This window comes from Pezoporus wallicus, unplaced genomic scaffold (assembly GCF_028554395.1).
Source record: "Pezoporus wallicus isolate ANWC-B61680 ecotype Strahan unplaced genomic scaffold, APGP_CSIRO_Pwel_v1 contig_13568, whole genome shotgun sequence".
In the NCBI taxonomy this organism is placed as follows: Eukaryota; Metazoa; Chordata; class Aves; order Psittaciformes; family Psittacidae; genus Pezoporus; species Pezoporus wallicus.
The window spans coordinates 135,687-421,771 of NW_026638968.1; the positions used below are offsets into that span (position 1 = coordinate 135,687).

The 286,085-nt window shown below is 45.7% G+C and overlaps 7 protein-coding genes across 14 annotated transcripts; 5 read left to right on the forward strand and 2 right to left on the reverse strand.

The window, feature by feature from the left end:
* Window positions 1-7,162: 7,162 nt before the first annotated feature.
* Window positions 7,163-154,006, forward strand: GNAO1 (G protein subunit alpha o1). Of its 2 annotated transcripts, none has more exons than XM_057413473.1 (8): window positions 7,163-7,713; window positions 7,805-7,847; window positions 56,889-57,030; window positions 103,342-103,502; window positions 130,173-130,301; window positions 131,112-131,241; window positions 151,598-151,751; window positions 153,433-154,006. In XM_057413473.1, exons 1-8 carry the CDS (start codon window positions 7,596-7,598, stop codon window positions 153,618-153,620), a joined length of 1,065 nt encoding a protein of 354 aa, XP_057269456.1. In that variant the 5' UTR covers window positions 7,163-7,595; the 3' UTR covers window positions 153,621-154,006. The 2 variants fall into 2 exon arrangements, with proteins under 2 accessions (XP_057269456.1, XP_057269455.1); XM_057413472.1 differs by lacking the exons at window positions 151,598-151,751; window positions 153,433-154,006 and adding exons at window positions 138,316-138,469; window positions 142,053-143,638.
* A 4,635-nt stretch (window positions 154,007-158,641) lies between these two features.
* AMFR (autocrine motility factor receptor) lies at window positions 158,642-192,614 on the reverse strand. Of its 4 annotated transcripts, XM_057413469.1 has the most exons (14): window positions 192,340-192,612; window positions 190,846-190,938; window positions 187,497-187,661; window positions 185,714-185,866; window positions 180,761-180,801; window positions 179,843-179,975; window positions 179,076-179,209; window positions 177,393-177,503; window positions 173,686-173,876; window positions 171,833-171,936; window positions 169,834-169,968; window positions 164,714-164,797; window positions 160,886-161,070; window positions 158,642-158,851 (listed from the first exon to the last, which is right to left on the reverse strand). In XM_057413469.1, the coding sequence occupies exons 1-14, from the start codon at window positions 192,559-192,561 to the stop codon at window positions 158,707-158,709; spliced, it is 1,896 nt and encodes a 631-aa protein (XP_057269452.1). In that variant the 5' UTR covers window positions 192,562-192,612; the 3' UTR covers window positions 158,642-158,706. The 4 variants fall into 4 exon arrangements, with proteins under 4 accessions (XP_057269452.1, XP_057269453.1, XP_057269454.1 ...); XM_057413470.1 differs by lacking the exon at window positions 160,886-161,070 and having other exon boundaries at window positions 192,340-192,613; XM_057413471.1 differs by lacking the exon at window positions 158,642-158,851 and having other exon boundaries at window positions 160,937-161,070; window positions 164,662-164,797; window positions 192,340-192,613.
* Window positions 192,615-201,067: 8,453 nt separating this feature from the next.
* Window positions 201,068-210,940, forward strand: OGFOD1 (2-oxoglutarate and iron dependent oxygenase domain containing 1). Of its 2 annotated transcripts, XM_057413474.1 has the most exons (13): window positions 201,072-202,039; window positions 202,114-202,259; window positions 202,347-202,393; window positions 203,512-203,612; window positions 204,474-204,590; window positions 205,273-205,364; window positions 206,839-206,967; window positions 207,097-207,210; window positions 207,959-208,038; window positions 208,186-208,481; window positions 208,982-209,104; window positions 209,897-209,955; window positions 210,423-210,940. In XM_057413474.1, the coding sequence occupies exons 1-13, from the start codon at window positions 201,400-201,402 to the stop codon at window positions 210,582-210,584; spliced, it is 2,106 nt and encodes a 701-aa protein (XP_057269457.1). In that variant the 5' UTR covers window positions 201,072-201,399; the 3' UTR covers window positions 210,585-210,940. The 2 variants fall into 2 exon arrangements, with proteins under 2 accessions (XP_057269458.1, XP_057269457.1); XM_057413475.1 differs by lacking the exon at window positions 209,897-209,955 and having other exon boundaries at window positions 201,068-202,039.
* A 4,744-nt stretch (window positions 210,941-215,684) lies between these two features.
* BBS2 (Bardet-Biedl syndrome 2) lies at window positions 215,685-234,301 on the reverse strand. 3 transcript variants are annotated; one of them, XM_057413483.1, is made up of 17 exons: window positions 234,165-234,301; window positions 232,823-233,050; window positions 232,114-232,239; window positions 231,778-231,840; window positions 229,019-229,096; window positions 226,414-226,518; window positions 225,863-225,949; window positions 224,426-224,561; window positions 222,390-222,529; window positions 221,457-221,595; window positions 220,717-220,888; window positions 219,541-219,670; window positions 218,551-218,682; window positions 217,875-218,012; window positions 217,316-217,428; window positions 216,485-216,633; window positions 215,685-215,857 (listed from the first exon to the last, which is right to left on the reverse strand). In XM_057413483.1, exons 1-17 carry the CDS (start codon window positions 234,279-234,281, stop codon window positions 215,751-215,753), a joined length of 2,160 nt encoding a protein of 719 aa, XP_057269466.1. In that variant the 5' UTR covers window positions 234,282-234,301; the 3' UTR covers window positions 215,685-215,750. The 3 variants fall into 3 exon arrangements, with proteins under 3 accessions (XP_057269466.1, XP_057269465.1, XP_057269464.1); XM_057413482.1 differs by lacking the exon at window positions 232,823-233,050 and having other exon boundaries at window positions 218,551-218,613; XM_057413481.1 differs by lacking the exon at window positions 232,823-233,050.
* A 7,637-nt stretch (window positions 234,302-241,938) lies between these two features.
* On the forward strand, window positions 241,939-243,337 carry LOC130601411 (chorion class high-cysteine HCB protein 13-like). Its single transcript, XM_057413484.1, has 3 exons — window positions 241,939-242,182; window positions 242,484-242,549; window positions 243,071-243,337. Exons 1-3 carry the CDS (start codon window positions 241,954-241,956, stop codon window positions 243,163-243,165), a joined length of 390 nt encoding a protein of 129 aa, XP_057269467.1. The 5' UTR covers window positions 241,939-241,953; the 3' UTR covers window positions 243,166-243,337.
* Window positions 243,338-246,372: 3,035 nt separating this feature from the next.
* Window positions 246,373-247,172, forward strand: LOC130601414 (metallothionein-2). Its single transcript, XM_057413486.1, has 3 exons — window positions 246,373-246,444; window positions 246,528-246,593; window positions 247,026-247,172. The coding sequence occupies exons 1-3, from the start codon at window positions 246,414-246,416 to the stop codon at window positions 247,118-247,120; spliced, it is 192 nt and encodes a 63-aa protein (XP_057269469.1). The 5' UTR covers window positions 246,373-246,413; the 3' UTR covers window positions 247,121-247,172.
* Window positions 247,173-257,725: 10,553 nt separating this feature from the next.
* Window positions 257,726-260,994, forward strand: LOC130601412 (nuclear pore complex protein Nup93-like). The gene is made up of 3 exons (XM_057413485.1): window positions 257,726-257,962; window positions 258,490-258,607; window positions 260,939-260,994. The coding sequence occupies exons 1-3, from the start codon at window positions 257,784-257,786 to the stop codon at window positions 260,954-260,956; spliced, it is 315 nt and encodes a 104-aa protein (XP_057269468.1). The 5' UTR covers window positions 257,726-257,783; the 3' UTR covers window positions 260,957-260,994.
* Window positions 260,995-286,085: the final 25,091 nt, after the last annotated feature.

Genomic DNA, 286,085 nt, shown 5'->3' on the forward strand with positions numbered 1-286,085 from the left:
AGAGGTCCCCTAGTGTAGGAGGTGAAGAAAAGACCACAACATTCCATGAAGAATTCAAGAAGAGAGAAGGAGTCATCCAGCTTAATACTCAAGTGAATGATCAATGCAGGATCCCAGGTATCTCACCTGAGCATTCAAACCTCCTGGGCACAATCCTGTTGGGAGATCAGGGAATTCCTGCAGTATATTTGAAAAACACTGCTTCAGCCACACAAGCATTTTCAGCCAAACTTGGGATCTTTGATGCAGGCAGCAGTCAACTATATCTCAGATAAAGTATACTGCTACAGAAATGTGTATTCCTCATGCTGTGATGATGCATTTTTCATCTTAATCATTAATGCAGAACTCTCTTAAGCTGGCCAGATGCTAAGTTTCCAACACCACTGAAAATCAAGAGGACTTTCGCTGCTGCCTGGAGAAGCCATGAGAAACAGCCAAGAGCATTCCTCTCGGGAAAGTTGGTAAGTTTAATCTATCTCCTGGCTGTGGTCATACTCGGTAAGAAAGGATGGCTACACCATGTTGGACTAATAAATTGCCCAGCCCAGCCTCCTCCCTTCTCACTGAGGCCACTGGACGCTGTGGTAAGAGGGTACATGAGCAAGGCATGCATGCAGCAGCCCTCTCCTCTTGCACGTGCAGCTCCTGACAGCCTGTCACGTGAGGACATCTTTAGCCAGAGGCAGTAATTTTCTGTATTTAATAACCTTGGATGGATCTTTTCTCCATGACTTTTTCCTCCCTGCTTTTTGAAGCTGGATCAGGTTTAGCATCCAGCCAATATCTGTATATTAACTGAGTGCAATGATACTCCAGATACGGAGTTTGCTTCAGGTACTGTTTCATCCTTGCCTGAGATGTCATTTCCCCCACTATGACCTTCTCAGAATAACACTGCCTGTTTTGCATGTGCAGAATTTGCTCTTCCCCTCCCAGAGAAATCAAGTCCTTGGTTTAGAGCATTGTGTAGGATGCTACCGGAGGACAACTTCAGCCAAGGACAGCCAGTCTTTACAGGCCCTCTTCAAAATCAAAGGTGAGAGATGATTCCCATTATTCATCCTCCACTGGAGTGTCTCTTTCCCTACACTGATTATAGCCTCTGTCAGCTAATGTTAGCCTTCGTGAATCACATCAGTACTTACAATAAGGAAGCACTGCATGACACTGAAATAACACTCGGTAAAGATCAGGCTTATTTAAAATATTTTAACACATATTTCTAATACAACAACAATGTGATAATTCCTACAAAATAAAACAACAACAACAAAAAAAAAGAAACAAGGCAAAAACCAAACAAAACCAAACAAAAAAAACACCACCAAAAGGTTTTTATGGAGAAAAAAAACAAGAGTTGTATGTAACTAATGGTATATTTGTACTTGGAGTTAACTTCTGAGAGTTGTGAAGTAAGTACACACTCATAGGGAATGAATTAGCATTCCTCAATAAGATCACTCATCAGGGCTACTTGTGTGAACAAGACCTGCAAGATTTCTGGATAGCATTTATATAAAACCAGGAATGTGTCTGAAGAGCTGTAAATGGAGCTGCTTAAATTATCTATCCAAATCTTGCATCTGATGACAGTAGCTCAATAAAATGACACCTGTATGCAATCAGTTCCATGTTTGAGCTTGAATGCTTAATTCAGAAGGTTAAGTGTGGTTTCACCTAGACCAAGCAACAACTGATATTCCTACACAGAGGAATCAAGACTATGCCTCTAACCAGCATTCATGGATCATGGCAGGAATTGTTTCATTCCCACTAAATCATCACCCCTGATACTGTGGAAAGAGGAATGGTAAAGGGCTGATGATGTCCTCATCCTCCTAGCCAAGGTCAGCTACCCTGTCTCAGGTTTGGCATCATCTCACCCTCACCTGAAGGACATTGCATAGCTTCAGTTTTGTGGGGTTTCAAGGTTAGTAGTGCACCTGCTGAATCATGCATGCTATTCTATGTATCTTACTGCAGAAAGTGGATAGAAGTAAGCCTCCTCCCCACTTCTAGTTCTGTGCTGTTTAGGTTCTAACATTACCACTGAAGTATGGATATCCACACTACCATATAGGCAGAAATTGGATTGGGTAAGGGACAAAAGTAGTGCATCTTTACACAAACCTGTCCCCAACAATGAAAATAAAAGGGAATCTGTAGTGGTTTCCTTTCTAAGATCATCAGCAAAATAGTTAATCATTTAGCTTCTGATTTCTTTGTAGTCTTTCAAGCCTTTCTCTTTACGTGCCATGTGCCCCTGAACCACTAGAAAATGGAAAACATTCATACTGAAAAGCCTTCTTAAGAGCTAAGGGTTGCAAGTCTGTGCAGAAATGGGAGAGAAGTTCACACCTCATTAAGAGTTATTGACAAGTTCTTTCTCACTTTGAAAAAACATAACTTGTGCCCCTGCAGACTTAGGTAATGTCCTATTTCAGGCCACACAATAAATTTCTTTTCACAATAACTAGTAGAAATCTTGAATTTTATAGATAAAAAAACTTTATCGTGGAGAAGCTGATGTGAACCCTTGTAAAATCATTGGTGTCAGCCACAGTAGTGAGCAGTGCTCTCAGCGGCTGTCTTCTGGGACTGGTAGACAGATCAGCTTCCCCAGGAGATTTTCTACCTGGCATTTGTTACATTCCCTTGAAAATATTGCAGTTGCACTCTGTCCCCCTCTCTGTGGCAGGAGAGACTTGAGCAGAAAACTTCCTAAGGTTAGTTCTAAGCACTCTGAAGACAAGCTGTTTTATCTCTGTCATGCACTGCCACTCCAGATGGCCAACATTTCTAGCCCCATATGCCCTAGCCCAAAGTCTTCACTCAGTTCCAAAACAGCAGCCCTCAGTGACTCCTAGGTCCTGCAGTTATTATTGTCCACCCAGACAGGCATGAAAAACTAACAGCAAAAGTAGAATTTTCAGCATTTCCCTAAACTTGGTCAGGCTGTTCAACTTCTTGACACCAACTATATTGCAGGTCATACTCTTATCCACAGTTTTTGTGGGTTTGTTTGGTTTTTTTTTGTTTTTTTTTGGGTTTTTGTTTGTTTGTTGTTTTTTGTTTTTTAAATATTAATTGCTCATTCTTATTTTAATGCAGATTTCCATACAATAAACCCACACCACACCTTCTCCTCCTTTAATACTGCCCTTTACTTCTCCAAGTGAATAGCCAAATTCTAAAATGCTTCCTTTCTTGATCTGTTGGAGTAGAACATACTTATGGGGTTTGTAGTAAGAATGAACTAAGGATATTTGCAATTTGAACTAGTATGTGTGCATTTCATTAATCCCTCTTCCATCACCCACTTAACCTTTATGGGTGTTATTACTGCCTCTCGTTGTATTGATTTCTGTCCATTTCTTCACTTTAGTGAGATCATGCAGTATTTTAAACCTGTCTTCCACTGTATAACTATGTGTAGCTGGGGGGTAATTGACATCAATTTAAAGAATGAAAAATTAGGCTAAATATCCAGGGTAAACTTCCTAATGGTGAGATCTGGTAGAATGCACTGCTGTCTCTACATGGGATTGGTGGCTCTTGCATTACCATGTGCATTAAAACTGCACTAGAGGAGTATAAGATTATAGATCGGACAGAACAATCCTGAAGTAGGAGGAAAAAGACAAGCTGCAGAGCATTGCAGCTTGCCTCCTATGGTCATCTCAGCCTGAATAAGAGCAGGCCCCATGGAGACGTTATAGCAGATTTCCAGTACCTAAAGAGAAAAAAAGAAATCTGGTGAAGGCCTTTTAACAGGGACTGTAGGGACAAAACAGGGGGGAATGGCTTTAAACTAAAGGAAGATAGATTTACACTAGATGTAAGGAAGAAATGCTTTACAATGAGTGTAGTGAAACACTGGACCAGGCTGCCCAGAGAGGTGGTAAATGCCCCACCCCTGGAAAAATTCTAGGTCAGGTGGGAGAGGGTTCTGAGCATCCTGGACTAGTTGAAGGTGTCTCAGCTCATGGCAGGGGGGCTGGAACTAGAGGGGTTTTAAAGGTCCCTTCCAAAACCCAAGCCATTCTACGATTATACAAAGAAAGCCAGAGCACTCTACAAATCCCTGACATAGGTAGTCAGAGCCTGGGACAGTGAGTATATGCTGGAGCACACATCTCTTCCCAGTCCCCAGAGATACCCATCACCTGCAGAAAGACAACACATCTAAGATCACAAAGCCATCACCTACCCCACAACATTACTCTGGGACAGTTTGTTTCAGTGGCATTGGTCAGTTCTGTCATCATCCTTCACTTCTTACAGAAATCACATTCTAGCAGAACAGTTAAAAACTGATTGCAGAAAGAAGCCTGTTTGTGTCAAGGCACACATCAGAAAAAGGAGAATAGGACTTTCATTTAAAATACACTGCTGGCTCTTAGGACTGTAAAGGTAACAGTCCAAGCAGAAACAAGCATGTTCTTTATGCACCTTGAGTGAAATGGTTTAACTGCAAGAATGGCCAGAAAAAAGGTTCTCCTCCCTACTTTTTATGGAGAGGTTCTATCATATCTAGGGAACAGGGGAAGGAAGAAGCCTATTTTCATCTGAAGTTGGTACTGCCAGCAACCATATTTTATTAAATAAGGACTTCTGTCAGCTCCTGGGAAATGGAAACATCATTTTCAGCAACAAAACCCTACATATTTATCTCAAAAGCCAAGTAGGCTGGTACTTATATTGATTGTTTGGGGCGGGAGGCAGGCTTTTTCCTTTTCAGGTCCTTGAAATTTGTCTGCCATGAATAAGCAGATTTTTCAAAACCTGAAATTTCCCTCTAAGAAAATTTCAAAGGAAACATTTCCATCAGGTCCACTGAATTAGCAGCAGCACAAAAATGGCTCAAAAATGGCTCAACTTCACAGCTGCTCCCCTGAATCTTTCTGAGAGCTGAGCAAGAAAGGAGAAGACCTCTCCATTTCTGATTTTCCATTAGGAAAGAAATTAGCAGATATTTGTGTAGTGACAGGGATGTACACAGGATAAAGGGCCAAGTATGAACTTCACACTGTTCATGAAAAAATAATTTTCTCCATGGCAGGAGGTGAAGGCTACAAATTTGACTGATAAAGAGTAGCCAGAGGCTGATACAAAAGGCTAATTCTCTTAGTAAAACCTCCAGAGAGTATTCCAGTAGAACACTGAGGCCGGCAAACTGCTGGGGAAGATGAGAAATAAATGCAGCCATCTCACATGGACACTGCCTCTGGATTTCTTGACTGTGCTTTTCCTATACGGCACTTTTCATAATGCCCTCTGGCTAGAACCATTGAAATGAAACTTATTGATTGAAATTCTGATCCGATGGATTTTACACATGAGATTTGTGTGAATAGGAAAGAGCAGGAACTGCTCTCTGACTGCTCCCATCCCCGTTTATTCTCTGCTGAACACACGTAGTAGGCTTGCATGTCCATCTCAGTCCCCTGAGCTTTCAGAAATAAATTACCCAAAATTCAAATATACGGTACCTATTAGCTCACAAATGTGTGGTAAATATTACTGGTCCTTGAATACAGTAACATTATTTATGAGTTCCTATTCGCTTTCTTTTGTCTGCTTACCCTCTTTACCTCATTAACTGCACGCTTTGTTTTTCCCCTTCATTTCCGAAGGTGGGAAAATGGGAAAAATACATTCCAGGAGGAAGGCAAGATGGGAAACAGTGCTGGGAGGAGATGATGTTTCCCCGTAAGAAAAATGCCTGGGAAGTCATGCTTAAAATACTTATGAAGTGCTATTTGAAACTCTGTATCTACCTCTAAAGGAAGAGTCCTGGATGTGAGAACTGCAGGACTCAGGACAGCATGTCAGAAGATCCCAGAGGAGGCAATGAACAGAGGTCCTAAGTGAAAAACACAGTGTGAACACACAGTCACCCACACCCAACACCACAAAAAGCAGCTCACTGCCTTCCCTGAACAACTGTGATGCAACCCCGGAGCAGCCTAAATCCATCATTTCTTTTCCACAACACAGGGATGGCCCTGTAGAGGCTCCTGTAGACATTTGCTTTCTGGCAGGGAGGTGGAGTGGGCTTTAGAGGCAAAATCAGCTGCCTCACCTCTCACAGCTACTTCGTAATAATGAAACCTCCCTTTCCAGACTTCTTGTTTGTTGAAGTGGCGGGTGTCCCTTCTGTACACCAGACAGCACTCCTTGATTTTGACCATTTCATGTTGATGCATCTTACCTTGCTGCACTCAACACTTCATTCTTTCCTCTCTAGATCTTTTTATATATCAATGTTATGGATTAAGGTTGAATATATTTTGACTGTCTGGGCCAGTAGAAAAGCATTTTAAATGAAGTCTTATTTGTTTCATTTTCCCTATTGATATTTGTTTTCTGTTTCTAACCTTGTGGAATGGCAAAACCTGCCAGGGAAATTGTAGGATTTTAACTTGCTAGAATCCCTAAATAGTTGTTGGATGTCATGGAATGGTTATGAAAAGAGGAAAGGTCATCTGCTAAGATCTGTGATTGCACTGCAAGAAAGCATCAGCCTCATGTTAATTAGACTAATGAAAAATATAATCGAAGATGCTACTGAAGCTCAATGCCCTGCATCAAGCGCATCACTCCTGCTTAATCCGTTCCACAAGTGTTGATGGAACTGACTTCAGCTGCATGGGGCGGCAGCCCCGGGCCTCTGGGGAGCCCAAGGCCGCACACACAGCAGCCGCTGGAGCCCGCCACTCTCCCGACTCCCCATCCCCAGGCGCTGAGGGGCTCGGCCCCGAGTGACCGGGAAGCGGGAGGCAGCGGCCCGAGTCACGGCCTCTCCCGTGCAGGTGACGACAGAGGCCCGGGGACCTCAAGGAGCTGGGGTCATGGCCTCCGTCCTACCCAGGGCGAGGAGACTGGAACCGAAGCTGCGACCCCTCTCCATGCCGGCTGTGCAGCCCCGGCCGGACCCCGCCACAGGTCCTCCTCTCACACCAGGCTCTGGCGAGCAACGCTGGGGCAGCGCCCAGAACCGCTGCCGGGAGCATGCGCGAGTCGCGCGCGTCACGGGAGCGGGCGAGGCCGGCGGGAGCGCGGAGCCCCGGCGCGCCCCCTCCCTCTCTGCTTCCCTGCTGCCGCCGCGCCCGCGCCTCCATTCGGCCCTGCCGAGCGCTGCCCGCTCCCAGCCGTCACCGCCCGTTAGAGCCCCGCCACTCGCCAAGGAGGGGAGAGCACAGCAGAGGGAAGGACCCTCCCCTCGCCGCGAACTCTCTTCCTTCTTCTTCTCCTCCTCCTCCTTCTCTTCCTCCGCCTCTGCCTCCCGGCCGGGAAGAACTAGCCGTGCCCGCAGCAGCCCCGGTGGATGCACTGAGCGCTCGGGCGCGGGGAGAGGGGCAGAAGAGGGAGCCGGGAGCCCCGCCGCTTAGGCGCTGTGCTGCCGGAGGCTCACGGCCATCCGCTTGAATTCTTCGCCCCCCGCCCGCCGGTAGCTGGCTTCGCCCCTGCCTCCTCTCCGCCCGCGGGAGCCAGCCGAGGCGGCGGCGGGGGCTGCACTCTCTCCCCCTTTTTCCGCCTTTTTTTTTTTCTATTTTTAATTTAATTTTTTAATTATTTTTGCCGCCGCCATGGGATGTACCTTGAGCGCCGAGGAGAGAGCCGCCCTGGAGCGGAGCAAGGCCATCGAGAAGAACCTGAAGGAGGACGGGATCAGCGCCGCCAAAGATGTGAAACTCCTCCTGTTAGGTGAGAGGCCGGTCGCCCCTTCCCCTAACCCGCGTCCCCTCACCCGCCTCCTCCCCGGCGCTTATTCCGCCCTTCATCTCTCTTCCAACAGGGGCCGGAGAGTCGGGAAAAAGCACCATCGTGAAGCAAATGAAGTAAGTCTGGCCGTAGCCGGTGGGGGTTGGGGAGAGGGGCCATGAAGGGGGGGAAGTTAGAGGGCCGTAATAGAAGGGAGAGGGGGCTGGCTGAGGTGAGTGAGGGCCGCGGGCGCCATGTTTACCTGAGGGGCCGCGAGGGCGGGAAGGCATAAGGCTGGGGGGAAGGCTCCGCCACCGCAGCTCACGCTGCTGTTCTGGGCGATGTGGTGCTGAAGTATCCCCTCGGCGGCCTCGCCTCAACCGCTGAAGCTGTTGGAGCCTACCTTCCCCTCCCCGAGCCGTGAGGCGAGGCCCTGTAGATGCCCCCGCGAAGCCGAGCGCTGTCAGTTCAGCTTAATGTCGGTGTGATATCTGCCCTGTCTGCGGATTCAAATCAAGGCATCCCCATCACTTTTCCCGAGATTTCAGCCTCTCCTTTGAATTAGAGCGTGGCCGCCCGTCACACTCAACCCCTGCCCTGGTGCCCGAGGTGGCTCCCAGAGCTCCCCTGCACATGCTCTGCCTGTGTTTAATTAGTGCAATAAACAGCAGTGACATCCCCCCCCCCCCCCACCATCTCTTTCAACACTGCATCCCTTAGGAAGGCAAGCGCAGGGGAAGGCTGACGATGAAGGGGGTGGAGGTGCTGCCGTGGTACCGTTATCCCCCCCCCCCCCCCCCCTTCTTTTTAATTAAAATACAGCGAAACACCACGGTCTCGCACCGACACAGACATGACGGGCTGGTCGGAGGTGGGCGCCATCTCGGGACAAGCCCCGGTGCTGGTTCAGCGTCTGGGTTTCAGCCGAGAGAGGCGCGGAGTGGCTGATGCTTTGCTATGCCGGTGGTTGCAGAGGGACCGGAGGCTGGGAGGGGCCCCCACGGGGTTGCTGAGCGAGGTGGGGGTTGGCAGCAGAGCTGGGTGTGGATAGGGTGCAGGGAGCTGGATGCAGGCTTCCCTCCGCAGTTCCGGCAGCCGGAGCCTATGCAGGGGACCGAGCCAGTCCCGGCGCGGCTGTGGCTTTCAGGCGGTTCGCGTGGTGGACAGCGCCCAGCGAGGGCTCGAGCCGCCGGCGATGCGGCCGCTTCGGTACTCTTCGGCTCTTCCCGGAGGCGGCCGAGCGCCGAGCTCGGCTGCCTTCGGAGAGCACTCGGAACCTGTCTGGGAGAAGCCGAAGTGGCTCGGACGTAGCCGAAGGGCGTCGTCGTCGCTCGGCAATATGTTGCCTTGCACACCCGTAGCCACGCTGGATGTGTGTGTGTGTGAGAGTACGAGTGTGTGTGTGTGCGCGCGCCGGATCTGGGCCTTCATCGCTGCTCGTCTCTAGCCAGAGTGGCTCAGCAGGTGACTCCGGTATTTCTGTATCAACTCTGCGGCTGCTGTGCCCAGCCCTCTGGAGTGGACTGAGAGCTAACCATCATCCCTGCCTGAGGCAGTGTTTTTTTGAAGGCACTGCGGGCCTGGAAGGCCTCCAGTGCAGCTTTTCCCACTCGCATCTGTGTACTGTACCTGTGTAAAGGCTCTGAGCTTTCCCTTTCACAATTTGAAAGGGGGCTGTCCACCCTGACAGTTTGATTTGGTGCTGGGGCAGGGTGGGTTTGGTTTGGTCTTGTTTGTGGAGGAAAGGTGGATCAGAGGAGCTGTTACTGCAGATGAACACCAATAAATTATTTAATCTCTATGAACTGCTTCTGCAGAAGCATGTTGGAATGGTGGGCGATGCATTTTGGTGGAAGAAAAAGGCTGTAGGTACCACAATAGCTGTGCAGATACATGGAGCCCATAGGTGGGAGGGCAGGTGGTGAGCACACTGGCTTACACAATTAGTGTGCAGTCAGTCTTGTCTTCCAAAGAGCAGAGCTCTTGTTTTTTATCTTGATACAAATTGCATCAAGATAATAACCTGTTTGCTGGACTAGATTAGTATGTTGAAGACTGAACTATGCCCTGATATAGATATAGATATATATATATATATAAAATATTTATATAAGTATTATTTTTATTTTTTTTATACATATATATATATAAAAAAACATTTTTTCCATGAGACAGTCTTAAGGTAACGCATGCTAGGCTTGCAGCTTTGTACCTGACTTGAAAATGCCAAGGAGGCTGCTGTGGTGAAGGGGTGTAGTGTTGGCAACTGAGAGGCATCTGTCAATGTGGAAACTCCAGTGAAGTGTGCGAAGGCTGGGGTGGGGACAGCGGTGTTGCTATGAGCACAGCAGCAGGCATCGGGAGGGAGCCGCGCAGCCGCGGGCACCAAAAAAAAGGATGTGCAGGGAACAACTCAGGGAAATTAACATTTCTGAGAATTAGTTTAAATGTAATGTAGGCGTTAGCATTTCACCTGGTCAGGCTCCATTAGACAGGCTTGCGGAGAACCTAATGAATTCTTAATAAAAATTAAATCACGTGTTCATTAGATTTTGATGAAAGAGACTGCTATTTTATTTTTTTGATACTGTGTTACTGGTGAGCTTACATACTAAATCTCATCCTCATGAGTGGCTAAAGCAGCTTCACACTTGGTTATTGCCTTGAAAAGAAGCACTGTAATCTGTAGACAGATGAGAAAAATCTAAGAGAAACAGAGAGCAGACATTTTTAGAGAGGACTACAAAAAGGTCATGCACTGTCCAGTTAATCCTTGAAATATTAGGTAGTGGGAGAAGTGACAGGTAAAAATTACAATAACTTGAGAGTGTATTTGAGCCAGGATGGGGATTAGGATTTGTAAAATTAATTCAGGATGTTTTAGTGAAATATTTGGATAGCTTTCCGCTGGTGAGTGGGATGTTACCATCAAAGAAAGAGGTACTGGCGAATAGGAGAGAGGTGGAACTGAAGGTTAATCTCTACATCCCAGACAGTGGCAACACACTATCTGGGCTGCAGGACTGGTTGTGAAAAAACAAGCAAACCTGATCAGCCAAGGTGGGTGTATTCAAGGGCTAAGGATATCAAAACAACCTTGGTGCTAGCCAAAATGCCATCCTTAGCCCTTGACTACACCCACCTTGCCTGGTTAGGGTTGCTCCTTGTTTTTTCACAACCAGTCCTTCAGCCCAGATACTTTCACCCATGCCTCAAAATTCAGTGTTGGGGCCAAGCTAGTGAAGGGAACAGTCCCAAATGGTGCAGTTGTGCCACGCAAGCCAATGAAACTTCAGGGTGTGCCACAGTGTTCACAGGCTGTGACCACATTCTGTTTTCACTGAGCTTAAACAAAAAAACAGCTTTAATGATGGAAATGTGGGGCTTCCTTTGAAGAACCAAGCCAGAGTGTGAGAGATACCAGGTGAGAGAAGTTACAGTCTTAGATTCCCAACACCCCATCTCAGCAAATTAACTTTGATATAGGACCGCAACAGATGTCAACATTTTTTAGATCTTTTACCTGTAAGTAAATGTTGAGGACATGCAGAATTTGCAGTATGTGACCGTCTTTTCTGGAATACCTGGCTTGTAGCATGGAATCAAGACTGCTGTTTTTCTAGGATATTTTTGTGGGGGCTTAAATTCTAGGAATGTGTTTGTTCATGAAATGGCCCAAGCATATCTCCATCCATTACGGCTCAGCAGGATGCTTAAATATGCCCAGTGGTCCAGTGGTGAGCAGGGATGGACTCCTCGGACACCACCCACTGCCATCAGTATGAAGCTTCTAGGGAATTCAGCATTTAATCAGGCCAACACAGGATGAATTAACTGGCATGGCTTCAAAAACAAGGTCCTGTGACCTACTCAGTGTCAGCAGTTCTGGATGGTGAGTTGGGGCAGTACTTCACCTTCCCAAGCAAGGGGTGATGGTGATGGTACTCAGGGGTAAACATGCCTTCAGCTGCCCACAGGAAAAATCTTAGGGTTTGAGGTTTGGTTTGGGATTTTGCCCCTGCAGAAGCAGCAGCTTCTGTCCCCTCCTTAGCTGGGAGCAGAGAGGTTTTTCTGGCTTCCTTTCACAAGATGCCAGAGCTTCCATCCCTGCATGTCCTCCAAAACAGCCATGTCTTACTTCACCAGCAATGCAGGTGGTACCTCAGTTGATAGGCTTCTTTGCTGGGCCATTTTTTGGCAAAATGATTTTATGTGATTTATAAGAAGGATGAGAATATTCAGTCAGGAGAAAAAAATACACCAGCACACAATGCTTATCTTTAAATATCTACTATCTGCTCCCCAACAGCCTTCAGTCCCATTAGCCGTCTGATATATTGTTCTGACCTTCTTCAAGCAGCCCCTCAAAACAGCCTCAGGCTCTACTTGCTGTCTGTGTAACTGAATTACTTATAATCTAATGAACTTCTCCAGAGTGAGGAGTCCCCGCCCACTGGTTTTAAAGCCCATCTCATCAATTTGATGGTAAATGCTATTGAAACCAAGCAGTGTGTTGTGCACACCCACTTGAGTGGTCTTTGACGCTTGTCTGTGTCTCAAAGCTGTAATGATTTCACACTTGAGCACCTTCCCCTGGGAATACCTCACCTCACAGGGGCTTATAGCGTGGGACTGCTTCGCCTACACAATGAGTACCTGGGGACAGAAATGCCAAGTGTGTCTTCATGGCCTGTCCTACTCCTCAGAGCAGCTTTTTGGTGCCATTCAGCCCTTGCTCCTTTCCAGGAACTGTTTGGTCACTGACAGCCCAGAGGCACGCACCTCACTAGAGCATCAGGTCAGGCAGAGCCATCCCCATCCTTACTTGTCTCCTGCTCTGTTTTCCAGGATTCCTATGACCTAAGGCCCAATGACAGGCTGCTCCTGGGATGTGTTTGAAGTGGGTTTCAATAAGCAGGGGAAGGAGCTGCAGCCCTGGATGCTGTGGGTGCCATGTTCCATCCCCTGCAGTGGAACAGTGCAGGGTGGTTGCCTCTGAACCAGGAGGAATAAGAGCTGTGAAGAGAGAACAGTGAGGCTGTGCATTTTGGCTTATAGTTGCAAAGGGAAATCATATTTTCAGCACTTATTTCCTTCCTTTTGGAGTATTAATTGTGCTTATAAGCCAAAACATTAACAACCATAGTTCATTCTTTTATACTTAAGGTTCTTATCATTAGACTGTGAGAGGTTTCAGAGAAAAGCAGTAACAATATTAGCAGGCAAGATGGAATACATTTTGGGTTTGTTTTTTTCTTTATCCTTGACAGTTCTTAATTTGTTTCTTGTTTTCGGGACTCATAAAAGTAAAAATATCTTTCAGTGACAACAGTGAACTGCATAGCTTCTCTTTCAGCCTAGTTTCAAAACCTTAAAAGAAATTTGCCTGTCATATTCTGACGTGACACATCTAGTCCTGTTGGAAATGTTTTAGCAACCTATTGAGATGAAAGAGGTTCTGTTAGTGAGCTCTGAAGAAGGAGATGAATCTGCTGCGCAAGTGTAGGCAGGTCTCTGTTTTGGTTTATGGCTTTGCTAACCGAGAAGTTGGAAGAGGCATAAGACTGAGACATAACAAATAATAAAAAAGTGGTGGGTTTCCTCTTCCTTTTCCCATCTGGGATACAACTTCATATCAGATGTGGGTTCTCCAATATGCTTACCTGGAGAATATGTGGAAGATAATGAAAATGGGGGAGGAATCAAAGAGACAAATAATGGAGGTAGAGGCACTCTGTTGGCTCTTCTGCTTGGTCTGGTCAAGAGAATGGGTGGAATGAAGAAATGCTTCACTGCTGTCCAAGGCAGGAGCAGGTTGCTGGTCACATGGAGAATAAGAGCCAGGCAGTCAATGTCTTACAGACTCATAATTTGCTATCTCTGGTAGAGTTAATTTTCTCCAGCCACTTTGCTGAGTTACCGTGTACCCCTGTAAGTGTCAAGCTGCACAGGTTTCTCCTGGATTTGCAGGATACAAAACCATGAATGAGCATTGAAGCTGGGGAACTTGCAGCCAGAAAGCCTGATGCAAGTGCAGGGTCTCTTAGAGCTCGATTTTGCACAATTCTGGGCTCATTCACCTCCTGCTCAGGCTGGGAGGAAAGTAAAAAGCTTTTCATATGAGCCAGCAGCAGTTTGCACTGCACAGAAGGACCTATACTGTGAAGTCCATGGTTAAAGCCTGAGTGCAGAAGACAGGATTTGGTCCTTTAGTCATTATGAGAGTGTGAAGACAAGCTCTGGCAGAAGAGAATTGGCAAAACCTTCTCAATTTCAGGTGTACAGGCTATTTAGGAGTCTTGTCACTCTTCCTGATGCAATTGCAAATCTCCTGAGATTTGTGGTTTCCTGTAGAGCCTGAAATTGCTTCTGTGGAGCCTGGACTCACATGATGACTAGGCAAGCTCTGTTCTCAGGGCTTCTTTGCTTAGTTCTTGGTTTTGTTTTTGAAAGAAAGCTTCCAGCTCTCCTCACTTCAGAGAAAAAAATAAGTGTCCTCATTCTAGCCTGAGGACTCAAGAATTGGGAGCAAAATAAAAAACAGCCCAAATGAAGACAAAGAAACAAAATACATCTCAACTGCTTGGTTATCTTTGAAGGTTGGTTATTTTTTTCATTAGCAAGGTTGAAACCAGCAACCTCACTTGTTTCAAATCAATTTGAGTGCTACTGACCCCAGATCCTCTCTTTGTCTTCATCAGACTTTGGGCCAAGTTCTTCCCACACTGAAGCTGATGTCTCTTCAGTGTACAGTTTTTATGAGATCTGATGAATTTCAAATGTCTGTGTGGCACTCAGTGCAATCCTGGAAATGGCTGAGTGTCATTCACAGAAACAAAACCAGGAACCAGAAAGGTCTGGAAATGCTATTTGCAAAAGCATTGGCATGTTAAACCTAAGGCCATTTTTCTTGCCATAAAGGAAAAAAAAATCTTTTATTTCCTTCTTAGAGGGAAATACTAATGATTTTTTTTTTTGCCACCATTTTCCTAATGCTGAAGAAATGCTCTGCCTAATGTAAAAATCCTACTAAACTGTTAATTGAATCATTCTCCTTTTATTTTTAAAACCATTTGTGCAAATGGCAGAATCAGGGTAGTTGGAGGATTACAGTGCTGATTATAAGATGATGTTAGGATTCTGCCTAAAATCAGAAAATGCAAAAGGCTGAAAAATGCTACTGATAACACAAAGCAAATGAACTAATGCTTTTCTAGTGCTCAGCAAAAGGGAGAAAAAAGTCCTCTAATCCAAAGTGCCATAATTGTGTGCTTATTGCGATAATAGAATAAAACTCTTGATGGAGGCATTTCTTAGCTTACCAATAAAAATGCTTAACCCTCCCCCTCAGCTTTCAAGTTAATTGAGAAACAACTGAGGAGTGCTCTCTCTGAAGGGAGCCCAGGAAACTGTAGTAAGCTGACTCACGCCTATTTGCAAATTGCTAATCAATAGTATTTTTGACATGGAAAGAGAAGTCTTGCCAGAGCGGAAATTGCTTTATTTTTTGGTTTTTTTTTTTATTCTTGGGCAAGTCTTGCTCTGCTTGGTCACCAAAATTTATGTAATTTCATCAGAAGACTTTTCATCTGAATATAAAACTAGAAGCTCCTGCAGCAGCTTCGGAGAGAGTAAAGAGGTGTGGGTAATGTGGGGTCCCCCCACAACTTAATGAGTTTGGGCTCTGGGTATTAGTAACCTTCCTCTCCCCAACCAAACCATCCTGTGGGATTCTGTGTCCTTGGGAGCCAAAGGCAATTTAGCATATATTGTGTTTGATACAGGTAACTTGTGCAATCTTTCAACAGAAACTTTATAGCAGTCTTCCAATACCTAAAGAGGGCCTAGAAGAAATCTGGAGAGGGACTTTTTGCAAGGGTATGTTAGGACAGAGCAAGGAGGAATGGCTTTAAACTGACAGAGGCTAGATTAGACATTAGGAAAAAGTTCTTTACTACCATGGTGGTGAGGTGCTGGCACAGGTTGCTCAGAAAAGCTGTGGCTGTCCTGTACCTGGCAGTGTTCAAGGCCAGGTTGGATGGGGCTTGGAGCAACCTGGTCTAGTGGAAGGTGTCCCTGCCCCTAGCAGTGGGTTGGAACTAGATAAGCTTTAAAGTCTCCTCCAACTCAAGCCATCCTGTGAAATTCTGCTGGCTAATATTGCAGGAGTTGCTTTTGGGGAAAGTCTGTCAGACGCCGATGCTGGTAATTGCGTTGAGGTGCTAGGCTCCGTTCTCTGAGAAACCTAAAGGTGCTGATGGACTCTGTGTAGGATTGTGGCGTTCAGGAAAAAACGGGGACAGGTTTTGGCAGAGGCAGGATCCAACACTGGTAGAAAATACAGGATTTAATAACAGGGAAAGGGATCTTCTTCTCTTTGTCATGTGTCAGAATACTTTGTGTAGAAAGGCAGGGGTACATGTTTCACATCGGGAGGCCATGAGGGATGCCTCAGGGCTGCTTTGGGGGTGTGTGTGTGTGTGTGTGTGTGTCAGCAGTCTTTGACTGGTCCAGAACTCACTGCTCCAATAAATACCCTACTCAGAGGATTAATCACCCCAGTGTTAGCACCTTGGCAGGAGGGCTGGGAACAGATATTTCACCTCTCTGCACATCCCTCCTCTGAAGCATAGCCCCCAGTGCTTAAAACAGTCTGAAAGGCAGAGCAGTGACTCAAGATACTTTGAAACTCTACAGCAACTTCAGACTTGCATTAAATGCTCTTATCTACAAGAGCATCATCAACAGCAACTTTTACACACTGCAATAGTCTGTTACAAGACTTGGAGCATTTCTGGATCAGCTGGAAATTGCTGCAGAAGAGGACAAGAAAAGAACATATCTCTATTGAGGAGAAGCATCACTTAAGTAATAAACTAATAAACGTCTACTACCTCCTAGCAGAATGTGGTGATTTATCCTCTCCCTGTTAGAGCAGATTTGCGTTAGTAGCTCCAATTTCAAAGCATTAAGAAAATGTGCATAGTAAAGGCTCAGTGCACAAAATGGGTGTTAGGCAGAATAACCAAGGTAACAAATGATAGGTTTTATGGCTAGGTTTCTGGAGCTAGACATGTGGTAGCTCACTGTGATGTAGTGATGATTCCTCACTGCTAGTGCAGTGCTCCTTATTCATTACAGCCTTTTTCCTCACCACCTTGGTAACATGGGCATTGCTGTGATCCAGCTCCTGCCTTTACAGTAAAGGTGGTAGAGTTACATTATTTTGATGGCTCTCAATGAAATACCACCATATCTGTATGAATTTTATGTGGAACTGGTGCAGGCTGCTTCTGAGTCTCTCCAAAGGTCATGGTGAGATTTTCAAATCACTTTCGGGGCACCACAGTGTGGATCTGCATGCCCTAATTTAAGACCTCAATACCTAAGCCTGTGTGAATTCACCATCCTTTGTCATGCTCCTCTGTGGCTGGCCATGACAGGGCACGTGCTCCTCCACAGCATGGATGTTTCTGCTGAGCTTCAGCCACAATACGTCTACCGGCTACAATGCCCCTCATAATGAAGAGGGACATACCATCCTCATAAAGAGTTTTAAATGTAACAAAATCAGGTTGGCTACTTTAGTAGTGCAGAACTGAGGTTTTGATTCAGCATGTTTTGGGAATCTGTTCTTACTTACTTACAACCTCTTTATATTTACAAGCAGCGCAAAAGGGTATTCAGCAGGGGTGAAGCAGCTGCAGTTAAATCAGACCAAATAGAGCCCTTCCCGCATGGCCCTGGTAAGAATGAGAAATAAGTCACTTGTTGATAAGGTGCAGTGATAGTTAGATGGGGACCCTTTCTCTTTGCCTACAAATTCTAAAATGAACAGATATTTACCATTGTAACGTGCATGTCCGTGCTGTAGGCATTGCAGAGCCTTGTCCATCACACTGTCAGTAACACAAGCACAAATCACTGGGAGGAAAGAAAACTGTCGTGATGAACATACACCTCAGAACACCATCATACTGTTGAATTATTACACTGGTACTTTTAGTTCTGATCAGTGAGATCAAATTGTGTTACTTTGCCCCTCTGTGATCATTCAAATAGCTGAGTCCTTTTGCCATAATTGAATATTCAGAGTTTTTTACATTCTTCTGCATAGGACTTTGTAAGAAGCCTTTTCCATTTTTTACTGGAAACTCCACAAACCTATTTCAAAATGTCCATAAGAGTGATACAAACCCAGGCAAAGTGGTGCATTTAAATTCCACTGTAACTGGATAAATACACCAAGACTCAAATAATAACAAAGATCATGATGTTTTTATTGGCTCCTTCATTAACTGGGGCACAAGCCCGTGCAGCACAGTCTGTCTGAAGCTCCCAAACACACCCTGCTCCATCTGTTCTTCAGGAGAACCCTCCTTCAGCGGAATGCTTCTCCTGGTCCTCCCAACAACCCACTCTGTGCTTAGCTCCCCACTGTTGGTGTTCAGGAGCACAGAGCCCCACAGCTGTCTTATTTCAAGACAGTAACAACTGTACAGCTCAGAGCTGCTCAAAGCAGGGGCACAGGACTTGTAGTTCTGCCAAATTGGAGATACGGCTAATCTGTATGTAGCTAAGTCCCAACTTAGCCATAGCTCATGTTTCATTCACACTCAGATCCCAAACCCCAGAACAATTGAGTTTTCTAATAATGTGCACATCAACATCAGTGGGCTGGAGCAGAACTGAGTTATTGCACACAAATCGATTTGCATGCACCTGAACTGTGTTGATCAGATCACATCATCTGTGCTTGTGCTCACTTTCACCCAGTTTTACTGTCACTCTGTGTATCCAAGCTTTGCCAAAATATTCATTCTGTTTTGTTTTGTACACCACTTGAAAAATATAGATCAGGAGAAAAAAAAATTATTGTGGCCTTTTTCTTGCCACCTTCATTTCCTTTTTGCCTCAGGTGCTCTCAGCTCTTAAATTTATTTCAAGTTACAGTTATTTGCCATGTTGCATGAGGAGAAGAAAAAAATACTGTCTGGTTTTAGGAAGTGCAGGTTTATTTGTAGCATTTTATATATGTATTTGATTACTTCAGGAAATGAAGTGGTATGAAATCATTTGGGACTAAATCTTGCCTGTTCCCCACTCTTTGGTAGACACAAACCTGCATCTGAAATGCAGTGTTGAGTTTTGGGTCCCCTAAACCAAGGGGTAAATCGCTGGTAAACTGGGGCCACCATGGTGTTGAGGCTGGTGCACTGGTTAAGTGAAGGGGGGCTGAGAGAGCTGGAGAAGAGAAGCTAAGGGAAATCTTACTGCTCATTTCCAACATCCAAATTGATAAGATGAAGCCAGACACTTCTCAGAGATACACAGAGGGATTTTCAAAACCCATTGGGACAAGAACCTGTGCAACCTTACGTATCTAAGCAGCTCTGCTCTGGGCAGGGACCTCTAGCCCATGTTATTCAATGATTCAGTGACAAGAAAAGCCAAATGAGTCTCCTTATTCAGTGTTCCTAACATCTGCTTTAACTAAAAAACTATGCCTTTATTTGGAAAATATGAGGGACAATGCTGTGCAGCATTGCCAGTTTTCCCTTAGAATGCATGAAGAGCGAGGCTTAGCTGGGAAAATTTAGTTACTGTTTTTAATTCCCCCTCACACCACCTTGGTTTGTTTCTTTGCTTCTGGGTGTAGTTTTCTTTGATTTATTCCATACAACATTTTCTAGGCAGCCTTCTGAAATCCTAAGCTGGGGTTTGATTAACATCTCTTTTTGTTGAAGGTGTGAGTTTAAGTCACCTCTGCTTATCCCTGCTCAGCTGTGGTAGTAGGGTGATGCTTGTGTGGGGATGTGAACCAGTGCAGTGAACCAGACCTCTGGCACTGATCTGGGTTAACATAACCCAACCACTACCTCCCCCCCGCCCAAAAAAAAACCAACAAAAAAAAACACAGAAAGAAATGTCCAACAAATGCTCCCATAAGGCAGTAGGGTACTGAAGGTTGAGATGTGAGATTGTATTGAAAGATTCAGTCACTCCTAGCTAATTCTGTGTGTTGGAGCTTAATTTCTGAGGGTAAATCAGTCATATTTGAAGATTTCAAAAAGCAGTTTTCAAAAGTCTTTCTGTACCTTTAGGCATTTAAATGACAGGTGTTTTTTTTTCCAAATCAGCCTTATTTTATCCTTATTCATGTAAAAGAAATGGCTTGAAATTTCTGTTTTCTTTTAAATAAATTTCTGTGATCCTTGACACAATGACAGGAAAATGCAACCATTTGTTGCTGTTTCAGTGTATTTAGACAAATCTTTCATGCTTGTGGAGGTCAAATCTATTTAATCTGGTTATGCTATTTCAATCACATTTACATTTCTAATGCAAAGCTCAGGTTTGCTTCACAGTAGAATGATCTCTCTAGTTTTGTAACAAGCTTTAGTTCTCCTGGGCTCTAGAGACTTTTCTCCTAGTTTTCCTCAGCCTTAGACGCAGTCTTTGTAATTTATAAGGTAACTTCCCTCCACTGGGTTGGCAAAATGCTGCAGAATCCTGAATATACAAGTGGTGAACAACATTTTCAGATTCTATTTTGAGAGATTTTAAAGCTTGCGTGAAAAACCTGGTGGTGCTGTGGTTTGCCTAACACTGGTGACCAAGGTGGTTTGCATACTTCTCTGCTGCCCTTTTAAAGGGAAGAGCCCTGTGTATAGAATCACTATCTTCATCCTGTACCCCATTCAGTCTGTGAGCTATCCAAGTCCTCCCCTTGCCTCACTAGGGCTCACCAGTTCACAGCCTCAGTAAGATACCTTTTGTGCTCTTACAGTAAGTAAAACAGATTAGAAAGCCTTTCCTGTGAAATACTTGTCACATTATGAGCCTTACAGAAGCCCAGGAGGAGCGTGCCTCATCTCCCTTTCCTCTGTAACTCTTGGTTTCCCTTTTTGCTTAAAAGAAGCTTTCACGCAATGAGCTTTTTTTCCCCAGAAAATGCTCTGTGTTAAGTAAATTAAGAAATAACAGGAAAACACGCTAGACTGTTCAGTGTTTTCTAAAGCCCCACTTGTTTCTGAATTTGAACAACCCACCTCTCTCATCGACTTTTGCACCAGTTGCTTTCCAGCTTCAACTAAGTTCCTGCATTGCCTCCTGAGGTAATGGAAATTGAGGCCCCAAATACTCATTTTGTTGACTTGTAACATCCTGTATAAATGAGCAGGAGAGAAATGGCCAGCCTGGACAACATTTGATACCACCAGTCAGGACAAGAACTGAGTGCAGACAGTGAAATGCAGACAAGAGGCAGAGCCCGATCTTTAAAAGAAAGAGTCAAACAAGGAATAATGATCAAGTTCAGGCTCTGGATAACAAAACAAGTTTTTTTTCCTGTGAGTCCTCCAGAAGACTGGCAACAGCTTGGTACAACAGTGCACAGCCTGGACACTGACACCTTTACATGAACCTGGCTCAAAGCAAGTGCCAAGAATCAGTGGGTCAGAGCTGTCACGAAAGGCAAAGGCTGGCAGGAGAAATATCAACACCTCACTCAGTGTTAGGATGTGCATGGTAGTGTGTGACAAGAAGAGAATGCCAGCAGCAAAAGAGATCTAGCAAACCCCCTTTTCATGGTTAAGTCTTGAAGACTAATTTCCTAAGTAAGGCTGCAGAAGCAGGACCTAAAACTCTGCAGGCTAAAAGACAAAATGGTACCATATGCTTTTCCTTTCTTAAAATACATCCTTCCATAACTAACACTAAAGCACAGAGGAAAGGGAGAGAAACTGTTGCAGTTCAGCTTCAGTTACAAGTAAGCCTTCTCCAATTTCTGATTTGTTTTCTGCTAGAAGACCTCTTTAATATAACTTACCATGAGTAGTGGTCCTGACTGTAAATGGAGAGACACTGGACCATTTGCCCAGTTTGTATGTATCCAACAGCTGTGTGATGAGTGTAAAAATAAATGTAAATGTACACAGGAACAGAGGCAGATCTTATACCCAATAGCAAAGTCACTCTTAATTATTAATGACTGAAGTGCTGTAGTCTTCACTTAGCAAAACATACCCAGAATGTCTTTCAGGTTGTGTCAGATTGACAGAACATCACTGTCAAAGACAGTGTCAACTTTTCAGTGATGGATCAAGTGCCATGTATGACAGCAAGAAAGGTGAATATTCAAATGAGAAATTCAGTTTTCTCTGATAAAAAGCCAGGGATTCCAGGTCCAAGGACTGATTGATGGAAGTTGCCCTTGTCATGGACAAAATGGTAAACAACTTCAGAATAATGAATTAAAATCAGAAATTGTACTAGTCGGTGATGGAGTAGACCATGGAAAGGTCTTTTTGTCCAGCTCTGTCCTAATGCAGAACTCTTCTTGATCACATATTCCTCAGTGTTCTACGTGATTTACTTGTGAGTGACCTAAAGACACTGATATTTTCAGTTTTACGGCACTCCTAAGTGCAAGTAGATATCACATTAAAGAGCTTTCTCCAGTAGCCTGAAATTTTTGTCTTCAATTTCCTCTTGCTTCTCCTAATCACATATCTGAACAGAAAAGCTCTTAACAATATCAGTTGCTGGAGTAGAAATAAGAACTGGTGAATCTCTGTTCTAGGCTGTATCTTTCCTAGCCTTTTTACCAAACTGGATGGAGAAGTCGGTGGGGCTTTCCTTTGCCCATACTAAACATTTCCAGCGTGAGAGAGGCTGGAATCACAGACAGGAATCGTTGAGTCCTGGCAGTGGAAGGAAGTGGTTGGAGGAAGCCATACCAGTTCACGGTGAAAGGTTTCAGTGGTTACATCTCAGTGAATTTTTAATAGACTGTGTCAAAGAAAGCAAACTCAAAGCTGAAAGGAAGATTACACTTGTGGCAAATGAATCTTTAGTAGAGAGCTTGTGGCTAGACTGCATTTTGAGTGCTAGCCAGCCACGATCTCAAGATAGTTTTTGGGCTGGCTTAGGCTGACCCAGCAAAACAGAGACTGTAGACCCACATGCACCTCTTTGTTCTCTGCACTGACAGATGCATAGCTCTGCAGTCCTCCATGTCTTACACATGATCCAGAGAGAGCAGTAGAGTTAATAAAGAGACTGGTCTTTCTGAAAAGCAGGCTTCAAGCATCACAGAACAGGCACGGGTGTTATTTGGCCTCTTGGTGGTTTTCTAAAAGTAGAAGGTGCCCAAGAACTTGCTGTGTCTGAAGCTGGTGCTTGCCAGAAACACTTGTATGAACTGTATGGATGAGTGGAGAAAAGGGGGTCAGGAAGGGAAGAGGCCTCTGAGGGGAAATGACTGAGGAGATACAAATGAAAATTCAATTAAACAGAAGACAAGGAGAATTCAAACTAGCATTGACACTCTGCTCAAGGCTACTAACAAGTCTTGATTTCATCTCTAAACCTAGCAAATGAAGGCAACAGTGAAAAGAGTAAGTGACCACCCTGGAAGGAGCTAAATTAGATGATCAGGAAGATAAAAACATTCAAATAAGGATCTTCTTTTATTATATGCCTAGGGTTTGTAACATATTCAACCAGAACAACAGATCTCGGGCTTGTAATCATTCCAAAGCTTGTCCAGTGTCCAAGATTTTTTTCCTAAAGGACTGGGTTTATTGGCCAGCTGGAAAACTTGACATGGACAATGAACATAATCCCTGTTGCTTTCCATCCTGAGTAGCCATCAGAACAATGTTAATTGGCTATATTAAAATCAGAATGGCAGCATTTTACTCATCTTACCTCTGCCCTCAGTTTACTCTGGTATGGGATGTCATAAGTGATCCATTCTGGTTGTTCTGGTTGCTACTGGTTTCCTGTTTTGTGGGAGAGGTGTGCAAATGGTTAGTGGCATAAGCTGTTGTAGCAGGGAACCAGCATGGTGTTTTCTCTCTCAAGATAAACTAATTGCTCCAGAAAGTGATGATCATCAATTTATTTCAGCTTTATCTTGCTCTTTGCCAGCTGTGCAAAGTTATAACCAGTTATTCTAATACCTTAGTCTCTCCCATAAGTATTTTACTTCTTTTGGGGTATCACCACAATCCCATTTAAAAGCCTGCTAATTGTAATTGAAAGCCATTTTATGCTTGCAAGTAGTATCAGGGTTTGAGCTGTTTTATTTGTGTAAAACAGAAATAATAGCTAGCTCTGACAGATACTAGGAAGCTAAACTTCCTAAGCCAGGGCTGACATGCTTTTGGAAGCCTGCATTGCTAGAAGAAAATCACGGTATTATCGGCTTGATTCAGAACATGAATGTACATCTTCCCAAGGACTTCAGGGTGCTTTTGATCAGATTCTGAGCACAAAGTGTGATCAGCAGTGGCTAGAAAAAGGTTAGGCACAAAATAATCAGGAACTTTGGCTTCAAAGAAGGTCCCTGGGTCCTCTGCCTGTGGTTAAGAGGCATGTTGTTGATCTTCTACAGGAAGCAGAGGGGAACAGAGGGGAAAGGCTGCCAGCTGGGTTGGACTGACCCGTGTTTAGACCAAGCGGTCTCCTAGATGATTTGCAAAATGATACCAGCTTTATTGGGAAGGAGGAGTCAGCTGATGCTATCTGTTCAATTCCTCGTTCATAATTATTTTAGCTGATATCTATATGCTAAGCCGATCCCATTGAATGGCATTTGAAACATCCAGACTGAAATCATTACATTATCACATTCAGGCCAGACTTTTAAGTGAAAGAGATTTGGCTTGTTCTTTACATTGCTTGGCCCCTGTCCTATGTACTACCATTATAATGGAGGATTATCTGCACTGGAGATTTACCTCATTTCCATTAGGAGAAAAAAAATTCATTCAGCACAACAAGGGCAGCCTGAGATGGCAGGAGGAGATTGGATGCATGCGGATGCCTTTGTTAGCTGCCGAGCAGAGCCTGACATCCCCTGACACGGCCAGGGGCTTGGCGAGGGGCTCTTATTTATTTCACTGTGTGGAGCACATTGTTTTCCGAAAGGGAGGAGAATCAGCCTTTTATTGAACAGGAGTCACTGGGCAGCGTAGTCACCAAGCTGCAGTAACTGGGGTTTGTTGATATAGTTGGCTTTTCATCAAGCGCCTTTGTTGGGCTTATCTTTTATTCTTGTCTGCATCTCTTTGGTGTGTGTAAGGTGGACCCTAGGCTCTCCTTGTCTTTCACAAACCCTGTGCCTTTTCTAATATAAAACCCAGGGATAGAAACAGAGGGACTCGTGTTTTTCAAGTTTAGTGATCTCTGTAAGGCCCCTTCCCTGAGATCCATAACAAACTTCTCATATAGGGATACCATCTGCTATGGGATGCTTTAGTTCAGTGGGTTTCTCAAGTCCATTTGCAGACCACAAATGGCCCCCACTGCTCTGATAGGCAGTGTAAAGTGGTTTCAAGATTGCACTCAAAAAGGGCTGCTGATTGCTGTCTTACACAGAAGATGAAGCAAAACACTGTGGCCTCTTCTTCATCTTGTAACCCTTTATAACAACCCTAGTGACACATTTGCGCTGAAATGGAAGCTACCCGGTGTAGTAGCCTCACATCTTCCTAGGGCCTACACACTGCACACATGCTGCCCCCTGAGAGACACCGTATGACACAGGACAAACTACAGGAGCACTTTGGAGCACAGACCAATATATAGCAAACTCACTTAAACAGTGAGAAAAATCAGGCTTTCAGTCTGGGCACTACTTGCTACACTGAACCAGCAGCAATGTAGGTGTGGAAACCAGGAGGAGATTTTCTCTCTGGTGTCAGGGAAGTGTTAACCTAGCCTTGATTGACAGATTTGTCATACAATCATTCCAACTTGGCCCAATGGGAGCATTTTTTCAGGGGCTGGATTGTCCCAGAAAAGTCTTCAGTTTGGAAATACAAACCCAGAGGTGAATCAAGAGACAACACAAGTCTCAGACTCTGCTCTGGACCAGTCTGCAGATCAGCCCTCAGGACCAGATGTGCTCTGCAGACCCGCATGATGCTTTGCAGTACGGTTTGGCACATGCATTGTTCATGCTCAAGACTGAATTCAGGTTGCTGTCTTGTTAGGGTAGCTGCTATGGTAAAGATTCTGAGGGCCAGGAGACTCACCAACCAGTTCACCAAGCATTCTGAGTTCCTCAGCTAAAAGGCTGTGCTATAAATAATTTTTTGCATGGGGGGGGAGAATTCATAAGCATGCAAATTGCTCCTTTTTTTTTTATCCTAGAAACATGTCAACAGTAAAGCAAAAGGGGCAAAATATTTAGTCATGTGACTTAAAGAATAGCAGTAAAATGTTTGCTGTTCAGGAGGGAAGCGTGCCTTCAAACACAGAATGAGACAACATACAATCTGTAGATTTGTACTGAGATAACTGATCAGTGCTTGACATCCATGGAAACCTAGTAGATAAGTATGCCGTCTAACAGACAGACAAACCAATTTTGTCTGATAGTGAACTTTCCATTTCCAGTTGATTTCTTACATTATAAATCTCTTAAGTACATCTGTCTGTGGGTACTACAGAACATGGTGGAACAGAGCTCTTATCACAACTGGGGAAGGAGAATAATGTGTTTTTTTAATGCCTGCACAGAACAAAATGGGAGCATCTTCAACCTGTCTGTCCTAGCTGTGGTGTGAGGACTCCATTGGTCAGTCCAAGAATGGGCAGGGGAGTCTGCCCCAAGGGCTAGAATTGTGCCAGTGTGCAGTCCTGCATGCAGGAGCCAGCTGCAGGCATGGACATGCAGTCAGGCTCTGCAGGACAGAGCATATTCCACACTCCAGGAAAAGCCAGGTTGGAGTCCAGCAACTCACCAAATTAATGAAGCGCCAATGAAGATTTTATTCAAAGATGCTTTGCATTATTTGTTGGCATTTCTCTGGTCATTTTGCTTTGTTGCCATAATAAACATGATACATGTGGAACTTGGGGCCATGAGCCAGTATAAAGGGACAATGTAATGGATGTTGCTTAAATCTTTGTAGTTAGAGCAGTTTTTGGAAGGCACTAATTCCTCTCTGCTGATTATTGCCTTTTGAATGAATCCTCATACACTTTCCAGCAGCCAAACTTGAGGGTTTTCAAGCTCAGTAAAGCTTAATAGAACCAAGATCTTGCCATTTATTTTCACTGTTATTATGAATATTTCAAAGCAGTTTTCTGCTGTGAATTCCCCACTGTTTGATCACAAAAGCAAGCAAAGGAAGTTGTTATTTTTCATTCTGAACCTTTTGTTCTTTTTATTTTCCTAATCCACGTGAGGTGACTTTGCTGGTCATTAGCCGAGTTAGTAAAGTGAGCTCTCTTTGTTGGGCGATAGCAGGGAAACATCAAGTGTCTGGTTCCATGGTAGCAATTTGCTCTTGAAATAAAGCAAGCGTTGATAAGTTGCTACCCTCAGCTATATTTGTCCTAGTAAATAAACATCATCAGGACTTGAGCACAAATACACGTTGTTTTGCCCTGTTTAACTATTCTGAGATTGTGTCAGACTAACAAAATTTCCTCTGCAGCAGACAGAACTGTTCTGCCACGCTCCTGTTTTGCAGATGATGTGTGTTTCTGCATACCTAGCCAAGGAAGTGGTGTTTTAAGCACTGATCAGCACAGCAAATACATCCCATTAACGCAAAATGGTGCATACTTTTTGATGCTTTTTAGAGGCTAAGGTTTTTATCAGTGGAATGATTTGCCTCTGTACTGCCTTTGGACAAAGGATTTGCTTACTGTGGTTTGCTAGCACAGGGCATGGTGGGGACATCACACCCTCAGTGCCCATACTGCCTAGCTGATTTGAGGACAGCAGTCGAATGATGGCTTAAGCAGAGCAGAAAAAGCCCTGAAGGTCTGTCTTTGAGAAAAAGATTCCATTTTCCAGGATACCCATAAAAAAAAAGGTCATTAACCGTTTTGCAGTGAGCTGTTCAGCTTGAAAGTAAAATTCCTCATTTGAACCTCACAAAATCAGGATCATGCTTCTTCCCTGACAGGCAGCAGGACTCAAAATAAAACAAAGCAACAGCAGGAGACCAAGCGAAACACGACAGTGACATTTGTTCCACTTGGAGGAGCAGAGCCGCTGCTAATTTGGGCTGAAAGATCTGAGCACATGGCAAGAGGTGGTTGGATGTGTTGAGATAAACATACCAGGTCAGCCTTGAGCTGCAGGTGCTGCATGCTTTGCACCAAGGCGAATCATGGCTGAAATAGGCAAATTCCACCCCTTCACCATCACTACATTTCCCATAGCCCTTCCTAGAAAAATCAAAGGGATTTGGGCTTCCAAACCGAATCCTAGCTTTTAATGGGGTTTCATCTGTTTGACAAGCTGTAGGATTTGCAGTGTGCATCACTATTCCCACTCACTTCAACAAAATGATGTGTGTACGTGACAAGTTGGCTGCCCCACCTGCTGTGCTCCTGAGACCCAGAGGAAACACTCTTCTTCACACTTCTGTCTAGCAGTAATTAGATTATGGAAGTTCATAGTGATGGAGGAAGGCTGCCCTCCATGAAGAACCACCCAGAGGAAGTTAGTAAAGAAGCAGAACAGTTCTGTAACAGTGATTGTTAACTCAGGGTTCTGCTGGAGCACTTGCAAACTGTGACCTGAGCAAGATGCTATCATGGTAGGAGCTCCACATCCAGCACAGAAAGGAGGTTTCTTCTGCAGAGAGGCATATATTCTGGATGATTCTCCCCTCTCCTTTTAAACCTCCAGATCAATCAAATCATGCCTTGTGCAGTGGAGAAGGTGCATTCCAGCTTCAGAAAGTTTCGTCTCAAGAGTGAGCACCAGTCTGGTTCCTCCAGGGTATGTGCCTGTCCCTGAGAGATGGAATGGGGAGGGTTTCTCTCCTCTACCTTGCCTTGTATTTTCATAACACTTCAAGGAGGTTGGTGCCTTTGGGCTTCCAGATTCAGCAAAATCAGCCAAGAAACTGAAATCTGGAGAAGAGAAGGCTGCGTGAAGACCCTCATAGCAGCCTTCCAGTATCTGAAGGGGTCTACAAGGACACCAGAGAGGGACTCTTCATCAGGGACTGCAGTGATAGGACAAAGGGGAATGGCTTCAAACTTAAGCAGGGAAGATTTAGGTTAGGTATAAAGACGAAATTCGTCCCTGTGAGGGTGGTGAGGCACTGATGCAGGCTGCCCAAGGAAATTGTTAATGTCCATCTTTGGCAATGTTCAAGGCCAGGTCGAATGGGGCTTGGAGCAACCCAGTCTAATGGCAGGTGTCCCTGCCTGTAGCAGGGGGTTGGAACTGAATGGTCTTAATGTCCTCTCCAACCCAGACTGTTCTATGATTCTATGACATGCACTAACCTGGGGACCTTGAAGAGCAGACTGAGAAACACATCAGGGGAACCTATCGCCTGGGTTTTCAAAACCACTGGACAAATAGTAAACCTAATTACTTGCAGGCAAGTAGATGAACTAAATCCACTCTGAAAACATTCTTCACTGAAACATTTTTTTTGACAAGGAAAGCTAATTCTGGGCTTATTAGCCAGCTTCAATAAATACAATCACACTGATGAGCAGACACTGCTTAATTGCCTTCTATAACGTAGCTGGGGAACTAGGAAACAGGAGATGAACCTCACAGCACTCTTCTTAGCACCTCCCCATTCATTTTCCCTGAAAACCAATAAAAAATGCCAAATCCACCTTCTGGCAGAGATCAATTATGTGCTGCTTTTTAGCAGAGTTTCAGCACATTATTCTCCAGTTCAGACCAAATTCAGAAGTAAATCTGAAGATGGTTCAGATGTCAGAAGAAATTGGTCAAAAAATGGGTGTCGGGTGGGCGAGACCAGCTCTGCACAGTGTAATTCGCAACACCCTGGCTCTCAGTGGGAGAACAAAATTGGTTTAAGTGAGAATAACTTACACGGATTCGGGGCAGGGGTGGATGTAACTCTGAAAGTCTGAAAATGGCCTTTTTCTTGGACGAAAAGAAAAGGAGAGGCCGGGAAGGGATCTGTTTGTGGTGAAAAGCGGGTACCAGGCCCCAGGAACAAAGGGCCCTGTTTGCAGTACGTGCCCTGAAGAAAATGCAGAAGCTGTTCCAAGCTCCCTGAGCTCCCTCTTGCTCCTCGTGTCCTGAGACACCCTCCCCACAGGCCCAGGCAGAGTGCAAAAGGGTTCATTCAGGGTTTGCTGATTAAAACAAAGCCACGGAAGAGCACTGCCAAAGCTGGAGATGACTGGCAGCCCCCAGCCCCTGCAATTTTATTTCCTAGTTTCCTAGGAGTAATGTTCAGTGCTGGCTGCTCTGGGGTAGAGAAGAAAGAACTGCTGTAGTAACAGCAAAATGAAGAGCCTAGATTTTGCGTAGATGGCTTATTAGGTCTGAGCTATAGTACACTTTGATTTGTATTACTGATGATTTTACATGGGCACTAATTGGCCAAAGAAGCAAGGGATCTTTGTTGCTTTTGTAGTTTAATGAGGAAAATATTGTGTAATGTGATGATTATTTCCTAATCAAAAAGCAGAGGAACAGAATGGGAAGGAAAACCTATGAGTGAATAAAGACTCTAATTTTAATTAGTATTTCCTTGCGCTAGCCAGTTTCTCTGGTTTATAACCAGCTGCTAGCCCTAAATATGTCCAAACATTATATAAATATTATATAAATTAATATTTAGATTATGCATAACATTGTAGAAATATTTCCCTTAGTATTTGCCTATGTATATGCTGTTTTGCCTATGCATACTTTTAGTCACATGTACAGGCCCATTTAAGATGACATGACTGCTCAGGGACTAAAATGAGGCTTTTATGTCTGCTGGATTGGGGTCTTTTGTGTCCTGTGCATGCACATCATTGCTTATGTTTGTAAAAGCAAAATGGAAGTCTCTATGGAAGAGCCCTGCAATCTGGAAAGTGAGGCAGAGACATTTGCTAAGCCAATTTGGAGCTGGATTATGTTCTCATTTACATGCAGCTGTGCAATTCCCTGCAATCGGTGGGATTACCCCACTACCCAGGGGTAGGATATTTTGGCTAATGAGTGATTTGCTTTGATGTGGCAAGACTAGATGAATAGATGAGAGCAATACCTGTTCAAAGCATTTTCATTAGTGAATCTCAAAGCACTCCACCAGGTGAGACCAGTATCGTTGCTCCATTTTACAGGTGTGGACACTGTGGTGGGAAGAGGTTGAGGGACCAGCCTGTGCATCTGGCAGTGTGTTGGCCAGACCAGGGTCACATCCCGAGGTCACCCATCCCCTCTCTCCTTCACATCCTAACCACTAATTCTCTCTTCCCAGAACGTGTTCTGTTTCAGCCAGCTCTAGGTACATGCTCATGTCTTCATGCTCAATGCCGCTTGGCAAGGGGCTTTGTAGCTCTCAGCACGTGGTCTCTTTGTCCCACACAAAAGCAGAGCTGTTTGCAAAGCTGAGCTGAAGGTGAGAGATAGGATTCTCAACACACTACTGTATTTTAAACAAGGAAGTGTGCAGGATCAGAAGCAATAAAATGCCAGTGATCCCTGAAGTATTTGGAAGAACAGGTTGTTGCCTCCCTGGGTTGGAAGGCCTGTTTGTCATGGCCACTTCTGTTCTCAGGAAGTATTTCTCATGACTCTTTGCTACCTTTGACTCTTGGAGGAAATGAAGCTGATGCACTGAGCTTGCACGTTCCGTCCTGCTGTGGAGGCCTGAGAGCCTCTTATCTGATTACCTGCTGGATTTTAAGTAAGAAAAAAAACCCGATCCCTCTTTGAAGCGTCATCTAAGCAGCAGGGTTGATCATCTTTAAAACAGGCATAAAGGATTATGCGTTTAAACTTGACAGCAAAATTTTGGAGCAGAGTCAATGAACATAACTGCACCTTTACTTAAGTAATTAATTGTGTATAATAAGAAATTTGGGCTTCCTTATTTGTTTCTTTTAAAAGATCAATTGTAACATTAGATTCTGTGGCTCTACTTACGTAGTTTCACTACGTGAGGAAAACTCACATAGTACTCACTATGCCCAGAAGCCAGTGCAGGATTCCCATTCCTGCTCTTCTTGCAAGTCTCATGATACCTCCTGGATTTTCCTTAAAAGCCCCTGAACACATGTAAATTTGAGACACCTCAGGGATTTTGGGAGGGGAAATATCTCACTGTCTGTAGCAGCAGAGACATTGGACCCATAAATCTTAAAAATCCAAATGGAAAGAAGCATGTGTGTTTATTGTACCTTAAATAAGAGATTTATGATGCTTTAGAGCAGCAATTTCATATCAATCATCTCTTTAAATTCATAAAAATCTGCAAGACATCTAATAATAAAGGGATTTTTTTCCCTGACTTGTGTGTATACATGGCTGCATGGTTATGACATACTTCATCCCTCCCTGAAAGTCTTTTGTCTTGAAGCAGTGAAGGGGGTAAAGGGCTCTGGTAATCCTACTCAAGGCAAGAGATCCATTATTCTGGCTCTTTTCTGTCTTAGTCTGGAGATTGCAAAATTTAATTTTTAGCCCTAAAATCCATCAGACCAGAGTATGATTATTTCCCTGAAGCTTCTGAATCACTGGTGTGGGAGTGGTGCCTGCCAAAAAAAAAACTGTTTTAAAGAAGAACGAAGAGGAAGGGGAAGGAACATCACCCCTTTGCTGGCATTTCGTGGAAGGCATGCCCTCTGCAAGGCGAGCCAGGGGCAGGGCTGCTTCCACTATCAGAATGAGGCTGGCTGCCCTCCACATTCTTTGTGACAACATAGTGTTTTCCTCATGAAATTGCAGAAGTGTTCATTATTCAGATTCGGCAATAGCAATAGCTATTTATGGAGACTTGCTGCTTTCCCGCATGAGCAGGGCCTGGATCCCCAGTAGAGCCATTATCACGAGTTTTGACAGTGCCAGTCTGCTGCGGGGCTTTCAGAGCACAACAAAGATTCCTTCAGCTATAGCATGGATCTGACAAAGGCAAAAGGAAAGAGAGTCACTCAGTAACATGCATTTCTTCCCCTCTACTTCTTACAGCAAATTAATACAAGATAGGAAAGTGGTGTTGCCTGCATTTTACAGGGAGAAAACCAAGGCCCATAGGGGGAGGAAAGGGATTTGTACAAACCTTTTTGGCTGATGACTGTCAGGACAAGGAGCAGAAGAACTGGCCAAGTCTCAATTCCCTGTCAGACGCATGCATTCATCCAGCTGTAGTGAAAGCTGCTCTATTTCCATGCACTTGAACTGTGAGTTACAGGCAGAAGAGGAAATACAAAGGGTAGTGCAAAATTCTGTACCTGTTTCAGTAGCTGCCAAGCCTCTACTTGCTTCCCCCTTCACTACATCATTTACTTTGTGGACTAGCTGCACATGTACCAATACATGGTACTGTGGGTACCGCTCTCTAGTTTCACTTCACGCAAGCTTTTCTCCAAGCAGTTTTTGCCACTATTGTTTTTGTTGTTATAAAAAATTTTAATTGAATAAGAATTTTAATTAATTGTAACCTTGCTGAAAATGCCAAGAGAAAAGCACAAATATAAGGAGAGAGTTGCTCAGGTCAGAGCAGCCCACCTTCAGTTAGCTGTGTTCCCTTTGAGATCATGCAGTGTGGCTGCAGACACAGGCACAGGGAAAACACCAGATTCGGGACAACATTTTAATGTCACAGAGAAATACAGTGGTCTGTCAAGTCAGGAAGCCTGTTTGAGGCTCTGATGGTGACACTGGGCTGGCATACTGTTAACTGGAAAACTGCATCCCAGAAGGATTATAATGACCTTTTTTCTAGTTCTCCAACTAACTGTTGGCTTCACCATAGCATTTAAAGTATTCTGTGTTTTTATGAAGCTATAAATCGGCTTGTTTCTGGACTGATTTTGCTTGTAATCAATGAATTAGCTTGGCTGCATATTTCTACCTTTGGCTGAACCACTTTCCAGGGACAACTTGTACCTTGGGATGTCAATGGCCCACAGACACCCTCTTCTTGTTCAACATGTCTAGAAAAGAAAATAGTCTCATTCTAGCCTTGTTATTTGTTATTTGGCCACAATGCCCAGCAAATTGTGACTCCTCTGGTAGGGAAGTAATTGAGGTTCATTTGTCCATCGATAACAAAGGCCTGGACCAGCTCTCACCTCACAAACTTATTCAGCTTTCTGAGCCTGAAAGTAATTTTCTACCCCCTTAAAATGGTTTTATGCCTTGGTGCACAGCTGGACAACCGCAGCACACCATGCATAATAGATTCTGAAAACCTGTGAACCCTTTATTTATTTAAACACCTCAATATTTAGAATTTGTTCATCCCGTTGTCATATTTACTCCACTTTACCTGCAGTAAAATGTCTCAAAAGTGTTTCCACCTTGCAAATCTGCTGTAAGCAGTATTTACAGCCTGTTGGCTGAGGTGCCTTTAGGCCCTTGCAGTGAAGCAAACAGGATTTCACCCTCATGAGTTGGCAGCCCCACCTCTCTTTCTGGAGAGCCAGTTGGATGGATTACTGTTTGCATCAAAGAAACTCCTCTTTAGAAGGGTAATGACAGAGCCACGAGGGTTTTCAGGGCCTTTGCTCACAAAACAACTTCATTCCCCAGTTTTCTTCCAAGTGGTGCCACAGGACTTGTGTGAACTAGTGCGGAGTGTGGAGGTCTGGGTTTGAATCGTGCCTTTTCCACTAACAATGCTGCTTTTTCTCACCACTTCCCTTCTGACCACAGCATGACCTGTGTCCTGCTGGAGAACAAGCTGATCTGCACAGGAAAAGCCTCTCACTGCATGGTTGGATTGTGCTGTCTTAGGCTGTAGCTGGCTTTCCAGGCTCAGCTCAGAACTAGTGATAAGCAGTTTGGAAGCTTAGCAATATGCAGGTGTGAGATTCCAGTGACTTAAAGAGCAGAGGGAAGAGTGTAACCATGCCCCTTCTCAGGGCTTTCCTCCTGTACAATCACTGGTGTGTTCTTCTGACCCTTGCTTGTGGGGCCTAGCTGGCTGGGTCAGCCTGGCTACATCTGAGAGCTTTGAGATGAACTTTGACAGGAGCAGGACCAGAACTGTTTTCATGCACTGAGGCTATTATTTCCCTTGCTATCACTAATCTAAACCCACAGAGCTCCACAGACCTCAGCAGTGCTATTTTGAAGGGTGAAAGCCGGGACAGCCACATGCTGTAGCCTGGGGCTGGTGGCTTACACAAATTGATGAGCTCCTTGTGAAGATAGCTCTAAGTGACTCAGCTTTCAATCTGTTTAGACCAACTTTATAGATTGAAGTGGAAATTGAGCCTCAGTAAAGTTACTCCTCATCCCTCAGGTTATGTCTGGAAAGCAACAGTTTGCCTGTGAACATTTTGTTGTCACAAGTGGTGCCTTAATGGCAAAACCTGCTGGCTCAAACCCACTCAGTTAATCGTTTCATCATATGAAGGCATGGCTGTGCACTTCAGGGTTTTCCGCTACTCTGCATTATTGCCCTGATTCTGCAGACCACAGTTACTGCCTTAGGCATCCTTAGCTGAACTGATTCCTCCCAGCACAGCCCATGTGAGAGGATCTACACCACCAGGGCTGTCCTCACTCCAGCCACTTGTGAGGCAGCTTGTTGCTTTAGCTATGCATTACCATGGGCACAGGCAGCAGCTGAAGAAGCTGAGTTTGCTTCACCTTCTCCTCCACTGTGTGCCATGAATTCAGGCAGAGGGAGCTGCGTGTGCACCAGCAATGGGATCCCTGGGAAAAGGTGTCTAACTTCAGGATTAGTCACAGCAGAGATTGCTGTGCTAAGCACTGAATATCATTTGGCTCTGAAACTCTTTAACTGCATGGTGTACATAGGTGTAGGGAAGGCTGGAGCTGATATTGTGACCAGGGAGCAAGCCAGCAGGTGACTTGCCCTGAAAAAGAGGTGCAGGGAGCAACCCCCTATCAGGTTCCTGTGCCCCTTTCTAGCAGGTACAGTAAGATACAGTCATGTTTAACATGTGGTTAAGCAGCAGAACACTTCCTGTGTGTAGGGAACACCAAAGGGGAATGCAAAGGATGTCTGGGAAAACAATGGTGACACTAAAGCTTAGTTCTGAATATCTGAGGGAGAGGAGACAATATGTTCTTGCTACAGAATCCTTTAGAGGTGCAGAGGAGGGAGACAAAAGGCTGGTTTAGGTGGCGCAGATTGCAGAGGTTACTGTACTGGCAGAAGGAGATAAGGAGAAGCACAAGCAGGAAACCAATTTCCTTCCAGCCCTTTTACCTGGCCGAGAAGCAAGCTGTGTTAGAGAGCAGGATGAAAAGGCTGGTACTCGAGCCACCCACCTAGGCCTGGATTTTTAGGGTGCCTAAGGCACAGAACTCTTTCTTTCTAAAGAAAATACTTTACATGTTGAGGCACTCCTGGCTCTAAGGGGAGTCGCCATGCAGCACAGCTTCCACATCTGGAGGCCTTTGCTTTTCTAGGTGTGACAAATATGGAATCCCTGGAACGCCCCAGCCACAAAGTTGATCCTGGCCTCTGGCGCTCGGGCAGCCAGGCCTACCTGTCCTGGGTTTGATTCGGTGTGTGTGGCCAGCTGATGGCCTGTGGATTCCTGCTGTGTGAACACAGACCTTGCTCTACACCAGGAAAAGCTGAGCACTGTGTTTTCCTATGATCACTTTTCTCCCCTCTTGTAATCTCCGCACCTTTTCTCTTTTTATATTACTTTCTCCATCTTCATTTTTTCCCTAAACAATTTCTTTTGATTTTCCCTGTACTTGACTGCTTTCTTCCTCTGAACCCTACCTTTTTTGTAGCCATTCTGGGGGTTTTAGTATTTTTTCCTCCTTAACAAATTTTTTTCTTCCTTTCTTTCCTTGCTTTATCCGCAGGTTTATTTCAGCTTTTATAGCTACATTATCTTCTTTCAGCCTTCCTAGGAGGGGTTGGACCATACATCCTACTTGCCTTCCAAATGTTCACAAGTCTGTTTTGGAGGATGAGTGACTGACAGACAAACACCAGCCTCAAATACTCTGAATGCTCCGTTACCAATAGCTTTATTCTTGTCAACACAGCAAAATAACCCTTGGAAGGGATAGGCCAGATTTTTAGCTAACCTTCAACTTGGCTTATAAAAAAATAGTGTTATGTTCAGCTGCCTGTCTCGCTGCCTGGATTCATGTTCTCCAAGCAGGTTTTGAGAGGACGGCTTTTCACTTTAACCTGGTAGGAGTGTGTAATTAGACTCTTGGAAGGGTGTTCCCTTCAGACATCTTGCAGTGCTGCTGTGAAGCTGACCCACAGCTTGTAGGAAGCAGGAGACAGGAAATGGTCCTCCGGCATTTTACTGCATGTTTAGTCTCAGGAGTTGAACCAGCACAAAGGGACTGAACGGGGTGAAATTTTAAGCCTTCCAAAACCAATTAATTGATAACAGAGTGTCAGGGTTTCCTCACCCTGTCACAGTGCCCACCAAATTAAAATCTTGATTATTTTGATGTATCTGGAAGGAGTTAAAATCTAGAACAGCCTAGGGAAAATAAATAAGAGTTTCTGTGCTGGCCTCAGATGTGCATGACCTTGCCTTCCTCCTCTCCTCTTGGTCTTAAGACAAGGCAGATTAAGGAGTGATCTTTTCCAAACAGTCTTCAGTTTGTTAAGCTTGTAAACAACAGCAAGGTTGGAAACCATTGCAAGATGGATAAAGCTTAGAAATGCTGGCCAAGATTTCCCTGTGGCATGCCTGTAAGGAGTGTGTGCTAGTTAACAGGGCTAATTCTTTGTGCAGTGCTTGTCTACTGCTTCTCCATGCAGTTTCTGTTCCAGCCTGGTGGTTCAGGTCCCACGTTGCTCACCAAGGCTGCCACAGCCTTCAGAAAGCTTTCTTCCTGCAGGACATTACTGGGGAGAAGGAGAGGACCTCATTGTCAGCTCGGCCTCTGCAGTCCCAGCCCAGCTGGGAAAGCGCAGCAGTGTCTGTTCCAGCCAGGGGCCCCACACTACCTGCCCTTTGGGCAACCCACCTCCAAGCAGCCCTCTGACACCCAGACAAAACAGTTGAAGCAATAGGACAAGGGGTGATGGGTTCAGACTTAAACAGGGGAAGTTCAGGTTAGATATAAGGAAGAAATTCTTTACTTTGAGGGTGGTGAGGCACTGGAACAGGTCACCTGAAGAAGTGGTGAATGCTCCATCCCTGGCAGTGTTTGAGTCTTGGGTGACATGGTCTATTGTGAGATGTCCCTGCCCATAGCAGGGGATGGAACTAGATGATATTAAGGTCCTTTCCAAACCAAACCATTCTATGATTCTATGGTAAACTTTCAGCTCTCCTGAAGCCTGTCTTCGTACAGCACTTGATGTCAACATCTCCTTCGCTTGAACGTGGCAGGATCCGAGGCAGCACGCTCAGCAAGGGGTTTGTGCTCACTGCTCTTCTAGGCTGGAAAGAAGCCAGAGTTCATTGTTGGGGCTGGTGTGTTGCTGGTCTGCTTTGAATTATGTTCCCCTTCTTCTTCACTAGGGACACAAAGGAAAAGACTTTTGCGGTGGCAGCATTTGAGGCTGCTGCATTTGAAGTGCTCTCATTCTTTTGTAAGGGATGACTTGCTTATGGCAGAACAGCTCTTAAGCAATTATTACCAGCACATGGAGAGGTACGCCTTTTTCTTTTATGGATTATCCCTGAAGCTCTCAGTACAGGGGCAAAAAAGCAAAACCACTAGCTTAGGAAAACAAAGAGGTATTACAGACGTGAATGTTGCTGTACCTGAACTTAGTAATGAGGGATTCAATCAAAAATTAACAAGCAGCTGTATAAACAGCCTCATATGAGACATGGTGTTGAGCACAGGGTGACCGTGTAGTGAGCTGCCAAGTGCCCACATTGTTTTCATTGACTTTCAAACTGGGAGGACGTGTTTCCTGACATGATCTGGTCCTGCTCCCAGTGTTGTTCAGTATTCCTCTTCGTGTTTGGGGTAGTAGTATAAGAAAAGTACATCTCAGAAGAAGGCATAGCTCAAAAACGCTGGAGGGAAACTGCAAGGGCTGAGGAGGCCAGCATCAGAAACAGTGCTGGTAAATGAGCTCGGGAAAAATAATGAGACAAAACTCAGTAACAAAGGTGCTGCATTTAAGAGGAAAAAACTAGATTGTCCCAGAGCTACAGACATCCTGTATGTGCTTCACCCAGGTTAAGGAAAGTTCTCATGTAGATACCCTCTGTACCAAGCAGGTGCCCTGCAGGAAGAGGCCAAATCCAAGTGAATATAGCAAAGGAATCTTGCCCTTACTGGCTACAGGAGCTATAGCATTCCCTTTCTGTGAAATACCCTTTATCCACTGTTTTGCACAGGCATGGAACACAGCAGACATCATTCACCAAGCACAGTCTGCTTTAGGAGGCCTCAGCTGCATGCCCACTCAGGAGGAGGATGGAAACTATGTCATGTTATAGGCAGACTGACGGGAAGGGCTTTTCTCTCCAAACTACAAGGCATCTTTTCCACTAGCAGGGCTTTTTCTGTTCCTTTGGCAGTTTCAGCATGATATGGAAAATCCAGCCCAGCTACAGACTTAAAGACATCATTTTGGGACAAGATCTGTCAGGAGGAATGAGGCATTTTGATGACAAGTCACTTACGCTGTGACTAGTGCATGTATATAGGAGAGGCTATGTTTGCCTTTGTGCCTGCTGTCCTTTCTGTATCTGGAAAAAGTGAGAACCAGTGCAGTGTTTTCCTTTGGCCATTCAGTACTGTTTGTACCAATAACAGCACAGTCATGTAGAGTTTAGGGGAAGGGACTGTGTCTTCTTAACAGGGGACAAGGCCCTACCACACCATGGACAGTGCTGCTGCTCACATAATGAACAGAACATGACGGTCTTCAGCTAATTTCTCCAGTTGCCTTCGCTCTTGGCATAAAGCTTTGGTGCCCTTGGTTCCTGTGATACGGGAATTTAAATGTGAAATGCAGGTCAGAATTCATGTTGAAAAGCTTACTCTAGTTCAATAGGAAAGGTTAGAACAAGTTTCTTCAGCCTTCAAGAGAGTAGTGGGGTGAGGACTAGACAAGTTATCTGTTACTCAGTTTGTGGAGACCCTCAGCTGTGGCCCCTGGTAACAGGCAAGTGGGTCTAGCTGGAGCCAGCTCTGCAGAATGAAGAGCCAAGAATTAAGACACCTTGCTTCCACTAAATTGAGGAGAAGCTGAAGAAAGGCTTTTGGAGGACAGAGTGAGATGCATCCAGACTTCACAGGTCAGATCGGTTCATGTTGGGGTATAACAGATTGTATTGCGGGGACTGCCTTGGGAAGCCACATTGCTGTTGAATCTTGCAGTGAGCAAGCCCCCAAACCCCACAGCTTGGCCACAAAAATCCACATTTTCCTATCTCACAGGATACCCATCCTGTTTGTATCTCATGCATGAGGGCAGGACACATTGCCCAGATCATATAAAGGAGGATGGTAGGGCCAAATTCTCTTCTAAAACTTGACCAACACTTGTCCTGCAGACGTGCAGCCAAATTCTCTGCTGAGTCAGCAAGATACAGAATCAGGTGTGTATGCAGTTATGAGTGAGCTTGAGTCCCCAGAAGCCTAATGATGTAAGTTCACCCAGTCACAGCCTTTTGTCACTGTGTTTCCTCAGTGCATTTTTACTCGCCCCAGTGGGATTTTTTCATTTCTCTGACCACTTGCTGGTTTTCAGCCCCATTTTCCGTATATTTCCTATCTTTTCCATCCCCCTGTTATTTTCCTGTGCATTTGCCTGCGGCAAATCCAGCAGCCAACAAATTCTTGTTGAACTTCTGAATCTACCCTGTTCAAGTGGGTGCTAAATCAGGCAGGACAAGTCAAGCCAGTTCTAATTCTGGTGATAGCAATTGTGCTTTTGGAAAATAATTGACAAAAATGTTGCATTTAGAGCATGTCTAAGAGAGAATGATCATATTCTGAAACTCTGGTCTGCAGAGCGCCAGTGTTCAAGTAGGACATTTTAATAACATCCTTCATGGACAAGTGTTTTGCTTGGACCAATTTTTCCCTCCCTCCTCTCAGACAATTGTCAGCAAAGGGACTCTCAGGGAACAAAATGGAATTAAATCTATTCAGAAAATTAGAACAGTCTGCATTTCTTTCTTTCTGTGCTGGATGCATTACTAGTGGGGCTTTAATCTGCGGGTTTTTTTTTGCCTGAAGCACACTCTCACTCTTACCTCTTCACAGTGCTGCTGCTGTTCCACAGATAAACAGGTCCTCCCTGAGTGGATTATAGCTCTCAGGCAGGCTGATGACAAGGATAAAACAAACAAATGCATTCCCAGGGCCCTATCTAGCTCTTCAGGAAGAAAACAGAAACCTTCATGGATTTCAGTAGAGCTTTTACCCCACCCTTAACGGTCCCTTTGCTGATGGCTAATTGTACAGGGCCCAGGAAGTCTGGGTTGTAACAACTTGTGTGGAGTAGGTTGTGTGTTTCCATGCAGCAGGTAGCTCGGGCTGGAGCCCGCTGTTCCCTCCACAGCCATGCTGCCAACCACTCTCATCTGCACTCAGACACGTTTGTATTCCATGTGACATTTGTATTCCATGTGACGTGATCCCCTCAGCTGCTCCTGCAGGTTTGCTGGGTTCTGTGGAACTGGGAGTGCCTGGGTGGACAGACTAGAAGATCCCTTTGGAAGAGGGGATCCAAACTGACAAGGCAGTAACTGAAAGGAGCAACACTGGATGACCCAAGACTGACATTAATATTCACATTCCGAGAAAAGGAGAATGAGTAAATAGTGAAATAAGGGGCAATTGAAAGAAAAATAAGCCAGAAATACATATGTTGAGATAAGCAGCTGCTAGGGAGGGGACAAGAGCGATGCTAAGTGAATGATCAAGAAATTTTGTTGGCTTTGAGGTGGAGACAATCTGAGACTGATCCTCCCCATCCCTCGCTTTAAAGCCTGCCTGCCTCCAGCTCACACCCACTGATCTGTGTCTCTTCTGCTGCTGCTGGTACAGTTTTCTATCTTGGCTATTTAAACAGCTAGTTTCTTTCTCCCACTCAATTTTTGTGTGCTTCTACAGCTGGGGACCAGTGCTTTCAGTAGTAATGGCTTTGAATTAGAGGAATTTTTACCAGCCTGCTGTTCCTGTAATGTACCCTGGCTTAGAGTGATAATGAGGATTTGGGCATGTAAAGAAACTCTAAAGTACCCATGGATATCAACACGAGGGAGTGCGACTCTGAGCCTTGGGCATTAGTGACTGAATGAGTGAGTGAGCGCTTAGCACAGGAAGCCAAAACAGGGGAGACAAAAGCCACACATAATCTTCCTGGGCTGGCAAATGCTGTTTATCTTATTTGTTTAAATGAGTGGAGAACAGAAAGCTTTTCTTCCCTTCTGTTGTTCTGTAGCTGTGTTACAGTTTAGCCTTAGCTGTGCACAGTCGATTGCATGATGTTGGCAAGGAAGCCATCCTGGACTGGCCCAGTGAAGGACTGTGAGGTGGTCTGAAGAGTCCAGGAACAATGGGCATGAGGCCATTACCCCACCACAGAAACCAAAAGACTCGAAGGACTCTGTCGTGGTTTAAGCTCGGCCGGCAACCGGCTGAACCCAGGACAGTCTCCTTTCGCTTTTGTTATGTCTGAAGAACCACAAATATAAAACAAGGCGAGGGGAAGTTCTTTAAAATTACTGTTCTTTTGGGGTAAAAAATATGAAACGCTTCCATGCCAGGGATAGTTTCTAGCAAGAAACATCAACTGTGGTCACAAATAATCCTGCCAGAGTATGTGCGTCTGTTTTGAGTGCAGCATAACTGCATGTGCAAGTGGGGTGAAAGCGCACTGCTTTGCTACCAGATTCCAATGCAGTGCAAATCGTTCATGACGTTCTTGGCACTCAGTTAGTGCTCCCATCTATAATTTCCAGAAGCCTCATTCTAAAGGGCGGGGGGACACATCAGGCCTGTTATTTCTGCTGGCACCGTTGGTACTAAAAATAACTGTGAATGATATGATGGAAGCTGTATTTGAGCTTGTCAATAGATAAATTTTGACTGGACAGCAAGAAATATTTCTAATGATGGAATGTGTTATACTGTGGGTTTTTATTTCTTGAGAAGAGGTGAAAGCCTCATTGCCCTGAAGCTTTTAAAGGGATGATTTAGGAATGAAGAGGAGGGAACAGTCTTGCATCATGCTCCCATGTTCTGGGATTCTGGGGAGCCCTGCAGGAGATATCAGTGAAGAACGACCATACAATTTCACTTCCATCAACCAGATGAAGCAGCCCCATGGCTGGGTCTGTTTCCCATGGTTAGCAGTTGACTCCAGGGCCCAGGTCCCTCCTTCAGAGAGCCAAATCCTGATACGCTCAGGCACACATGGGCTTTCTGCTGCCACATGTTTCCTGGCAGGAGCTGCTGTGGCTGCAATACCCCCAGGCCAGCAGCTTGATCGGGCATGAGCTGCTGCAGAGACCAACCAGATAACTCATCCTACCTGCAAGACATGCTCCTGGCTGGCCTGGAGGTGTTTGGACAGATAGGCCTGCCATACTCACCCCGAAAGGGATGGCATCTCCATGCTGAGGTCCTGTGTGGCTCAGGTTCCAGCGTTGGAGGTATGGGAGTGGGACTCTGGGATATCACAGCCTGCAGCTTCTAGACTTCCCTCGCACTGGGTTTGGTCCCTAGAGGGCATGTTGGAGCAGTTTCAGCGTGTGCCAGCTTGTAGAGGTCCCCAGGAGGCCAGTACACCGAGTGAAGAGAGCAGCTGTGCCCCAGCCATACCCAGTCCTTGAAGATGCATGCAGAATGTTTTTTCCAGGGGACCCCTGCTCAATTATCAGTCTCATTCCCATTATCCCCATTCCCTTGCCCTTTCTCAGGCTCTTGGTTTGGCATTATTTGGGATAGAAGTGATTTCCAATTCTCAAGCAGAGGTGGCTGTGGCTGTGGCAGTCCTGCAGGAGTGGGGGTGGACTGGGACACCCAGCCTGCTTTCCCAACCCTACTGCACCCTGCCAGGGCAGCCAGGCAGGATTTAGCATGAGTTACTCCATTTAACTTTGTTAATTGGCTGGCTAATGAGCCACTGGTTGCCTGAGGTTACTCAGCACTATTGCCTCTGCTTATGGAGGAGGTGCTGCTTTTTATCACACGTTTTCACATATCCTGTAGGTTGTAGATTTATTATATACGAATTAGTAAGCTATAATCATAACTATTTAAAGGGGGCACTGGCAGTGCTATTAAATGCTATATCAGCCCTCCCTTACCTATGCTTCCCAAATTCAGATCATCTTTGTATTGCTTTCATCCCACCTCAGGGTCACAAAACTGGGGGCTGTTCCTGTTCATGGGACTGCAGGTGATGGGAGGGAGGCCTGGCCAGAGAGGAGAGGGAAGGCCTGTGCTGTTTGGAAAACTCCAAAGCTTTGAGAAACTAATGAGATGTCCAAACTTTCCTGGGTACTTTCTGGAAAACCAGAAGTCTACCCCATCAAAACAGTGCATTGTCCAAATGCCAGTAGCACACCCACCGTGTGGGTGATAAGACAGTCCAAGTAGCCTACACTAATTAAACCTCAGCCACTATGAATCTAGTCAGGCCTCTCCAGAAGAGAGTTTTACATGAGGGACAGTTAAATAATACTAGAGATAAGCTTAAACCCTGTTGATCGGATGCGGAGCAAATTTATTAAAAAGCAGACTTACCAAATGTAGTTGGATGCTTTATAACGCAGTTCAGACAGTCTCTTTGAACTGCAACGTAATGTCTTCTCAGATACAGACTTACAGGCATTTGCAAATGAAATCAATAAGGAATTTCTCAACAGAAGATGAGGACATGGGGTATAACAAAGACTAATGAAAGCATTAGAAGGAACATGCTCATTTTCGGAGGTGTTTGTCACAGCAGTCCCTTCCCATCATAATGTGTGGACACATTTACACATGCATTTAAACGCAGCTCTGCTCTCAGTTGTTGCATCTACCTAGAGAGCAGGTGGTGACTTGCTGAACCAGACCTAGTCCCTACACCCAGCGCTGGCTGCTTGCTTGCACCATGGCATCTGCTGCTGGGGCCTGGTGGCCACGTGGCCACCAGGTATTGCCTGCAAATGGGGAGTGTAAAGGGAAGTAGGAGGAGGTGCCAGGAGTGCTCTCTGATGAGCTTCCTGAGGGGCTCATTTCCCAGCTGTCCATGTTGTTTCTTGGTAGCGCAGCACTCCTGGGGCTCCCATTAACACAATATGGGCCTGGGAAAGAGAACCTAAGTGCCAGCCTGGCTCTGGGCCAGGCTTTCAGATGAAAGAGTGCATCTGTCCAGAGCACCCTAGACACTTGATTCTTGATCACTCGTTTCTCCACTGGCAGGAGCTGCCGTGCCGAAAGCTGGCACAAAGCTCTAGGGAAGCACAGGGATCTGTGCCTCACCCAGTAAGCATGGGAGAGCTGACTCTAGCTCTCAGTATTCCTGGGTGACAGGGGCCCCCTAAGGATCCCATCAAGCTGGCTGAGTCACCCAGGGACACAGGGGAGCGCCTCTGCTTTCTGCCAGTGGCCAGTCCTTGGTCCACTGACTTTATAGGAATGTTCCTGGTTAGAGTCTCATCCTTCTCTCCTGCTGCCATCAAGAGGTCACAGGACAGTCCTTGGATCTGGTTACAATGCTCCAGCTCACTCTGCAGAGCAAGGACAAGTAATTATTTGTGGTTTTTTGGCAGTGGGTGAATTCAATGTGGCATATGTTAGTATTCTTCCACTATATGGGAATGTTTGGCAGCGCACTGCCTCCCGGTTCCACCCAGTGCCCCAGCGGCCTCACAGGGAGACACTGACTGGCTGTCCTGGCTCGGAGAGGTGGGGGCACAGAATGACACACAGAGGGACCCCAGAGCTGAACCCTCAGTGTCCTGTGTGCCAGGAAATGCCACGAAGCACTGAGGATGCCTGAGGTCTTCAAATCCTTTTCAAACAATATCACATTGGAATAGGTTGGCTGAAAAACTTGATAAAATGCTGGGAGAAAGTGTTCCTTAATCCTTTTCAGGGCAGTTGTAGGTGGGAGACTTGGAGCAGAGACAGGGCCTTCCGCCACTGCCATGGATAAGATACCCCTCTCTGGATGTGGGTGCCCGGTTAGACCAGTGAGGGTCTCATTCCTCACTGGTATTTTCCCAACATCAGCTGCAGTTGAGAATCCCTGAAGGGTTAACGCTACTTGACTGAATCCTTGTGGCAGGTGTCAGGGGGAAGCTGTGCCTTTGTCTTCCATTTAGATAACCTATTCTCTGAGTACAAGTGTAGAACTTATGATTTAAATACATCCAAATGCATGTAATTAGTCACAAGTGCAACATACCTCTCCTGCTGCGAAACCTTATGAACAGTGTGGGCAGAATCCTAAAATACCGCATGTGCCACGTTCCAGCTCAAACTCTTCAGCTTGGAAAGCCTCAGTGCAGTGAGCAGACCTGAGCAGCCAGGCTGCAGAAGGTCAGACCCATCACTTCATGTTACCAAGGTCAGGGGCCCAGAGCAAGCTTCCACTACCACCTGGTTGCAGAGGTGTCTACCTCTGCTTCATCTGAGCCATGTTTCAGCTGGAGGTAGAGACTTCCAGGAGGATGCAGTAAGTACAGACAGCAGAAACTTTGCAACCCCTGCAAGAAATAGCACAGTGAGGCAGGCAAGTTTTGGTTTTATGCTGCTTGCAGGAACTGCTGTTCCTCTGCCAGGACTTTTATCACATCTACACCAGACATACCCATTTTGATTGCAAAATTTTCCATCAGTGGAGGATCCATTGTGGTCTTTGGGAATCTTCATCCATCAGCCAGTTACTGTCCCTTGGACTGTGAACTGTGGGGTGTGGTGCTGGGTTATATCCACCAATGGAACGGCAGCATTTTGCAGGACTGGGAGCACCATGACTCAAAGATCTGAGTTGAGATTAGTGGAGGCTAATGCCAGCTTGGCAGCACACCCAGGGGCTTGGCAAGCATGCTGGTCAGAGATGGAGCCCCTTAGCTGTAATCATGCCAGAGAAGATAGACAGGATATGAAATGGCATAATCACTCCTTCCAGAATTGATTCCTCCTCAGCTTGAAGCATGTTAAAACATCAAAAGTACTGAAAAAAAACCCTTATCTGCTAGACCAGACCTAACCAAACACATCAATTATTGCTTCAGGAAGACAGTCGCTGCTAGGTCTGATATCCAAAAAAAATCAAAGATGCTTTAAAGCATGTTTTTATTTTAGCTGAGTGTTTTCACAATTCCTAATGAGCACTAATACAGCTAGGACACACAGAAAAGTGTGTCAGCTGTGCAAAGATCAGCTCTAGATACAGGGAAGGAATTCTGAATTCCAATCCATTTCAGTAGAATGGGGGGCTTTGGAAGCTGGGTTTGTCACGTGATGGCTGGGAACCAGGTACCTCTTACCAACACCTTGCCTTAATACACAGAGAGAGTCGTGCACTGAGTGTCTGTACACAAGTTTGCTCTGTTTTTACTGTGGGATTTGGTGGTGGTACTTGATTGTGAGGATGAAATACGCAAGGAGATGAAGGGACTGTGTGTGTCCCTTGTCTTCTCTATTGTCCACAGAATATTTGGTTATGGAGAGCAACATCTGGTAAGATTTTGAAAGGCAAAGTCACCTTCCAGCTATCAAAACACATCAGATGAGGCAGATGGGAAACCAGAAATATTATTTAGGTTTGGGCAGTAAAACTGATATTGAACCCATTTGCCTTGTTTTTCAGGCTTTGATGATAGTTAGTGACACCTTACAGAAGTTGTAAGTGATCTAAAAAAGACATAAAAGCTGCTTTGTGTCCTTGTTTAGGGGATGATTTTAACAAAACCATTATGGGGTTTTAAAACACTGTTTTGACTTTCTAGAACCAGCTGTGGGATGATCCAGCTGCGGTTGGATCCCCCTTGCATCTAAGAGAACATTTAAGAGGATTAATCCCAATAATTTTAATTCAACAAAATGACCTTATATAACATTACCAAGGAATTAATGAGAATTCTCTCATGTGGGTCATCACAGGCTGGTGGATTTTTTTCCGCCCCACGGAAAAACTGGTCTCAGGCATTGCATGGACAACTTGGATTGACTATGTAACACACTGCATGGGATCAGAAGATAAGTCACTCAGAGCAGAAACCCTTTTTCCTTCACTAAATAATGATTTAGGAATGCACACAAAGAATGCAGCTGTCAGCCTCCACTGGTGCTATTTGAAACCCTTTTGGCTCCAAGGCTTTTTCCACAGAAAAATGCAATCTCATCTAATGCAAATGCTACTGCAGGAATCTCTGTAGTCCAGCTGTCTTCTTTTAATCGAAAAAAATCCTGATTTAATTGTTTTTGACTGAGTTTCTTTGCTGTTCTTACTGAGCCGAACAGGATGCATATTAAAGCTAATTAGGTGCATGTAGGGTATTCAGTATTTGATCTTAATATTAAAGGCCCCAGGAGAGGGCACATTATCAAAGTTACACAACGGCAAATTTTAGTAAAACCAAACTATGCCAGTGGCCTGACACTGCATAAACCCTGTGTCTGCGCTGCTCCTGCTTGGTGCAGAATGTGTGGGGCTGGCACAGCTTCTGCCCGTGTCCCTGTCCACGCCTTTTACAATTACAGAATCCCAGACTGGTTTGGGTTGAAAGGGGTCTTAAAGCTCATCCAGTTCCAACCCCCCGCCATGGTCGGGGACACCTTCCGCTAGAGCAGGTTGTTCCAAGCCCCGTCCAACCTGGCCTTGAACACTGCCAGGGATGGGGCAGCCACAGCTTCTCTGGGCGACCTGTGCCAGGACCTCAGCACCTTCACAGGGAAGAACTTCTTCCTTCTATCTAACCTGAACTTCCCCTGTTTAAGTTTGAGCCCATCATCCTTTGTCCTGTTGCTACAGTCTCTGATGAAGAGTCTCTTCCCAGCGTCCTTATAGGCCCCCTTCAGATACTGAAAGGCTTCTGTGATTTCTCCACACAGCTTCTCTTCTCCAGGCTGAGCAGACCCAACTTTCTTAGCCTGTCAAGAAAATTACTCCCCATCTGGACAGATTTGCCTTTGGGGAGCATAAGAAACTGATTTGAGTCAGCAAGAAATGGGGGTCTATTAGACCCCCATTAGACCTGTTAAGAAATAGTCACTTCTGTATCAGCATGATGGCTTTTTTTATCCCTGACTGCACCCGTATAGCACCATCCCCTAATATTAGGGTGACTTGGGTGGGTAAAACCACTGGTATGGTTGACTCTGTGCACAGTTAGGATTCATTTGTGTGTTACCTATTGTCATGGGTAAGCCATGGGATGCTTCATTTTCCTGACTTTACGTTTCAAAGGATTGCTACATCCTCATTGAGTTTGGGTGGAGTACTAGCACAGTAGCTGGATTTGCTCTGCCTGCTTTGCCTTGACTTCTTTTGAAATATCAGAACCAGTGTCCTTCACTTATCAATAGTAATTAATTACTTGCATGATGAACTAGACTGTTTAGACTCTCAAACTTGTTTTATACACAGGGTTAAAACCAGCGTATTTCACTCTGCTGCTTTCTGTTAGAAAATGTAAATGCTGAAATAATCCTCATGGGGCAAAGATGGAAAAAGTTGTTGGTACATCCCAAATGCAGGGTACAAAAACCAACCCAAGACCTCAGGCTGATGAAGGACACATGGAACTAAGCATGCAGGCCAGGAAATCATCTCTGCTTTCAACTGCAGCATGCAACCAAGGTTGGGAGCACCCCTCAAGATAGCCCAATGACAAACATACACATTGATGTAGAGGTCAATGAAAAAATAATACTAATTAAACAAAGCCTAAGAGCTGTTTCCAAAAAGCCACAGGACTGTACAATCACAGCACCACAATGGGAGTTTTATTTAGTGCACTTGTTTCTGCTTTTGGTCTGTATTAAACTGGAAATGAAGAGTATTCTGTTTATACATCTGAAAACAAGCTGAAATCAAAGAGGCTGGGGAAGATGCAGTATCTGGGCCCTACATGTCTAGAAGCTAATTGTGGTTAGTTCAATAGCTGCTTATCTGCAGGCAAAAATAAGATGGTAGCAGCATCTATTCTGAATCAACATGAGAGTTTCTTGTAACATCCTTTTCCAGCTTTCTGGCAAGCAGTTACGCTGCACATGTCTGGTTTTAACTAGACCTCATGAAGGCATCAGCGTTACTTACAGATGTTGATGCTAGGCACAAATTTAGTTTCCTTACGCAGCAAAGCTTCTGTCCTGTACAGGTCCATGAACCTTTTGAAACTTATCTGAATAAGTTTGACCATTTCCAGGGCTGTAGATTTTGGTGACATTTCAATCACCCAATAGATTTTTTAACATGAACCAGCTGGTTACTTAGAATAATGCCTTTGCATGCACTTTGGTGGTAAGAATTCATTTTTGAGTGACCCAAAGGTATTTCCTCCAGCTGGGAGTCTATCACAGGGCTCCATCAGTACTTTCTTGGACTAGTGTTAAAAATTCAGGTTGAAAAATTGCACTCTTTCAAATGAGCTCTGTTTGCAATTTTTAGTTCACCCTAACTAAAGAAGCTGTTTTTCTCTTCAGAGAAGTGGGCATGTAGGCAAGCAGTCATCTTAATCTCCATCTCAGAGAATTCCTTGTGGGAACAGGATGTACAATGTGTCATTCAAGCAGAGCCAGAAGGGAAGAAGAATGAGAGTCTGGAGAGATTTGCACCATGTCACAGAGGTCCGGACTGTGCCTTTGCAGTCTTTGAAACATAAGGTCATGTGTATATGCGTTGATTTAGTTTAACGTAATCCAGGAGTTTTTAATCGCATTTCAGGCTATTAAATGAGTGAGAGGAGAATCACTAGAATTTAGCTTCATAACTCTGCTGTAAACAGATTATAAACCTCGTATCAAGGTAAAAATAAAAGTAACTGATGACCTCTAGCAGATTTTCCATCAACATTTGATCAACCCTTTCCCTTCCCTACACATTAAAGTCAGATTTTTTCATGATTATTTTTCCCCATTTGGAAACAAAGTTTAGAGTTTTCTTCAAAATTAGGTGGGGTTTTTTGTTTTGGTTCAAGCTCTGTGACACCTCATCGGTATAACTTGCTTGATTTTGGTATGAAACAGGAAAGATTTTTTTGAAAGAAAAAGAGAAGAAGGGGGGAAAAATATCAGAAAATTTTGCCAAGCAAAAATTAATTTGTAAGGTGCATTTGATCCAAAAGCCTTCACATAAGATCCGTTTTGGATCAGTCTGTACCCTAAACATCCATGAATGAATGGGGCTGTCAAGAGCCTGAGCTAAAATGCATTGGTGGGCAGATGATCAGTTGTCCCTTCCATATGCCTCCCTTCTGTTGTGGCCCAAGTGCTTCCGGCAGTTCCAAGCAGCACATACACCCTGTAGCATCTTGCACTCTTTGCATTGGCTGGGGGATTTTCCCTGCCCACCTTGTCCATTTGGACTCTGGGAGCTCCCCATACAGAGCACTCAGGTGATCTGAGCTTTCCTGACATGGAATGAGATGCTGCAGGGGAGCATGTAACCATCCAGGTGGAAGCGGAGTTCTGGGTTCTGTTCAGGGTACCTCTGCCACCAAACCCAGGCCAGCATCCTAGAGCCCCAAGTGCAATGATCTTAAAGTACCTTAATTTGCCCAGATGAAGGCGAGAAGCTCTTCTAGGAACTGGACCATTCATTTGCAAGGTATTAGCTTCTGCTACACTTCATGTGTAATAATCCCCTGGTGATTTCCTACTTGGATTTATTCAAGCAAATCGCTGTAATTTTAGGGGTATGCATTGATACAGGAAAACTTCATTCAGCTCGAAACATCTTGCTGATTGAAAGTAAATCTACTTACAAAACAGAAATCGTATGGGATTTATTTTCCCTGGTAGGCAATTGAAGTCTCTGTGTATGTTTTTTAAAGTGGTGGAGGCAGTTTTAAGCCACACAAAGTTCCCTGAATTTAGCAGGAAAAATTTCAGTGGCATTGGCTTGAGGTTTAGTTTTGACAAAGTGCATGAGATGAGGCAGGGATGTGTCAGTCAGGAAAGAAGAACCAGCATGCAAAGGGATGGAGAATACTGAGAGCTGAGAGGAAGAGGGGGAAAAGTGGTGTCCACAACAGGCTCCACTGCTGAGCACTGCCGTCTCTCTCCCTCCAGTACAAGAAGGGCAAGTTGTATAAGATTAAATGTCTTCAGACCAGCTGTTTTTAAGGAACTTCTTACCACATATTTAGAGGCTCTGCTGGCACCATCTCCAAAATGCAAACACTTCTTGAGAGCTCTTGGAGGGCAGGTGAGGTACCAGAAGACAAGGAAAAAATGTAAACATCATGGTGTCTAAATATAGAGGGAGAAAAGAGCAGTAAGAATTATAGACCAGTCAACTTCTAGAAGCTAGAGGAGAATTGAACTATCAATCAAGCAATCTGCAAGCACCTAGGAGATAAAAAAGGAGATGAGTGACATCCAGCATAGATTATACAAAAATGAGGCATGTTAAACTGATTTCATTTGGATTCTCAGCAGATGTAGGAGAGGAATAGTTGGTGCCATAACTCAGTTTTGGGAAGGGTTTGACTTAGTATAGCTTGACTTTCATAAAGTGACCTGGAAAAACAGTCTAGATAAAACTACTTCAGATCTTACACAAAAATGGATGAGTAGCTAACTCATTCCCAAAGAATACAGTTACCAGGGACTTGTGGTGAGAGCAGAGGACTCCATGAGCCAGGACTCTGCAGGGATCTGGGTTGATTTCCTTCAGAATTTTCATCAGTGAAAAATACGTGAAAAGACAGAATTGCATCTGTCAGTGTTGTGGAGCTGGGAGAAGTGCTTCAGCACATCGGAGGATGAGCTTTATGGCTTAAAATGGTCTTGTCAGGTTAGAGGAGTGAGGACTGGGTCTAGTCTGGTGCACTGTGCCTCAAGAAGGAGGAGGGCTCATTTGGAAGAGGTGTACAGAGGAGTCATTGCATTTACTAAACCTGGCTTGGGTTGGAAGGGCTGCAAGGAAAGCACCAGAATAGCTTGTCTGGGATTGGAGCAGGGAGGAAGGAAACTGTAGCCTCTGCTGCAGGAGGTTTTCAGGATTGATGGACAAGTATTCCCACCAGGAGTGACCTAGGCAAACTGACTGCTTGCTTGGATCAGCCCCAAGCTGAGATCCAGCCCCACCGTGCTGGAACTGTCATGTGCTTTGTTCAGAGCTGCTGTTCCACCACCGCTGGGAAGTGCTGTCAACAGGGACATACGGCAACATTATCTTTGGCTTTGCCTTTTGAATATGTTCGTTTTATAGTGAGAGGCTGAAGGAATGTAAGTGCTGTGTTGAAGCCAAAGCAAGCTGCTACGCAGAATGCACCCCCTGTTTCCATGTATTTCATTTACTTTGTAATTAAGCAGTAATTGCTGAGGCACACTGGGTGCTTCTTCAGTATTAATGACTTGCTGGAGGACGGCAGAAGATCTGGTCTGCATTTTCCCCAGCAAACGTCTGTCTGTTAATGCCATTCTAAAACAAGTATGACAACATAACATGCAAACACATGGGGTATGCTGTTAGCAGCTGAGGAACAGGGAGCAGTCATTCATGGGTGCATTAGACAATCAGGTTGCTTCAGTTGTCTCTCACTGTTCCACTCAAAGCAGGGTGTTTCATTAGGCACTTGGTGAATGAAATGGCTTTTTAATTGCTCAGAATCACTTTTTAAAATTCCAGCATTGTCTCCCCCTTCCACAGCCCCCTTGATCCTCTTAAATCTCTTTTCTTCCTTTGCCCTGCAGAGAACCGGCTCCAGCGTGGCAATGAGGAACCTGCCTGCAGCAGTTCCCTTTGTATTTCAGAGACAGGCAAAAATACAAGCCGTTTAGAAAGAGAAGATTCACATTTTTAGTGGTGAAAAACCTGTGTTCCAAATAATACGCAGGTTGCTTAACGAGTAGCCAGCCCACCCTGCCTGAGTCTTTAAAGACTTCCCAGTCTTGGTGCACTGTTCACGTCTATTAGTTCCTACACCCTCTGCATTTTTAATGGCTACAGCTCCCTACAGTATCCAAATCCCATTGCTTCTTGTCTCCTGAGGCACACAACCTGGGTCCAGCCATGACTCATAACAGTATACCTCCCAAGAGTGTTGTTGGAGCTTTAAATGCCCTCAAGGCAGTAAAGCACAACAGCAGACAAGAAGGTGTATCCCAAACGGGTGAGCAGCAGCATGAACATTTCCAAAGGACTGTGGAAAAAGCTGCCATGGAAGCTCAGCCGTCAGCTTGCCAAGGCAAGCAAGAGGAGAGACATTTGCTGGAAGCATATAGGACAATAAACCAGTTCACAGTGTCCTAGCAGGCTTTGGAACAACACTAGTCAGTGGGGATTTGCTCGCTCACATATTAAGTAATGTGCATGATTGATTAATCCGTAGGTACTTCCTACAGCAAAACTTCAATCCTGGCATCCGCAGTGCTGCTTCCAGTCCCTGTGGCTGCCTTCCCAGAGAGATTTCAAGGAAGAACAATTGGGGTGGTTTTTCTCCACGCTCTTTTCTGCCCCCTTGAAAAGTAATGCCTTTATGGCTGCTTTGAAGGATGCCAGCATGCTGCCCAGTCAGCAGTATGGCCACTGAGGGATCAGTGAGCCACTCTGCATCACTTAATTCTGCCCCTTCAGCACAAGGAGCCCTATTACTTGATATGGAGCTTGCTGGCTGGGAGTATTTAGAAACACTGAGTGTTTAGAAGTGAAAATGTCAGGCAATAACTTCATGGCACAAAGCCATAGATTCTGAATGTGACCATTCAGCCCTCTTTTTGCCGTATCAAGACCCTAGTTGATGCCTGTCAGTGAGAGGCAGAAACAAAGCCGGCTTGAGGTACAGCACCACTCTAATCTCCACCAGCATGATCAACGACTGGACCAAGCAGATCTCAGCTGCATCCTCTTTCTCACCCTTTTCTTCACTGGCACAGGCTGCTCAGAAAAGCCGTGGCTGCCCCATCCGTGGCAATGTTCAAGGCCTGCTTGGATGTGGCTTGGAGCAACCTGCTCTAGTGGAAGGTGTCCCTGCCCATGGCAGGGGATTGGAACTGGGTGAGCTTTAAGGTCCCTTCGAACCCAAACCAGACTGTGGTTCAGTGATTCTTGCCCCACTCTTATGTTTCCTTCTCTTAGTTGACGCAGAAGCAACATGCAGTTCCCCCTGCCCCAAATCCCAACCCCGAGCCAACCAACCAGAAAGAATGAATTATTTCTGTGGATGCTTTTGCTAACCGCCTGCTTACCTCCCACAGGACCCCCACTCTGCCAAGCTCATTGCTGTCATGCTCAGAGCTGGGAGGAGCCAGCACTGTACAGTCTCCCTTGAATGTGAACAGGACTGATGCAGATCCTTATGCTTTGTGCCAGACATAACTCTTCAGGTTTGACTACAGCTTTTGACAAAGAACACATTTCCCAGAAGTTCTGCAACTTGTCTGAGTAACAGTAAATGATCCGTGAGACCCAGTGCTGACACACAGTTCTGCTGGCTCCCCTCCTTCCCCTGTACTCAAATGCTGCTATTCCAAACCTCGGCACAAGCACTGGCCAAAAGCTACAGAATACAAGGTCTGCTATTGCCCTTAACTCCTAATCAAAATCAAAACTAGCTATAGAAGGAATTTTGACAAATTGGCAAGTCTTCTAGTAAGTCAGAAAGGTTTTTCCCCAGCCCTGCTCCTCTCAGCCTAGTTGAGACAAAACAGCAGCCCTTTGTGCTGTTCCCAGCACCATTCCACCTTTCTGGAGCTAGGGTACCTGAGCAGGGGGCTCTGCCGAGCTCCTAGGATTAGTAGCTTAAAATTTTCCTGGACAGCAGGTAATTTGAACTACAGCCTGTCTTAGGCTGTCTTTATTTGTAGTTATATATTTCCAGGACTCAGAGGGTGTTCGAGCAGCTCCTCCGTGGAGCTCAGTGGTCGATGATGTGTGAGCAAAGGTTGTTGTGGGGAGAGCAGACGGTTGGCCACTTGTATTAGAAAACCTTTCGTGAGCTGAGCATCCGGGGAAGTAAATCTGTGTCTTTGTCAGCATGTTTCTATCAGCTATGTTTTTCATGTAGTCATCTGTTAACAACACGGGGCTGGCATCCAGCCCTATTCTTCAGCACCATCCCAGCACTGTATCTATTACAAGCTCACTGTGGTTCCTGCTAGCGCTGCCTCTCCCCAGGGGAGTGCAGACACTGGTCAGGATCTTGTTTGGTGTGCATCTGATTTAGAAAAAAAAGAAGCAGAACTCCATGTTATAGACAGGATGAGAGATTTTACCAGTGACCAGATCTCTTACTGAAGGACTCTCTCTTGTCCAGTGAGATCTGAGGATGAGCAAGCAAAGACTTCATTTTGGTGAAGCAGATCATCCTTCCTGCTGATATTTAAGAGACAGGATCATAATTTATGTCTTTACTGAGAAGAATTATTGTCAAGCACAATTAGCTCTGCAAATCTAAGCTATCTTCTAGACACACCAGGCTTAGTTCTGCTTAGTTTTTGTGTTACTTAGAGTTGAAGAAATTATAGGGTCAATCTTGTGACCCGAGCAAAGGACTACAAGAACTCACTCCATCATTCCTTTTGCAGAGTTTAATAGAGACTAACAGAGCTATTGCTCCAGTGTGAGGAGCTGATAGGATGTGGTCTCGTTCTCACCAGGATGTGGGTGTCATTCCCACCTCACTTAGAGAGAGGATAACATAGCATGCTTTGAGGCAGCAAAACTCCCAGCACTGTTCTTAAAGGAAAGGTAAGGAGGCAGGAGACATGAAGGGTTGTAAATACCTTTTAAGTGCTACAGCTAAGTAACTTCTCATATCCATGCCTTTGTACCCCATGCTTTCAAAGGTATTTTAATGGTAGTTCCTTTTATAAGGCACCCCAGGTGCCTTTCAATTACTTGGGCACCCCCACTCCATGTGAACATGAGGCTCTCTGGGCTCTAGCATTTGCAGTTTGCCTGGGAGGGAGGTACCATATGTACCAACCCTGCACAAAACCTCCTTGAGAGAGAGCAAAAGGGATGTTAATTCTAGGCACTGGGCTCAGACACACGACTGGTGAACAACCAGAAAGGTTTAAAAAGAAATGCTGACTAAATTAAGTGAATCGAGCTGGCAGATGTGCTCTTCAAAAGAGCTCTCTTTGAAATGCCTCCCCCATTGAAATTACATTCTCAAGAGGTTTTTGTCCTTTGCATTTTCTTCAGGATCATCCATGAGGATGGCTTCTCTGGAGAAGACGTGAAGCAGTATAAACCAGTGGTCTACAGCAACACTATACAGTCACTGGCAGCGATTGTACGTGCCATGGATACCTTGGGCATCGAATATGGTGATAAGGAGCGACGGGTAAGTTAAAATCACCACTGCTTGAGTACAGAGAGCTGAGCACTTGGAGGCTTCAGAGCACAAACGGGAAGCATTTGCACAATCTGAATACCTGGAGAGAAGAGGAGGGAGGGGGGAAGATCTACATCACTGTTGTATGCCTATTGCAACCAACCGAGGCATAGGAACAATTATATATGACATGCCATTTGTACGCTTATCCCAGGAAGTGTAGCCTTGGGGACGTGAATGTCACAACAGCCACAATCTCTCGTTCCCTGGCACTAGCCAGGCCAGTACATAACAATTCTGTTACCTAGGGACAGCCTAGAAAGGGGTACTGACAGATGTGGGGAAACAGGAAGAATGTGCTAGATCCACAGGCTGCAAGGAGAGGTGTCTCAGGAGAAGTCTTGCTGCTGTTCAAATTCCCTCCACCACCCTGCCCATGCAGGGAAGCTTTTAGGATTAACTTGACTTCTGTGAGGGCTGGACTGGCTCTTACATATCCTCAACAGCAATTTCACTTGCAAACAAGGGGATGTATTAACTTCAGTGAGGTTTGTATGGACAGCAGGCAGCAGCATTAGCATGTATCTTATCAGAATAACCGTTATGTCTGGCAGCCTCCTCATGCCACACACCTAGGCGAGTCTGTCCTTTTACAGTTGCCACTCTGTTGTTCCTTTAACCAGCATCCTATTTTTAAACAGTGGCTCTTCTGTGAGGTGCCCCTACCAGCCTCTGCCTTTCCTTTTCGCATTTCTGGCTCAGGCCAAGCCCACACAGAGAAAGTCAGAGCTCTAGAGAAGTCAAGACCACCCATTTTGCGTGCTGCCATCCCAGAGAAAGTAAAACTACTTGGTTTCACTGGAATTAAAATAATTTCATATTAAAGACCTGGTAAAGGCAAAGTCCTATACGCCACTGAGTTAGTCATGGCTATTTTTAGGTAGCTGTCAAATGACAGATGTATGGCATACCCCAGACTCCTTATCTAAGGGTTGATAATAAAAGCATTCACTAGAAAGAGCTCCAGAATCCTGCTGTGGTGTTACTGTATGAGGAGGTACGTTGTTTCTCTCAGTTGCAAAGGGGTATTTTGATTTCTTTGCATGTAGCGATTTTTCCCACAGGAACTCCAAATCCTGGAGACGTTTCCATCTCAAATGTAGAGGTGATACCATAATGGAGTTCTTGTGAGCTTGCCGAGAACTAATGGGGATGGCTTTCAAACAGAATACATTAATCTGTTGATTACTCGGTGACTCAGCTCTCAGCAAGGCAAAATATCTTGTCTCAGCTAAAAACCTATGCCCAGGAAAACAGAAACAAATCATTCTCCATGTCTGATAAACCGTCTGTGGCAGACAGCTTTGATATGTAAAATTTCTTTTTTCTTAAATAGCTGAAGTCCTAGTTTGAGCAGAGAAGCTCAGCACTGCTTTAGTGCCAGGGCTGGCAAAGTACAGGGCATGGAGGGGGAGACCTATTAACAGGTCTGCCAGGAAATAGAGATGGAGTCCTAAGCTACGCAAAACGTCGTGTCCGTTGATGCTGCTGTGGGCAACGTCCCAAGTGTTCCTGGGATCATACGATAACTCAGGATGGAAAGGAGCTTGGGATGTGTCTCACCCATCCACCTGCTGAAGCAAGGTCAGCTCTGAGGTCAAACCAGGTTGCTCAGGGCTTTATCCTATCAGGTTGGAAATCCTCTGATTTTGGGGACTGCACAGCCTCTTTAGCAGCCTGGACCACTGCTTTGCTGTCCTCTTGATGAAAAGGTTTCTCCTTATGTCTAGTGTGAACCTTTCTTGTTTCAGTTTATGCTTTTGGCAGTAGAGATCCTGAGTTATGCTTTGCAAAGTATAAAGCAAATTAAATCAAGTTCTTCCCAACATAGTTTCTCTAAGATACAAAGTCCTAGAGAAATTACTCCTGTCTTATAATGGTGTCATGCTGACTTTGTACAGATAAGCCTGCAACAAAACATTATAAACCAAACAACAGTCTGGGAGGGCAAATTCATAGTATCTTCTTTCATAGATGGGAGTAGTATTCCTTCATGTGGTAGTAGATAAAGGGGAAAGAAACCAAATCTTGTCGGCTGTGGTCTTCCACTTGCTCCTTTCTCTTAGTCAACCTCCACAGAAAGTTGCTGTTATTAGTATGAAACAGTATTTACTTTAATCTTACAAAGAAGCACATGGCTTCTGCTCCCCCACTTTTGTTATTAATGCACAGCTGCTCTAAAGAGAGACCATTACACAAGCGATTTGTTGAGTATTATGCTACATGGTTCATCCCTTTTCAAGCAAAGCTTTTCTATTTTAAAAGTCATTCCTCAGCCATGGGTTTCCAATGCAAATCTTTTAGTGGGGGATTTTCCCCTACTCATCACTTAAGACCCCAAGAGAAGAGAGCTAGGGAAGGGGACCCAGGGCTGCAGCTGCTCAGCCTGGTTCAGCAGCAGAGAAGGACAGGATTTCCTCAATGACCACTTATCTATTACAGCTTCCCCTACCCTGACTTCATGGGAGATGCGTCTGCCCCTGTATCCCTTCCAAGTGGCACCTTGACATGATTCAGAGCAAAAAAAGCCCCTCCTCTACTTAATAAATGTGAATGAGATTATTTGTGCTTTTGTTATTGAGGTAAAATAACTATATCCTCTCTCATTGTTCTCATTTTATTTCTGCCCATAATTATACCTCCAGTCTAATAGAAGCAAATGACCAGAAAAGTCCAGATTAACCCACTTAGCTTTTGTCAAAGTGAGATCAGTGTAGGAAATATGAGCTAATACATCAAAATAAATCACAAAAAACATATGTTCCAGGTCTTGCTGACCTCTTTCCTGGTAAGAACCTGTCCCCAAGTTAAGAACAAAACAGTCTGCGTGTAGGTTTTCACTTTATATGTGCTCCTTGGTGCAGGTGAACAGGTTTTCTTGCAGTTGTGCTTGTCTCAAGGTTCATGGCCTGAGGGCAGCAGGTACGTCCCCGTTTTGTATCCTTCAGCACAGGGAGGTAGGAGCATATGACACGTTACCACTGTACACAACCCAGAAGGTCAGTCTGGAGCTCCAGAAAAGATGTAAAAGTGCTAAGTCACAAATCCTTTACATGTTGCAAGAGGGCAGGCAAAAAAGAAGTAGTCAGTGAGGAGACAGAATCTGGCTACAGGAGGAGCAGCATCCATGTGTGTTCCTCATCTCCAGGGCCATCACTGCCCAAGGGCTAGATCACCCACTAGCCGAGAGCAAGAGGGTACATGGAGGAAGAGGGGCAGAGGCTTAGTTTTGCCTGGCTACACAAGACCCTCTATTTGGCCTGTAGGCCACTGCTTAGTCTTTACCTTTATAATCAGATTAACAGCAGGAGAGTCAGGCCATAACATACAGCCTCTGGATTAAACCGTTCTCTAAAGTGCAAATGTATTAATAAAGCAAGCAGCAAGCTCCTCACTGATTCCCTTTCACTGCACCCAGGCGGACTAAATGGGAAATGGAGATTTAAAGCCAGGAATCCAGAAGCTGACACAAGTGTTTGGATCTGATCAAGCAGGAAGGGCAGGGAAGTGATGTATTTTCATTTCTCCATTTGAAGAGCCAGTTTCATAGTCTGGCTTTAGAAATCCCAGCCAGAAGCAGCATAAAGTCTCTTCCTTTGTGGGTCAATGCTGACCTCAGGAGCTGCTTGGAAATGCAGTGCCTGTGATCCCACTGCAGGCTGGTATGGAAACCGCTGTAGATGTTAGCATAAACCAGACAGAAAAAGGCTGAAATTGTTCAGAAATCACTCAGCAGAGAATCCCAATATCAGCCGTGCGGCTCAGATACAAGTGTCTGAGGTGGCAGGGTCACAGGTCCAGCACTCAGCAGCTGGAGGTGGCAGGCAGTGACTTTCACATTGAACTTTTTTCCTAGCAGGAGTCTGGAAATGTCTCTGTTTCAGCTATGAAAGGGAAATCTAAAAAGCTGCTGAAGCATTAAAAATAATTTGTAGCAAATTTTTTTCTTTCAGGCAAAATGTGTCTGTGGTGACCTTATACTGTATATAATGTGTAACTCCAGAACTGGGAGCTAAGCAGATATGTACCTGAACATTTTAAATACTGGCTAGTGATATGAAAAAAATAAATCAGTTTAGTGTAATTGAACAGCCCTCTGAGGCAGCTGGCAAAAGGAGCCACGTACACTGGAGCTACATCTAACCTGCTTCTGAAGAGGATGGTGCATGCAGAAATCCAGAGCTTCCAGCCCATTCCCTCTGCACATGCCAAAGGTAATTTTAGGAGCTGCCCTCTTCCTCTTGCCTCTGCTTGGTGGTGGCAGAACCAGGGACACAAAAGTGTCACCTCCTGCCTTCCAGTCACTGGAAGGGAGCAGTGTGTAGCAGAAAGCTCTCTTTTGTAAGAGCTGCTCCTGTGCCTGGCTTTTCCTACTTGTCAGCTCAAGGCAGTATTGTAGAACTGTCTGGGTTGGAGGGGACCTTCAAAGCTCATCTAGTTCCAACCCCCTGCAATGAGCAGGAGCACCTTCAACCAGATCAGGTTTCCCAGAGCCACATCCAACCTGGACTTGAATATCTCCAGGGATGGCGCATCCACCACCTCTCTGAGCAACCTGGGCCAGTGTCTTGCCACCTTCACTGTAAACAGTTTCCTCCTCACAGCCAGCCTGAATCTCCCTCTTTTACTTTAAAACCATCACCCTTCATTCTGTCACAACAGGCCCTGCTAAAAAGTCTTTCTCCCTCTTCCTCTAGTTCCCTTTTAAGTACTGAAAGGCTGCAGTAAGTTCTCCCCAGAGTCTTCTCCTCACTTCTGTCTATTTAGCCAAGCTGGCTCCTACTGCGTGTCCCTGACCTGAGCTCTCTGAAAGATGCCAAAAGCTGTATAACTTTGGGGAGGGCAAGTGAGGTTAATCAGGCACCACCATGCTGGTAGGAAGTCCCAGATCGCTGACTGGTACCTAGTGGGGTGGTCTGTGGTCTGGGGGTGAATGTGGTATTCTTGGGTTTGCGCTGCTGCAGTAAGAATACTGCCAGCCCTTGTTTGACTGCTGTGGTAAGCAATGAGAACATAGTGAAGCATAACTTAGGGCTGCTTTGTGGAGAAGCAGAACAGAGTGAGAGGAAATGGAAAATGGAATAAGGGGGCATTAGCCACCCCAGTTTTACCTGGTGTCAGCATTTGTCTGGATGTCCAGCTGAAGCCTGCATGTAACCTGCATGTTCCTGCTGTACTGGGTCTGCTGGCTTCCTCACTGTAAGAGCACTGGACAAATATTTCAGCCTGCCCTTCACTAAGGCGTAAAGTTCTGTCAGTCTTTTTTGTTAAGACCAGTGCCACCTTTCTCACACACCCTCATCTTTCTTTGCTCCCCCACGAGGTGCATTCCAGATACCATCATTCATGGTTTTGAGTGGTAGAGACAGTAAAAGGCATGACATTTCTTGAGAGGTGGGAAACATAAACCAGAAAGGAAAGCACTTCTTGTTTTCACAGCCTGCCTTGTTGCCGGGGAGATGCTTGGCTCATTCAAGAAAGGCTTGTTGTTGCTACCTAAGATGGCCAACATATTGGAAATCATTGCTGTAAAATGAGGGTGCAGGAGAAAGAGGGAGACAGCAGAGAACAAGGGAAAGCCCAGAATAAGCTCTGCCTACAGTCATAGTGCATGAGCTGCAAGCCCCACTGTGGCAATTCTGGGATCTCTCTAACCAAAAGCTGTGCCTTGCACATCCCGCTGATGCATTTTCCCCCTTTAGACATCCCTTGAGCCCCTGAAAATACAAAATCTCTCCAATAAATGATTGCAATAAAGTAACAGCAGAGTGTGAAAATGGTGTATGATAGCCCTTTGTGCCAACTAGAAGACCCTGAGATCGTCTATTTCCATGCCTTTGCTCTCCTGCTTAGGGAGAGTCAAACTCACGCATCATCACCAGAGATCCCAGCCAACTCAGCTGAGACCTATGACCAGACCCTGGAGACCTTGCTTTACCACAACAAGAACAGCAGGCTTGACTTCGCTCTCCTGCAAAGCTGAAGTCGTAGTCATTAAGTTAGTAGCATGGGATGATCTTCATGAAGCAAAAAAGTTCACCCTAGAACCAGTGTCTGGTTCGCTGTAGTCATGCTGCTAATAAGGATAGCATTCAGAAGGGAGACAGAATAAGCTTGTATCATGGCTATAAACAGAACGTGGCTTGCTCTTGCAGTCAGGATTTGGCCTAGAAGAGTCATCCGAGTAAATAAGCAGGTTGGAGGTTGCCAAGTGTTCATGTAGAGTTTTACTTAGACTAAATTTGTCAGTCTTCTTTCCAACCTGGGTAGTTGAAACAGAAAACTGGCAATTCATTGAAGGCTAAAATGTGATCTTAGCTCTGGCATCACAGCTATTTATAGGGCAGCAGTAGTGACGATGAACAATAGTCAGAATCCCAGCCTTCTGCAAGTGTGTCACAGTGATTGTGAGCAGGAGGAAATCCTGTGTTCATGAGGGAGATCATACTGGCTCTGAGTAAAGGGAGGGATGGGGACTCCATGTAGCTTAGAAAATGTAATAGCAGGTAAGGAACTTAATTGCACAGATGCAGCTGCATGCAGGAGCAGTATCAGCTCACCTTTCTTCTAACAGGCTGTCAATCACTGACAGAGCTCTAAAACCCCAAACTTCCACAGGCTGGCCCAATGTTACACAGTTTTAGTCCAAACTCATAAAGAATGAAGAAAGGCCGTGTGAAATGGAGCCGAAAGGAGGCAGAGATTGTGGGCGGCAGGCATGTGCCAAGTTGAAAACATGTGGCATGTGGAAGGCTGCTGTGAAGGTGCCACCTTGCCAAGCGGCTGATGTGCCAGCATGATGTTTTTCCCATTGGTCCTGCTTCTAATCAGGAAGCAGAATAGATCAGAATCTATGATGTTGGCATGGCAACACTTTAATCCTCACTCAAAAGTAAACCCTTGGTCTGTCTGGTCCTTGGGGTCTCCCAGACAGCATGGGCTGGTGGTGAATGGGCAGCAGTTGGGGACAGGGTGGGATTGTTCTCCTGGTCTTCCAGTTCCTCTGCACAGTCAGAAACCTGTTTCTAAGAAACACATTTGTAGGAAAAATTATGCACTTCATCGTCATTTCTAAGTAAGCCAGATGATGCCATCACACCCTAAAATGCCACTAGGATCTCTTTCTTTGGTGAGCACTTGCCATCAGCTAGGCACTGTAGATTGGTAACATTTGCCATCCATGTCGCTTTCCCAACTCTGAAATTAGGTCTGTAGCTAACTGTCTTATAAAACTGCTGACCAGAACAGATGCCATCAATTCAAATAAGCTTTTTAATTTTCTTTCAAACTAAGAGAAGGGAAAGAGGTGTCTCAGGGGATCATTAATAAGAAAGAGACCATGATCATCTTGCTGAAACTGCAGGCTACAGGTTGAATCTAATCACATCTTTCACCACCTAAAGAGGGCTTTAAGGAAGATGGTTCCTGAGTTCCCAGGGAGGCACAGTAAGAGGACCAGGCAGCAGTCACTGGTGCCAGGAAGGGGATTTCAGCACCAAACTGGCTCAGGCTCTTAGAGCTTTCACTTTTATCTCCATGTCATCAGGAGAGATCAGGACAACCCGCTCTTGAACAGCCGCCCAGCCCTTTGGGCATTAGAAGTGTGGAGGGGTAAAAGAGGTCTGAGGACATTTGTGTATGGGGCAGTCAGTGAAAACAGGAGATATCTGAAAGATGGCTTTCAAGTTGCAGGTATTGCCTTCCCCTTCAGCTAGTCTCTAGGAGAAAAGCTCATCAGATGAATCCTCCTGATGATGTTTGCTCCCTGGCTGGTGCGAAGCACAGCCTCTTCAGGTGCAGATCCATCTTTAGAGCTGCTTTTTTTTTTTCTTTTCTTTTTCTGCTTCCAGATGCCGTTTCAGGCTTGATTTCTCAGTAATGAGCAACACTAGTCCTGCCAAGGGTCCTTGAAAAGGATCTCTACCTCACCCCAAACTGTCCAACATCCTTGCTCACCTGTGAAAATGCAGACCCTGTGCTGCAGGGAGCTTAGTCCTTCCTGTTCCTTCCTTGCAAGCTCTCTCTTTTCACTGAAAGAGGGTTGTATTTTTCCTCCACGAGTTTTGTGTGTTTGATACTGATTTTTTGAGTGATGCAGGGAGTATTTTTAGTTTGAAAAGAAGAAAAAAAAACCCACCAGCTCTGTTGCCTGGGAAGAAGGGCTGCCTGCCTTCTCCTCTGAGATTTGTTATTCAAATACAGCCGCAGTTAGGGCTGCCAGGGAGGTGGTGTGACAGGGAAACAATGGGCAAAGAAGGGAGAGCAAAGCAGCCACGGGACTGTGGCATTAGTGGTGAATTAATGAGGGGTGGAGTGCTGCTTTCATTCCCACAAGATACCAGTGGAAGTTGGCTGCTCTGGGAGCCCCTGGAAAGCATCAGAGCAGTACAACACAAAAGTTGAGGTGTTCAAAGATACTTGGCAGAAGAGCACAGCTGGAGCAGAGCCCTGAGAAGATGAAAACCTCCTTGCCGCCCACAAATGGGCTTCCTGGCAGCTCCTGGATCCAGGGTGGCATGCAGGTCAGGTGAGGGACCGCTCCATACCACTATCTGCTCCTTCACAGAGGACGGCACAGCCTGGCCAAGGCAAATTTCAGCCCGTTTGATGGCGCCCAGCACAGATGCTCCCCGCAGAGCAGATAGCAGTGGCATTGCCCTGATGTTGATGAACACAGTCAGGTACTGTTTGTCCTTCTCTAGTGCCTTTCTGTCCAGAAAGGGATTGAAGGGAACAAAAAATACGTGTAGTTATTGGATGTACTGTGCAACTGAGGCACTGAGGTTAAACACGTGCCACGGCCAAGGCTTCACAGATGCTTATACATGTTTCTGACCATGTGGGTGGTCAGACACCAAAAGCCTTCCAGAAGGTCATCACCATGTTTGATTCTGAAGATCAGGTTTCATCTGGCCATAGCCTGATACAGGCAGGGTGCCTTCTTCAGGTATGATTGCAAGTCAGCTCTCCCAGCAGCAATTGCAGATAACTACAAGCTACTCAGCACATCTCAGATACATGTCAGTTACTAAGTGGATTTATATCCATCTCTTCTGGGAGCTGTTGGAAAGTGCTGCTGAGTCATGCTGCCTAGTCCCGAGTTTTAGGAGTGCCATTTAAAATACTTGTTTTCCAAATGCTGTTGATGATGTTCGTATTATTTGCATGTCTCCAGATGTAAAATGAAAACATTTGTATAGGGCATTCCTGGCCTTAAACAAATGTCTTGGGACCACCTTCCTGGGTCTGTCATTTCATGTTTATTCAGGGATGATGGTGAGGGATAGCACAGTCTTTGCTCCCAAACAGCAAGAGTACAGGCTTGGAACAGCTTGGGAGGAAGGGAGACAAGGAGAAAGGAGAGTTATGCCCAGGCGCTTGGGAGAGGGGGGATGGGGAACACGATCCTTGCTTACACCAGGTGCTAGTAAACTTACGATAAATATTCTTCTGCAGTGGTCTGCTCTAGCCACAGACTCCAAAGCAATTCCTCCCCCTGACATCAGGTGTCCTTGCACTTGGTCTGAGGACAGGATGAACACAGGTGCTCCAGCTCTGCACAGGGCTGGTTTCACTGCTGGCTCTGGCAGGAGGTGTGCTGAGGCCTTGCTGACAGCCCGCTCCCTTCACACACTGAAATTCGTACAGACAGGAGCAGAGGGGTCATTTTGTGGCCTGTGGCTTGAAGTCCCATCCTTCCAAGAGGAGAATTCTGCTGAGGTGGCGAGGCAAGGAAACGGAGCCCTTGAGGAAATGAAAATGTGCTGAGGCTGCGCTCAAGCCCCACACCATCCTCCTCCTCCTAAGGGGAAACCTGTCCCTCCAAAGCAAGCAACTGCTTCTTAAAGTAAGTCAGCCAGGGAGGGAGCTCTTGCAGCCACTGTGGGGACAGCAGTCTTCCCCTAGGTAGAGACACATCAGGATTCCAACCCCTCTATGTCCCTCATACTGCATCAATCACGGGGATGGCAGAAAATCTACCACATGGGAAGACTTTATTACCCATATCCAGGTTTTACTGAGGCTGTTAATCAGTACTGTGTACATTTGTAATAACTGATTAAAGATGCCAGGTGGGAACTCATTTCAGAACTACGAATATTGCTTTGACCTCAGCCTCACCAGTGGAATGGGGCAGGGGGATGTATAGCCATGCAGCAGGGACCAGCTTCACCCAGGGCAGGAGGAGACCAGTGATGCTGCTGACCCAGGCCAGGGTTCCTGTGGTGGGAGGCCAGGCATTTCATTAATAGGAAGAAAAGAATCAAGCTCCAGCTGAAGATTAGAAGCACAGCCTCAAGAGACACTGTAAAACAGTATCAGTTTGCACAGTAGCAATGTTTAGCCTTGTGGTCTGAGGCAGAGAGGGAAACTGCGCAGGGAAGAAAGCACAGGAGATGTGCATCAGCCTGGGTCTGGTTTAGGGGTTTTGTTAGATAGTTGCTAGGGGCCACAGAAAATCGTCCCTCCCCAGCAGAGACCCACATCCACAGCATGTCTCCCCAGAATCGCTTCAGGCAGCACAACGCGTCCCTCCCAAGTGTCAAAACCCACTCAGGAGCCAAAGAAAACCTCACCCACAGGCTTTGAACAAATTCACTCCTTTCTTTCTGCTGTGTGCTTCATTTTCCAGGGCTGTAGGAGTTTCTGGTTTGCTGCATATTATATCTGTGTTAATGGCATGATTGTTGCTACATAGTTCCCCCTTGATAAGAAACAACTCCCCTAGGTTGTCTGTTTGTAATTAACTCCTCATTTTCCTGTAGGTTGGTTTAAGACTAGATTAACTCCATTGATTAGAGGAGAATTACTCTTGATATACACTGCAGTCATGAGAGTGGAGAACCAAGTGACACACAGGAACATTCCTACAGTAACATACTCCAGTTAGCTGTTGTGGTTGTCATTTGCTTATGGACCCATCTTTCTGCATTTTGAAACAGTCCTTCAGATGTTTGCTCCTTTATGAGAAGGGGGTTTACTAATCCAATCTTATCTGCTGGGTATACATTACAAATGATCACTCAGCTATCTAGGCTGTTGGGTCATGTGTTGAATACAACCAGTTACTTTTTAATTAGGCTGAGAGCAGAACAGGAGCAGGACAGTCTTCCAGAGAAAAATGAAGATTTTTCTGAGAAGAAAGAGATCCCAGTAGTGTAACCATCCAGTTAGTCTGAGTTCTGTAAAGTTATGAATTAGTTTCTTCCAAGTGAGAACCGCATCTCATCTCCATCCTTCCTTCTACATGTCATCACATTTGTGTACTTTCTTTTCTTTTATGCAGGGCTGGTTTGGCAACACAGCCTATCTGGAGGCGCATTGTGACATTTCTGTGGATGCCAAACACAGGAATTTTAGGCTAAATTTTCCTCACCACCTCACTAGCACCTTAGTCAAAGGTCCCAAAACCATTTTACTTCCAGCTTTTATTCTCTTTAATTACTGTTATTGACACTATAAGCTTTCAAAAGCTTTTCTCTTGCCAAGTTCTGCTGCTGTATTTATGAGGCATGCAAAGGTTTCGAACTGATGACATTTGCGCTATCCTTGTGCAAGTCCCTTACTTTAAACAGACTTGCTCCACTACATATTCCCTCAATGCACGTTGTGGACAACCTCTCCCAAGCTGCACAGCTTTTTGATAGCAAGTTCAAGTTCTGCTTCTCTTAGCATGCGTCCTCCTATGCTTGCTTCTACTAGTGAGATCCTTCACCCAGCAAATGGCATAGGGTTAAATCTGCTGTCTGTGGTTGGTATGAGCCTGCCACTATTGCAGGCTTGGTGGTTTAATTTACTCCAGAGGCAAAAGACGTACCAAGGCTGAAAAGATCATATTCAGCATTACAGTGGATCATGAGCCGAGTTCAGGATGGCCTTGTGATGAGTGAGTAGGCAAAAATCCTTATTTCCTCAACTTTCTCTCAAAGAACAAAACATTAAGGAAGGCTCTAGGACGATGTGTAGGAGCACACAAGGCTCTGCAGGGCTGAGCCTTTGACTCACCTGCTCTTTGTGTTATTGTGGACTAAGTGACGAGCATCTTCTATTCCTTGTTGGTGATCCAAGCAAAAAATGTACGTGCATAAAACAATCCCAACCTTCAGTTGTGTACCAGGAGGCAGAAACCTGTCCCCCAACATGAAGACCGAGCAATTTCAGCATCAAGGCTCTCAAACGATGAGGTTTCAGAAACCGAGAGCAGCTGGACCCAAACTGCATCTCTGCTTATTTCAGTCATGGGCTGTGCACACAGACATTTTATCATACCGAAGCTGCTTAAAAGCCCCCTCTTGAGCTGATACCCCTTTTCCAGCCCCTATCTTCCCATTCCTGAAGGAGGTGTAGGTGCAAACCCTGGCCTTTCTCAGGTAGTTGTTGCACTTGATGTCCATCTGCAGCCTGCAGCCACAAACCAGCATGCAGACACCTCCAGTGGTCCTTACCAGGGCACCACTGCATGGCAAGGCCAAGAAGAAAGCCATGTCCACCCCATTTCAAATCAGAAAGCATGATCAGCGCATACATTTAGTTGGAAAAGAAGCAGTGATCAGGAGAGAGCTACATATAGTAACCCACACAGGCAACTCTGAAATGCCTTTCCACTACTAATCATCTGTCCCTTACAGTCCTGGACAGGTGAGATCCCAGTTCTGGGGTCATGCTGCATGTCAGCATGCATTTTCAGCTTAATTTCTCTGGTCTGATCCAAGAGCACAAAGGGTGGAAGTAGTGGACAGGCTGTTGCACCATATCCCCTTCTGCTTTGCCATCAACTTCACAAAGAAAGAATGGGAAGCAAATGAACAGCGAGGGCTGATGGGGAGGTGAAGCCTATCAGTCCACACTATCACTATCTAACTTGCCTTGAAATCCTCCAGGAGATCACCAGTGCTAGCAAGTCTTCCATGACCCTTGGGGAAGAGAACTGAGCTCGGGAGCCAAGTCCACCACAAAGCACCAACTTTCTGTGAATTAAATTTCAGATGTAAACGGATGTTTCCGTAGCACGCTCACAAACCCTATTACATTCATTAGGCAGCACCAGCACACTGTGTGGCCATAAGCTGTAGGGTATTGCCTGGGATCAGGAAGTCCAGCAAGTTTCTTGAGCCAGATAAAATCAGATTTCCTTTCATACTGGTTAAGCAGCTGCTAGTTCAGAGCAGAAGTTATGAATCAGATTGATGTACTGAGCACTGCAAAGGAGGTTTAATAGTGCCAGGACAGTTTCCAGTGAATTATTTGTTCCTAACCCACTCACCAGCACTGAACCTGGCTGTTCTAAGAGGAGTCTCCTTCCCTGGAGACATTCAAAACTCGCCTGGACACATTCCTGTGTAACATTATCTAGGTGTTCCTGCTCTGGCAGGGGGATTGGACTAGATGATCTTTTGAGGTCCCTTCCAATCTCTAGCATACTGTGATACTGTGATACCGTAATCAACCACAGCCTAAAGAGTGGGATCTTCTCAGGTGGGCAGGGGCAATGCTGACTTAGAATCACAGAATCCCAGGTAGGATTCCAGTTGGAAGGAACCTTAAAGCTCATCCAGTTCCACCCCCCTGCCACAGGCAGGGACATCTTCCACTAGACCAGATTGCTCCAAGCCCCATCCAACCTGGCCTTGAACACTGCCAGTGATGGAGCGTTCACAGCTTCCTTGGGCAACCTGTGCCAGTGCCTCACAATAGACTTTGCTCTGTTTCTTCATCACTGAACCAGATAGATCCTCTCCATTGGGTCAGAAGCTAGGGGAAGTATTGGTGCTTCCTTCTAAGGCAAGGGGTAGGATTTGGGTGAGCATCACCCAAGCACCCTCTGTAGAAGGCAGCCTGAGTTCAGGCACACCACAGGGAGACCCCAGCTTCATTTATGTTTCCTCTCAGTTGCCCTGGAAGAGGAGGCTGCTTATGGAAAGTGACCATTAATGCTCGCGGGAAACGTGTTAGCTCTGAGAGATTAAATTCTTTCAAAGCCAGAGAGGCTCAGTCCTGGGCCTCTGGTGTGGGTTACTGTAACAGTCGGTTTGTACCAGGTGTCAGGATACGCTGTGAAACAGCTAGCTGAACTGCCAGCACCTTGGTGCACACACAAAAAACACAGTCCATCTGAAGCATTGCCCAGCACATAAATCTGGATGGGCGTATGCTAGGAGCACTCAGAAATTAAGCACTTGATATGCAAAGAGATATCCAATTTTATGTGCACCACCACCAGCAAAGTTTCTAATGGCTGTTTCCAGCTCTTACAGAAAAGAAAGGTGCAGTAGGTTCTAGTTGAATGCCAAATAGGATAGCAAGTAGTGGGTGATAAAAGTAGCGTCTCTGTAACTGGAAAAGGTTGTTCTAAAGGTCAGAACTTCATGTGCTCTCCTAGCTCTGTGAATAGCTATTCAATTTGTCCACAAGTTGAGATTTTGACTAGGACAGGATGAAATAACAAGGCTAAAGCTGTCCCATCCATTATCATGGGGAATGGCTTGCCTCCAAGAGCAGGCTCTGCCCCTGCAGATACAACACATATCAGAGAGCAACCCCGGGGGGCAGATGGCTTATGTGGACCATCCTTGCCACCAAGCCTTCATCCCCAGACTTCAAAATGCTGCAGTGCCCCTCTGCAGAGAGACAGTGATATCCTTGTGCTCACTGCCAACGCCCCTGAGCACACCCCCCTGGTCAATACCCCGTTGAAAGCATGGGCAGAAGCCTCTCATTCTGTATACAGTGCCCAAGACTATTTATCTGGAGTTAATTTTCCACCCCCTAAGGCGAAATGTAGGGAGAGAGACCCTGGCAATCCTGCCTGTGTGTGTTCGTTCTCTCATACCAAGTCAAAACAGAAAAGCCCTGTAGGCCTGCTGGCACTGACAGACTGACAGAGCCACTTTGCACAGACTGACAACTCAGTTCCTGTGGTAACACAACCCTGCTCTTCCCATGCTGTTACTGGTGTCCTCCTGTTGCCATGGCAACAGGGCACTTTTAATTGGCAAGTAAGAAACAAAATTAAAACCGAAGCAGTTTATTAAATGTCAAACCATGTCGGAGTGTCTCCCAGTAATGTGATGGGAGCACAGCGACTCTCCAGGCATTCATTCAGGAGCAAAAGATAGCAGTGCCAGAGGGGAAGACGACAGCCCCTCTGGGTCTGCACGTTGCCATCATCTCCAAAGGATCTGTCCTGCCTTCTTCACACACCAGTCCAAGGATGCTGAAGCCAGGCAGGCCCTAAGATAGTTGTCTTAGCAAAGCCATTCCTATGTCCTTGCACATCCTTTGTCCATGCTTTCCATGGAGGAGGGGAGATCTATTTGCAGGCTATGCTAAATCTCACTCCTGCTTGTACCATCTCCATGTGCTCCAGAGGGAAAGTCCTCAAGCAGGTGATAGAGCCATGCCCATTATGAACAGAGCATCTGGACCAGGAACCCTCTGTATCAGCAACTTCATCTGCTAGGTATAGGTGATGTAGGCTGAGAGATGATTAAGTATTCTTCCAATACATAAAGCTCTTCCAGTGCCTAAAGAGGGCTTACAAGTAAAGCTCAGGAGGGACTTTTTACAAGGGCATGTAGGAATAGGACAAGGGGAAATGGATTTAAACTGACAGAGGCACAATTTACATTAGACATTAGGAAGAAGTTCTTCCTTGTGAGGGTGCCAAGGCGCTTGCACAGATTGCCCAGAGAAGCTGTGGCTGCCCCATCCCTGGCAGTGTTCAAGACCAGGTTGGACAAGGCTTGGAACAACCTGGTCTAGTGGAAGGTTTCCCTGCCTGTAGCCTGGGGTTGGAACTGAATGAGCTTTAAGGTTGCTTCCAACCCAAACCAGTCTGTGATTCTATGATCTCTCATAGTGAAACTAACTCATCATCAACCGAAAGCTTTAAAAATGTTGTCAACCACTCCTTAGTCTATGCCCAGAAGAAAACATAAGATGAAAGACTTGATTCTTGCTTATGGAAGTAGAGAAACAAATCTTTGCTGTCCTGGGAAACATCCATCTAGAGTTTGCAGCAGGAAGACTGTAAAGTGCTCTGGTTTCTGGTGGAAGAGCTGAACCTTTAATACTCTTTTGCATCACCATATTCTAAGAAGCAACTTTCTGTTGGTCTACCCAGCTGTCCTATTTCTAACCAGCCTCTATGTTATAAAACGTGTATAATTCGCAGTTTTTCCTAATTAGATGTTGTAACTACAATCCTATTTCACACCACTCTAATTTACTCCATCGCAGTATTTTAAAGTTTTGTATTAACTATACCATGCAGGACAAACTCTTTAAGGGTTCAAAGCTAGCAGTTAATGTGCCACTTTGATTTATACCTAAAGCTGATGTGAGTTCATGTGGCAACATCCCATCATGATGTCTGAAAACCTGGGATGAAAAGACACTGTTAAAGCTCTGTCCAAAGTGGGGGGGTCACTTAAAACAAAGCATGGCAACTCAGAGTATGCTGCTAGGCTAGTAAAAGTTCTGCAGTCCCAGTCATTTCTGACCTTTCTGGAAGTATTCCATTTTCAAAAGTCCATATTTGGTAGATCTCAAGAGCAATCTGCAGCTAAATTTATAGCTGACATTCAAATCTCTAAAAATGGAAATGGGCCTTGGCCACTTGAAGATTATTCGTTATAGAGGGAAAGATCTTGGGAGCAGCTGGGCTAACGTGGTTAAGCAAACATGACTGGATTAGCAAAGGGCAGGATTAGACATTACCCATTAACATGGCATGTGCAATAGCAAAAGAGGTTGGGGCTGATTATGTTATTATGAGTGAGTGTGTGCGTACAACTGCTCACCTTGTTTGTGCAGATCAGATAGCTGCTTTGACTCGTGAGGAGACTCTTTAGGAGGTTTGACTACCAAAGATTTGTTAAATGCACTGGCAAAATGAGCTGTAGAAAGCTCTCCCATGCAGGTTGGTTTTAACCTCAGACTTCTTGCATGCTCTTTGCAAGTGTTTATTAGGAAAAAAAAAAAAAAAAAAAAAAGAGAACCAAACACATTTTGTTGATATTCATAGGGTGCAAAAGCACAGTAAGACTACAGAGTCTCTGTGATATTGCCAGGGGGCTGTCCTCAACTATCTGTTAACTTAAGAGCTCCAATTTGGGAAAAACTACAGTTTCTGGAAGTTCTCTCTATCTGCCTTTGCCTCCAAGACCAAAACCTTTGAAATCCTGCAGCTGTGTGTTAATACAGAAGAATGGGTCTTTCCAAGCTCCTTTACATTCAAGAGAGCAGCAGCCGTAGGTTAGGGCCTTTCTTGGCTGAGCTGTTGGAAGCAAACAGTGAGAAGCTGCCAGTGGATGGTCTCTCACTCTTCTTCTGCCACACCAGGCACAAACATCCCCATGCTGAGGGCAGGTCCTCAGCCTGAGCATATCCATCTCGGCTGAAGTCATTCTGGCCCCAAGGCTTGTTTTGCTATTTTACGACAGAACAAATAGAGCAACACTTCATAACATCCTAATGAGGCACACTGAAGAATGCCCAGGAGACAGAGACAATATCAGTGTTTCTTGGCATGAAGGAAAAATCAAAGGCCTTTGTTTGTTATCTGAAATGTTGATCTCTGTTCCCTTCAGTGGTGGGCAGACGTTTTTATAGTGTAGGTTCCTGGAAATACTCAGATGTCACTGTCAGTGCATTCTAAGGGTATTATTTGTTTCAGATATACTTACAAAAGCTGTACTTATGAAGCAAGGAGTTACTCAACACCATTACGGGGTTATTAAGCTTTAAGTAGTGCTTTGCGCTCTTATGTCCTCGAAAGATCTTACACTTGTAGACCCGTTCTTCTTCTCATTGAATGGTAATTACATCACTGCAGAAAAGACAGTGGTACCTCTGTTGTGAAGACTGCTAAAGTCTCACCTACGATCCTGATGGTGCCTTTTGAGAACATGCTGTTCATTCTGTCTAGCTTGATGCTTTTTTAAAATTTTGACACTTGTGAAACATCTTCTGCTTCTCCAGCCTTGGTAATCAGAAGACACAATCCAAAGGTGAAAATACCAGTATCAAAATACCCTTGGAGCCTGGTTTAGGCTCATGTTGGGACAGGGACTACAGCTAGGACTGGATGTGTTTGCTAGGAGGAGCTGACAGCAGGTGACCTCAGATGATTCACTGCAGGATTGTGATCGGAAGGCTCTTGAAATCTGCCCCTGAAGAAAGCAGCAGAGACAGGCTGTGCTCTATATCTCCTCACCCACGCTGGTGACGCTATAGCTGCAGTTACAGGTGGTAACCGAGAGTTTGCTGCTGTGCAAGTCTCAAAGGAGACGTGCTGCAGGATGTCCACGTCCAGGTAGGCTGATCAGAGGGGAAGAGTTGAAGCCCAGGGAAGGTGAGCTAAGCTGACCTATTCTTCAGAACAACTGAAAACATACTCTTTAAACCCCTGAGCATTAAACGCTGCTGTATTATTAAGAAACCAGGCAATTGGAAGGTATTATCCCATTAAAGAAATACATCTGCAAAAAGGGTTTCCTAAGGAAGCAATGCTGTTCTGCAAAACTTGGACTTGACAGAGATTTCTCCATTCTCAGTTGGATCCAGGAAGCAAGCATGTTAATAAACCCACTGCCAGGCAATTCAATGTTATTCTGTATACTCTGCTCACTCTGGAAGCCCAGCTAAGCATAAGAGAACAAGTAATTTTTGCTTATTTAATACATTCTTCCTGAATGTCACTACGTTAAAAACCCAGCAGATGAAATACCCCCCTCCCTCCCACTGCAAAGCCAAAATCATCTCAGCTAGGTCAGCTATGTTCATTGTGGTTTCTCCAGTTAAAAGCTACCATCCATCAAGATTGTAGTCATCCATCCATCACAACTGTATCAGCCATTCAACTTGTAAAAACAAATACTCTTCTGTTATTTCTGAGGACACACAGGCTGTTCCACAAGATCAGCTCATGCCCACTATTTCAAAATGCCTCTGCAAGAGATTGAAAAAAGGAGAAGAGTGGTTAAAAAAAGCAATTCAGACATTAACAATGTCATGGCAACAGGAAACCAGATTCTCAAAAGCAGAGCTCAGATCAGTAAAGGTTTAGGGAGTCACTGTACCTCAGGACTGAATGAAATATTCAGCACATAAAAGAGGTCCCCAAATGTTTTTTATATTTGTGATTATGATGCCAAGCCAACTGCTATTTATATATATTTTTGTCTAACCATAGATGTTTTTTCTCACTGAAAAAGATTTTATAATAGCATACTTGTCAGGTAAATGTCAGTCAATTTTGATTCTTGGGGAACTTTGGCATTTGAAAGCATAATCATAAACATCCACTTTTGCCCTTATGGAAACTACTGTTGTAGCAAAAGTTGATAGAAGGAGAAATCAAGCACTTTGGGAACAGCTACCCAGTGAGGGATTTTGTATGTTGAGTAAGATGATGTAACATGAGGTGACAGCCTGACCCATAACCAACAGTGAGGTATGCAGCCTCACATTCTGTGTTTTCACCTAATGCTGTCCGTGCGTATAGACGACAGACCTCCTTGGCTGCTCCTTTCCCCTTGCCACAATAGCGCTTCTCCTCTTGGTTTTTGAGGCTTTTTCTTCCTGATCAGGTCAAACATAGAGTCATCATAAAATCACAGAATGGTTTGGGTTGGAAGGGACCTTAAAGATATCCCGTGCAACCTGTTGACCATGCTCTTTTTGATACAGGTAAATACTCAGTTGGCTTTCTGTGTTGGGCTGCAAGCATACACTGCCAGGTCACGTTGAGCTTCTTGTCAGCCAGCACCCCCAAGTCCTCGTCACATCTGCTCTCAATCCATTCTCCCTCAGGCTGTGTTTGTGCTTGGGACTGCCCTGACCAAGTGCAGGACCTAGCACTTGACCTTGTTGAACTTTGTTAGGTTTGCACAGTCCCACCTCTCAAGCGTGTCCAGGTCACTCTGGATCCCATCCCTTTCCTCCAGTGTGTCAGCCGCACCACAAAGCTCAGTGTCATTGGCAGACTTGCTGAGGGTGCGTGATCCCACTGTCTGTGTCACCGACAAAGATGTTGAACAGGGTCTGCCCCTGAGGGGACACCACTCATCACCAGTCCCCTCTTGGACATTGAGCCATTGACCACAACTCTCTGTGTACAACCATCCAGCCAATACCTTATCCACTGAGTGGTCCATCCATCAAAGCCATGTTGGCTGTCAGCAATCACCTCCTTATTGTCCATTTGCCTTAGCATTGTTTCCAGGAGGATCTGCTCCGTGCCAGGCACCGAAGTGAGTCTGACTGTCCTGTAGTTCCCTGGGTCTTCCTTTTTTCCTTTTTTGAAAATGGGTGTTGCATTTCACCTTTTCTAGACAGCAGGAATTTCACCAGACTGCCACAACTTCTCAAATGTGATGGATAATTTCTTGGCAACCACATAGAGTAGTTCCCTCAGGACCCACTGGTCCCATGGACTTGCACACCTTCAGGTTTCATAGATGATCTCGAACCTGATCTTCTCCTACAGCGTGTAGTTCTTCACTCTCCCACTCTCTGCCTTTGCCTTCTGCGACTTGGGCAGTGTGGCTGGAGCTCTTCCTGGTGAAGACTGAGGCAAAAAAGTCATTGAGTACCTCAGCCTTCTCCATGTGCCAGGTGACCAGCTCTCCCATTTCCTTCTGGAGAGGGTCACATTTTCCCTTATCTTCCTTTTATCTCTGATGTACCTAAAGAATCGTGTTAAGCTGTCCAAGTATCCAGTGGCTGTTCCTACCTCCCTAAGCTTTTCTTGCCTGGTCTTTACTCCAAGCTTCATTCTAGTGCTTAGTTTCTTGATAATATTAGCTACCATGGCCGACACCAGAAATGGGGTGGGATCAGGGGGAAAACTGCATTGCAGAAGATAGCTTCTAGTTTCAATTTTGGCTTATGCCAGGCTGGCAAGGAGATAAAAACTCCAGCAGAATAGGTTCTGAGTCTTCTTTAGCATACAGAAGTGAGGCAGTGCTCAATATTTTTGTCTTGTGTTTGTATCCTTCTTCATGCTTTTTTGTCCTCCACACCTTTCAACTTCTTCCCTTCCCTTTGCCTTTGCTATATTAGCTTGGGAACTTGAACCAAGGTTTGAAACACCTTGAGACTTTCTGCCCACGTAGATGATTTCTCATGGAGCACTCCACACTGGTGTGCTACGATGTCACTGCTAACATTTCCGTAGTGATACTGGATGGGAAAGTTCCTGAGCATCTGAGGCTGATGCAGTATTTGCCCATTCAGTTGCCACATCCTGAGATTCTCCCGCATTTGAAGGTGCTGGGTGTCTTTTAGCTAAGTCTGTACCTCCCATTACTCCTCTAAACTCTTTCAAGTCATTTTTCACAATGCTGGAATCTTCTGTATTTGAACTTGACCTTAAAGTGAAATTTTATGTAGTGCTTACAGGTGGACCCCCTGAGTTGTAGGGTCAGGTCAGTTTGGAGCTGTGAACTTTTCCAGTGTGTTTCAGACCAAGTTCTTCCTCCAAGTGACTCAGTACCAACAAGTCCTGAGGCATTAGAGAGCAATCTAGCAGGCTTTAAAGGTTACAAGCTTTTACATTTTGCCAGCTGGGGACTCCTGATACCTGGATCCAAATCCACTGTCTTCTGTACCACTGAAGGGGCTGGAAAGCACTTAGGTTTTAAGTCATTCAGTACCAGAGCTGCCACTGAGTGAGGCTGGGAGCTTTTAGTGGTTTGTGTGCTTAAGCTTGAGATAAGAGGGCTTTCAGGCTATAACACCATATTAAGTTAGGGCACAGAAGAGTTTGAAGTCTGCTGTTTCTTGTAGGCACTGTAGCGCTTGCCATTGGCACTCTTGGGCACCATCACAGGCTTGTCTGATGGAGGGGATTTTTGGCTGGATCTGGCTAGTGGGTTGCTGAACACCCTTAGGGTGGCAAGACAGCTTCTCTTTTCCAGAAGGTGGGCAGGAAAATTGCACGTACACAAAGCAAGATCTGAATAGTATAACTGAGAGCAAAAACTAGCTGCAAAGAGAAATAAGTGTTCTGAAGTCAAGGTCAGAGGAGTTCCCAAGGGTTCAGCCTCCAACTTACAGTATAGGGTGGTTTTTTTTTTTAGGGACTTAAAGCAATATCAGGGTTTTGATTTCGCACTTCTTGGATTTCCCTCTCCTCCCCATCTGAGCCCCTGCCTGCTTTCAGTTACAGGAACCCTAAAACCAGAAGTACTTCCTACACTGCTGCAATGCCCAAGTAGTTGAGGCAGAGCCCAGAAAAGCCTTTGTGATGAAGGTGATAGAATTTATTTCCCTCCCAAAGAAAAGTGTCTTAGTTTCTTAGTCTCAGAATCATGATGTGACTCCCATGCTGCTTTGGGAGAGGACACAAAGCTGGCTGAAGAAGAGCAGTCAGATTGCAGGCAGAATTGAATGGGGGCTGATAGCTTGGGTAACCCTTACAAAATGTGTGTGATTTCCTCTCTGGATTTAGAGAGGTGACTATTTTGGAGGGTCTGTTGCATGCAGAAAGAATCTAGAAGGGTTAGAAGAGAAGGAGGGTAGTGAAAGGAAAGAGAAAAGGCATCCACTTCCAACTTTTAACTTGGTTGCCTATCAACAGCTCCATCTTAAGGAGTGCGACTGCCATCAGAAGCTTCAGAGCCTTCTGTACTCTGCTCATCTCCTGATACTGCTTGTCAGAAGTGCCATAAAGCAGATTTTCTAACAGAAGCCCTAATTGCTGCACTTACTCTGTCAGGTACATAGAGCCCTAGAGTTATCTGAGACAGCAAGAGAGAAGTGTCCCTTTGAGCTTTTCCCTGCATCTGCTCAGCTCTCCAACATCCTGCACACCTCAGTCCCCCAGAGCAAAGCCCTTCTAGTGCACCGGTCTCCCCATTTATGTGGTTCTGCTGAACATCGTTAGCAGGTGAGAAGTACTGGCTGTGTAATCACCTCATGAAGGTAATGCTGGACCCAAAATATTTGACAGAGCATCTTTAGGCTGAGAGGAGCTGGAGCTGTTCCTGGTGGTGAGCACAGGGCTGCTTCCACACGACCTGAATACGCTCTTGCCCACAGACATGATTCCCAAATCCCACACCTCTCTGTCCAACTTGTTTGTGCTGGCACAGGAAGTATCTGTTGGTTTTGTTAACCCTTGATCATCTGCCTTTCCTATTGCTATTCCAGTAAACCTTCAGGGTTCTGGAGAGTGGGTTTGTTGCTCTGGTTTTTTGTGAGGTGTTCAATTTGTAGGAGGCTCGGGCAGCCTTTGCTTCCAGGTATGTGTGCCCCATGGACATGTTCACCTGTGTTATGTGCTACTCAGTAACTTAGGAGAGTTTATCTTTACCAGGCTCCCTAGGAATGTATGAGGAATGAATGCAACTTAGGCCGTCACAGCGTCATCTTCCCCTGACATTTTCTTGGAAAGCCATGGCTGCTGTGTGAACTGAATGGGGGAAGAGCTGGCTCTGGGTACAGATACATCCCCGGTGCTGCCCAGGGTGCGATGTTACACATAGCACTTTGGAAAGCAATGTGCTGTTGAGAGCACCCTTTCCCTCCTCCATCATCGCCTCCAAACCATCTACTTCTCCATAGCTTTCACCTACCTTTGGAAACTTGCTCTCAGGCTAGATTCCATCAGTGCTTTCAAGAAAGAGGAGCTGCCAACCTTGTTGTCACCCCATGTGTGTCTCAGAGCTACACAACCCTCCCTTTCCTCCAACGACACCTGATACCAGCAGTCGTCAGGGTACCTGAGCAGCCCAAGAGCTCTCCTGGTCCTACACCTTGGCTCTCACCCTTTGGGCATGCTATGGGCTGTTAAACCACTATAGAGCTGCTTCACTTTGCTCATCTCACACTTGAAATGCAGTAGATAGAGAAGGCATGAGAAAAGAGGAACCTGTTTTCTTCCTTGTGATGTGCTAGGTAGGATCACCAATGCAATGCTGAAGGGTGAAGGTGGGAATTGCTCCTTATCCCCCCAGCAAAAGCACCAGGTGCTACACTGGGTTCTTCACCATCAGGGTAAGAGTGCCTGAGATACTTGTCACAGCTAAATGCACGCTATCAGTAAAAGCTGTCTCATGGATTAATTAGCACGGAATTTCTGGTCCTTTTAGCAGAAGGAGCTATTACCTGCAGATTTATGGGTCTGCAGATAAGTGTCTCCACAACTCTGTAGCCCTTTAACCCTGATACAGTGGCCATGTGTAGGGTGGAAATGATCACCAACACCAGCACTGGCGAGTGGCACTTGCAGCTGGAGGTAGCTGGTCTCTTGGTCTTCTGTCAGTGCTCAAGGATAAACTTCCCTTCGTCTTGCTGTCTGACACAGGTATGCTCTGAATGATGGACAGGAGACTGATATTTTTGGACATTTTAATCAACGGAACAAATCAGAGCCATTTTTTCCTGCACATCCAAATGATTGAATTTGAAAACAGCTCCCGTTCCCCTGGATGAAAGGTGGTGAGCTGATGCCTCCCCATGCACTGTATCCAATTTTATTTATTTCCCTGGGAGTAATTTGCTGTCTAAAAGTGCAGCTTTCTCAAAATTCCAGCATTTTCAGGAAAAGTGGTTCTGCTGAAATTTGTGACAGTGAAAAGCTGTACAGAATGGTTTGAATACCTTGATTTTTGCTACATAGCAATAGCAGCACTTAGCTGACAAGTGGAAGTGAGAGGAAAATTAATGTTAAAGGAAAAAATTAAAAGAGGATATTTTGTCATTACTCTAAACATGTAATACTGCTCAAGTGAGAGAACTTAATACTCTCAAAATGTTGCATGGAGAGAACCACCTGCCAAAATCTGTTGGCACATTTGCTTTGCAAAAAAACCAGTGTAACTTCTTGTCATGGCACAGAGGAGAAACCCCAGGATCCAACTGGCTCTGTTGAACACAGCATTGGCAAAGCCAGATACACATCTAGTGTCAAAAAAAAAGATTAAAAAGAAGCCTGGATTAGCATGAACATTATCTCTCCCTTGCACCTAAATTGATGAGTGATCACCTTCTTTGCAAGTGTTGACTTCAGTTCCTCGAAGATGCTGGTGGCACCTTAGCCAGGCACCCTTGTAGGCAGTGTGAAAACAGCCCCTGCTCCCCTCCTCTGCAGGGGAGAGTCCTGGATGCAGGATCTGGTTGGCACTGCATGCTTCTCCCAGGAGAGCAGATCCTCCATCTGGCACCTGAACCTCTGAGCAGGCTGCAGGCATGCTTCCTACCAAGCATCTGTCTCCTAGTCCTCCAAATGGGCAGGCTCCAACCTTCTCACGCTCTCCTTGTTGCCTTGACTTGGTGGAAGAAAGTATGCAGACACAGGAGGAGCAGCCTCATGGTCGCTGCTTCTTCTCTCTTGTATTTGAATGTGAACAGGAACAATTTCACCAAAGCCACTGGAGGTGCAAACCATGAGAGAGGGGAAATAGGACCTCTTCATCTATATACTTTTCAGGGTTGGAGATGTTCACCTTCAGTCAGAGAGGCGGGGAACAAGAGGGGAAAGTGGAAAGTGTTAGTGAAGAGACTGGAAACGTACTTGGGATGAAAGACAGAATAATTAAACAGGGACTGAAAGCAGACATTTATCCTACTTCTGGAAATGCTTCTGAGCTTGAAAGCCTCTGAAAAAGGGGGAAAACTGAGTGTTGCTGTCACAGTCCTAGGAGAGAGGGGCACAGTTCTTAAAGTATGTGAACTTCAGAGAATGCTGTCATCTCTTATGGCTATGAGGGCTCTATTTCATTTTAGTTTTAATTAAAAGGATGTTTTGAGGTTTTCCCACTAGCTGTTCCATTTCATTCTCTGATCTAGTCAGAAATCAACTTCTAAGGACTGGACCTGGAGGATAATTCAGTGGGGAAACACTAGTGAAACTATGTCAGAGAGAGGGCATAAATACAGCACACAGGGACTTCAGTGCCTTGGAGACACACCTGCTGGGGCACAAGGCATCTCTGCAATGGACAATTTACTGCCCAGTCCCTACTTGGGTACTTGGAAGATACTCTGTGTCTTCCAAGAGAGAAAAACCTGGCATTTCTCTTCTGCCTGAAATGCCATCTGTGAGCAGCATGCCTGTGCTGAGACGTCAGTAGCTTTCCACTTCAGCTCCATGAACATAATTCCTGTTCATAACTGTCTGAACATCTTTACTCTCTGAAGATCTCTGTGACTTCAATCGCTTCCTTTGACGATATAAATAATGTGGTCTATTCTTAGCTCCACAGCACTATATTCAAATCTTTATCTAAATTCAGCAGAATTTTCCATTTCGGATGTTTGGGCTTTTAGAGGCAGACTGCCGCTTATCCCATGTATGGCATTATTCCTTTGATACATCATCTGAAGATTTAATTATCAGACCAATTCCTGATTTTTCTGAAATTTACAGGGAAAACATTAAAGTTTGATTAAGTGAGAATTCTCACTGGACTCATCAGCAACGAGACCAAAATTAAATTTTGTTTTTAATAGCTTTGCCATGTTGCAACCCATGCGAAGTATCTGAATATGAAAGCCTGTTGCCAAAAATCAAACCTCTGAACAATAAGCAGTGAAAGATATATTTGACTTATTGGAAAAATGAATATATGTGATACTCTGATGCCAGAGCAGGGCCAGGCCAGGGTGTGTCGAAGGTGGCAGCACTGGGAGGGAGCATTTCACATTAATTCTACATGCAGCGAAGCTTCAGTGGCAACAAGATGTGGTCCTAACCTTTGGTGTTACAAGGTGCTGAACAGCATCATGTGGAGGAGCAAAGCAACAGGAAATAACCACTTCTTATCTGGAGCTGGATCGACAGCAAAATGATACTGCATTGTTACCCATGGTAACCCAAGAGACACAGGCTACTCCAGGCATCTGTCTTAGATGCCTTGTACCAGAATGAGGAGAGCAACGTCAGTTGCGGGCATCTCCGAAACACACATCAGGGTTGCTGGTTGTGAGGCACGTACACCTAAAAGACACTTTTGCAGGGTGTAAAGGTTTGTCCTGTATAGCTAACTGGAGTACGAACCCAACTCGTTATGGACAGATAAACATCTGCCTAATGATGCCCTCCCAAAGTTTGGAGTGACATCTTAAAATACAGCACTTGCACAGGCAATTCATATGCTTCTGCAATTTGCAGGTATAAAATAAAGCAAATTGATTTTAAACATTTGCTTGGGGAACAGATGAATCCGTAAAGAGTACAGAGAGGTAGATATATACAGTTGCAGCATCAATTACATGACTGTAAACAATTTAGAAAGCCAAGCAGTTGCTGGTTTACAAGATTAGTAAGAAGGTGCAGTGCCAGTGCAGGGTCTCTCTTTGGGCCTTTTACCTTCTCTGAGTTCTTGCACTACCCAGAAATACCTCTCTTAACAGGGTTGAAGAGGAGGATATGAGTGCTTTTGTGTAGTGATGACACAAAGGTGTTTAGAGAAGGTACTAAAGGACAGTTGAGATGTTTGAATTTGATAAGAGATGTTCACGTTAGAGGAACACAAATCCTTCAGCAACTGTGAAGCTCTTTCCATTTGCACAGCACAGTCAATGTCTGGGCACAGAAGCTATCATTCCCTCAATTTTTTCCACCCCCACAACATCACTCCATCTTCCAGCATGACACCGAGAAGTAAGGAAAAGCACAGAAATGCCTTTTAACCTTCAGCCTCCATCAAATCAGAATTTTCTGATGCAGCGGACTAATGCATAATGCAGAAGCACTTAGCATGCTCCCACCTCTTCCTCCTGTGGAGGGGTTAATGAGTGAAACAAATTGTGTGGTGGCAGGGCTGGATTCCTTTGGAAAGCTCCTCTCCCAGAGCCTTTGGATTCATCTTTCTTAAATAAACACACTTCAGAAATCTTGTGGAGTGTAAATAAGTCAGGGCAGCAGCAAGAAAGCAATTGCTAGTGGATAATTTGTAGAGCCGCTTGCAGCTGGCCCATCCTGCTGGGGCCAGACCTGCTGGTTGGCAGTGCCCTGTTTATACCGATGATCTGGGCGCATAAGGACCTTCACTTAAAGAGGTTTCCATGATCCCCACTCACATTTTCCCTCCTGCTTTTTGAGCTGTAATAGGCAAGGCACTGTTGATTGTGAGTACTTCAAACAGTAACCTTCTGAATGATTTAGCAAAGCTGCTTCAATAACAGCTTCGTCTTGGTTGAAATACATTCATATTTGTGTAGGACAGAGGTTTTGGAATGCTATTAAATTTAAATGGCAAGCTGGCAGAGCAGCCATCTTCATCTGATAAGGAGAAGGATTCCTTCACAGCAGGAGGAAAATATTTATGAACACAGAAAAATCCTGCCCCTGTTCATTACCCCAGGTGGGGGACAAGGACAGTTCGCGTTAAAATGGTAAAACTGTTTAAATTGCGAGTCCATCAGGCTGGTGTAGTAGGGTAGGATGGAGAGCTTGGTGGTGTAGGTTATGTGTGGGATTTGTTTTTTCACTTGACAAACGCCTAATGCTGGAGGGGATTTGTACAGCTTCTCACAGAAATGAAGAAGGATGAAGAGGAAGAAACCTTGCTGAGGTGCAGTGAGGGTGGGTAGAGATACCACATCACACAAACTCTGCTTTGAGGATGGATGGGCAGGTGAAAGCATCATGACTAAGGGTGAGAAGAGAATTAACACACCCACAGAAGAAGCAAAGCTTGGTTGAGCACACAAAGACTGGGCACAGAAGGGGACCATCACCCAACACCACAGCCAGAAGGGTGCTTGCAGTGGCTTAAGAGTTTGTTATCACTGACCCAGCAATGTGCAAAGCTTGCAGATGGATTTTCAAGGCAAGACTCACCAGACCTACCTATCACCATAAACAGAAATCAGGTTGGCGCAACATTGCCCACTCTAAACCGTGAACCTCTTCAGCTGAGACTCTAGAGGAAGGAGACAGACTCATCTCTTGGGACTTCAGAAAAGTGTTAGCTACAGATGCAGCCAGATAATTCCTAGCCCAGCCAGAGAGCAGAAGAGCCTTGTGTGTAGCTGAAGAATGAGCCAAAGCACAGGCCAAGTTGGGATCAGCTTATGCAAGGACAGATTCCTCAGAAATCTGCCAGGGACTAAGAAGCACATTTCAGAAGGGATACAGGGCCATGAAGCACACAGCATCCTTTCCCAGCTCAGGGCTGGCTTACTTTTCCCTTCAGTGTGAGAGGCCCCATGCTGGCTGAAGAGATGGAATCCCAAGCAGCTAAACATCATGACCTTTGAAGAGCCCGTGACACTTCTTTGTGAGAGCAGAGGGGCATTTACAGCAGCACTGTGGCTGACCTCCAATGTGTGCAGATTACTTTTTGCCTCCTTAAATATTCTTTGCAGTGTCCATGAGCTCTAAAAATGCCAAAAGTGCTGGAGCAGCTCCAGCTGAAACAGATAACTTGGTATTATTTATTTGGAGAAGCAACATTTTCACCTCCTATCCTAAACTGTTGCAGGTGCTAACTGGGCTGTTCAATAGCCCCTGCATTTAACCACCGTGTCAGCTGCCTCCCAGCCATTGGCACAGCAGTGGCTCCAGGGTAAATAAGCAGTTTGCACCAATTTAGAAGCACCACAGAAACCTCCCATCTCTTTATCAAACTCACTGGGCTGTAGGTGGCAAATAACTTCACCAATTCCCAAATGGCCTCAAAATGCAGCGGCTGCAAAGAGGCAAATTAGTCATTTTATGCTCTAAATACTTAATGTCAGTGCTAAAAATGAAGAGATTGAAGAATGTCCTGGAGAAGTGGATCTGGAGGCAGCCAAAAACAAGCCCCATCCTCATCTGGTATAAATCGATGAGCAGCAGCGCAGCGATGCTGGTTTACACCCGCTACATCACTGACTGAGCAGCGTTACCGAAGAACAACCCATACGAGGCTTGAAATATTTTTACTGACAACCAACAGTCATTTCTGACCAAGCAGAATTTGAAATGGAGGCAAAAAAGATGACTTCAAACATGCTGCCCGCTGACAGGCTGAAGGAGGTGAAAGGCACAGTGTGAGGCTTTTCTCCTTGGTGGGAAATAGGGAGGGGAGAGATAGGAAGCTGGCATTGCAGAAAGGAACTGAACAACAAATCAAGACCTAACAAGCACAGGCCATGGTGTGCCTTGAGAGGGATCAGTGTGACAGCTTTCTGATATGGGCTAACTGAGGCAGCAGTAATGTGGACCGGGAACAGTGGAGCCCATGGCTCTCACCCTGGGATGGGCACAGGAGCTGCTTAAAGCTGACCAGTCCTAGTATTGTATCCACAGGCTTTGAGCTGGGAATGGAGCCTGGCACCCCATCTGTTTCACTCATTTGATTAGCTCCTTTTGCTTTGGCAGCTGAAAGGCCTCTTGGCAGCACCGGGGCTTCACATCTTGTTGAGCTGAATAAGAGGGAGCAGGGTTTTGGCAGGGACAAAAGAACATAACCACTGCTCCATCAATGGCCTCATTATGGAATGCTGTGGCTCTCAAGGAGTGGCAAAGAGCGATGCAGAGCTTTCTTCTGGTAGGCAAACATGGGTTGGAAATGCATTTCCAGCTTGACCTATTAATCTGAAGATACCAGCTCAAAGGGAGGTTGAAAGCTTGACAGCCTTTATCTTTGGAGGAGATGTGAGTGCATATTGTCTGTCCCTGGGCTGAGGGTCTAGAAGCCAGCCTTTGTGTATGCATGTCAAGAGCAAGCAGATTGAGCTAAGCCATCTGAAGCAGAAGGGTGGCACAGAAAATTAAGGGACATGCAGGTTTTTAGGAAGTGGTTGAAATTCCCCAGCCTGCTCAACAGGTGCTCAGCACCTCATCGTGTTAGGACCAAGGACCATGTAACAGCTGTATTGTCTCCTATTCATGCCTCTGGAGAAGCTAAAACAACATGAGAAATCAGCCAGAAAGTACTCTGAATAGGTAGCTGGTCACCCAGCTGGCTGTGTTTCAGAGCTCTTAATTCATTCTATAAATTTATTATAGTATAAATCAATACTATTTATTCATTCAAGCATAGTAACAAGACTGTTCATATAGATACCATTTAATGACCTGAGCAGATACATTGTTAAAGACATCTAGGTGAGAATTTTTAACAAGCCTGTAATAATGTATGCTGCAAAGTCTATTTTCTCTAGTGTCATGTCCAAGCGGGGGGATTTTCAGAAGCATTCACTGTTCCCAGTTGTTAACAATCTACTGCCAAGCCCAGAGTCAATCAGGTTAGGTCAATACCAAGTGATCTGGAAAAGCCCAACCCTTGTATTAATACTGTGAATTATTTTGAGAGCCAGTTTTACAAAGGGTGGCACAAACCACACAGTGTACGTCATGTTGAAGTGAGGCTGAGTGCTTTGAAAGCAGTCCAGTTGTACCTGCAAGTAAGAACTTGATGTGATCTGAGGGAATCATTTGACGCAGAAGTGAAGGTCAGTCACATAAGGTTAAAGTTATAGGAGTGGAAGATGACCCAGGAACACTGCAAACGAGTTTAGGGCTGAAAGTTATCAAGCGTAAAATATGCTTGGGTGGGTACTTGTAAGAAGGAAGAACTGGGCCAAGAGGATAAAATGGCTCTAGTGGTTTTGATGCAAATGTCCCAAGTCCTGTGCTCTCCTGATCCTTAAAACCAAGTCTCGTGCATGCTGGTCCATCCCCAAGCCCCAGTTGTCCAAGCTTGCCCCCACTAAGTGCCCCCTTCAAGAGTGGGAGCAGAGTGACACGTCAGCCTGGTTGTTCCCAGCTCTTCCAACAGCCATGCCTCCCTGCCCCGAGCTCTGCAGCTGGTGCCCACGGGCGGCCTGCCTGTTCCCCCTGGCAGCATCCTTCCACGAGGCCAGGGAGGGTGACAAACTGGCACTGCCTGTTGCATGCCTGGTTGCAACTGGGCTGGAGGTGGGAAGATGTGGTGACAGCAGGCAGCCCTCCATCTCTGGGCAGGGTGATGGTGGCCAAATCCCAGCCTTGCTCCAGCAGGAAATTCCTCATTCTCTGGGGTTAAGCTAAATTAAAACCATTTCAAAAGGGGAGGAGTGAGAAGCAACCTCATCATCTCAAAACTGGCTCAGATAGAACTCTGCTTGGCATATCAATATGAATAATAAATAGCAGTTGTTCATCCATACAGATGGATTTGCTCTGCCCACAGCAGAGGGTGCAAAGAAAAAGTGTGAGAGGAGCATTTCCCACCAGCTCTCCATTTGCAAAGCTCTTGCTTACGTGGTATTGACTGAAAGAAGGTACAAAGGAAAGACATTAGTCAAATAAAATGTTTTTACATCAGGGACATCAATGGTTGAGTTGTTTATTATCTGAGAGTCTCTAAGGAAAAGGAGAGGAAGAGCATGAGCCCAAGGCTGGCTTAAGCCCAGTGTAGAGACCAGGACCAGCACACGCTGATGCCCTCTGTCCCTCCTGGCCACTCCAGGGAAATTCCTGGGCTTCCTCCTCCTTTCCCCCCCATGCCGAGAGCCCACTCCTGGTGTGATGGGGCTCCAAGTCAGTTGTGTTGTCAAGGAGCTGGAAGCCAGCTCCATTGTAACTCCTGACCCAATATATGTCATGTTCCCAGGGCATCCATGCCACCTCCTGGGACATGTAGGAAAAGCTCCGGCAGCTTGCTTGGGATCATGATCGTAAGCTTTTAGGCATTCCCATGAGACAGGAGGGAAAGGAAAGGCAAGAGCAGGGTGTCTGCAGGCAAGCATCTCGGCTGGTGCTGGGGAGCTTCTCCCCTCTCAGGCAGATATCAATCCCATCAATTATCCTAAGGGCATTTTACTGTGGCAGTCACTTACATAAGGGCAGCATGCACGTTCAGTAGCACCACGGTGCAGTCACAGACCTGCCCTTTTCAAGGCTGGTGCTGTCAGACAGGGCTGTGGGTGCCACTGATAGGGCATGGAAGGTAGAAGAGGGGTCTGTGTTCTCCCCATGTTTGAAGCCTCAGGTCCACTAATCTGGGAAATGACCAGCTCAAAAGGCTGTAAGAGCAAATGTGCTTTTGCAGCTATAGTGATTCTGCAGCTTGGATTGCACACATATCCATGTACTGCGTAGCCCTGGAAACCTTAAAAATGGATGAAAACATGTTTCTTTCCTAATGGGAAGAGACAGAGGGATGCTCCAGTGCTCTGGCACCTCCCATCTCACTGCCCTGGGCTGCGGAGAGAAGGACGCAGCTCAAGCAGGGGTGGGAACCTGGGTGGTTAAAATCAGCCCTGGCTGAACAGCTCCTGGGACCCAGGAAGGCTCTGCCTCAGACAATGGATTATTTTTAAATAGATGGAATCTTCAAATACATCAAAAAAGGGGGGTAAAGAAAAGAATAGCCAATTTGTGCGACCTCCCCTGCTCCCATTAAGTCGGTGAGGTGGTGCTGTGCATTTCAATGGGGACAAGACTGTGCTTCTCATGAGATAAATTGCACCCTGTCCCTTTTCATGCTCTGTGCAGCTAGTCCTGGCTTGCTCAGCTTTGCTCTTTCCTGGCCCCCCTACGAACACTCCTCCCTCCCTGATATACTGCCCAGCACATTTTTTTGTTGTCGTTGTCACTGAGCTATTCATTTTCCATAGGCTGCCTTCATTACCCTGGCCTTTTGCAGCTAGGAGACAAGATGTTGCCTTGGAAACAAAGCCCCTTAGATGTTTGGAGTCTCTGGGATTGCTCTGTCTGCCCCCGAGTACTTTTAGGTTATTTTTATTAACCACACAAAGATGCAGCAAGCTCAAGGCCAAGGCAGAAAGTAGCCCTGGGAGGTGGAGGCAAGGTGAGGGTCTTACTGGCATTATTCACTGCACTGGGTACATGGGTTTTGCAATACACCGTGGGCTGAATGTCTGTGAGAGAAACAGCATCTCCAGAGAGTGCTGCGCGTGCAGGGCTGGGGCTGGATGCAGGCAGAGCTGCAGGAGCATGGGGAGAGAAAGCAGAAGGAAGAGAGAAGGGAAAGAAAAGAGGAACTAAGAATGGCAGGCATGTGGGGTTGTTGGTATTTCTGACTTTCCAAACAAGCAGCAGTGCTACGGGGAGACCACCACTCTACTGCTGAGGTGGCTATAGGCCTGCTTTGTTTATTTAAAGGAAACCCGATTTCCAGACCTGTCAGACAACTGCAAAAGTTTCTGCTCAAAGTTTTACTGACCTGGACAGTTCCCTGTGCTGCAGGGCAAGTCGGGGGCTTTGCTCCCAGCCAGACTGCCAGAGCATGCCAGCTCCTGCCCAAATCTGTCTGTGGGAGAGGTCTGATCCCTTCTACAGGGGGGCTTTGGGGGCCAGTGAGAGGCTGTACTGTTCCCATTTCCCCTTTTCCAGAGTCATCACTGCCAAAGTGACACTGCCAAATCCTGATCCCTCCATGGCGAACATTTTGGAGTAGGTTTTTACTCCTTCTGCAAAGATGTAAAAAAAAAGAAACAAAACAAAAGCTGATTAAAAGACGCTCCCTAATCCCATGCTGGAACTTGAATTATTTACAAACCAGCAAAAGCATTCCTGAAATAAGTGAATATATATTATTTTCAAAAAAATAATCAGAACAGTATTAAGTGTAAGTATTATGTCTCATGTCAACACAGTCCTCTGCTCTGCACAACCATGAGACAGGGCTTCCAGCTGCAGCAAGTGCATGACTTGCAAAGCCAGGGAGGCACAAAGAGAGGGGAAGCAGGGAGGGGAAGGAAGGAGAGCACCACAGTAGGATGGACCTGGGAGACAGTGGGTGAGGACTGTCAGCAGCACACACAGAGGTGAACACCACCAGGTCGCAGCCACGAAGAGCTTCAACCATGTTGTTCAACCAGGTGCTTAACATGCTGCAGCTCTTTAAGTTCTTGTCTACAGACAGGTGCTGATGCCATCCCCATCGGTCTGTGGGGCTCCAGGAGCTCTGCAATGGTAGCAAAATGTTTTCAGGGGGGACCCATTCTATATTGCTCATATATATCATGTAGGATTACACCAAGTGAGCAATCTCACTCTTTCATGGCATTTTCCATCATAGCTGAGCCTCACAGATGCCCAGGCTACCAAGATGCTCACAGACTTTCTTCTCCCTTCTGGTGCATTCTCAGGGGAGCTAGGAAGTCTGCCTCATCCTCAAAAGTGTCATAAATGCTGGATGCTTTTTTCCTATTGTTTCTGTTTTTCCTTGTCAATGCTATGTGATGCCATGGTTACAGATACATAGGAGTAATCCAGCCACAGTAGGTTATGGTCTTTTTGGTTTTGACATTCTTTGATACTATATTTGTGCCAGAAAATTAAATAATACATACACACAAGAGCGTCAAAGATTTCTTCTAGGCCCCGAGCCTCTTTCTCTCTATCTTTGTTAAGCCATTATATTTTCCTGCCATCCACTTATTTTATAGACTATCATGTCATCTGAGGCTGCACCTGAGCTCCCTTTTATCCATTCTCTCTGAAAAGAGCAGTTAATAAAAGAAATTTCCTGTTAATAGCCCCAGTAACAGCTTCCTCTGGAATGGCAATGCCCACACCGAACCCATAAGATTCTGGTCCTTCCCCTTCCTCTTCTCTCACTTTATATTTCTTCCTCCTCCCACCCTTTCCCTACGAAAGGGTTGGGGAACTTTCTTGACACTCTTGTAAGGAAAACACAGGGCAGCTTTTTCCTTGCAGGAACCTGAATTAATGCATAAGCAAATCTGTTAGTGTGTGAAGTTCCTCAGCTCCAGTAAGGAAGAACTTCGTGGAGGTTAGTCTCTGTGATCCCCACTGATCAAAGGAATTGCTCCTCAGAGCCTGTTACAAGCACCCACATCTCAGTTTTGCTGGAGATATATTCACACAGGAGAGATTTAGCAATAAACTTGCCTTCCATCTACTCTAAACTCTGGGGCTCCTTGTAGGCAGCCACAGACACCTCAACCAGACATTTCTCAACCTCAGCCCCTTCAGATGCAGCTTCTACTTGCAGCAGGACCACAGCCAAATGCTCTTCCACCCCCACATCATCATAATCCTGGTCGTTACTACAGAGGAAGACTCACCGGCAGCTGGGAATTAAGAGGGACAGAAGCTAAACAAGGGTTGTAGTAGTAAGAAGTCATGGGCAAGATTCTGCTAACAAGCCACTCTATAAGTCATGTCTTGTTTCAGCCCATCCCCTTCATGGTGTTAATATGATGCCTCTTGAGAGCTGGTTGTGTGCAGCCAGAGACCAAAAACCAAGAAGTTATCGAACAATGCAAGCAAAGACAGTAAGCATATGGGTTACACAGGCAGCTTTCTTGGATGTCTGCATTGGGAACTGCTGCCCATGACAATCCTGAAATGATCACAGTTTTGCACACTTTGATTTGCACACTTCCATCGTCTCCTGTCATAGAGGTTCCCTAGAAAATGGTGAAGTGCAACAGAGAAAGCTGTGTAAAACAAAGTACTTGAATCTTTTCTGAGGCCCCTCTTCCCAGAGTGCTTCTTCTTCAAACAAATAAAGGAAACTTGATTAGGTTTGCGGAAGAAATCCAGTTCCCAAAGTGCCTTCACTGCCTGGCACGATGCCCCGTTAGTTAATATATAGCCAATTACAGGGGCAGCTCTTAAACCACAGTGCCAGCATGGCCTCTTGCCCTAAGGGCCTGTATCCTGGCCATGTAGGTGTCAGAATTATGTACCTTGCTTTGCTCCTGCAAAGTCCAAATCAAACCCAAGGAAAACCTGTTTGTCTGCGCTCAGCAGTGGTCAGTCATGTAAGACATAGGGTGAAAGAGTAAGGACTGAAAACCAAAACACTGGAAGCGGTGAGAATCCAGATTAAAACAGAAAATAAGCAGTTAATCATAGAATCTGAGGCTGGTTTGAGTTGGAAGGGACCTTAAAGCTCATTCAGTTCCAACCACCTGCCACAGGCAGGGACACCTTCCACTAGAGGAGGTTGCTCCAAGCCTTGTCCAACCTGGCCTTGGACACTGCCAGGGATGGGGCAGCCACAGCTTCTCTGGGCAACCTGTGCCAGGGCCTCAGCACCCTCACAGGGAAGAACTTCTGCCTTATATCTAACCTAAATCTCTCCTCTGTCAGTTTAAAGCCATTCCTCCTTGTCCTGTCCCTACAGGCCCTTGTTAAAAGCCCTTCTCCAGATTTCTTGTTAGCCCCTTTAGTCATGGGAAGCTGCTCTAAGTTCTCCCCGCAGCCTTCTCTTCTGCAGGCTGAAGGGCTCCTGATCATAATGTTCTTGTACTTATTACTAGACCTGGACAGAAATTTTTGATGAATTTGCTAAAAAAACAGAGTCTAAAAGAAACCAAAACCGTTTGTAAAATGCAGTCAAACGTGCAGATAGTCATGGCCAGGAGGAAAATTTGGAGAATTTTTCTAAAAGATTTTGCATTCTTGAAAAGCCAGGGGTTTTGTTCATTTTTTCCAAATTTTCATTTGGAAACCAAATTTTTGCTTGAAAATTCACCTACATGTAAAATAATATTTCTGAGCTCCCAAATAACTCGAAAGAAACAAAAATACTTCTGCAGGACTCACGGGCAGTGCTTTGGCTGGATGGGAAACGAAATATAGGGTAAGATTTGAGGTCCGCAGAAGAATGCAGAGAACAGGCTGGATCTAAGCTGATTTTTCACAAGACCTGGTTTTTGTGTTCTTCCACCAAGGGGAAAATCCAGGATTATTTGTCTGCTGTGATACCTGCTCTCACATCAGCAATGCAAGAAGTAATTTGGACATACCCAGTCAGGCAGAAGTCTTGGGCACAAACACCAAACCCACCGACTGCTGTTGGCTGTTTCAGTGGAGGGCAGTAAGAAATCCCTACCCAGATATCCCAATTATGGGTTACAAAGGAAGGGAGAGGAAACAGAGAACTGAAATGTAGCAGGATTGGGGTGGGCTGGGGAGATTTTTCTGTTTTACCTTGTCCTTTAAGTATATATCTTCAACACAGATCACAAGTGAAATAGCATAAAATTAAACAAGGCTCTTGCTGATTGAAATACTGTCACTTCCCGCAGGGACAGATGACTGTAAACCACAGACGTAGTCCTTCGTTGTAGGGATCACTGGTAAATCTGCTAGATTAGTTCTAGAGTGGAGATTAGCATCCACCGTTCAGCATCAAGCTCTGAGCATTAAACTAATTACTGGGTTCCAGCACTGCACAGCTTCCCTGTGTGGAATCATCATATACAAGCAGCATTTAACCAGATGTAAAATAATCCAGCTTTGTCCTGGGAATACTCCCACCACAGGGGCTGGTTTCCCTTTCTGTTCCAAAGACAAAGCCTGTTTTCCTCTTTGTGACAGGGAAAGATTGGCACGAAACCGTGTCCCATCTGCCTGCCACCCTTGCACACTGGCTTGGAGGGATGTTGATGTGGAATGTCTTAAAAGACATTTGACGGGTGGAAGATGTGCAGTCTAGAGCTGTCAGGAATTCCCAGACTCAGATCAGGTTCATAGAGAATCACCATCATTCCCACTCAGCTCATCCTCAGCCATCACTTTGAGATGAATAAAAGCCATTTGTTTCAGAGGCCCGGCACTGGTTCATCTTCTCCACCCCCCACTATGCGATATCACGCAATTCCCTGCCACACAAACACTCCAGTGCCACTACATTTTGTGGACTTTTACGCAGTGGAGAGGATCATACAGAGAAGAGAAGGGCAGGAAGCTGCAATGATTTTGTTCTCTCATCTTCCCGTGTTCCCAGCTCCTCCTCAGCAGTGCAGCAGAGCACTTCCCTGTAGAGTGAAACCATGTGGCTAACATCCCCATCTGTGACTCTTTCCCTTGTATCCTCCCTGGTGGGCAGCACTCTCTGTGCCTGCATGGCCTGGAAGTCGCCATGATATTTGGGCTTGCAGATCCCATACCCAGTTACAATCACCTCTTAGTGCTTGTAAAACAGAGGACCCATTAAAGCATCCTGCTGTCGGAGGGACACTGATGGAGTTTGCTCTTGGTGTCTCAGGGATGCCATCTTAAATTAGAAATGACCGGGACAGACAGTGCCATTTTCTCACCTTCCATTGCAGTTAGCAGGTGAGGACCAATATTGAAACCATTTAACACATGCTTTCTGGCTTTCCCATCCTTCCTTGGAAAAATCAGGTCAGCTATCCACTGCGTTTGTCTCTGAGCTCCTCAGGGACAGAGGAGGACCCTACAGTTTCCTACAATTTGTTCAAGCAAATTTGGGATCCCTTTTGCATATTCTGTGCTAATGGATAGTGGGGTTTTCCATCTCTCTGGTGAATGCAGTGCTATTTCCTACACAACATAGGGCTGTAGGAGCTCTTACGATGGTGGCAGCTGTCTGGCAACCCACTAGCTTAGTCTAGTTTATGTATTATTGGGTCCCTGGATTGCCAGATAGTCAGTAGTCCAAGCAAACAGGGAATCTTATTGTACATGTATTGCAGGAGGGACAAAAAGTGTATACCCATATAAGACCCAGCAAATTTTATCAACTGCAGTGTCATACAGAAGTAGTACCGAACAGACAGTCATTGGCTTGCTTTTAAAGCCATAATAATCTTTAATACCAGTCCTGCTCAACATCTCCCCAAATGAGAATCAGCAGACAGGAAAAAACGGCTGTAACGAGGTTTCAGGATAGAGCTCCTAAACTGAGTACCAGACACACAATCAGAAGTTGTTTGGCCAAGGCAGTCAGAGGTGGTGGTGCCATCTTGGCTCCAAAAGGATATGGAAATCAGGGCTTTACTAATTGCTAGCCAGACAGCACAACCTCTGCACATCACCATGGCTGTTTCTCACTCAAAATAGCCTGTCTGCTGACAGGCAGACAGCAGCCTTGTGTGGTACCCAAGTACCTTTCTGTGAGCTGGACAGAAGATGGCTAGCATGACACTGGGGAAAGCCAGCCATCTCTAACCGAATTTGTTAGGCTTTCTCTAAAGGGATAGATTTGAATTAGCCAGTGGATAGTTTTTTACTCAGCACCTTCCAGGGTCTCTCAGCAAACCAAATGCTAAGCAGAGGTGGGAGGCCTTAATAAAATGTTCTGAAGAGAGACGGAAAAGTGGAGCAGGGAGACGATTGTCCCTACTGCAATTCACAGCAGCTGCTTCATGCTAGACAGATATCCACAGATTGAGAGGTCAGCTCTGAAACACAGATGTGTGAGAGTGAGGAGGAGAGTCATACGTGCAGCTATTTATTCAGCATCTACAAAACTCCTATGGACTTGGAGCTGGGCCCTGGATGTCTCTGGAAGAGGCGTGTTCACCAGCCCTGCTTTGTTTCCAGAATTCATTCAGGCTTCAAATACTGTGAAAATAACTGACTTTAGCTGCAGTGCAGCCACACTTGAGCTGAGAAGCAAAGCCCACATTTCTGAGGTGTTCTGTAAGAGAAGGAGATTTTTGGTTAACAAGACACATTCTGCCCCCATGTTATGGGACCTCGTTTCTCACTGAAGTAGCAGAGGCCATACTACTGTGCCCTGAGGTCAGGATCTGGGCCTGTCCCCCTCCAGGGGCATCCTTTGTGGGTGCTGTATGTTTTCAAGGCATCAGTTTGATTTCCCCCAGGTTTCTGACTGGTAATGGCTACAACTTTTTTCATGAGATTGCATCCTGACAACCTAGTACCATGCCTCTGATTTGTCCTGCACCACCAGCAAAATACACTGCTCATCTCTCTCCCCATGCATGGATTTTCTGAAATGTTCTGAGGTGCAGCTTTCAAGTACAATCAGCCACCAAAGGAAATCATCCCAGTGTTAACCTTTGCGATAGGCTGAGTGAGAAGTATGATTAATCAGAGCAAATAACAGAAAAAAGTTATATTTACTGGGATTTAGTTCACCAAAAGGAAAGGACAGTACAATATGACACAGGTCAGTGCTTCTGTGGGTGTCAGTCAGTGCAGCTCTATCGGGCTTAACAGATTTCTAGGACATAGCTTCAAATAAGGCTTTGCCTTTCCCTTAAATTCTCCCCTTCCAGAAAACCATTCCTTAGGCAGCTTCAAAGGATCAGAGTAGGATTTACCCTGGGATGTCAGAGATGGGTACCTGAGTCCCACTGCAGTGCAACTCTACTGCAGCCAGGGCAGGAGCAGCTCTGTGGGTATCTCTGTGGGCACAGATCCTGGCTAGTGGTGAGAGGCAAATAATTAGGGGTGGTCGGTATTAGCATGAGGACAAAGAACTTGCTTTCAGAGACAAACACGACTGCTGGTAATGTCAGGCTGCTGGGAAGAGCCCCTCTCCCTTGTAGCAAGGTAACAAATTAATTGGGCTGTGTGGCTGCTACAAGCGAAGTCACAAGTTTGCTTGCTGAGCACAACCTGTGTACTTGGTGACAGTGACATATGGGAGACAATTAAATAACTGCAGTTATGTCCAGGTTAGTGAGGAAACAGATCCCTTTATGAACTAGATTTATACCATGTGTCTGGCACAAACACAGACACAGAGCCCAGGCTGGAAAGGAGCCACACTGACTTCCCACTAAGTTTACAAGCTACCTGTTCACATATACCTTTGGATTTCACTGTCTTACAACCCCACCACCCTGCCCTGGCACTACAGAGCCCTCCCCATTCCCTGTCTGGCATGGAGGTTGTTCTTTAACACAGGGTTACTTGGTCTTTAGCTTGATGGCTAAAGTCTGGATGTATATTTTACCATCCCAGGGTTTCCAAGCTCAGCTCTTTCCCTCAGACAAGCCCAGCCCAGACAAGCCAGCTCTAATTCTCCCACGGTACGTGGGCACATTCAGCATTCAGGAATGACACTGAGTTAAATAAATCCCACTCCTGACAGCAAGCAACCCAAAGGCAGTCAATTCTGGTGTGCATCCCCAGCAGCATGACCAGCAAGTCGAAGGAGGTGATCTTACTCTGCTCTTGTGAGACCCCACTTGGAGTATTGTGTGCAGTTCTGTTGTCCTCAACATAAAAAGGACATGGAACTGCTGGAACAAGTCCAGAGGAGGGCCACGAGGATGATCAGGGGACTGGAGCACCTCCTGTATGAAGATAGGCTGAGAAAGTTGGGGCTGTTCAGCCTGGAGAAGAGAAGGCTGTGTGGAGACCTCCTAGCAGCCTTCCAGTATCTGAAGGGGCCTATAAGGATGCTGGGGAGGGACTCTTCATTAGGGACTGTAGCGATAGGACAAGGGGCAATAGGTTTATTAAACAGGGGAAGTTCAGGTTAGATAGAAGGAAGAGGTTCTTTACTGTGAGGATGGTGAGGCACTGGCACAGGTTGCCCAGAGAAGCTGTGGCTGCCCCATCCCTGGCAGTGTTCAAGGCCAGGTTGGATGGTGCTTGGAGCAACCTGGTCTAGTGGAAGGTGTCTCTGCCCATGGCAGGGAGTTTAGACTGGCTGAGCTTTGAGGTCCCTTCCAACCCAAACCAGTATGGGATTTTGTGAATCAGCTTGGCATTAAGGTTTGTCCTGCTATGGAAAATGCAAGCCATTGGGAAATGGCAGTAGGATGCAGTGGAATCGCTGTGGGGATGGGCTGGGGATGCCAGTTAAGAACCAGCCTGAAGGAGATCAGCCCAACCCCATATCCTCCTCTCAGCCAGCTTGTACCAAGGGCACGAGAGACAGAACAGCTGGGGAAAGACAGGCAGTAATGGAGGAAGCAGCCTTGCACCATTCCATGGCTCCTTCCAGCAATCCCAGGGGCAGAGAGCACTGCCTATTTTTAGTTCCCAGGGTAGCTGAAATACCACCGTGATATTCATTAACGACAGGCCTGCTGGATGGGAGCTTCAAGGCCAGGCTGGGGGGCTGTTTGGTCTGGTTTGTTTTGCTTTATTTAATTGCTGGCTTGAGTACAGAGACAGAGCGTGGCAGGAGGCTCGGCTCCTCTCACCTCAGGAAAAGCAGGAGCACCAGACTCAGGGGAGGTGGGAAAGGAAAAGTCAATCAGGCAGTATTTAGAAATCTACCTGCTGAGCCCAGGGTGGGGCTGGAGATTTTAATGTCATTCCCAGCTTGAGATGCAGCCTGGAGAGTGAGAAAAGAAAGGGAGATCTTCTGTTCTTGAATCCTTAATTGCTCGTTAAATCATCTCACAAATGCCTGAACTCCTGGATGGCTCCATACTCCTTGGGTATCCAGAGGGACTTCATCCTTGGCAGGGAGGGGGGGTGCTTTCAGAAATACTCACCTCACCTTCTTTTCCTGGGTCTTTAAAACTGAGAGTTCAATGGTTCAGTTTGCAAAATGAAACTTCAGACTGAAATATTTCTACTGCCATTCAGCAGCAGCAATAAACTTCCCTTGCTCCAGCCTACCCTGCAGACAGCTGCTTGCACTGCAGGAGGGCAGCTCTGCCGTCCCCAGAAGGGATCTCGAGTGACTGCAGAGGAGCGTGTACCAAAGTAACCCCCTGTCCTTCAAGCTCAGCCCCACTTCTGGCCCAAGCAGACCTGGTAACCACAGCCAGAGGTGCCTGTCCCTGGTCATTCCTGTTCTGCCCTGTCACTGCTGTTCATCCATGTCTTCTGCTCAAACGCTCTTGCTTCAGATTTTAAATCATGGGACTGCCACAAGTCTCAGTAGTGGGAGTGGTGAGGCAGCTACTTCCCAGCACAGAAATGAGATGGCCGTGCTGTTCCTTCTCCTGCTTTGCAGAAAGAAGCCTGCAGTTAAATCTGAAAAGCTTAGAAAAAGCCCACGCCCTGCCTGTAGCAGCTGGAGGGATTCAGATGTGCTTTGTGATCACAGACAGGTGGACAGATCTGTGATTTACACATATGAATAATCCCCCCAACAGTCAAGATAACATAAGAAAGACCTCCTCCCTACCTAGCTGAAGGCGTGGATGCTTTTGTGCACCACCCATGCAGAAGAAACAGGGTCATGCCAGAGTGCAGTCCCAAGCGTACTGGCCATTAGCAGGTCATGTGTTATGTAGAGTCTGTGAAAAGAGCAGATTATCAGCTCCAGCAGAACAGGCAAACTGTACTGATGATTTATGAATATTCACTGAGCTCACAAAGCACTCAGGGCAGAAAACAAGCTTTTGAAATTAACTGAACTCCTCAAGGTTCTTTGTTTGTCTTGACTTTGAGGTATGAGTCATCAACATTATTTCTCCAGAACAAGCAGAGTCTACAGAGGGCTGGGAGGAATCCTGGGCACCAAAAGTTAAGTATTTTGCAAGAAAGACTTTATGAACATGAAGTCTTCAAAGCATAGAGACTCCACCCCATTAAATTTTATGGAATGGTGTCTCCATACAACACAGACTTCTTCAGCCCATAAAGATGTTTAGGGGACTTGAGGCTCTTTCTCTGAGCATTGAAATTTCCACCAGCTTCAGTCTCCACCAATTTGGTGCTCTGTGACTTTTCAATAATTTCAATATTCAATAGCAAAAGGCTGCAGATGAGTTTTGCTCCTATCCATGCAGGCCACGCCATACACTTCATTGTTCCCACCAATGCAATTAAATTAATGTGGTGCTATCCAACACTGGTGCTCCTCTACTTCTAATTGCACCCATGAGCTAAGAAATAATCTGCTTGCTTTGCCCCAAAACCTGTAACACCTTGTCCCCAGTGCTCTAGCAGTACCCAGGGAGAGCAACCCATTCAGCAGTTGGGTTGTTCCTATCATAGCTGCCAACTCTGAGCAATAGCCAGGAGCAGCAGCAGCACCTGGCAGTGCAGAGGAACAGGACAGAGCCTGTTGTAGCCAGGAAGGTTGTAGGAGCTGCTCCCTAGCAGGCAGTGCGTGGGCTCCCCAGGAGCTGCATGCTCAGCTGTGGGTGCCTTTTGCTGTGATGAAGAGGGGTTGTCTGTCCATGGGACAGTGACAGCAAAGCATGGGAACTGCCTACTCTCCCCTTTCTGAGAAGACTTATACCTGTATTTGTCCAAGAATGGGTTCTATCTCAGACAAGAGAAAAGGTAATAAAACAAGGTGGTTGTCTTCACTGCTTTGCTGTAAGCGCACATAAGGAATAGCAGAATGGTTTGGGTTGGAAGGGTTCCACCCCCCTGCTACAACAGGCAGGAACACCTTCTACTAGAGCAGGTTGCTCCAAGCCCCGTCCAACCTGGCCTTGAACACTGCCAGGGATGGGGCAGCCACAGCTTCTCTGGGTAACCTGTGCCAGGGCCTCACCACCCTCACAGGGAAGAACTTTTGTCTAAGAGCTCATCTCAATCTCTCCTCTGTTAGTTTAAAACCATTCCTCCTTTTCCTGTCTCTACAGGCCCTTGTCAAAAGCCCCTCTGCAGACTTCTAGTAAGCCCCCTTTAGGTATTTCTCTAAGGTCTCCCCTGAGCCTTCTTTTCTCCAGGCTGAACAAATCAGAACAAATAGGTGCTCCACTTTTTCCATTAATTACAGCAGTAACAATTGTTTTTTTTCAGCTGGTAGAAATATGAGACTACTCCAACATATCCAAAGTCATGAGAGAAAAACTCTGCAGATTAGTCAACATCCCTGGGCCTCCTGAAGCCTGGGGGGTGTGGGATGTGAGAGATCCACTTACCACAAAGCAGGCAGAGGGGGACATGAATTTGGGTGCCCATGCTTTGCAAACAAGGGAAGCATCAGCCACTGGGGACTATTACAGTAGGAATGAACTCAGTGTTCCGAGTCTGTCTAGGCGTTCCCATCCTAAATCTGAGACATCTTCCAGACCTGAGTTGTGTTAAGAAAAGCTGCCATTCCAGCAACTCACATATTTCTACCCAAAAAGATTCCATCTGCAAGCAGCCAGCTGGCCCAGCCCTCACTGCCATACTCCTTAACCATGGGAGATTCCTCTCCCTGTGAGTCATAAAGCAAGACAGCCAGCCAAGGTGTGCAGTATTACCATGAATTAGCCCCTGTGGCAGGGGCTTAGAGCAAAGAACAAGAATTCAGGAAAAGCAATAAACCAGCATCTGAAATAATTTTTCTGGAGCATTTCTGATGTGCTTTGTAATACAAATGGCCCCTACTTCAGCAAAATTAAACCAGGCATCACTGCACAATATGTGTCCCTTTGCTAACAATTTAAAATGTCCTTGTACATAGATGGCTTCCTTTCTTTTCCCAGGAAACTCCACACATCCACAGTGCCAACTGGTTTGACTGCTGAATAGAAGTATTTGTTGATGTGAGGTGGATTGCACAAATAATCTCTTTCCTTGTGGCTTTCTTGTTCCATCCTCCTTTTTTGCCTTCTGCTGGATCATATGGTATGGATCCTAAAGGGTGCAAAATGCAGCCTCTTTACTCCTCATGGTTTCATGAACTGTTTCTGAAATCTCTGGCTCCCAAATCTCCTTTAAGCATCTATGTGACCTCTCTTTTCCTTTCTCTGCAGGCTGATGCCAAGATGGTCTGCGATGTTGTAAGTCGGATGGAGGACACAGAGCCCTTCTCTCCGGAGCTGCTGTCAGCTATGATGAGACTCTGGGCAGACTCTGGGATCCAAGAATGCTTCAACCGGTCCCGCGAATATCAACTTAATGACTCGGCCCAATAGTGAGTATCTCTGTCCATAGTTTTTGGCGTTGAAATTGTAACTAAAATTAGGGACCTCATAGCAGTGGATCTGAACGTGATTCTGCTTACAGACTGGGATGCATGTTGCGTCACAGGCTGCGGCAAGGCAGAAAGGATCAGGCAGGACATTCAAGTCCCCTGTGGCCAGCCTGGGGTCAGGTCCATGACCTGAAGACCAGGTTCCCAAACTACTCCCAAACAGCTCAAAGTAGGTTTCTGTAAACACAGATCTAGTCAGCAGAGACAAACCAACTTGTGGACGTGGCTGGTGGCTTCTTCATTTGTCTGATACATAACAGAAGGGTAGGATTACCTGCTGTGTATAGTAGTACATCTCTTGGGTTTGCTTTTCTCATAGTCATACACTGTACTGGTAGGCAACTGTCCTACCACCAGGGGTAAGAGATGGCTTTGCTTTTACAGTGTCATAATGTTCTCATAATATAGTCAGTGGTATCTCTACCATTAGATATTTTCTAATGTTGATTGTCTGAATCCATAACTTTGGTTCATCTCATCGTAAGGACAGAACATCTACTTGTAAACGGCCGCTCTGGCTCTGAAGAAATGTTGAGTGCCTCCCCAGTTTCAGTTCAGAACCATTTCTAATGGTAATTCATCCAGTCTGTTTGCCTCCACCTAGGCAAGGAGGCTAAAGCCTTTCATTCCATAATTTCAACTGCAGCAGCTGTAGTAGTCAGGCGAAACATCACAAGGCCCTGTACTGTGTCTTGGGAGTAGTCACTAACATAGTTAAGTATGAGCATAAGGAACAAGCAAGCACAGAGAGATCATTTCCCCATTTATACCTTGGACCTTTTGGCAGTCAGGGAAATAGAGGCTTCCCCAGATGGTGACAGGGTAGTGCTACATCCATGCTTTTGGCTTTCACATTACCCCATGTCAACAAGTTCACCAGCTGACTCACACACTTTGGGAGTTGTTATTGTGTGTTTCGATTGTCTGGCTTTGCCGTGCAGGGTTTTTCTGGGTACCTATCAAAACATGAACCCAAGCACCAGCATGGCTGACGGTTTTGTTCTGTGTGGTGGGCCTGATCATCCCCAGTCTGCACAAGCTTCTCCGGTCAAAGCTGGCAGGGCAGCTGGGGAGTGCAGGATTGTTTCTGCTCTTGTGGTGCTGCAGGAGAAGGCGGGTGATGACACATCTCTTGGCACTGACCAAAAACCAAATGGGAAACCTGCAGATATGTAGTTGGTGTCACAGCATCCCACCCAGCCATTTCTCATCAAAAGCAACTACATCTCAGTGCTGATCCTGACATTATGCTGCCTTTTAATCACTAATAGGTGGACGTTTGTGTTTCATCTGTATTTCATTGCCTGTAATAGCAAACTTATCCTTATCTTACCAGCATTTTTTTTTTCCTCACAGAAGAAGGGTTTGATGGCATAAACATACCTTTAGAGATATAAATTATATAAAATGCCAGTCCTAATTGCATTACAACCTTGTGGAAAGTTCTTCAATTGTTTTAGAGCCAATTACTTTGAGGAAAGTGTTTTGATTTTCTTTCCATGTGAGATAGCAGTTGAAAATAATAAGCAGCGCCCTCCTAGTGTGACCAGCTGCTGGACAATTCATCAACAAGAGTTCTGAAACCACAAGCAGTTTCTAGACTTCAACCAAGGAGGCTCTGTGCTGTGGTATTCACAGCAATATCAGTGTGCAGTTGCAGCCCAGCAAAAGAAATCCTCCTTGCAAGGGGAGGGCTGTACTGCCTCTCCTTCACTACGCTCTGAGTCATGCTGTGGCTGGACGCCCCTTTTCTCTGGGCTAGGTCAGATGGTGAAGCTGAAGATAACAAGTTCCTTCACATTTAGGCACCTGCTGGCATTTAGGTGCCTCTTGTGGTTCTGTGCCCAGAAGCAGAGATGCTGTCTCATGGCAGGGCAGTGTAACATGTCCTGCTGCACCTCGAGGCCTTGGTGCCATCACACCAGATGGTGATGCAAGTGAGAGCTCAGTTGGCATTTATTCACACCCGGTGGACTCCAGTGAAAAGAGGCATATTTTTCATTTAATCCTTCGATGCTTTGAGGTCGTTTTTCTTCTGCATGAGTGAAAGATTTGGGACATTTTTCTATGTTTCCCTCTTCACCCCTGCTGCCACTTCCCCCCACCCCAGGAAAGGACTTATCTTTATTGACACCGGTATGTGATTTAAAACACTAGCAACTACAAAATATGTCTTCAGTTGGGGCTGAATTTAGGAAGCTGAATCTGAAGTTCCCCAAAATCTGAAAAACTGGACTAGCATCATTCTTACTTCAGGCTTCGCTTTGTGTTAAGCCATAGAGTTTGATGTTTTGCTGGCTGGAGGGAAGCTTGCTGCAGGAGACGGATATCACACTCCAGGGCTGCTCAGTACATGTCACAAAGCCCAGAGGCACCAAGTGACCATGTCCTGTCATTGCCAGCATAGGTGGGACCTTCAGGAGTGGTTCAGGCACTTCACCCCAGAAACCACACACTGACTGCTTTTCAGAACCCACTCCACTGCCTGGCTATTTCTAAGGAACCACCATTTGGGCTTCTCTGAGTCAGTGCTGCTGCTGTCCCACATTGCTCTTTCAGTGCTTTACCTTGAGGTTTTATTAATGGCTCAAACAACAGGCCTGTTACAGCCCTTGGGAGACCAAGTCACAGCCTGCCAGAGCTAGCAGCACAGCTCATACTAGTCTAGCACTGATTTCACTGACAATAGATGCAATATTTTATATTAGCCTAAACAGGAAGTGAGTACTGGTGCTCCTATAAAAGATGGGCAGGAGTGCATTGCTTTCTACTCTCCCATGCACACCTGCCTACTGATGTGGACTTCCTTGCAAAGCTTTGATTCTTTCAGGCTTTAAAGTCAGCCTGTCCTTAGCAAGGATTTCATAGCTACTGCAAAGGAACAGCAGAAAACAGCACTTTTGCAAAGAAAAAACATGGCTGAGGAAGGTGGGAGGTTTTGTAATGGGTCTCTTGTGTCTTGGACTGCAAAAAAAGTAAAACCATAAGGACAGAAAGAGAAGGGAAGAGAGTAAGACGGAGCAGTTGGTTTCATCTTTTTTCATTACTGCGTTTTTTAATCATTCCCTAAGGCAAATTTATGGGTGGGTTGAGTTCCACACTCCTAATCTCTTGATTATGTTTTTATTCCTACTTCGTCTCCTCTTTCTTGTCTCCATGCCTAGGAGCTATATCTACCTCTAATCATCAAAGACTCTGGGCACTGCTGATGTCTTTTTCTTCTTTAGCCAGTTTCTGTCTGTGGAGTCACATCTGTGACCCACATTTTGCTTTCAAAATGAGCAAAATAGAGGTTTCCAGCTGGTTTCCTTAATCTCCTACTTTTGTTCAGATTTTAAAATTGTTTTGTACTTCCTGGCCTCGAGTTCCTAACTAGCCTGGTCAGTGAAGCATAGTGCATAGGGCAAATTTGAAATTAACCACACGGGGTTGGGGACCTGCTTTGAGCGGCCTCTAAACTTCAGGAAGGAGGGGAATGGAGCAGACACAGCATTCACACAAACACTGGTTTTCCATGTGCATATACAAACAGGAGCAGACCCTGTAAGATGTGTAGGCAGGGACAGTTTGCAAGTACACAGACACAAAAAAGCCAGACTCCATCTCAAGTTATTCTCCTGCTTCCAAGTACGCTGAAAGATCATTTGATAATACCAGGGCTGTGAAACTACCGTGAAAATGTAAAATATTTTTAGGCCTGCATTCAACCCATCCATCTTCACACATATCAGAGGTGTCAGGGCTAGGAAGCTTGTTGTCTTTGGCTCTCTCTGTAGGGAGTGAAGGGAGGGAGAGATGGCTCTGGAGAGAGATACAAACCTCACTGCTGAAGAAAAAGAGATGCAATTGCATCTGCTGCTTTACCATAGCTTATCGCAGGCCTGACGTCTCAAGTCTGTGCCAAATACCAAGCCCAAACTGGACAACACTTTGGTCACTCCATCTTCCAGAACAGTTCTGGCAGTGCCTTATAGAAAAGCAGCACCAAACGCAGAATAAAATACCTCAGTGCCTTCTTTATTACCCTGTCTTGTGTGGGACTGTTTTCAGGTCTCTTCCTTGCAAAGGAATTGTTTTTGCATGACGGTGTCACTTCTCTACTGTTACTTATTGCATCCCACATGCCAACAACACACTTTGCATCAAGAAAGCAGTTAAGGAAGTAGAGCCAGATGCTGTTGTGATGTGGTGAGTGGCTTCCGCAGTGAGCCCTGACAAGGCAGCATTGGAACACAGTGCCCAGAGAGGCTGTAAAATCTCTGTCCTTGGAAATACTCCACACTGAGCCACCTGAGCTAACTTACAAACTGAATTTAACTCTGAAGCTGACCCTGCTTTGAACAGGGTATTGGTCCAGAGGAACTCCGGAGGTCCAATCCAGTCACTTTTGAGTTTGTCTTTGCTTTTTTAACCCTTGCTTTCTCTCATGACACTAGGTTTAAAAGAGAGGTCTTCAGGGTTGGCTGCAGTCCCTGTTCCTAGCCATGCAGGACCATGCAGCTCTGTGATAATAGACCACAAAACTTGCAGGACATGGGCATTATGCATGACTGGCAGGACATGGTCCGTTTTAATGAGCTGCAATTGTTGCTAGCTCTCTCAGACTGAAGAAAGAAAAATTATAGGTCAAGGTTTTGCATTAATATTACTGTCAGGTACATAGATTCCATTTTCTTATTGCAGCTTCTGCATTAGAATATGGTTTTCTGCGAGCCTGTCCTACTTGCGCCTGTCACTGCACTCCCTTGCATTTAATTGGAAGGAGTAGCAGCAGAAATGGAACAATCCAATTAATTGGGATAACTTGCATTGTACTGCTTATTGAACAGCCCACCATTGTGTTTTGGAGCCCAATTGCCCATAAAGCAGAAAGGGAAAGTGCATCAATAAATACATTTGTCGATATATTTGTCTGAATTTATGGTTTAACTTGCCCCTGTAAGTAAATATGCCCAGCAGCTTTGAATAATTGAGTTCATCCTAAGATAAGCAAAACAAAACAGCTCATAAAGGCCAGAGCTGGTTGACTGGAATTGCCAACATTCCTCAGTTCCCACAAATCAGATGCAAACATATTTCCAGGGAAGAGCAGCTCAGCAATGTCTGCTGGTGCCAGGTCTGGTGTAGGGCTGCTTCTGGTAAGTGCAAGGTGGGGGAGACAGGAGCAGACATCAGCTTGTTACTGTCTAGCAGGGTTGAGCTTGGTACAGGTCCCAGGCTTTCTTAACCTCAGAAATTAACGAACTGCTGTCGTTACATGGCTACTCCTAGGGCAGTGTGTGAGATGGAGGAAGGGCACAAGAGGAAAGATGTCTTTGAAGTCAGCTGGATGTTCTCCAGCATCTTGCCCTCAGTCTTCATCCACCTGGAGACCCAATTTCACCAAAACTGGGTGCAGTGTCTCCAGGGACTGCCTGTTAGCCTAAAGCAGGGCAGAGACTACATCACATGATCTTGAAGGTGGGTGTTAAGCAATGCTCACCTTCCCATCCCACCAAACACTGCCAGGAGAACTTGAGGACTGAGCCTCCTCACCAGAAAACTCACAAGCAGAGGGAGCAGAGGTCTGTAGGACTCCATCATAAGACATTGCTGCTTGTTATAATGCCCATCCCACTTGGTCCCTCTCACACACTGGCACAGAGGAGACTGCCACCAGACCTGCTCTTTCCTATTAAAGCTTAGTCCCAGAGGCAGGCTTTTCCCTTTATCCTTCCAAGCCACACATGCAAGTCATCAAGGAAAGGGAAAAAAAACATATTTCATATCTGGAGCTCATGCAAACTCTAGAGGAAATAAAGGAGAGGGAAAAGCACGAGGTCCTGTCCTTTGTGAGCACCTGGTTTCTGAAGGAGTAAATCCCCTCTTGGTCAGTGTGAAGGTATCTGAGATGTTGTTACCCACCCCACCCCCCCCTTCTGCCATGGAAAGCTTTAAATCAGAGCTTTAAGTGAGAGCTTGTGGCAGTACCCAACAATGTGGAAATATCCAGGAAAGCAGGAAAGCATTCACAAGCTGAACCAGAGCGTCAGTTGCTTGCTGCTTTTCCATCTGAAATAACAATTCTGCAGCCAGCTCCACTAAAACTCAGCAGTTTAGATATGGCTCTTGCAGGCAAAACTGGAGGTATGGTATTGCTTTCCCCCTCCTAATCCTTTTTTATGCCCCAAAATTCTAAGGTCAGTCTGAAGAGACCCAAGAGATACAGACTGCACTGCAGGGGGGGAGCAGAGAAGTTATGTAGTTCAGTCCTTGTGGACAAAGACGTAGCAGTGGCTGCTACGTCTTTGCCATTCTTCATTGTTGTGTCATATTGTAACGTTGTTGTCTTTGGTCTGGCAATCACTAAAATCTGACACCTTGACTAAATAAGTTGCTATTTAATGACCCATGATACCAGTCAGGGCTATCCTATTTTTTTGGCAAAGCTCCCATCGAAAAGGGCAGGAGCCAGTTCATGGTGCCTGGAGAAAGGGACACTGCCAGAATTTGGGAACAATCCCTTTTTTTTTTCTCATATTGTTTAGAGGTGAAGAGCAGCCAACACCACTGATAAACACATCACAGGGCATTCACCCCCAAAGAAACCTGCTGAACTACAGTCTTGAACCCTGGATAATCTGTTTTCATTGCCGACTGACAGATTCCTGCCTTGCAGAAAGCTGTGGATGACAGATTTGATACAGAAAGATTTGACTTTTTTTGGCTATTTGTGTATTTTTAGGCTGAAGTGTCCTTACGAAATCAGCTGGAGCTGGCAAGCTGCCACCAAGGCTTGGAGCTGAGGTTGTTTTGTTCCATTCAGTTTCTTTTCTCACTGCTTACCCCTGCTGCTGCTGCCCACAGTCCCCCTCTCCCATCAGCTCTGCCCTTCAGCAAGCAGCACTCATGTCCTGCAGCTCACCCATCACTATGGTCTCCCACCTTTCACCCCAGCCTCCTTCCCACACTCAGGGATGGCAGTGCAGGGATGCGGCTCTAGAGCCAGCGAGTTCAGGATCTCCTGGGAAGCTGCAGCTCCAGCTTCTCCTCTCCTGCAGAGACAGGGAGCCCAAGCGTCCCTCTCCCTTCATGCACCTTGCAGTGCCACATGTCCCCAGCTCCACTGTCACAGCCTGCCCTGCAAGGGCAGCACTCACAGAGGAGAGGGCAGGAGATGGGCTGTCTCCTACCAGTGAGTCTCTCAGGGCGTCCTACTGCTGTTTCAAGCTCCTTAGGGAATCAGGTAGCTCTAGCAAGGCAGATGTCCCTCTGTGTGGGTAATTCCTGCATTATGCCAGCTAGCCTGCATCCAGCTCATCTCTCACCAGGGGCTTTGAGCCCTGTGCCCCTGCAGCACATGTGGCTGCTCTCAGCTTCATGATTCCACAGGCTGTCAGAAGACCATCGTGCCACAGCTCTTCACACACCTGGTATCAGGTCTGGCACCATTTGTGATGCTGGGAGGCAAGTGTGCTGGTGGCACGTGGTTTCCTGACGTATTTGCTGTCTGTTTGAAATCCTTAAATGGCAAAGAGTGGCAGGAACATGGGAATTTATAGAATTACAGAATTACAGAATGATTTGTGTTGGAAAGGACCTTAAGATCATCCAGTTCCAACCACCTCACACTAGACTATGTCCATCAAAACTCTGTCCAGCCTAGCCTTGAACACTGCCAGGGAAGGAGCATTTACCACTTCTTTGGGCAATCCATTCCAGTGCCTCACCACCCTCACAGTAAAGAACTTATTACAGCATCAAAGAACTTCTTATAGAATTCTTACAGAATTTCTTTGTAGCTGGGGTCCAGGATGGAGTAAGCCAACTTCTGTATGGGTCACGAGGCACTCGTGGCCATGGTGTGATAGGAAGATGCTGTCCATCTGTCGTCTGCCCTCTCCCCTTCCTCCTCCTGGGTCCTATACCAGAAATCACCCCGGTTCAAAAGGAGAAGCTGCAGAGGACTTTGCTGCAGTCCAGAGTGCACACAACAGCACATTGGGTGGAGCTGCCTTCCACCAGCCGTGGGATGCACAGCTGAGGAGGAGCCACTCCAGCCCAGGACAAGTGCTGTCAGGCAGGGCAGATAACACCTGTCCACTCAGAGTGTAGTTATCTCCCTTTCCCCTCCTTCCCATTCTCACAGCCACCAGCCTTTCCCTGCCCTGGGTTTCTCAGGGCAACACTCTCCTCCCCAACCCCAGGAGCTACAAATCCATCAGCACCCTCCCCCTGTCCTGCCACAGCTCAGGGGATGCGCTGTGCCAGACTTCAGGGCACAAGAGAGCCCAAAAAGCATGTGAGTGACTGCTGAAGTTGTGTAGCCACTGCCATGCCCCCCTGCCTTCCCTCAGGGTGCAGCCCATGCTGAAGCTGGGGAGCAGTGCAGCATCCCCACACTCAGGTGTTTAAGGTTAGGAGTTGAATCCAAAACCAATCATGAGCTTAGTTAAAAAGCCCCTGTTTTTCAATATATATTAAGACAACCATTGGAAAATTGCTTTTATCTGCTGCTTCCTAAAACCTCCAGCTTATATTTTAAAGCCTTTTGTCTGTGAATAGGAGAGCTGAAAAATCCTTTCTTATTTCCTTAAGCGAATAGTCCATCTATTATCCAGCCTTGAGGGGCTGAGGCTTTAAGAAAATCTAGCAAACATTGTGACACTTGCCATAAAATCACAGGAGCTGGCAATGATGGGGATGAAGCACCAGGAGCTGTGCTCAAGAGTGGAGCCTGTGGTGCCCACTGGTCAACAGGTTGAAGCTCCTCGAATTGGTTCCCCAATGGGAACAGTAAACACGCTCCTATTTGTGAGACACTGATGTCCATGGTGGCAAGAGCAGCAAAGGCAGCGGTGAAGTGAGGCAGCAACCTGCAGGATTGGGCAGATGGGCAGAGCATGATGGGGCGGGGTGGGTGAGGCCCACAGGAGCAGAGTCCCAGCACTCATCCAGGATTGACCTGGGGGAACCCTGGGCACGGATCATTCCACAGACTAATTGATTGAATAGATCTAATTAGCTCTGTAGCAAACACCACTTTGTTTCTCACTTATCCAGGCCAAGTTCTGAGCCAATATTCCACTACCAGCTCTTGATTTCCTACTGCTTTTTAGGTGGTGAAGGGGGAAATATGGGGTTTCTTTCTCTATGTAGAAGATGTGGCCAGGGCTCAGCAGCACAGGCACGTGTTTGGCATGGCTGGTGTAATGCACGCGGTGCATACCCAGGGTGTCTTAGAGAAGGCTGTGACTGCCCCATCCCTGACAGTGTTCAAGGCCAAGTTGGATGAAGCTTGGAGTAACCTGGTCTAGTGGAAGGTGTTCCTGCCGGTGGCAGGGGGCTGGAACTGCATGAGCTTTAAGGTACTTTCTGATCCAAACCATTCTAGGGTTCTGTGAAACCCAGCACGACTGGTCTCTAGCCGCAGGCAGCGCTCTGGGCCTGCAGGAAGGGCTGTGCTTTCCCTTGGGGTTCCATCAGCCCTGCAGAGAGCTGCAGGGATGGTTGCTCCCCAGCCTAGTGCCTCTGGCTTTGCAGTCAGTGGGACAAGGAGGGGAACCTGTTGCCTGGCTGTCTCCCAGTCCAGCACTGGGTTAATGACAGGGATGCCCTTCCTGCCTCTTCCCTGTCTTGGAGACCTGACAAGGGGCTTGTACCTGTTTTTTCAAAGCACATGGTGGTGAGATGATCATTGATTCTGGCAGAAGAACCGAAGGCAGCCATATGTGACAGTGCCATGTTACTGCCTCGTGTGCCACTCTCCTGTACAAGCCAGGCATGAGCCCAGCCACCAAGTGGGCCTGATACACTTTAGGCAGATTTTTGACCTCTTCCTATGTTTTTTCTTTCCCTTCATCTTTTCTCCTGCAACACACACATCTAGTGCTTGGTCTGTGTCAGTCCATTCACCCGTACCTGTTACATTACCTATTAGAGTAAAAACAACACCAAGACTGTCTACAAACTATTATTTCACCTTCTGCAGTTATGTTCCTTGCCTTCAGACCACCAGTGTAACAGATCCAAACCCTCAACTCCTCTATTTTGCAGCCCTCATCAGAAACCCTTGTGAATTCCCCCTGAGTCCCAGCAGCCCCTGATCAGGCTCTCAGGGTAATTCTGCATGGGCTGTTGTGGATGGGCACACACTCATTCCATTCTGCAGACACAGGCTCCATGCAGGGCTGCTTAGTTTGGTCTTAACAGCGCAGTTCAGAGCAGAAGGAGGTTGGAGTACAGCAGAGTAAACACCCATCCTTGTGCCAGAATCTTTGTGCTTACACCTTTCCCACCTCCAATATGTTGAATGCATTTAAATGCTTGAATGCTTGGAGAAGGCACCACCTCAGAAGTTCTTGGGGTCTCTTTGGGGGATGAATTTTTGGGGAAAAAGAGGAGAAATGATGCTGAGCCTAGATTTTAGGCAGCAGCTTCTCCATGCTGCTGGGAGAGGAAGGAAGAGATACAGGGGAGAAAGAAACCAGGCTTACACCACACTGTGGAGCTACACCAAGGAAGTGTCAGCTCAGGTTTTGGCAGGTAGTCCAGTTTACGATGCACTTTGGCTCACTGTAACCCATTCCCTGCTGGGCTGCGTTGCCACCCCAGTGCTGAGCAGCAGGTTTGCTGGGAGCACCAGCACTGAAAAGAAATTCAGTGTTCTAAAATCATAGTCCAAGGCCATGAAACACCCCCTTGAACAGTCACTGTAGCTGTGAGGCTCTGACAGCACTTGTAATGGCATAAATCAGCATTTCTCAGTCCCTCAGTATTGCTCTCGGTACGTAAGGTTTGGTAACAGCATAAGAACCATTTCCAAAGCCTTGTTCAGGAAAATGCCAGCCAGTACATCCTACTGAGCAGCATTAATGTCAGTTTAAACATTTTCAGTTAAACAGCTCCACAGTCTTGCAATCCCCAACATGAGAAATACTGCATCAGGGAGTTTGCTGAACAATGGGCAGGAATAGGAGAAAGAAAGAGAGGAGTCCAACAACAGCTAGCAGCTGTTGAGAGCTGAGAATTGGGAACAGAGTCCAGGCAAAAATCTGCGCAAATTAAACAAACGTTGGAAGCAGCAACTTCACATGAAGGAATCCTTGGAGGAGTATCTCATTGCACAGAAATACATAAACAGAGAAATGGCACAAAAACAGAAGTTACAAATAAACTTGGCAGATAAAGCTACACATTTCTACCTAGCTGTTCAACTACGTGTATCTTACCCAAGGGACCACCCTTAAGGATGGAAGAGCATCTTTCTCACCCACGATAAAGAGCTCCATGATCCAGTCTTGAGCAGGTGCCACCTACATGCAGTCTTGAAGGTGACAGAGAAGAGCTTTCAGTGCAGGACGCCCCAGCCACACCTCTGAGCATCCTCTTCCTACCTATGTCTGCTCTTTGGCCAGGTCTGGAGGGGTTTCCTACTTGCCTGTGCTTCCCAGTGTGAGTGGAGCATCCTTTGAAGTGGAGCACATAGGCAGGGCTCATTCCTGCTGGTTTGTTCAGACATCCACGATCACTAGGGGAGGCTTAAGAGCATTGTCTTAAAAAAGTTGGTAGCATATAGAAAATGTGCTAAAAGCAGAGAGGTCACCTATATGACATGTTTATCATACCAAGGATTTCCCTGACTTCTGTGCAGGCACTCATGTGAATATCTGAAAGAGTTGCCTCCGTCTAGGTCAGTCCATTCATCCCACTCCTTATCTTCCCTTGCCTCAGAACATGGGAGAGCTGTGGGTTTGTCTTTGACTTCATGCATTGCTGCTTTCCACCAGCTTGATGAGAAATCTGTGTGTAGGATTAGCACTGATACATTGCCTGAAGTCCCAGCACAGAGCATTCCAGAGTGGGACTCCCTGACTCCTCAGGGTATCTAGCAGTGACAGCAGGGAGCAAGCAGCTTTGCTCCAGAGGAGGGAGGAGCTCCTATATGGAGATACAGCCACGTCAACAGGGAAAACCTGAAGAAAAAATAGACAAAATCCAGTATCTGCCTTAAACATGCTACCTTGCATCTCCTGGCACATGCCCCGTAACAACAGAGCCACATTCCGTGCCTCCATGGTTTGGAGGCTCCCTCCATGCTGCACATCACACTGGTCCCTGTCTGTGCAGGTCTGGGTGCCTAGGGAATACCGGCTGCCTGCTCTCTAGCCGCTTCCTCCACGCTGCTCATCCTCCTCCTCTTTACTTGCTTATGCCTCAGATCTCATCAGCCCAAGTGTATAATGCAATGAGTGCATGAAGAAGACCCACACATAAAGGACATATATGGATGTGCAAAGGCAAGTCCTGATGTGAACACCAGTGCACCTATGACCCAGTCCCATCCTGCAGCCTTCCCTGTATGGACATAAGGGGCCACTCCTGGGATTCAGGGGGTTATTTTTGTTTTCACTTTGCAGTGGGAGCCAAAAAGCTCTTTCTTTTGAGAAGCTTCAAACATTGATTGGATACAGCTGATCCTTCCATCAGCTGGTACAGTGCTACCAGATGAATAAATCTTGCATGTGTCCATAATTATTGCTTAGCTTGTGTTTAAATGCAGCACCATTGATCTGCAGAACTCATCAAAAGTCATGTAGGAATGCATGAAATCATATTGGATGGAGCAGAAAAGTACATGACAACATCCATTTTCAAACTTCTTTGTTTTCAAGGGAAAAAAAGAAAGCATTTCTTTATTCAAATTCTTGGTTTAACTTGCTATTTAATCATCAGTTATAACACCATTTCGAAGGCTGCCCTTTATGTAGGGAATAGATTTCTTTCTTATAATAGGCTAGCAAATATCTACCACCCTTGCTTGATCTGCCCCTACTAAAATCCCTATTAAAAGCATGGGAGAATATTGCTTAAGGGTTATAAAACTCAGTATGGAAAGGTCTGGTGGTTAAAGCTCCTGATTGCGATTTAGGGAACTCAAAGTGATTTACAAGTGCCATCACAGACTTCCCATCATGTCGTCAGGCAAGTGATCTATCCCTTTAATACTTCTGTTCCTCCTAAAGCAAGTGTGATTAATAGCATTTCCCCACTCCAGTTGGAGGTTGGGAGGACACATCAGTCATGCTCAGCAAGAGCTGAGGTGCTCCAGCAGCAGAGAGTGGGAAAACGTGGGCTGGCTAAGGGCGATGCTTGTCTAACCAAACATCTGCTCAAGATGCTCTCCTCCCCTTCTGCAGCCAAGAGGAAGCTCAGCAAAAGCAATTACCAGCAATAAAGTTCATGGTGTCTGGAAGAACTCCTGATGTTTTTCAGACCTAACACTGCTTTGGGCCAGCTTCATGCTCCCACTGGAAGTGAAGTGCTCCTGGGTTGGTCCAAACTTCTCCCACCAAGCAGACTAGGACTCCTGGTTTGCCCACCTGATTTACTGCAGCAGTTTGTCCTGTGAATCACTCCCAAGAAACGTGGTCACTGGCAGGTGAATGGGCAGACAGCAGAGCCTGCTTCTGCAGGGATGTGTCCCGGGACACAGGAAGAGGCCTCTGCACAACCTCAAGTGGATGGGAAGTAGCTGTCCACAGCCCTGGTGGAATATGTGCCTTGGGGTGGTGTCCTGTGCTCATCTTCTGCAGAGCCACACCAGCTCTATGACCAGGCTGTTCTGTAGGGAGTATCCCAAACTGTTTTTATCATGCACACATCCCTGATGCATCTTCAGCTGAACAAATGGATCAGCCCACCTCCTGTGGAGACCTGAAAGCAACCCAGACCACCTGCCTGGTGGTCTTGCAGGAGCCTGACCCTCCAGGGGTGGTTGTGTGATGACGGGCTAAATTACAGACCTCTCTGAGGTTGCTCATACCCATAGAAGAGGGAGAGAGGAAAAGTGGGTGATCAGCAGGATGTCTCACCAGCACAGCCTGACCCAGGTGACAGCATTCCCTGGTGGGAACGATCCAGCTAAGTTGATATATGAGAAACAGATGTCCTCCTAATAATGATTCAGTTGAATGTTTTTCAAAGGGATGAGAAGCTCGATGAATTTTCCCTTACATGTCTTCTGCTTCTGTATCCAGCCTGGGCTGAAACCAGGCTGCTGCAATACCACAAGCAAAGCTGTTCTCAGAGGAGCCTCAGCCTGGCAGCTGCCAGAAAGCCCATTTTCATAGCCCAAGACATTCACCTATGGGATGTCTAGGATGACTATGACACTTCTAGCATGTAGCCACAGGTAAAACTTCCCGGGTTTGCTTTTGCTAACTGTGGATCACATCTGTCCACAACAGAGCACTGGCTGATTTTGGTACCCATTATTTCTAGCAGTAATGCTTAAATGGGATTTGAAATCAGAAATCAGCTTGCTAATAGGTCAGGACAGTGGACAGATGAGGAGATCCAGAAGCATGATTCCCACTCCATCACTAGCAATCCGTCTTCCTCATCACAGTGAGTGGATAAATGGGGCCTCAAATTGAAGTCAGCTCCTGACAGACCCACCCCACTCATTGTAATTGTGCTGTCATCCAGCTGTGGGCATCCTCTAGTGACTTGATACTAGAGCACAGTTCGTGTTAGCTAACACTTTCCTTCATAGCATTAGATCTGAATTCTTCCGCAGTGCTATCTGTGCTGCAGGCAGACATCTAGCACTACAAAAACTAGTGCTGCAGCTCTCTTTTTTATCTTCCAGCTTAGAAATGGAGATGTTAAAATGTTAATGCTAAAAATGGAAATGTTAAAATGTTAATGCTACTTCCCTTACTGCCACAAGTGTGTAAATAGATGTGCTGGGCCCTTGTTAGCACTCTGATGAATCTCTCTGGCAGTGGCTCATCAGAACGTTAAAGTCTGTGGGGCTGGTTTCATTTGTGGTGTCTGCTTTTCAGGGTTGGAGTAATTCTGAGTAATTAGCTCACAAGATGGCCTTGGGGCCGAACTGAACTGGCTACTGTGGGATGTGAGGAGCACTGGGGTAAGCCAGCTCAGTGTGCTCACTGTGGGACATGGTGAGCTGGGGCTGACATCTCTCCCATTTGGGCTGAGCGGAGGCTGCATCCTCTGCTCAGGGCTCCTTCCCAGAACAAGCCCTTCATTATCCCAAACTCCCCACAGCTTATTTTTAGCCCCTCCTTTTCTTTCCTTTCTTCTTTTTTTCTTTTACAGTATAGAAAGCCGTCAACTCCACTGTCAGCAGGTTTAGAACAGCAGTCCTAAAGATAAAAAATACATCAAACCCACTTACTCTGTTGCATAAAGGTTTAGGCATAGATCCTCCTCGCTTCCAGGGTGGTGCTGACTCCCACCAGGCCTCATCCCTGCTCCAGCTCAGCTGCTGCCCTTCAGGGCTGGTCACTGGGAAGAAACAGAGGCTTATATAAAGCAAGAGCTTTTGAGATTTCCTCTGCTTCAGCCCTTGTGCCTGCGCTGGAGTGCAGAGGACACCTGCTTGCAGGGCCACCAGGAGAGAAGACCTTGCACGGCCTGAGCTGTGCATCATCCCAGTGGGCTCAGGTTCCCATAGCACTGCTGGAAAGATCCAGCCAGCCTCTGTAAAAATCTTCTGCTTATAAAACAAAAAGGTGAGGGTGCCCTGTGGTCAGCAGCTCTGTGATAAACAATGCTTCAAGTCACAGCAGCTTTATGTAAACAGTGGTATTGCACAGATGAGGACACTTCTAGAAGAGATTACACCACTGCTGGCAAACTACCAGTTCTGCCCATGCCACAGCTCTGAGGGGGCTGGTGTTAAACTGTCCAGTTCTCCAAGTAGCATTATATTGTCTGTAAAGCAGATGTTATGTATAGAGCAAGCCAGTCGTGGCTCCCTCCTTTTGCCATCCAAGGGAATGGATGCCCATCCAGGAAATCCTATATTGCCTGGTTAGGATCCAGGAGATGAGGAAGACCCCTTCCTGGTGTAATGAAAGGCTCTGAAGAGCTGCCATTCAGAAATGTCTCGGGAGCAGAGCAGACATGCTCCATGTGGGATGTGCAGTGGTCTACAGAGAGGTCTACAGAGGAACAAGTGGGGAATAGGGAGGAGAGGGAGCAGAGATGTTCCATAGAGTGGTTAACAAAGTTAACTGATGTGGCAGTTTAAAAGCCATGAAGAGGCAGTTTTTCACAAACAGGGGAGCTGAAATTCCTTGCTGCAGATGTGACTTGTTAGAAAGTTACATTGCTTCAAAAAGCAATTAGACAGAATTCTGGAAGCGAAGTCATTGATGGGTAATAAATATAAAACTTAACCTTCTCTCTAAAACTCTTTTATCCATTGAAGTAGTGGAGACTGGGAAAAATAAGCAGTGCATATTTGCCCTGAATTTGTACTCCTCTCAACATTTGTTCTTGGACATTAGTTAAGCTAGGTAGGTCACTGATCTCATCCAGACACACTGTTTTTCTCTTTTGTAAGGGATCCAATATGTTTAAAAAAAAAAAAGGAAAATCTTCATCATCTCCTCTTACATCCCATTCAGTTTTCAAACTTCAGACAAATGCAGAAAGATGAGCCCACATCTGCTTTCCTAGGAAAACTACAAGTCTAACTAGGGCAGCTAAACTCCAACCTGCTTTTGTTCATTCCTCCTGCCTATCATTAGTATTAATATCAACTTGTCAAGTTGATCTTGATGCACAAGCCCTGCACAGCCCTGCTTCAGTACAGGAGGAAAAAAACCCAAACTTATGCAATGCAGCATCCCTTCTGTCAAGATCTGACACTTTTAGATTTTAATTAATTAGGATTTGGTCCTTTAATAGGAGGGACATTCCTCCTCATTTCCCAATGGAGAATAATGAAAACCCAGGGCATCCAGCAGAGTTCATTGAGGAAAACAAACCCAGTAACCTCTGGGCCTAGGCACTATTACTCTGGCTGTTAGCAGCCTGCAAGAAGCAGGCACCAGAAGTGGCTTGTGGCTGGTTAGATTTAGGGAAGGGAAACCGGACACTGGCCATGCTCATATCTCATCTGGTTAGAAGTGAGATGAGATTTATCAGGAGCAGCAGCAGGACAGAATTGACTGCTGTGTAATTAATGTGATTCCCATTAAGGCAGGACTGGCTGAGAGGGGTACACAGGCAGAAACACAAAACACATTGCCCAGAATCCAGGAGTGAATTCCCAAGACCTTCCTCTTCTCTGGGCTGGGCTCAGAAAACAGCAGAAGATGCCCTTGCCCTCTTAGTTGAATTCCGGTCTCTTGTGCCTACCATAACCTACCTGAATGTGTCTGAGGAGCAGTATGTGACACTGGTCTGGCTTTGATGAGGAGAATGGGAGGGCCTTGCACATGCAAGCATGCCTTGCTCCTCACCCCCAGGGAGGACTAATTTTTGAAGGGACATGATGCCTCTGCTTGGCTGCATTTCCAGCCTTTTATAGCTGGTGATTATTTAAGATGTGTTGCATTACCACTGTGTGTGCTGGATTCTGAGAGTGGGCTGTGCTTGATTTCTCCCTTTCCCCTAAAATAAAACAGCAAATAGAGCTGGGCATGGCATCTGCAGGAAAAACTCTGTGGTGCCACATCCTCTGGGTGTTTTCCCAACACAGGGTGCCCTTGTAGCCATACCAAGTTGTTGCACACCTTTGAGAAGCAGTGCCTATACAGTTTTTCTCTTCTGGTAGAAGATACTAGGAGAATTTACTATGCTATTGTGGAGTCACTACTGACACTCTGTAAGTTCATGCTTATCCTCAGAATCCTTAATCTACAGTCACTAAATAAGAAGTGGTTTTAATGCTAGATGTACATTGAGCTCTGTGATCATTGGTGAAAGGAGGAAAGAAGCTGAAGTACAAGCTAAGCTCGGGTGCAGATAGCCTTCCATCCATGAACTAGGAAGGAGACATATTTACATAAACGTCTGGAGTTAGATGAGATGATCATGCTTGTGACAGCCTTGATTAAAAACTCATCATTTGCCAGGACACAGTGTTGGAGCTGACCCTTGAGAGACTCTTATATGGAGTTAAAACTAACCCGGTGGTGACTCAACTGCATCCCTTGAGGAATGTGGATCTACTCTTTCAATCAGATACAATCAAGACAACAGAATGAAGCTGGAGTATCCTATGCATGGCCTTTCTTTCACAGAGGAGATGTGGACAGAGGGCAGGACTGCAGGACAGAGGGGCAGCTGGGAAGATGCTGCTGTCTCCAGACTAGCTCTCCTGAAGTTCCCACTCCTCTGCATGCCTCAGACCAAGTCCAAGGCTGTGGCTGCTGCTGCACCACAGTTTGTGGAGTGCTGAGAATGTGAGCAACTCAGGTTTGCACAGTGCAAGCTGGATGCTGCCTGCAAAAACGCTGCCAAGGTGTCACCTCTGAGGCAAGAAAAACCCAACCGTTGTTTAACCATTTGATTGCCATTAACCCCAGCAGATGTGAATATGCATCTGTGTGAGTTTTGTCACAGGTATCCAGCTTTGACCACAGCCTGAGGCCTCAGCTACACTCCTTCATCCAAGGAAGCAGCTAGCAGAGCCTGTGGCATAGGCAGTACGATCCTGGGAGAAGGTTCCTGTAGTAGCAGAGTGCCTGGGGAGAGGTCCCAGTCCACGCACTGCACGTAAGCTGCTGCTGCTGGTGTGTTCCCATGGGACAACTCTGACAGCAGCGCTTTCTCCACACAGTGTCTCTGGCACCAATAGTGATGCTACCACTTGCTGTTGGAAACAGCAAATGAAGGCACAAAAAACTACATTTACTGCTTATTTTCAGTATTACTGTGTGAAGATTCTCAGTACCAGCTAGTCTCTACAGAGCGTCTGCCTTTGTTGGCCTCAGTTTGGTGGGATCCTCTCCCTGGTTTTAGGAAATACCATTTCCTGTGCATTTTTGCTTTTAGCACCATAATATAGTTGGGCTTCACCTCCCTGAGCCTGATAAACCGGGTGGCTCAGAAACCTGCAATCTGCTTCAACATAAAGCATGTAAGGTAAAAGACATAAGCAGTAATGGAGCTGCTTGGCTCAGGGGTATAAATGCTCTTGTACTCAAAAACCTCTTCTAGCCTTTCTTCTTAACTCTTGCAAGCCCTGGGCAAGTCAGACTGCAAATAAGAGATGATGTGTCATTTCAGATATGCCTCCACTCCAGTGGGAAAACCCCAGAGCTGGGGAGTGGTAGGAGCTCAGATGCCAGCACTGTGCAGTGAAGATAATACGTCAGGGGCAGAGCTGAGTGCTTGCTCCATGGACTCCAAAGTGCTCTTATTTCTGCTGGTTAAACAGATGCCACTTTCTGAGGTCATTATGTGTTGTGGAGCCTGTTGGCTGTGACAACTAATTATCTCCAGCAGCAGTTTGGCCATGAGATTTGTGGCTCAAAGGGAATGCTGTCATCCAGCACCACATGTAGCAATTTGCCTACACTTGGGTTTCCTTGTTCCCGAAGAGGCAGTACCCCCAACACATCCCATCCTCCGCTGGCTCAAGCTTACCCACAAGACACCAGCAGGTCGAAACAAGCAGCACGGGCAGAGAGCACCAGATGAGGCCTCTGAGATACCTCCAGCAGGAACCAAGGAGAATCAGCAGCTAAAATCAATTTAGCATTCAAACAGCAGCCTGCCAGAGCTTCCCATTCCCTTTCAGCTGGATGTTAGCGTGGCAGCCAGGACACGGCACACTTCTCCAGCTGAACTTCATGGGGTGCGTGCACTGATGGGGTCCCGCTAAGTGCAGCCAACTCTAGGAGGAAAAAATATCTGCTGCAGCCCCAGATAGTAGAAATTCCAGAGAAAGCAGCCAGAGGAGTAAACAGTTTTGGAATGCAGCCTCAAAAACAGCACTGAAAATGTTGTATACCTTCATAGAAGTGGATGGTTGACCCTCATCGAGACTACCATGAACAGACAAAAAGCAGACACAGGCAACTAAAAGAATCTGAGTCATTGAAAAACACATGGAGAATGGTGGAGAAGACTAGACATGAGGAAAGAGATGAAGAGGGGAATTAACAGAAAAGGTGTTGGAGCTGGGCTGGAGGTATTGGCATGGGAATGACTGAGGCACCAAACTCGCAGAGCTCAGGTCACCTGAAGCCCAGACAGGGTAAGTGTTGGGGACGTGAGCACTCCTCTGTCACTGAGTACTGGGAACCAGTGCCCTTACCCAGACAGACGTTAGAGACCTCCCCAGCCAAGGTTCCTATGGAGATATCCCAAGTGAAATTGGAAGTTGGGTGCTGTCAGGGAGGATAGGGTGGATGGGATGGATGCTGTTCAGCCATACTCGCTCTACTGCTACTCTCCCCCAGATCTCCAGTCCTGCAGAGTAACTCAGGTGGAGCCAGGCACATGTGATTGTATCTCCTCCATTGACAATGATGTGAAGGGAAGTGCTTAGCCTGGTGGCAAGACTTAAGGAGGGGGTTGAGACGCTGAGGACTATCAGGGAGTGTGAAAGGGAGATCGACTGGTGGAGTAACTCCCTGGCGGGCCAGTCGGAACGGTTCCAGGGAGATACCCCCCAAAAGGGGAAGGACCCCCTGCCTTCTCACACAGAGGGGGATGGCCCGAGACAGCCCCTGCCCTGTAGCTGTTGCGCAGAGGTAGGGGACCAAAAAGACGACGAGGGTTGGAAGCGAGTTCCAGTTCGACGTCGTGGGAAACCCTCCCCCCTTCCTGCCCTGCTTCCCCAGGTGTCCCTCCGTAATAGGTTCGAGGCCCTGGATCTTGAAGGAGACGTAGGTGAGAATGTGGGGCAAGGCCAGCCCACAAGGCCACATAGGAAAAGGGGGTCGACTTTGCACCTCAAGACTGCCTCTGTTAAGAAAGGAAGAAGGGTCATTGTAGTAGGGGATTCCCTTCTGAGAGGAACAGAGGGCCCGATATGCAGAGTTGACCCTCATCATAGGGAAGTGTGTAGTCTGCCTGGAGCCCGGATCAGGGATATCACCAGGGAGCTCCCCAACCTGGTGCACCCGACAGACTACTACCCGTTGCTGGTCTTCCAGACAGGTGGGGAGGAAGCTGCTTCCCGCAGTCTGAGGGGGATGAAGAAAGACTACAGGGCCTTGGGGCGGATGGTGAAAGAGTCTGGGGCTCAAGTGATCTTCTCCTCACTCCTTCCATCTTCCACTGATGTGGGAAGGAATGGGAAGATTCAGTTCATGAACAATTGGCTTCGAGACTGGTGCTACAGGCAGGGCTTTGGATTCTTTGATAATGGCTGGTTTTATAGGGCACCAGTCTGGACAATGACAAGTGAGAAAGGTTTGTCCCACAGAGGCAAAAGGATGCTGGGACACGAATTAGCAGAGCTCATTTGGAGATCTTTAAACTAGATTCGAAGGGGGATGGGCTTGTAGCTGGGCTTGCCCCAGTGGGGCAGCGCTCCAGAATTAATGAAGACTGGGAGGCCTCCTACAATCCTAGGGTGAAATCGGTGTGCTCAGCTCGCTCCCTGAAATGTTTGTACACCAATGCACGCAGCATGGGAAATAAGCAGGAGGAGTTGGAAACCTGTGTTAAGTCAGGAGACTATGATCTGGTGGCAATTACAGAGACGTGGTGGGACAGCTCACATGACTGGAATATAGTCATGGAGGGCTACGTCCTTTTCAGGAAAGACAGGCCAGCCAGGAAGGGTGGTGGGGTTGCTCTTTATGTGAGGGAGGAACTACAATGCACCGAGTTCTGTCCAGGGACAGACGATGAGCGAGTTGAGAGTCTGTGGGTGAGAATTAAGGGGCAGGCTGGCAGGGGGGATACTGTTGTAGGTGTCTGTTACAGACCACCGGATCAGGGTGAGGAAGTTGACGAGGCCTTCTACAGGCACCTGAGAGCGGCCTCACAGTCACAGGCCGTGGTCGTCGTGGGGGATTTTAACTTCCCTGATGTTTGCTGGAAGGACCACTCGGCAACCCAGCCACAGTCCAGGAGGTTCCTCCAGTGTATGGATGATACCTTCCTCATGCAAATGGTAAATGAGCCACCCAGGAGAGGAGCGCTGCTGGATCTCATCCTCACTAACAAGGAGGATCTGGTCGAAGCAGTAAGGGTTGAGGGCTGCCTTGGTTGCAGCGACCATGAGATGGTGGAGTTCAGGATCTTGTGTGGCAGGACTAGTAGAGTAGCAAGTAGAATTGCAACCCTGGACTTTATCAGGGCAAACTTTGGCCTTTTCAAGCAATTGCTAGGGGAAATCCCATGGGCAAGGCTGCTTGAAGGTAAAGGGGCCCAAGATAGTTGGTTGACATTCAAGGACTGCTTTTTCCGTGCTCAAGATCGGAGCATCCCGACACGTAGGAAGTCAAGGAAGAGGGCCAAGAGACCTGCGTGGCTAAATAGGGAATTGCTGGGTATGCTCAGGTGGAAGAGGAGAGTTTACAGGTCATGGAAGGAGGGGCTGGCCACTTGGGAGGAATATAAGGCCGCTGCTAGAGGATGTAGGAAGGCAGCTAGGAGGACTAAGGCATCCTTAGAATTAAACCTGGCGAGAAGGATCAAGGACAGCAAAAAGAGCTTTTTCAAATACATGGCAGACAAAACTAACACCAGAGGCAATGTAGGCCCACTGATGAATGGGATGGGTGCCCTGGTGACAGAAGATACAGAGATGGCAGAGTTACTGAATGCCTTCTTTGTCTCTGTCTGCTCTGCTGCAGGCAGTCCTGAAGAGCCCTGTACCCCTGAGACCTTAGATGAAGTCAGGTCGACGGAGCGGTTTGCCTTAGTCGATGAGGAATGGGTTAGAGACCAGTTGAGCAATCTGGACATCCATAAATCCATGGGTCCAGATGGGATGCACCCGCGGGTGCTGAGGGAACTGGCAGAAGTCATTGCTAGACCACTCGCCATCATCTTTACCAAGTCTTGGGAAACGGGAGAGGTGCCTGAGGACTGGAGGAAAGCAAATGTCACTCCAGTCTTCAAAAAGGGCAAGAAGGAGGACCCGGGTAACTATAGACCGGTCAGCCTCACCTCCATCCCTGGGAAAGTGATGGAACACCTTATCCTTGGTGCTATCTTAAGGCATATCAAGGATAAGAGGGTTATGAGGGGCAGTCAACATGGCTTCACCAGGGGGAAATCATGTTTGACCAATCTCTTAGCCTTTTATGAGGAAATAACACGGTGGATGGATGATGGCAGAGCGGTGGATGTGGTCTACCTTGACTTCAGCAAAGCATTTGACACAGTCTCCCACAGCATCCTCACAGCTAAATTGAGGAAGTGTGGACTGGATGATCAGGTAGTGAGGTGGACTGTGAACTGGCTGAAGGAGAGAAGCCAGAGAGTTGTAGTCTATGGGGCAGAGTCTAGTTGGAGGCCTGTAACTAGTGGAGTGCCTCAAGGGTCAGTACTGGGACCGGTATTATTTAATATATTCATCAATGATTTAGATGAGGGAATTGAGTGTACTATCAGCAAGTTTGCTGATGACACTAAGCTGGGAGGAGTGGCTGACACACCAGAAGGCTGTGCTGCCATCCAGCGAGACCTGGACAGGCTGGAGAGTTGGGCAGGGAGTAACTTGATGAAATATAACAAGGGAAAGTGTAGAGTCCTGCATCTGGGCAGGAATAACCCCAGGTTCCAGTATAGGCTGGGGAACGACCTGTTGGAGAGCAGTGTAGGGGAGAGGGACCTGGGGGTCCTAGTGGACGACAGGATGACCATGAGCCAACACTGTGCCCTTGTAGCTAAGAAGGCCAATGGCATCCTGGGGTGTATTAGAAGGGCAGTGGTTAGTAGGTCCTCCTTCCCCTCTACTCTGCCCTGGTGAGACCCCATCTGGAATATTGTGTCCAGTTCTGGGCCCCTCAGTTCAAGAAGGACAGGGAGTTGCTGGATAGAGTCCAGCACAGGGCAACTAAGATGATTAAGGGAGTGGAGCATCTCCCTTATGAGGAAAGACTGAGGGAGCTGGGTCTCTATAGTTTGGAGAAGAGGAGACTGAGGGGTGACCTTATTAGTGTATATAAATATATAAAGGGGGAGTGTCACGAGGATGGAGCCAGGCTCTACTCAGTGGCAAACAATGATAGGACAAGGGGTAATGGGTACAAACTGGAACACAAGAGGTTCCACTTAAACTTGAGAAGAAACTTCTTCTCAGTGAGGGTGACAGAACACTGGAACAGGCTGCCCAGGGAGGTTGTGGAGTCTCCTTCCCTGGAGCATTCAAAACCCGCCTGGACACATTCCTGTGTAACCTTATCTAGGTGTTCCTGCTCCGGCAGGGGGATTGGACTAGATGATCTTTCGAGGTCCCTTCCAATCTCTAGCATACTGTGATACTGTGAAGTGAGGTTTTCCAAACCTCAGAGACAGGTTGTATGCAGCTAATCTGGAGCTAATTTGTTGTTAGGGCAGCCCGGTGAACACCACATTGAAGAGCTATAGGCTGTGCATCCCGTAAGAGTGAGAACCCCCTGACATCCCAGCACAGGGCCTGGGGTTCAAATGATGCTGCTGTTCACAAGTAAATCATTGCAGGTTGAAGGCAGCAGTTCCAGTAAAGAACTCTGTCACTATGCTGCTGTGGTGCCAAATCCTTTGGCCAGTTTGCAGCTGATTTTGTCATTTGCTGCACTCCCAGCACTAAAGGCGGACCTCAAAGGCAAGAGTAATTGATAGGGAACTTTAAATTGGAGAGAACTGAATGATAGAAAATTACAGAAAATGAAGATGGAGAAAGTGATAAAGGTCTTCAGGGTACTGCCAAGAACTCTAAGAGGAAAAGAAAATCCTTCCTCTCTTACACCTCCACTTTTTACCATCACCTTGAAGAATTTTGTTCCTGAGGACAGAGGAGAACCTGAATCTCTGAATAACAGCACTGCAGAGCTGCCTTGGTCTGTAGGGATATGTGAAGAAATGCAGCTGTCTCTTAAATAACAGGAGTTGACATGAGTTGTGAATAGATGAGTGATCATGGCTTCAGCCGTTACTGTAAAGGATCTGATTTCAAATGAAGCCCCATCCAGGACCCATCATCAGGCTGTTAAGGGAGCATCTGTCACAAAACCACAATGGCTTTAACTGCTTGAAACAAAAATAAGCCTGTTCAGCTTAAATACTTTTCTCTGGGTGATGTGATTCTTGCAATTCTTTAGCAATAATGAATGATAAATGTGATGGGTAGCTAAAATACGTGATGGGAGCAGGGCAAGGTGTGTTTTTCACATTAGCATGGAGTTTGGTTGGGTAGGCATGAATGCCAGTGGCAGTAAGTTTTCTTGGGTAGCAGAGTGCACAGCCCCAGCACACCATGCATCCAGCTCCAAAGCCCTGGCTCAGAGCACTCCCTCCAGGACACAAATGGGAATTTTTTCCCTGCTTTCTTGATGCACCAGGGAGAACATCTCCAGCGGCAGGACAGGGCATCACCTTCAGGCCAAGCTTTGTCAAGGCACAGGGGAAGTGTGCTCGTTACCATGTGATCGTGATTGGGTAACTCGTCGGGACTAGATGAGTTTTTAACACAGAGTGTTGAAAATATTGGCATGTCAGCTGCTGTCCTGCTGTCCCTTTGGATGACATCCACGCTGCCAGGAGCACAGAGATCAAAGGGCAAGACGACTGCTCATGCACAGACTTGCTTTATTATGTTCACAGTATATTGAAAACATCTCACATGCTTTAGATTGATGTTTCTGGGGTTAGGGGTAGGCATTTAGGCCCTGTAATACACATCAAACCCCCTCTCAGAGGAATTGGAGTATCTGTGCAGCTTGATGGTGGCAAGAAAGACTTTATTGTTTGATGTAGATTTGTGTTTCTAATTCATGTTAAACTGTATTCCAAGATCCTCTTTATATTTAGTTGGGCTGAGTTGTTTTAAAAAATTGCCTTGAATGGGTACGAAAAAATGGATTGTGGTTGTATGTGCACAGCTGTGGGCTCCTCTACAAACGTACTTCATGTCAAAAGACAGGACTTCTTGCACAAATTTTCAGCCTATGGAGGCATTGCTGATGTTCACGGTAGAATAGGGTAAATGTTTTTAAAATATCCAAGTGTATTAGAAAGCTAAATCTCCCCTCTAGCCCACCAAAACCCCCAATTTATACTCCCAGAGTATTACCATCTAATCGGGCTCCTGGGTTTTGTCCGTGTGCTGCATCTCCCGCAGTCCCAGCCCTATGCTGGTTTCAAGCTGAAGCAGTGACTCACTCAGGCAGAGATTCATCTCCTTCATCTGAGCTGACTGAAAGCAAGGCATCTCCTCAGAACAAGCCACCAAGCCTCCCTCCCTTACTAGCAGAGGGACAGGCATCTCCCAAAAGTGACTTGACCTCTCTGTTCTGGGCATGAGACCTATATGCCTCAACCTCTTATCTGAATAAACCCTTGCAGAAAAGCATGTGTGTGTGTACAGAATCCAGCACAATGGACAAATTGGGCACTTCGTCCCTCAGGGAATGAAAATAGCAAGCAATGTTAAAGCTGTGTGTTTTCACAGATTGCAATCAGGGCTCACAACACAACGCACACTTAATTTCCTGCTTTCAGTTCACTATCAGATTTTATGCGTAGGTTAGTGGGGTTTGTTTTTCACCAGAATAGGATATACTACAATACATTCAGCCATGAAAAATGAGATTGAAAAATATTAATAGGAAGCAGAAGGATTCATCTGAGATTGACAAAGATTAATGTGTGCTTTATTCTTATCTGTTTTCTTTTTCTTTTCACTTTTTCTCTTAGTTACCTAGACAGCTTAGATCGAATTGGAGCTGCAGACTACCAGCCCACGGAGCAGGATATCCTCCGAACCAGAGTCAAAACAACTGGCATTGTAGAAACCCACTTCACGTTCAAAAACCTCCACTTCAGGTTAGTCTAAGTGCACAGTAAATTTCCGGTACGTCTATTTGCCACAGAGTTTTCCTATAGCTCCCAAAGGAGAAGCTGTTAAATTCTAGTTAATGCATGGATGACTTCCACTGCAGAAGGCATGGTGTTTTGGAGGGTCAGCAGTATGATCCTGTCTTGAAAATCACTGCCTTTTGAGAGCTCATGGTAGCTTCTTCTAACCCAAATGGCACCTCTTTGCTGAGAGGTGTAATGTAAGATTGACCCCCAGTCAAGCCTGATCAAGCCTCATAAGTGTAAAAATATTTGGCCAAATCTTTTCCCTAAAGTGAGTCAGTCACATGTGGTTAACACTGTGTATTGACTTCATGATGCCAGCCAGTAGAGAAAAGGACATGAAGGCAGAAAACCATACACAAACAGTATTTGGAGTATTTAAAGATCAAGAGCATGGAGTCTCTTCCTCTGCAGATGTTATGGGACACAGCACAGTTCTGAGGTTCTCCCACAGATCCCCACATCCCTTGCTGTAACTGCTCCTCTTTGTCCTCCTCATCTCCAGTCTCAGAGGAAGAAAACCAAGGCAGTGGTAAAAGACATGTTGCTTTATGTTTGGAGCCTTCCAGACACAGTATGCTCCATCCCTGACAGTGTTTCAAGGCCAGGTTGGACATGGTCTAGGGGAAGGTGTCCCTGCCTGTGTCAGGGAGTTGGAACTGTATGATCTGAAGATCCTTTCCAACCAAAACTGTTCTGTGAAATTCCAAGAATGCTCAAGTTTCCTTGTAACTAAGAAGGAGCAGGCACTGATGGTCTTCTCCTGTGCCATAGGCTGTTTGATGTTGGAGGTCAGCGGTCAGAACGAAAGAAGTGGATTCACTGCTTTGAGGATGTTACAGCGATCATTTTCTGTGTCGCACTGAGTGGCTACGACCAGGTACTTCATGAAGATGAAACCACGGTGAGTCTAACCGGGTCTTGGAGGCCCCAACATTTCTTTATGGAATACTGCATAGCCAGCAACTACTCAGAGATTACCGAATGCTCACTGGGCTGCTACAGTAATGTGCTTTTGTCAGTCACTCCCCCTTGACTCTGAAATCCTGGGGAGATGTGTCCTCCTCCACACTCTTCAAAATCAAGTCTGCATGCCCAGGTAATGCTTCCTTGCACTGGTAAAGTCGCAGTGTTTTATGTCTCCTTTCTAACTGGCCTGTGTGTTTTCAAAACGTGTTAACAGAATCCTGTGTCCAGAAGGAGGAGATAGAGGTGGGCTCTTAAAACAAATGTTAAGGAAGCAGTTGTGCTGTGGTGCAGAGGTGCAGGACGGTCATGCACGCCCAAGGCAGACTCAGACTAGGAATATAACCTATTTCTTCAGGCTACAGATACTCATTTTCCTAAGTGAGACTGGAGCTGTTTGATTCCTCAGGTAATTTGCTCTAGGAGAGCTTTTATGACTTCCCACTGTGACGTTAGGCTCAAAATGCCATCTGGAAATAGAGCTAGCAAGGACCTGTGTGCTTCCTGGTATTAAAGTGCAATTAATACAAGAGGATGCAAGAAGACTCAGTGTATTTTGGCCATTCAGTCAGTGTAATGGAGATAGCTGCAGCAAGCACCTAGCTGCATTTGTCTTGCAAAAATAAATTGGAGGCCATACTCATACTTGGTAATGATTTTATCTGTGTCCATTCTGCAGAAGTATGGAGGGCCCAATTCTGCCTGCTCTGTTTCTCTGAGGCTCTTTTTTCTCTGGCTGCTGAAGGTGTAGGTTTGCAGGAAAGTGTTAATGAGGACGAAACTGAGGGAAAGATTCCTGTTAGGTATCAGTTGGCTTGTCCCAGAAAGGCTGGGAGGGGGCTGTGGTTTCTAGGCTCTTTAACTCAGGTTTATGAGCTCTAGAAAACTGATTAAGTCACCTGGTTGTTCGGGTTGTACGGATGACAGAATTCAGGCTGATATTAACATCATGACTATGTCCCTCCAGTCTGAGTTACCCTACACCCTCGTATGTCCATTTATTTATAATTCTCAGTTGTCACCTACCTCTGATCCTGGCCCTAATATGCTCAAGGATGCTCACTCCTGTAGGATTTATTAGGAAGGAACCTAAGTCACCTGACATGATTTGAAAAACCAAGTCATTAACTCAGTGCCATAGAGCTCTGCAGCTGAGCAGGGGAAACACAACCACGAGATAAAGAACAACACGAAGGGAGAAAGCAGCCCCAGGAGGCAGGGAGCCGAGCTGTGACCTGAGCAGGGAACAAGGCGATCTGTAGGTATAACTTGGGCTTGCAACACCCAAACAGTGAAGCCAAAGGCAGCCTTTAATACAGGTCACCTTTGGGTGCCAGAGCGGTGATTCAAAGCCACAGTACACAAGATGGAAGAGCCTGAATGCCAGTGCCATTTTTAAATGTCAACTTTTGACTCAACTCCTCTGAGATGGAGGTTACAGCATCTCTCCTGGGATGCTGAGCTCTGCCAGTGACTGTCCATCTCCCAGCACCACCCCAGTGACAAGCAGGGTGCCAGGTCAGCCTGCCCCCTGCAGTGCTCCACTGCAGAAAACTGGGATTTATACGTCTCCAACTTCCCTTTTGCACCAGGAAAGCAGGCTCGCACTGCTCTGGCACAGAGCTGACATTTGATTGCTATTTCAATCCCTTTTCACAAAGCCTTTTTGGGGATGCTGAGCAACAGGAGGGCAGAGGCAGCTGCTGTTCACTTACACACCCAACTGTAAATGGGGAAAGGATTCAGCACTGGCACTGCTGTGCCTGCAGGATGCCCCTGCCTAACCCAAATAAACAACCCTGAGTGAGCCCAATCCAAACAGGAAAAATGTTGGAGTTGGATCTTATCTGCCTTATTATATCCCCCCAGCATAGGTGGAAAACCCATAGGCTCTGGCCTTCTCCCAGCTGAAACCCCAAGCATTCCGTTTCCTGCCTCCTAACATGGTTCCTCTCCAAAAAGCCAGCAGTAAAAGCAGCATCTCTTCAGTCAGCTGATTTGCCGTCTGTCTGCATCCGTCACATCTGCTGGCTTTCATGACGTAAATCAGCTTTTATTGCTTCTCACTTAGAAATGACAAAGAGGAGGCAGCTGAGACAGTGAGCTGGATGCTGCTCCTCCATCTTCATTTTCTGTAGAGATTCTTACTACGATCCCGGCACTTCCAGCTGTATTAAGCTACTGAAGGGTTGGTGCTGCGCAGATGTCTCTGTTGAGTATGAAAAGACTTGTAGAGCTTTCATTGCTGGCATGGAGCCATGAAGAGGAAAAGAACATCTCAGGCACCCAAAAAATGCTTGCAAAGCATAGGGAGAGCAGCTTTTCCTTGTTGACAGTAACCACAGGATTTCACAGGGGCTTTTAGCACTTTTTTTTAAGTCAAACTTCACTTTGGGCAGGTGAAACTGCAGCTCAGATCAAGTCAGCCTAATACAGAGGACTTGCTTTGGGAAGCTCAGTCACAAGAGCGCTGGGAATAGCCTAGTTGTGTCAGCTTGTCTCACTGAAAGAAGCTCATGAACAACAGGTTCACTGTGAACCCTTTACAACAAGATCAAGCAAAGAGATGGTTAAACAAGGCTGGGTGAAATGCCCCCTGACCTGTTCCTTCCCTTAAAATAAAAGCACAGCTCCACGCTTGTAGGTTTTTTGTGGGTTTTTGTCTCTTTGTTTTAAAAAGCTGAGCACCCATCCTCCTGCAGCAGCTAAAAAAGGGCTATTGCACACAAAGCCATCACCCCCTAGGACCAAGTAGTCTTTTATAAGGGACATATATTCTCTCCAATTCCCTGACACAAAGAGTAACATGGCAGGAGTTGAGGAAAGCAAGTACTTTTCCATGTCCAGAGCAGAAAGACACAGATAAAGAGAACTTTCTGCATCTGTGATGACCCATGAAGACAATGCTTTGCACAGATAACTCCTGGTGCTCTTGAATCTAGCCTCTCCCATTGCCCCAAACACCTACTTGCACCACTGCTGGCAGATCTAAACTGCTTCCCTGCATGCCTGTCTCCCAGGGCAGAGGATCAAACCTATAGGGAAATTCAAGCAATGCCTTCATCAGTCCCATTGCTATCAGGCACAGCCAACAGCTACAGCTCACGAGGCAAAATTACACCCTTTGCCCAGCCCATCCAATGCACAAGGCACTGTCTTCAGGGTTTTACATGTGCCTCTTCATCTGGCTTTACAAAGTCTGTCACAAGGAATTTCAGGACTCTCTGCTGCATTTGTACACAGTGGGAACATCCTGTTTTAACTGACTGAACAACTCCATGGATTATGCCTTTGCATAACAAAGCTATTTTGCCTCATTTGTTACTTTATGTTTTGTAAACTGAGTTTACAGGAGGAAAAGCCTCAGACCTGTAATCTGGCAGGAGAGAGGGACAGCAGTCATAATAATGGGTAAAACTGGCAAAGACAATTAACAAATGTAAATTTGCATTTTTCCTTCTAACTGGAATTCCTAATGGATTTTTAAAAAAGACAGCAATGTCATGGGACCTATCACTGAAACCAAGACTATCCTCTTTGTTTTTTAAATTGCAAATTCAAAGGAGTCATGGCAAGAGAGGGAGGTGTTCATGCTGCACATTGATGTCTCTGAATCCAAACTATTTAGATCACCTAGCAAAGACATGCAAGTATTGTTCATGGCCCCATTGCTAAGCGTGGGATGGGTTGAAGGCGCTGTGCTAGTGATCCTTGGTCTGTTGGTTCTTATTTCATTGCATGACCTGGTTAGCATACTCTCTCTGCTGTCACTGGGAAAGGAAATTGAATTGCCGTGCTTAGAAATTGCCTTAGGAGTGACAAAGCCAGTGAAAGTGGCTTGAGCATCTTAGGCAATACAAGCAGGAGGGAGGATATGGAGTTTCTGTCCTTAGGATAACCATCAGCACCCTTATAGTTCACATGCCAGTTAGCATTTAATCACCGAGGAGAACAAAAAAACCCTGAATCAGTTGTGTGTGGGAGAAATAACCAAGTCTCCTCCCATGCTCTGATGAAAAAAGATGGGATTTATGACTGTGTGTCTGCCTGAGCAGAGTCTTGACCACAGCATCCTTTCTCCCTCATGCTTAGCAGAAAGTTGTCTGACCTTCACATCAGTGATGGGAACGCTATTGTGCAATGACATCTGAACTCAGTGATAAGCAATTCTTGTCCTGCACAGGAAGAGTTAACTGGGGTTTTAATTTGTATGCGCAAATGGTTAGTCATCTCTAATGTGGCTGGTGGGGCTGCTTTGCTTTTGGGATATAAAGTATTTGCAGGCATAAGGATTTAAAATACTGATTTTGAAATAGGAAGTGACATTAAGAAGCCAGTGTTTCAAGAGCCCTTCCTTAATGATAGACCCAATATAAAGTAGGAAAAAGCAGTATAATGGATCCAAAAGCAGATGAAGTAATTTGTATCACTTACTATAAAACTATGAGAAGTGTAATCTTTAATGCCACCTAGCAGAACAGGCATGGGTGCTCCTAAGAGGAACCCTGGGGAAGCTTTAGGTGACTAAAAGGGTCTTTCACTTTGGATTTACTGGTAGGAGGGGGATTATTTGATGGCTTTAACTTCTCACACCTCCTTTAGCAGCAGTCTGTCCTTTTACATGTGGTTCCCAGAGACTGCCTCCTCATCCTTGCATCTTAGCCAGGGTCTGCTTGAGTTGTTGGAGGTCTCCTACAAACACATACAGAAGGAATCAAATGTCACCCATGATGCTTCCCAGCAGTTGGGAAGTGCAGCCTAGTGCAGGCCGGGTGGGGTGCAGCATGGTAAGTACATTGACCTCTAGGCTGATGGCTGCTGCACACGAGCTGTGGTTTAACCCATGAGCAGTGTTCATGTGTTCCTCCATGCTTCTATTTTAAATCAGAAGGGGTGATAAAAATGTTACTAAGAACGTTCTGTGAGGCACCCTGATTAAAAAACAGTTAACTGTATTTGCCGTCTGCTCCCCTGACTGCACTCCACCTTCTCTCTTCCCAAAGACTTCGGGTAGCCAGATCTGTACAAAACCTTTGCAGGTTCCTACATGATTGCAGTTCTGACATTACAAGTAAAAAAGAGCAGCATTGCTCTGGGGCTCCCACACCAGCCAGTACAAAATGGGTTAGCAAAAACCAGCACACAGATATGGGATAATACAGACAAGCAACATCTTGCAACTGAGACCCAATAAGGAACTGCATTTTTCCATTTGTACATGATTACATCTTCCCTGTGTGTTAGTGGGGAGATACTCAGTCATTTCAAGCCTTGTAGCAAAGCGTGTGGTGTACGGTACAGCAAATCACGCATGTCCTGTTTCATTCTCGGTCAGATCAGATGTTTCCTTCATCCACAGAGCCACATTTATCTAACTAAAACATTCAGCAGCAGCTAATGTATATCAATGAAAAGGAAAGTGTTAATCAATACAGTGCTGGGCTCTATCATGCAGCCAGCACAAGCATGAAACGGAGCGAGAGAGGGGTGAAAGCCACCAGCTGTCTCCTGCAGCATCCCGAATTTCCAAATCTGGGGAGGGGGAACACCCTCCACCCGTCCTCAAAAACCCTCCATCAACGAGACCGTACCACCCTGTCCTCTCCAGCATCTCTCAGGTTACAGCAACAGGTGGTTGCTGTAACCAGTCTCGTATGTGCATTAGCGGGTTTGGGGAGTGCTGTCCCAAGGAGATACCACTGGGAAAAGCCGAGGAGCTGGTCTGGTCTGTACCGTGCTTTGCATTTGATAACCCCCTGACTCTTGGGTGTGCTTCGTCCTCACCGTGCCTGCTCTCTCCGCTCCCTGGCTCCCAGCTGAGAGACGGCCACGCGACCAGCGTGCGCGCTCCGGCATCGGCCTTGCGCGCCCAACATCGCCAGCCTCAGCACCTTCACAGCCTTTCCTCGGCCGTCTGACCTTATCTAGCCAAACAAAGGCCAAAAAATGAGCATTTGAGAGACCAACCAAATTGGCAGGTATGAAGCTTCTCTTGAACTGAGAAAAAACAACAAAAATAAAAGAAAAAAAGAGAGTTGAAAGCAACAGGGAACATGACAGTTGGTTGACTTTGCCGTGAGCTCTTTCCACCACCATAAAACCATGTGGCGGACTTTGCAACTCTCTAACTGGTCTGTTTTGTTCATTCTTCTTATCTCTCTCTCGTTTCTTGTGTCTTTTTTTGCATGACCTATAACCGAAAAGCTGACTTCTCGCTGTGCGTGCATTTGAATGTGTGGCTCTTCTGCTGGCGAGTAGCTGATATTCTTGTAGAGGCATGAGCTAACATCAGTGGTAGCTGCCTGACTTCTAGTCTGGTTGTTCTCAGATGCCCTTTGTTAAGTTTTTCCCTTTTATACTATTTCTTCTTCCTTTTTCACTTTTTTGCTCTCGGTGAGACACTTTCTGTTGAGCCATCTTCCAAGACAACTGAAAAAATGGGAAAAAATAAAAAGCCCAGCAACACTAAACAAAATAACAAAACCTGGCAAAGGTCACGGCAAGGTCATTTCCAAAATTATGTCACCTTGGTGTCTGCTTCCAACTCCAGATTAATTCAAGGATCTACCAGTCCTTGGTTAATGTATTCAACCAGTTGTGTGCCACACACACTCGAGACAGTGAAAAAAGAAGTTTAAGAAGTTAATGAAAACATTGTAGAAAATCTGCATGAGCTACACGAACACATAAATCTGATCAAAGGGCAAAAATAACTCCCCATCCATGCATGGTGCATGATGATTTCTATGAGCTGGGATCCTGTAAATTATATGCTCTGCAAAATCGGAACAGCTCTGTATAGTTAAATGCCCTTAAGTTACTAACTGTGTGTCAAATGTTATAGGAATTGCATCTGTGTACGTATATGTTGAGCTGTATGTATACATCAAATTATTATGTATATTGTAGCCTTTTTTTTTCTCCTTAATTTAGTTGTTTTAGATTTCCCTATGTGTTGAACGTCCTTGAGTCGCTGTCGTTGGCCTCATGTGATCTCTCCTTTCTATTGCAGAACCGCATGCATGAATCAATGAAGCTTTTTGACAGCATCTGCAATAACAAGTGGTTCACAGATACATCTATCATCCTCTTTCTAAACAAGAAGGACATATTTGAGGAGAAAATTAAGAAATCTCCACTGTCTCTCTGCTTTCCTGAGTATACAGGTAATGAGAAAGGTGGCTGTACAGAAGTGCATAGCAAAGGGATCATGGAGCATTTCCATCCAGGCTGACACTGTCATGTATCACAGCCTAAAAATGCATGGCTAGAGCTCCCATTTCCTTCACTGCAAGTTTTATTTCAATAAATAACATAGGCTCATTCCCACCATGTTTAGTGGTCCACTGAAAGCATGAGGATGACTTAAACCCAAGTTATTTTCTGCCAAAAGGCCACTGTCACTAAGCAGTGTATTTGATCCCTGCATCCCTCTGTGGTTCATGGCCACTGGAACCCACTACCAGGCACCAAGCAGCTGCAGGATCAGCCCTCCAACATGCAGACAGCAGGTTTCACAGCTTGGCTGCTTCAGCTCAAGCTGTACATTTTTATCATATTAGTTTAGGAGGTCCACAGTTTCACTCTCAGGCTCACTGACATCAAGCATCTGGACACAGAAACGCTTCCACTTAAATGCAGATAGAAAACAAGATGCTTGATTCTCCGGTGCATTGACCACCAATGCCTCTGCTGATAGAGCAGGCAGTGAAGAGCCACAGTAGGCCGTGCTCCGATCTTGGCTGGAGAGAAGAAGGCCTCAGAGATCAGAACAGAGGCTCTGCAGCACAGCAGCATGTGAGAGGCCCTCGCTTCTGTTGGCTCCTGATGGGAATACATCACCCATGCAAAGGCTGCAGCTGCATCTCACCAGCTTCCACCAACGCTCATTACCATTCTGAGACAGCATAAAAATTAACTTTTATCATCATGAATTATTTAAGCTCATCAGAGACATCCAGATGAATCAAGCTGACAGACAGAGAAGCAGATCTCTTCGTCAGGAAATGGAGTTGTGAACCGGGAGTACCAAGAGTGTCACACTTCCGGGCAGGACAACAAATTATTACCCAGAGCTTCCTACTTCTGAGCATTTGATTTTTCAATGTGAACAGGCAAAAGCAATCCATCACTGCTGCTTTGGGCTGAATGGTCTATGGACATGGAGCTGAGTGACTCCGTTCAGAAGAACATCTACAGGCTTCCTCTGGGGAAGGTTTGGATGTTTGTCACTACCACATTTCAGCCATCTACTCACCTGCTTGGTCTAGACAGAGCAAACATAGTCATGATATGTTTGTCTAAAAAAAAAATCTAATAATGGAAATTCCACAATCTTTACAGTGGAAAGGTCACAATAAAGCCAAACTCAAATTTTTCTAGTTGCAAATTAGGTTGCTGCTTGCCATCTTTTGGATGACTTGTAGAGCAGCTCATCACCATTTTCTTTCTAGCAGTGTTTCTGTATACCAGAAGATTATTATCATGCCATCTTCCTTTTTTCCATTTCTCCATGAAGCAAACCTGCACCTTTCACTCCTTCCTGATCGCATTTTGTTAACCTGGTTTTGTCGATCTTCACTGAAGACTCTCAGTAACCCCGCCCTGAAATAATGTTCTTACATATATCTCTGATGGCAGAGAGACTAGAACAAGAAGAAATGTTGATTTAGATGTAACTTTTCCTTCCCAAGCTATCCCAGCCCAAGGGAGGAGTTTGGTGGGGAAGACAAACACTCATACACATGTAGTTAAGCTTTTGGCTGACTACACAAAGGAAAACAAATATAGTGTGTTTCTGGAGCACTTCAGCTGCAGGTGAACCAAACCGGTCCTCCCAAATCTCAGAGTATCCCAAAGATGCTCTGAATTCCTTCTAGGTGCTGCTTTGGAAGCTGGGATTTATCACAATGCCAGGGACTCTCCACAGACCACTTGTCTCTCTCCGGAGAGGTCTGGAAGTCTGAAGGCTGAAAGTCCTTCCAAATAATCCAACAGGTATCTGAACCAGAGGTGAAGAATGTCTTCCCCCCAGGCATTCAGCAATGCAGGGACTTTAGCCCAGACTTTAGGCCCAAGCACACACTTAAGCTTACTCATTCCTGCTTTGCTGACCACAGCTCAAGGGTGAAACCCTTGTGGCCTTGTGAAAAAGCAGCATTATTAGAAAGTTACCCTGGAGTTAAAAGGAATTATTTGATGAAAGCCTATAAATAAAATGAGTGGACCTTCTACATCACAAGTAGGTTCCACAAAATGCTTTTAATAAAATGAGGTTTCTGATGTCCATTAGTTCTGCTAACAGAGCTGTTAGAAGACTGTATCCACAAATTTTCTTGCTGTATGCTAGACAGAGCACTAACTGTTTCCATCCCCTTAATTCACTCATGCATTTAACATGCATTAATCCACAACAGTTACAGAAGCAGCAGCAGAATCCAGGGCGTGTTTTAAACCAACCTGGCATTAGTGATTCCCAGCTTTCCAAGAAGGAATCCAGCACCTAAATCCTTACACCTTTAAACAAGCGACTTCCCTTTGATCAAATACCCTCTTGATTGTGGCAGCATGTGGAACTGTTCCCAAAATCTTTACACAGGTCTTCATGTAAGAGCCTCCTCCTAGGAAACATTTTGCTTCTCTTCAGGCCTATTTCCAAGTCTCATGGTCTTCGTAAGCTTGTGTCTTCAAGTAGCGGTGCATGTACATTTACATGCAAGTTGTTTTCCACTTGCTGCCTTCAACTACAGCAAATCTCGCGCCCAAGTAAGCTTCTTTCTAGCAGATAAGCACATTTTCCATCAGTAAAGCATCACAGAGGGCAAGGGATCCATGAGCGTTAGCACCGGAGCCTTCCAGGGCTGCACTCCAGGCCAGACCGAGAAAGTGAGTTTATCAGACCAAATCAGGTACCGGAGCGGAGCTCTGTGCGTGACAAGTGTCAAGGCTGGACAGATGAGAAAGGATCTGCTCTTTTGCATGACTGCTCTTCAGCTCTTTTAACACAACCTGATGGTTAATAAGGTTTGGCATAGACATTGCTATACATCACAACAAGAAGTTGCTCACAGTGTGATTTTAGGCACAGCTCCAGCAGAGCATACTGCCATCCTAATTCCTCATAAAGAGGCACATTTTATATGATTTGTCACTGTGTATCGTTTTCTTTGAGAAAACTCCTCTCACCCTGTAACAGAGGCTGGATTTTTTCATGTCCTTTTCTCTTACTGCTCCAGGGAAAGGAAGGCACAGTTACCAACAGTGCTTCAGGGAAAGGAGGGCACAGTTACCAACACTGACCTCAATTCATGGACATTTTAGTTCTTCTTTCCATCAAAAGCTGAAAATATAATAACAAAGTCTGAAAATGAAACAAAAGTTAAGCCTTTTCACCAGGTTAAGCACTTGCTGCATTCCTGGCAGATTTCTTCTCTTTTTTGTCATCATGATGTGGAATTTCTGCTGGATTCCCCATCACAGCCTGTGTAACACTCAGTTCCCTCATCCATTTCATCTCTGTAGACTAGAAACAGCAACCCAGAATAAAAATATAGCTGAGTTGGCAGTCAGAGAGCATCTCCTCCCTTGCAGCAATCCTGGCCAGATCCCTGAGATGGAGCTGGCGTGGCTGGGTTGCAGCAGCCCCGTATGAGTCTCCCATATCCCTATGATAGGGTGCTTGCAGGCACCCTACAGATTTAGGGTTATGGGATTGCTTTAACCAGCTCTTTTTCCTTGGCTCTCTTATAGGCCCAAACTTATTCACAGAGGCAGTGGCTTACATCCAGGCTCAGTACGAGAGCAAGAACAAATCCACCAACAAGGAGATCTACACGCACATCACCTGCGCCACTGACACCAACAACATCCAGTTCGTCTTCGACGCCGTCACGGATGTCATCATTGCCAACAACCTGCGGGGCTGCGGACTCTACTAAAGCACCCTCCTCCTACCCTTCTCCCCTCGCACCCGCCAGGAGCATCCTCCGGTCCTGCGGACAGGTCCTCTCTCTTTCTTCTTTTTTCTCCTCAGAGGATGATGAGGAAGAAATCCATAAATCACTCCTTCTGTCCCAGAAAACTTTGCAGCAAGTTCTACTTTCCCCAGCCCCAATTTACTTTGGTTTGGTTTATTTTTGTTCACTCCCTTGCTGCCTCGCTCTACTCCTCCGTCTCAATTCACAGTGCTGTAGAGGGAGCTAACGCATTGCCCACAATGTGCATTTCAACTGCCAAATGCCAAAAATACTTCAGTTAAAAAAAAAAAAAATCAAAGCCTTAAAATACTGGTCAGCAACAGTCTAGTTTGGAACCGAAACTTTTTTCCTTGAAATTAGGGGATATTTTTGATTCTGATTATTTATATACTTTTTTTTTAACACTGTTTCTTTGGGAAGAGCTAGACACAATATGATCATTTTGAGGGTACCTTATGGCTCCAGTTCCTATCCAAAAGCCAGAGGGGTTGGTGTTGAATGCAGCCACCACAGCTTGGATTTGTATATTCTCCTTTTTTCCAGACAGCTATTTGAACAAGTGAAACAGCTATATCGAGTTCTGCTGGTGTCTGAGTAAGAAGGACACAGTAACAAAACCTACTAAGCTATGTCTAAAAGCATTCATTGCTGGTAACAGTTTTACCTCAAGTTTTTCTAAATTAATGTTAAAATACGTCTAGTGGTTTCAGTAACCCATTTCTGAGGAACTCTGGTGGATGCCACAGAGCTGCTGGGCGGTGGCAGCTGGTCTTGGACCCCTGGAGCATAGGTAGCAAGGATGCTCTATAGATGGCATCCTGATGGGGACCCCATGCACAGGGATGCCAGCTGGAGACCCGGGACCTTTTCCAAAGCACCTCCCAGCCTAAGTGATTCCAGCACAACCAGTGCTCTTGCAGACACGTAGCATCTCTTTCCAAACTTCAGCCCTGAAATGCTAGGGTTCACCAAAAATATTTACCCCTGGCTTTTTGTAGGCAGAGTTTGACCTTCAAGTAGCTGAAATGCAGAGGGGTGCTTTGGGAAACCTCACCATACTTGGGTGACAGCAAGGTGTGCAGGACCCTTACAGCTCTTTATCGCATCTAAATACCCTTGAGAAGCCTGACCTTGCACTCTGAGCCTCCCTGGCTGAACAGAAGCAGGTAGCTTGCCTGTGTCATCTCCTGCCTGGGCATCCAGGAGAGACAGCTCCAGATTCGGTGTCTCCAGTCAGGGCGTCCCTTCACCAGTATCTAAAGTGAGAGGGATGGTTTATACTGGCCATGTAGTGGCAAGGGAGGACTCAAGGAGCTGATTTGAGCCAAGTGATGGAATAGGAAGAAAAAGTGCAAGGAAGAGAGGGGAGAGAAGAAGAAAGGGCTGGGGTAGTGCCCAACACAGCCAAATGTGGGGATACAAGGAGGACAAACGTGTCTGGGCTAGGTTATGTGTGGCCATCTGCCTGCCATCACCAAGAGCTTTGGTACTGTTGGTGTGAAGGCAGAGGGGAGTGTGAGAGGTGGGGTTGTCACCTCCAGGAACATGGAGGGACCCTTAGATATCAACCATGAAAGCTTGTTTGGTGTCTGGGTGGGACAGCCACCTCCAAGGTCCTACTCAGGGCCTAACATGGGGACAGACAGACAGTGCTGATCCCTGCCTCTTTTCTGTGTCTCTTACCCTACATGATCCTGGAAAACGTGTGCCTTTCCAGGCCAGCCACAAGTTCATCTGTCCTCTCTTCAGAGCCCGAGCTAGAGGTATCCTTCAGGTCTCAGGAGGCCTGAGTTTTCTCCAGTGCCTGAGAGGGACAATATCTCTTTTCTTGCTGTGCCCATCTACGAGAGATGGTGTGAGAGCAGCCCAAAGCAGCACAGCCCAAAGGCAAGGGGCCAGGTGAGGGTCAGTGTGCAGGAGGCAGGGAAAGGAGCAGGTATGGTGGCACCAGATGGAGAGGACCAGCATGAGAAATTGGGGTGTGGGACAGTTTTGAAGAGAAGTTGCAGAAGGGAGATGGGGCAGGTTGCGTCAGCAGGAGAGCAGAAAGCGAAGGGAGCCAGAGTCCCTGTCAGACTGGACTCTGCCAGGACACTGCTTGTGGGATATCTTGACAAAACCCCAGTGAGGGAGGTGAGCAGGAACACACTGGGACTCAGGGGTGGCCTGCACAGGAAGACAAGGTGGCTTTCACCCTGTAACCAGCTCACAGCCAGTATGATTGGCAGCTGTGTCAGTAATCCCCTGAATGGCATTAAGTGATGAAACTGTCTTTAGTGTTATACAGTGAGGGCCTGCTGCTGCTCTGCTGGACACTAACGGCAATAACACCAGGTCTCTGTCTCCCTGCCCAGCACAGAGTACAGCCTTTCTCTTCACCATCTGAGCCTTAAAATACCTCCAGTGGCATTAGCCCCGCCACAGAACTGTTCAGCCAGCAAAGCCAGGAGTACCTCTGCTCCTCACGCCACATTCTACCTGCACGTCTTGTTTTCCCAGGTCCCATCCGCTCTCCCAGCTCCATTTAGTGCCAGTGCACTGCTGTACCACCATAAACTAAAGGAAGACTGATCACAAGGCCTGCGTGTGTCGTTGTATTTGGTTTAGCTCAGGATTTTCAGAGTCAGTGGGAAGGTTTTCCAAAGAAAGGATTCCCAGTGGGAACACCTGCCCAGTTGCCTGGTTCCTTGGAAGGGGCTAGCTAAAAGCACTAAGATGGTGCCTCTGCCACAGGAGAGGCAGGGAGCTAGCTGCAGAGGGGTGGGGATGCTCCTGAAGCTTGTCCCATGTGGGTGGCCGGGTCCCACCAGTCAAACCTAGCATCCCAATGTGCTCTGGGTGTCAAAATGAGGGCCGAAAAGCTGGGTGTTAGTTACATTTGGTACTGTCCTGGGTTTGGCTGTCCTTCCTAGTAGCTGGTGCAGTGCTGTGTTTTGGCTTTAGTCTGAGAGCAATGCTGATAACACACTGATGTTTTAGTTGTTGATCAAGGACTGTGATCAAGGACTTTTCAATCTCATGCTCTGCCAGTGAGGAGGGGCACAAGAAACCACGAGGAAGCAGAGACAGGACACCTGATCCAAACTAGCCAAAGGGCTATTCCATACCACAGCACATCATGCCCAGTATAGAAACTAGGCAGGAGTTACCTGGAAGGGACCAATCGCTGCTTGGGTCAGGCTGGGTATCGGTCACTGGATGGTGAGCAATTGCATTGTGCATCACTTGTGTTTATTGGTTTTTTCCCTTTCCCCTTTTAGCCTTATATTCTCTTCACCTGTTATTTCCCTAAGCATTATTATTTAGTGCTAGTGGTTTTGTATTATACTTTTGGTATTGGTCTGTTCTTAACTCAGCCCATGGGATTTACATTCTCTTGATTCCACAGCCCTCTGGGAGTGGGAGAAAACAGGGACTGAGTGAGCGGCTGCGTGGTGCTGAGTTACCTGCTGGGCTTAAACCACGACAGTCCTTTTTGGAAGTTCCCCCCCTGACTGGGGTGAGTCTCACATTGGGTGCCAAAAACACAAGTGATGCTCAATCAATAAGCACTACTTAACAACTAAACCATTGGTGTGTTACCAGCATTGTTTTCAGACTAAAGCCAAAACACAGCACTGAACCAGCCAGTAGGAGAGAGAAAAATAACTGTCACAGCTGAACCCAGAACAGGTACATAAAGTGTATGCAACTGCTAGGTCCAGAGTGCAGTGCTTGTGCTGGCGGTGAGGCAAGTCTTATGTTAAGCTCTGTCAGAAGAGTTTGATCATTAGCACTGGAATTCTGGAGATTTCCTGTTCCCATTCCTTACTGTGGGTGACATTTTATCCAAGTGAGTAAGTAACAGAAGCTGTTCCCAGTGCAGGCAGCACCAAGCCAAGGCTTCAGGACTTCCCAGCACAGAGTACACAGGAATATTTTGGTAAAGAAAATTGAAATTAACTCAACCCCAAACTCTGCCAGATCCTACCAAGTCACCAGTGATGGCTCAGAGTGCCTGTGCCGTGCTCCACGCCGGATTCAGGTAATCCATGCTTGGCCATGCTGACTGAGAGGTCCAACCGCCTCCTGAGAAAAGGGAGGAAAAGAGGAGAACATGTTGTCACACAAAGTCTTTTCTGTCATTTTCTTTGGCATATTGTATGCCTAAAGCTTCATTTCAGCAGCTGCTGCTGATGACATTCCCTCCCTCACACAAGTGTCATGAGGATTCACTGACAAAGGCTGGAAGCAACATTTGGAAGATGAAATGCTTCCAGTGTTAAACACTACTATTTCTCCCACTTGATGGCCGTGTATAGATTTTTGTCTTCAGAACGCCTGCCAAAGCATTACTCACTGCTGGCTTTCTGCATGCACCTAAGCCTTCTCTGACAGATGTGCCTTCTGCAGGCAATCTTTTGCCCTGTGCTTTTCCTAAGTACCAGCAATCCTTGCAGCAGTTGCCTAGAGAGAAGACCTTGAAATACATTGCCTGCTTTCAAAAACCCTTTTCTTAATGGCCCTTTATGTTTTGCAGTCAGGATTCTCTGAATTCAGACCCTCAGAGGCCCTGAGTTGTATTTCATTTGCAGTCCCCGCATAGCAGGGATGTTGCAACTGGCACAACTGCATCAGAAATCATACGAGGGCATGGAGGATGTATTTTAAAAGCACAGAGTTGAAACAGCTGTATATACACCCTGCTGCCCTTCAAAGCTAATGTAGGAAATTGCAAAAGATGCCCTTTTTGGAATGCAGAAGGTTTTTAATGACTCATTTTTTAATGACTTTTTAATGCATAAAAAAGATATGCACAACTATTTGTTTATTTGAACAACTGTTCAGTTCAAATAATAGAGAAACCTGTAGAAGGAAAGCCTGGAAACAAGCCCATAGGTGAGGCTGCAAGGTTGAGCTATAGAGCACTGCTCCTTGGGAGGATGCAGAAGCTGGGCTTGTCTGGAGAGCTAGCAATAAAATACACATGTTAAAATAAAGCCGCACACTTCAAAGAGCAGGTGTTGCTCAGCAAACAGAGCTCACAGCCTGGTTCTCAACCAGGGCCAAGGAGCCCGACGGAGCGGCAGGGCAGCAGGAACACTCGGCCAGGCCATCTGCCTCTTCGTCTGCTCACACCGTGCTGTCCCTGCTGCCCCTGCCCTCCCATGGGCCCATTGGCTTCCCACCGCCGCCTCCCTGGAAACACTGCCAGTTAAATCTCCCTCAGGAGTTTTGTATCAAAATAGCTCCCTGCCTTCAGCTTTCCTGGTTGGCCATTGCCTCCATGGAGGGGAGAGCAGCCTCGGGAGGAGGCTGGTGTGCCTCCTCAGTAGGTGTGATTTTGTTTTACAGGGCACTAAAAGTATTAATGACAGCAGTCTATATGTAATGTACATTGAAATGTATCTGGTGATTTTAATCTACTGTGGCATGGGCCCAGTGCTCGCCTGCAAGGGAACAGGCTTTGTTCTTGGGCCAGGAATGCAATCCCAGGAGGTTAGGATGGAACACAGATGCCCTTTCGCCAGAACATCCCCTTCTGCCCATTCGCTGCTTGACAGGGAGCAGGGTTCAGCTGTGGGCGGCAGACATCACCTACAGGGCATTTTGCAGTTGATGCTGTAAAATGGACCAGCCCTGCACTGTCAGCCTGTGCAGTGGGTCTGAGGAATTTGGGGCCGAAAAATCTGGAGCCAGGGAGAGTTGCTGAGTTCCTGGGAACAAGGTTGACCGTTTGTCAAGTCAATTAGAGAAGCTTAGTACTAGTGTATTTGTGTCTTTGTCATGGGCCAGGTTTGTCTTCAGGCTTACAACCAAAAACTCCACCACCATTTCCAAGGAGACTAAAACACTCATTACAATCTGATGCCAGAGGCACCAAGGTCAATGAAGGTGGTGCTACTAAGCATCATCCTGAACCACCCACACCCCTCACACACTTGTATTCCCAGCACACACACAAGAAAGCAGAAATGTGGTCTGGGTGGCACAAAAGAGCAGACCACAATCTTGCCTCCACCACCCTGGAGGAGAGACCAGACAGAAACACTGTCCTCAGGCACCCCAAGACTTGAGTGTCCATTATAATTTCTGAGCTCCTGCAATGACACAGGTAACTGATGCTGGCAGATACAGGTATGTGACCTATATCAGACGTTACACTGAGAATGTGACTATGGAAAGGGTTTTCTCACAGGACCACTCACATCCAAATCAAGGGCCTGTGAGATCTTTATTTGTGCTGCAAAAGCTGGCTGGCAAACATGAGCAAATGTGAGCCTTAAGCATTGACGTGTTAATAAGAGGAGGAGGACCAAAGCCTCCCAGATAGCACCGTGCAAGTAGAGGGAGAGGGGAAGGAGCTGGACTGGAGATAGGGTAAAACCATCTCCCAGAGAGGACAGCCCGATTCTCACTGGGCAAATCCTGACTGTCCTGTGGTGCAGGCAAGTGACTCCAGGACTAACCCCCCTGTTCCAGGTGGGGAGAGGGGATCATAGTGAGTAACAACACAATTTTCAGCATTGCCCGAGTCTCACCAGCTTTGCCAGTGCAGAAGCAACCCTGTGGCACTCAAATAGGATTGCTTAAAGACCAACCATTGCCACATTAAATAATCCAGTCCCTAAATCAACATCCTCAGCCCTACTTCCCCACCTCCCTTTTCCCCCCTTTCAGCTCGACAAGTGACTATCACCCTGCCTCTGGGCTCCCTGCTCCCCACCACATTTCTTCCCAAAGGATCGCCGGAGGCTGCCACCATTTTCCTTTTGCTGGCTTCCCGCTGAACCGTTTCTCCTGCATGTTTGATGGCCCAAACTATTAATGTAATTTTGTATGAAGAGTGACTGTCCATGGGTTTAATAGAGCATTAGTTACTGTAATAATTTATTGGCTGTCCGTAATGTATTTATTAGTTACAAAACCTTAATAAAGTGCCAGCTCTTTTCTAGTGTGAGAGTGGCTTTATTGTGTGTCCCTTGAGTGTGTCCAGCTTCTCGAGCCAGTTGTTTACCCTTCGTCTGCTCCATGCGCATACACACACATCAGTTGTCTGCCACAGCCTCATACACCTGGAAATCAAGAATTTGAAAATTGTATGACCAAAAGCTATTAAATTTTATTTAAGTATTTGGTGGAATTTTCTTTCCCCTGTGTTTGAAGTAGAACAACTTCACCGTTGTACATCTTTGTTCCTTGGCTTCTTGAAGTTACCCTTCCCCTCCTGCAGTCCCTTGCCCCACCCACGATTTTCCATTATTTGGGTCATGAAATAGAAGCAAAGAACTGGAAGAAACTGAGAGAAAAATTCCCATAAACCTCAGCAAAGAAAAATTAACCATGATTCCCGTTGGCTTCGCTGATTTCCTGTGATGTAACTTCAGCTGGACACATCCTCTAACACATATTCCCACACATCCCATCCTGCAGATCTGAATTAAAAGGCCAGCCCTGAGAAAAACTGATGGCCAAGAGGAAAAGGATTGCTCTTTGCTAATTCATATAGGGTTATGTTATAGATTGCCTCCCGGATGCTAGCCTGCCTCAACCTTCTACACTGGAAACTTCTGTTAGGTCATCAGGGTTTTTTTTTTCCCCTGCACTGGGTACATGCTTTATTTCAGCGGCTCCTCCAACACCATCAGTTCCTTATTTAAATCTAATACATATATGGGACAACTTGGGATGAACAAGGTAAAAAAACCAAACCCCAGGATCCTTCCCATGAAAGTCTCAAACCCAGCATTTTTGGAATAGCCACAGGTCAAGACGACCCATGTTGTTCTGTGGCAGTTTGTTTTCTCCATGAACAAGGATTTTTGTTTCTTTGTTTTTAAAAGATAAGAATAAAACAAAGTCCTGAAGCTTTTGAAAGTGCAGTGAGGGATGCCATCCCTTGCTGCTCTTTGTCAAGGAACCACGGGTGTAATCTCAAAGCCTTTCAAGATGAAATCAGACATCTGCTAAATTTTGCATGCGAAAGCTACAGTTGAAGTGTAGCTAATAGAATGACTCACAAATAAAACATTTATGGAAAACTCCTAGATGTGTAATTGGGTCATCTTTTCATTAGGAAACGCGTGTGTTCTCCCGAATCTTCAGCAAATCCAAAGCCTCACCACCGCCATCCTTGGTGCACCTCTAAAAAGTGGCTCTCTCTGGGGGGCATTTGCTGCAGGTGGGTTTCCCACTGGCTGCTGAGCACCCTCCTTACCCTCTGCTCCATGCAAGAGTTTTCCTGATAAACCCCCATGTGAGCAGCTGGCCACTGAGCCAGGACCCCAGGAGGGGGCTGGGGAGAGGGGCACAGTGGGTCCAGCGTCTTCAGACTGCACTAAGTCCTGGTTCTGCACCAGAAGCTTTGCTCATTCAAATAGTGAGCCAGGTGGGTACATGCAACAGGAGCAGCACACAGACTGCCTGAAATGGCTCCTGACGTTCTCCCTGGAGCACAAGGGAATGGCTTTCCTGTTTGTTCTAAGTTAATGATGGAGAAAATTTGAGACCCTGGAGAGCTGTACCTGTCATGTCCAGCAGCGCCTCCACACAGCAGTGGGTGCATGTGCCTGCAGAGAACCCCTGCAGCAGCTTGAGTGAAGCATAAAAGTAGTTGATGGGGCTCTGCAACAGCTGATTCAACACAGAACAACCTCTCCTTCCACTCCTGTCTATTCTCCACCCCTCTCTGGTAACAAGTTCTGTAGCAAGAGTGGAAATGGCTTTAAATGGCTTTTGTCCACATGTGAAAGGGCAATTCTAAAATGACAGGTTTTAGATATTTCCCTCTATTTGTGCTCCTACTAAAACCCTTCCGTGCCAAGGGCAACGCCTCAGCACCAGTCTGACCACATGGCACCGCCTGGCACAAGTTCTCTTCCAGGCAGGTCCATAGGATCACCCCAGGTAGCCAGAACTCCCGCCATCTGGCTGCCCCATTTACTGGCTGTCCATCCTTGCTTTAGGCTCTGAAAGCAATGCTTCAGGGGTGCCCAGCCCATGCAGAGACACAGGCCTCTTTCACACTTCTCAGGTAAGGCCTGTGACGAGCTAATGACTTTTTCTGCTCTTCCTTGAAGCTTCAGGTGTCAGTGCTGCTGGAGCAGCCCCACAGGGATCTGCCCCAGCCTCCACAGTGCCTTGTCCTTCAGCCCAGAAGGGCAGTGCTTCATTTCCGCCACCTTTGTAACTATCTCACAATTACCACTGTCTTATTTCAGAGATTCTTTTTTGCTTTCTAACCCTTTCAATTCAGAAAGATGTTCTCCTCTCCTCTAACTCACTCTTTATCTTTGCCTTTCTGTCTCCCCTCTCCTCCCTCCATGCTCCCCATTGCAGAACCGCATGCACGAATCTCTCATGCTCTTCGACTCCATCTGTAACAACAAATTCTTCATTGACACCTCCATCATTCTCTTCCTCAACAAGAAAGACCTATTTGCTGAGAAGATCAAGAAATCACCTCTGACCATCTGCTTCCCTGAATACACAGGTACGTACTGGGGCTGGCGCAGCCCAGCATGCCCCCACCACCACGCCACTGGGGATGAGGGCTGCAACTCAACCCACAGGGGGCAGAGGGGACAGGGCACCATTAGGGTGGCAAAAGCACTGTCCTCCTTCAAGAGCTGCAGTGGGGCTCAGAGACACCACAAATGAGGTGGGGTTGTGTTCTGCATGAAGTCAGTTCTTGTGGCATAGGTGCACAGTCAAGAGGTGAGCTTTAAGGAGCCTGGCCACAGGGAGCTATGGAAAGATGAAGCCTTGACAGGAGCTGACTGCCTGCCACTCGAGCCATGGTATTTGATGGTTCCTGAGAAGTTCCTGCTAGAGGAGCCAAGGCAAATGGTCCCCCAAGCCACGTCCTCCTAGGAGTGCCTTTGTGCAGGGCACAGCTGGGGGAGGAAAGGGCCTCTTTACAGCAGGTCTGAAACTACAACAGAATCACATGGTTTTGGGCGAAACTGTCTTGTCTTGGGGAAAAGAAGAAAACCCAAGAAAATGGGGTAAGAACAGATCTCGCTTCTGAATTCTGCAAGAAGGAACAATCAGCTCGGATTCAGAGGCTCCAGCACCCCCTGCAGATACCAGGATGTCTCTGAACTACTTTCACTCAGAGCACACCCTCTGCCTGGACACAATACCTTGGGGACAGGGGGTCCACAGCAGGGCAGCCCCCATTGCCCTACAGCAGAAGTGCACTAGTGTTTCCACTGGAGGTTCCGCACTTTCTCCATCATGGAAGCTGCAGCGCTTTTTACCCAGCCACCCAGCAGAACATCCCAAACTATCCCACATGAAGCTGTACGGCACAGCCTGGCTACCCCGGTGGCACCAAGCCACCTCCCCCTGTCCTTTGGGAAGGAGGGGAAGTGGTGAACTGGAAAAGTAAAACAAATCCCCATATAAGAGCAGCTCTTCCAAAGGCTATTCCAGGGATGTCATTCAGGCTTTGCAGCTTCCTGTGAGGAGCTGGGCGCTGCCTTAAGCAGCTTAACACAGTAATGCCCATTTTCCAGCTCCAGCATCTGCCCTGTTTCAGCCCTACAGAAACAGGCAACAGCACATCTCCCAGCAGCTCCTGCCACACCAACCCCCATCACCCATTCCAATATGGGGGTGAGGCCCATAGCCCCCAGAGGGGCTCAGCCCCACTGTGGGTGCCCAGCCACCACCCATGGTTGGTACTGGAGTGGTCACCAACCTGACACACTCCCCACACTCCACTGGGATGCGTGGTGGGGACTTACCAGTGATGTCAGGGCAGCAGCAATGCCAGAGGAGCATCCTTGTGGAATGGCCCAGCCAGGCACTGCTGGGAGCTGCTGCCTTTCCCCAGGGCCTTAAAAGGGAGCAGGCAGAGAGGGCAAAGTAGCCACAGCTGGGGAGGCAGGAGTCCCAGTGGAGCCCAGTTGCTCTGTCATTTGGGGGAAAATGGGGCCGGATGGGGCGGAAAAAGGTAGCTGGGGAGGGGTGAAGAGAGAGATGGGGCAGGAAAAGGGGTAAATGGGCCATGCTGGGGGGGGGGGGGGGGAAGGAAATGACCATAAAGAGGGGTTGCCTGGTTTTGTTGGAAATAAAGCACTTTGCAAGCAGCGAGGGGCAGGGTGCATGGCCAGAGGGTGGCAATCCCGGCCCTGACCCCCCTGCTCTGTCCCCCCCTCTGCCCACAGGTCCCAACACCTATGAGGACGCGGCCGCCTACATCCAAGCACAGTTCGAAAGCAAAAACCGCTCCCCCAACAAGGAGATTTACTGCCACATGACGTGCGCCACAGACACGAACAACATCCAGGTGGTATTTGACGCCGTCACCGACATCATCATTGCCAACAACCTGCGGGGCTGCGGCTTGTACTGACGCCCCCCCAGCGCAAAGCAACTTGTGGGGTGGCGGCAGCCCCAGTGCCAGGAGAGGAAAGAAACATGAAAATAAAGATTAATAATAATAATGATAATAACAAAAAACCCAATGCAACCACACACAGACACACACAGACACACGCACATGCAGGAAAAACAAGTGAAACAAAGCGAAAAAAAAATTGAATGAGAGAAAAACAAACCATGATCATGCAAGTTGGTAAATAAAAAGGCATAAGGAAAAATTATATATATACGTATATAGAGATATCAAACCCACACCCACCTCCTTCATTTGTCTGAGAGCCCTGTGCCCCTGGCTGCGTCCTGGGGCAGCCCTGGGGCTGGGGCAGTCTGCCTGGCCCCATTCCCAGAGCTGTGGGACAGAGAGGGTTGCGCCAGGCTTGTGTGCAAGGGGGGCTTCTCCTCCCAGCCCCCATTTGACCGTGCAGGTTTATTTTTTTATTGCTATTATTACTATTATAATTACTTCTTGTGGGTTGGCTTTTTTATTTCATTATTATGATTAATTACGCCTCTTCCCAGTGCAGGGCTGCTCCCGCCTGCCCCAAGCCCCACCGGCACCGCCAGCCTCCAGAACCCAAACCATTCATTTTTGTCTTTGAAACAGAGGGGGAAATCCTAAAACCTGCCCCTGGCCAAGTGTTGAAGGGAAACACCAACAGCAACGAGGCCTGTTCCTGCTCCTCCCATCCTGGCTGCTTCAGGAGGGAGGCTGCAGGGAGAGCATCCTCCAGGTGCTCCCTCCCTGGGGTTCGGGGTTTTAAGGCAGATGTTTCCGACTCCCCACCCCACTGCAGGGCAAAGCCAGTGCCAGCCAGGGGCCTGCGGGGGCTTCCTCCCGTTTTCCCTCCCTCATGGTTTAACACCTCCCCGCTGGCTCTGCCGGTTGGTACCCAAAGCACATCTCGGCCCCAGCAGAGCATCGGGGTCACACAGACGTTGAGTTCATTTCAGGTTTTATTTGGTTCGGGGTTTTTTTTTCATTTAGGGCATATATACAGATTTTTTTGTTGATTTTTATTAATTTTAACTTCCCAGTGGATGCTCTTTTGTGCTGCCTTCCTCCCCCTGCCCCGTCACCCTGTCCTCTCTCCCTGTTAGTGGATGGTGTTTTTTCTCTCTCATGTGGGGATGTTCGTGCTGCAGAAAAAGAAAAAAAAAGAAAAAAAAAGAAAAAACTTAAAAAAACAAACTTAAAAAAAAAGCAAGGATGAAAATTATTTTAAAATTTTGAAAAACACACACAAAACCACAAAAAATCGTTAAAAAAAAATATAGAAAAAACGAATGTAGTGTTTACATTGAAGCCACCGTTTTCATGACCAACCCTTCATCATTTCTACTTTGTTTAGTAACCAGATGTCTTCACGGCTCCACTTTTACGAGTTACCTGTGGTGAAGAAGAGCAGGCTCAGCTCTTCCAAAGAGAACAGATCCATAAACAGGAAACTAAAAATAAAATAATATTATATATATATATATATATATATATAAAGCACCAGGTCTTTCTAAGCCTTTCTATTACCAATCAGTGAGGTTTCTGTGATATATTACACACTGCCAATCTCTTTCTCTGACTAATGGAAAACTTCATGTGTAGCTCAATAAAGAGAATGTTTGTCTGTACCCTGGGCTCTCCCCCTGCGCCTCCACCTCCTTGTTTTCTCCCCCTTCCCAAGGAAAGAGGAAAAAAAAAGGACTGAACCTTGCAGTTTTGGGTGTTCGTGCCTGGTAGTGCAGGCAGAAGGGGCTGGGCTGAGCTGGGTGGAAGGGGAAGCCTCGAAGCTCTTACAAGTGGCTCAGGTTGCTTCAGAGCAGCACCAGGAGCAAGAAAATACTTTGATTCCTTTGGGAGTGCAGAGGTAGCCACCAGGGCAAGGCCTCTGGTTTGTGGCAACATCAGAACCCCCCCACCCCCAGCACATGAGGTTTTTGCCATAGGATATAGAGGAAGGCTGTCCAAGAAAGCTGAGACTTTCAGTCCCTGCTGCAGGAGCAATCTTGGGATGGTTTGGGGGATTTTACCCCCAAAATCTGGGGTTTCCTTACAGTTTGGGCTGGGTTTCTTTCTGCATTCCCCTCCATCGTGGGCCCCGCAGCTCTTGCACACACATCAGGCCCATGACTCAAGATGAGCTGCCCCATGCCCAGCCTGGGATTCGCCATCCCCTCCAGTACTTCCCAGCCCCATGGTGAAGATCCATAGGGAAGGTTACCCAGCAGCCAGAAGCCCCCAGCCCAACTTTAAGCCGGGTCCCCTTCCCAAACGTCACCCCCTGCCCACAGAAGGGGAGGCTGGCTGGAAAAGATGCTCCATTGCACAGCAGCACCTCCTGCCCAGCTGGGTTTCTCCAAGGTTCCTGCTGTTCACAGCAATCCAGAGGCAGCTCATGTTGGCAGGAAAGTCAGTCAGGCCCTTCTTTGGATAACCTCCTGTCCTGGGTTCAGCAGTAGCAGTCATTTTTCTCCTTCTTGGTAGCTGGTGCAGTGCAGTGTTTTGACTTTCGGCCTGGGAACAGAGCTGATAACAAGGATGTTTTGGTTTGGCCAAGGACTTTGTGAGCCTCATGCTCTGCCAGGGAGGAGGGGAAGCCGGGAGGAAGCAGAGACAGGACACCTGACCCAAACTGACCAAAGAGGTATTCCGTACCACAGCACGTCATGCCCAGGATGTAACTGGGAGTGAGCTGGAAGGGCTGGGAGACTGCAGGGTTGGAGGAGGTATTGGTCGGTGCTTGGTCGGGCTGGGGGGGGGGGGCAAGTTGTTGGGCGGCTGGTGGTGAGGTGTTGTATTCTCTTCCCTTGTTATTTCCTTTACCATCATTATTGGTGATAGTGGTAGTGATTTGTGTTATACCTTAGTTACTAAACTGTTCTTATCTCAACCCGTGGGAGTTGCATTCTTTTGATTCTCCTCTCCATCCCTCCAGGATTAGGGAGAAAGAAAGAAGGGGGGACTGAGTGAACAAGTTGCCTGACTGGGTTTAAACCATGACACCTCCCCTTCCAGGGAAGTAGAGCCAGCCAGGAGGCCACCACTGGGCTGCTCTGCACAGAACAGCCTCTTACCCCTTGAGTCAGTCATTTTGTGCAGTGCCACAGACAAGGATATGTTCAGTGATGGCCAGGGGGGAGCAAACGGAAGAGCTGCCAGGAAAAAGTCGGGAATCCAACAAGAGGAGAAGAGATGTCTGCAAAGAATCACAGAATCCTCAAATGGTTTGGGTTGGAAGGGACCTTAAAGCTCATCCAGTTCCAAGCCCCTGCCACAGGCAGGGACACCTTCCACTAGAGCAGGTTGCTCCAAGCCCCGTCCAACCTGGCCTTGAACACTGCCAGCGATGGGGCAGCCACAGCTTCTCTGGGCAACCTGTGCCAGGGCCTCAGCACCCTCACAGGGGAGAGCTGCCTAAGAGCTCATCTCAATCTCTCCTGTCAGGTTAGAGCCATTCCTCCTTGTCCTGTCCCTACAGGCCCTTGTCCAACGCCCCTCTCCAGGTTTCTCGCTGGCTCCTTTAGGTATTGGGAGGCTACTGCCAACAGTTCAAAGCCCCACTTTACTTTTACAGTTCCTGGAGATGCTGTTTCTCTTCCATGTTCACAACTTGACTGAATTCCAGCTCTGCAATCCCAGGCTTGGGGAAATGCTCCCGCTCCAGCCTTGGACAGCTGTGCTCCCTTCCATGCCATAGAAAGGGGGAAGCAAATGGGGAGCAAAGGGGAGGCACCATTCTTACAACCTGAACACACAAGAACAGGACACATCACACTCCAGAAATTCCCAAACAGTTTCCAACACTGACCAAGATTTTATTTGTGTGGGGTTTTTTGGTTGTTTTGTGGGTGGTTTTTTATTAACAATAAAGCCAAAACAGCAGTGCTCTGAGCAAAACCAAAAATCTCCAAAAACCTAACGGCATCACAAGGTAAGGCCTCCCAGAGATTTTTATTGAAATAAATTACTGTCACCTACACACTGCTGCAACTCCTTGCACTGAATTCACCTGCAGATGTTCTACAAAACCAACAGTAAAAAAGTTACCAACACTTCTAGGTAATACTGGGCTCCATCTAAAGGATGGCGATACCAGAACTCATGCTTCAGAAGCTGAAAATTCATCTTTGCAAAGCTAGCATCAGCGGCTCCATATGGATCTTGGGGCAAAGTCCTTAAGGACAACCAGAGGCTGGCAGCTGGGCTGCAGCCAGCCCCCGTCCCTCCACGCTTTCAGAATAAACTCACAGAGCTGTGGGGTTAAAACAGAAATCGAAAACCAGAGCTGTCTCCACAGAGTCCCATCCGTGTGGTGCACAGCAGGCAAGTTGTTCTCCTCCCTTGGTGGATCGTAACACTGAACCACAGGGCTGTAACTTCACCTCACACCCTCTCCTCTTCACTCCATGCCCCTCAGTGTCTGGGTAGTTTTGGCCATGGGCAAAGGGTAACAGCTCAGCCCTGGGCAGTGACAGAGCCAGATGCAGAGGAGCTCTGCAATAGTCAACTTAATGCTGGTGAATCACTGCTCCGCTGCACCACTCATGAATTCAGTTTTCCCCATGTTCTGTAGCTCAGAACCCAGCCTCAAAGCTGACCTTCCTGCAACGTGGACTACCTAACACCCCTCTCTGCAGAGCAGGCACCTGATCACCCAACACAGGGGTTGCTCCAGGTTTCTAAAGCTTTCTTCCCTCTTGGAGTAACTCTTCCTGATCCCAGCCTGTGTCCACAGCTGCTAATGCAGAACACTCCTTCCCCAGTCTCTGCGGTGCAGCCAGCTTAATGCCTCATGCCAGCTGCAGAAATCCCACCTGTGGTTCAGAAACTGCTTTTGTTCATGGAGGGGATCAACGTCACATAGAAAATACTACAAAAAAGAGGTGAATGAGTCGGCTGTCCAGACATCATCATACCACATGCTTCACTCGGCAGAGAGGCGGTTCCACCAGCTGAACTCTGAAGAGACATGTCCTGTCAGTACAGAAAGCGCAGGGAGGTTGGGAGGTGTGTGTAATTCTTTATTCAACATTGCTGACGAGGTGCAAGGAGGAGGGTGATGGCGCTACAAGTTGTGCTGCATCTGAAGCCTCCGCTCAGCAGCGGCAGCCAGCATCCTGCGGCGCAGGGTCACGGCGTCCACTGAGGCTCCTTCGGGACAGGGCTTCCCTGTGGTCAGCTCCTCCTCCAAGGTCTTGTTGAAGTAACGCCTGCCAGAGAAGAAAGGGAACAGAGCACAGCCCAGCCCACCTCATTCTGGCTCTGGACAATACTTTGCTGGTACATCCATGAAGGGAGGGCTGCAAGGCACACTGAAAGCAGGAAAATACCTGGATATTTTCACACCCCATGTACTCAGAAATAAAAAAGCCCATGGTAGACTTTGCAGAGTTGGCAGAAGCTCTTAGTTTTTGCGCAAGACTCTCATGCCTGTGGAAAGGAGCCAGTTCTAAAGGTCAGTGCAGTGGGCTGCATCCAGAGGAACGTGACCAGCAGGTCAAGGGAGGTGAGTCTGCCTTTATACTCTGCAGATTAATAATTACAATAATTATACTACTGGTACTAATATATACTAATAATAATAGACTCCCACCTGGAGTCTACATCCAGCTCTGAAGTCCTCAGTACAGGAAAGAGATGGACCTGTTGGAGAGGGTCCAGAGGAGAGACACAAGAAACAATCTGAGGGCTGAAGCACCTCTCCTATGAGGAAAGGCTGAGAGAGTTGGGGTTGTTCAGCCCGGAGAAGGCTCTGGGGAGACCTGATTGTGGCCTTACAGTTCTTATAAGGGGCCTATAGGAAAGATGGGGAGGGATTTGTTAGTAGAGCCTGTTGTGACAGAATGAGGAGTGATGGTTTTAAACTGAAAGGGGCAGATTCAGGCTGGACATGAGGAGGACATTCAGTACAATGAGGGTTATGAAACACTACTGCAGGTTGCCCAGAGATGTGGTGGATGCCCCATCCTTGGAGACATTTAAGGCCAGACTGGATGTGGTTCTGGGAAACCTGATCTGGTTGAAGGTGTTCCTTCTCATTGCAGAGGGTTGGACTAGATGAGCTTTGAAGATCCCTCCCAACCCAAACTATTCTATAACTACCACAAGAAGTCACTCCCTGATGACAACAAGGAAGCCTTTGAAAGAAAGGTGCACTAGGGCCGCGAAGCATAAGGTAAGGCAGAAATACAAGGAAGCAGCTGCCAGAGTTACTATCCCAAAGAGTTCTTACACTTGGTGACAAAATATAGCAGTTCACAGTTCCACAGCTCTTCAGTGCAGGAAGGGAACCAGTAAACCAATACCACTTTACCTCCCTAAATGACATTTTTCAAAGATCAAGGAAAACTTATTCTAAGAGTAAGCCTATTTACAGACAAACTGTAAAAGGTGTCAATACCCCAACTGGGGGTATGACAAAACAAATAATACTAAATAATTATTTATCTGAAGGTATTTCAGTGTGGGGAAAAAAAACCAACAAGCAGAGGTAGCCAGCTAACACAAAGGACACATTTTGTAGCTTTTGTAGCCCCTTCCAGGAGTCTCCCTGCAATGCAAAGGAAGAGACAACACTGATTACAAATGCTAAAAAGTTTTCTCTACGTGACTGAAGGGCTTTTCTTCTTCCTTTTAATCAGCAACTGGATGCTAGTAAAGTTCACCAGTATGAATGGAACACATGTAAAGAAAGTTTCATTCTACCTATAACACCTATTACTAGTTGGTCAGGTGTTGACTTGCTGGTCATGAGCTCCTTTGGTGGGCTTTAGGAAGTGGCTACTCCTTGCTGCTTTGTGCTTAACACTCTTGCTCCGTATTTGGAGAGTGGTGCCTAAAAGTCATTTCGGCTGGAACAGCACAGGCATCGAGGGTTGACACCTATGCCAGGAAACAAGCTAAAGATTACTAGAGGACTCAGCACAAGTAATGCATTCTCTCTTACTACAGACTCAAGAGTGAAGCTCATCCAAGCTGGAGAAATCATCCTCTGATTTCAAAGAGCTTAGATCAACCACTAAGGAAGCTGTGTGTATGTTGGGACATGTGACATTGGTTCAGAGTTGGGTTTATCAGCAACAGTCAGCAGTTTATCAGCACCCTGAGCCTGCTGTAGCAAATGTATTCACTCCTCTTACTACTTTCTGCTACATCCCATGCTCTCAGTGATCATAATCCTGTTGAACTCCATTCTGGGGTACTATAACTGAGTGGCCAGGCTGGAGTTTTAGCAAGAAACATACTTTCGAGCTTGCTGCAACAAGTCCTCCTTCCGCTGAACCAGCATACGCTGCCTTTCATCGGCTGACTTTGAGAAGCGACTTCCCCTGGCCTCAAAATCTTCTGCTTCACCAGACTCTGCTTCCATTTCATTGAATTCCACAATTTCTTCCAGTCTGGAGCTGAGTTCCAATGGCACTATCTCAGACTAAGAGAAAAGGAAAAAAGTCTTTACAAAATATGCTAACAGGGCTTCACACATCAAATCAACAAGCTACACTGAAATGTCATTTTCTGAGGCACTGGAAGTAACTAGACTCTCACCTGCTGTACCCAGTTCCCTTGGGCTCCTTTGAAAACCCCAGCCAAAACACAGAACAAAGCTATTTCAAAACATGTTCAAAGAGCCTGCATTCTGTAACGCTGTATCTTTTATGCCATGTTTGAAAGTAATCTCAAAGACAAACATCAATTACTTATAATTAATGCTCTGAAAATGGGGCATTTAAAATAGGTTCTGCAGCTGACTTGATGAGCAATGGAACAGTAAAGAGTTGAAAAGGCAGAAGAAATCCATATACTAATAGAAGAATAACAAACGTATTTGCAAAGATGTGTGCTTGATAAGGAATTTATGAGGCTTTGTTTCAGTTCTGCAGCACCACCCAGGAATTTGGTGGCCACTGTCCCAGGCATGGTGTCAATACAAGGAGCTGGCAGCTCTGCAAACAGCATCCCTTCACCCCTGACAGCTGACCAGCATGAAAACTGAGGTGCTGAACGATGACACTGGTGAACTAGCAGAGGCAAAGCAGCATATCTTGATCACATCTTGTCATACACAATCACATCAGCTCTGCGGTATAGAACAGCAAGATGTTACTAAGTGTGGTAGCGTCAAGAAACAAATCACCGCAATGACAAACTTAAGAGTTTAGCCAGCATCTGGTATCCCAGAGGATTATTCAAACGAGTAGGATGCATCCAAGAGGAGGAAGCGAAAGCTCCACACAATGATCCCATGGATTGTACTTGGGGTCAAGACAACTTTGGCAGACCCAGACGAACAGACACGGAGAAACCTGAACACTGTTTCTGATTACCACACAGGTGGACACGGACAAGAAAAGCCCTGCTGGGTAAAGCAGTGAGGAGACACTCATTATAGGTGATGTTTAGACACAGCCGGTTTTGGTTTGTTTTTTTTTTTTTCCCCGGGACTACTTGTATCAGAAGATGCCAGCTAGCTCACCTAAGGTTTGGGGCTTTTTTTGTAACATTACGAAGATGCAAAAATCAATACCCAGAGCCCATTCCACCATCTGAGCACAACAGTGGTGAGTGAAGAGGTTTTAGAGACAAAAATACGAAAACTAATGGCAGTAAAGGTTATGAGAAGCCTCAGTATGATGGCAGATCGCAGATGCAGAAACCCGTACACTACAGAAACTACTCCTTCAGGCTCAGAAAGACACAGTTTCGTGAAAGCCATGGGATGCCTCAGAAATGTCTATTGTAAATAGAGTCACCAAGTACTTCAGTAATAACAATAAACTGGATTCTCAAGGGGAAGGGGGGGACACTACACAAGTGCTGCAGCAGGCAAGCTGCAGCCTTGTAACAGTTTACAAGCTAGATCTGAGCAGTCTGACCCATTTCCACCCCAGATTACAGGAACAGATAAATAAATACACCACAAAATTTGAAGGATAATCTCCTAAACCTTTAACACAATTAATACCATGATGATGCTTAGAGATGCCTCTCAACTACCCTTATTATGTCAGCACTGACACCCCAAAACCATATTTGGCAGGGGAATAAAAACCAGTCATTATCTTAAGACCTTTGAATTCTAGATAGAATTGTAATATGATGTAAGACACAGAGGAAAACTGATGCTACTTGTGAAGAAGGGTGCTTCAGTTTGAGCACGAGTTCCCCTAAGAAGTGTTACTTCCAACAAGCAGAACTTCAGTGGAGTTGCTGTTGTACATCGACAAAGATCTTCAACTTCCTGTTGGAGATCTACAAAGATTCCCAGTGGGTATGTTAGTTTGAAATAAAAGAAGGAAAGAGACGGAAAGCTTGTATAACTTACTACAGGGCTGCAGCACAAAGCAACTAGGGTTGCCATGGTCTCTCTCAGGGACTGTGTCATAAGGTGTGAAGTTACATCTACCCACTATTTGGAAATTCAAGTACTGCCTAGAGGAGATGATGATGGCTTATGTCGTTTCCCACCTGCATTTCATGAAACTTCTTAAAAATCAAGTGCAGCCTGCTGAAGTAGTTGCTGCTGAGCTCAGTTTGCTGCTGAGCTTTCCACACAGACAAGAGTTTGACTGACTACACCAACATTTTTCTGGAAGAAGAAAGAGAACATCTACAGTATGACAGATAATCAGTTAAAAGTGGAAATCAGAATCAAAGAGACACAAAAGTGATGGAAGTTTCCTAGAGGAAGGACACCCCTGGGCTCCCAAGTTGTCTCTCCACAACAGAAATACCAGCCATAGCAAGGAGGTAAGCAAGCCTGACTCCTAGGCAGATCTCTGTGGTTATCCAGAAAGCACTTACGAGGCAGGAGAGGACAACAGCAACTGGAGCTTCTGTGACTACCTAGTGAGAATGCATGTCTACCTAGTTAGGTAGTCACAGCTTCTGTGACTACCTAGTGCATGCAGTCTCAGTCTCTCACTTCACCTTTTGCACAGGAATCCCATTTGGCACAGGAAATATTCAACCAGAAGAAGCTGTGTGAAGGCCACCAGTTCATCCCCTTCCCAACCACCAGCAGCCCCACTCAGCTGCAGGAAAAGTCAGAACTGTTCATGGATCTCCAGGCTACCACTCTGCTGTTCTACAAAACAAAAATACATTCTCCATCCAAACTGCCATTTGCTCCAGCCAGAACACATCACTTGAGCGAAGTGCTTAGCTGTGATTCAAAGCAAGAAGATGCCACTTACTGAAGAGTACATGCTCAGTGACACAATGTGTGAACACCACTCTTGGGTTTTTCAATTTCTGGAGGACGGACAGAGACACAGGTACTGCAGGCAGCCAGGAAGAAAGGTGAGCAGCAACACGATCATTCATCATCATGGCTAGTTATTAAAGGCCACAGAAGCAGAGAGTCACACACCTCACAAACTCACTCTCTAAGCCAATGGAATGAGAGGTTTATAAAACAGAAATGCCTACACAATGTTAGATATACACAATATTACAGTCAGGGAGAACAAAAGTAGACCGAGATCTTACTCTACTCACAGGCTAATTTTTTTCTCCCTGCCCCATTTTAGCTAGCACGTTCTGCTTAATAAAGCCCTTGATGAAGAACAGCAAAGCCCGTGATTGTGCTTTATGTGTAAAAAGGCTATTATCTCTTTGTCCTGTTTGTATACCACTTCATTCACACCAAAGCTCCCCATGTCTCCAAGTGCATCCACCTGAATACAAAAGAATTCTTACAACCAGAAGAGACTCCTTTTAAGACAAGTGTCTGAAGACATACAGAATGGGAATGGGAAGACGAAGGGGAAGAGCAATGCATCTTGTTCCTCATATTCACAGATGGGGCTGAGCAGATGTAAACACAGACGTGATCTTCTGTTCTTTCTATACCTTAAGAGCACTTTCCTTCCAAGGAAGAAAAAGAAAAGCCCACAGATAATTCTTTACAGGAGCTACATGCTGAAGTCTTACTTCAGTTGCCTGGCAGTGTTAATTCTGGTGTGAAATGTGCAGAAGGGCTGCCACCAACCTGATCTGGTACAGAACTAAATGCACTTACCTGTTCATGCAGCATCTAATTGTGCTTTTTGCCCATTTTTATGCCAAATTACCTGGGTGACAGTTTCAGTATCCTCCTGATCAGTAATACGCCATTCCACAGAACTGTTCAATGCAGGTCTAATGCTATCTGTACGCTGAAATGCAAACATCATGAGTTTAATACAGCGTGTGAAATTGCAAAACAAAAATGAGTTCTTCAAACACATTCAAACTCTGCCCTCTGCAACATCACGTGTTATGTTCAATTTAGAAACAGGTAAGTTAGCAGTAAACAGAATGCACTGTGTTGAAAGAGAATTCTCTCAGCTTCCCCACACACAGGCTCCAGGTAACAGTACTATCTGATGCACACAGAACCAGAATTTGATACTGTTAACAGAAACATTGTCCCCAGACTGCTTTACTGAAATCTGCTGTCACTAATTAAGAACAAGACATCATTTTGCTGACTACTTTCTTTGCAGAAAACCCTCCTAAGTGGTACAATTCAATTATCTGTCAGCAGAGAAATCAACTGGAAATGTTCTAAAGGCTCTGCACACAGGGTCACCAAGAAAAGCTGATTTAACTGAGCAAATATTTGTCTCTAGTCTAGTTAGGACATTTTCAATATAGTTTTGATAACATGACTGAATATACTGCATTTGCAGAGATTTAAACAAAGAAAAAACAAATCCTGAGGGTTTTTTTACTAGAATTTGGCACTATATAATGTGTTTTGAGACTGCATAGGGAAGCACTTCATGCATCCTAGGGTCCAATCACATCAGTCAGGGGAAAGCTATAGGGCATGGGTGATAGATTCCAACCTTCCTTCATCAAAAAAATACCCTGTTGTTGTAGTTTAACACCAGCTGGCAATTAAACCCCTCACAGCCCCTCACCCAGTCCCTCCCCAATGCGATGTGGGAGAGAACTGGAAGAATAAAAGAGAACTCATGGGTTGAGATAAAGACAGTTTAATAATTCAAATAGAATATAACAACAATAATGAATTGTAATGAAAACAACAGAAAGAAATAACACCCAAGAAAACCAAGCAATGCAAATGAAAAACAACTGCTCCCCACCCGCTGACCGATGCCCAGCCAGTTACCAAGCAGTAGACCCCGGCAGGCTTTCCCCCTAGTTTATACACTCAGCATGAATTCGTATGGCATGGAATATCTCTTGTGTCAGTTGGGATCAGCTATCCCAACTGTGTCCCCTCCAAGCTTCTTGTGGCCCCCGTCTCCCAGCCTCCCCACTGGCAGGGCACGAAGCAGCTGAAAAGTACATGACTGAGTGTAAGCACTAAGCAATAACTAAAGTATCAGTGTGCTACCAATGTTACTCTCACACTAAATCCAAAACACAGCACTCTACCAACTACTAGGGAAAAATTAACTCTACCCCAGCTGAAACCAAGACAATATCCACCCATTATTCTATACCATATTTGTCATGCCCAGATCCCACACCTTTCAATGCATCCCTATTAATCATGACCTCTTCTGTCTTTTGATAAATACGCACAGATAATCACATCCTTAATCTATAGGCCATCCCTCTAAAATGTCCACTGAGTTCATTTAATCCACAACTTGGGGCTCCATCTGTCGTAACCGTCCTTCAGGGCAGGACGATGGTGTGTGCTGTTGGATTCTTGCATGTTGAAGGCAGTTCCGACCCATCAAAATTCATTCTTCATTAATCTGGGTGATTCTTACTGTAATACTGTCAATATGGTATACAGCAACCACAGCAGTGATGGCATATGGTATTATACAGCAACTAACATCATACAAGTCAAATCATTGGTTATTCTCACCCAAAATCAGCCCCCCCTTGAGGTACACACTAGACTTCCCCATCCTCCCACATTACCCACCCAGGTCCTTGAGCAAAAGTAATCCCACGAGTGGGTTTGCCTGTGCCTGAGGCACTACAGGGGCTGTATCATCTTCTACAGCATATAAAAGTATTGATAGGGCTGGGCCAGTCCTGTTGGCAGATCCTCTGGTGCTGACCAACCAGGTGGCCTTTGGTAAATGTGCATCCCAATGCCTGAAGGTCCCACCACCCATTGCTTTCACTGTAGTTTTTAACAGCCCATTGTACTGTTCAGTTTTCCCAGAGGCTGGTGCATGACAGGGGATGTGATATAACCACCAGATGCCATGCCTGACTCAGTTCTTTCTTGTCCATAGTCAAGTCTACCCCTGAATCACAAATTCATCTATATGTTGCATCACTTTCTTGGTAGCCTGAGGTGTCACAGGACACCAGACTGAAAATAATTCATTCTTATGTTGCCAATATAAATCCACATGAGCCACCTCAATCTTAGTAGCTTGATCCACCTGTTGGTTGTTCTGCTGTACCTCAGTGGCCCGACTCTTGGGTACACCATCTACATGGTGTACCTTTAGCACAAAGGCTTGTTGTTGCTTAGGGCCTCATTTGAAATTGTTCTTCTGGGTCACTTGCCAGAGAAGGCTTACAGTCAGACCATAATTTGGGATGTGCATTCTCTAAAACCCCAAAAGGCCTTAGAAAGCCTGTTTCCCTTTCACTAGCTGGCAGAGAAATGGTTGTTATTAAGAAAAATACATTAGCAGTTATCAACAGCAGCATACCACTTGGCTGAGTAACCCCACAACCAAAGGGTCCTTCAAGAGACTGGGCAAAGTAGACAGTGGCTTAAGTTCCTCCATCTCCAAGGCAGCTATACCACATTCCCACTGCTATCCTTCTGGGTCCTTGAAGTACCCCCTCCGAGACAGTCTATGCCAAGGATGCACAGAGCCTCTGGGCCTGTCACAGTTCAGTGCTTTTCCCACTCATTCTCACTTCAGCCTGCAATACAGTCACCTGTTGGGATTCCTGTCACTGTGCAATTACATCTAATACAGCTTTATACTCACTCCTGTGGGTCTGATGTGCCAGGCCATCTGATCCACACAGTCCAGTATACCCAAGTTGTCCCCTTCCTCCACCTGGCTGGAGGCAGGGCACCCCTAATACTGGTAATAGTATTTGTTACTCCCTTCTTGTAAATACAAATCAGAAGATCCTTTATTAAGATCAGCCCTTCTCTGTCTGGGAAAGTGCCCACTGGAAACTGGAGAAGCAATTTTCCTGAAAGAACCCCCTTTTGCAATTGTTTTTTCTTGCAACTCACGTACCCGTGCCTCTAGGGTAGCAGTAGGTTTTCCATCCCACTTCCTCATATCCTCTCCATGGTCACGCAAGTAAAACCATAGGGCACCCCGTGGTGTGTACCCACTATATCCTCTCTCTTGCGCACACGGACCCTTGTTCTTAGTAGCCAAAATACTGGGCCGTATAGATGCTGAGAAGGATATATCCTCTCTGAGTCGCTGAAACTCACAGGACAGTTTCTCCAAAGCCAAGATGAGGGAGGAAGAGAGACCTGCTTCATAACGCCAGAGCCGGCCAGCCAATTCATCCACTGTTTGTCCCTCTCCATCCTTCCACATCATTACTGCCAACAAGTCGGCATATAATGATGGTATGCTCTGTACAAACTTCTGCCACATGTATCGTGTGCACCTGACTTCATCCGGATCTTTGGATAACTTCTCATTGTCGTCATAAATCACCTCCAGCACAGCTAATTCCCTCAGGTACTGGATACCTCTTTCCACAGATGTCCACCTGACTGTGTGACATACATCTTCCTTGAATGGATACTGTTCCTTCACACTTGACAGAAGTCGGCTCCAGAGGCTGAAGACTTGTGCTCCTCTTCCAATCGATTTGTCAATGCCTCCTTTCCTAGAAAGGGATCCCAGCCGCCTGGCTTCCCTACCCTCTAATTTCACACTACTGGCTCCATTATCCCAGCATCGGAGCAGCCAGGTGAGAATGTGCTCACCTGGATGACGTCTGAAATCTTTTCGCAACTCACTCAGGGACAGGGATTGGGTGGTTACTGCCTTGTTCATGAGTTCTGTCTCTTCCTCCTCTTCCTTTTCTTTTTCCTCCTCCTCTTCCTCCTCTTCTTCTTGTGATGGCTCTGCTTTAGAGGAGCCTGTCCCACCCACTTCCTCCCCTACTAGATGAGCTAACTTTTGCTCCCAGTATTTCTTCTCATGTATAGGGACAACTGATACTGGCATAGTTTCGTTCCCTGGTTCAGCTGCACTGCCAGGCCTGGGGGATGGAGGAACTACAATGTCTGTTGAAGGGGTTGGAGCAGCCTGAAGGAGAAGGAGAAGGTGAAGGAGCGAGAGAAAGTGTTTCCCCTTCTTTCCCTCATTGATTGGCTCTCCAAAGCAATCATTAATAGTTTCTGAGAGACGGCTCTCAAAGTACAGAGATGATGGCAATGCTGAGTACAAATACCAGATTAGCCTCACAACTATTAATTTTTTCATGCTGTAAGCCAGTGTTACCTAGTACATCAACATGATGGCCTTAACCCAGCCCCAGAGGAAACAAACAGCATAAAAGGGACAAATACAGCAAGTAAGGACCTACGGAACTCTGAGCACAACAACTCTGAGAGCAAATAGATCAACATTGTGACCAGTGACTATTAAACTTATATAAAGAATTATCACATTTGTCTTAACACACTCTGGTCACATCTGTCATTATCTCAACCCTTTTGAGTCCCATGTTAGGCACCAAAAAGGACTGTCATGGTTTAACACCAGCTAGCAACTAGGCCCCACACAGCCACTCACTAACTATCCCCCAGCAGGATACAGAATTGTATCCTGTAGGGGACAGAACTGGAAAGGTAGAAGTAAGAAAACTTGTGGGTTGAGATGAGAACAGTTTAGTAATTGAACTAAAACAGTTGAATAATTTAAATAAAATATAATAACAATAACAATAATAAATCATATTAAATTGTCATATTAAAAAAAAGAGAGAACACCCAGGAAAACCAAGCAATGCAAGGAACAGATGTGTACATCTCAGTCACATACCACTGAGATTCCGAGTCAGATGTTGCAAACAGAAATAGAACATACACTAGACTTCCAAAACTAGTTTGGTGCTTCTGACTGCAACATCTTCCTAAAGGTAAAATCTGAATAGCAATACCGCTTTAAGCTAAGCTTAAATCTTACCTCATTCCCCTCACTCATTATTAACAAGCTTAGTTCTGCGATAAGCAATGAAGTTATTGTAGGTGCAACGTCTTACAACTTACCTGTGTGGGGAAAGGTACCTGGATGCGCCCTTCTAGGATGTTGTCAGTGGTGATCTCTACTGAACGAGTTAGCTGCAGATCCTGTAGAATTACATGGTAAGGAACCTGAGGGAACATCTCCTGAATCTGATGGGCCTGGAGAAAGCAAGGTTTATACAGTCAGGACCAGCAGTAAACAAAAGTTAGCTGGTAAGTATCGCAACAGAAAGCCAAAAAAAAAAAAAAAACAGCTCAAAGATGCTGTTTATGATACGGTAATCCACACAAGAGAAAGAAAACCCATGCTGGCACTGATTTATAGGTCAATAATAACTCTAACAATGCCAATACCAAAACTGCAAATCCATAGAGACACATGATCCTAAAAATATAGATTTCTGAACAGCGTTGTAAATGCAAAATGGTTTCAAAAGCTTCCTAACCCTCTGACAGAATTTTTCATAAAGGTCTATACAAAATTCATGAGAGTGACTAAAAATCAGATCAACACCAAAAAAAAAAAATATATAAATAGTGGTATTTTCCTTTGTCCCAGGTGGATTCCAAAATGGTACTGGTAAGGACAAGTGGAATATGTTTTAAAAACCTATTCTGCCTACAAACTAGTTTAACAGGATCTGAAAGCTCAAGTAAACTCAACTGAGTTGTCAGGGAACTGTTATTAGTGAATTTCAAGTTACTTAAATAATACCCAAATTAAATAGGTAAAAGTAAGGGGAAGAGGGAAATTTAAACAATGAGGGCAGAAGGAGTTTTCAGAGCAAAGCAAAAAGTATGCATCAGCTGACAGTGAGTTCAAACACAAGCACAGCAAACCTAACTCTCCATTGTACCAGCTTCTGACCAAAACAACTGATACAGCATTTCAGCCTCTGGCTTTTCCCTCCAAATACTTCCCTAGTTTTTATTCAGTAACACAAAGGAGAGTTTCACTTATTTATTGTTAAAAATGTGTAACATTTGAATAGTTCACTAACCTGGGCCTTTCCATTAAAGAGGACATTTTAATGTAAGTTTCTACTGTACTTTTAATAATACACAATGCTAATAAATCATTACTCATCTCTAACAAAAAAACATTTGTGTCACTGTGCCCACTAAAAGGAAAACTAAACTGACCTTAAATGGAGAGCTCCTGCATATTCACCTAGTAAATCATTTCCCAACATCTGACTGCTCCCTGCCTCAAACCTCCTATAAATTGTGGCCTTATCCTCCTCTTGAGGCTTCAACAGTGATAAAGGCTACAGGAGATATCTCACATCCAGAGATCTACTTTACTGAAATACTTCACTGAACATTTATTAACAGACTATACTACACATTAGTTTTAAGAACTCAAAGGAAAGAGCACTTCTCAAACTAAACAAACCAAAAGCATTTCATGAGGCGATACCCTTTTCTGTTTGCACTACATTAGAGTATGAATTAAACAAACATGGGATTTGATGCTTGACACTCCTGTCTTCATCATGAATCAGCAATAGTTGGCTGTGCTAGAGAGATCTCCATCTCACACTGACAAGACATTCAAACAGAAACAGCTATCTTGGAGCTTAGTGCTATTAAATATAAATTAAAAAAAAATCAAGAGCTATAGAACAGGTCTGCTTAGTTACCACTTGACTAACAGCTAAATCCTGTGGTTACAGACTCACACCCTTTGCTACTACAAGTTGTGAGTGAAATACTGAAAAAAAAAGCTAAAGTTGCACTAGGCAAGTTGAGGAAAAAAGAGTCTACCTATCTACTCAGAAAGTGCACGTAATTTTTCTCCCTCATTTACCTACCTCCAGACCTGTTCTTTTATATTTGCACATTCGACACAAAATACAGCCCTAACCTCACTAAAATAAAGCTTCTCTCACACAAAACCTCCCAGCTTTCATGTAGTATCTAAACACTGTTTTGACTTCTTTCCCCTTTTGTTCTCCATGAACCTCTTCCCTGAACAGCACAAACAGGAAGGTTGAGGTACAAACCAGTGAAGCATTCTTACCATAGCATTGAGCTGTGAGTTGCTGGCTTGTGTGATACCGAGGATGTTGGTTGTGTGCATCACTTCTACTGAAAAACTGGGCAGCCAGCTGGCAATTCGAGAGCCTAAGAAGAAGAAATCACCAGAAAGTCAAGCAAGAATCAAGCAGGCAAAGTATTTCTACATGTACGTGACGTAAGCCTTCATATTTCCACAAGGTAGATCAGGGAAGTTCTGCAGTGCAATCCATCCCTAAGGTCTCCCAAACATGGACAGCCACTGAGTTACTGATTCACTGGAGTAAATCACTAACTGCCAATGCTCTCTTCAAACACATGTCATAATGGCTTACCGATCTCAGGGACAGAAGAGGATCAAGGAAACAACACATCCTTTTCTTGTTTTAATGTTTCCATTAAAGGGAAAAATCAAACAAGCCAGAGCCAAATTCAGTTCTGGAATACATGAGTAACTCCAGCAATTTTACTGAAAAAAGGACAGCTTCTAAACAGGCTGAATCTCGTCCCAAAATGGGTCTGCTACACATGGCTGGTGTCACTGAGAAAATGTCACTACAAAGGGATGCAGCAACTGAACAAAAAGTGACTGACGCAATTGTCTGCTTAGGCTCAACACAGCAGGGCACGGGGCTAGCTCCCTCCTCCTTCTGTATTTCCATTTAAGTAAACACAGTTTGCTCTGTGACACTTCTCCTATCTCTACAGTAATTCTGGAGGTCTCCAAGTCACTCAAGAGCACTGAGGAGGACACCTACTAAAAAACAGTGGTAGCTTAAATTTAAATGTCCTTTGGAGACCTAAAGCACCCCGAAAGTGGGAGCTATGCAAGAAGCTATCTGCCAGCCTCAGCACACCTAGAAGTGTCTGTCCCTTCTCTGCCCGTTATTGTCCTCCCACAATCTTCAAAAACTGCAAAACCAGCACAGCTGAAGGGGTCACTGTGTAAGTTTGCAGCATCACAGCAACACAGCATCATAGAATCCTTGAATGACTTAGGTCGGAAGGGACTTTCAAGCTCATCCAGTTCCACCCCCATGCCACGGGCAGGGACAGGAGGGGGGTCTTCCCAGAGCACAATAGAGGGGGAGAATCTCCTCCCTCAACTTGCTGCTCACAGGGGGTTTCTGGGCTGCAAGTGCACACATGGGGAGCTTCTCATCAGCCAATACCTCAAAGTCCTTCTCCTCAGGTCTGCTCTCAATCCAGTCTCTGCTCAGCCTGTGTTTGCGCTTGGAATTACACCAACCCAGGTACAGGACCTTGCTCTTGGCCCTGTTGAACTTCATGAGGTTTGCTTTGGGAGCACTTATATCACTGAAAAAAAAACCTGTTCTAGCTACATGATTCCTTCTAAGAATAAGCTTCTGCACCTAACCAAGCATTATAAGTTTCTTGCAAATTGAGTGGGAAATGGGAGTTTTGACAACCTCCCATTTAGCTAGGAGATACAGGAAAGATCAGCTTTAAGACTGCACCACAGAGGTTTTTTCCCTCTTTGACTGCCACTGATTAACTGCCACCTGGTAACAAAATAAGACACATGAATTTCCCATGCTGCTCATTAACATGACAGGCAATGAATAAATGCCAGTATTAAAGCTGCTAACCACAACAGATCAAGAAAAAAGGAGCATTTGTACAAAATCTTTCAACAAATCTTTGTAGCTCTGGACAACCTCGGATTTATATATCTGAGCTCTTGCAAAAGAACTGTAAGAAACATATACATATTTGACAAATGCAAGCAGAAGCATGGTTTGAGTTTCAACTAAAGCATGGACAGAATGACCTTCTACAAGAAGGCTGCTCCCTTCACTTATTTGCAGCGCCACATGTCAAATATGCTTAGCTCACCGTCAAAGTGGAAGAAGTGATTGTGCTGGTTCAAGTGTGGTCTGCCTTCTGCTACTGCCACAGGGCCCAAGTTCTCATTCATATTTTCCCTTTGGTGATCCTCCCTCACATGATGGCTGTCAGTGATATTAAGAGACATTCTGCAGGTGGGGCAAGATGTATCTTGTTCCAGCCAGGACCGCAGGCACGAGCTGATAGGAAAACAGTAATAACACAAAGAGCTTCCAGCATTTTTCCAAGACAACAGTATCACAAGTACATCAAGCAGCTGTAGCAGATTCTGTAGAGAACATCAGCGTACAGACTGCTCAGAGATAATTTGTGAGGTACACCTGATGAGCCCCTGATGGCTCTGGCTTAGGTTTCCCATTTCTTTCAGAAAAACACAAAGTGTTCACTTTTTATAAGCAAGCATGCAGATTTATTACAAACTTAAAACACACTGAGTTTGTTGTCTCTTCAGCTCAGAACAAGCAAGTTTTGCCTGGAAAGGGAAACAAAGCTTTTCTCTCACCATCTCCAACTGAAAAAGGACAAAATCCAACTGGACAAATATTTAATATACATTAACACATTTTCATAGCAGTTCTCACAGTATGATCTGTCAATGGTACCCCCAAAGTTTTTCTAATGTCTTCTCAACACTATCAATACCCAAATCACTACCAAAGTAAGAACCACCTTGGGAACTCTCAGATTTATTAATACTAATGAGTGCTGTGCCATTACAATACTTACTTAATTCTGAACATTTGCTGTCTTGCAGAAAGTGCAGGTTTAAACACCCAGAGCTGTGCCTACTTTTTGATTCACACTGATATGACCAAATTGTGGTATCTGTTGGCAAGTTAAACCTAATTTTAGTATGGAAGTACTGAATTTCACGGAACTGATCTCTTATTACAACACATATGTCCCACTCGCAGGGTAGGTTTTGTTCCAGCAGAAGGTCCCAAAACAGTTTAGAAAGGTGTAGAATCCCAGACTGGTTTGGGTTGGAAGGGACCTTAAGGCTCATCCAGTTCCAACCCCTGCCATGGGCAGGGACACCTTTCACCAGACCAGGCTGCTCCAAGCCCCGTCCAAGCTAGGCCTTGAACACTGCCAGGGATGGGGCAGCCACAGCTTCTCTGGGCAGCCTGTGCCAGGGCCTCACCACCTTCACAGAGAAGAACTTCTGCCAAATGTCTAATCTAAAACTACCCTCTTTCACTTTAAAACCATTCCCCCTTTTCCTGTCACTACATACTCTTACAAAAAAAGTCCCTCTCCAGATGTCTTTTAGAATCACAGGCTGCTCTGGGTTGGAAGGGACCTTCAAAGCTTATCTACTCCAACCCTGCTGCAATGAGCAGGGACATCTTGAACTAGATGAGGTTGTCCAGAACTACATCCAGCCTAGCCTTGAAGATATGAAAAAACGTCAAATACACTTGTAGCCTGGCCCTGAAGATATGCAACAAGATCAAATAAATTTGTTTCCCAAATTGTGTGTTTGCAAATAAAGGCACAGATCACAGGTTTAGGCTAACAGAACAAGGAAAAAGTCCTAATTGCAGGACTATTGCAAAGTCAAAGACACAAACAGTCCACACAGCTCCTGAAGCTGTAGCCTATAAACACACTGCCAAAGTGTTCTCCACGGCAGGGGGGTTGGAACTAGATGATCTTAAGGTCCTTTCCAACCCTAACTATTCTATGATTCTATGATTCTATGATATTTACATGGAGGGATATGCAGTGTTCAGAAATTACAACAATGCGTTTCCCAGAACCAAAGCACTACAGTAAAAATCTACCACCTTGGTCATCAGCACAGCTAGCATGTTAGCACTGCCAATGCTGTCCAACTTCATCTCCATCACCACAGCAAAATCACCTTGCACAGAGCAAAGTCAAACCTCTGCCAGAGCTGTACTCAAAAGGTCATCTGTGAAACACGCAGAGTGACACAAGCTACCACCATGCTGGTGCTGCTCAACGGCTCAACCATCAAGATGCTGGAAGGGGCACAGACCCCTATCAGGCTGCATCAGCACCAAGCCCTAAATGCTTGCAGTAAGCCAGCCGTGGTTATGCCCATTTTGTGCCACACAGGCAGAACGGCTTGGTTGCCTGAAGCCTCTCAGTAGGATAACTAACAGGCCAAGGATGGCAACACCTCAGAGCAATAACTCTTTTGAAATTGACTGCTTCCTGAAAGAGAAAGAGTTTTAACACAGCCTAAGATATTCAGACACCTACTCCCATTAAAATTCCTTAAAATTAAGGCACAGAATAGATCACAACAATGTGAATTTTCCCTACCATCTTCTCTTCTATGCCAAATAAATGGCCATGATAAAGCATGCCATGTAATTAAGCCTGTTTGCAAAATCACCAGGTTTTTATGAGATAAACCATTCTTAGGTTGTAAAAAGATTATTAATTGCATCTGGTTTTATATGCACACGTAAGTCATCCACTGGAACAGGTTCCCTCCCTAAATGCACAAACAATGTAAGTGTAACTCAGCTTCAGAAAAAAATACAGAAGAATCCTTTTAGATACAGAAAAAACAATTCTGAAGAGAAGACCTTGGGCTTCTCAAGTGCTCAGTAGGTGATGAGATATTCATATGATTCAGCAGCACTGGAATAGAAGTCTGCTACAGAGGCACATTATCTCCTTAGAGGCTTCCTGGAACACATATAAATATTTATGGCAAGGGTTGTCACAAATGACAACAAATTAGCACACAGATTACAACCTCTAGTTTGACAGTTACCAGAAAAGTAGAAGGCTATTTGCATAAAGTAACTTGCTTATATAGTGGAACAGGGACAATCTAATGGACCATGCATGTTAATCACATGGAACTTCAGGAATTCCTGATTCAATCCCTGTATTTCCTTTCATGTTTAACCACAGGTATGAAAATGTAAGCACTGCTACAGAAGATCCAAGGAAAGAACATCTACCACAGCACACTGTCTCCACAAGCAACTGCTACTATTCACTACCCGCTGATTGTGAGACACAGTATATAGAGAGATCCTTTGGCCAAAAGCCTTTCAGTTCCAACTAACAGCTGCTTAGGGGCCTCTACAGCTAATTTGGTCACCCTCTTTTACAGCCTATATGGACTCATCACCCCATGAAATCATTTAATCTGACCTGGCCTTCACAACTGTCCTTGGGACCTCAGCATGCAAGCACCACATTATATAAAAATATTCCCTGTTCTCTTTTTAAAGCTGGTATCTGAAAGTTACTTGAGGATCTAACTCCATTCTTCCTTCCTCACCCAAAAATCAACACACCCTCATGGAATAGCTGATGAGTAGGATAAAGTAAGGGCAAAAAAATGTGCTTTACCAAGCAGTTACACAGCAAGGCAGGATACAGACTTGTAACTGAGATACCATAACTCAACACTACCTCCCATTAGTTGACAAGATGCATACTCTTCCTTAGAGGGGAAGCGGGGAGGGGGGGGGGGGGGGGGGGGAAGAATGCACCAGGTGAAACAACTCAAACATGGAAACAACTGATGTGAACATGACTTTGTGCTTTGTTATTAGAAGCCGAACAAGATAACCCAAGCAGTAAGCATGCACAGCTCTGCTGATGGTTCATTACTTGTCATCCTGCTGTAACTTTCAGACATGCCCATAGCTCCCTCCCTTTCCACAGTCAGGTGCACCCTCTCAGCCCCAGAAACGTACTTGTGGAAGAAGTGCCCGCAAGGGAGTTTGCGTGCGGACTGCATGGAGTCCCAGCAAATGGCACAGTCATCATTATTGGCTGCTAGCTCCTCCGGTGTTGCAACTGCAAACCTACAAAGAAGAAAAAGGAAGAGACAGAAGTAATCAGTACACCAGCTCAGGATGGCCTCCCGTCTAGAGGATCCCACACTGAGAAAGCCTTATCCCCCATGCTAACTTTTCAGACACTTTTTTTTTTTTTGCACAGCCCATACATCCCAAGTGCAAAAAGCTTTTACTTAGTATCTTCCAAGACATATGACAAGGTTGAGAACCTCAAGTTATAATCTGTGTAGATTTGGCTTATGTAATTTTTCTAAATGAGTTTTAACAGCCGTACCCATTAAGAGATCTTCTTGGGATCAAAAGCATTTATGGTCTGACTAATTTCGGTCTCAGATTTTGCCAACCCCCATTTACCTTTAACCCTTTATCTTCTTTTTAAACCACAGCACCACGCAAGCAGCTACTACGTAGCAACCAAACACAGACAATAGAGAGATGAACTGTGTAACAACATTTCACAGTACTGCTGGTGTGGAATATACCTGAAGAACAACTACAGAAAGGCAGAGAGCTTGCTGCTGTTGGCAAGTTCAAGAGGAAGCCAGAATGTGGTTTTTCCAGAAAAATCAGAATGACAGAAACACATCAAGTCACTCAGACAGGAAGTCTGAGGCACCTGCAACTCAAAACAGGCTTGTGAGCAGCTTAAAGGGGTTTAGCAGCTGCATCTTACTGAAAAGAGATGAAGCATGGTGGATGAACTTCATTATGCAGCTCTTAACCTGATACTACAGCCATTAAATGACTTCTCACAAAAAAAAACACCCTGTATGAATTTCTGGATAAGTCAGACTTCTTTCTCCATTTGGACTACAGTAGAAGGCATCAGAGCTAGTCAAACCCACTGAAGTCCACAAGGAAAACCGTACAGCAATGTACAGAAAGAGCAAAATTCCCTGCTGTTCTTGAAGTCATTAAAGTCATGGCTGAGTTATGAAAACATGGGATCAGAGATGCAGTCGTATCTGGCACAATACTAGGTTTCAGCAGGCCTCCCAGTTCCTCTAGATGGTCTCACTACAGGGACATGGACTAAAGTAATCTCAAAGTGCTCTCAGCTCCCCTGTAAGTACAGAGTCTTTCAGAGTTGGCTTCAGGTTTAATAAATATATACCTAAAGCCTAAAGCAGACTGTAATTAATATTTTGATTCCAATATCTGAATAGTATGGCCTAATGAAATTAAAAGCATTCATTTCTATCACAGCCAAAACCAGTATCTGACAACTAAAACAAGCAGAGTTCTGTAGAGCTTATGTATACTATCCTGGTGGAGTGACAAGAGAATGAAGGAGAGGAAAGCTGGTCTGGGGAGTTCACATGTTGCCAGTAATAGTTTATCAGTAATACTGCTATTATAAAAGTCAATCCTACATATCTGTTAAAACCAGAAAGTGTGTCCCCAGTAACAAATAAAATGGGTAAAAACCCACTCTAAGTGTAAAGACTTAAGTGCTGGATTTGCAAGATTGCATCTCTCCAGCTTACACTGTCATCACATATGAAAAGAACCTAAAGGAATCCCAACTTCTTCATCAGACTCTTCTCTCCAAGATCCCAGGGCAAATAAAAGGCTCACCTAGCTTCCATATTTCCCACTACACGGAGGTAGTTCTTATGCCGCCGTATTCTTCGTTGAACCTCATGAAACAGGTAGCGTAGCTGCATGAAAATCACGAGGCTCGCCATTGACAACCAAATATTACCAAACAGCTTCAGGAAAAAACAGAAAGGTGATCAGAAACTATCACAAGGAACTGCACCAGGTCTTACAAGGAAAAGAAACTGAGAAACCAGCACTGAAGAATTTTTCTTTCACCGAGACTTCCAAACTAACCACACATAGCCAGGTTGGACAGGGCTTGGAGCAACCTTGTCTACTAGAAGGTGTCCCTGCCCATGGCAAGTGGTCAAAACCAGATGAGCTTTAAGGTCTCTTCCAACCCAAACTAGGTGAGGATTCTATGTTCACAGGTATTACCACTCCATCTTCAGATACAACTTAAGCAGCACAGCATTTATAATAAGAATAAACTGTATTTGATCCTGTGCAACTTTATGTCCCCTGCTGCCAATGAAAATAAGTCAGGCTGGTATTACTTAATAGCAAAGCTAATTAAACACCTACTAAACAGGTTATTACACAGTAGTTAATACTCCGTAACAAAGTTATTTGTGAGTACGCCAATTACACAAGAGTAAAGAATGTCAGAAACCACCCCCATACATTTTCCTCTTTATTTAAATCAAATAAGAAAAGAAAAAAAATATATAAGATACATACACCCAGTACCCTTTATTTTAAGGCCAGTCTATGTGCTCAACCTTACATCCATTATTTCATACCAGCATATGAATGTGATGCATCAAGTCCAGTGAAAGCAAGGTGAGCTCCATGACAAAATCAGTGTAGTAGACATAAGTGCCTTTGCCCTCCCACATTCCTTCATGGCTGAGATCCCAGAGGTGAATTACATATCTGTAAGAGCAGAAAAATTAACATTATTCTGTCTTTTTGTAAACCTCTAGCATTCAAACCATTTTCTCCATTTTAAAAACAGGTTTTGGATATGGATTCTTTGCCCCTCCTGAGCTCAGTGCCCACACTTTTTATGTTCCTTAGGGACTTTTCTTTAATGTTACTGTTTCAAACAGCAACATTTTAAAAAGACAAAAAGCAATCAATCAGTGTTCAGCCCACACTGCATTACAGATACCACCAGCTGACAAAGATGTTGCATTTGCTAAAAATTTCTGCATGTACCAAAAAAGGGATTTTAGTAACTACAGACCCACACTTTTCAGTACATGAGGTGTTTCCCAGGTGAAGCATTACAGTTTGATGACAGACCCAAAATGCCAGCAGTGACCCGGACCAAGAGGTTCTGCTCTACATGTCACATCCTACATCTGCACACACACGTGCATTACAGATACACAAGCATGCTACTCTTCCAAAGCAGAAGTTGTAGCAGTTGTAGTAGCTGGACATTCCAGTAGGATGACATTAAGTAACATGTATTAACTCTCATACAGTAGCACCAACCCATTTTAATCCATGCCTCGAGCTATTAGCACCCACTAAAGCTATCAATGCATTGCAGAATTTATGCTTAAAAATAGCACAGGCTAAAGTTAACCACCTTTGACCACTGCCAAATGTGCTTTTGCAATTTAACAAGGTAATTACATACACCTCTTAGATCAACATGCGATAGTCACCACCTTCTTCAACAGCCATCCTGCAAAACATGAGATACTCACCGTAAAATCACATGTGTGGTTCTAACTGTCACAAGCAGAGACTGCAAAAGACGAGAAAAAGGAAATAAAAGACATATTAACATTCCAGCAGGGATAGCGGTCCAGAGGCAGGTGCTAAAGGGCTAAAACGCATTTATTGCAGCATTTTAACAAGTTCCAATGGTTACCAGAGACAACTGTGTGCACAGTATACCTGTGACAAACACGAAGCAAGAAATTGTTCTGGGCCACACAATGCTCTTGGAGCACTAGCATCACTGCTGTTAAGTCTCTTTTTTTTTTTACCCACTACATAGAATGTATTATCTTTTTCAGTTCTTACCACTCAATGAGTGTCAAGACCACAATCTCTCTTGACCACTGCTCAAGAAAAATTTGAAGAATCAAACAGTAGCAGGAATTTGAGGAACAACCACAGAAGCACTTTCAAATTATTTCCCCCCTTGGCTGAGATGTGAAGGCTGCAAAAATAACTTCTGCCTTTAATCGTTCTTACCTCTCTAGCCTAAGTACAGGGAAAAAAGTCTATCAGAACTGATTCCAGAACACCTAACCACATTTCCAAGGCTCTTATCACCTAAGAAACACAGGTCCATCACCTCTCTAACCCATCAGGCCCACAGTGCCCCATCCCCTCATTGCATACTCCCAGCGAAAGAAAATGGAACAGGACAAACCCTTCAAAGTCGGCCCTGTAGTTAGCAGGGGTCAACTGACACCAAGATGCAGGGGATTTAGAATGAGCAACTGAAACCATTTCTGCAAAACTGGTCTGATGGCATGCTTTCAGTGTAAGTATTAAAAACAAGTACGGAAGAACTATCAAAACCCAATATAGCAATAAAGCAGTTGGTTTGGATGTTGGTTTTTTTTCCATTTGTAAAAAGCATAAAATGCTTCTATATGTATTTAAACCCTAGTAATATCCAACATACCTGCCAACTGTTTACTAATTGCCTTTAAAGTTTAGTGTTTCTATGACTATTTACTAGTGCAATCTTTTATCCATAGCAGGGCTTCAGGATAAGATGTTCACATCACTCAAAAACACAAAAAACACATCAAGAAGGTAACAGCAAGTTACCTAGCATGGTGTGCTGTTCTCATTACAAACATCTTCTATAAAAAAAAAGTTAAATAAGCACATTAGCCACTCCTGCAAGGCAGATTACGAGACCCTATTCTGCCTCCTGTTTTCCTGCATGTGGGTACAGGACTACACCTTATTCAAACAAGGTCTTTGGCTATAGGGAAACACTGGACAGACCACAGAGGACAAGTAAATACACCTAAATTCTAAACATGCAAGTGGTAAAACAGAATGATTACCTGAGCTGCTTGATGGATATGCCACTGAACATAAATCTGTGTCAAAACCAGACCCGTGGCATAAGGCCTCCAACAAGGAAGACATCTATCAGGCAGAAATCTGAAGAGTCTAGTCTTTGCAACTATCGAGAAGTTAGTATTTCCAAGACATGATTTACACTGGTTAGTGCTGAGGCAGCAGTAGCATCAAAATTAAAAGTACGAGCTAGCACAGCTTGCATCAAGGCCCTGGTCTCTGGTTCTTCCACTGTTAACGCATTTCAGCGTTCTGACATGAGAAATGCTTGGCAGGAAGTAGAACACTGCCTCTCAAGTTACGCAACTCCACAGTCTGAGGTTCTAAATATACAGCAGGCCATTTTCAGTACCAACACCCCAAGAGCTCTTGCTCTGCTCAAAACAAACCGCTTATTCCTCATGGATTCCATGATACTGCAGACATACTAGTCACGTAGATTAGCACACAACTGGAAGGCACTCAAATCCAGGGATAATGGATGCAGCATGAGAAGCCTTGCAGGAAACCTTGTAAGGTACAATTCTAAGACTTGAATATCACTATCATCATGCGGCCTTAACTGAGATGTATGAAACGGGATCAGAGGATGGCTACTACAGGAATGGAGTAATTCCTTCTTACAATAAAAAAGGTACATAGACAGACTGGATATTACTTGCTATACTGTAATTCTCAAATACCACACAGCAAGACAAAAAAGCTCAATGTATAGTCAGAAAGACTGTCCCTATTCAACACCCCCCACCCCCACCCCACCCCCGGCATTTGGACATTTCATGTCTATCCTTTGCAGAAAATAAAATACTGACAAACAATCCAGAACAAATGAAGCCTAACTAAAACACGAGAAAAACACCTATACTGCTTTATTGAAAACCCTTAAGCATCAAACTAAATCAACGTCTGCAGAGTTAGGAGATGAATAGCTTAATGTAACAATGTAATTAAATACACACTAATGGAATACACTTGTCAGGGCCCCTCTTGAACAGCATCACGCAAGCCACCACCAGGAAAATATTTTAGTTTGAAAGATTTAATGCTTTCTGCCGAGAGGTTGAGGACTGCTGTGAGGTGTCGCCACTAGTACCTCTAGAGAGAGAAGCCTAAATGTTTTATTCCACTCACATCACTGCTGGGTATTAAAATCAAATAAACTACTCACAGCTGCCCAATCCAGATGAGGCATATCTAAAATGTTAATGAAAGGGCAAGATAAAATGAGGAAAGGTTAAACAGAATAGAGTTTTTTCGCTTGGAAGGGAAGTCAGAAGAGGAACAGGAGGAAGGTCTATAAAATCACAAATGGTATGAAGAAGAGTAAACAGAGAATGATTCTTTGCAGTTTTTCACCATAAATGTATGAGATGACAGCCAAGGACATTATCAGACAGAAGATTCAGGACAACTAGAAGAGCTCTTTTGTGTACACAAAGCTGAGTTAAATGTTGCCTTTGGATATTGCGGAGGCCAAAGTATAAATGAGTTCAACAAACAATCAGTCAAGTTTCCACAGTCCACCTGAGGCTATCAGACCCAAAAGGCTTGCACAACCCTCAGGTCAGGAGCATCCTCAAACGCCAACAGTTGCAAACAAGGGTGGGAGACCCCTTCCTACCCCCTCCCCACAAACCTCCTCTGCTGGTCACCAGCAGCACAGCAGGATGTGTGGATCCATGGCTTAGACCCATGGCTTAGTTGAGCAACACACACTTAGGCTGTTCATGAGCAGACAGAACAGGTATCACTGAAATGAACAGTTAGGCCACATCCTGCAACCCAAAACACATACACCACCACAGCACCAACGAGGCAACCCTTGGCTGCTGCAACACTCCCTGATAAACTTACACGATGCTAACACACAGCCAGTGCATCTTTCTGCCACACCAAGACAAGAGATACACCACCACCGAGACCCTACCTATTAGAGACACAAATCTTCAATACCCTTCCACTGTGTAGTTACAAATCTGGCCTTGCATATTCTCTTTACTTCGCGAAAAGTAAGCTGACATATGAAATAACTGAACTGTGGTGTGACCAGCATCATATTATCCCACTATCAGCTGACTAACTCCAAGTATGATTTCAAGACAGGATATGAAAACCAAACCACACATGCTACTTGTTATCTGTACCAAGATGTGCTAACACAACTGACTTGCCATTTATACAGGTTATATATGTGTATATATATATGTGTGTGTATATATATATATATATATACACACACACGTATCAGACAAGAGTGATACATTTATACAGGTTATATATGTGTATATATATATATATGTGTGTGTATATATATATATATATATATATATACACACACACGTATCAGACAAGAGTGATATATTGAAAAATAAGGGATCTTAGCATGACGTGAATGGTATGGAACAAGGGGTGGATACCATCCTGGGTTCAGCAGTAGCAGTCATTTTTCTCCTTCTTAGTAGCTGGTGCAGTGCTGTGTTTTTGACTTTCAGCCTGGGAACAGCGCTGATAACACCGATGTTTTTAGTTGTTGCTCAGTAATGTTTACTCTGACCAAGGTCTTTCTGAGTCTCATGCTCTGCCAGGGAGGAGGGGAAGCAGAGACAGGGCACCTGACCCAAACTAACCAAAGAGGGATTCCATACCACAGCACGTCATGCCCAGTATATAAACTGGGGGCAGTTACCCGGAAGGGCAAGAACGCTGCTTGGGTCAGGCTGGTGAGCGGCTGGCAGGTGGTGAGTGGTTGTATCCTCTTCCCTTGTTATTTCCCTTATCATTATTATTATTGGTGGCAGCAGTAGTGGTTTCTGTTACACCTTAGTTACTGGACTGTTCCTATCTCAACCCACGAGAGTTACATCCTTTCAGCTCTCCTCCCCATCCCTCCGGGAGCAGGTGGAGGAAGAAGGGAGCAGGGGGCTGAGCGAGCAGCTGTGTGGTTCTGAGTTACCAGCTGGGCTTAAACCACGATATCTCCGCACTGCTGAAGATTATCACTTTCTCAGGCAGAGAGCAATAACCCACCATGACATTAGAAACATACTGATATTCACTCCAAAAGACATCCTGCTTACTCCCTGAAGAAAAAGGTTCAGGAGTGCACGAACACATGTTGCTCATCACAGGTGAGACACTACTCTTGGCACAAACATCATCTCATTCTTTTGGGGGAGAAATTAAATAGGAAATACAACCTCAAAGGAACAGGCTGAGATGCACATTTCCATATTACACTTTTATACACACTCTCTCCCTCCCTAGCAGCCATTTCAACTAACCTTCTTGCAACGCTCCTGAAGCACAACCTTTACTTTTCTCATATTTGGTTTCAGCATCATCCTACAGATTTATACTCTCATTCTCTCCTTCAGACAAAGATTTTCTGAAGGCTTAAACTCTAAAGAGAGAAAGCATAGCCGCTTTCTCTAAAAACTAAACTCTAAAGAGAGAAAGCAGACTTGGTAACCACTCCAAAACATGAAAGGGCATCTTCAGAGTTTCTTCCTTGTGAGAAAGTAAAAGAAAACCCACTGCATGCCAAGGTACTCTCGCGTAATGGGTAAAAAGCAAAGCAGAAACCACAATACATGGGAAGGAAGTCTCACCTCTGCTGCCATGAAAGCCAATGTGTGCATGCCATGAGAGTAGCCAATAACACCACAGATGAGGGCTAATCCACAGCAGGACAGGAGCATGGCTATGAGCAGGGTCAGGACTCTGATGTGGCTGCTCATAGGTGTGGTAGGAGAAAAGGAAAGCTGCAACACAAATACATAAACACAGAACAGGTTTAAAGTACTACATCCACTCTGCCTTCCATAGTCACCTCATCAAACAAGTCCTCATCCAGGAAAATATTTTGCTTTCTAGAATAAAACCAATTTCACGACCTCAACCACACAATGTAGTAATAGATGACGCAGGATAAAGCTAAAACCAGACACCATCCCAAAGTCTCATTCATTTCTCTGTCATTTACAGTCACCAGGCTTTTAAAGCCAGAAGGGATCATTACAGTTATCTGATGCAATGTCTAAATCACCTGTGCAAGAAAACCATAGACACTTTTCTCACACAGTTTCTGCATCAAATCTACACCATCTGCTTAGGATAAACATGCATTTTATAAAGACACCCAACCTTAATATATTGCCTCTAGTTCTTCCAAAGCTACCTTCTTCTGGAAGAAGGAGACATCTCCAGCTAGAGACTCCTGGATAGAATTTGCTGAAAATAGTTGTCTCATTCAATAGCATGCATAGTGTATTAATTCTCTAAACTACCTTAGCAGTAGGCTACACCTAGGTTGTCGAAATCAAAGACAACTCAAGAGGCAAATTATTTAGGTAGTCCAGTCCTTTATTTTCAGGGCACAAAAGGTAAGAACAGGACAAGGAAAGAAGCAGTTGCCCAAAACTTCCCTCTGGTCTGACTGATGAAGTTGATTCACGTGTTTTGTTTTTAAATTGCTTATCTTCCTCCTTTATATCTGGTTCAGCTTCACATCCCCCTGAGTCCTCAAGGCAGATCACACAAGTACTGTTTGTTCAAGTAAAGAATTACAATACATGCTTTGAATGCAGAAGGAATGTAATAAGGATTTTCTTCCACGAGCTTTATTCTTTCACAGCTTTCTGAACAATACCAGATGACTGCCTTGTTTGCTTCTGACTCCATTTTCCTAACCCCAGCCAATCTAGTTTCAAGCTTAGTGCTTAGCTTCTTGTGAAGAACAGCGTTACAGGATAGTAATTAAAAAAAAAGTTAAATGCAAAGCATTTTCACGGATTCAATTTAGTTCAAACTTCTCTTGCATGACAGAGAATGAGGAAACTGCACGTCCATTATATAAGTTTAAAGATGTTACTGTTAACATTCCAATTCTTCTTCCTTGCCTAGTCTTCACTTTCTGCATCTCTACTGAATTTATACTTGGTATTAACAGAAACTGGGTTGTAGCTTATGAAGAAAGCTGCACTGCATGAAGACAACATTTGGTAGATGCAAATGAACTTGAAACCTGAGCACAGAATGCACAGAAACAGGCTTCATGGTCCAATCCTAGAAGGCACCAACCTAAGGGATGTTCTGCTGTCAAGATTCCTTCACTAGGGAGAACTATCTCACAGAGTTATGTAACAGTAATTACAGGGCACACAGAAGTTGCAATTTATCAAAGGAAGTAAGTATCTTCAGCTCCTTTGTCTCACAGGAAAACTGAAACAGTACACTTGATGTGCACTTTAAAGCTACTGGGAGGTGCACGTGTTCAGAGCCGCAGGGTGGGGAAAAGGTCTAAATGATCTGTTTGTAACTGATCAGGAAGCAGTGCTCAAACCAGAAACTAAATTTGCATGTCCCAGAAAACATCCTGCGATCAAAACTCACATATTCAAAGCGATCCTTGCAGAGCTGAACCATAAGATGAAGAAACACGAGTCCAGAGAACCAAAGGCACCACATCACTACTTCTTCCACTGTCTGAACATTCAGCACACCAAAAATGAAGATGAACTTGTAGAAAATGAAATTCCAGAATTTATCCTTGAGATGCTGTAAAGGAAAGACATTTGGTTACTGTAGCAAAAGTACTGACAATGCACATGCTGCACCAGGGGAGGTTTAGACTAGGTATTAGGAGAAATTTGTTCACAGAGAGGGTGATCAAGTACTGGAACAGGTTTTCCAAGGAAGTGGTGGAATCACCGTCCCTGGAGGTGTTCAAAAAACATGTAGACGAGACAGTTGGTGACATGGTTTAGTGGTGGACTGGTCAGTCCTGGGTAAAGGTATCTGAAGGGGGCCTATAGGGATGCTGGAGAGGGACTCTTCATTAGAGACTGTAGTGATAGGACAAGGGTTAAAACTTAAACAGGGGAAGTTTAGATTGGATATAAGGAGGAAATTCTTTCCTGTTAGGGTGGTGAGGCACTGGAATGGGTTGCCCAGGGAGGTTGTGAATGCTCCATCCCTGGACCAAGGTTGGACGAGGCCCTGGGTGATATGATTTAGCATAAGGTGTCCCTGCCCACAGCAGGGGGGGGTGGAACTAGATGATCTTAAGGTCCTTTCCAACCCTAACTATTCTATGATTCTATGACTTGATGATCTTAAAGGTCTTTTCTAACCTAGCTGATTCTATGATTGTAATGACAGAAACCTAGCTGAGATTGTATTCCCTCTCATGACTGAGAGACATAAAGTATGCTTTTCGTCAGTGTATTTGGTAGAGTATATAGGGTTATGTTCATCGTGACTGTTTGTCCAAAGGAGGCAGGAAAACATAGGTGTGCAGCTGTTCTATGACCTTCATATTTGGCCGCGCTGGGGCGACTGGCCAACATTCTCGGTGTGGAGAACAGTGAGATCATGAGAGACTGCACAGCCTCATGAGTAAACAATTACAGATCTGGCATAAAGCTGGTTAGTTTTCTAAGGGTATTAAAGCACGACCCTCTTATAGCCAAATCTGAAGCTTCACCTATAGGTGGACACGCTGTATAGGAAAAAAGATAAAAGCAGAATATAAGAATATGTTATCAAAAGCCTGCTGCATACACATCTTGAATAGCATTTGTTACCCTTAGCTTAGCACAAACCAAGTTTGATCTCAGTTAGATATAAGGAAGTTCTTCCCTGTGAGGGTAGTGAGGCACTAGAACAGGCTACCCAAGGAAGTGGTAAATCTCTCAGGCACCCCAGAAACCAGCTCACCAAGTACAAACATCCAGACCCTGATTCTAAGCCTAATGCATTATGACAAACCAGGAGCTGGGCATGTCCTACACACGGTACTCTCAGGAACAGTGCCACCAACATGGATATCCTCACTTACCTACCCACCTAAAACTCCATCTGTGTAAAGCCTCATTGGACAGCACTCTTCAGTGACCAAGAAAACAGGTCTCTTAAGTGTGAATGCCCACAACCCGATGCTAAGCCTAAGGTGCCAGGACAAACCAAGTTTGATTTCAGTTAAAGGAAGAAGTTTTTCCCTGTGAGGGTGATGAGGCACTGGACCAGGGTGCCCAAAGAATCCCTGGCAGTGCTCAAAGCCAGGCTGGACAGAGCCTTGGGTGGCATGGTCTAGTGTGAGGCATTCCTGCCCATGGCAGGGGGCTGGAACTAGATGATCTTAAGGTGCTTTCCAACTCAAACCATCCTATAATTCTATGATTCTTCACTCCCAAGCAACACAGCTACCAGGCTGTGAACACAAAGTACTCTGCTAGGAGAGCTGCCACGGTTAGTTATACAAAATGCCCAAATAGCTTAGCACCTTGCTTCTAAGAACCTGTCAAAAGCACAGATGATTAACAGAAGATGACAAAGTCTGTTCTTAAAAAGCAGAATGCCTGCAGTGGAGAATGAGACAAATGAGCAATGAAAAAGAACCTATTCCCACACACATGTAGTATGAAAGAAACAATACGATAGTTTCAAGCAGCAGACAGCAAGCCAGTTCGCTGGGGATAAAAACACTCATGAAATATAATGCTTTGTTAAAGACCATGATGAAATCACCAGGAGTTTAGTTAAGACAGGCCCAGAATTCCTTCAAGATGCGTCTGGTTTTGACTCGCCAGTATTAATAACCAGCTTTCCTTTACATGGAACAGAATCATACTCCCACTGCCCAAACACAAATGGATCCATACTGTTCCTGTTTTTCTCTTCACTTTTTAAGAGGATAAAGAACATCCTTGAAATCATCACTGTTTAAAATTCCACATCCTTGTGGTCAACAGAGTCTGGAAAAGTAATCTGTGTTTATGCATAAAACATAAAAACTGTAAACCAAAACAGAGTCTGACAGTGCCTTGTTTTTAATAGACTTCACTCAGAGGCTCTACCTGTGAATAACAAATAACAACAGGCCTTGAGAGACCCATGGTTATTAGTGAAACTTTATGTGCCTCAGTTCTGCATGTCAAAAATCATCATAGCTTGATTTCTCCTGAAGAACTGCATTTACACACTTTTTTTTTTTGAATGAAAATACATGAACACACTTCAAACGACCACTGCTGCATTTACAGAGAGCATCTTCTGCCTTTGACTTTTAAAAAAATACACAGATCCTATTCAAACTGCTGCTACTGTCATCTTTCACAGGACCCTATTTTTAAAAAACTTGCAGTTTAATGCTGAATTTTTAAAAATATTCTCACCTGGCCCAAGACAAGATTAAACCACCTGAGTTTTCAGCCCTGCTTAACTCCTTTCTCTGGGCATATGCCTCCCTACTCTCTCTTAAACATGAGGGCACATAAACCATCCACTTGGCATATGAGAACATAAAGCACTTTTCCAGCATCACAGCACAAAAAAAAAAGTACAAGAGGGAACTCGAAATGCCAGTGCTGATAAATAGCTACAAAGCACAGTGGAGAAATGCTGCCAACTACAAACCAAATAGGGCAAAACCCATGCTATAAGTATTCTGAAATACTGCACTTGCAAGAAGTCTGACAAAGTTCATTAAGGAAGCAGGATTTTCAAGTTGATCGTGGGCTTATACAATAGGAGCAGTGAAAAAGTTCCCTTCACAAATCAACTGGAAACTTGTGCCTATGGTTATGCTAGCTAACCACATGGTGAGATTTAACTTTATGTAGGCCTAAAATTTGCTCTTCTTATGTATTTGCAGCAATTACATACAGAAACGCGCAGACACCAGTCACACACCCAGAAATCATGAAAACACCACATCCAAGACAACACATTGCTGTCTTACCTGCCTCTCGCTGACACGGAGAGGACCAAACACCACACACTGGATAAACTTAGCCACCAGCATCAGAAAACAGCAGGCAGTGTTCACTAGTACCTGGAAAGAAAGCAAGCAGTCAGCAACAAATACTGCCCTCCTAGTTAGGAAGAGAGGGAGAGAAGGGGTATGAACAAGTTTAACAAAACCTGCCATTGTTCACAAAACAGTATTGGTTGTCTGTTTTTTGAGGGGGTGAAATTTAAGCCTGGCCAATTCCAAGACACACAGAGTAGCTGATAAGTCACTTAACTTTTTTTCTAGAAATACTAACATGGTCAGTTTGAGACACTGGTATAGCCAAAAAACTAGCTTACCTCTTCACAATAAATTGTTTTGTAAAGATTAGCATATTTGGGCACCGAGGAACACAGGGACAAAACTCACAGATCCCCGAGATGCTCATTTTGTGTAACACATGGCAGACAAGAAAACTCCAGTGTGAATCTGATGCTACAGGAAAGAGGTACAAGATTTAGAAGTTGCCTGGAAGCATTAGAAGCATTACCCCTCCTGTAACAAATGTACTTCAATCCTACTTGGGAAACTGCTTTACAGCAAAGGAGCAAGGAGCAGAATACAAAGACCTGGGAAAACTGCTTCTCACATCGGACAAAGACACTCATAATTAACTTTTGACCTACACAGAATACTGAAAGGGGGAAGGGAAGATGATGAAGTAGCCTCACCCAGTCATTTCTAAAGGACATACATTAAACTTTTCCAGAGCTCTTAATTTAAAGTCCCAAGATGAAGTTTCAATAGGCTGAATGTTTTTGGTATATTCAAAACCCAGTGCCTCAGTCAAATAAGCAGGTTGCAAAGATGCCCAACTACCACCACGTTTGACTGAGATAAAACTCAACAGCAGCAACTCAGCTGGGTTTTTGATATCCCCTTGATGAGCTTTTATTTAAACTATGGAAATTAGTGAGCCAAGAAGCATATACCATTGTCAGGTTTGGGTTTAAAGAGCTACAGTATTATTTCCTTTTTTTTAATTAGATGGTGAGAATGCTCCCTCTCACCGGCATGGCTTTAAACGTTGTTTTCAAATCGAGCACCCGGTGGTCTCCTTCACAGATCCAGCTGAGGAGACACAAAGTACCTGGGGCAGCGCCCACCGGGCACCCACCGCCGAGAGCTTCACCCCAAACCCGCCCATGCCGGGGAGCGGACACGAGCACCTGACTGGGACGCCGGGCTCTAACGCAGCCCCATCATCCAGCCACGTGAGGGAGGAACGGAAGCGGCAGCGGCCCGGGGTACGCAGGGGTGCATCCCCCCGTCCCGAGCGAGCGGCCGGGACGACGGCGCCCCCTCTGCGTCCCGCGGAACCGCCTCCCTCACCCCGAGCGCAACTTCCCAACAGTGACGAGCCCGTGAGGCCTCTCCGCAGGCCGCGGCGCCTGCCAGGCTGGGCCTGCAGGCCCCGCCGCCGCCCGCCCTCCCCGGGCTCACCCAGACGCAGAGGCTGTCCGACAGCAGGTAGTAGGCTACGTCCAGGGCCCGCTGCCCGCCGCGGCGAGGGTGCTCGCCCAGCTTAGAGCCCGCGGCCACGCCGGGGGCCTGGCTGAGGGCGCGGTAAGCGCTGAGACTAGCGCCCAGCAGGGCCAGGGTGCTGAGCGCCGTGTAGGTGCGGAGGCTGGGCCAGGGGAAGCGCTCCAAGAACAACAGCGGCATCGCGAACCTCTCGCCGCCACCCGGCCACTCTAGCTCCAACCCACCGCGCCGCCCAGGCTTCTGCGGCCTAATACCCGCCTCGCCGCCGCCCCTCCCCTGCCCGTGGCCAGGGGAGGGAACGTGCCCGAGCCCGGCCGCCCCGTCACAGACGCCTCCCGGCGCGCTGAGTCATGGGCAGGGCGGTGCTTCCCGGGACAACCCCTGCTTCGTCCGGCCCGGTCCGGCCCCTGGGGCGGCCTCCGCCAGAGCAGCAGGGGCGGGGAAGAGGACAGCTCTCCCTCGATATCCGTGAAACCTGGAGGTACGGGAGAGGCAGGGAACGGAGGCTGCTCCTGCAGCACTCCCGCAAGGGTAGTGTGGAACTAACCGTGCAGCAAGGGAAGATGGCACATGGGGCTGTTAAACGCCAGGCCTCGAAAGTGGTGCTGCTTGGTGTCATAGTATTCAGCTTCCAAACTTCCACCTTCCCGTCCTCACTTCCCTATGCAATACCTGTTGTTCTACACTCCCCTGGTAGCTTTATCTTCCCCCTGTGGCAGCAGCATAAGAAACCCTATATTCTGCTAACCATACATCTAGGTTGGATGTTCCTCCACGAGACTGAAGTGAACAGTTCCACTGCTACTATTTCCAGTATTTTTTTCCAGGTCAATCTTATACTTTACAGCTTCAATTTGATCGAAACACAAAGCTCTTGGACTTGTTCTGTACATAGCTTATCAGCACAGCTGGCAAAAGAACTGAGCCCTGCAGCAAGTTTCAATTCTCTCTCCAACAATACCTCTGCAAATGAGGAGAGCACACAAGCAACAGTGCATCTTCTGATCCAAGGCAGAATTTGTGAACAAGTCTTCAAAAGACTTAAGCAAAACTGTGGTAGGCTGAAGACATTTGGAAGTGACACATCCAACTGGAACTGATGTTTAGCCAAGCATGGGAAATAAGCAAAACTATGAAGGTTGGTATTTGCAACCTCCAAGAAAGTACAACATTGAAGGAAAATAGCAGAGATTGGGGCATATCTTCCAGGATGGCACAGCACACTGGTCTGACAGCTAAGCATGTGGAGCCACTTGCTTGTGGCATCAGCCAAACATTTCGGCATCAGCCAGACATTTCAGCATCAGCCAAATTCTGTTTGTAACTATAGAAAAATATACAAAATTAATTTCACTCCCAGTATTTTAACTGGATCTCAGGCCAATCCAAAATTTGTTGGGTTGTTACTTTCTTAAGGAGGCACAGTGGGAGAAGATACATGTTTCATCTCCTCCAAGCCCTGTACAAGCTGTAATGCTTCCAGATCAGTTCTGGCAGGCTTTGAGCAAAGGCTATACCTGCCTTTAAATACTCATACTCCCTTCAAAACAGCAATTCTGTCTTCAAAGTTAAAACTTTATTTATATTGCACGTACTTTTACTGTTTAATTTCTCCCTCAGACTAATTCCCTGCTCAGGAATGTGGATCAGCCTATGCAAAGGTCCCTGAATGGTTTAGGTCCTCCACTTGTTTCCATGATCTTCTGCACTCCTGAAGGAAAGTAAAGCCTAAAATATGTACCTAGAAGTACACAGGAGACAACTAAAACTAAACAAACAAACAAACAAACACACAAAAAAACCACCAAAAAAAACACAAACTGAAGGCAAACAAAATATTAACCATTTTGTTTAATGTTGTAGAAAAAGAAAAAAAGGTATTACAATGAAAAGTGATGAACACACCAGTAACACATTGTCATCCCACTACCTAAACAGCTGTGAGTCACTTCTCAATTCATACTGGGGAAAGTTTAGTAGCCTTCAGGAAAAGAACGACAAAAAAAAGTAAAAAAAAAAAAAAAAGTGTCACACGTGTTCTTTTCTCTACATTTAAAAGCTGTGCTCACAGAGACGGCTTCTTGTCTCAGACTCACAGGACCTCAGTTGTAAATAAAGTTGAACCTAAAATTAAAAGGATGCAAAAAGTTTAATTAAAAGGATGTGAAATTTCCTCACCAAGTGACATTTTGGAATGAATAAGCAAACCTTTCTTTTCTGCGCTTGGTAAGCCTCCATCTGACAGAACAAAGGTGTACTTTTTAGTAAGACAGCTTTATGGTAGAGCAGGAAGCATTTTTAACAGCCAATCCTACGTTAGTATTGCACAGCAGTCTCTTAAGAGAGCTACATAGCTATGAAAATACCATTAAGAGTTACATTCCCCCATCATCAGCAACTGTTTTGCTGTGTTTCAGCTACTAGGGCCAACATTCTATACTCCAAGGGTGACATACAGACACACTCAGAGCTAATTCTTCTCAGCTAACTTCCCCAGTGATGAGCATTCCCACCTTGAAAGCATCCCTCAGCTTCCAGATGCCCACCCCTTGGATCACACTGATATGTGGCTGCAGAATAGCCCCCATAGCTACAAATGCCAAAATAGGGGCTATATACAGAAAAACTCCATTCTGGTAACAGCTTTTTTTCATTCAAGTAGGTGGATAGCAGAACTGTTTCCCTGAGTAACAGCTGGCAGGCTGTGGGACACCTGGAGCTCCTGAACATTTGCTGAAGTAACAGCAACTAGTAGGACTAGTGAGCTCTGGAGACCACAGGGGCAATCCTTGTTCAGGTAAGAAAGCCAGAGAGTGTGTACTTTGGGAAAAGGAAGGAAAAAATACTTGTACAAAGATTCTACGTTTTATAAACTTTACTACAGAATCTAGAAGATCCCACCACATTTAACCATCACCAAGCTGAGATAACACACACACTTAAGGGCTTCAGACACACATCTTTGCTTTTACTCTCATGCTGTCCCTAACATTTATAAACAGCTGCTCCTTAGCCTGTACAAAGCTCCAAACTCACCATCTTTCACATTTTCCTTTGCTACAGCCTGCTAGATAGGGCTCTGCTGCGAGCAAGTTGTGATCAGGCAAGGTGTTCATTACAGCTTAGGTACATTCTAAGCTATTTGGGACAGCTGCAACCTTTTTCAAGTTGGTTTCTGTGATGTCCCACAGCAAATGTGTTCCCAAGAACCAAAATACAAATTATAATATACCTGCTCAAAAGTTGAGGAAGGCTGGAAATAATGGGTCCATATCCTGGTGCATTGTCATAGAGCTCAAACAATGGTGCGGCGACCAGCTTGTAATTTTTGGGGACAGCAAACAAGGCTAAAAGCAAATACAAACTGATTAATGAGAGAAGCCACCACACATTCAGCCAAGGGATCACCACCCCTTTCCCTCCCCACCTCTAAACAAGGTCCCTACCTATAGCACTACAGAAGGTTTATTCCTTTTTTAATCAAATACAGGGTTCATATGCTGTACCTATAGCAGGCATGAGAATTTACTAGGAACTCATTTTCCAAGGATCACCCACGTTCAAAACTGATACCAGCATTGATATATTTTAGCCATCACCTATGAGCAACTGCAATATACAAGCACCAACTTGACACTGCATTTCCTTGTGCGACATGCAAGCGTTTAGATATTGTTAAAAATACAATCCTTTCCTGTAAACACTTACCCTTTTCTTGAAGCTGGACCAAGAAAAGCTTTTTGTGCTCTTTTGGTTTTGTAATATGAGCTGGGATATAGGGATACTGGAAGAAAACCAACAAAAATTATTTGTACAGAGCTTTGAAAATATTGTGCAATATTAAGTGCTACTTTATAAATTACCAAGCACTGTGCAAACTTTCAGCATATCATACATTGTTCTTTCATGCCATCAAATAACAAAAAACATGCTCATACGGTAAGTAATTGAAAGGAAATGTTGTTGCTGTGGCAACTGTTGACAGGATCTAAAGAGGCACCACTACTCACAAGCAGTTAAAACAACCAGCAAGACAAACGTGTAACAGCAAATTGAGCAAAGCATCCAGAAATAGCACAGCGTGACTAATTTATTCATAGGGTGTCTGTTCCATATGCAGCATTGTGGCTACAACAGGAATTTAAATGGCATGTCTGGCTCAGCACGGGACTGGAAGCTATTGTATCCAGTAGTTCCACATCCATCAGGTTTGAGGAGGGAGATGGGAGTTTCCACGAAAAATAAAAATAAAAATGTTTCTCTTCAGCCACAGAAAGGAGATGATATAGGTAAAAAACCAAAATAATTGCTCATGCAACAGGTACTCAAAAAGCCCAACTAGTAGGTTGAAGGCTTTCGGAAGCACAATCAATACTAGGCTGAAGAAGATAAAAGTCAACACGAATACTTACCTGTGGAGGTTCAAAGTTCGGTCTCCACCAGTTACCAATGCAGTCATCAATCACCCAGTCTTGCTGAACACCATCCTGACGACCCAGTATCTACCAAAAATCCAGTTACAGTCAAAACTTAACTACCCCAAGTCAGGGGATTTTTTTTGAAAAAACATACTGGAAGCATGAAGACTTGCTGGAATAAGGATCTGATGTAGTTCAGAACTGCTCTGAACAGCTTTTCAAATAATTTTAGACTACTTTTGTATAAAGTGACTTTTTTTTAACAAAAGCCTCATCCAACAATGACAATTCAGAAAGCATTACAAATTCCATTCACCAGCGGTGTCCTGGGCTGTATCCTCAGCAGCATGACCAGCTGCTGGGAGGAAGGAGATGATCCTGCCCCTCTACTCTGCCCTTATGAGAGCCCATTTTGAGCACAGTGTACAGTTCTGATGTCCTCAGCATAAGGAGGACATGGAGCTGTTGGAGCAAGCCCAGAGGAGGCCACAAGGATGATCAGGGGCTGGAGCACCTCCCGTATAAAGACGGGATGAGAAAGTTGGGGCTGTTCAGCCTGGAGATGAGAAGCTGTGTGGAGACCTCATAGCAGCCTTCCAGTATGTGAAAGGGGCCTACAAGGATGCTGGGGAGGGACTCTTCATTAGGGACTTCAGCGACAGGACAAGGGGTGATGGGTTTAAACTGAAACAGGGGAAGTTCAGGTTAGATTTCAGGCAGAAGTTCTTCCCTGTGAGGGTGGTGAGGCCCTGGCTCAGGCTGCCCAGAGAAGCTGTGGCTGCCCCATCCCTGGCAGTGTTCAAGGCCAGCTTGGACGGGCCTTGGAGCAGCCTGGTCTACTGGAAGATGTCCCTGCCTGTGGCAGTGGGTTGGAACTGGATGATCTTAATGTCCTTTCCAACCCAAACCATTTTATGATTCGGCTGAAGAGAGTCCTGTGAGGCCAATGGGAAGAATGAAATGCATGAATGGCAGACTTAGGCTACTCTGAGAGCACAGGAAGTTAACTGGTGATTGGGAGAGCTATCTCGAAAACAAGTCCTCAGCATTTGTGCTCCACAACATATTTTACTGCCCATTTCACTTGCCTGAAGCCAGCCAAAAAGCAAAGCTGCAAACAAACACAGGACTTGAGCAGGAGGTGGAGAGTCAGCCACCAAAACACTCCATCACACTCAGTATGGAGATAAATGCAAGCTTATTGCTTTATTTCTTAACTACCTGCAAACATCACAAAAGCAGCAAAGTAACAGAAGTCATAAGGAGACTGTTCTAATGCTTTGTACTCCAAGACAATTCAACATTCTGGAATAGCAAGATAAAGAAACAGACCTCTGTCATTAAGCGTTTGAGCCCTTCTACTTCATCTTCTCCTGGATTGAGTTCACCACCAGGTCTGTCAAAATAAACAGTGATGAAAGCTACAGTTATGTTTTATTGCATTTACCAACTTCACAGGTAACACTGGATGTGCTTCCAGGCAGGAAGTTACAAATTCATGGCCCTTAAGTCAGGAATTCCAAATCTAGCTTTGCTGAATTGCAGGATAGCTTTCACCAGAACCGTGACTCAAATGGCTACTGTATGGCCCCTAAAAAATAACTATCACATAAAATGCTTTAACTTCTTCAGCAAGACAAAGTAACAACATATATGACAACTGTGACACTTAAAGGCAAATATTTAACAGTAATATATAAGCACCAGAAGTTGAAGCATGAGTTGTAAATACCAACTGTATTTGTTCTTATCTCAGAAACAGCACTCCCTGACACACACAGAAAGTGGAAAATAAAACTCCCATGGGGAACCACCCAGAATTTGATGCAAGGTTAATGAAAAAAAAAACAAAAACAAAAACAAACCCCAAACAAAACCAAAATCCTAAAAACATTTTCATCATTACAATTTTGCAAAACTTTTATAGTCTAGCCTATTTTATCCACAAACATCCTCCAAATCAAGAAGTCAGGAAAGAATTCAGATATAAAATGAGATGTCACACACACAAAATTGAGAACAAACAACACAAATGTTAAAACATCAAAGCAAGAGAACAAACGGGAAAACTTGAGACAAGTCAAACCCATCCAGTTTAAAAAGAAAACTGGCACCACTGCTATGACTATATGACCTAAACACTGACATTTCACTCTGGCAGCAATAACTCAGATGACCTGAAGCCATTTTCTCACATTTAGACACCAACCTTTCTTGCTGTCCCCAGCTCCCCCTGTAGTTTGTAAACGGATATCATTCTGTGCTTACTGGGGTTTATTCCTTCAGCCTTAGATTACCATTTTTGCAACCACAGCATAAGCATATTTAAGCATAACAGCTTTCACAATATCAGCACAACACACTACTGATCACAAGTTTTAAACAGGATTTTACCATAGTGACACACCATAACTATGATTTCCAGTTGGTTCCAAATGAAGTCACCCCACTCATGAGCAGAGTCAGACAAATACACTTTAAATGAAAGCCCCATTATTGAAAAAGATTCTTTCCAGAATGTCTTTTCAAGAAGTGAATCACATTTAAAACATCCATCAGCCAGACACACTTTAACCTCTAGCCCACATATTTAGTGGTCCATGAAGTTAAAACCATGAAGTTATGTTCAAGAAACACTTACAACTTGAAAAAAGTTGTCCCCAGCTGCAGCAACAGCACATGGGGCAGCCTGTGCTCATGGACAATCAGAACCCCTTCCACTGTCCGCCTCATGCCAATCTTGTCAAACTCTTCCCTCATGCGCTGAAACCGAGCTGCAACAGAGCTGTCCTTCTCATACAGGGGTTCCTTTGTACCAAATGTGTAATTTGTCAACGGATACCTGCAAGGGGAAAAACAAAAGTACTTGCATAACAAAAAATCCGCATTTAAATCATTGTGACACAGCATCTCCCTTGAGGCATAACCCTCTGTGCTTCATGGAACAAACAGTGCTACGTGAGAAGTTCTTGTTTGTGATTTATGGGGCCACTACCATGGGAAAATCTGCACCACAACACATACAAGTGTATCATGCCATACAAGCCATCCTCTTTGATCTTCACACCATAAAGGCAGCTGAGGCTGTGACAGGAGCTGGGAAAGGAACATGAGAGAAAAGCTCTGCTGGGAAGGAATCAAGCTGCACAGGACAGCAAGGTTCTTTTTCTGCAGAAGTAATGAAGAGCCTGAGAACTAAACTGTTAGAACTGGGTTTGAAGTGGAAAATTGGGGATTTGGATCACAAAAGAGGACAAATGCTGAATGCCTATGCGCAGGCTGGGGATAAGATCAAGAGTCTGAGCAGATCACTTGCTAGGTGCTGGGCCTCTGCCTTCTCTGCTGACTGTACAATGGAAACTTGGGAAGAGGGACTGAAAAGAGCCAATAAACAAAGGAAAGGTCAGGCAAGAGATCAGCCAGTCCTAGAGAGAAAAGAGGGCAACAGGAGAATGTTACTGTACAACAAAAATCCAAGTAACACAGGTCTGGTGGCATGAGGCCTGGAGGGAAGACAGGATCATCCAGCTAAATCAGAAAGGGAGAGGAAAATGGATTCTGAGCAAAGCAGTAAGAAGTTATCACCATGGTTTTATCAACTTGTGGCATACAGCAACTGAATTAACAGAGTAAGTGACTGATTCCATGGGGAATGTTTTCCTTGAAATACAAGTTGCAATATTCTTTCTCCAATATTTAATCACGTTAAACTCAAATAGCGTATACTTCCCCCGCCCCCCCCAAATTTCCCTCCTGCTTTAGAGGCAAAATCACAAGCCAGATGCAGCTGTTAGAGTCCTCTCACACACACTAGTTTCCTAACCGCAGAGTCATTCATTAGCAAGCTCCTCCACATTCACTTACCGCTTAGAACCATCTACATTCCTTTTTTTCCATTTATATCCAAATAGACAGACAAACAGCTTTATTAATACAAAATCTACTACACTAACCCATGCTACACCAAATTAGGTACATTAGCCAGTATAGCAAAACCCTTAGCTTATACTTAAAAAAAAAAAATGACAGTGGTAACACAACTTCTTGACAAGTTTTTTCTTCAGAAACACTAGAAACACATACTAGTCTCTGACATCCATATTTAAACTTCAAGAAGTTTAAATATGGATGTCAGAAATATGACACAAATATGTTCACTCTGTGAACAAAGCCAGCTGTACAAACTGTACATATATAAACACACAAGTCTGCAATTAATGGCTAATATCGAATGCGGACTGTTACAGTTAACATTTACATATTCTGCAACAAGACAGATGTGTTCGTTGTGAAGTACTTCTGTCAGAACTTACAGAGGAAGAAAAAGTGTGTGGCTTCTCGTATCATGTAGTTGTTTCTTAGCAAATAGCCAGTCTCTAGGTCAGTTTTATTTGGTAGGCACAGCTCTGAATTTAAGTCAAACGCCAGCCGCAGCCACTGAGCAGGCACTGGCCGTGCCCGGCCCCGTCCCACCGTCTACACGGGGCCAGCCCAAATCCCACCGGGCCGAGCCACGCGGCGGTTGGTGCTCGAATTCCCCGCTCCGCAACGCTGCGGGCTACGGCGCTGGGAGCCCGCACTGCCTGGGCCAGGCCCGTTAATGTCACTAATCTCTCCAAACTTCCCGGTCGCTGCCCGCTCCCGCATCGGCCACAAGCGCCGCGCCGCATCGCGTCCCCCTCAGCACCCAGAGAAACCAGGGCCCTCCGAGCGGCCCTCGCACATGAGCGGAGCGAGACGGAGAAGTCCGAGCGGCACTCACAGGTTGATGGTCCTCTCCAGCGTGAGCGGCTTCGTCTGCTGGATGTATTTGTTCCCGAACTGGTTCACCCCTCGGGGCCAGCCGGTCTGCGAGCGGTTGGGCGGAACCACGGACATGGCAGCGCAGCACTCAGCGTTCGGCAGCGACCGACGTCACCCTCCGGCCAGGCCGCGCTTCCTTTACGCGCTACCACACCGGAACAGCCGCCGCGCTTCCGCCGCGACCGCGGGGAGGAGCCGCCCTGCCCTCTCGTGGTGTGGTTGTGCCGGCGGAAAGCGCGGGGAGTACCGGGAGCCGCGGTACGGAGTTATGGGCCGCGTTATGGGCGCCAAGCGTCGGGGGGCCGCCACATCAGCACCGGCGGGAAGAAAGCGCGGGAAGCGGGAGACGCTCGCCGAGCTCAGCGACATCCTCCGGGACACGGCACTGCGGGAGCGGGCGGCGGAGGCCTGGGTCCGTGGGGAGCAGCTCCGACACGGTACGGCCCGGCTGGACACCACTCGCTCCAGGCCTCCTCCCCTCGTTCCCTCACTGGCGGCGTTTCTCCTGCAGAGGCGGCGGCGGTGGAGCCGGTCCCGTTCCGGCACGGCGTCATTCCCGGCTTCCTGGCGGGTTCGGCCTTCGCCGAAGCGCTGCGCGACGAGCTGCTAGGCCTCGGCTTCCGCGGGCGGCGGAACGACCTTCTCTCGCTGCGGCAGGTGGGCCCCGGGCCGGGCCGAGCCTTGGCTGGCCGAGCCGGGCAGCACTAACCGCTGTCCCTTCTTTTCTTCCATGGGCCGCCGCAGTCCGAGGAGCTGAGGGAAAGCTCGGAGCCGCACGTCGCGGCGCTGAGGTAAAGCGTTGGTCCTGGGCCCTGCAGCCTCCGGGTGGGGAGTCATGGAATCACAGCGATTTGGGTTGGAAGGGACCTCAAAAGTTCGTCCACTTGCAACCCGTGCCACGGACAGGGACACCTTCCACTAGACCAGGTTGCTCCAGGCCCCGTCCAACCTGGCCTCGAACACTGCCAGGGATGGGGCAGCCACAGCTTCTCTGGGCAACCTGTGCCAGGGTCTCAGCACCCTCACAAGGAAGAACTTCTGCCTAAGATCTCATCTCGGTCCCCTCTCTGTCAGGTTAAAGCCATTCCCCTTGCCCTGTCCCTACAGGTCCTTGTCCAAAGCCTCTCTGCAGGTTTCTTGTAGCCCCTTTAGGCACTGGAGCTGCTCTAAGGTCTCCCCTTAAGGAGCCTTCTCTTCTCCAGGCTGAGCAAACCCAGCTCTCTCAACCTGTCTCCAGGCAGGGCTGCTCCAGCCCTCGCAGATCTCTGTAGCCTCCTCTGAACTCACTCCAACAGCTCCACGTCCCTCTTGTGTTGTTGCCCCAAAGCTGGATGCAGGATTGCAAGGGGGGTCTCCCCAGAGAGGAGCAGAGGGGGAGAATCCTCTCCCTTGACCTCCTGCTCACGCTTTGGGGGTGCAGCCCAGCATGCAGGGGGGTTCTGGGCTGCAAGCAGGTCTTGGGTAGCTTCTCATTAATCAAATGAGAAAGTCCTCAGGGCTGTTCCGCCCAGCCTGTAGTTGTGCTTGGGATTGCCCCAACCTAGGTGCTGGCTTCCTGGGGAATTCTGGGGCCACAGGTGGGCCAGGAACTGTCCCTGAAGACTTGAATCCTGGCACTGAAGTCAGATAACTGTTGTCCTCTGTTGTGCAGCTGCAGCCCTCATATACCTGTTGCTGTCAGAATGTTTGCTGGTTCCCCTTCCAGTTGACAGCAATGCTGTGAACATGGGGCTGTTTTCCTAACCAGCTCCTGTGTAGTTTGACAGGAACACACTGTCACTGGCAGCAACAGCACCTTTAACTGCTTAAATAGGTAGAATGGACGCGGAAAATTAGTTTAGGCTATGCTGATACGGTTTGTAACACTGTCATGGTGTAAGTGACAGACACCTTGTGCTTGTCATCTTAGGCATGCTCTGTGTGAAGAATTCCGACCGTGGCTTTCTGCCGTGACCCAGATAGAGCTGGAGCCAACTATTGATATCTCCTGTGCTAAATATGAATATACTGGTCAGTCTATAACCATTTCTTTCCCTAAAGCTGGGTGTGTATGTGTGTAATAAAAGAAACGTCTATAGAATACTAATTTCATGACCCGTCCCAAACTCTTTCTAGTTTCAGAGGGTCCTATCAGCAGCAAATCAAAGTCTCAGAAAATAGAAGTACAAATCATGGAAAAACTGCTGGCATAGTTCCATTGCTGATGGCTTTAACTGGGCCCAGTGCTAGTGCAAGTTCCCACCTTAGCGGGGCTGCTAAGCCCATGCGTGCAGGCCTGCTGCCATGCAAAAGGGTGATGTGTTCAGCTTTCAAACACTATAGCTGAGGTTGTAAAGTCTGATGCTAAAACAGCACCCTTGTGAGTCCAGGTTACAACTGTGCCTGCACTTTTAGTCATGAAAAATCCCTGGAGAAAGGGGAAAATTGTTACTGCTGTCAGCTCTACTTTTGAAGTCTTCTGCACAACCAGTTGTTGGCCCAGTTTTTCAGTTCCCAGGGTTCCCCCCTCCCTCTAGTCCAGCAACAAACCTCCTCAAAGTGCAGTTCTGTGTTTAGGAGTCAGAGCTTGGATCACTGGTTAAGTGAGGAATCTCTGTCCACCATGCCGAGGGACAGACAGGGAGGGGCAGGGGATGAGTTATAACTGCCTCTACCTTCAAGGTGGGCTAATCTGCCAGTTACAGAGCGGTCCCACAGAAGTTAATCTTGCAAATCTTGGGCTGGTGATGCTGACGAGTGAAAATGCGCTTCTTGGAACAGGCGTGTTTTTTCTTGTTGTATCCTTGCGGGACAAAGCTGGGAAGCAGTCATTAGAATGAATCATGTGCGTACTAGAAAGATGCTACAGCAGCAAAACGTGTGTAATTGCAGATGTCTTGCTGTGCCATGACGATGAGTTGGAAGGTCGGAGGATTGCTTTCATCCTGTACCTCGTCCCACCCTGGGGGAGAAGGGATGGGGGAATGCTGGACCTGTACAGCACAGATGGTAAGAGCCCTGAGCTCTGCTGCAGGTGGCTGAAAAAGGTGAAGCTTATGCACCCCTTGCAGCAGCTCTCCTCAGAGAGTAAAAGGGAAGAGAGTTTCTCCTTTGTCCAGAGAAGCTGATGTGTAAGAAAAATTTGCACCTTAGAGATGGGCTGTATCACAGAATCATAGAATGGTTAGGGTTGGAAAGGACCTTAGAATCATCCAGTTACAACCCCCTGCCAAGGGCAGGGAGTCCTCACACTAGACCCAAGGCTCTGTCCAACCTAGCCTTGAACACTGCCAGGGATGGAGCATTTACCACTTCTCTGGGCAACCTTGTTCCAGTGCCTCACTACCCTCACAGTAAAGAGCTTCTTATATCTAACCTGAACTTTCCCTGTTTAAGTTTAAACCCATTACCCCAGCAGACAGAAATGTCCTTTTTTCCATTTGCAAGAGCCAATAGCAGAGGCAGGATGAAAGCAGTGCCAGTAACTGTGCTTGAAATGCTAAACTGATGGTGGTAACTTCCGTTTCCAGCACCAGGAGTTCACTGATTCGTCACCACATACTTGCTGTCAGCTCCATCCCTTAAACCCAGGTGTCTCACCAGTCACTATGTCATGAAGTCAGAGCGAAGCAACAGTTTCTAGTGAGTTCCTGTTCATGTCTTAACCAGAGTGTGTTTTCTTCCTCCTCAGAACACTTTCAACCCCAGCAAATTGTCAAGTCATTGGTACCTTCATGGAACACACTGGTTTTCTTTGAAGTGTCTCCAGTCTCTTTCCACCAGGCAAGGAGCTGTCTGTTATTCATTTTCTGATTCTCATTGTTGTGATTATTCACTGTTTTTTATGACAGTCCTGATGGGGAAGGAGAGGGAAAGGGAGAACTGTGGGGTAGAGTGGATACTCATGGAAAGTGCTCTGTGTTAAAGGCAGGGCTTCTTAGGAGGGACTTTAAGGAGGACAAGAACTGACAAAGCCAACTTTAAACCAACTTTAACTGGGAGCACTGTGAATCAAAGTCTCCTAGATGTGGTCCTCACTGTCCAGAGTATTTGCTGAACCACCAAATAATTTCCTCAATCCTTTAGTCAGTAAAGTGTAGAGCCTGCAAATTATCCTTGGAGGACTGTGTAAGGTTCATAGTGATAGGAATCCTTCACAACACACACCACCGTTAAATCCTCAGACATCAGACAAAGAGCATTTAGTCAGTACTTCCTAATAGGTCTTCCGCTTCTATTGTGTACATTTTTCCCAGAGATAGCAAATAAAGCTGTGGGTGTTTGCTGCATGGAGCAGGTCCATGAGCTTCTAAAGACAGGAATTTTTCTGGTTTCCATTTCCCAAGTGATTTAGGATTCAGTGGCCATTCCAAATAATCCAGAACACCTCTAAGTGATGCAAGGAGAAGGCCACTACAGCTCTGTAACAATCAGTAAGAACCAAAACCTTTCGGAACAGACTGTTTGTTCCTCCTGTTCTAAAAAAACAAAACAACAAAACCCAGTGCAAAGTCTTCATGTGCTATTCAAAAATTTACAACAGTTTGTGGCTTGCAACCAGTTATGAGGGCATGGTGCTCTCTTCACATTGCTGTTATGATATAGCACCCTAGGATGTGATATTGTTCACTTTAGCCCCGCTTGATGAAATCAAGGTTTAACAGTGGCCATCACTGTGAAAGTGAAGTGTTTTCACAGGCCAGGGTAGAGGGGCTGCTTGTAGTCTGATACATGCAAATACAAACAGCCGAAAGTATCAGGCAGATACCCTTCATGATGGCTTGTATGACAGCACTTTCTAAAAAGGAAAAGACAAGTAGACCAGTATAGCCTGCTGCAGTCCATCAGTGTTTTTTGAGTTTTCATATTAAGATGTGACAGCTGTTTTTTGCAGCCTATGATAGCTGGTTCTTCAACAGAATTAATGATAGAAAAATAAAATACGATTACTTTTAATAACAAAAAAAGGGAATGGATTCTGCTGGAAACTTGGAGAAAAAGCTTGGACTGGGAATCTGAAAACCTACAGTAGACTTGAGCATCAAAATTTGCTTTAGCCCTTTCTCTGTAAGCCAAGAATAATCCAGCCTGGTCTGTCCTTTTTCTGACACTTTGTCTGACACTTTGTCTGACACTTTGACACTTTGTCTGACACTGAATGCAGTAGGCTCTCTGGAGTCCATCTCCTATGATGACCAGCCTATTACAGCTGGTGCTTAAATGTGCTGTGATCTAAGCAATACCAGCGTTGTTGCAGGTGTCCGAAGTTCTGTCAGAGGAGAAGTGCCGCTTGTCGGTGAGTGGCTGGTTTCATGGCCCATCAACAGTCAGACCTGCACGCTGCATTGAAGCTTCCTTGCCCAGGAGCCCACACGTCCCCTGCGACGTGAGTAACAAGCCTACCTCTGCTTACCTGCATTTCTCTTTGTCATATCCATGGGATACCTGTTATGGGGGCGTTGGGCAATCGTTTTCACTTTTGCAAATTCAGCATTCAAATCTATTTCCCTTCCAGCACGAAATCTTGTATGAGTGGATCAGCCTAGTTTATTTGGACATGGACTCCCAAGCTCAAATCCAGGAGGAATTTGAGGAGCGATCAGAAATTCTCCTGAAAGATTTTCTCAAGGTAAGCCCAATGATTCAATCTGATGGGGGCTGCCAGAACAGGTCAGAGGGCTGGCAGGTGCCATAGGTCATGCAGGCTGGAAAAGGGCTTGCTCATATGGCCATCAACTAAAACACCTTCTGGTTCCACCTCCTCAAGGGGAATGACCAGATGACCTCCAGCAATGTCTTCCAAACTCCACCATGCTGTGATCCTGTCATGGATCCTCTCTCACTCCCCGTATACTGCTGCATGGGGACTCATCCAGCATCAGATACTTTGCTTCAACATTCTTGTTTTCTGCAAGAAGCAAAGCAGAAGGACGGAAGGACATGTCATTCTTCCTGCTTTCTAGCCTTGTGTGACCCAGAGTGTCCTTGTCCTGCAGATTAGCACTTAGGGAACTTGACCCGTGTGTGTGTGTGTGTGTGTGTGTGTGTGTGTGTGTGTGTGTGTGAAACAAGTGATCCATAATGTTTTTGTCTTACTTAAAAGGCTTTGCTTCACAAGGCTGATGACCTCTCATTTACTGTGCATCTGTATCTCGGTGAAATTGTGTTCTCACCCAGCAGACAATTAGGTAGCATTTGAGATCTAGCAAAAAGAGATGATGCCCACCCAGGCTGCGTGCCTCAATTCAGCATTCCTTAGGAGCCTCAAACCAGTTAGAGGAGTGCCTTATCTGATAGCAGACAGTGGTAGCCTACAGCACAGCAAGGGAGACATGGGAGCTAAATGTTAAAGTTTCTGTGCTACCTTTCTCTCCTAGAAAGAGAAATACCAACTACTCTGTGAAGCTTTGGAGAATAAAGACATCCAGTGGAATAGTCAAGGGCCTGCCAATAAAAGGTGGGGATGACAGCGCCCTGCACCTATTGACCATGCCAAGCAGGAACTGCCATGAGGCTGCACTGGTTGATGCTGCCCTCATGGACATGGTCCTTGCTGGTTCTCCAACAAGGCTATACATCTGCTGATACCTCTACTGTCTTTCAGACTCTATGAGACAGCAGAGGAAGACAGCCTCCCTGACATCCTGGATAAATTCCTGCAGTTCTTACGCTCCGAGGCCTTGTTTTTACTGCTGTCCAACTTCACTGGCCTAAAGCTGCATTTCCTGGCTCCCTCTGATGAGGATGAAGATGCTGGGGTAGGAAAAGCCACAGACACCACTGGGGACAGCAGTCCCAGACCTGAGCATGAAGAGACTGATCACTATGCTGATAGAAAACCCCATCAACCAGACCAGCCTGATCATGTCCCCGAAGCACAAGACAGCAAGACACAGAATAGTAAGTGGCGTAGCAGCAGTATGAAGGGATTTGAGCAGGATCCTGATGTTGAGGGTGTCTGCAGCAGAATTCCCAATGATTTTTATGGAACTAGCATTTTGCCTTGCACTGCAGCCAAGACACAAGGCACCATTTTGTCAGATGAGGTTTCTAAAATCAGTGACCATCACAAAAGAAGTCTAACTAAATTAATGACTAACTTGAAGATACCATTTGCAACACACTTGTTGGTCTTCAAGGTGAGACTTATTTAGGAGTCAAGGCATGGGGCACAGGTGTGTTATTTAACTGCCCAGTAATCTTTTGCCAATAGTCAGGTGTTTTTTACATCTGCGTACTCCTGCTGTACATGAAATAGATTCTTGTATGAGATGCCAAATTGAAAGGAAAAAAGTCAACAGATCAGAAGATAATTTTAGAATTGGAAAACTTACACCCAAAACAAGGATTGAATCTTTCAGAAAACATTGCCAGCCTGTCTTGTTTGTTCCCTCTCTTAGGCTCCAGGACCCCTGTATGTGCAGGGGAGCTGAGGCGCTGGACCCACGGACACTATACTCTAGTCCATGACACTCAAGCAACAGAGTTTGCTCTTGACTTGCTCTTTTTCTGTGGCTGTGAGGGTAAGAGGACAAAAGAGTTTGCATGAAGAGGCCAAGGGTTGCCTAAAGGAAGGACTTCTGAATTCCCTGCTTTTTCTGACATAGAAGGGTTCTGTAGACCTCATCCAAGTCCTCGCTTGTGCATAAACTGTGGTTTCAGTAGTCCTTACACAAACATTTGGGATTACGGCCATGGGATCAGCTTTGACCCTTCCTGCTGGAGCCAGGAGGTGGCGCTTGGGCAGAGGGAATGGCTGCATCTCCCTGGCCTTTCACTGAGCAGTGGCTCTGGGCATGGTGAAGGGTCAGGTGGGCTGAATACCCACTAGATATGTTCCATTTTGCTCTTTTCTCATCAAAATTCTCACTGCACCTCCAATTCACAAAACCCAGGGTTTTCAAAAGCCACTCTAGTCATGTCTAGGTGTTTCAGGTTGATTGCTAGTTAGATAGTGGTAAAAACAAAAATCTAAACATGAGTATTGGACCAGCTGAGTCCAGAATGCACCAACTGAAACCACCTGGCAAGTGCTGATAGTGATACTGAAATGCTTTGCATATCTGCTAAGGCAAAAGTGTTCCACAGGTGAGGAACAGAGAGCCAAGCAATCTTAAATGGCCCATCTGTGGTAAAAGACAAATCCAGTACATTTGATTCAAGTTGTTTCTGAACAGAACAAAAAAAAACAGACTGGGAAGCATCCTGTACCCAGTAACTGCGGGGAGTGGGGTGTAAAAACAGCATCTTCAGGAAGGTGACATGGAGCCTGGACAGTATTCAACTGCCCAACAGTCTGTCTTTTCTGTTTCAAGACTGGGATCCAGAATACGGTGGCTTTACTTCATACATTGCAAAAGGTGAAGATGAAGAGGTAAGGACCTCAAATAAGGTGAAATTGTTTAGGGTAGAGAGACGTAATTACACTTTGTCATAGCACTGACATAACCCTAAGAGTGTGCTCAGTATCATGCTGCAGCCTTTCAGCCTCAAGAGGCTGGTGTACCCCATAAAGCTGAAGCCTTGGGCCTGGTGGCATTTGGGAAGCCTGTGATGGGCACAAGGCTGTAACAGAGATGATGATTTTCCAGGAAGTGCTGTTCCCTAGGGTCACATTCAGTATCGGCACTAGTGACAGTGCTGAGAGTCATACTAAGTTGCTATATAATGAATGCTTCAGATTGAGGGGTATTCAGATGAAAATAGTGACATGGTTCATTTACTAACATCAGACTGTTTTTCTGACTAGCTTTTGAAATAGTTTTGTTTGTTTCTTCCTTGGAATGATATCAAAGCCATTGTTATGAAGCTCATTTCCGCCCTTGCTTTCATGTCTCCTAGCTGTTGACAGTGAATCCAGAGGACAACTGCTTGGCTTTGGTTTACAGAGACAAAGAAACTATGAAGTTTGTGAAGTACATCAATCACCGTAGCTTGGCACGCCTGAACAAGCACCCAAACAGAACAGGATTTTGGGATTTTTCCTTCATCTATTACGAGTAATGGTGCAGAGTGTGACCAGAGAACATGGGGGCTTGGGGGCAGGTTTCTGTCCAGGCATTCAGCTGGGATCTCTCAAAGCCCAGGCAGACTTCACTGATGCCAGCTTCATCAGACTGTATACAAGCTGTACCCTACCACATAGGGTCTAGGTGACTTCAGTTGTACAAATGGAAACCCAGCCTTCTAACAACACCCAACTGCTTTTAATGCTGTGTGGAGGGGGGTCGGTGTGACATAGCTGTCAGCTTTCCAGCCGTTCTCTCATGGAAACAGCAGTTTGGTGTGTATCTAACCTAAAAATTACAACTGTACATTGCCCCAGGCTGATGACTGATTTTATTAAAAAAAGAAAGGAAATGGGTCAGTTAAATGCTTCAAACACTGGTTGGGCAGGTTTTGTTACAAAAGGCCCAAGATGTTTTCTGGGGTTTAGCTGTGTTCAGTTTGTACAGGCAGAAACAAAGGAGCTGCTATGGGAAATAGTTTTTCTAGCTGCACAACTCTGTGAAGTTGGGAAGAAAGGCTGTGAAGCTGCTGATACTGCAAAGGACCTGGCACTGTAACAAGGAGCAGGACTTTACTATGCTAAATGCTGGGCAGACAGACACATATGCAGCCCTTTCTCCAAAGAATTTACAAGCTAAAATAGAAGATGAGAGCTGCTCCTGCTTATTCTCCTTGTGTGGGTACCTGGATAATGCTGTGCTTCATGTGTGAAGGGTTGTGTCTCCAGCCTCAGAATAGGACTGGGGGCTGGTAGCAGGAAGGCAGTCACCTCTTCCTGCCTTGTACAAGGGTCACCAACTGCACAGCCTTGCATGGTCTTTGTTCTCTCCCAGGGTCTGCTGGTCTCCAATGTGGCTTTTCTCGATGGGAATCAGCTGAGATCTTTCCAGGTGGCAGATGCCCAGGTCCTGTGGTTAAACAGCACAAGAAAGGCAGTGGCCTTGGTGCAGTGACTCACCCCAGCACACGCTTTCAGTGTTCTCCCATGCCACATGCCCTTGCCACAGCACCATATCAGACTCACTGTGAAGGTGCCCAGCCCATCAGAGGTGCTATTGTAGAGCTGGGCTAGTCACTGCGGAAGGCAACAGACTGTAGAACATGCTGCTGGGGGCTTGGCTCAGCCTGCAGGGGCTTGCCTGTTAACTTTCTTTGGCAGTGACCAGCCACAGGTGTACTTTCAGCTCACCCAGGCCATGCAGTGCATGCTACAGGTTTGCAGCAAGCACATTTCACTTCTCCTGCCTCTCCTGGGTTGGGAGAGGGTAGATGTGGATTACAGTTTGCTGCTCCTCCTATCCCAGGCCTGTTGTTGAATACCACTGCAGCTGTGTAAGACCACAGCTGGCAACAGAGGAGCAGTAAGGGCAGGAGACTGTTGTCCCTGGGCACCCTGCACCTTCCACAGAACAGGATGTACTTTGGGCATGCCTTTATGAAGATAAAAGAACAACCTTCTACTGTTAAGTACTGGTTTCTGAAGCACTCTGCTGCTTACCAGGGCAGCAGCTCTTCCTGGGGACAATAGTTCTTAGTGTGAGCTGCTGCACTGGAAACAGGCAAGTAATGGAGGATTCAAAGAGGAAAAAAAAAGGCAGATTTTTTTTTGTTGTTCTGGACAAAGGTAACAGATACCACAGATATTCACAGCATAGCTGACCAGGCAAAGTCAGGAGTAAATTAATGAAATGAAGTTACTTAACATGTTGCATTATGAACCTGAGTGTGCTTGGTAGGTCTTGGAACAGCCTCCCAGAAGACTGGGAAGAAGCTGGGCTTTCTGAAGTTTGCTGCTTTTTAATAATAAAAACCACACTAGAGGGCATACCAGCCTCTACTTGAGCAAGCATGGATCTATCTGATCACACAAGGAACCACCCTTCTGCCTCTGGTGACTGAGATGAAGACATTTAAGAAGCCAAATTTGCAGTTAGCAGTCAAAAGTTTTAAAAGAATCACCACATCTCTACTCTCTCACCCTTCCTGTCAGGTCCAAAGGCAGCCCCACACATGACTAGTGCTGTAGCCAGAGGGGAAAGACTCCACTCACTGGAATTTCAAATGATACTTGCTGCTGGGGAAAGACACGCCTTCATTTAGACCACACCAATACTGCATGCCCTCTCTCCAGCTGCTCTTGCTGGATACAAATCTGCATTTACGATTAGGTGTAGCTATGGGCAGAGTAGTCTGATTATTATGGAAAGGAATATGTATATGAAATATATCCTTACCCACAAAATGAGTAAGCAGGACAACACAGAAAAATAGGATGGAGAGCAGCAAGTGAACAGCTATGAAGCATAAGCAACAGAGAACAAAAACTTAATACCAGGCAAGATGGCCTCATGCAGACATTGATCATTTGAGGATGCACATTTCTCACCAGCTGAATGCACCTCCAAAGATGGCATTTGATGCAGGGTACCAGCAGCTTTTGGTTACTGAAGTGCCAAGTTGTTCAAGTACTTCCCAACAAGTATTTAGGGATTTGGTCGTTGTCAGTTTACCAAGAAGGTGAAGACGAGAACACTTCAGTATGGAGGGAGATAAGACAGTGTAGCTGTAGACCAGATTGAAGGAATGGTTTCCACATTCATAAACATGCAATAAAGAAGTTCTGACATTGGGTATTCAGTGATCCAGTCACATCAGATATATAGTAGCAATTAAGATGAGCAGCTGTCCACGGGACTTGGAGAAACAAGGACTAAAATCAGATAACCTGTTGTCAAGTGTCAGTTCCAATTGTTTTGGTTTTATAAACTCCAAACTGGAACTTGAATTAGGACACTGAAAACCACTGCTCTGCAGATCCCTCTCCAGCGCACTCCAAGTACTCCTGCAGCGCCCTTCCCCGGCAGCAAAGGGACCATATGAGGAAGACTCCAGCCAAGACATAAGTTTCAGGCAGGCACTGAAGTGCCCCAGCAGAGCAGGGTAGTGGTCTAGACCCAGTCCCCAGCACATGTACCAAGGTGTTGTGCCATGTAACCAGCTCTGCCCCTGTATTTTCAGGAACATGCAGCTCTATTAGTGTGGTTTCAGTAGTTATTCTGTACTTGACGAGCAGCTTAACCTGCTGTGGCAAGTTCCACCTGAGAACAGGATGACTAGGCATTAGTCCTGAGGTGAATCCTACCAGTGGGGACTGTTTGCCATTGATCTGCTGCAGGTTCATCTCATCATAAAACCACAGAGTGGTTTGTGTTGGAAGGGTCCTTAAAGCTCACCCAGTTCCAATCCCCTGCAACAGACAGGGAAACCTCCTAGTAGACCAGGTCGCTCCAAGCCCTGGCCAACCATGGCCATGTTAGTTGGCTGCTGCATGCCAGCCAAGGGTTGCTTTGTTTCAACAGCAACTGCAAAGCTGGCAGCACTTCAGCTTATGTGATGTGGATTTTACATCTGGCAATGATAAAAGTTGTTTTTATGATTGTTGTCAAATTTAGCCGGGGGAAGTCAGTCTTATCAGAGGTCTGGACTGTGACCGAAGGACTGACCTCACTGCCAAGAGCAAAACAGAGCTGAGACTGAAGTGCCTGGTGCATTGCCCTGAAAATCTGGCTGATGAGAAAGCTGCTTTCAGATCAGAGCCACTCTCTTATCATCAAATGGACTACGTAAATGTAAGTAAGCAAGCATTAGTATTTTGAACATAAAGAACAAGGGGCTGAAACAGTGGGAACAGGGAGCAGGTGGCAGAAAGCCCAGCCCTTTTGCCAGGAGACTGTTCCATAATCAACTCACTTGCTTAGAACAGCCTGGGTGGCTCACCACACTTTTACCAAGGAGCTGGATTTGACTAACCACCAGGTTCTTAAAAGGATTCAGATGTGTTTCTGCTGCAGATCTGAAGTGACAGAGGTCTGTGCTTTTGGCAGCCCAGCTCTCCATACTGAAGGGGTTGAAGCAGTGGCAAGTGCCCACTTTAGGGATTAAAACACCCTGCAAGATTTGCACTCCCCATCCAACTGGTTGCATGCTCACAGGTGGCTCTGTAACAAATAGTGGGCTGCTGGCTTGAATTTGGTAGTGGCAAGTAAGAGACCAGGTACAGGATGCACATATTCCTGACAGCCCCAAGAAGCTACCCCAGAACTTCACAGAGGAGGACCACCTCCTCCCTGCCCACATCACAAACACCAATCCATACAGCAACAGATGTGATGAATGGTGCAGGAACGAGGAGCACTCGGGCCCAACCTCCATCCACTGCAAGATATTTTTAGCTTCTAGAAGAAAGTTACTTTGGCAAAGGTTCTAAAATATCTTTAAGTGCCTTATTGTAATGTTGTAATCCAATTCTAAGAGATCCCACAAGTAATAAACAAGTTTGGGCCAGGAGCCAAGACAATTTTCAATACCTTCTCCATTATGTACTGGCAGCTCTTCAGAATTACGCACCAAGGTTCGGTGTGTAGTTTGGTTTTGTTGCTCCTGAAACGCATCCTCACCCACCTCAGTATATGCAGGGCTTTTTTTTCCAACAGCACAAAAACAGTAGCACAAAAACAGTAGCTAAAGAAAAACCTCCTGCAATCCAGGTGTATGGAGAGTGCTGTTTATGAAACAGACTACATCTTACCTGTGTGGAACCAGACGGCTTTCAAAGACCTGGCTTAAAAGCCAGCAAGGAGATGTTACTCTTTGGTGCTTCTAGCGCACTGCATTAAAATTTACACAGAAAACAGCACTTCCGTGCAATGACAAGCAGGACTCTCCAGCACAGAGTGTTTACGTGCTTAGTATGCAGAGACCATTACAGCAAAACCAGAAATGCTTGGATCTTTCCAGCAAATAAACTTAACCACATGCATCTCTCCCAGCTAAATCAGAACAAAAGTTATCAAACCAATCTATGTTTTAATGGAAAAAGGACAATGCCTTAACTACAAAATATATTAAAATACATAAATAAGTTACTGTAAGAAAAATAACTGAAGTTATACCTGTCTTGCATAAATATCACATCTACACTTAAACTAATGCTTCCTTCACGAAGCTTTGACTTGTGTAATAACATCGCACCTGATAGCTTAACTACAATGCTACCTTTGCAATGAGCTCATGCTAGAGAGTAGGAGACTAAATTGTTTATTGTTCCTGGTCTGTTATCTGCCTGCAAACGCTGCCTCTGTGCAAGTCCTGCTTCTCTTCTCACAAAGGGGCTGCTCCCACACGCATTATCCTGAACAGTGTATGAAAGTTGTTGCTTCTTATTGCATCCCGACAAGCGCTGATCACTTGTGCTTTAGGTTTGCCAACTGTAAAGAGGAAAAAAAAAAAAAAGAAAAAAGCTTCAGTTAGTAAAAATACTAATTTGATCACATCTCTCAAGATTTAGAGGATTCTTTCAAATATTTTTTAAACACACACATTTTTTCTAGTGCATAAATAAAATCCTTTCCTTGAAGAATTGTCTGTAGCTCTATTTTAGGAGAGCTTAAAGGACTTGTTGAAAAGGGAATGCCATAAATAGACAAAAACATACCTCCTTCCCCAAAGACCTACAGAGCTAGTAATACAGACAAACAGCCCCACTTGACAGTTAATTTATAATGTTGCTTAATAAAAACAAGAACTTAAAAACACTTTAAAAAGTGCTTTTAAAATTGTGTTCAACAAAACTAGCAATTTTTGTACCATCCAGAAAGCTAGAAACCGCTTTGCACTGTTCTAAAATCATGATCTCAGATGATACTGGGCACTCACAGTTGACTGTTACAGGCAATTGGCTAGGCCTGAAAAATGAAAGATTACTTCTACTGATTTATTTTCAGGCTAACAACCCTGAAGCCACTTAACTAACCCAGGTGGCCTCCAAATCCATCTTATCTGCCTCACTATGGTCCCAGAGTCCACGTTCCCTTCAAACTCACACACACACTTACCACGTAACTGCCCAGCCCTCTGGATTGCCTGATTCACAGCTTTCAGGTTATTCAGCAGCTCTGTGTGATTGTTGCAACGTATTTTGTATTGACTTATTAAATCTCTGTTAAGATCATACAGCTCGATGTAACGTGTCTTCATGTTTTTCCTGGAGGGGAAACAATCAGTCCAGTTATTTGCATCTCTGGGGACAAGAAAGTCATTCCTGGTTTGTCAATATAAAGGTGTAGCAATACATGGTTGCAACGGCTACCATGGTTACCCGCATGTCAGCCAGCTATAAGTCAACAGGCTTGTCTACACATGTTGGTTATACTTATTTTTTACTCTTAGTTTTTCAGTTACTTCATAAGGCAACACAAAGAGGAGATGCCACTTTCCCCAGTGAAAGTGGCACTGCCCTGCTCAGACCTCTCTTGACAGTAAAGATAGGACATTTGCATAACACAGCAACCTGGAGTGAAAAGACACCTAAAATTTCTTTCTTGGTGTTCTCAAAAGTTCATACACCACAGACAGCTTTTACTGCCTTCTTCCCTCAGTATATCTTTCTAATGTATCTCACCATCCCAAGGCTGATTGACACAATGGGCTCTATGCTAAGCCCCTATCCTTGCCCTTTTGCCTTCCCCAGACTGGTTTTCCACCTGAAGAACAAGACAAGGCTCAAGGGGAGCTCATGCGGGACCAGCAAAGGAACCAGTTCTGCAGAGTTGTAACTAGGCAACCCTTGTATTACACAAATGGGGTTTTTGTTCTTTTCTGCCTGAAAAGCAAAGACTGGCTGTTCTAAACCCAAAACACACACAAGGTAAGCAGCAATTGCTCACATGTCCCCCAGGCATCGTGCATCTTCTGCTTGAAGCAGCATGCTGCGGATGAGTCTGGAGTGTTCAGCCATGTCGGCAGTGAGCCTCTGGTTCACAGCATGGTGTTCATCCACCTGTACAATGCAAACAGTCAGCAGAAAGGGCCCCTGGCACTCTGGACATATGGGTAATAGTTCAAGCTAAACCTTGGCCAAGTGTATTAGGAAATAACATCCTAACTTAAGCTACCAACATCCCTGGGACCATTCTTCTTGCCTTAACCTCCCTGCCTGCCAGAACAGTACCTTGGGGTGATCAGACTGAGATATACACACCTTATGCCCGCACTCAAATTCATAGCTCAGTCTCCCAAACATTTTACACTAAGTGATCAACTGCTGATGACCAAGGGCCTGAATAAACAGAAAGCAGAGGGTGCCCCATTGTCCTTGGCACAGAATATACAGCAAGCCTTAGCTGGCCGATTTCCATGAAGACAGAGCAGTTTAGAGATCCTCTCATAAAAACATCCCCAGTGGCTGCTTGGCTGCCAATTTAGAAATGCCTGATACCTCCTCACCTTGACCAACACCTTTCGCAGTTCCTCAAAGTAGGCAGGGAAATCTGCTTCCACCTGCAGGTCTTCAATGGCCAAAAAGGAGGCCATGGACTGGATAATATCACCAGCTAGATCAATATCATCCGTATGGATGGAAATCTGTCAGAAAGGAAAGAAAGCACTTCAGCGCTCTTCAATGCCAAAGTATCTCCCAGAACTGCCCAGCAGGACTGCCTCTCAAACCCAGGCTCAAAGCAGTTCACTCTATCAAGAGGCAAAACTGCTGCATGAGAAAGCTCAAGGGCTTTCAGTACACAAGGAGACACTGAATTGAAAGGAGCATTTATCCAAGCCTGGGCCAAAGAGGCATCTGTGCATACAAGACCATTGCAGAAGTTACACGCAGCTTTTGTGCCTCAAATTATGGCTCCCTGAAACCACTCCCTGAAACCACTCTGTGTGTGAACAAATAGCCTACAGATGTGTAGGCTAAGCATTTTTCTTCATTAACAGGCCCTGGAATTTTGCCAACTAAGAGTAAATAGACCCAAAAGTTTCCAAAAGCATCCCTAAATCATTAGTACTTTCTCTGCCTGTTCAGTCATCCTTAATTTTTACTGCCTCATACTGGCACCACCCTTAAGTTTCACTGGAAGATAATTAAACGGGCGTTCCCCTTGTTCATGAAGGTACTCACCTCTCCGCCAGGCTTGATTTTGATGCAGAGCTGGCCTGCATTACGAAGGGAAGTGAAGCAAACCTGAAAGGGAACGCTCTGAAATTCCACATCCTCCGGTAGCAAGAAGCTCTGATTCAGCCACATAACAATCTTGCAAAAAAATTATGAAGAGCATCAGCCATTATCTGTGTGGAGAGCCTGGAGAACCATGCACTACCTCTGCATATGATGTACACCAGGGCATTCTGTTCAGAGTGCCTTAGAAATTTAATTTACTAAGTTTCATCTCCTAAATCCATTTTTAGAATAAGAACAGCTGAATCCTTGCTCCAAAGCTGAATATTCCTAAAAAAAAAAAAATCAAATCCAACAACCAGAGATCACAGCCCAGTGTCAAAACATGAGCCCAGGCCTGGAGACTGGAGAAAGCTGGGAAGCAAGGCTTGGTTCTACTGCAAGAAGTTGAAGAGAAGTTTCATCTTGTTTTTGCTTTGAGCATTTAATGCAATAAGGGTCATGTAAAAATGGCAGAGCCCTATAGTTATGAGGGAAATTACTAGCTCCAATTACTGCCATCCTGCAATTCAGATCCTTCAGAACCAAAGCTACAGCACTGCTGCTCATCTGCTGTGAAAGTGAGCGATTATCTGGGCACTGTACTGCCTTTTTCCAGCTCTCTGCTCACTTACAGAATTCCTCACTCACTACAGGGCTCCTGCCACTGGCATTCCATCAGCTGTCACACAGCAAACAAGATTAATTTCTGAAACACCTCATGGTCTCAGGCCATTAGTTCCTGTAGGAACTTCTGAAGCAGGGAATGTCTCAATTGAGACATCTTTTAAACAAGGAAGAAAAAGCATCGAGACAAATTGTAATACACAAACTCTAAAGGCCAGCAGTGCAGTTCATTGCACAATTTTTTCCTTTGCTATTGGAAATCTCAAGCTAATGGCAAACCCCCCACCTCCTCAGTATTTGAAAACAGGAAACAGGGCAGAAACTCACCCTTTGTGGCCTCTCGCTCATCGTACAGTTAAGAAAGCTCAGGGGCTCTGCGGCTGAGTCTGGGCTGCTCAGGGCATACATTGAGAAGCGGGGAAGCTGTCTTGTCGACTCAAATACATGGAACTGTGTGCTGGAAGCAATCCAAACGGAAAACAGACAGTTACTGACATACCAGAGATTCACCTATTGCAAGAGCTCCTGATTCCTCCTAGCTGGCTACTGACATCAGAAGCTTTAAGCTACGTAATTGGCTGCCTACCATTTCCCAGGGGAAAAAAAAAAAAACACTGGAACTTGGAAATTCCAGGCTTATCACATCAGGTGATAAGGTTAAAAAACTCATCCCCATTGCTTACACTTTCCATAATCCTTCCAATGAAATACACTCTCTAGGCTAACACATTTATGATTTTACAATGTGACTGGATATTTTCTTTACAGGTTCAGTGAAGTCTTTTACTAAAGGAAATAATAAAAACAGATAGAGAAAATAAACTATAATTCAGTCCCATGGGTTCTTTCTGCAGTGGCTGGCTAGCTCTCAAAATATGCCTCCCGGTTCAGAGAAAGGATGCAGCTTCCTAGGGCACTGCCAGGTCCAGCAGATGTGAGCAGGGACAAGTTGTTTCCAAGTGCATGTGAAGAGTCATTTTATTTCTACGGAAAACTGGCAAAGTCCGGGCTTGAAATCAAGCCTATGGTACTTCCCATTTGCTCTGAAAACAAGTTACTTTGTAGCTTGAAAGACACCACTGTGTCTCCAGGCTTGCTCAAGTACTTCCCACAGAGAAGCCACGACTTGGGGCATGGAAAGGCAGCCACTGCAAGCAGGCAGCCTGGACACAGCTTCTGCCTCTCCTCCCTCCAGAGACCCACAACAAAGCATGCCCCCCCCCGCCCAACAATTGCTCGCTGTTCCCCTAAAGGCAGGGCCAGAGCACCACAGGTCCCAGTGACTCCAGAGCATTTAGACTTTGTCTGGAGAAGAGCTCAGCATCAAAGGTGCAACAGTATTTTTAAAAAAGCATTTAAGCTCTCCTTCCAGTAACACAGAGAAATGGGGCACCAGGGAATTAAAGGAGCACTTCCCATTGGATAAGCATGAAGCCATATCATTGCTGCTTTGTGGTCACACACCTGGCTCTGAACCAGGGGAGATCACAACACAAAACTCACCTGTTCCTGTAACCCACAAAGGCTTTGATGTGCAAATCCACAGGAACATCCTTGGCTGGTGTAAGGGGAACACGAATACAGCCTGAGAGATTCTGGGGACTGGGGTGTACTACATGGCTCTCTCCTTCAAATATGCCCTCAGCAAAGATCAGCACAGCACGGATGATTGTGTCTTAGCAACAGGAAGTAAAAGCAGTTCCTAAATTAAAAGCTGTCCTCTGGCAACAAACCACAACTATTTTCAGTATTAAGCATAATCAACTCTTTACACACCTCCTCTGAGTAACCCAAGTGACCAGCATTGTCACATCTGGACCTGACTGCATCCTCAGCACATGTGGTGCCACATGAATTTGGTATGTTGGGGTAGTTCCAGTTTTGCATGTAAAGGCAGCTGAAGTCCAGCTGCATTCATACAGTACCCTCACTAGCACAGGGTTACTGTTTAGAGTCAACACAAGGAGTAGTACTTCAGGGATCACCAAGACTCTTTCATCCAAGTTAAACGCTAATTGCCTTGGAAAACAACACATAACAAGAAACAAATTCCACCAAACTCCTCTCCCCTTAGACCCATCAAAAGAACACAGCTTGACTCAAAACTCTGTGAAAGGAAAGCAGCCACAAAGGGGATACTACAGACAATAAAGGGGAGACAGGCAAATCATCAGCTAAATATAACTAAATGTTTGCATGAATTCACATGAAATGAATGTCAATGGTTGCAGGTTACCACTCACCATTTGTGGTGGAAATACATAGCTCCACATGGGCAGACCGGCTGTCAGAGCCCAGATTAACCAAGAGGGCTGTCTGGAGTTGGGTATTTGCTGGAATCACACCTCTCTGCCCATCTATTTTCTTAGTGTTCAGCTCGACCTGTTGCAAAACATATACCCTGCAGTATCAAAATGTCAAAATTTTCACTCAAGCAACCTAGAAAACATTCACGTAAGTGAGTTCTCTTTCGTTGCAGGAGGTTGTGTTACAGCAGTTCCCAGACTTCACACAGCTATATACAGCAGCTGGATTACGCATGGAGATGTGGACACTTGATTGTAATCTATTCCAAGTGGTTTACTGTCGACGAAGATCAGGGTCTGTACCCAAACCTTTACTCAGAAAAGCATTTAACATCTATTCAACTTTAGGTGCAAGATTAACTCCATGCTTTTGCTGTGGTGGTCTTCTACTATTCAAATATGTTTGTGCTTTCCACAGACTGTTTTTTGAAGCTCTTTATTTCTGTGCCTTCACCATCACGCACAAGTGTGCTTTCCATACCCTGACAGCGCTGCCAGTTCTCACACAATTACCTGATCGTCTCACACAAGCCCCTCTGGCTCCTGAGATGGCTTATGCATTTAAAAATAAAATTTCCAGCTATAAGCCAAAGCACAGGGCTGGACAGAATCCAGCCCCAAACACAACTGCTCAGGCAGGATGAAGGAGCAAGGAAAATGTTACTTACTAAAATACAAAAAACAAGTTCTGAGCTCACACAAGGAGCAAGCCAAATGCAGAAGGAGAAAGCCACAGCAGACAATCTTGCTGCACCCCAAAGGTTACAGCTCTGATTTGTTTGGACTGCCCCATAACCACTTCCCAGGTTACTCCTGATTTACTAGCAACAGGAAGGTATGTTTCGGCCCTAGATCTTGCTTAAATAGTACCTTTGCACTTTCCTCATAATTTCTTAATTCCAGCAGCAGATTTTGTTTCTTTTGACTAAGTTCTCGGATCAGATCCTGCTCAGCACTTGTATCCATTAGGTTTCCTTTCATCTCCTCACCTCCTGGCAGATAGCCTCGGACTGTACAGAAACAAAAGAGCTCATTTCAGCAAAGCTTTTCACAGCTTTCCCAAATCTTTCATTTCTGTAACAAGACCCCCTTGTACCACCTCAGCAGCAAACACTGGTTCTGATCTTCAGCTGAAAATCTGAGTGGTGATTTACACCCGCAGAGGCTCTGACTTTCCAGATGATCAGAACAAAGGAACTGCACATTTGAAAACAGGTGTATTTCCAACCTGCCTTTAAGCTGTCTTCACCCAACCAGACAAGTGCAGAGCCCAGTTCTTCTGCCACAGGATTCCCACTGCAATCATTCTTTCAGGTGCTTAGACAAGTTTGCAATTATGCTAAATTAGTAGAACGTTTACCTGGATTTCTAGACCTGGTCAGAGGAGTTGCTGCTGTCTGGAAGTGACTTCAAGTCACTGTCAGTCAGCCAGTGGTGTCAGCCACACTAGTTTTTCCCCAAATCAAGGTATACTTCAAGGGGTAAGGCCTGGAAGTATCGCAGTGGAGCAGAGTTATGGAAATATTTCCAGCTGCCTCTGGAGACAGAAGAGCCAAGCAGATGGGACAAAAAAGCTTGCTATAAACTTCTATTTTGCTCTAGGGCTGTGTGATCTGACTGCAACTGACAATGAAAGTGAGGGACAAGCATATTTTGCCTGCAAAGAGTATGCTGCCTGACTGCATATGACTGCTGCTGCCCCATAAAAAGTTGTAGGGAACTTGAAAAAGCACTCAGCATGCACACTCTCCTCCAATGAAAGGACCTGCTTTATTACTTCTGAGTGAATCATTCATTTAAAACAAGAGCAAGACAGAAACACAAAAGAACACCTCATGTGGAAGGATGCTGGCCACAAACAGAACTCTAACGACATGGACTATGAGAATGCATAGTCCAGCAACTATTTAATACTATTTTACTATTTAGTAACACCTAAACGCTCCAGCCTAGAGGAATCCACAATGTTCCAAGGTTTGTTTATGACAGACTCATCAGAAAAGATGATCATGTTCAGTGATGTTAACATACACAGCTCTGCTAGGACAAGGTTTCTTCAGAGCAGTACAATATTCCCCTTCTGTAAGCTTGGGAATAAGGTTTATAATGCTGAAGCCCAAGCACAGCAAATCCCCACAGCCTGTGATTAAGACAGGCAGAAAAACACCCTGGTATTTAACAAGGACAGGCTTTTGTTCCAAATGGGCTGTGCCAGACCCACTTGTCTCAGCCCACTGACGCCAAGCAGTCAGATAATCACACCAGTGTCTTTTCTGAGGCCATCCCTGTAAATTCATGCTAAGCTTATTCAAATAAACTGTGATCATATTTGTACCTACTCATAGTAACCAGGTTTGACTTCTTGAATGCATGGTGGGATAAACCCACTGGTTCTTCAGTCTTAGGATAGCATTTTCCAGGGAGCAAAGCACTGTTAACATCTAAAATTTCTCACAGAAGAACTATTCATGTTTAGAAGAAAAACAACACACACAGCTCCTTAGCTTTCTAAACACCTTTAACCACTGTAAAGCAACCAAAAAATCGTCACATACAGGCAAGAAGATACTCTATACATTCACCTATAATAATGTTGCCTGAAGAATAACAATCTGCACTGAATGCAGTTAATCTTTGCATTATTAGGACGGGACTTCTTGCTTTAGGCAAATGAATTCTGATGCTTCTTAAATCATAATGAAATTCACACTGATTATCACAGGGAAGGTAATATTCAAAATCCTGTTTGCAGATAAGCATAACTCAAAATTCTCTTAACATAAAGCAAAAGAAACTCAGCATGAAAAAATGCCTGTGGAACTGAAATAACATTTAGCTAATCTGAGATAATGTGATGTGCCTGATATTATTGTGTATTAAATTAATAACCTGAACAGCACTCTTACTTTCACCATCAACTGAACAGCAGATTAACTGGTTGCTCCCATCCATTCTGTAATCCCCCTCCACCACTCCTGCAATTGAGGAAGCAAAGTTGTCCTTAAAGATGACCTCCCCAGTTCGGTCATTGCGTGCATCAACCTGGAAGAACAAAGAGTTCCAAGACACATCAGGAATAGAAAAGCTAACTCCAAAATAGATGTCATGCCATACCCTGAACTGTTAATCAAAAACCAGCTCTGCTCACAGAACAGCAGGTAAATTTGCAGCTCTACTGATCAGAACACCACATTGTGAAATAAAATACCATCAAGACATGACCTCCGGACAGACTCAGCTAGAAGGAGCTGCTCTTCAGAGATGCTTCCCTATGTTGTAAACAAGAGGAACCAAAGAAGAGGACTGCTAGTCTGCATTGGCAAGGTTATGTACACATGAATGCAGCAGTGATGGGACTAAACCAGAAATAAGCTTGATGCAGTATTTACCATGTCTCCTCTCAGCTGCAGACCTTGTGTGGTGAATTATTTTTATACACAAATACCACAATCTTTAATTATCTTTCAATAAAGAAGAAAGAGGGGGGGCTCAGTTCTGTGCTGTCTTTTTACAAAGCCCAGGACCCAGCATTACTCTTTCTAGGAGCTAAAGACTGTTTCAGTACAAGAAGCAGGAAAGAACCTGCCAGTGGAAAAAAAAAACAGAAAAATGAGTAAATGAAGGAGAGCTTCTCTCTTTAACAATGTTATACACCTAATCCAGCGTAAGTTTACAACATATCTGGGCTCTAGATTGCTGGCTTGATATGAAGTTAATTAAACTCCCCCAGGCTAATAAGAGTAATGAGAGATGTGGAGGAGAGGTTGTAAAGCATAGCTTTACAAAAAAACAAATAAACAAACAAAAAAAAACAACAACCTGGCAAGCTGTGTCCAGGAGAGATTTGGCAGCTAGAACAGTCATTTCTGGCAAAGGGGAATATCAAGCAACAGGCTTAAGAGCTGTATAGAATGCCTTCAAATAAAATTAAATAATGCTTGATTAATCTTGCACAGTCAAGACTGATGCTGCTCTCCTGTTACATAAAATGCTTTGTTTGAAAATGTTTGAGAACACTGAGGAAACATCCCAGAGGATTATTAGCATGTCCTCAAGACAGCTGAAGAGGCCCTCAGGAGCCCCTGGATGTGGCATATGATACCTGCTGCCATAGAAACAACTTACCACACCTTAACCACTGAATCTGAGCTAAGCAGATCAGCTTTTCTCTGATCTTGCACTTGGCACAGGATTCACCAGCCAAAGCAGGTTTACTGCAATAGTTCTCAGTTTTCAACAGTCTTTTTAATTTTGTGGCTGTTTTCATTCAGATAATTTCACAGCCTTGTTCAGACACAGCTTCCAGATTTACAGCTCTTCATTTCACCTCTGTATAAACTCACCTTCCCATTGGACCAGCCAGTGATCAACTCAGATACACCATCAGAGTTCAGGTCAAATGCACGTATGCTAATCGCTTGGTTTTTAGACTGAGGAGAAAACACAAAGAACACATTAATCACGGACTAGTTTAGGTTGGAAAGGACCTGGAAGATTACCCTGTTCCAATCCCTGCCATGCACAGGGACACTGTCCACTAGACAGTGCTCCAAGCCCTGTCCAGTCTGACCCTGAACACTGCCAGGGATGGGGCAGCCACAGCTTCCCTGGCAACCTGGTCTAGTGGAAGGTGTCCCTGCCTGTTTAAACCATCGCCAGCAGTCCCAAAAGCACTGAAGAAACTGACACAGTATTAATTTTGCATGTATGTATAATTATAGTTAGACATAAATACAAATTTTGTAACACCAAAATTACATTAAGTTCTATGCTCAGCAGAAGATTTTAAATTCATCAAAAGGAGTCAGGGTAACATCAGAACAACTCAAGATAAGGTATCAAACCTCCTAGCAGCCTTCAAGCGAAAGTGATGCTATTCCAACACCAGACTAACCTTAATCCTCCAGTAACGGTTTGTCTTCTCGTAAACTCCGACTGTTCCATTAGAAAGAGCATAACCAAACCGACTGCCACACATGGGGTTAAGTGCAGTAACAGTCTGTGAGGAGAAAGGAAGGAGAATGGGGATACAGGAGTGTAAACTTCTACAACTTAAGTAGCAGAGAACAGACTATACAATCTCTACATGACAGGAAAACTGTATTTAAATGAAAAATTGTTGTAGGAAGAGTTGAGTACTGATGCAACGGTTTTTACAAATCAGTCTGAAATCACCAAAGGCCTGTAGGATTTCCTCACACAAGCTGAATTACCAGTGTTAAGATACACTTCAACAAAGATTTGCAGAATTGTCCTCAAACTATGTACTTCGACCAAGTATTTCCTACAACAAGCAGCAACATAACTGCTCATAGGATTTCTGGGGTCATCAGTGCTAACACATTATCACTGAAAACCTACTCCAAACACACAACACTCCTTAAGCTTCAGGAGCTGAGGATGCCAAAGAGTTTAACTTTACATGGGATGGGAAAGTCCTAGAGACATAGAATCATAGAACATTTAGGGTTGGAAAGGACCTTAAGATCATCAAGTTCCAACCCCCCTGCCATGGGCAGGGATACCTCACAGTAAACCATGTCACCCAAGGCTCTGTCGAACCCGGCCTTGGACACCGCCAGGGATGGAGCATTCACAACTTCCCTGGGCAGCCCATTCCAGTGCCTCACGACCCTTACAGTAAAGAACTTCCTTGTATCTAACCTAAACTTCCCCTGTTTAAGTTTTAACCAATTACCCCTTGTCCTATCAGTACAGTCTCTAACGAAGAGTCCCGCTTCAGCATCCTTGTAGGCTCCCTACAGCATTGGTAGAAAATCTTTGCTCAGGATTAGCGAGCTGGAAATGCACAGCCAGGCTTCCCTGGAACGCAATTAGAACACCAGGCTAAGTACTACCTAAGTAACAGCTCCAGGGAAAGACCTGAGAGTCATAACTCAGCCTGCATCTCACAGGCTGAGTTAAGATCCCATCACCTTACGATTCTTCATTGAGCTAAGACTCTCAGTGCTTGGAAATGCAGGTTTTTCCATGCACTAAGACTAGAGATTTTAATGTAAGGAAGAACAATTGCAATTATCTGTCAGGTCTTTTGTACAACATAGTACAGGACATTTCTTTAAATTAAAAGCTTCACCAACTTCTTAATTAAACTCAACTGACTATGCTCCTTAGTTTTCTTACTATAAAACATGGTTTCCAAACCTCTACATCCCCTCTCACCATCTTCTATAAAGCCTTTCCCAAGTATCATAACCCTCTACATTTTCAGCATCCAGTAAAGACAGAAGACCCCAGCAACAGTCAGAAACTCACAATACTCCCTTTATATCTGACCGTCCATTTATAAATTCAATAATCACAACAGTCTATGGCTTTAGTTTCATCAGAGTAAGTTATTAAACCAAAGGAAATGCAAACTATTCAAGCCTTCCAAAACAAGCAGTGTATAAAGCCACTGTTCCCTGAATTTACCTTCCTCAAAGGAAAGGTTTAGGTGCAGCTGTGTCCTTTTAAATTAGGACAGTAGGACTCTGACAGGCCTCCTAAGACACTGTAGGTGTAAATTTAAAACCATTCTACTGTGGATTTGGAAACAAATCATACACGACAAGGACAGACCTTTAACTTCCCTTTAACTAGAAATCACACCGTGACTCCACTGTACGGACAGCAGAATGTATTACAGGCCTAATGTGTTTTACAATGTATTACTAATTCCAACTACAGCAACAACTTCCTTTCTTAGAACACTGCACGGATTTGTCTTTTATAGCGCTTCTTAAGTGGTTTAATAGATAACTAAGCTTTTTAGTCCCAACTTGAGCAACAGGGAGACCTCAGATCTTTAAGGACAAACGTCTGTAACATGTCCTTACTCTACCCTGAGCCCAGAAGGGCACAAAAAGACTAAGCAAACTCTTAAAGGCAACAGTAACAGTACTTTACTCCCTTCCAAGCAACCAAAATTTAACAGTGAGGATCTTCTCTTGGTTATAAAGCAACTTCTACACCTTTTACTCATCTCTCTGTAAACCCACACGTTCTACCCCATTCTTTCCTTTAGGAACTGCAGCCCTGTTTGCCTGGGCACCCCTTTCTACCCTGCCATTCACTTATCTGGATATACACAGGGGCAAGTTACTTCACTGTGATTGTGTCAATGCATTTGAGGAAACCTGCAGAAGACATTCTTTTGCTCAGAAGGCACTAAGAGATTCACAACCCAGTAACCTTAATAACCTTGCAACAGGGCCTTGACTTTTAGTCGAACAGCAGTTACTTTTCTCAACTTGGTGAAAGGCTCGTAAATAAACAAAGAAAAAAAAAACAGAAAAAAAAAAATCAACAAAAAAAACATGCATAATGAAAGTTATTATCAAACTCTAAACTTCTGCAGTTCTAGCAGAATAGATATTGTACCATATGGTTAAATAACTAACTTCACAATAAATCTGAACCAGAGAAGCTTCACCATACCACCAACCAGTATCAGCTTCACCAGCAATTATAACAAACACTAGCGAGAAGCAATTTACCTCCGTCTCTGACATTTCTGCCACGATCTCATCTTGTTTGAACACCCGGATGTCAAAATCTTCAGAGCCAACAAGAAGCTAGAAGAAAATAGTCTACCTTAAGAATAGTTCTTCGACCTAAGGAAATCAAAAGGATTTAAGTGCCCAAGGAGGAAATAAATATCCCAATTACAGCAACAGAGAAGTTTCAACAGCTCTGTGAAAAGTTGCCAGTGGAACAAAAGGCACCCTGTGCCAAGACACCATTTCAGAAGCCTCCTGTTGATCAAGTGTTATTCCTCGTTTTGTCAAGTTAGACTCTACAAAAGCACAGTGAAATATCTTGGGTAAAAATGAGAAAATATATTTAGGAACACTAGGGCTATACTCTTTTCTCACTGTAAAAGATTGAGTCTTCCAATTCCTAACTGCAACTGTACACATCAAAAATACTATGCTGCCTGTTGTTGGAGCAGAAGACCTGCGGCTCAATTCTGACTTGTACTACACTATTTCAGAGAAACAGCAACTCCCAGTTACTAGCCTGTGAGCAAACAGCTGGGGAAAAAAATATCAAAATCATTGATTAGCACTGAACATACCTCATTTTAAAAAATCCTCAAAACTAATGAATCCAAGTATCAAACCACTGCTGCTCCTCCAACCAAAATGGTGGCTGCACTACTGAAATCATGGGTAAAATGGGCTTTAACTCAGTGTGAATGATTATACAAATAGGACATGTGTTTTTTTTAAAAAAAAGATTAAATGCGGCTCTTTTTTTCCTTCCAAGTAAAGATGCTTCCAACCATGACAAATTAAATTACACCAAGCTAAGGTTACTGTAGCTATTGAAATCATTTACAACAAATAATAAATGTAAGAGGTACAGATTTCTTGATCAGTTGCAATCACCAGCAAAAAGTGACCAGCTAAAACATGGAATCCTGGAACAGTTACCAGTGATGCTGCATTTCCCAGAGGTGAATAGAAGATGGGAGTTTAATTTAGTTTGATTCAACTTGTCCACCTCAGTGCCTTTGATGCCACTAGACTGGAATTTGAAAAAGCAGGGAAAAAGTTCTTCCCTAAAAAATGTTGAGCAAGATCAGAAGAATTAATCTGTATCACTCTAAAAACCCAAGGAAGAAAGTGACTACAGTAAATTGTTTTTGTTCACTACTAAATGACAGAAGTATATTCATGCAGTTTTAAAATCAGTCAATTTTAAATGAAGACATGTTTTATGGGGATGGGAAGAACAAATTAAGCTAGCACACCCATTTATCAGACAAGACACAAACTGATAAACAATTTAACAAGATATTTCTGTGTATTTCCCTAGAATTCCAATTTTAATCCAGAGGCAGTTTCACAAATGCCACAAATAAGACAAAAAAAAAAAAAACCTAAATAATTAAAAGAACCCTAAAAAAATATCAGCAAATGCACGCTGGGCTAACTGGCACGGTAAGTAGCTGGATAACACACCCAACTCTGCTTAACTCAAAGCAGAATCACATTATACCACCCACTGAGAATGAATTTTTCTCAAGGAGAAAAAAAAAGCAAAGTATCAAAAATAAAACAATTTAGAAGCACAAGTGAAAAACATCTACAATTAGTGCCACAGATCAGTTTCCCAGTTTCTGAATCTTCATACACTATCTCTACTTTCTATAACTACCTCTCAGCACACAGGAAAAAAAAAACACCCTAGGGGAAGCTGTGCAAGAAAAGAATGGATAACCTGAATTTTGTCTCACTTCTGGAAGACCCCAGTCAAGCAAACACACATAAGTAACACATAAGAGTAACACATAAGAGACGTAGAGGCCCTTTACATGTCACTATAAATACCACAGTCCAAGTAGACATTCAAAATTAGGATTCTGGGGGAACTAAACTGAAAAGCTTAAGTAATTATGATTAAAATTGCAAGACAGGTGACAAGTATTTTAGTATTTTTAACATGGTGATTTAACATCATATTTACTTGTATCTGACGTATATACTAGGAAGCCATCGATTTCCTTGAAGATTTATAAGCATGATTCTTTGATTCACTCAGGATGAAAGAACATTTACAACGAAGAATGCCATACAAATTCACAACTTCATCTATCATCCCTTGCAGCCTACGTTATCAGAATGGCAGCTCTTTCCTACTTACAAGGAAGATGCCTGTTACACATTATTTTTATTTTAAATCAAAAAAGCAAATATTATTTCATTTAGCCATGTCACTATGAAGAAAAGGGAGAACTGGATGTGAAGATGGATTTCTTAATCTTAACAATCATAAGGAAGCTCTTCGCAGAACAGATTTTTACAAGCTCATTTTTACACATAAGATGCTCGCTAGTTTTTTATCTGAAACTTGAAAAAGGATTTAGAACCACATTCAAGAAATACCACTGAAAACAGATGCCTTGCAATTGATGATCACGGGCATTTCAGTGTATTTCTCCTGGTATAGTTAAGGAAAATGAGAGAACTTTTCCATTAAAGCTAGCAACCAATTCACCAAAGCAAGGCTGTAATGCTGTAAAGACCCCAGCTATGCCTAGTTTTACACATCCTGAATAGTGCCAGAGACCACTGCTGCTCCTGAGACATGGGCTGAGCATTTGTCTTCGCTGGACCAGAGGCTGAAGAAGGCATAACTCCACTTCAACTAGTAATATAAGTCAGTCATATTTGATAACACATGGTTTCTTATTATCATTTCCCTACAAGACCATGAAAACAGCAGAAAACACACATAAATCGCTACAAACCTCAGTTTTGCCATCACCATCAAAATCACACAGTGCTAATGAACGAACATTGTCTCCAGTAACCTAAAACGAGAAAGACGGTCCTTGATATTGATGATCACTGTCAGAAGCTAAACTAATTTCATTATCTCAAAAACAACAGAACAATTGACATAGCCAACATTCAAGCAACACCTGAGTGCACTGAATACATGACCAAAACACAGTTTAAGGTCTAAGATAAATTAAGAAAGATGAACAGCCAAATTAATATTTATCATAATAAAAAATTCAAGAGGAATTAGTGCCATTGAAAGAATCTTGTAATAGCATCAAAAGCATTATATGCAACCTTACTGTCCAAAAAAGGTCGTTTCCTTCATAATCAAAGCCCTGCAGGGCACAGTTTCCACCAATAATAGCAACTGGAGAAGAAATATCTCCCAGCTTCCCAAGGACTATTGCATTGGCTCCATCTGAAACCTAAAGATATACAACAAAGGAAAAAGAAACAGCAGACAATGAGACATCAGAGTACAGAAATCGAAACGTCACCACTATCAGTCTAGCTGAGTTCTAGATTTTCTGAATTTTGCCTTGCCAGGTGACGTGTGACACGTTATGGAAGCTTGTTCTTGCATGTGCATACAAAGACATGTATCACATTCATACTTTTTAAATATTCCAGGTATTCTAAAGCAAAGTGTGCTGAATCCCAGGCTGGTTTGGGTTGGAAGGAACTTCAAAGTTCATCTAGTTCCAAACCCCCCACCACGGGCAGAGACACCTTCCACTAGACCAAGTATATAATTAATGTAAAGAACACAAGCGTAATTAGAATCACAGAATGGTTTGGGTTGGAAAGGACCTTAAGATCATCCAATTCCAACCCCTCTGCCATGGGCAGGGACACCAGATGACGTTGCCCAGGGCTCTGTCCAACCTGGCCTTGAACACTGCCAGTGATGAAGCATTTGAGCAACAAAAAATCATTGACAAAGTAATGTAAAAACTGTCATTGTTAGAATGGAAAGAAAAGAAAAAACAGACATTTAAATTAACTTGCCTCTCTGTAAAACAAATCTGAGTTGTTATACACATCATAAGCCAACAAATTAGTCTGTGTTCCAACCAGAAGACAATCATAACCAAGCTGAGGGTTCAGCACTCCTGAAGCAAGACAACTGATTGCTTGATTAATGTTGAGAAGGGAAATGTCAGAGTCTTGATTACTTTGCACCATTCGGTTTGTGCTTGTTCTCTGCCCACGGGCATGAGGATTATGAATAAAAACCTGTAGTAACAAAGATATAAAGATATTATCACAAAGCATATATGTGTTTGTGTACAAACAGTAAAGACTACTGTCTGGGTAATAACTGTGATGGGGAGGAAGGGCACTCAACAAGTCAAAGCGAGGACAAAAGAATGGGGGGATTGCTGACAATACTGTTTCTGACAGCTATACTTTCATTTTAAACTATGCCAAAAAAAAAGGGAAATGGCAAGAAAAACGTTCCTCTGGCCAGAGGGGTTGTGCCACCATACTTATGCTTCTGGAAGTGGCCACCGAGAACTCTTCAGAGGAAGGCAAAACTAAAAGGATCAACAACAACCTAAGCAAATTACAGCCAGATCTTAACAAAGTTCCCCAAAACCCCAAACACTTAGGACAAATTACCTGGTATCGCTAACCTCCATCTCTTGGTGAAGATGGTTAATTTAAAGAGGGGCCTGTGATATGTAAGTTTTTGTTCTCACTAACATTCAGTCACCGTAATTGTTTGGAGCAGACTCAGGGGATTGCAGGATATGCCTAACAGCCTTTGCTTTGTGGCTGCACAGTCCAACTCTCAAACAAGCCCTCATTTACACCATTCCTAAAGGCTCCAAAATAAAATTAGTAATAATGCCAGGAAGCATCCCAGATGACCCATGTCTGTATTTACAGCAACCCAAATGCCACTGTAGATTTATGCTTCAACCTATGTTTGTTTTCAGTTGGGCTGCACTAAGATGAACCCTCTGCTGTTTACATCTCAAACCCAAACAGAGCGCACACAGCGTTTCCTGCTCGGCAAGGCATCATCTGCAGAACCTTCGCACCAGGCCTTAAACCCACGACTCCAAAACATGCACCAGCAGCCTGGGTTACCGCTATGAGCTGCTGCCGCCGCCCCGCTGCCTATGGGCAGCCCCAGCCCAGCGGACAGCGAGGGAAGCGGGACACCGCCTAGCCGGCTCCACGCGGGAGGCTGCAGGCCTCAACGCGGGTCTCTGCCGCGGCCCGCAGGCCCGCTACGGGCGCCGTGCGGAGGGACCCCGCGGCCGAGCAACCCCCAAGCAGAGCCGGTTCCCTCAGCTCAGCGGGGCCGGGGAGCCCCCAGCCCGGGAGGCTGCGCCATTACCTTGCCCGCTTGCGTGGCGGCCGCCAGGCAGGGGTGCGTCCCATCGTACCGGCCCAGCGCCACCATGCGGGGCAGGATCTTGTGGCTGAGCTTCAGCGAGAACACGGGCACCAGCATGGCGGGGCCAGGCGGGCTATGCAGGGACGGCCAGGCCTTACCGGGCCTCACCAGGCCCCACCGCCAGGTGCCGGATGCTCCGGGGCCGCGCACCGTACGCAAGCCCAAGGCGCCGCTGCATCAGGGCGGGGCCGCGCCGAGCGAGGCGGGGAGGGGCGGGGCGGGGCTGGGCGTGCGGTGTCAGGCGGGGCGGCCGCGGGGGGGGCCGGTTGGGGTACAGGGAGGGAGGTTGCGGGGGAACTAGGGAAGTTGGGGTGGGACTGAGAGCAGTTATGGATGCAGGGGGCAGGTGGGGAAGACGTGGGGCAGATAGGGGCAGAAGGGGGGGAAATGGGGAAGATGTGGGGCAGATGGAGGTGCTGGAGGTGTAAAACGGGGGGGGGGGCAGTTGCAGAGGTCAGGGAAGCTGGGGGGCATCGCAGGGGAAGTGGGGAACCTGGGTACAGGAGGGCAGAGGCGATTGCCCTCTGGGCAATCACAGCAGCCTCAACACCAGCACCACAATCCCAGGGGGGCAGCACCCAGCTGGGGCCATGGGATGTCCCCTCCCTGTCCCCAGCCCCCTGCCCAGCCCTCGCTGCCCCCCGGCTGCTGCACTCCCCATTGTTCACACCTCCATTAGTAGCCCGGTGCTTGGTTCCTCCTCGAACCGAGGAGCAGCAAGCCAGTATAACCAAACCCCGTGTCAGTTCCCATCCCAGCATGGATTTCAGTACCCAGATCCCTTAAGGGTTTCCAGGGCCCCCTCTACCTGTCCACAGGCTGGATAGCGAAGTGCTCTCTCAAGGTCATGATTTTCAAAATTCTTAAATTATTTTGGGTTTGAGAAATAATTTTAACCCAATAACATCACAAGTGCCATAAATTCTCTGCAGTCTCTGACCAGTTACCAAATCCAGCACTTGCCATTCACTGGCACATTATCACCCCCATCCCAACAAGAGGCAGGTCTGGAGAAGGATGTGCTGGGACAACAGCCCTTTCCTGCAGAGGCCACAGGCTTGAGGCAAGGATTCATTTGTTTCTAGGAAACCTGGCAGGCACATCCCATTTGGCTTTTACTTGTGCATCAGCCAAGCCCTGGCCAGCAGCAGTGTTCCTGCCCTGCATATGAAGGAAGGCTCTCACAGACAGCGCTTGCGTGGAGATCATGAGACTCCAAATGTGACAACCGTCTTTTTCTTCTTCTTTTTTATTTTTTTACCAGCTTTTCCTGGCAGCTCTATCAATGTGCCATTATGCTTGTGGAGAACAAGGCAGCAATCACTTCTGGCATATTAAAGAGGAGGGTATTTTCCCTCTTTGTGGACCTGTTTTGGGTGAGCACAGGTCTCAGTGCAGCCTCACCATGGGTCTCCCCCACTGGGTGCCAGTTTGGGTACTGGAGCACAAAGGCAACGCAGCGGGATGAACTCAGGCACACACACTTGGTGTTGCTCAAGCCCAGCAAACGCTACTGCCCTCCCAGGAAGTATCTCCAGCTGGATTGCAATCCCAACCAAGCAAACAGGGGCTAAAACTGAGGTCAGAGACCTCTATAGGCTGGTAAAATTGTAAATGGATGAAAATTCCAGCTTCTCACTAAATATGTATAGTCTAGGCTGTAAATATTATTTTGTATGTCTAATTATGGTATTGGATTTGGTGCATCTGCAGTATAGTAAAATTATGCTGCCTCTTACAGCTGCCACTTTGAATTTGCTGGCTCTGAAACACTGAACACTGAAATCCAGAAAATGATGGCTTTTAATATTCACTTTCCTTCATTTGAAAGGTCTGTCATCTATTTTATATGTAGAGCATCCAGTCTGTGCTTCAGCAACCACCCCATAGCCATCCAGCAGTACTCAGGACAGGAGTCCTTCCCTTTCCCCAGTTTTGTAGGGGGGAAATCCCACAGAATCCTCACTGAGCCCCTGAGAATCACTGCTGCACAGCCAGAGTTAGTGTGGCTGTACTCAAGGAGTTATTCAGCTTCTTTACAGAGCAAGGGTATTAACGTCCAGCATGGGGTTATCACCATCCTCTTTCCTGCATGGTCCCAAGGCAATGCCCTATAACCACTATTTGCTCTTTTCTAGTTTCTGGGTGAATAGAACTTTCTATATATCATATCATATCATATCATACAATAAATTATATCAGTATAATCAAACATTCGTGGTAATGGTTGCTGGCTCTCTAGGCAAGTTGCACAGAGACTCTGCCCATGACAGCAGAACACCCAGTAGCTGAAAGACTTCCAATCTAACAAAAAATTCGTTGTGCCTTTATCTGCCTGGCAGGGGAGTGCTGAGCAGAGCTCAGAGTTTGGGAAAATGTTGGCAAAAATAACCATCACCAGCCCCCCAGGAGGGGATAATATGGTTGGGAGGAGCAGGGAGGGATGAGAAATTGCATCTGCACACCGAAATACTTCTGAAAATGAAGACTGAGCCCATCTGAGCAGCAGCAAACCAGCTTTGCTATCTGCAGGGGCTTTTCTCTTTTCCCATCCCACGTTTGCTGCCTAAGCCAGAGCAGCATTTCTCCCCCCATTCCATGAACATCCCTAGGATAGGAGATGCCTTCCAAAGGGATGGGAAGAGCTGCTGCATGAATCATTCCCTGGACAGACAACCACAGTCTCTGGATCTCAAGAGCAAGGCTATGAAGACATGAAGGAAAATACCACATCCTTGTATTTCACGCCTTTATACTAAGGTGGTTGGTGTTTTCTTTGCAAGCTCGGGCAAGTGGCTGCTCAACATCCCCGGGGATTACTCATCCCCTCTACTCTTCGCTTCTAATTAGCAACTAAATGGGAATAAAATAATTAAATATGCCCAAGGTAATGATACTTGGAAACTTCAGGTCACGTTTCAGCTGGGGAGGCGGCATGTAGTTGGAGCAGGTGAGTTTGAAGTCTGTGGGAACCTGAAAGACACAAAAGCGAAGGGAAGATGGGAGGGGGAGGGAAGAAAAACAAAGAGAAGAAAATCCAAATTGTAGAGTGGGAAAGCATTAGATTTGTGAGTTAAAATGATGCCTAGAATTAAGGTGATGCTTAAATCCTGTCTGTGCTGGTGCCAGCAGTGCTGGGCAAGGTGGGGGACACCTGCGGACCCCCCTTTCTCCAGGAGGGTTTGCAGGGATGCTGGGCAGCCCCTGGCCACCAATGCTCTTCTCTCACAGGCAAGGGACAAGGTAAATTGAAGCCCTTTTATTTCCCAGCAAAAGCTTGGTTGGTCCTCACCCCCTTCTTCCCCTTGGGGGCTGCAATTCTGCCCTCGTTAGACCTTGAAGTAATTCCCATTAACATTAATGAGAATTTCATGATCAAAAGAAGAATCAGCCCTTTCATCTTCCAGGCATGCCTGAACGCACATTGCCCAGCCCCCAAACCCTGTACCACCGAGCAGGAGCTCCTGCCTTGTGCTGGGGTCCCTCAGGATGCACACCACAAAACCAGGGTAAGCTTGTGGGGTCAGGCTCACACTCCTGGACCCAATTGCAGACCTTTGGCTCAGCATTTCTTCCTTTCCCTTTACCAAGTCACCACCCTCTCCATGCTCTTTTTTTTTTCAAAGGGAAGGTGCTATTGGTAGCTTATTTCCAAATCAGAAATAGATATCAAGCCTTTGCCTGGAGCCATAGGTTGCGCTGGTGGCTGAGCCCAGCTCAGAAACCTAGATCTGTGAGTCCCAGTCCTAGTGCAGCCAGCTGGGTTACAAGGTGGCTCCCAAACAGCCCACATCAAAGCATGCTGAAGGGTTGTGAAAGCATTGTAGGATTGCACACAGTGCAGCTCCTGTTTAATGAAAATCTCATCCCTTCCTGCTGCCAGCAAGCCCTGGCTGGAGGTGTGTTTCTATTGCTACCGATATGATGGTGGGACACCAAAGCCTACCATGGAGGGCATTCACCCAGATTAATGGAGACACACCATGTATTTGCTGATGGCTGAGAATCTGGAGAAGCACCAGCTGGCATGTATTTTCCCAACACTGCAATGGAGGTGCAGGGGTTTGGCAGGAAAGCAGGCAGCAGGGAAGGAGAGAGGAGGGAAAGCAGACGATGGGCTTAGCTCATGTCTGCCACTGAGACCAGAACAAGTCTCTGCTCACTGTTTTCTGGGAAAAAAAAAAGGAAAGAAGCCTCCACAGCGTGATGTCACCTCACCAATCCGGTTTTACTCTCAAATGAGTTCCAAGGCTTTGCCTATGTACACGCGGAGCATTTGGGAATGGCTTTCCAGGGGAGGTGATGACTGATTCACACCCTTCCTCCTCTGCCAAAGGTCTGGCAAGCACTGACAAAATGACATCAGCACCTATTTCCTGTGTTTTAAACACTTGTTTATCATCAGCAAATAACAACCCAAGATACCCATCAAAGCCAAGCTGCTTTCTAAGCACTGATCGCTTCTGTGGCTTACTGCTGGCTTTTAGCATCTGGGGTGCTGGGTGTTTGCTGGGTGCTAGAGGCATCAGCACCCTTCCCAGCAAACAGCAGGCAACATGAGGGGCAGTGTACCCCCAGGGACTGCACCCTGGGGTCTCCATGCTGTGCCCACCCTCATTTCATAGCTGCCTGGCTATGAAGCGGACCTGCCCATGGTCCATATCCACCGGAGCCATGATGTGTTACCACACAACTGCAGGGGATGTTGTATCCAAGCAAAAGACAGGTCACCAAACCCAGCACTGCTCAGGAGGGAATGATGAGCCTGGAGCAGGTGTTTTGGGAAGACACGTGCCCATCACCCCTCAGAGAGGGGAAAGCAGGACCTGTAGTTGTCAGCAGGTTCCCTTGAAGGCAATGTGATGCAGTGGCTGCAGAAAATCATGGGCAAACAGAGGCAGAAACAGGTTCATCACGTGCCCCTGTATGATTATGGGTGACTGGAGCTGCACATCCTTCAGCAAGGAGTCAGGGCAGACCTGTGCCAGGTCACTTCCTCAAGAGCCTTTCTCCTCACCTGTGTGGCACCAGCCTTGAGTCATTGCCAGTCACTGGCACCAGCCCCAGCACCATCCTTTCACCAGTTGGATCTAGGCTCCCCAGGTGTTGCAAGTGCCTGTCACAGGGATAGGTACTTCCAATGCATCTTCCTGAAGGCTACCAGGCTCCTTCACTCCTTTCTGGGGAGCCCTGTCCTTGCCATGCCCTGCAGAGCCATCACCCTAGCTCAGCCATCATCATCCCACCAGCAAGCATCATATCCGGCTCTGCCTCGAGCACTGGAGCATCCTGCTGACTCACCCCACTTACTTTGCCTGGCAGTCTTGGGGTGATGCCATGGATGTGCTGGGGGACAGAGCCAGGAATCCCACACAGGGGAACATAGCAGCCAAGGCGTATGGCTCCAGCATGGCAAAAGCTGGCAGGTAACTGCTGCACAGGGCACCTGTTTGTGGGGAGCAGCATCAAGCTTATTTAAATCATAGAATTACATAACGGTTTGGGTTGAAGGGACCTTAAAGCTCGTCCAGTTCCAAACCCCTGCCATGGGCAGGGACATCTTCCGTTAGACCAGGTTGCTCCAAGCCCCATCCAACCTGGTCTTGAACACTGCCAGGGATGGAGCAGCCACAGCTTCTCTGGGCAACCTGTGACAGGGCCTCACCACCCTCATACATGAATAATGAATGTATGTGAATAGTAAATGATGAGGAACTCACATGCTCTCCCAGCAAATGGACAACAGGGGCCAGAAGGTGAACTGGGGCTTGCAGGGCCTTGTAACTGGGGATTTTTAAGCAGTGGGAAGGTCTCCTCGGGGTCCCAGCTCTGCAGCACATCACCCCAATTACCAGCTGCTCCCAGAAATGGCCCAGCTGACATGTGTCCAATTCACAACCAGCCCTGTCCCAGAATAATTACAGAATGGACCAGGAGCAGTACATGACCTCCCAGAGCCCTGACTCCAAGCCCTGCATTATCGGGGAGATAGTGTGCAAAGGTAGGAAGGAAAGAAGGGAAAAAGGGCCCTGAGCTGAGAGTAGGTGATGGAAAGCTTTTTTTCCACCTCATCCTTTAGTGCAGAGATTGCACAGTGCAGCTGACATTGTTCTGGAGGAGGACCACTGTGAAGGGGCCATCCGTCCCCACACCCCTGAACCACCAGCAGCCAGGGACAGGGCAGTCTGCCAGCACCATGGCTTTGCTGTGTGGCCAAGGGTGCCAGGTGATGTGGGAGGACACAGCAGACACTGCAGTGGCATTGGTGCTCTCCTTGCATCCATCATGACTCAAATGGAAGCACTTCCACACTGTGGGAGTGCTCAGGTGGCTATTTCAGGAGCAGAGCACATGCAGGACCCCAAGGAGGAGTCCCACCTCTGCTGTGACCCCTGTAGTGCAGGGGGCCATAGCCGAGGAGAGTATGTGGCCACTTGCACATGTTTCCTGGCACTTTTGTGTTTCCTTGCTCCCACGGGAGCAACTGACACCCTTGGCACTCACCTGATCCCTGGCACCGTCCCCTGCCATCACGCCCTAATGCATCAGCAGCAGCATGACTGCAGGGCTGGCATGCCAGGGCACTGAGGAGCTGCTGCCGAGGTGGAGGTGGCAAAGGAAGGGGCCTATCAGCTCTGCCTTCCTCGGGCTTTTACACACCAATTTCCCACCCTGGCCTGGCAGGGCTGGAAGAGACGCTGAGTCGGAGCGCTGGCACTGCTCCCCACCAGGTCACCCAACAAGCTCCAGACATGCCCAGACAGCTGGGTGGTAAAAATACTCCCTGGCCCTCTGTTTCTGCTGGATTAGCATCACCTCCAACAAACCACTTTAGCCAAGCACTGTGGGCAGCAACCCAGGAGAGATAAAACCCCAAAAGCAAAGCAGTTTCAGAGCCTGGGGCAGCCAGGATGGGGTACCACCGAGACACAAAAACCCCAGGGGTGAGAAGGAAGGATGCTCCAGGGCTGGCAATGCTCCTGGCCATGGGACAGGTCTTCATTGCACCAAAAATCTTGGGAAGCATCATTTTTTTTTTGCACTTTCCACCCCAAAGCCTCACTGCTCTTTAGAGTGGGTGGGTAAAACCCGCTGGAGGAGTTGACCAGGATGATGGCAGCTTGCCTACCACTGTCTTCCCTGCACACCCGGCTAATGGAGCACAGAAATTAACCCAGACAAGTGGGATGGAGCACTGCAGCTGGGAAGGAGACAGGGCCCCAAGGTGGCAAGCACGGCGCAGAGGGGACGTGGGTGCTGCCATCCCGAGGCGCTGGGAGGGCATGGAGGCTCCGGCTGAGCCAGTCCAGCTTGTTGCTGGTCCCGCTCCTGGGAAGGATGTCAGAGCCATCAGATGGGGTCTGGGGTAGGGACCACATCCCTGTCACTCCACTGTACCAGCTCCCCATCTCCTCACTGTGAGGAAGGGACAAAGAGCAGTGGTGACTGCCCCATGATCAAAGCACCTCCTGAGACATCTGGGGGTTTGGCAGACTGGTTTAGGCAAAAGGCGGGGCTGGGGGGGGTCAACCTTGAGTGAATCCACCAGCCCATGGGAGAGAAGCAGCACTCCCAAGGTGGGTGCCATCGGTGTGATGAGAGCTGGCTGTTCTCTGCATGCACACACACACACACGCACACGCGCACACGCGCACACGCGCACACCCCAACATCTTGGTGGTCCCAGACATCCCTCCCTGCTGTCCCCACCACGCCGGGGAGGGGACACATGGGAGCCGCAGGTGCTGCCCGGGGAGTGAATCAGCAGCGCCCGGGGCAGGCGCGGGCTGAGCCGTGTGCAGGCTGCGAGGGGCGGAGGTTTTGCACTCGCTCTCACCGGCCACGGATAAATAAGAGGCGGCGGAGAGTTCCGCTAAAGCGGCTCTTCACGTTGCCCAGCGTCTCCCGACACCCAGCCCAGGCGGACATGGACTCCCAAGACTGCCCTTGTGCCACTGGTAAGCCAGCGCTTCCCTCTGCATCGAGCTGCCAGAGCATCCCTGGGGGACCGCTGATGCTCCAGCCTCCTCCTACATCCTCATCGCTCTCATCCTGGCTGGGCTGCCTGCTGAAATCCTTTCCCAGCACTGCAGTGTCACACCTGGAGCATGTCACTGGGAACGCTGTGACCTCTCCAGAGAGACACCAATGTTCCCCCTGCATCCCTCGGCCGGAGCATCCATGCTGAGCCATGGGGTTGTGGGGCTCCCTTCCCACCACAGCTTCTCAACCTTTTTCCCCTTTTTCTCCGTGTTCTAGGGGGCACCTGCACCTGTGGGGACAACTGCAAATGTAAAAACTGCAAATGCACATCCTGCAAAAAAGGTAGGAGGGGGTCCCTGAGCCACAAGCCGGGGAGAAACATTCATGGAGGGTTTCACTAAACATTCTGGGACACACTGAATCCAATCAGACTCAGATTGCTAGGGTGGAGTTTATTCCTCGTGTACGTTCTTGCCCCTAGAGGAGCACAGGGTGCAATCCACCTGCCACCAGGCAATACCAGCTACCCAGTGTAACCCACAAGTTGGTATACCCCTTGCTGGCAGCTCAGGCTCGGCACAAGTGGATGACCCGGGAAGAAACCAGCATTGGGATTTCTTCTGGCTGCTCCTGACGCTGGCACCCCCGGGCACAGCCGGGGCGGGGGTGGGGAGGTGCTGCTCGGTGAGGGGCTGATGGGCCCTGGTGCAAAACTACCCCGGGAGACATTGCCAGGATGGGGATGCTGCTAAAAGGGGAGTGCACAAGGTTTGGTGCGAGGTCTCCAGACCAGCCACCCCCCACGGGACCTCCCTAGATCTCGCCCTGAGGCCCCCCTGACTCATTCTTCTCCCTCTCCACAGGCTGCTGCTCCTGCTGCCCGGCAGGATGTGCCAAGTGTGCACAGGGCTGCGTCTGCAAGGGGCCACCCTCCGCCAAGTGCAGCTGCTGCAAATGAGGACCCCCAGCTGCACATCTGGGGGTGCTGTGCATCAGAGGGGATGAAGAACAATAACCTTATTGTGTATGTTTGGGTTTTTTTATACGTGTGTTCAGATACCTTTAGTGTTTGTCACTGTGATGTGTAATAAGCTACCTAAATAAAGTAATATGTATATAAAGGTCTATAAGGAAGCTGGCACTTCTGCTGGACGGGGGGGGGGGGGGGGGGGGGGGGGGGTGTCTCTGGAGAGCAGGAGAGCACTGGTTTTGGGTAGTCATGGCAAACAGCTTGTGTGTTCTTTCTGCTTTCTTCTAATCTCGGCTCTGCCCTCCCTACCAGCAGCTCTGACATTTTCCTTGCACAACAAGGTAATTCATAGTTGGTTTTTTTTCCCCCCCCCCACCCTGTTGTTGCCCAAAGGCAAATCCCATGCTTTCTCCTTCACCAGAAATCCTCAGGGCTAGTGAGCAGCTCGTCAGCACGAGCCTTCATTGACAATGTAATAACTGGTGCAGCACTGCCTGTTTCCAGGGGTAATGTTTCCATGATGGGTGGGGTGGTGGAGAAACAGGTTTAGCTTTTCCTCGCAGCACTTTTGTTGAACTGGCTGGGAAGAATTACACTGCTCATCCCTCTGCCAGCTTGGCAGGGTGCTTCTGCAGGGAGCTGGATACCCACAATGTGGTGCAATGCCTGCAATAGGATGCTGTGCCCATGATGGGGGACAATACCTGTCAGGGGTTATGATGTCCATGCTGGAGTGGGATGCCCACACCAAGGTGCAATGTCTGTGATGGTTGCAATGCCCATGCCAGAGTGAGTCCGCAGTGAGTTCAGATGCTCATGTTGGGGTGTGATGTTTGCTCTGCTCACAACAGAACACTGCACCCCAGGAGCTATGTGGCACCATGCTGCTCCCTAGGACACATGAGGGGCCCTGCCTGTACTCATGTTCCCCAAACACAGCCTTTCATAGCCTCTTTACAGCTGTAAAATCTTTTTTGACCCATCTAGCCACTGCTGCCAGGACTCAGTGGGGTTTTGTCACAGCTAAGGGCATGCCTGTACACTGGGTGCTTGCAGTGCCCGTCCTTGGGGATACTCCTTTGCTCCAGGAGGGCTCTTCCCCCAGGGTGTCCCTTGAGATATCACCATCACCCCATGCTTCCAATGGCTGTGAAGCATGTTGCTATGTAGGACAGGGCAGGCATGTCACAGGAAGGGTGCAACACCAGCTCTGGAGCTCCAAACTAAACTCCATTCTGCAAATCACAGGGTTCTCTTTATTCTTTTCTACCCAGAGAGATTTAAGGGCCAGCCATGCAAAAACATAGTTGGTGAGCCCACAACAAGCCTGAAGGAGAGGTTGCTAATGGGATTTATCCCCAGACATGTGGTTTAACCAGTGGGGCTTACAGCATCTTTCTAGCCTCACAGTCCTGGATGAGTTTGCTTCAGTCTTGCCCCACAGCAGTGTGATAGAGAACACCTATCAGATGCTGTCCAAGCCCTGAGACCTGTGCGGGGAAGCTTGGGCTCCTCTGTTCGCTTTACAACTGCTATAAAATCAGGGTTGGACCTTGCATCCCTCTTTCATGGGCACAGCCTCAGGATTAACTACTACTCCCTCCCTGCCAGCCCTGGAAAATGGGAGCACCAGCAACGATGTGGGGGGACCTTGAGGTCTCCTCTCCCCACTGACATCTGGCATGTGCCCTGCATCCCAGCAAGCCCATGCCTTATCCTTCTCTGACCTGCTGCAGGGTGACCTCATTATTCGGTGGAAATGCCCTGATTGGGAAAACTGGGCATTTTCCAGGCTTTTTTCCTGTCCCAGCTCCACACACACGGTCTTGTGGGGACCTTCCCACTTGCAATGATGGGAGCACAGCCCCTCAATGGGTGATGTGTGGGATTCCCAGAAATCTGGGAATTCTCTTGCATTTCTGCAGCCTTGCCCCTGCACAATCACCCCCCATTTTCTGTGCATCCCCATGTCAGGATGCACATCCCCATTTTGGGTGCTGTGGGGCTCTCATTTCTTCAAGCAAGGGTGCAGCAGAGACTGTCCTCGCTGGAGGGGGGGGGGGCAGACCTTGCTGGGAAGGACTCCGGGAAGTGATTTCACAACCCCTGTTTATGTGCAGTAAGCCTGCACGTGCCATGATCTCACCTCCCCTCCTTTCCCGCTGAGCCAGTGGCAAGCGCGGTGCCTGCTGGCTTAGCCCCATATTTACACTGCCCACAGAACACTGCCAGGAAAAAACAACCCTGTGGTTCTGATGACGAGCACGAGCCGTTCCCTGGCACAACTTCCCAGGGCCACAGGTTCCCACCTGATCCAGGGGCCTGCTGGCCTGAACTCCACCAGGATGGAGCCCATCCACAGTGCCAGGTCTGAGCCCAGGCTTGCCCTGTTTGCCACACCACCACCAGGCACAGGGACAGCATGTCCCTGACCCAGCCACTCATTTCCATGCCCAGTGCCAAGCTGGCTGGTGGTGAAAGACAGTTGGCACATAAACACTGGGACAAGAGGGAAAACCCATGGGCACTGCTGGTGCAGGGAAGCCGGGATTCCCAGCAGCCCATGCCATGACCCAGCACCACATCCAGGTGCTGACCCCCATGCATACCTCTCCTGAGGACCTGCCAAGTACCCCAAGTTCTACCCCGGGGCCATCCCACCCTCCAGCTGGATGCTGAGACTGTCCCAACCCGCGGGCCTCTTCACAGGTGGGTGGCCCAGTTCACCCCACCACTGGCACATGGAGATGCCCCAGAGGTGCAAGAGGAGTTGGGGGCAGTGCTACGCCATCGCTGCCACCCCCCGCGGCATCTTCCGGCATCTTGGCCCTCAGGGATGCAGCACCCTGCGGGGAGGTGGGCACAATGGGGTATAGGTAGGACCCTCTGGATGGAAGTATGGAGGAGGCCAGGGCCGTGACCCAGGTGAACACGGCACAGACTGAGCACGGCCCCGTCCCGGGTGAGCACGGCTCCACGACACCGCCCCCTGTGAGCACGGCCCCACGGTGAGCACGGCCGCATAGTGAGCACGGCCCTACGGTGAACACGGCCCCATAGTGAGCACGGCCCGGCCCGGCACTGCAAGGCCCCGATGAGGGTCCCGCCCCGCCGTGCGCAGCGCCGCGCACCGCCCCATGCTTTCACCCCATAAATACTGAACGCCGGCAGGGCTGTGTATTGCTGCGAGTCCAGCCGAGCCGAACCGAGCAAAGGCAACCAAGCTAAACCGAGCCATGGATCCCCAGGACTGCACGTGTGCCGCCGGTAAGTGTCCCGGTCTTGTGCCCGGCGGGTCCTCGTCGCGGCCCCGGCCCCATCTGAGCCTGACGGCCGCTCTCCCGTCCCAGGTGACTCATGCTCCTGCGCCGGGTCCTGCAAGTGCAAGAACTGCCGCTGCCGCAGCTGCCGCAAGAGTGAGTGTGGGGCTCAGCAGGGGGAAAGTGGGGGGGACATACAGAGCTTCTCCCTAGAGGTCTGCCCGTGCCTTGCTGGGACCCCACGGGTCCCCCACCACCTCCCAGCGTGCCCGTGAATCCAAGGGGTTCTTGTCCTGTAGAGAATCTCTCCTTTGCACTGTAGGGCTCCCTATGGAGACCCCACCGCTCTGACATGGGGGTGCCCCTGTCCTATTGGACCTTTGCGAGGATCCTTTCCTCTTCCTGAGACCTGCCGCCTGTTGCCCGTTGGGGGGTGCCCCTTCTCTGTTAGGACCCAAACTGCTGTGCCATTGGGATACTATGTATGGGGTGTGCTTTTTTTTCCTTCTCCATTAGGTACCTCTGCCCCATGGGCCCCCAGTTCCTTTCCAGCCCCCCTCCCCCCTAACTCTCTTGTCTTCCCCCCAGGCTGCTGTGCCTGCTGTCCCGCAAGCTGCAGCAACTGTGCCAAGGGCTGCGTGTGTAAGGAGCCGGCCAGCAGCAAGTGCAGCTGCTGCCACTGAGCTATTCACCTGTGCCTGTAAATAGCCAGCACACTTTGGGGATAGCGATATGGGGGGGACGGGGACACACAGCACAAAAGAGCCTATTTTCGATGTTTTGTATTTTCTGTACCAGTGGTGTGTAACTGGATGGAAATAAAGTAATAAAGGTGTTTGGATGGAGGTGTGAGTGCTGCTGCTGGACTGGAGACTGAGCACTGTTGCCGCTCATGACTCCTGTGTGGGAATTGTCACTTTGGGGTGGTGGTGGGCTGCTTGCAAACACCCCAATGGCCTTCCTGAATGCAGAAGAACTCGGGGAAGAACTCTGCATCTCTCTGGAAGACAAAAGCAGCTTCTCAGTCTTTGGGATGGATCTCATCCTGCACGTGGGGTGGCTTTGGGCATCTTGAAAGTGCTGGTCCCTTGCTGAGGACAGGGGAGGCATGCTTAGGTGGGCTTCAGCCTCCTCCTGCCTTCCTCTGACTTTGTGGTAGGTGTTTCTGCACCACCCTGGGGTTTCCTGTGGGTGAAAGAGCTTGTGGGAACAGGCATGGTGGCTGAGAGGGTGGTGTGGGCTGGCAGCATGTCCATCCCGAGCTGCTACAGCAAGGCACTGGGCTGAGCCCCATGGGGGACAAACCCACCCTGAGATCTCATGCTTAGCAAGCCCAAATTTTCTCTCAGAGCAGCTCTATCACCAAAGGGATGCTTTCCCTGCAGCCTCCCTGTGCCAGGTACTGCCAGCTACAGTGCCTCACTCCTGCCCCAGGTGTGATCTCCAAGCACTTTTTTCAAGCCCAGTTTTGGGGAGCACTTTGCTTGGAGCTGCAAGCTCCAGGCCCAGGAGGGCAGACAATCATAGTTGGGAATAAGCCCTGTGGGTGTTAAATGCAGTGCTCAGATGCCCTGATGGTGGGTGGCTGCAGGATGAGGGGTGCTGGGGGTGTGGTGGGGTGCTGGGAAGGTGCGTGGGACGTGTTTTGCTTCCGAAACTCTCTGCCAAGTGAGAGTTGCTTTTTATGGCTTTTTATGCACAGGAGCGTCTGCCTGCCTGTACTTGTCCTCTGGGTGTGCCCTGCCACCAAGGCAGGTTCTCAGCCCTGGCTCAAGGGCTTGCACCCCACTGCTGTCACTCCTCCCCTGCCCCTCCACACAGGGGGACAGCTCAGCTTGGCATGGGTGTCCCCACCAGCCCTTGGTGGCCAGGCAGTAGGGACAGAGCAAGTTTAAATTGCAAGATGCTGCGGAAGCCCTGAAATGAGAGGGTTTGGATAGTTCTTTCTGCCAGGCTGGGTGGCACAAGGTGGGTTGTCAAAGCGGGAGCATGGCAATACCAGCACCGAAGGGTAATCCAGGCCCCCCCTGAAGAGCTCCTCACCCCTTCCCCAAAGGTTTGCCCAGCTTCAGCATATGGCTCTGTGGTGGCTGCCCAGCCTGCTCAGCACCAGCATTGCTGGTGAGAAAAGCAACACCCAGCTCAGCACCCATTTGCTTTTTAAATGCATTGCCTTACTGCATGAGTGTCTTTTGCCTAAGCAGGCTCCAAGAGGCTGTTGCAACAGAGGCTTAGGGCTGGAGACAGGGTTTAAGGGCCTGCCTTGCCCTAAATGCATTTAAACCCCAATAAACCCCATGGGAAGATGCTTTGCTGGAAGACAAGGCTGACGGGTGGCTGACATGGCCACTCCGCAGCAGGACCCCGGGCCACTGCAGCGCGCAGGGGCTGTGCTGGCATCCTGCACCAGCAGCCAAGTCGGGGCTTGGATGGGGCTTCCCCTCTCAGGAAGCGCCCCAGGCATCAACCGCTCCCCATTCACAGCAGTGTGCCAGGGTGGAAGGTGGGCGCACACCCCACAGCCTGTGCTGCCAGCTCCTGGCTCTGCTTGCAACCTGTCTGGCTGCAGCAGTGCCTGAGAGCATGGACCCCAGCCTCAGCACCCTTTCCCAAGTGGAATCTGGGGTGGGGAAAGACAAAGGACATCCATCCCAGGACCAGTGGGATGTGTGCAGGCACCCACGGAAGGTGCTGGACCTGGGAAGTAGCTCTGCTGTAGATGCTCCCACAAGGTGAATACGGGCTTTCTGGAGTATTTGCTATGGAAAAAGCCACACTTTTTAATGAAGCAGGAGCTGGTCTCAGCCTGCACACCAGCACAGAATAGCAGAAGGGTGATAGGAATGAACACAGTGCAAGAAGAAGCTGATGTGCACAGAGCCCCTCAAAGAAAAAGCACAGCTCAGTCTGCAGAGGTGGTTTCAAGGACTATGTGTCTCCCCTGGGCACACAGGGAAGCCAGGGCAGAGGTGTCCCGGGTGCATGCCCGAGGGGGTGCAGCACCCCAGGGGCTGTACTCAGCACCGCTCTGCCTCTGTATGAGACAAGCTGACCTGTCTCCATGCGCTGGGTGGTGCTGGCATGTGAAAGGACATGCGGCCCTTGCACAGGGGAAATGCACTGCGTGCAGAGGGGATATGCACCCTGTGCAAAGAGTAAATAACACCCGTGCGGTGGGGATATGCACCGTGTGCAGCAGGGAGATAACACCATGTCCTCAGGGGACAGGCACCCAGTGCCCCCAGTGCAGAGGAGACAGGCACAGGGTGCACAGGGTAAATATACCGTGTGCAGAGGGGACAGCACCCAGTGCAGAGGGGATATATCCAGTGCAGAGGGCACCTACTCTCCGCCTTCAGGATCGGGCTCTCCGGGCGCGCAGCCGCCAGCTCGGTGCATCCCAGCGCTTCCCGAAGGATCTGCTGCCACCTGCCTGTCCCAGTGTGTCCCCTGTTCTGGTGTATCCGGCTGTCCCAGTGTACTCCGCTGACTCAATGTACCCGCTGTCTCAGTCTGCCTGGATGACCCCGTGTTTCTTGTCCCTCGGGGCACCAGCACTTATCTCAGGGCAGCTCAAGACCCTCCTCCTGCTGGAAAACTGCCCCTGGAGCACAGACAGGCTCAGAGAGAGCTGGGGTGGCATGGACACCCCACCAGGAGAACCTTCTTGCCAGGACACCCATCCCACTAGGATATCTATTCCACCAGGACACCCGTCCTACCAGGGCAGCCATCCCACCAGGGCATCCATCCCACCAGGTTGTCCATCCCATCAAGTTATCCATCCTACCAGGACACCCACCCTACCAGATTATCTGTCCCACCAGGACACCCATCCTACCAGACTACCCACTCCACCACGATTCCCATCCCACCAGAACATCTGTCCCACCTAGACATCCATCCCACTAAGACACCCATCCTGCCAGGACACTCATCCCACTAGGGCATCCTGCTGGGGACCAGTGCACCCCTGGGGGTCCCTGCCCCAAGCTCTGCAGTGCCGCAAGTGCTGTCTGCCTGCTAATTTTGGGGATGAAGCTCCATGGAGGGTGTAAGTGGGCAAGCTGGGGCCAAGCCCAAATGCAGCACACCCCAAGGCACAGATCAGACCGTGGCACAGGGAAAGCATGCTTTCTAGATGCCAGGTCTCAGCATATAGTCCTAAATACATCAGAAATAGTTTAAGCTACCCATTTAGAAAGAGCACAGGCTCCAGGAACCAGGCAGGCACCCAGCACTGGGAAAAACTGGAGGGGGTGGGGTGGGGGTGGTGGTGTTGGTGATATTAGCCAGCTGCTGGACAGCCAGCGAGTGTCACAGCACAGGGAGAACAATCTAACCACCATGGGGAGGGTACACTGGGGATTTGCAGAGATTTTTTGCTGAGGTTGGTGGCTGAGCTGGAAAGGCTGTGAATCACCTTTGCCTCCTTGGGGACCTGAAGCAGGGTTGGTGGATAAGGCTGGGCTTATTCAGTCTTGAGAAGAGAAGGCTCTGGGAAGAACTTAGAGCAGCTCCAGTGCCTAAAGTGGCTACAAGAAACCTGGAGAGGAGCTTTGGACAAGGGCATGCAGGGACAGGACAAGGGGAAATGACTTTAAACTGATAGAGGGGTGATTGAGATGAGCTCTTAGGCAGAAGTTCTTCCCTGTGAGGGTGCTGAGGCCCTGGCACAGGTTGCCCAGAGAAGCTGTGGCTGTCCCATCCCAGCAGTGTTCAAGGCCAGGGTCTATGGGACTTAGAGCAACCTGCTCTAGTGGAAGGTGTCCCTGCCTGTGGCAAGGTACTGGGATGGTGATATTGGGAAATGGATGAGATTTAAGGTCCCTTCGAACCCAAACCAGTCTGGGATTCTAGGATTCTATGACCTGGGGGCAGTCCTCACAGGACTGTAATTCATGGCAGAAGTGCTTAAGGTCTGCCCTGCACTCTGCTGGGGTCCTGAATCTCTGCCACACATTAGAAATGGTCCTGCCCCAGGGACCAGGGCAGGGGTAGACCGGGGCATTGAGGCAGGCATCTCCTCAGTGTTTTAGAGACAGCTTGAGTCTTTTTATGTACCCTGAGTGAAGCTTGTGACTTGGAGAAAATTAAGTTGCAGGAGATGTTTTATGACAGCTTGAAAAAACCCTTATAGTTAGTGAGGAAAAGAAAAGAAAGCCCCAGGAACATTTGAAGAAAGCCATGTTTTGATGCTTGTTGTCCTGCATGCAAGGAGACACCTTTAGGAAAATCCATATTTCTGTGTCAGTACAGGCTGGGATGTACCTTGACCAAGTGCATCCTGGTAAGGGATGTTTCTTGCTGCTGCTTTTTAAAACAAGTCTCAAGCAAAAGACATGACTACAGTTATGAGGAGGGACTTTGGAGGTTTGGTGGATGATGTTCTGGAGCACTGATGAGGTCCAGTCACTACTTCTTACACAAGCAGGCTGTTAGATGTGGGGTCTCCAAAATTCCCAGTTCCCAGATCCTGCCCTACAAGTCCAAGATCCTCAGCAGCGCTTGCTCCAAAGCTTGTGCTAATGTCCCGCCCCGTGCGATTATGGACATGCTCCCATGTGGGGATCAAATGCAGTGTATCCCTTCAGGACACAGTTCCAGTGGTGATGGAGAGAATACTTGCTGGCTGTGGCTTATTTGCACGTGTACTTGGCCATAGAAGGGAGACGTGAGGTGAATTCATCACCCTCATTTTACCTCCTAAGGTATCAACTCTTGGAGTGGGGGTTGCCAGCATGAGTTGGCAGTGACTATGAAGGGAGAAGGAAGCAGAAAGGAGAAACCCCACGCGCTTTCCTTCTTTCTGTAGCTCTCTTTTTCTGGTCACTTCACCACTGTGCGGCGAGGGGGAGGAGGAGGCGGCGGTGGCAGCCTCGAACCCGTGTTCTCTGGGGTAAACCACCCTCCTCCCGCCCACCTCCGTACGGCGCTGTCCGTGTCTGCCTGCGAGCGCCCCAATAAAGTTGTTGTCGCGAGAGGGCGGGATCCGGCGCGCGGGAATAAGAGGCTCCTCCGCCAATGGGAGCACGGGGACTGACGTGAGGGTAGCCAATAGGTACGTGCTGCGCGGGGACGGCGGCGCGGAGGTGGGTAGGTGAGGGCTCTTCGCGGATGTGTGGTGGCCTCTCCCGTTGGCTCCTCTCCCTCCTGCAGTGGCCGGTGCGGGTCTTCCGCCTGCTCCCGCCGGGCCCTGAGTCCTCTGCGGCCTCCTCCCGCCCGGGGCTCCCTCTCCTTGGCCGCTGGGCTGGTCCCTCGGCGCGGGACTCTGACGGGGCCTTCTCTGAGGAGAATCTCCTCAGGGGGGCGGCTGCCTGAGGCAGGCGGTGGCCGGCCCCGGGCCGAGCATCTCAGCCGCAGTGCAGGCCGCTGCGGCAGGAGGAGTGTGGGGAGAAGTCGCAGGCCTCCCCGGAGGCTTCTCTAGGGCTCCTTCGGGGTAGGGGTGGGAGTGTTTGTTTTGTATGTCTCTGACCCCAAAATAACCCGCGTTAAAAGGCAGCGGGGCTGGTGAAGAGCAGCGTCTTCATTCGAGCTGTTTTGTGATGGTCGGCAGTGCGAAGCCCAGCTATAGCAGGGGAGCTTAGCATTTAGCCAGGGTGCCGTGTTGGTACTTTGGGAAGCAGAAGCTCGTTGTTTGAATGGGGAGGCATCAGGAGAGCGGATCTCTGTATGCCTGTGATTTGATGTCTCTGTTCATGCTGGGGGGGGGGAAGTGGAGGCATCGTTCCTCTCCACATCAGGGTTACAGGTTGATTCCTGACTGGGGGAAGATCTGCTGTCGTGGGTCTGGTTATAGAGGCTCAGTGTTCTTTGCACTGCCTATGATGCAGCTTTGGTTTCACTGAAGGTTTTGTTAAGCTTATGTGACCTTGTAGTTGCCAAGGACTACTTTCATATGTGTCTTGCAGGATACAGCAGACTTCTGAGTGAAGAAGGTAAATCAGTTTATGATACTTGTGACTCTTGTTTTTCAGACCTGTAAGTTGGACTCAGGACAGGGTAGCTGTCTTTAAATGCTCCAACTTATGTACTGTAATGGCTCTTTGAGATCATAAAAAGCTTGGACTTCTGCATGCCTGCTAATAGATGAGATAAAGAACAAAACATACAGGACTGAAAGTCTTTATGGGAGGCAGGGGAGGATTAATTGGTGGGTGGCAGAAGAAACATTAGGTGTAGAAGATTGTGTGGCTTGTTCAGGATTTTCTAGCATCAGCCCTTTGTTGCTATTGTACCAGACGGAGGACCAAGTATAGTGTGGAGCTTTTAGGTATTTGTCTTTCAGATGGCCTATCCTGATTTCATATATTTTTAGTGTTGCTAGGGTATGGAAGTTTTCCCTTTGCAAGGTCTGATTAAACGTTGTTTAATATACTTTAATATACTTTATATACTCAAGGGTGATCTGCTGAAAATGTGTAGCAGGTATTTGGGTTGTACTTGGCCACTTCCACTTGTGGAACATGAAAAATAAGGGAGTAAGAGACCTCAGAAGTTGACCCCAGTTGCGTCCCTGCTCATGGTGAGGTGTCAGTGGAAAAGGCACTTTTGCCTCAAATGTCAGCTGTACAAACTAGAGAATTGCCCCCTCTCTTACTAGAGTGCTAGTGTGTCTTCCTTAAAGAAGCCAATCCCAACTCATCAGACTAGGTCTTGGAGTACTCTGGAGCCTCTGCAAGAGGCCAGCACTAGATTTCTTCCTCTTTGTTTACTATTTTGACTTTGTGACTTATGAAACTGTATTGATCCATCAGCAGTTCTGGATTTAGTCTTTCTCAAAGTTAATTAATCATTACAAAGCCTGTCAATATGTGAAGTACAACAGACGCTTGCCAGCAGTGCATGCTTGCAGCTCAGAAAGCCAGTTGTATCTTTGCATTCAAAGAAATGTGGCCAGGAGGTCAATGGATGTGATTCTCCCTCTCTGCTCTAGTGAGACCCAACCCGGAGAACTGCGTCAAGCTCTGAAGTCCTCAGTACAAGAAAGAGATAGACCTGTTGGAGAGGGTCCAGAGGAGAGGCACAAAAATGATCAGGGGATGGAGCGCCTGTCCTGTGAGGAAAGGCTGAGAGAGTTGGGGTTGTTCAGCCAGGAGAAGACAAGACTGCAAAGACCTGATTGCAGCCTTTCAGTACTTAAAAGGTGCCTAGAAGAAAGATGGGGCAAGACTTTTTATCAGGGCCTGTTACATCACAACAAGGGGTGATAGTTTTAAACTAAAAGAGGGAGATTCAGGCTGGACATGAGGAGGAAACTGTTTACAGTGAAGGTGGCAAGACACTGCTCCAGGTTGCCCAGAGAGGTGGTGGATGCGCCATCCCTGGAAACACTCAAGGCCAGGCTGGATGTGGTTCTGGGCAACCTGATCTAGTTGAAGATGTCCCTCCTCATTGCAGAGTTGGACTAGATGAGCTTTGAAGGTCCCTTCCAACCCAAGTCATTCTGTGATTCTATTTGAACTTCTTTCTGAAGCTAGTACAGCACATTGTTCATCATGGCCATATTTGAAGTAAAATAGCTACAGCATTCTTCACTGCGTAACACTGTAGTGCTCTTGAGGAGTTTTTAGGGGCTTTTAGGTAATAAGTCATCATTTTTAATCAGTCTGAACTGACTGAAGAAACCTGTCATCATCTTTCTTAGTTTCTTTCTGGCTTAAATCTAGTCAACCTGTACGAGATATAGTAATTGTGGTTTTAAATGTTGGGGAAACATTACACTGGGGTTTAATGGAATAATAGTCTAATGCCACAGCTTCGATTGATAAGTCATCAAAGATCTTTTACAGAAGAGTCTTTTCAGTCCTGGCTTTTAGCCCAAGGTCGATTGGTTTCACAGAAATTAAACTTCTGATGTGTTTTCTTTCCCTTAGGTGTCAGTTGTTGCTCCTTCCCAAGCCAGACGTGAAAATTTGCCATTGCCCTACTCGTTACTGTGGCAGCGGTTTCCATCCTGCACAGCAGCATTAGGAGTCAGAGGGCAGTCTCTCATATGCAGTAAATTCTGTCACGGTGGAGACAGAGTTGTTCATGCTGTTACTCAGGCTAAATATTTGAATTCCGTCACTATTTAGAAAAAGTATTTAGTGTTGGCTCTCTCAGTTCTGACCTGTCATTTCCAGTGCTTGATTATAATCACAGGTAGTTTAACTTGCTCCAGAATAACTAGTTTATTCTATATTTGCTGAATTCAGTTCAATCTCATCATTGTTGCAGTTGTGCTGTATCAGCAAATTTATGGGGCAGACCTTATATAATGTTGATGTGGAATCTATGGCTAAAAGGTACAGGTTTGGGAGCAGCTTTATAGTGCACTGATTCTCCATGCTTTTGGTTGCAGTGCTTTTAGAAGTTAGTGCCTTCCTATGCTCCTGGCTTTTTATCTTGTTGGTAATGAAAAGAGGAAACAGACTGGATCAGATCTAATCAAGCTGATGTCTGTTCTTGCCGTCGCTGCTCCCATAGGATCTGGTCAGTTCTGTACTGGAGTGTGGCTGTTCTGGTCGGTGTCTGCCAACAGAGGCTGCTTCTGGCCAGGGTGCACCTGAGTTATTGCAAGTAAATACTGGAAGGATGTTCTGTGCTGCATTGCAGCACACAGAGTGGCTTGTTTCAAGCGCCACCCTTCCCTGATCCTCTCCATCTCTGTGACATGCTAATCTGTTCAACCAAATCCAGTCTCTGCTGTCTCACCTGATTAACAAGTCAGTGCAGACACGATCACTGCCTCCCCCAACAGCTCCCAGCTTTCCAGAAGTGGGTGGGAGTGCTTGTGAAATTCTCTATTCCTGGGTGCCGGCTGTTAAGGTTTGTCCTGGCACCCAGGCAGCAGGGATCATTTTCTCTTTCTAATTGCATGTATCTGAGTGAATCATCATGCAGTGCTTTTAAATCACTTGTCCAGACAGAAGCAGCGCTGTTGCCACTGGTTGTTGTACTTTGGAATGGTGCGAGTGAGAAAGTGAGGAATATTGAAACTGTACCATTAAATTGCTTTGGAGTGGTTGAGGGGTACCAAGAAGTACTTGGAATTGTGGTCTGGTTTTGGTTTGTAAAAATGCCCAGTTTTCTTCTTGGTGGGCTCCCTTGACCCAGATAGTCTCCATTAATTTTAATTTTGAGTAAATTATAAAGTTGCTTGAGTTAATATTTGAGATCTGGTTTATCTTACTTGATCCCAGACGCTTTGGGTTAGGGTGCAAGTGCAGTCAGAGAGTGTACTGGAGATTCCCATGTCTGGAGCACTGTTCAGCAAGACTAGATTTACATGATTTTTTTCTTGGGGCTTTACAGAGGTGCCAGGTGCTTGTAGCATATAGCTGGTTTAGCTGCAAGTCACGGATTTGGTGTGTGAAGGGTTTAGATTTCATATTTAATTTACATGGACACTGTTGCAGCTACATGTTTGGTTTTTTTTTCATGCTAATTTCAAACACTACATTTTTGTCTTTTCTGTAACAATAAGAGGATCCATTCTGAATTTGGAACTGCACAATGCACTGTTGACCTCATCCATTCCAGCCCTTGCCTTAGTTTCTTTAACCATGCTCTCATTTGGTCTGTGCAAGCAATTCTCACAAACGCTGGTAAAACTTTCTGCATGCCTCAGAGTTAGAGGCACGTCTTCTATGTTGGAACAACATGTACTTATCCCTTTTGACTAAGGGATTAATATTGTGTAGATTAGCACATTTTAGTAGATGGTTAGTTATGGCTGTCTATGTACATGCGTCTGCTTGTCTGTTTTGCTGCTAATTTAACCTCATATGTAAGTTGTGTGTTTTTAGCCCTCATGCATATATATCTAGATGCATGTGTATATATATCTATGCATGCACATGTATGTATCTCAATTTTTAATATATAAAAATATAAAACCATATGATAGCTTGAGTGGAAGGGATCCATGAGGATCATTGAGTGATCTGACTCTTCAAATTACTTTATATATATATATATATATGTATGTAGTATGCACATATATATATGTGTGTGTGTACAAGTAGGTTTTAGCTAAATTAACACAAAAGTCTTCACAGGGATGTCTCTGCTTTCACTCTCATTTATAACAAGGCAGTATATGGCATCTGCATCCCATTTCTGACAGGCCCATAGATAGGCCTTGAGAATGCAGTCCTGCAAGGCAAAGCTCTCTGAGACCACTTGAAAGTCTTTCCTTAATGTTTAGTGCTTGGGGAGTATGGGCAGAGGAGTATCCTATTCTAGAAGACCTACTCTTGCTGGTCTGTCTGTGGTGCCATAGGTATAGAAACTGTTTATAGTTGATCAAGCATCTTTTTCTCTGAAGGTTTTTGTGCATCTTGAGTGAGACCTGCAACAGAGATGGATACTGAAGGCTTCGGTGAGCTTCTCCAGCAGGCGGAACAGCTTGCAGCTGAGACAGAAGGTATCTCTGAGCTGCCTCATGTAGAACGCAACCTGCAGGAGATTCAGCAGGCTGGGGAGCGCCTGCGCTCCCGCACTCTGACCCGCACTTCCCAGGAGACTGCTGATGTTAAGGCGTAAGTACAGGGTTCCAGCATTGGAAACTCTGCAGAGAGCAGAAGCTGTTTATAGGGTTGACTTCTAGTGTGGGTGGGAGGACATGCCCGGGAGAAACAGAATGACTGCAGAGCTGGTTCCCCCCCCGCCCTTTCTCCTGCTTCCAAAACCCAATACAGTGATTGGAGGATGTATCTGAGGACCTATTGTTCTTGAATTTGGGCACTAAAGCCAAAAAGTGCAGTCCCTTGTTCTGGCTGCCGCTGAAGACATTTACGAGTATGCTATAGATTTTTTTTTTCTCTCTGGAAGGACTTGGCAGCTGTGCAGTACTGCAGTGGAACAGCAGAAGGAGTTCAGCAGGGCTGAGGAGGCTAGAGATACACATAGGGCTTTTCAGAGTTTGGGGTTTTTTTTGCTTTTTATATAACACAGCTGGGAACACTGTACATGGCCAACTGCTGACCTAAATATTGACAATGAATTTGGGTTTAGAGTTCTGTCTGTTCAATACTAATTTCATACTTGTATAATTTCTTCCTTATAGGTCTGTGCTTCTTGGGTCTAGAGGGCTCGATATATCTCACATTTCTCAGCGTCTAGAGAGTCTAAGTGCAGTCACTACATTTGAGCCTCTTGAACCTGTTAAGGACACTGACATCCAGGTAGGGGGATTTGAGTTACACTGCCTTTGTAACTGCTGTTTCTGTGTTGTGGTTCAAAGCTCTTTGAAGGCATTTGTGAAAATAGCCTTGCTCTGTGTTTAATTCACTGGCTAGAGGGGGTACAGGAGAGATGTGCTGCTTTCAATGGGGGAAGATGTTCGTTAGCCATCAGAAGCAACATTTAAGTACCATACTGGCGGACATACTTTAAGTTCTGAACTCTTGCTGCAGTCAAGAGGAACTAGGTATGTGCTGTCTGCCTTTGTGGACCTGTCTGTCTGCTTTGCAAGCCTGAACTACAGCATGGATACCTCTCCCTTATAATTTTGAGATCTTTTTATGTCTGATTGTAAGAACACAAGTAGAACCACTTATCAGTTTGGAGGTGTTGGAATGGGGGCATTTAAGTCAAAATACAAAGGAGGTGAGTGTAGCTTTTTCTTTCAGTCTATATCAGATGTCACAGCCTTGTCTTGGTGGTAGACTGACTTTGCCATGTTTCTTTTGCTTTGTGACTTTGCATATGCTTTGCCAATATGATTTATAAATTTTCATGTAGCTCATCTCCCCAGATGTCTTAGAAATTAATATGAGCCATTTATTTTTGTATTATGATAGTTGCCTGCCCTTGTAGGATACCTTAATGATGAAAAGATCTGTGGTATTCATTACTCAGTTAAGAGCTGGTTATGAAATTGATGTTGTGGGTTGCGTTGACGATACTGGTCTGAATTACTTTTTAACCATTTTGAACCTTATATTGTCTCTCCTTACTGGCAGATGGCTAAGTTAGAAGAGTCAAAAGAGCTGTAAGCTCTTCTTTTTTTAGCAGAAGTAGTATGCCCTAAACTACTCAACTTCAGAAGACAATGGGGAGGGAAGAGTGTGGAGATACCCCATTTTACCTAACGGTATGTTTTGTTTAAGCTTTTGGTGCCATCCGTTTTGGGTGGACAGGTGCTTGATCTAGACTCTTCCTAGTGTTAGGAGCCTTGTGGTCTCCTGTCTTCAGGTAGATCTACTTAATCTGCTCTTCTTTAAGCCCCATAGCCTTTCCAGTATGCTACGTATGTGCCCTGGGACGCCTGTCAAGGACACACTTCCTTGCAGTGCAAGCAGTACCCCTCTGTTTTGGGGCTGCCTTCAGCACTCTCAGGCTGGGAATGCAGAGGAGTGACTCTGTGTGAGGACTGATTACTTAGAGCAGCTAAAGGGCTTTCTGAAGGTGAGATTTCTTCTTGTACCTTTGCTCCTCTTCACCTTCTGGCAATTCCTGGCATGCCTGGCTATCTTCGCACCCTCCCCAGGTGGTTTTCTTCTCTCTTTCACCAAAAATTGGTGCACTCTGGAGACTTTATGTATTGCATAATGAGAGCTCTAAACCACTGGCATTGTTCACTTTCTCTTCTCTCATTTTTCCTTTGTTCCAGTTTCCAAGGTTGTACTTCTAATTGGTGATGTTAAACTTCCTTTTTTTTTTTTTCTTGCTGCTGCTAATTCTTTAATTTCTGTGGTGTTTTTCCTTTCTGCTTTAAGGGCAATCATATTGTAGATTTTGAAACCCAGAAGCAATGGAGCTCTTGACTTTCTGAATCTAAGACTTGTGGCCTGTAAGAAAATGAATAGGGCTGTCTAATACTCACATTTTATTTTATTTTGCCGGTTACCTGAGAAAGCGTTCACATTCTGCTTCTGTCTGAATTATACCTTATACCAAGGTCTTGTCATTCAATGTGGTGATTTTGGTATATTTGGTGATCTTCTCAATATATTTTCTTATTCCCATGACCCATGTCAATATTTATTTTTCGTTAGAATGCATTTATTCCTTCAGGAAAAGGAAGTGTTTAAGTTGACGTTATGGACTAAGCTTGCTATAAACTATTAAAATTATTTAAATAAGAGTATTTTTTAAACAAGTAAGTGACAAGTAAGATTTCTTAGTTGGAAAAGCTTGGAGGATGTGGGAGGAGACTTTTTTTTTCACTATCTTACACCTGAAATAAAAAGATTTTCAGCTATAATTAAGCAAATTTGGTATCTGAGACCCACTGATTTCAACTCGAGGTGATTTCTGTGGGTACTTACCTTGCATAGGCATGCTGGAAAATTTCTTAAATATTGGTCTGTTTGCATGTTTTAAGTGTTGAAATGCCTCTGTGTCTAGCCATCATTTTTAGTCTGTCTTTTTACTAACAAAGTTAATGACTTTTTTTTGTCTCACAGAGACAATTTGAAATGCAAGCATTTTGAAATACAAGCTGGGTAGTTTTTGCTTTATATAAGGCATTTTAATTGACTGAACATTTTAATATGGTCTCTTTCTCCTAGGATTCTAGTCCATCCTAGGAGCTTGACATGAAGCACATGTGTAAGATAAATAAGACATTTCTAACTTACTATTTTCAAGCTTAACAAAAATGTTTAAGATCCTGAATAAATCCTGTTCTTTTAAAAGTAACTTAATATTGTAAATACAGATACAATTTTATTCTGTTTAGGAAAGCTTCAGATCTAACATAAAACAGTGGTTAATTGCAAATCAATATGTTTAAATGGCCAAATTGGCCAATGAGATTCAACCTTTCCTTTAGGAAAACAGCTAAGAAGTGCAAATGAAAAACAGGATTAAAATCAATCATTTAAATCAAAGTTCCCTGCTTGCTCTTTTGAATTGTGATTAACACTGGTGATTTAATCAGTGATCACTTTAACTGCTCATGTCTGAAGCCTAATAAATGAGTGCTTTGCATAAAACTTCTTTGCAGGCCACATGTGGAAAATCTTCACAGTAAATTAGCTAAAACTGTTTGCAGTGGGAAGCATGGCAGGGTGCTCCAGTTTAGATGAAGAGTCATTTAAAATGTTTTATCCCTGTTTGTTCTGCAGTTAATAGGTGAAAGGCTTTTGGTGCTGTTTTGCAGAACTTCATCCTCTGCTCTGTCTGAGGATGTCTGCAGTCACATCTCAAGCTGCCTAGCTGATGTCAGTAATGGTCTCTTATCTGCAAGTAACTTGTATGAAGTCATCAACTGCAGGATCTTGTCCTTTCTGAGCAGTTTTTGTTAAGTTTTTGTTCTTAATTATGTAAGAGGACCTTTGTGCTATACACTGCTGATTGTCCTCTAATTAGCCTTAAATGATTTGATGCTTTAGATGAAGATATGCTACAAAAGCTTCTTCCTATGTTTCTTTTTCTTACACCTTCTGATGATAGTTGGGATTTGTTTTCTTCCTAGCTAATTTAGTTTCATTTGGTTTCTTTAGGCTTGTGTTTATTTCTGTCCTTTCCAATGTTACCATTACTCATTTTCTTTAACCAGCAAAAACTTCTCAAATACTTAATGAACTTGATTCACAGTTTACCATCACTGTTGTAGGCTCAGCTGTCCTTTCTCATCCCATTTTCTCCTGATGCTCAGTGCACATACTTAAATCCTGTCTGAAACGTAGTTGGTTGTAGATTCTTTAACACTTCAGTTATTCTTGTATATGTGGTGCCCCTCTGCTTCAGTTTGGGCAGGCAGTGCTATCAGTTCATAAATACTTTACAACCAGAGGCACAGATCTGATGCTTAGCCTTTGACTGTAGCAGTTATGTGAAGGTTACAAATATGACTAAATCTTTATTGTATGAATTTTAGGTTTCTGCTGACTTTTAAATATTCAAAGCTTTTACAGCATGAAAATAATCCCTAGACTTCCTGTTGTGTGCTCACACAACTCCTTTGCATCCAGTGATTTCTTTGGACAGTTTGCTTGAGCTTCTTCAGCTTTCTTATGTGAAATATTTACTTACTGTCTGTGTTCTTTCTTATGCTGCAGTCTATTCGGGCAGCCTATATGTTAGAATCTGATCTCTCAAATGATGGCTGTCAGCACTGCAGAAGGAGAACTCCAGGAAATATCTTCTTTCTTATAGATGAAAACACAGCAAGAAAAAGCAGAGAGGAGCATCCTAGGGCCTGAAGTCCCAATATACTGATGTGAGTTTCAGAAAGTGTTAAGAGAATCTAGGAATTTACCTTAATAGAAGCGTCAGCTTGGGACTTTCCGTACAGAGCCTCTTTTAAATGGTACTCCATCCATAGTGCTGACTAAAAAGAAGTGCACCAAATTGCAGCTCAATTAATTACCTGAATTATTTATGTAAAATGTAGATTGCTTGCGCGTGAAAGGGTTGAGAGTCTAGGAAATGTTTCCCACTAGAGCAGTAGGCAGGGAAGATTATGGAAAAGTCTAGGCTTGCCATTAAATGATAGGACTTCTTATTTTTCCTCTCTCATTTCAAAGATGGTCTTCTTAAAGTGCATGCAACACACCAGACACTTCTTGCAGGAAATCCAGTTCATAACAATTCTTATGTGAAGACTTTATAAAGACCAAGTTGTCAAAAAGCCCTATTTTGGCAAAATCTGTCAGAGTTGAATATGGTAGTCAAGGGGTCCTTGATGTTCTTGATGCCATGTTTAGCACAGAAATGTGTGTTGGGTTTTCTGTTTGTTTGTGGCTTTAAAAATCCCAGGTAAGAGTTGATCGTGCAAGCTGGTATCCTGCAAATGGCATCTGTGTATATAAACAGAATATTGACATTCTGAAAGGTGTTGTCTTCTCTTTCAAATGTGCAAACTACAACATCCTCTTCTAGTGAGCACTGTCCTAGCAGACCTCTCTCAAGTCACAGTAATGGCAGCCAAAGAAGGAATTATGTCCACTATATGGCAAGGCTGCACTATTGTAACGTGAGCTAGGACCTGGCTCTTCCATGTGTACTGTTTAGTTTATGTGCATGGATGTTGGCGAGAGGTTTGGTGTTGCTCTAGTGAAGTACTTTTGGGTACCTGGTTATTTGTGTTATTTGCAGGATCAAGGCCTAATTTATACCTACAAAGGTAGTTGGACTGGCTACAGTATATGTTATGCTTTACAGTAATGTTGTGCTTTTGTGTTTTGAACATGTCACAGTGGTTTAATACTAGATTTAGGCCCCCTGCATACTTGTTTTGAAATGTATAAGCCCAAAGGCATGATGTAGTTTCAAGAAATGGTGCTGCTATCAGTTTTAAGGCTTGGTCCAGCACTGTGCAGATCTGTGAAATAAATGCTGGAAATGAGCTCTCCTTGTGTACATTGTTGATCTGCTTGGAGAGTTTGAGGGGAAGCCCTGGCTCCATTACACTGAAGGAAAATTTTGTGAATTACCTCATCTGTACAACAGTTTCACCTTCCCTTGTGGTCTAGGCAGAGCTGAAATTAAGGGTTGCGTACCAGGGCTTGGGTTTGATTTCTGGGTGTAGATGTTCAGAATATTGACTGAGTGGCTTTCTGGTGGAGGTCGAGATACAGAAGTAAGAGCTTTTATCTAAATGAGGACAGAAGGTTAGACTGAAATGTGTCCATGTAGCAACTAAGGCAGACTGAAATTAAGTAGCTGGGATGTTTTCAAGTTTTCCAGAGAACGGTAAACAGGGTTTGTAGCAAAAGCAGCCTTCAGTGTTGGTAGAATCTGGGGCCCGGGATGCTTGCCCCAGCTCTGTATGTTCTGTTCATGTGTAACATAAGTGTGTGATTCATAATTTAAACACACTCTGACATCAGATACCAAAAGGGTGCAGTATTCACACAGTGAGCTCTTACTGCTATTTTACATTACCATTTGTGATGTACTTTGTCGTATCTGCTAGAATTAAGCCAAAGCCTGTGGTAATCTTATTCGGGTGTAACTAAAATCAGAGTTTATAAATGGAAATGCTGACACAACCTAAAAGGGGCAGCCTCAAGTGCTTTTCACCATCCGTTGTTTGCATTAACTTAGCCTGAAAACGCATTTTTCCTTTTGCAGATTTTGTCCTTTCCCATTTGCCAAACATTGATTTCTCCTCTCTTCCCCCCCCTCCCAAGTCCTTCAGTTCTAATGGGGCTTGAAATTAAGGTGGCTTTATTTTTCCTGGCACTTCCTTGTTCACCCTAATCAATGATGACAGCACAGCTGTGGGGGCCTTTTAACCACTGCGGAGCCAGGACAGTGAATGCAAGAGGATAATCTTTTAGTGGTTTTTTTTAGCGCCTGTCATTAGCTGTTGGCTTCTTTGCATTGCTGCAGTCTGAATGAAAAATATTTGTGATCATAGTTGTGAATTTTTCAAAAGCTGAAAAAACCTTGTGCTCCAAAAATGCTGCTCTGAAAAGGTCCTCAGAAGTAATTCTTCCTTCTGTTACTAGCACATGCTAGTATCAAACCTTGCAACCTTCTTTGCCCAGTTTGTCTCACTGATTTCATTCAGGATTTGACCCTTAATGTACACACTTGGATATGTAAATCAAGAATATAAATATCATGGTAATTAAATGTGGCCAGAGGCAATTTTAACACAATTGGAGAAAGCAGCAATGTAGACTGAGTATTTTGACATGCAGCAAATGCTGTTAAGAGATGTGGACCTTAGAAATACAAATTACGGAGACTTCCTCATCACATCTGATGTGTTTACATGCCTTCCTCCTTTTAGGTTAAGATGTAACAGCTTTACATAAGCCTCTGAAGGAAATCTGCAGCCTGTCTGTGGTTCTGATGAGTGATCAGGCTTGCAAGTGCTTCTGCAGCATGCAGCCTTGGTGAGGCAGACAGGGGTTTGGTGGCCTCTCTGCCACCTTCCTGATGCCAGCAGTCTCCTAGAGCCCCTCTGAATGTGCAGATCAGGCTTGTGCAGATCAAAGAATGCCCTGGGAAATGCCACTCTGTGTGTAGACTGGGCTGTGAGTGGGGTTTAAGAAAGCAGGCTTCTCTATTTCATAGCCACTGTGGAGTTGTTTGGTTTGTGGTGTTTTTTTTGTTTTCTTTTTCAGTTGTTTATTTGGGTTGCCTTTTTTGGGGGGTGTTTTGTGTTTTTTTGCGGGTGTGTGTGTTATTTGTTGGTTTTTTTCCCCAATAAAAGAAGAAAGCCCAAACCAAACACAAAATCAACCAACCAAACACCCCTCCCCCCCAAACCACAAACCAACAAACCTTCCCCCCCCCCCCCCAAAAAAAAAGAATACACAAAACATCAGGCTAAAAGCCTCAAATACTGCTTTTGGTGTGGAGCAGGTGTGGGAATAACACTGTATAAAGCAGGGTGGGAAGGAGCCCAAAACACTGGAAATGTATTTGGGCTTTGAGGTTTGTTTTGTTGGGTTTTTTTTGCTTGTCACTTTTCCCCTCATGTGATTACATTTAAGTGCAGTTTTCTCTGGTTTTTGCTACTGGTTTAATAGCATGATTTAGTAGTGCAGTTTTAAATTACCCTGGCATGACCATCCTGAAAAACAAATCCATGCACTCCCCAAAAACCCAAACCATGGCACATTTAATGTAAAATATTCCATGGTGTTTTATTAGTTGGCCACATTACAGCCACTCAGTAAATGCTGTGAGACTAAATTATTTCAGATTTCTTTTGTTCGCTTGGTTGCATACTAACTGAAGTAATTAGGTGGTGATCTTCCAGTTCATCATAGCTCTGATCATGGATTCCTAACCCTAAAGGGTTAGGAACAGGGAAAGAAGAGACATGATCTGCATTTCTCTTTCATCATGGGTGAACAAGAAAGTATGAAAGGGACATTCGAAAACTTTTATGCTAATACAAGGTCATGAGATGGAAAAATTGAGAACTCTTGTTCTAGGAGCTATGTTTATTGATCAATTTAAATTCTACTGTGTCCTGTCACATTTTACATTTCCTGTCTGCTTAATCCAGATATGTCCTTTGCATCTTAAATAGGTATGACTGTAGACTTTTAATAAATGTCTTTGAAGTATCTATCATAAGCATCTTAGACCAGATTTTGAGTTACAACACTTGACTTCATTCCCTTCCCCCCTCTTTTTTTAATACTTGTGCTGCGTGGCTCTGCTCTTTAATGAAAATTGTTTCAATTCCTAATTGAATGTTAACTCATACCCCTCTGAAGGGGCAAATAGGGTATAAAAGGGAGCTCGGAGATCACATATCCAAAATGCAGCCTCTTCTGTTCTTAGCTGTAGACATTTTTGCTTCTCTCGGTAGCATTGCAGGACTTTAAAACACCATGTGTAGTTAAAACTGTACAGTGAGCCTTGGCTGGTAGGATGTGATTACCTGAGTCAGAATTCCACCAAGACTCGGCTTGGAGGAATGTTACTATTGCTAGAAGTGCTCTAGGATGTTCAGTGACTTTCAGGGTCCAAGTTGCATCTTAGCAGGAGGACTGCACTTCTAGCAATGCAGTACATTTTAATGTCACGGTCTCCCATTAATATAGTGCTTGCTGAGGTCTTGTATTGACTACTGACCTAGACAGTGTGTGCTCAGCATGTGCAAATGAACTATTGGAATTAGTGTTTTCATGGTGCTGGAAAAATTTAGTAGAATGGGTTCATCTCTGTGGTTATATGGAATGGTGGGATATAAATTCTACCAATCTGGCAATTTGCCACCTCCCTGTATCATGCAATAGAACAATTACTTGAGATAAAGAGATGGTTTTATTTATTTATTTGAGGTTCAAGTGTAGCTTTTGCAAAGCAGCACTTCATTTGGTTTTGTAAAATATTGGTATTTCCATCAACTTTGAAACCATTACGAAGAAAGCAGACTTCAGGGTAGAAGATTTTGGCTAGTAACAGAGCAAGACCACAGTGTTGGGGCTTTTGTATTTGTTTTTCATATTAATGTATACTTATATTTGAAGTAATCCAGTTGTTTCCTAAGTATGGACCATGGTACGTCCTTCTGGTGCCTCGGTGGAAATTTGAAATGGAGAGCCTGGGTTTTGAGAAGCTTTGCTCGTAGCTGTGCAGAGAGGCCTTGTTGCAGGGACTTCTCACAGATGGCAGCAGCTTTGAGTCACAATGCTGCAGTGTGTTACTGGACCTAAGATACAGATTTGGGACTGAAAAATGAACATTCCCCTATTAAAGGCAGTGTGGCTTTTCTGTTCATGCTTCTGAAATGGAGAAATACAGAAAAAATTCTTAACTGTAAGAGGGGAAAAAAAAAAATTCTGATCTTCAGCAAACTTTTCTGAAGTGGGATAGAGTAGCTTGGAGCTGACCTACAGGCAGAGAGGTGGGTTTGTTACCTTTATGCTGAACTATTGTTTTTACAGGGGTTTTTGCTATTGTCTTTATTACTTAAGCATTGTCTTGAGCATCTTTCTCACCTGATCTCTCATGGTGCTGGGGGCTGCACGAAACAAATCACTCTTTTCACAGGGGAAGCTTGTGACTGGGGCAGGCCAGACCATCTCACTGCACTCCTGTGATCACAAATGGCGTAAGTCCTGGATACTCTCTTTCTGGCCAGGCTGCTCATCAAATCTATTAGAAAAAACAATACCTGCTGCAGCTCTCGACTCCCTCCCCTCCTTTCAAGCCCCTCTAATTTACTCTGGCATCTCAAAAGTGTTACTCGACTGATGAATTCCACTGGGGTTTCTTATGAAATGATTTGCATTAATGTAGCGGTCTGGGAAAGGCCCCAGGTAGATTGTTGTGCATGCCCTCCTCTCTGCTGTAGTAATTAGTCAGTTTGACTCCACATCCAAAATCCTAATCCTAGGCATTATTGAGCTTTGGTTTAAAATAGTAACTAGCTGATAAGTGTGTAAACTGTTTACCAGTGCTTGGGCATCAAACTGAGTATGTACTGAAGTTTCTGCATGCAAAACAGCAGCCTGAAAATTTGGCGTTTTGCAGAAGGAATGTTTGGGTTGTGTGTATGGATGTTTTTTTAACTTTTTGAAGTCAAAATGAATTCTTATCCTTGCCAAGATACACTCCTGAAAGAAAGTTGCAGCCTTTTCAGGTGGAACTAAGGACGCATGCATTTGACTTACTCATTTAGATTTTTGCATAACTTCTGTTCTTGCTGCCTCCTTTCTGTTTTGTTTGGGTTTTTGTTTTGGTGTTTTTTTTTCCATGTCCTTTATTTCTTGTGTTTCTTGCACTCTCTTTTTTTCCTTACTTCAGTTGTATTTATTCCCTTTCCTTTCCTACTTCGGATTCATTTATAACCTCCTGCCCACTCTTTACTCAGGTCTGTTCTTTGACGTTATTTTGAGTGCTCGAGGGTTATTTTACTTACTTTGAGCTAAATCATTAAAGTTGTGTTCAAACAAAAAGCACTTGTGTGAAATGTCTCTTGCTGTTTTTCTGTGCACATGGAAATGACCGAAAGAAGCTTAGGGAGGTGGGTTGGAAATTTTCTGTACCATTCCATTATTTGTATCTCAGCAACCATGCAGGATTCATGGTGCTTCCACCAGAAAGAATCTGCTTAAACAGCATTTTGAGCCACAGCTAACAGATTATTTTTTAGCATAATTGGAACAGCATGCTTAATTGTTGCTTGGTAAAAATGGCTTGATGAAAGTTGGAGGGAGAGACTTAGCTTTAAAATAACTTAATAGAGAATAACGTAGCATATTGAAAGCTTTTGCAACTGCAGTGCAAGTCTCTGTGGACTGTCCTTTCCAAGCACTGATTCCTGGATGATGTGATTTCTTCAGTCTTCATTGTGGGCTGGAGGTTGGAAAGGGGAGAGAGGTTTTCTAACCTACAGTAGTTTTAAGGGAGCAAAGGCTGTCTAGTGTCACTATGAGTGCTGCTCAAAGGCAGGTGAAGGAGGAAGGTCTGTGGTAAACACATCAGTACTTAATTTCAATTTCAACAGCTTTATTAAACCTTTCTGAATGGTTCAGTTGGCTGTCCTAGACTTGAATCAGATGTCATTAGCTGAAACTAAATTTGTCATGGTTGATTTATTAGATCAGACTTGGGACACATCTATTCAGTTGCCTTTATGTGCTCATGACCAGCACTGGATAATTGCAAGGAGAAACATTGCCGGAGATGTTCATGGGGAAATCTGCCTGTTATTAGGCTTCACCCTTTCTCTAGTGGTTAGAGATTAGTTAAAACCCTGAAGCATCAGGGGTAATAATTCTACAATTTTAGTGTTAAACACAGCTCTAGATGTTGTCAGTATCCATACTCAGTCAGGTTTTAATCCCATTATGTTTTTGGCCTTGCCATCTTCCTGTGGTAGTAAGTTCCACAACTCAATTACAGTTTGTGTAAAATTTATTTCCTTTTATTGGTTTTTAGCTTGGCATCATTTAAACAGACATCCTTTTCCTGTTGTTCAGATCTGCATGACTTGGGTGTCTGGATCTGCCCTTTCTAGACGACTTATTTCACAGATGTTTAAAGTACCAGCTCTTATTTGTTTCCCTTTTTTAATATTACCCATCCCAAAATGTTCCCACCTTACATCATGTGAGTGGGTATACATGCTTCTACTAATTCCCCAAATTCATCCTACAGTTCTTTTGAGGGTGACTGTTCAGCTTACACTGTATTCTTGATAAAACTACATCATTGGTTTCTCTGATAACCAAGTTTAGTGTAGCCAAACTCAGCGTAAAGGCAGAAGTAGCAATCTGAGAAGGATTTGACTGTAATCTCAAATAAGTGGGAGTGTGCAGGTGGGGATGCCATACAGTATCATGACAAATCCTTATCTGTAAATGAGTTTGCAAGCCAATAGGATTCCTTGGGCCAGATTCTAATGTATGAGAAAAGGCATTTCTGAAGAGAAGTGGGGAGGAAATGGAGTGGAAAAATCCGACATTTCAAATAGATGAGCGGGAGCCTTCATGTTATCTCTACATCCTCTCAGCAGTAATTGATTTTGCCTGCTATGGTTACCATATAGTAACTCTGAAACATTCATTGTTTCTTTCCTCTCCTGCCCCAGGGCTTGTAACAGAAAATGGCATGTTTAAATCCTTTTACTGTCTGTTAAGTAGGTACAAAGATCTAAAGGCTTTAATGAATTTGAAATAATCACTAATTCAGTAGTGCCATTCTCTTGACTAAAAGAGACCATGCCCATTTTGAGGTGCTAGTGAAAACTGAATGGTGGAAGCTGGATACAGAGACCCATATAATTCATTGTGGAATTACATGTTTGGACCCTGTACTTGGGGCTTGTTTGGGATTTTTTTTGTTGTGTGTTTGTTTTGTTTTCTCAGAGCTAACCCTCCTGTATTTAACTTCTTAGTCCCTGCCTAGCTTGATTTAATTTTTCCAAGGTTAAAGATGGCTTATCCAGGAAATTTGCAGCTCCTTTCAAGTAAGAAGCTTGATTACTCAACAATACAATGAATCAATATTCCTTCTCTTATTTTGTTTTGCTATTTGACTTGAGGTTAATATTTTGGCTTCATATTTGCTGGTAGGACAAAGTGCATGATAGGGCTGCACGTAATTGATTTATGTGCTGTGCTAAATGTTTTGTTGTTTGTGGTTTTGTACCCTTAGATGTCTTATTCATTACTTTCTCTAATGTCCTCTTGATTGGTTTTTGTCCTCCTTTTCTGAGAAAAAGACTTTTTGTGGTCTTAACAGTTTCTGGGGTTCTAATAAGGTCATGGTTTAGTGAATTGTGGAAATAGGCACTCAAGGTAGACACATCTCTGGCATATTGCTGGAATTAAGGGGAGCTGACCTGGGAAGGGATTATCATGAACTAGTCATGTAAAATGCCAAGAGTTGAACTGCAAGCTGTCACTCAGTTATACTCCTGTTAGTCACTGTAGCAGTTATTAACTCCTTTCCTTATTTCCTCTGGGTTACTGTGTTTGTATACTTTTTTCTTGCTTTGAATGAGCCTATTGCATTTTCTTGTTAGAGGAGTCTCTCCAGCATGTAAGGTGTGTGATGCTGTCATTTAAAAGCTTTCAGAAGGCAACTAGCAACTCCCAGGCCTCCTGCCCCTTTGGTTTTGGTAGGTCCACCAAGTCAGCAGGACACTCCTCTATGCAGAAAGAATTTGGGCCTTCTGTCAAAGGCTGGATGTTCTTGCTGACATTTAGGGGTGCTGGGTCTGGGCAGGAAACCTTACATGTGAGTCAATCTCCAGGGACACCAGTGATGGCATGACTTTTGCAAAGCATCACCAGAAAAAGAGAAGAAAGTCTTGCTTTGAATTCAGAAGCTATCCCTGTAATAAATACCCAAAGCAAAGCTTTGTGGAGAAATAATGTCCTTTTGCAGCAGAATAGCAGAACAGATCTCCTTCCACCAGTAAAATGAGCATCAGGGGATTGACTCTGCAGTCTGACTTAAGGGGCAGGATGTAGCTGTTATCCATAGATCTGTCTTCTGTTGGTTATAGGTTTACTCTGTTTGTCTCACCTGATTTCTTCCTCAAAGTCTTCTGAATGTGTTGCCTCTTAGGAAATGTCTGTAACATTTTCTCTCTCCGAGATGAAATACTGATTTCCAGCCAACGTATTATATATTAGCAATGCACCCTGGCAACACGCATTGCTGGAAGCCTCGTATTCTGAGAGGAAGGTGGGAAGCAGAATTCAAAGACTTGTGCCATTGCAGAGACGGCTTATGAGAACATGTTGCATGTTGGAAGCGCCCCTGTGGATCCAAAGACTATTCATTTTACCACCTCAGAGGAGTTTCTAAATCCATTAATTTTATGCAGACCTCTGCGGTAGATCCTTTTACCTTTAGCACCCCTGGTTGCTGTCATCGAGAGGAGAGAATCATAGAATCATAGAATAGTTAGGGTTGGAAAGGACCTTAAGATCATCGAGTTCCAACCTGCCTGCCGTGGGCAGGGACACCTCACACTAAACCATATCACCCAAGGCCTCATCCAACCTGGTCTTGAACACTTCCAGGGATGGAGCATTCACAGCCCCCCTCGGCAACCTATTCCAGTACCTCACCACCCTAACAGGAAAGAATTTCCTCCTTGTATCCAATCTAAACTTCCCCTGTTTAAGTTTTAACCCGTTACCCCTTGTCCTATCACTACAGTCTCTAATGAAGAGTCCTTCCCCAGCAGCCCTATAGGCCCCCTTCAGATACTTGAAGGCTGCTACGAGGTCTTCACACAGCCTTCTCTTCTCCAGGCTGAACAGCCCCAACTTCCTCAGCCTGTCTTCATATGGGAAGTGCTCCAGTCCCCTGATTGTCCTCATGGCCCTTCTCTGGACTTGTTCCAACAGTTCCATGTCTTTTTTTATGTTGAGGACACCAGAACTGCACACAGTACTCCAGGTGAGATCTCACAAGAGCAGAGTAAATGGGCAGGATCACCTCCTTCGACCTGCTGTCACGCTCCTTTTGATGCAGCCCAGGATACAGTTGGCTTTCTGGGCTGCAAGCGCACACTGCCTGCTCATGTTCATTTTCTCATCAACCAACACCCCCAAGTCCTTCTCCACAGGTCTGCTCTGAATCTCTTCTTTGCCCAACCTAAAGCTGTGCCTGGGATTGCTCCGACTCATTGAATGCCCTGTGGTACTGCAATACACAAATCCAGAGTGTGTTGCCTTGCAAGCATGCAGGGTAGTTATGACCATCTCACACCAAGGAAGGTGCTGTAAGCTTTTCCTCTGTTTCTTCAAAGCCTTTTACATGAATACACTGTGCACGGGATGTTTTTTGCCTGGTCCTTGGCCACAGGTTACTCAGTTTGTAGCTACAAGTGTTTAACTGCTTTCTTGAAACAATTTTTCTCTGATATTTCATATGAACCTTTCCGTGGAAACTTTGAAATGAGAGTCAGATGCCGAAGCAGAAGGATGGCCACCATTTATGATGGAAATATTTTTCACTGGCACTCTCTCATGCTGATTAATTGACTTAAAGCAAGTTAAACGGGTAGAGGCTCTTTTTTGCACTGCATCTGGTGCAAGAGTTATGATCTGGTTGTACATGCCTCTGCAAAGCATGGCTAGTCAAGCACGCTGAGCATTTACATTAGTGAGGCTGTTTTTCTACTGTCAAAGGCAGTTGCTTTCTTGATCTCATCCTGTTTCTCACTTAAGTTCCAGAGTGATAAATGAAAAACTATCATGACCAGTGTCCTATACTTCTCTGCCTTATGTAAAATGTATGCAGTAGACAGTGAAATTGAATTGCTGTCACATGTGACTCGAGCCTTTTTTTTTTTCACAATTTATTTTTCAGCAAGTGTTGCGTTTTATTTTTTTAAGCTGAATGTGTAGTTAGAGCACTTCCTAGGGAAGGTGAGGAATTCTGTTAAATGTATGAATTCATGGAGTCTTTTGTTCTTCGGCAGGGTAGGTAGGACAGCAGAGCTAAACATAACACCTGAGTTTATTGATCTGTTTTACTGCATGTGGGTTCTTTTTCCATCTTGAAACAACTCTTTGCTACAGTTAGAGTGCAACATCTTTGGCTTTCCTGGGTAGTATCAACTAATTATCTTAAAAACAAACTTAGAGCTTCCAGAACAAATCAGGAGTGACACTGTAACAGTGCCAGGAGTGGCAAACTCTTTCTCTGATGGAGCAGTAATGAGAGAAAGACTGATGGGTCTGAAAAGGGCCAGATTTCAAAGGCTGGGGTGGTGTCCTGTCTAGTACTATTTGTGAAAGCAGTGCAGTGAGTTAATTTAGCTTTCATTGATGGGTACAGCTTCATAGCCTAAATCTTGTTTACTCACACTGATAGTCTCATAGCTTATTCCTTTGGATTTCTTTTCCAGGGTCATAATGAGTGTAAATGATTCAAGTGCAGTGCTACCCCTCAAAGTATCATTATGAAAACAGTGCCTTTTGATACACCAGGGTACATTCTGTTGGAATAATCCCATCTGTGGGATCATCAGAGCTTCCTTTTGCCAAAGATTTAGTTGCTTTTTATTTTTTATAGCAGTTTTAGTTTTGCTGAGCTATAGAAGAGCTGTATTTTGTTACTTGTTTCTCGTGGTTGGTTTGGTTTTGGGTTTTTCTTTGTTTTACTATTAATCTCTTGAAGGATTTGCATAGGTGCAACTAGTAGCATCTGCTGAACAAGCCATTGCTACCAGTTGGAGAAGCAAAACTCTGGAGATGTCAACTGCGACATCAACTTTCTGTGCTCAGTATTTAGATATATTTACACATCTACACATTACAAAAACACATTACAAAAATCAGTGATTCTTAGACTATGTTATTGAAATATCAGGTTTTATTTTCAAGAGAAATGTCAGCTGTTTTGGAGCACAATTACACGGACAGGCCTAAGATACAGAAGCACAGGAAGATGAAGTCTGAAATCAGAGCAGGTTCTGCTAATCGGTATTGAGTGTAGCTGTGGAGATCTTGGGGCTGAAATATATCAGAGCTGCAGTTCAATGAATTGAGTTGATAGAGTGTGCAGCTTGTGGGGGTATTGGCAGTGTGCATCTGCACAGCTTCTACCTTCATTTGCACCAACGTCTGTCCCATTGAATGTTGCATGGTTTGAAAGTAGGGGCTGGGCAAGGCAGCAAAGGCAATGGCTATAATAGTATGAAAATGTTGCCCTATAATTTCATAATCATAACGTACATTAATGACTGGCATGATACTTTTTCTATGTCAAGCTAAAAAATTAAGAGATGCAGTTGCATGTGGAATATCATGTTATTTGTTACTGTGCTTTGACTTGAGATATCATATTCAGAACTAAGCAAATATTGTGTTCTCTGTAGTTTGGACATGCCTAAAGACAAACTGCATCATACATTATTTTATAGCACACATTGTAAGAATAGCTAAAATGTAGCCCAAGTACTGAGTTTCTGAAACCAGAGGTTATGAATGAGATCTAAAAATGGAGACTCTTCTGGAGTTTTGCCTTTTTTTCAGTGGTATGGTTTTAGATTTTTGGGGAAGATTTAGAGGAAGGCCTCATAAAGGGACAAGGATGTAGAGTTTCAGCACTTTAGATTTACCCATTTGTACTTGCTGACTGAAAACAACACATTGAAAACAAGCCAACGCACTGTAATGTGAACAGGGAATGGGATTTTGTTTATCAGAGGTTCCACAGGGCAGAAGGAAGAAGGGAATGTCTCTAACAAACTTCTAAAGCAAGCAGCTGAAATATTTTCCAAGGGTATTTTCGAGCAGGAATGCCAGTTCAAATATTTATGCAGTGTTTTATTGAACTGATTCAAATATTGAATAGCACCTGACCCTTAAAGTTTTGGATCCTTGCCTGACTGGCACCCCACGATGGGTGTATTTACTTAGGAAACAGCCTTCTGTGGCAGCTGGTATTCAACATAGGAAGTTTGGAAAGCTGGATTTTTATCCAGTTTTTGTCATTATTTTCATGCTTGACTTTAAATTCACAAAGTGCCTTCCCTTGCACTAATTTCTTCACCTGACAAAAGGTGCAAGATTGTGAGATTCTGTAGTGGAAGCTTATACAGATGGAATCATAGAATCAGAATAGTTAGGGTTGGAAAGGACCTTAAGATCATCAAGTTCCAATCCCCTTGCCATAGTCAGGGACACTTCACACTAAACCATGTCACCCAAGGCTCTGTCCAACCCAGCCTTGAACACTGCCAGGGATGGAGAATTTGCAACTTCCCTGGGCAACCCATTCCAGTGCCTCACCACCCTCACAGTAAAAAACTTCTTCCTTATATTTAATTTAAACTTCCTCTGTTTAAATTTTAACCTGTTACCCCTGTCCTGTCACTGCAGTCCCTAATGAAGAGTCCCTCCCCAGCATCCTTATAATCCCCCTTCAGATACTGGAGGCTGCTATGAGGTCTCTGTGCAGCCTTCTCCAGGCTGAACAGCCCCAACTTTCTCAGCCTGTCTTCGTATGGGAGGTGCTCCAGCCCCTGATCATCCTCGTGACCTCCTCTGGACTTGTTCCAACAGTTCATGTCCTTTTTATGTTGAGGGCATCAGAACTGTGCACAGTGCTCCAAGTGAGGTCTCACGAAAGCAGACGGGCAGGATCACGCTCCTTTTGATGCAGCCCAGGATGCGGTTGGCTTTCTGAGCTGTGAGTGCACACTGAAGCCAGCTGATGTTCAGTTTCTCATCAGCCAACACCCCCAGGTCCTTCTCCTCAAGGCTGCTCTGAATCTCTTCTCTGCCCAACCTGTAGCTGTTCCTGGGATTGCTCCAATCCAAGTGTAGGACCTTGCACTTGGCATGGTTAAACTTCGTAAGGTTTAAAGCTTGCCAAGGTCCCTCTGGATGGCATTCCTTCCCTCCAGTGTATCAACCGAACCACACAGCTTGGTGTCATCGGCGCACTCAATCCCACTGTCCATGTCAGCGACAAAGATGTTGAGCAAGACCGGTCCCAACACCAATCTCTGAGGGACACCACTCATTACTGGTCTCCAGCTGGACATTGAGCCATTGACCACAACTCTTTGTGTGCGGCCATCCAGCCAGTTCTTTATCCACCCAGTGGTCCATCCATCAAATTGATGTCTCTTCAATTTAGAGACAAGGATATTGTGTGGGACAGTGTCAAATGCTTTACACAAGTCCATGTAGATGACATCAACTGCTCTGCCCCTGTCCATCAGTTCAATAGCTCCATCATCGAAAGCCACCAAATTGGTCAGGCAGGATTTCCCCTTAGTGAAGCCATGCTGGCTGTCACCAAGCACCTTGTTGTTTTCCATGTGCCTTAGCATGCCTTCCAGGAGAATCTACTCCAAGATTTTGCCAGGCATAGAGGTGAGACTGACTGGTCTGTAATTCCCCAGGTCATCCATTTTTCCCTTCTTGAAAATGGGGCTTCTATTTCCCTTTTTCCATTTGTCGGGATCTTCACCTGACTGCCCTGATTTTTCAAATATGATGGACAGTGGCTTAGCAGCTTCATTTGCCAGCTCCTTCAGGACCCGTGGATGGATTTCATCGGGTTCTTAAGATGTTCTCGAATCAGATCCTCTCCTACAGTGGGCCTAAGGTCTTCATTCTTGCAGTCCATGCATCTGCCTTCTGAGACTTCGATGGTGTGGTCAGAGCATTTGCCAGTGAAGACTGAGGCAAAGAAGTTATCAAGAACCTCAGTCTTCTCCAAGTCCAGGGTAACCAGTTCTCATGTTTGTTTTTAGTGTTTCCTCCGACCTCTGTTGTTCACAGCCCTGATCAGTATACAACAGCATTTAACTGGCCTCCACCTTACCTCCTTCAGATACCAGACCCTGTAAGAAACAAAGTTGTTTCTCCCCATCAGTAACTTTCTGCTTTGGCCGTATTGAGAAGCATAGCCCTTGAATGTCCCTGTGATACACTGACTGTCTCTACCTGACAGAAGAAATAGCAGCTCTGCTGAAACCACCCTGTTCACATGAAGACATATACAGTGGCTCTTACTAGTCTGAGCTGGAGATCTTCAGCCTCTCTGCACCAAAGTTGTGCTAAGACTGCTGTTAGTTATTGCCCTGTGCTGGAGTTGTGGCCATGCAGAAACCCTTTAAGATGGCAGTTGATTATAGAGCCATAAGCTAAAACTTCAATGCAACTACTGCCTGATACCCAATATAATCATTTGATGCAGCAGTGTTTTGTAGTGTGACGACTCTTGCTTGAGATAGATTATTTAGGATGTGCCTGATGTAGAGAAAGTGAGATGAAGTAGCAAAACCTAATGGTGAGGGGTCTGGCCTAGCCTACTGCTGCTGAGCTTGGATCATGTACCAGCAAGGAAAGGATTTGGATGTTTCTGATCCTTGGTCACTTAGACTTGCCGAATTGGGTCCTTTTGTAGAGCTCAGTCTGCGTCTCAGGGTGCAGATGTTCCCACTTCAAGAGATCAGCAAAATGTGTCTCCAGATTCCCAGCTCTGCTCTGTGCTTGTTTATAGCTGAAACCCCAGGGATGCAAGATAGGTTTAGCAAACGTAAGGGATCTGTGGAGGGATTTTTGAAACAATCATTCTGTTTCCTCTGCGTATTTGCAGACTTGGAGAAGGAAATGGAGAATTTGGTTGGCTTGTTTACACAAGCTGTTATGCTGGTTTATCTATTCCATGATGAAGTTCCATTTCAGTACTGAGCTGACTAGGCTGTGGAGATAAGAATGATCAATTAGATTGCTTTTGTTCTCCTTTTTTTGCATTTGGGTTTCACAGGATGGATCAATGGCTGCCACTATTTCTTCCTGAAATACAGGCTTACCCTGACCCTTGCTGCAGATGTAGGCAGCTGCTCCAAGTGTCCATAAACTGTTTGGCTGTTCAGAAGCATAGCACTGGCTCAGCGTTATGTCCATGGCTCAGAATGGGAAGCCAGAGTTAACTAAATCCAAAACATTTGCTCTATTGCAGTGTGATACTGCCTCATGCTCATGCTTTCCTGAGGGTGTCCAAGTTAGGTACTCTGAAGAGTTTGCTGTTGGCTTCATTTGGTCAAACTGATAGAATGTAGTGGGAGGGTACATTTAGAACTGATGCTGTGTGGGCAGTTAAAAATCTACAAATTGGATTAAACCCCAAATGTTAGTGTGCTTTGATGGGATTCTTTTTTATTTTCTTTAAACTGAGATGCTTTATGGAGATAAAGTTGGAACCAAGCTCCTAATATGCAGTTGCTTGGGGCTTAGCTATTTGAAGTTCTTTTTTTGTTTTGCTGCTCTTATCTGTTGACCTGCTTGATTAATTCTGTGTCTGAACTTCTGTCCTTTTAATTCCTGACTTTTCTATCCTGTCAGTACACAGTTGAAAAAAAATTTCTGTACAGTTCAGAGGACCAGTAAGGTTTAGAATTTAAGATAATTGTTTTGTGGTTGTAAAATAATACGTACTTTGTTTCTTGTTTCAATACACTATTTGGTTTTTTATTCGTAGCTGATCTTGACAGAGAAGGATGAGGCCAGAGGCAGTTATAAAGGGTACATTGTATTTTTACTGTAATGCTGAAGTATTGATTGTTGACTTATTGGTAGGCTTAATGCACAACCATTTCCCTAGTTAGTGTTTGAATGTCCATTAAAATGTTGGCTGGGTGCCAGAATGTTGAAATCCTGCATTTTATAACTTAATTTGACTATCCAAAAGTATTAATGTGGTTTGGATTTAAAGAAATAAAAAATTAAAAAAATGGGCAAGTCTTGAGTTTCCTTCTTTTGTATTTGTTAACCTTTAAATACTGAAGTGAACCTCTGAAGCAGAAGATGCTGAAAGATGACAGAGGGAGGCAGGCAGAAATCCTTGTGTTTTGAGGTTTGTGCCTCTTAAAATTTTCCACCTTTTTTCTTTGAGATCCCTAGTGTTTGCTGAGCTGCTGACAGGCCTTCAGGGATGCACAACAGTATTCCTGACTCTTCAATTTATGAGTTTAAAACTAGTCACTGTTTTTTCTAGAGGGATAGCTTCAGGAGTGTATTGCATGTTAGTAGCACCACCCATAGAAACATGTCTATTGTCGTCTTGTAAATCTTCTCAGAGGTGGGGCTTGCTTTCTTACCCCTGCAGCACCATCAATAACCTGTGCTCGGTTCCCAGGAGAGCTTCCTATGTTTAGTGGTATGTGTTCCACTTGGTTTCTTCTGCTTAAGTCTCAGGGTTGTGCTACTAACTGTGCAGCTTTTTGGCTTGTAGAAAAGACTGCATCAGGTTTTGACGAGACAGGAATGGAAGGTGGAAGGCTTTATGCTCTTGTACAGAGACGGTATTGGTACAAAGCAGCTGTCCTGATTACAGTGGTGCTTTCCTGTATTGGTAAGGTAGACCGGCCTGGAAACAATTGCTAAGAGTTGTTTGCCACTGCAGTGACCCAGCAGTTACCCCAAGCCCTTCCTCTCTAATAGCTTTGGCACAGGTACCCAGTGCTCCTTCAGAGGCATCTAAAATTTTGTGTCTGCCATCTCTCCATCCTCTTCTGTCTCCCTTTTACAGAAACACAAATCTTCACAAAACAATAAAGATTCAGCTTGCTTTGCTTTATGCATTTCTTTGGTTTCAGGTGGTGACATGAACACACTTTTGGGATGGAAAATGACATTTTGGGCTACCTGGTTCTAACAGGTAGTGTTGCTGTTTGTTACAACTGCCCATGATAAACAGCAATTACAAAAAGCCAAAATACTTAATTATAGCTTGAAACAAGTACTGTAAATAAAGGGAGGCTGAAACAGCATTCTGCTCTACCAAATGTGAGGGGAGACACTTGACAAAAGGTGAGGAGCCAAGAGTTTGCCCTCTGGCTACTGTCCCTAGTGTTATTTAATCTTTTTCACTCTGACTTCTAGCCAAGACTTGCTGTCCCTTTCCTGTAATTTAAGCTTTCCATTAAATAATAAGTTTTTTTTATAAGGTAGGGTTATTGCCTGTTGGAGTCTACCTTTTTAAAATAAATTAGTGTGATACTTTTGCCAAAAAAAAAAGTTTACTCTCACTGGGAAGTAGTAGCAGTTGCTCTGTCTCTGAAGCAAATATCAGTGTAAATAGTACAGTTACCCAAATGAAGCTGATGCTGGTATTTATGTTAAAACTGTTTTTCTTCTGCCATGGAATATTTTGGTCTTTGTGTTTCTCTTCCCACTCATCTGACATTCTCCATTCCCCTGTTTCAGTGGTCTGCAAAACCTGATGCCTGTGTGTGAAGGCAGATGTTGTCATTGTTCAGCTTCTTTCCAAAACATAAAAGATGCTGGAGAAAAACATTCAGATTTTTTTTTTTTGTCCCGTCTGCAGTTCATATGCATTCAGTTGTTGTGGTCAGTGTGTGGAATTTTATCGTGACTTTTAAGTATTTTGATTTTGGGTGACAGTTGATGAAGCAGTTTGGAAATGAGTCTCCCCTCTTTTGTAATGAGAAAGAGAGCTAAAGAATCTACCTTGGATTTTCGGCTCGTCTTTGTGTGGTGTACAATATCCTTTCATATTCACTTCCTATGGACTCTTGCATGGGATGGTCCCTGCTTGTCAGAGTTTAGCTTTAAAAGGCAGAAGTGGATGTTACCCTATAGCAATTTAAAGCACCGTGGCAACAACTATTTATAGACTTTAAATAATTGTAATGCCAATTTAAGTCACCCTGTTCTACTTTTTTTTTAGATACTAGCAATTGCAAGAGATGATAAACTTGCTCTCTACGGGAGGGTAAATTAATAGCTGTCCCCGGAGGCCTGGGAGGGGCAGGATTTGATTGCATTCCTCAAACACTTAACACCTAAGGCTCTCAAACAGAATAACAAAGAGAATCTCTTGAAAGAATATGTGGACTTGCAAGACAGGCCCTTGCTAATAATGGAGGACACTAAGGAAAGTGTATTTTGAGTAGTATTAAATTTCAGCAGCTGGAAGATATTGTTTGGAGCAAATACTAATAAAGTTTTCTTTAAAAAGGAAGTCAAATATTCTTTATTTTGCTATCAGCATGTCCTTACTTCCAATACATATACACAAGAATTAATGTTACTTGCAAGACCCTAGTTCAGTAATCGGGCGTGAATAACATGCTACATCATAATTGATGAGCAGGTAATATTTTAATACAAAAACATGCATTGATTTTATCACCATGCTACTGAAACTGCTGGTCCATGAGGAAGTGTTTGCTTAATGCATAGTACAGGGAGAATGGTTTGACTGAAACTCACTCTCATCTGTAGCATGTGTTATTGTGCCCAGTACTAGTGAAAAGGTAGAAGTTTCACTGTATGTTCGCTATTACATGGTGCAGTGGTAGAGCTGCAATTCCCCTGGAAAGAAGAATGGGAGATGCCTATAATTCTGTTTGATGACTAAAGTTAAGGCAGCTGTGTTACCTCCTGAGCTCTAAACACTGTGTTTGTTGCTTTTCATTAGTGAAATCTATGCCTTGGAATCCTGTCTGTCCTCTTTGGACGTCTCCTGGAAGGATCTTCTGCAGTAAGGCATCTCATAATGCAGGTATCTGAGCCTGTAGTCTGCAAGGGGTCTAGTGATAATTGGAGCCTCTTCTGATCAGAGTTTGGGATGAGGATAAATCATATTTGGTGGGTCTATTTTCCCACAACGTGTAAGCTATATGACATTAATGAATCAGCAAAATAATTTTACAGAAAAATTCACAGACAAAATAATGCCGGCAAAACCTGCAGTGGGATCCTTATGCTTGTTTATAGCTGCTAAGTGGATCTCCAAGGGCAGTAGCTGATAATGTATATGCAGCAACAAGCTGGCGGGAACACTAGGTAGAGAGTCATCACTGGAAGAACTGACTTACCCATTTTGAGCAAGTGGAGAAGTGCAGCCTTCCTGCTTCTGCAGTGACTGTGAGGACAGGCACTTGGGCTCTGGGTACCTACCGGAGCCCTGTCTGTTCCTACAGGGGTGGGATGGAAAGTTCTGTGTCACTTTCTGCAGGGAACCTGCGAAATGGCCACTTGTGTAGCAGGAGCTGAAAGAAGATTAATAACATGGTTTTGTTTAAACCACTGATCAGGCTTTAGATGTTTTAGTCTTGGCCACTACTGATACAGTTCATGTTTGAACTAGTAACCTCTATTTGAGAGTTACTTTATCCTTTTAATAGTTTTCTGAGTCAGCTCCTGTCCCTTCCTGAGAATCTCTTTATCTCTACACTTGAAAAGGTGATGCTTTTTTGGAAAAGACTAATCCCTGTTTTGCATGGCTATGCACACTGCATTAAATGAAAGCGATGCATGTTCCCCTCACTCAGCTCTCAGCCTCACTCAGTCCTTCCTTCTGATCTTAACAGTTTGTAACTCGGTTTTCAGTGGGCTTCTGTTATCTTCTGTTTTGGAGGGTTTGAACAGACAAATAGGGAAAAGATGGTGAGAGTCTCCTCCCCTGCAGCCCATTGTTTCCAAATCTCTACCAAGTTTATGTTCTGGAGTTTGACTTTTCTCCAGACATTTGTTTCTACTAGAAGTGTCTTCCTAATTGCAGTTAGCTGACCTTCAGGCAGGTAGCACTGTCATTCCTTCATGGTCTTGATTGAGCTCTAAGATTTTATCCCTCCCAGGTCTTTTCCTTCTAGCTTTTCCCATTCCCTAGCTATCTCAAATACTTGCTACTCTCTTTATGAAGAATGACTGGGTGATAGGTAGCTCAGAATCAAGGTGATGTAAGTTCTTCTCAATATAAAAAGGTTAGATATGTACAGATGGAGGATCATTGGGAGAGATTAAAGGCATGTGAGCACAAAATAATTAAAATCACTGACTTCAGTCTTCTAGTTTTGACGTTCCAGGTGAAACCTCTGTACCTTTAAGATGTAATGTGTTTTAGAAGGGATTCAAGGGCAGGGTAAGCTGTTCATGCCTTCATCTTCCTTTTTAGTCAAATTCAAGAGATAGATACTTTTATTTCCTCTGCTGGAAGTTATATCCTCAGTATTGGCTAATGTAAGATGACAAGGCAGGGAAACTCAGGCAGAGAAACTGTGATAAAAGGCCAGATGACTCGGTCTGCAAAGGACAGATTTTTGTTTTTCTTCTGATTTTGTCAGGCTTGCACAGAAACGTTACAGGGAGGAGACTTGGTGCTGGCATATGTTTTTAATATATACAGCTTCCTGATCGTTACAGTAGTGCTGCTGCTGATGTTAAACCATTAACCAGGCAGGCATGGCCAGCATGTGCTTTGTGTGAGGAGGCTGAACCAGGGCTCAAGGGGTCTCTCTTCCCAGTTGTTAGCTGTTCCATGATCCCCTTGAGCACTGTGTTTCCATTCCTTCAGGAAAGGGAGAAGGGAACAAACAACATGTGACAGATGTTAGTTATGTCACTTAATGCAGGACTGGAAGGCACTTGGATATTAATGTAATGAGCACAGCATAAAGATCTGAATAGAGTAGGCCTGACTTCTAATTAAGCCCACTGAGCTGGCAGTACTGATTTCAGTTGTACTTGAACTATGAAAAATACAAGGATGGCTTGACAAAGCAGTTACGTGCTGCTGTGGTTGATTTCAACCATCATGCTTATGGGTGTTCATTTCCCATGCAGGTCAGTACTTCTAGTGCTACTTTCTTCAGAGGTGGCCGCTTTAATTAAAGGAAATGCACACATTTAGCTTCTTTGCTAAGGAAAACCTAAAATGCTGTGCTCGCCCTGCATCTTTGTTGTTAATTGTGGAATTGCGTGGCATCTCATCCCAAGCAAACATCTGTGCGCATCTTAGGATTCAGCAGGACATCTTAGATCTGTCAGTAGTGCTTGTTGTTGTTTGGTGCCTTTTGGTTTAATAGGAGGAGTTGACTCGATTCTTTTGTCAGAGAGCTGAGCAAGTTGTTCTCCCTTCTGTGTGTGTTGGGATGCACTTGGAGGTCCCCAGATTTCATCCATCTCGCAGGGTGGCTCTGTCTGCCTGCCTTTCAGAGGAAGGCTGGTGATAGCCTTTTGGGCATCACTTGTCATGTGGCATCTCTCTTCTGTCTATCCATTGCTGGTGAATGCATCTCTCTTCTTCTGTCCATTGTTGGTGAGGAAGCTGGGAGCCATAGCCCAGTTGGGCTCCCAGCTGGAAACGTGTTCTGCTACAGTGTGTAATGTGGGAAATGGGGGTTCTGAAGCTGCTGACAGGTTTTTGTGGCTGCATGGCTTGAACTGCTGTAGAAATGTGGGCTTGATTCTGCATATGTCATTCTTCCAGCAATGCAAATCTGTGTATAATTCTTGTATGGGGCGTGGGGGGGTGGGCTGAATTTTCTTAGACCATTCGTCATTGATAGTACACCCCTGAATTGTTTCAGGGACAGTTCAAGCACAGGATTGCTTCAGCTTTCATATGTGTGAGTGTGCATGGCTGCGTGGTGCCTTTTGAGCTTTGGGTGGTGGAGTATTCAGAGACATTTTGTGAGAAGCAGGAGCATTGGTAATTGCAGTCTGATTAATCATCATAGAAGGATCATGATTGCTACGAGCGGATGCTTTGTGGCTTCCACTGGAGTTAATAATTCATTGCTGGACTGTGTTAAAGCGTGCTCTTAAGTCAGGTCCCTCCGTGGACTACAGGCATCAGTAAGAGTCAGATGGGATGAAAGATGGGCTTAGCATTTGATAGCCATTCACTTGGTGTGGGCCTCTAGGCAGAGTCAGGTGAACTTCCTCATCCTGTGCTTCCCTTTGTTTGGGAATGTGAGGGGCGTGGGAATTCAGCCTCTTGTGAAGTTGTGTTAAGAAATTCAGCTAGACAGACGAATACTGAGATGAAGTTGTGAATATCAGTGACCATCCGGTTCTAGTTTAATAGGCTGTGGAGTTGAAAGGATTTTGCCTGCCACGGTATGGAGGTGACAGCTTTATAAAAGAGCTATTTTCCTATGGAGCTGAGTTACTTTCCAACGCACAGTGCCTCTAACCTCCCAGGGAGAGCTGCATTCCCCACCGAGAGTTGAATTTGGTGCTGTCGGTGCTTGCAGTCATCTGTGAGAGGCATTGACATTCAGGGTTTGTATATAAAAAAAGGGGTTAGCGTTCTGAATTAAAAATTAACATGTTCTCTGCATAATTACAGACTTACAGCACACACTAATGCTGTACAAAAGAGGGCTTTCCAAGCAGAGTTTAATGGCCCAAAAGCAGAGCCATCACTTCTTTACCCCCCATCTCCTTTTCAGTTAGCCTTGACATGTTTAAAACACTCCTCAAATTCCGCTGTAAAGTAGCTGTTTAACTTCCAGTTGAGTTTTTTTGGGGGGGGGGCTTGTTTTGG

What these genes read in the sequence shown, in the direction of transcription:
- GNAO1 (XM_057413473.1), top strand. Translation starts at nt 7,596, where the DNA reads ATGGGATGTACCTTGAGCGCCGAGGAGAGAGCCGCCCTGGAGCGGAGC. An exon ending in TGTGAAACTCCTCCTGTTAG is followed by an intron (nt 7,714 to 7,804) that starts GTGAGAGGCCGG and finishes CTCTTCCAACAG; the next exon opens with GGGCCGGAGAGTCGGGAAAA. An exon ending in TTCAAAAACCTCCACTTCAG is followed by an intron (nt 130,302 to 131,111) that starts GTTAGTCTAAGT and finishes CCTGTGCCATAG; the next exon opens with GCTGTTTGATGTTGGAGGTC.
- AMFR (XM_057413468.1), bottom strand. Translation starts at nt 192,561, where the DNA reads ATGCCGCTGTTGTTCTTGGAGCGCTTCCCCTGGCCCAGCCTCCGCACC. An exon ending in ACCACACATGTGATTTTACG is followed by an intron (nt 179,976 to 180,760) that starts GTGAGTATCTCA and finishes CTGCTCTTACAG; the next exon opens with ATATGTAATTCACCTCTGGG. An exon ending in ACTCACAGCTCAATGCTATG is followed by an intron (nt 169,969 to 171,832) that starts GTAAGAATGCTT and finishes TGCTTTCTCCAG; the next exon opens with GCCCATCAGATTCAGGAGAT.
- OGFOD1 (XM_057413474.1), top strand. Translation starts at nt 201,400, where the DNA reads ATGTCACTAATCTCTCCAAACTTCCCGGTCGCTGCCCGCTCCCGCATC. An exon ending in ACCTTCTCTCGCTGCGGCAG is followed by an intron (nt 202,260 to 202,346) that starts GTGGGCCCCGGG and finishes GGGCCGCCGCAG; the next exon opens with TCCGAGGAGCTGAGGGAAAG. An exon ending in CAAGGGCCTGCCAATAAAAG is followed by an intron (nt 208,039 to 208,185) that starts GTGGGGATGACA and finishes ACTGTCTTTCAG; the next exon opens with ACTCTATGAGACAGCAGAGG.
- BBS2 (XM_057413483.1), bottom strand. Translation starts at nt 234,281, where the DNA reads ATGCTGGTGCCCGTGTTCTCGCTGAAGCTCAGCCACAAGATCCTGCCC. An exon ending in ATTATGAGGAAAGTGCAAAG is followed by an intron (nt 221,596 to 222,389) that starts GTACTATTTAAG and finishes GTTTTGCAACAG; the next exon opens with GTCGAGCTGAACACTAAGAA. An exon ending in GAGGGCTGGGCAGTTACGTG is followed by an intron (nt 215,858 to 216,484) that starts GTAAGTGTGTGT and finishes TCCTCTTTACAG; the next exon opens with TTGGCAAACCTAAAGCACAA.
- LOC130601411 (XM_057413484.1), top strand. Translation starts at nt 241,954, where the DNA reads ATGGGAGCCGCAGGTGCTGCCCGGGGAGTGAATCAGCAGCGCCCGGGG. An exon ending in AGACTGCCCTTGTGCCACTG is followed by an intron (nt 242,183 to 242,483) that starts GTAAGCCAGCGC and finishes TCCGTGTTCTAG; the next exon opens with GGGGCACCTGCACCTGTGGG. An exon ending in ATGCACATCCTGCAAAAAAG is followed by an intron (nt 242,550 to 243,070) that starts GTAGGAGGGGGT and finishes CCCTCTCCACAG; the next exon opens with GCTGCTGCTCCTGCTGCCCG.
- LOC130601414 (XM_057413486.1), top strand. Translation starts at nt 246,414, where the DNA reads ATGGATCCCCAGGACTGCACGTGTGCCGCCG. An exon ending in GGACTGCACGTGTGCCGCCG is followed by an intron (nt 246,445 to 246,527) that starts GTAAGTGTCCCG and finishes CTCCCGTCCCAG; the next exon opens with GTGACTCATGCTCCTGCGCC. An exon ending in CTGCCGCAGCTGCCGCAAGA is followed by an intron (nt 246,594 to 247,025) that starts GTGAGTGTGGGG and finishes TCTTCCCCCCAG; the next exon opens with GCTGCTGTGCCTGCTGTCCC.
- LOC130601412 (XM_057413485.1), top strand. Translation starts at nt 257,784, where the DNA reads ATGGATACTGAAGGCTTCGGTGAGCTTCTCCAGCAGGCGGAACAGCTT. An exon ending in GAGACTGCTGATGTTAAGGC is followed by an intron (nt 257,963 to 258,489) that starts GTAAGTACAGGG and finishes TCTTCCTTATAG; the next exon opens with GTCTGTGCTTCTTGGGTCTA.